The sequence below is a fragment of the Carettochelys insculpta genome, chromosome 4 (assembly GCF_033958435.1).
Source record: "Carettochelys insculpta isolate YL-2023 chromosome 4, ASM3395843v1, whole genome shotgun sequence".
NCBI classification, from domain to species: domain Eukaryota; kingdom Metazoa; phylum Chordata; order Testudines; family Carettochelyidae; genus Carettochelys; species Carettochelys insculpta.
Genome location: NC_134140.1, coordinates 125,812,591 through 126,100,948, shown reverse-complemented (window position 1 = coordinate 126,100,948; position 288,358 = coordinate 125,812,591). Strand labels below are relative to the sequence as shown.

General features: G+C 42.2%; 1 protein-coding gene across 2 annotated transcripts; it reads right to left on the bottom strand.

Annotated features, from left to right (window-relative positions):
- Positions 1 to 101,900: 101,900 nt before the first annotated feature.
- ANTXR2 (ANTXR cell adhesion molecule 2) lies at positions 101,901 to 268,600 on the bottom strand. Of its 2 annotated transcripts, XM_074993747.1 has the most exons (17): positions 268,009 to 268,599; positions 264,880 to 264,951; positions 261,939 to 262,010; positions 254,995 to 255,076; positions 253,825 to 253,932; positions 253,648 to 253,716; positions 252,657 to 252,737; positions 222,800 to 222,860; positions 220,859 to 220,954; positions 216,853 to 216,922; positions 188,068 to 188,146; positions 180,702 to 180,797; positions 175,359 to 175,400; positions 173,336 to 173,431; positions 170,464 to 170,631; positions 169,557 to 169,637; positions 101,901 to 102,732 (listed from the first exon to the last, which is right to left on the bottom strand). In XM_074993747.1, exons 1-17 carry the CDS (start codon positions 268,149 to 268,151, stop codon positions 102,694 to 102,696), a joined length of 1,455 nt encoding a protein of 484 aa, XP_074849848.1. In that variant the 5' UTR covers positions 268,152 to 268,599; the 3' UTR covers positions 101,901 to 102,693. The 2 variants fall into 2 exon arrangements, with proteins under 2 accessions (XP_074849848.1, XP_074849849.1); XM_074993748.1 differs by lacking the exon at positions 180,702 to 180,797 and having other exon boundaries at positions 268,009 to 268,600.
- Positions 268,601 to 288,358: the final 19,758 nt, after the last annotated feature.

Sequence of the window (288,358 nt, the reverse complement as noted above, 5' to 3'; positions counted from 1 at the left end):
TAAATAAGAATAGGAAACAGAAAAAATGCCCACCACAGCTTGAAGGGAACATGTCCTGGTGCTACAAGGCCAACAGTGAGGTGACTCAGGAAGCTGCCTCAGCATCAGTACCACTAGGCCACATTCCTGACATGATGGGCTGTCATCAGTTAATTTACCTGATCATCAGGTCTGCCCATTGCCCAGCTCCTTCCGCCTTCCAAGTGTATTCTTAATAACCAGCTTTCAAGTGGCACATTTTATAAATCAGACTGCTGGCAGTTAGTCTTCACACTGTCCAAACTAATGGAGCTAATGTGCCTTTTCCTGGATCTATCATCAGCCTGCCTAGGAAATCAGAAGTTAATAATTTTCTTTACCTCCCTGACAGAATGAAGTGTACAAGCATAGGCCCCTAGTTCCACAAGACTCCAGAACTCTGACTGGTTGACGATCCTTGCCATTCCCCATAACAAATTAGCATAGAACAATACATTGAATTCTCCCTCCTGCCCATGGGCTTTTGGGCATTCCTTACATAGTCAAAGCTGATAATTAACTATTTGAGATGGAAAGAAGTTACAAGACACATCTAGCTCTATATCAGAGAGGTAGCCGTGTTAGTGTGTATCTGCAAAAACAACAAGAAGTCCTGTGGCACCTTATAGACTAACAGATATTTTGGAGCATACGCTTTCGTAGGCAAAGACCCACTTCATCAGATGCATGAGTAGGGGGTGATGGTTTCAGAGGGGTATTTAAGGAGTGGGGTCCCAGTAAGAGGGAGGGCCAGAGCTGACTTTTCATCTAGCTCTATACTCTGTCAGAGAGAGACAGATATTTGAACATTGCATTATGGAGAACAGCTTGGAACTTCTTAACGAAATGCACGCACATGTTTCTAAGAATTATTTCTAGATCACATTCCAGGGTGTTATTTAAGGGTATAGCTAACTTTAATGTAGCATATGCTCATGGTTTAAGAACAAGCAGTCCTGTAACACCTTAAAGACTAACACATTTGTTTATTCGGTGATGAGCTTTTGTGGATAAGACCCACTTCTTCAGAGTTTAAGATGAGTCTCACCCACAAAAGCTCATCACCTAATAAATATGTTAGTTGTCAAGGTGCTACAGGACTGCTTGCATTTTGTGAAGCTACAGACTGGCACAGCAACCCCTCTGAGATGATTTAGCATGGATTAAGATCTGAATTAAAATATTTGGTGTGGGACTTTTCAGCCAATAAGAGACTTGGGAGCATAAGTGGCACTGAAAGTCAAAGGGAACCTCTGTAGTCCGGCACCCTCAGGATCTGCCCAGTGCTGAACTGGAGAATTTGCCAGATGAAAAGGAGGTAAATATTGTCTAGCTGCATTATCGCCACTTCCATGGCTTACTGTACTCTTAGGAGACATTTGGGGGTAAATTACAGCGAAATGACAACACAGAACACTGAGAGCCAGGACTGGTGGCTGTAAAGAAACTTTATAGGTCCACAGAAAACTTGGCCACACCCATGATAAGTGGTCATCCAGCTAACTAAAATCATGCTGGACCACAGATGTTGTTGAATCAAAGAGTGCCAGACTAGAGAGGTTCAATCTGTACTGCTGATTATTTTACACTCTTTTGAAAATCCCACTCCTGAAGCAAAAAATGTCAAATGTCTTTCCATATTTAGGCATTAAATGATTGGAATGATTTTCAAATACTGAGTTACAGTGGCCCACTGAGGTTTAAGTGACAGAGGTATTTTGATTGTTTAGGACCCTTTTTGATTTTCAGGCAAACCAAGACTTGCACATTCATTGGAGACAAGATATATGGTCTTCAAAGTCAATAAATCCTCCTGTTGCCTTTCAAATATGTGCTAAGGTGTTTCTTAACAAGAAGCCAGAACAAGAACTCAGGAACACCTTCTTTCTGACACAGCCCAATTGAATTCATACATTGTTGCTGTATAACAAATGGTCCTTTACCCCAACGTAAATTACACTCTCTCACTAGCTAGGTTACATATCTGTAGTCTTACATTATTACATAACAGCTCTAACTCTGCCACAAGTACTATATTTAAAAAGAATGTGTCATTGAGTCCCACCATCAATGTCCACACAGAAGTCAAATTACATGGAATTAGCTACCAAGTACATAATTTTGTTAGTTTCTTCTGATTGCTCATTGAGTATTTCACTACTATTATGTGGTGTGGGAGTGGAGAGAACACTGAAGCATGGAAAGCACGTGGAATATTATGCTGAAGTCCAAGACAACACATCCTTTATCATGGTAACTGACAGCCACTCAGCTCCCTGGAGTTTTGCTGCCTGTTGTGATGGTGAATGCTTCATGGGGAGGGAGGAGTACCATATTCAAGTCCAAAGCCCCTGTATGAAATATGCCTAACTTTACACCTTGTGCATAGTACTGTTGACTTCAAGAAATCAGTTGGGCAGGAGATGATTTCATATGCAGAACTTTAGAAATGATTTGCTAGTTGTTGGGTAACTTGAGTTCTCAGCTATGCATGGGCTATCCCACTGACTTCAGAAGGGGTAAACGTGGCCTCGCAAGCTGTGTCTACACTACAAAGTTTTGTCTACAGAAGAGGCCTTCTGTTAACAAAACTAGGGAGCGTCCACACTACAATGCATTCTGTCTAGAATCTGTCGATAGAACACAGCCTTTTCCCTGGCAGAGTTCTGTCTTGAAAGTCAGAGGCATAGCACCTCTGTAGACAGATTCTGTTGACAGAAAAATAGTGTAGACACACAGAGGGCCCCTCTGTCGACAAAGAGGACTTCCTGTTCACCACGCTGTCCTGTTTGCAGAGCTTCCAGATGGCTGTTCTGTTGACAGAAGGCTGGGCAGTCTGGCCACTCTCTATCAACGGGGGCATTGACGAGGGAGAGCCCCTGTTAGATGCGGACATGTTCTGCAGGCAGAGATTCTGTTGGGGAATATCTGTCAACAGTGACTTCTGTCAACAGAACTCTGCAGTTTAGACATCTCCATTGTATAGGCTCAGGGCATTTTTGCTTATCATGATCATGATTTGTCTAGGTCCATTAAGTTAATGCAAAGACCATCATTGACTCCAGTGGGCTTTGGCTTAGTCCCCAGTGCCTCATGATCCCCATCACTCTAGTCTTAATATTTCTTCAAGTGCCACATAAAAGATTTTTAAACGCAGAAGGCCCAGCGGAGCTTGAGTTGGGTGTACGGTGGACACAGTGCTCTGAGAACAACCCCGTGCACTGTTGTGTATTTTTCCTCATTCCTGCTCCAGTGTTTACTTTACAGCCTCTAATATTTACCGAAGCCAGCCTGCTGCTCACTGCCACAAGTGCGCATGCTCAAAGGAAGCCTGACCCCTGTCAGTTCCCACAATCTGCGCATGGAATTGTAATGGGTTCCAAATTTCTTCTCAGCCTCCAGCTGAAACTTGGCTGCTCTGGTGAGGAGCCAACACACAGTCAGGAGGTGAGCCAGGAGAGAGGAAGCCAGAGTGGAAGAGTCAGCAGTTGCCAAAGTCAGCAATTAGGAAATGCAAGCTGGCAATGCCAGCAGCCAGGAGACATTATTATTACTGTTATTATTAAATCCAAATTACCGCCATTCTTTATTCTGCATAAATAGCTTCCCTTAAAGTTCTCATTATTCTCGTTAGTTGCATGTCAGTTTTGCCAACTTAAACGATCCTTCCAACTGAAATGAATGCAAAATTGTGCCTTGCATTTGAAACCGGGGACCGCAATATCGGGCCAGATTCTCTGGTCCAGCCAAACTGTATTTGCTGCAGGGCAGGGATCCCAGAAGCTAGCTGGTCTTAGGCTGCCTTTGCAAACCAGATGTCTTTCCCCAACTTTGTCTGAATAGCCTAATGAACATCCTACCTGACATCCTGCAGGCCTCAACTCCAAGAGGCCATTGGGCCACTGATATGAATTGAAACAAAATTGTGTATAATCTCTCTAATTGAATGAAAATATGAGTGGAGGAGAGAGTGGGAAATTACTGAAACATAGCCAGGTGAACCAGGAACTGGCTGGTGTGGCTGACTAAGCAATAAAATGGACAATTGACAGCAGTAAACAACTACAAATAAGGAAGATGAACCCGATCATGCAAGGTGCCTACGGGGTGGGAGGAACAAGGTACAGATTGATGTTGCATTAGCAAGGAAGAGATGATTTGGAATGAGGAATTTTGGGACCCACAGAGATAAAAGGCCCAAGTGCTGGGCCACTCTGGAGTTGGACCAGCAAATATCATCTGAGGCAGCGTGTGCACAGCCAGCCTCCAAGCTTCATCCACACCTTGGGCTGTGAGTATGATGTGTGAATGAGAAAAGTAAAAGTTGGCTGGCCATCTGGGAAATAAACTGATTTTATTGAGAAACACTCACATGGTGGGGCTTCCTTTCTATAAGGTCCTTGTATGAATGCTTGATCAATCCTCATTGCCACAAAGGCAATTTAACACCAGCTAGGGATCAACTAGCTGGCAGAAGTTCCACTGTTCTACTACCCCCATTTCCTGAGCCCAGCGTTGTTAGGGGAATGGCAAAAAAAAAAAAAAAGCCTTTACTGCAGCCTGAAACCTCTAGGCAACTGTCCTCATACTAGGTAGCCAGACACCCAGGTATTCTGACTACGTTGCACTGCTGGAATTAACAAAACAGCCTGAAGAGAAGACCAGAAGCTAGCCCACTGTGTCCTGCATCCTTACAGGCATGACTTGAGATGAGGGATGGGTTGGTGGGATGAAAAGTATATAAGCAAGGTAATGAAGGCCATGTGTGGCTGTTCAGATAGTTCTGTGTCCAGAATGTATTTATGCCAAGGTGCACTGGAAGCGCATAAAGACCTACAAACTTCAAATCAAATTTTAACTTTCGAAAACATGAAGGGTTCAACAATTTTTTGCCTTCAAGATGTCAAAGAAGTGAAAAAGTTAAGGATCCTTGAACAAATGGCTGTATGAAAGTTTGCCTAACACTGAGCACATAAGCAAAACCAGGGAGGATTCTGAATCTACCACTTATTACACTGAACTCAACTAACTGAGTATCTTTACTTAGCTCCACTCCTGTGTCTCAAGGCAATTCTCATCATCTCCTGCCTTCAAGAGTACACAAGCTCCTGTCCTATCCTTTCTATAGCAAGCAACCCATATCAGCTTCCTGGAACTGGAAGAGCTCTCCACTCTGCCTGGGTTTTCTAGATGTGCCAGCTGGCTGCTTTGCCTTTGTTATGGTCTTTTGGCACATAGTTCAGGCCTATTCCCATCATCCATGAGATCTTTGGAGATGGAGAGTACCATGTCCCCATACTTCTCCCAGTAGGGCAGCAAGTGTAGAGAAACACTCCTTTCCCCACTGCCAACCACTGGTTCTATTGGATTACTGCCACAGGTGTCCTATCACCCTCAGGGATTCCCCAGGAAGTGCTGGGAACTCATGGCACACTAGGGAACAGAAGCACAATCTGTAGGATTAACACATGGAACCCAGGGGCATCTCTGGTGACAATACTGGGAATTAGGGGCTCACTTCAGAAGAAGTAGCTCCCACACCCATTTTTGTATTGCCTTGATTTATACAATTTTGGTGAATCCTGCTGCCTGTCTTCCAAAATCCCTGATGGTGGTAGTGGCTATCTCATACCCCAGAAGTCCTAGGGAAGTTAGGAGAAGGCTTTCTTACATGTGGTCCTTGTCAAAGGCTCTTTGTCCCTGGGGGAATTTCACCACACACACAGGAGTGAAATTACAAACCCAATGTGTTGTTTTAATGCACAGCTCACCCACATTATCTTTTCTTAAATCGGTATCTTCCTGGCTTGCATGGAGCCTTTCTTTCTAATGCTTACCCACTTGGCGAGTCACAGTTCCTGGGTTTGCATTTTGTCTCTCTCAAGGAAAATACATGTTGAGAATGTGTCTTCTATGCTACTTCTGCTCTATTCTAGTCCAGGGATCAGAAAACCCCAGCATGGCTGCCAGGAGTGGCATGCAAGTCAATTTTCACCGTCAGGCAAGGCAGGAGCTCAGCCCTGCTCCAGCTCCCTGAGGCAGCTGGGAGCTTGCTCAAAGTCATGCCACCTGTGGATTAGCAAAAGACGAGCTAAAGCTACCAGCCGCCACCTATAAGGTAAAGCTCTGCATCTTCATTTATTAATGAAGCTGTAAGACTATTAGTGACTTTAAAAAGTATGAGTGGTACTCAGACCTCATATAGAGGTCAAAAGGTCACATTTCAGCACTCCACCCCGGGAAGGTTGCTGACTCCTCTTCTAGTCCTTCCTCTGATGCTAAAGGCAGTATTCTGTCTTCCAATAGTGGCCAACGCCAGATGCCCCTAGGGGGAATAAAAAGAAAAAGTAATCCCCAAGTGATCCCTCTCCTGTCATCCATTTCCAGCCTCTGACAAACAGAGGCTAGGGACACCATTCCCACCCAGCCTGGCTAATAGCCATTGATGGATTTAGCTTCCATGAACTGATACAGTTCTTTTATGAGCCCTGTTAGAGTCCTGGTCTTCACAACCTCCTGTGAGCATTTCCAACGTGCCTTCTCAGTTCTGAAGAAAGCACACTGGGTATGTGGCATACAGCCCACTTTGCTTCTAAATCAAGAGACCCATTCACAGGTCCTGTGCTGGGTTTTAACAGTCAGCTTAATTCAACCACTAGGTCTACACTCAGGGCTGGTGGTGTAATTCCCCGCTTGCACAGACAGACTTGCCCTAGCTCTCAGCAACTAGCATGCTAAAAATGGCTGGATAGCCCTGGTAGCAGGGATAGCCACGCACTGCGGCAGGGGCTAGCTTTCCCAATTATAGGTCTAGGCTAGGGCTCCAGATGGGTTGGTAGGCAAGGCACTGACCTTGCTGCCATGGCTACTCAACTATTTTTAGCATGCTTACTTGAAGAGCATGCTGTATGCAAGCACATTGATGTAGGATGGGAGCAAATGTGGACACAGACTATGAGTTCAGGTGCCAGAGTGGATCAACTCACAAATACTGTGTTTTTGTTTTTTTTTATGTTCAGTTACTCTTACAGGGTACGTCTACACAGCAGGTCTATTTCACAATAAGCTGTTCTGAAACAGGGCTGCTGCACACAGGCCGTGGCTACACTACAGCTCCCTTTTGGAAGGGGCATGTTAATGAGGTTCTTTGGAACATGTTAATGAGGCATTGACATGCATATTCAGTGCCTCATTAGTATAATGGCAGTCAGGAACATTTTGAAAGTGCTGCTTTCAAAATGCAGAATGGCTGTGTAGATGTGGAAGCTTTGAAATAAGCGCCACACTCTGAGATTCCCTTATTCCCAATTCATTTTGAAAAACCTGCATCTATACAGCCAGTCTGCATTTCGAAAGCAGCACTTTTGAAACATGCCTGGCTGCCTTTATGCTAATGAGGCACTGAATATGCATGTCAGTGCCTCATTAACATGTCCCTTCCAAAGGAGAGGGGCATGTGTAGACACAGCCTCTGTCTCAACACACCTATTTCAAAAGAGCTATCCCTCACAGAAGGAGATACACACCTTATAGAGCTGGAAGGGACCTCAGGAGGTCACCAAGTACAGCCCCCTGCTCACTTAGCAGGACCAAGCACCATCCTTTTTAATCTATTTGCGCAGATCCTTAGATGGCCCCCTCAAGGATCAAACTCACAACCCTACATTTAGGGGGCCAACATGCAAACCACCAAGCTACCCCTCCAATGTCAAAATAACTCTCCGGTGTAGAACTGCCCACAGAGAATAGTCTCAGAAGGACTGTGCTTGTCTGTGACTTCACCAAAAAAACATGTTATTTAGTAGGTGGGTCTTCTTACTCACAAAAGCTCATTACCTAATAAATTAAATTGTCAGTCTTTACAGTGCTACAGGATTGCTTCTTCTTACAGATAAAATCTACATAATGTCTGTCTTTCTTACTCACACTATGGGACAAGCTTTGATCTGTTCCACCAACATAAACCTGGAATAACTCCATCTGGCTCCATGTGAGTTGTTCCAGATTTAGAGGCCAGCCACTGACATCAGAATCTGCTCCAGTCTGTCTGCGTACAGCAGTCTGCCTCCACAGGTGACACGTGCAGGGACACAAAGCCTAAAGACAAAAGAGTAGGTATTATGGAGGAGCAAACATATACATTTGGAGTAAAATTACATTGATCAAATGACTGGAGGTAACAGAAATGTGGTGGCTGCTGCGGTGAAAACGGCTCAGCTAGTACTTCTTATTAGAGGGCTTTGAGCAACATGGTGACTTCCCACAAAAGGATGGTGCCTATCCAAAATGCCATCGCTTGACCCATCTGCTAAAGAACAGAGGGGGAATACAGACTGCCCTACCAGCCTCTGCAGCCCAGTGCATTAATAGAACATAAGTGCTCCTGCAATGGCACTGGAGCTGTGGCAGCTGTTTGTTCAATGTTTCATGCTTTTAGCCACATCTGCTCCAAATGAGTGTTAATATTGCAGTGGCATCCACTAAGGATGGGCTCTGTCAGCTTTGCTGAGCATCAGTCTGACCCCAGTGACAACGAAAGAGCAGTTTGTCCCACAGTACCATCGGGTTTTTTTATACTTACCCTCTTAGTCTGTTGCTACTCTGCCATAACACCCTCTTTCTTTCTCCTCTCTTCCTCTCCCCCCTCCAAAAAATCCATAAGACTTTTCTCAAGGAGAAAAATTGCATTTATTTCTAGCACCCTGTCCAGCAATGTCAGATAACAGTTTATTCATCCCTCGGCCCCCGGATGACATTGAAGCATATCAACAGTGACAAAAGTATATTGAATAATTATCTTGAAATTAATACATTATCCCAAACTTAAATAAATGTCATCTGATCAATATATCTTGGAATGGAAAGGGAAGAGAATGTGAAGGGCATCGCTTCATTATTCATTAATTTTAGAGTAATGTAGGCAGATGAAATGGTTATTTCAGAGCACTGCTATTATACTCACTGGCATTTTAAATAACTCCCAAGATTTAACAGTATATATTCCCTTGTTGGAGCAGCTTAGAGATGTTAACACTGTGGGTTCCAGATTTCTCGGCTTGACAATGCAAGACAAGACCAATGTTGATATTCAGATTGTATTTGCTGTATTTTATCCCCACTTTTCAAGGATAAAGCTACCGGACTATTATGGTGAGTACACTCTGTGCTGGTGTGAGTCCAGTGACAGCAGCTGAGAAGATGCATTGAATTCCTGAGAACGGGAGGTGACCCTGTTTTTTCTGTACATAGAGATCTAGATACAAACCAGATCACTGGCAGCAATTCTCTTTGCCTGGAGAAAATGGAAGTTGGATCGGGCCTTCTAGAAACGGCAGCATTGCTTTGACTTTTGTGAGTGTTGATTCGAGGAAACGGAGCATGGACTATGTTAAGTTATCACAGTTTGTATCACCAACTACCAGGCACAAATTGATGGCAGTATCAATAATGTATACATACAGCCAGGAAATGCAGGATTTTTTTCCCCTTTCATTGACCATCTAATAGGGTGCCCAGACATCCCATTTTAAAGGGATGGTCCTGAATTTAAGCCCTCCTGAATGTGCCCCGACTTTTTGTTAAAAATGGGCAAATTTTCCTATATTTCCTGTCTCGCCCCATCCCCATCAGTACCAGCCATTTCTGCTGCTGGCTGGCCCTCTGCTTGCCAGCTGCCTGCCCTCCATTTGTGAGGGAGGAAGGAGCACAGGGACCAGCACTGGGGGTGGATTTGCAAGGCTGATGGCAAAGATGCCGTGCGCAGGACAGTTTGCTTCATCTGCTGGTCCATCAGCGCAGCCCCCACTGTGTGCTGGATCCTGGCCAACAGGACCCTGTCCCACTGGGATCCCATTTCTGGCCAGCGCTGGTTGTGAACTGTGATGTCTCTGCTGCCCACTTATCAGCTCTTTACATGCTCCCCTTGCTGTCCCCTCCGTGCTTTGTCCCTTCACTCCCTTCTCAGCCCCACTGCTCCTCCATATTCCTCCCCCCACTCAAATCATGAACATACCAGCCATGTGTCAGAGCATTCTGCTCACCAACAGCCTGGCTGGCACCATTTCCACCACTTCCTTTGGTTGGGCTGGCACACCAGGAGAACCCAAGCCCTGCTGGCCTAGTGCGCTGGCCAGGGGGAGCCAAGCCCTCCATGTACCAAAAGCACCACGCAGCACTGGCAAGGGGAAACCTCACCACCCCTCAACTAAGCTCTGGAGTGGTGGTGGGGGAAGGAACTCCCAGCTTGTCCAAGACCCAAACCTGCAAGCTCCACAGCAGCTTCCATGGCAGGGGCTTACACCCCTCTTTCCCCACCCCTACAGTCCTAGGTTCTGCTCCCAGGAAGCATGGGACAGCTCCATCACCCAGGCACCCTCTCCTGCCGAGCCACCTGTCTCTCCAGGTTTGCTGAAGCTGCTGCGGTCAGGTTCCCTGGCCCTTGGGGCACAAGGCATCCTTAAGACTTAATGTCTTCCTGATGGTATTTTAGCCAGTGGACAGGAAGGAGCGATGTTGGTGACCGGCAGCAGCCTAGAGGTATTAGCTGCCTTTCAAAACTGTGTGGTCAGGAATGGACAAGCTGTTTCCAGCCACAGTGGTGTGGGTGAAGTGGGGAGAAGAAAAGATGTGTGCAAAGCCATGGCCCAGGTCATCATCATCCCTTCCTGACTCCTTTTCCCCTCCCCATTCCTCTCCTTCCCCCTGTCCACAGCTGAAAGCAGCTCTCATCCTTTTCCTCCTGCACAGAGCCAAAAGGCGTGTGAACCCTGGTAGACATCTGAGGATGGGGGGCATGAAACCCTGTCTTCTCCCCACATGTTCTCCAGGGTAGAGAAGGCACCAGGTACCATGAAAGAGGAGTGCATCCTGACAGCCCAGCCAGGCATGGGGTTGTGGAGAGTGCAAATTCTGGTTCAATAGAGCGTAAAAGATGTTGTTAATGTTAACTATTTTTCACAAAATTCTTTGTTTCAGAGAAAAGTCCTTTTTAATGAAAATCTAAGTGTATTTTTAATAACCTAAAAGCTCTGTCCTACAAATCTTACTCCCAGAAACCATAGATTTACGTTGATTTGCATTAACTGCGAATCTGACCTGGGGGTTTCCAGAGAATATCAACATTTAAAGTTCCGCTACCATTCAATAAGGGCTTGATCCTGAGCTTATTAAAGTCAACAGTGAAAATGCCTCCCTGATATACAGCACCAGAGATCAGTAGATCTCAAAACACTTGCAAAGGAAGTCAGTATCATCACCCTCATTTTAGAGCTGGGGAACATGAGGCTTAAGAGTTATGAAGTCACCTGCCCAAGGTCATCCAGTTCAGCTAGCAGCAAAACTGGAAGCAGAACCCCAGCTTCCCGTCCAGTGCTGTAATGCCTAGGCCATTCCACCCCTCTTAAAGTAATTAGGCTTGTATTGAAGATGTACTGTTTGACTGTTTCAAACTGGGTTTTCTGTACTATCATAAACAAGGATAAACTGCAAGTTTGGAAAACAATTTACTTTGTTAATTTATGTAGGATTCCAAAAGAGCCCTTAAAGATATTAAGCATCTGATTCCCATGGTCTTTCAATGGGATGTAGGCACCAAAGTTCCTTAACTCCTTTGAAAATCCCAGCTTTAGTTTACCTTCCCTCCTCCCCGCCCCCCCCTCCCCCACACTCAAGTGGTGAGCAGATTGTGATTTCCTCACATTTGCTTCCGATTCAGATTTACTCAACACATTTTGGGAAGTTTCTTTTATTCTCTCAACTGATTGCAAAATTCAAGCTGTGTTGTTAGTTGTGATTGCTCACATAAATCACATGGAATTATTTCTGAGCCTTACATGAATGGGCTGAATCCTCAGCTGTGGTAAATTAGCACAGCTCTTGAAGATCTGGCCCAGTAAGTAGCCTTGCCAGAATTTGCTTTATGTTTATATATAATTTAGATGGAATATATTGATGTTAATTTTAAGCATCTTTTTACAATTTTTACTGAATTGACTTTTCACCATAGTGGGAAATTATGGGGTGTATGGCAAATGGGTTTGGGTCAGAATATAATTAATTACAGCAGATTTTTTATAAAAAAAATAAAGCCTAGTAATTGCTAAAATGCAAATTGTCAACATCACATGTCAAAATATACAAACAGTAGTAAGTTCCCAGCCTCCATGTATATTTTTTGTTCTTATTGATGGTAATATTTTTCCGTCAGCTTGTGCCTGAACAGTGAAATCCACATTTACTGACAAATCCAATCCTCCACTCACATCTAAAACCTTGTCTCCATTAAGCAGTGGATCAATGCAGCAACAGTTAATCCACTGGCCTTAAATTTATAGTGTCTCCTAAAGACATGATAAATCAATCTCCAAGCTCGCTCTCATAGTTGCCAGTACTCCACCAAGATGAGAAGAGTAGCCAGCATTTATTGGTAAGCAAACCCCCATCAGCCTTACCACTTGCAAGACATCGTGGTAGGTAGGTTGACTTTAGCTACATTGTTTGTATAGCTGAAGTAGATCGATGATGTAGACAAGGCCTAAGGGTAACAACTCTTAGAACAAGAAAAAGGGTTTGAACAAAGGACTGGGTTTGTATGATTTCATAGAAAGGTAACAGTGCACCTTAGCATTACACCAACTACCCACTGGGATTGCTTTTGGCAAGTAAACTATCAAACATAGTTAATGTTCCACATTAGCTGGTCACTCCAGGAAAGCAGATGGAGGCTGAACCGAGAAAGCATCAGATCAGCAGTGCTTGTGGCTGTCTTCCTGGAATGCAAATGTCAGCAAGCAAACCTGTTGCTCAAATGGGTGAATTTCAATGGCAACATGAATGATGATGATAATTATCATTATTAAGCCTTTATATGGTTATAGCACCAGATATCAACCAAGTCCAGCACCATTGTGCTAGATAATGTACAAACACAAAAAACCTCTGCCCCGCATACCTAATTACTGAAATAAGAACTGCATTGTATAGTCACTATTGCAAAATTGCTGGTATATTTGCTCTGATGACTCTACACCATCTTTTCAGGGCATCTTGTGTAAGCAGCTACCTGCAGTGCAAGATTCACAATGGGAGTATGACTCTGATGTAAAGGAAGATGATGTTTAGTGGATAATTATACTTTACTTCCTGCATCAATAGGGCGTTTGCGCCTGTTAATAAACTGACCGCTTTGACATAGCTTATACTCCCCTGTGTGAGTGTGGCGAACCTTTGCTTTAGCAGATTCAGAATATGAATAGTTAGCTCTGGCTCAGTCAGTATATGCGTACATACGACCAAGATGGCTGTTTGCACTAAATGCCCGTTTGCAATCTTCACCTGCCCATTTGGGTCCACACCATCAAATTCTAATAAAACAGCTACAAGCCGTTCAATTGATTCGCCTATAATTCTTGCATATCAGTGTAAACGTGTATTGTCTCTTTGATTTAGGCCAAAATATGTTGGTTAAGGCTAAAATAGTAAAAGCATAAGCGTTATCTTTTGGAATCTTTTGGAAAGAGAATCTTTAGGAAAAAGGCACTCTTCTTCATCCAGGAGCAAAAGAGGGCCACTGGAAAAAGTGCTACTTTCTTCTGATTTACTATTGTGTGTAGATGCTCTGTGGGATTTTTTGAAAGAGCCCCGGCTTTTTTGAAAAAACTCGCTAGTGTAGATGTACCCAAGAGACCAGTCCCCTGCACTCATGAAGCACCAAAGACCAAGTTTGAACTTCTTAGTTCTGCAAATGGACTAAGAGAATGCCTTTTGCATGCAATGTTTGGTGTTTTTATTCTTTTGGTTGGGTCAGAAATATAGAGCGGACAGACTTTCTCATATTTTTCATCTTCCACTTCCTGTCCAGAATTGGGACGTACAGCAGTGAATTATGTGCAAAATAATTTCAAAAAAAAAAAAGTTTCGAACCTTGAAAAAGAAGATATATTTCCACTTAAGTTTTAATCAAAGATTAACATTTTTCCAGTGGTTTTGGCTTTCCTAAATTATGAGCCATTAGTTAGTTGGACAGTTTCAATAATAATAATTGTATGGACGTTAAAGATTTTGAAGACATCTGTCTTGTAATGATGCAGTGGCCCATGTGATTTGCAGCATGACATATTTGCTTCTGGGTCCTCACTTATGCCCTCTGTATAGCTGTAGGAGTCTCCACCACATTAATGCTATGCAAAATTAAAGTAGATATTAAAACCTCCCTCACCTTGCAACTGGATCACACAACTTAAACAAATTGCTTTTGAATTGTGCCTTAGCAGAATGAGCACTGGCCCATTAAATGATACCTAATTAGGACTACAGACTCCAAATTACTTATGTTGCCCCATCTAGGCATAGATTTGTGGTTAATGAATTATCCAGGGTCTCAAGCTAACTAGAGCTGAGAGAATCATTTTCAGCAAGTAATTTACTCAACACACTGATTCTCCTTCCCTCTTCATTGTAAATCCGCAAGCACGCCACATTTTCTGTGAATGTATAGTTTTCAGAAAGTACCAAGCTCTGTTGGCTATATTTCCCCTTTGTACAACTGATTGCAACCAGTGTACTACCTGCATGCAGGGCTCAATTGTTGAATTCAAGCTGTCTTGCTTAGTGGGGAAGGCTATGTCTACACTGCTGTTGCAGGTATGATTGAAATTTGGAGTGGTACACACACACTGGTTTTAATCAAGTCAGCCCAGCTAAAGAGAGCTGTGCAGACGCAGCAACATGGGCTGTACAAGTCTGTCTGCAACCTAGGATTTGTATTCATGTCCCTTGTCCTGGCTAGGGTTCATGCTGCTGCATCTTCACTGCTAGTTTTACCCAAGCAAGCTAAGTTAAAGCTAGTGCAGGTAGGCCGGTTTATGCTGCAGTCCACTGCTCTAGCTGTAGCATAAACATGACTGGAGACATGTGATAACATTTGCTCCCCTCTTGACTAAGTGGGAAGCTTGGTTACGCTTAAAAGTATTGCTGCTTTAACGAGGCCACCAGAAGTGAAAGTAAGCAGGTGTAAGCTCTGGCAAGAGCTTTAAAGAGCTGTCAAGGAGCCAGGTTGCTATAAGACAGGACCTGTAAGAAATATTAAGTTACTTTCACCCCTGGAGGCCACCAGTGGTACAGCGCTGCCCCTTGTAGCACACACGCTGGTACAGACATAATTATAACAGTGTGAAAGTATTTATGGCAACATATCTTATGCAGGTGAAATACAAATTACAATAAGCCACACCAGTATAAAGCACTTTACACCATTGAAATTGCAGCTATCCTGGGCCTTTTTTAAGCATAAGTAACTTGGTAGACACTTACGCCCCTTGCTGACACAGTTATGCCAGTAAAACTTTAAAATATAGATTGGGTCTAATTTTTGTGGCTCCAATTCAGCTGCGAGGTATTTCAACACATGCTTAACTTTAAGCCAGGAATGAACCCACTGCTGCATGATGAAATGCTTTGCTGAACTGAGGCTCTAATCAGGAGTAGGGAGTGAACAAACTACAGAGGCAAGAATTTGAACGGCAAGCAGATACCACTTCTACAATCATTTTAATATGTCATGGTTGTGCTTTACGAAGAATAATCACGTAGACCAACCAATCCAGCAAAGCACTTTAAGCACCTGATTAACTTTGGGAATAGTTCCATTGACTTCAATAAGTCTACTCATATGCCGTAAATTAAGCATATGCTAAAGTACCTTGATGAACTGGAGCTTCAGGACCAGGATGTGAACCTGTTACTTGCACTGGGAGTTATACACTGAATTCATTACAACTACTGTGTGAGTAACCACTGAGCTCAGTAGTAAGGTTTAGGGCTAGTTGGGGTTAGGCTGAGCAAATATTCACTCACCACGGTGATCCTTAATTTAGCTGAGTAGTTCTAATAATTTCAGTTGGACAGCTTATGTGAGGGCTCCATAATCAAGCCCTTTCTTTGGAAACAGAAAGAGATGTGTTGTTTAACATTAGTAGTTTTGAAACTTCCAGCATTGCTTTTTTTGAGCTTTAAAAACAGTAAGAATTTATTACCAGAAGTGGCCTACCTATGCCAAGTTTTAATATTATTCTTCAAAATTTCAAACGCCTATGAAAAAGAATTGAATGGAAATGTCAAAAATGTTGCTTCATTCTCAGACCTGCTCTAATTCTCGTTTTGCCTTCCTGCCCTACAAGGAATTCAAAGTGCTTCACACATGTTAATTCAACACCCAGTCACACATGGGAGATTACCATGAACATTTAGCCCCACTTTTAGATGGAGAAATTAACCAAGAAGGAGTTACTAGATCATTGTAAGAAGCTAATGGCGCTCAGAGCTTCAAACCAGAGAGCAAAGTGCTTTGGCATTGTCTCCTACCCCTTGATCTGGAATAATCAGAATCAGGTGACCTTCAAGGCACATCACAAACCATATCTTTGCGAAAGAGGAAGAGTTGGAAGCGGAGGGACTTTAAATCATCGCTGCCAAGTTTTCTCCAGCTCCGTTTTATGAAAAAATGACCTCACAATGAGGTGTAAAGCTGTTCCAGGTTCCTGCCTGTCACATGACTGCTCTGGGTGGAGTTCTAAAAGGAAAGGGAGAAGTTGGCACCAAAGAAGATGATCATAGAAGATGACTATAGAGCTGTCGGCCCAACAACTGAAGGTAGGGGGCTAGCACTCAGGAATTAGAATTGATTTATTAGAAATGAGGTTTTAATTCTGAAAATGAAACAAAACCTGAAGAAAGGGGTGTGAAGTTACCTGTAATACTCAGAGCAACTTTGCATAGTTGTGAATAATTTATATATAAACCCTAAACTCGTATTTAAAAAATATTTTGCTTGGTATTTCTGATCTGTTTAGGCCACTTTTGGTCCACAGGTTGAACTTCTCTCATCCAGCACCTTTGGACCCTCACCAGTGCTGGATGAGAGAATTTGCCAGACCACAGGAGGTCAATATTGTCTAGCACATTTCCAACACTTCCATTGCCTATTGGGCTCTTAGAATGGGTAAATTACAATTAAATAAGAGCACAGAACACTGAGAACCAGGGCCGATGGCTGGAAGTAAGCTTTGTGGGACCACAGCAAACTTGGCCACACCCATGAGAAGTGGTCATCTGGCTAACTAAAATAAGGACCGATAAAAGAGGTTGTCGGACCACAGAGTTCCAGATTAGAGAGATTCAACCTGTATAACTGAAAAAAATCTGTAATCCAAAAATACTGCAAATATTAGCACTAATCTCCGAGATTTTAAAGTTTAAAATGCTACAGAAAGAAGACTGAAAAGAGTTTCCAGCGATACAGGCCTGAACTTTCACTAGGGAAGAAAAAACCTGAGCGTGCTGCCACACACCTTCCTCCTTGGACAGCCTCTTTACTCTGGAAAAGGATGGGGAATGACTCTGAAGAACTTTGTTTGTACTAGGTTATCAATACATATCTGAACTCCATTACTGTGTAGGATGAACCTCTCTAATCTGATACCCTTGGGACCTGACCGGAGATGGACTAGAGAATTTGGCGGACCACAGGAGGTCATAAGAACATAAGAACATAAGAATGGCCATACTGGGTCAGACCAAAGGTCCATCAAGCCCAGCATCCCATCTGCCGACGGTGGCCAATGCCAGGTGCCCCAGAGAAGGAGAACAGAAGACAATGATCAAGTGATTTATCTCCTGCCCTTGTTCTGAAGGCTAGGGGCACCATACTTTATCCCTGGCTAATAGCCATTTATGGACCTAACCTGCAAAAATTTATCAAGCTCTTTTTTAAACCCTAATAGAGTCCTGGCCTTCACAGCCTCCTCGGGCAAGGAGTTCCACAGGTTGACTGTGCGCTGTGTGAAGAAAAATTTCCTTTTATTAGTTTTGAACCTACTACCCATCAATTTCATTTGGTGTCCCCTAGTTCTTGTATTATGGGAAAAGGTAAATAATTTTTCTATATTCACTTTCTCCACATCATTCATGATTTTATATACCTCTATCATATCGCCCCTCAATCGCCTTTTTTCCAAACTGAAAAGTCCCAGTCTCTCTAGCCTCTCCCCATATGGGACCCTTTCCAAGCCCCTAATCATCTTAGTCGCCCTTTTCTGAACCTTTTCTAATGCCAATATATCTTTTTTGAGGTGAGGAGACCACATCTGCATGCAGTACTCGAGATGTGGGCGTACCATAGTTTTATATAGGGGAAGTATGATATCTTTTGTCTTATTATCGATCCCTTTTTTAATAATTCCTAACATCCTATTTGCCTTACTAACTGCCGCTGCACACTGCGTGGATGTCTTCAGAGAACTATCCACTATAACTCCAAGATCCCTTTCCTGATCTGTCGTAGCTAAATTTGACCCCATCATGTTGTACGTGTAATTTGGGTTATTTTTTCCAACATGCATTACCTTACACTTACCCACATTAAATTTCATTTGCCATTTTGCTGCCCAATCACTCAGTTTGCTGAGATCTTTTTGTAGTTCTTCACAATCCCTTTTGCTTTTGACTGTCCTGAACAACTTGGTGTCATCTGCAAACTTTGCCACCTCACTGCTTACCTCATTTTCTAGATCATTGATGAACAAGTTGAACAGGATCGGTCCCAGGACTGAGCCCTGGGGAACACCACTAGTTACCCCCCTCCATTGTGAAAATTTACCATTTATTCCAACCCTTTGTTTTCTGTCTTTTAACCAATTCCCGATCCATGAAAGGACCTTTCCTCCTATCCCATGACCACCTAATTTACATAAAAGCCTTTGGTGTGGGACCGTGTCAAAGGCTTTCTGGAAATCTAGGTATATTATGTCCACTGGGTGCCCCTTGTCCGCATGTTTATTAACCCCTTCAAAGAATTCTAATAGATTAGACAGACACGACTTCCCTCTGCAGAAACCATGCTGACTTTTGCCCAACAATTCGTGCTCTTCTATGTGCCTTGCAATTTTACTCTTTACTAGTGTTTCTACTAATTTGCCTGGTACTGATGTTAAACTTATCCGTCTATAATTGCCAGGATCTCCTCTAGAGCCTTTTTTAAATATTGGTGTTATATTGGCCGTCTTCCAGTCATTTGGTACCAAAGTGGATTTAAAGGATAGGTTACAAACCACTGTTAATAACTCCGCAATTTCACATTTGAGTTCTTTCAGAACCCTTGGGTGAATGCCGTCTGGTCCTGGAGACTTGTTACTATTCAGCTTATCAATTAATTCCAAAACCTCCTCTAATGTCACTTCAATCTGAGTGAGTTCCTCAGATTTGTTGCCTAAAAAGGCTGGCTCAGATTTAGGAACCTCTGTAACATCTTCAGCCGTGAAGACTGAAGCAAAGAAATCATTTAATCGCTCCGCAGTGGCACTGTCTTCCTTGATCGCTCCTTTTATATCTTTATCATCCAAGGGCCCCACTGCTTTTTTAGCAGGCTTCCTGCTTCTAATGTATTTAAAAAACATTTTACTATCGTTTTTTGAATTTTTGGCTAGCTGTTCCTCAAACTCTTTTTTGGCTTTTCTTACTACATTATGACAGTTAATTTGGGAGTGTTTATGTTCCTTTCTATTTTCCTCACTAGGATTTGACTTCCACTTTTTAAAAGCTGCCCTTTTCTCTCTCACTGCCTTTTTAACATGGCTGTTTAGCCATGGTGGTTCTTTGTTAGGTCTCTTACTGTGTTTTTTTATTTGGGGTATACATTTAAGTTGGGCCTCTAGTATGGTGTCTTTAAACAGTTTCCATGCAGCTTCCAGGGATTTTAGTTTAATTACTCTACCTTTTAGTTTCTGTTTAACCAGCTTCCTCATTTTAGTGTAATTCCCCTTTTTGAAATTAAATGCCAGAGTGTTTGACCGCTGCGGTGTTCTTCCCAACACAGGAATATTAAAAGTTATTATATTGTGGTCACTATTTCCAAGCGGTCCAGTAACAGTTACCTCTTGGACCAGATCCTGCGTTCCAGTCAAGACTAGATCGAGAATCGACTCTCCCCTTGTGGGTTCCTGTACTAGCTGCTCCAAGAAGCAGTCATTTAAGGCATCAAGAAATTTAATCTCTGAATCCCGTCCTGAGGTGACATGCACCCAATCAATATGGGGATAATTGAAATCTCCTATTATTACTGTGTTTTTTATTTTGATAGCCTCTCTAATCTCCCTCATCATTTCAGCATCACTATCACTGTCCTGGTTAGGTAGTCGGTAATATATTCCTAATGCCATATTCATATTAGAGGAATGAATTGTTATCCATAATGATTCTATGGAACATTTTGATTCCTTTAGGATTTTTACTTCATCTGATTCTATATTATCCTTCACATATAGCACCACTCCGCCACCCGCACGACCTGTTCTGTCTTTCCGATATAATTTATATCCCGGTATGATAGTGTCCCACTGATTGTCCTCATTCCACCATGTTTCTGAGATGGCTATTATGTCAACTTCCTCCTTTGATATGAGGTACTCCAGTTCACCCATCTTATTAGACAGACTCCTAGCATTAGTGTAAAAGCATGTTAGAAAACTACCACTATTTATATGTCCGCCTTTCACAGACGCGTTGGATTTTTTTATGCACGATTGTTTCACATCTGATCTTGCCCATATATTATTTCCCACGTTCCCTATCTGACTAACTTCTAGGGAATCCCTGTCTATGGAGCCTCGTGTAAGAGAAGTCTCCGTCCGATCCAGGTGCTCCCCCGCACCAATCGGCTTTCCCCCACCTCTTAGTTTAAAAACTGCTCTATGACCTTTTTAATGTTTAATGCCAGCAGTCTGGATCCACCTTGATTTAGGTGGAGCCCATCATTCCTGTATAGGCTCCCCCTACCCCAAAAGTGTCCCCAGTTCCTAATAAATCTAAACCCCTCTTCCCTACACCATCGTCTCATCCACGCATTGAGACTCTGAAGTTCTGCCTGTCTATCTGGCCCTGCGCGTGGAACTGGAAGCATTTCAGAGAATGCCACCAAAGATGTTCTGGATTTCAGTCTCTTTCCTAGTAACCTAAATTTGGCCTCCAGAACATCTCTTCTACCCTTCCCTATGTCATTGGTACCAACATGTACCACGACGACCGGCTCCTCCCCAGCACTGCCCATAAGTCTGTCTAGATGCCTCGAGAGATCCGCAACCTTCGCACCAGGCAGGCAAGTCACCATACGGTTCTCCCGGTCATCACAAACCCAACTATCTATATTCCTAATGATCGAATCCCCCACTACTAAAACCTGCTTCTTCCTAACAGCTGGCGCTCCCTCCCCCGGAGAAGTATCCTCGGCACGAGAGGATACAACATCACCCTCTGGAAGGAGGGTCCCAACTATGGGATGGTTTCCCTCTGCTCCCCTTGACTGCTCTCCTTCCCTGAGCCTTTCATCCTCCGTAACAGCCTCAGGACTGTCAGATTGGAGGTGGGACAGCCCTACTATGTCCCGGAAAGTCTCATCCACAAACACCTCTGCCTTCCTTAGCTCCTCCAGTTCAGCCACCCTGGCCTCCAAAGTCATATTGTTTAGCAGCATTACCAACACTTCCACTGTTAGCTGGGCTCTTAGAAGACATTTAGGGGTAAATTACAGCTAAATAACAGCACGGAACACTGAGAGCCAGGACCGGTGGCTGGAAACAAACTTTACGGGACCACAGGAAACTTGGCCACACCCATGATAAATGGTCATCCAGCTAACTAAAATTGTGCTGGATTACGGCTGTTGCTGAAAGAGAGAGTTCCAGATTAGAGAAATTCAACCTGTAATATTTGTTAGGGACCTTATCATATTTAGTTTATCTACCCTTATCACACCTCTGAGAGAAACCCTGCTATTGGATGGAGAACTGAGGTGCCTAACTATTGCTGAGGATCCGGGCACGAGCAACTCAACCAAGGTCACACATGAAGTCTGTGGCACAACAGGGACCTGACCCTAACCCTCAGCATATGTCCGTCCCACCGGACCATGCTTTGGGCTAAAGAAGATTTGAGTCTCATACTGGAAATGTGTTACTTGAACAATCAGGAAAACCTGAGGTCAACTGGGAAAGATGCACCAGCTGGCTCTATGTGCCTAGGCGTACATATGGGACTGTGCCTAGACCGCGTAGCTAAAGAGATTGAGAGAGACGCCTGCGTTTCACACAAGAGAAAACGAGTCATTCCTCAAGAGAATCAAATGAGGAAAGACAGGAAAACAAGTCCATTAGAAAAGCAAAGCGAGGCCGGAGGTGCTAATAAAAGCTCGCCTCGCTAAAACACGAAGCAGCTTTAGCCAGCAGTGCTCAGGCAAGCTTATGTGTCACTCCTACTGCGTGCCAGGCGCATCAGCACAGGGAGCCGTTTGAACTGGTTTCAGGCCAGAGTACTGAGTGTGTGTATGGGGGGATACAATAAACACCAAACAAAATTAAAAACAACAACAGGCTACGTCCTTTAAATGACTCATACAGCTGCAGCTGAAGCTCAAGTACTGGATGTGCAGGAGGCTGTCTCTGAGCAGCACATTTTCCTAAAGCACTGTCTGGGCCTAGCCAACTGCCTGAAAGCTACAGTCAGCGCACAGAACATCTGTGTTTATTTTGCATGACAAACTTGTTCCTCGGCTTGACAAAAGGCACGCTGATTTGGGAGTTATGGGTTGTGGCTCTTTCATAGGATGGAGGTAGCACTTGTGCGGCTGGCTGTTGTACTGGTATATAATACATATTACATGATTTCATCCATATTTAATGACAAATGTGCTATATTTTTAATCTTTATAGCTGTAGTATGGGCAAGTGGCTTTAATAATTGGCGCTGTGATGATGGTTACTTCCCAGAATTACCCGGCAAAATTGCTGGGTTTTCAGCCCTCATTTGTGAAGGTTGTAAATTATAGAAGTTGGTTAGTAATAAGCTTGGCACCTTCTCCTTGCTCTTTGGAGATGCCAACCTGTAGCAATAATAGGAGAGAGAGAGAGATGCTGGCAAAAATCCACACTGAAGCTACCATCAGCTGGCTGCATATCCTCTATGAGCAAATCAGAGACAAGAAGCATCCAGGAGAGGGTCAGTGTAGGTATAATGGTGCTACACAATGTCTTTGAGGCATTCATTGCCTTACCTGTGCTGTACTGATCCTTCCAGAGTTACAGATTCTAATGTTCACAGGTTTTTTCTAGCATTGCAATGCATAGAGGCACCACTGCTGCTGAGTTTTATGTCCTCGGAGCCTTGTTGTGCTGTGTTGGTGTCTCTAATGAGGCAGTAAAGAAAAATCATTCCAAGATGAAACGATAGGTGAGTAACATACTATTTTAGGGTGTTTGGCTCTCTTTTAGCATAAACCCTCTGTGATATTCCAGCATTGCTTCCTCTGGCTCTTGGAGAGGCAGACCTTTTGGAAGAGCTGGAAACTTAGCTGGTCTTATCCAGTCTAGTAAATTTCTAGGTTCCTACTTCGTGATGACATTTCTCCATTTCAGTGTCCAGAAAATGTCTTGTGAAAGGCGATTTGTCAAAAAAATGGATGTCTTCTGTTAAATTATGATGCAAGTTGGTAAGTAAATATAATATAGTAAGTAACTATAATTTGAATTAAAACATCTGTCTTAGGGATGGCTTGTTGTGCCCCAACATTTGTGGAAGGGTGCCTTATTCAGCTGATGTCAGTGGGCCCACTTGCAGAGTAAGGCCGTGTCTACGTTAACCCTAACCCTAACCCATTATTCAGGGTCGATTGTCTGGCATTCGATTTCATGAGCCTGGAAGGGATGTGTGAAATCGATCTATTGGTGTCGGCAGTTGACCCCTGTACTCCTCACTATTGCAAAAGTAAGGGAGGTCAGCATGAGAGTTTCTCCTGTTGACCTTTGTCAGTGAGGATGGCCAGGTAAGCCAATTGCAGATAAGTCAATTCTAGCTACGCAATTGCCATAGCTAGAACTGTGGTTCTGCAATCAACTTACCTGCCTAGCGCAGGTTTCTCAATGTGCACAAGGGCTCAGAATTAGCACTGGACTATGAGTTACACACTAGTTTGTTTCGAATTTACACATGAAGAAGAAAAGTCTATGAAAGCCTAAAACAGAGTGTTTGTTATTATTTTATTAAATAATTTTTACTCAACATTTTGAGAGACAGTTGAACAACTAGCCTACAGTACAGATGTATTGTTTTATACGAAAAGGACATATGTGCTGTCAAACTCCAGATGTCTCAAGACCAAGTTATGCTCTTCCTAATGGCAAAGTGTGGAGAAAACAGATGAGGTTAAGGTGTTCCAAATTAACAGCTGACATTCAGAAATGGTTGATGAGTCAGACAGTAAAACAAGACCTCCTCATCCTACTGAGAGACGAGGTTATAAAGGCATCTGTAAGGCCATCCGAGCAGTAGAATCTTTAATGTCTGTCACTTCATTAGGGGAATCCTCAGAGGCACTGCTTTCAGGACTCTGTGTCCTTTCTTAACTGTAAGAGGCACAAAGGACAAGTACTGTGTATATTAATCAAGATTTAATTTCACCAGAGGCAGGCAGGCAGAGCCTGAACAAGGGAAACACTAGAGAAGGAAGTTCCTGAACTGAGATTTGAGATAGTAAGTCTACCCCTAAGCTTGTTTTAGGGATAACAAAATTTATTCTGTAGCTCTCTTTTATAGAAAGAGAGACCTCCTTTGTCAACCTTGATGGGATTCGCATTTCTAGCTCCAATCTGGTTACAGGCCATATGCAGTAGATGAGCTTTTTGGTGACAGGATATAAACCACTGCGTGCATGATTGTAGAAACAAGTATTTTTAGTATGTTAATTTAAGCTTCAACACAGATAAAACATTAGAAACTGAAAAATATTGCAATTTAATGGGTGTTTGGTTCCCTGCATTTAATAGGCTGTTGTCTTGGCCAAGCTTCTGATAGGCAGGTGTCCAAACACAGCTGTCACTGATTGGTTGGTAATTTCACTAGAAAATTTGCCTAGGAAGGTTGCGGAATCTCCATCGTTGGAGATGTTAAAGAGCAAATTGGATAAGTATCTGTAGGGGGTGATCTGGATGGTGCATGGTCCTGCCATGAGGGCAGGGGACTGGATGTGATGACCTCTCAATATCCCTTCTCATTCTAGTATTCTAGGATGCTATGAAAGTTTATTCTGATGAGAAGTACAGTATTTTTATTGATCAGCATGTCCATTTAAAATGTTCGTGACCAATTAATGCACTTATAAAAATAATTAGCCTTAGAGAAAATGTCTAATTAAATAGTGCTTTCTTACAATCTATTGTAGCAATATTCATGCAGTAGCAGTAAGCAATAGTGATGATTTTCAACAGACAGTTTTTATGCATAATCTTGTGCGAAGGTATACAAAGTCCAATTCTTCCCAGTACAGCAGAAAAGCAACAGTCAACACTTTGTGTTCTGATTTCAAAAGCATCAAATAGTCTCTATTCTCCATCCACAGAATTATTCTGTGCATCTGATGTAGTCTTTGCGATATATGTATTAATTAATGTTTATATTTATTGTTTTACAGGAGGACGAAGGAGCCTCAGCAGAGGATCCAAGTGCCATTGTTCCAAAGTCAGACAAACAGGAGTAAAAAGACAGTCCCTGACTAAGAGTCTTACGCACTACTTGTCTCGTACTATTGCTACCGTACTACCTGAGTGAGGGTCTAATCACATATCATCCGGTAAGCAACACCAAACAGAGTCAGTACTTGGTAGACAAGGAAGTGATGGTGCGGATTCAGTAGACACACTCTGATTTGGTTCCCAGACAAAAATGCTACCCTGCAGTTAGCATGGGTCTCCTGCAGCTGGAGACACAATCTTGAATGAGAAATCAAGGTTCTGTGACACTTTTCACAAGAGCAAATATCTGAAGTACTACCCTGGGAAATTAACCGCGCCCAACAAGCACTTGGTCAATGCACACTAGGGAACTTTTTAATGTGTGCCATCATGATGCACGTGAATAGTTAGTCTGCAAAACAGTTGCATGTTGACTCCCTAAGCAACTTCATTTTGCCCTGAGCTCAGTGTATTTATTTTGCTCCCTTCTGGTATAGTGCACCTAAAGTTTCATGTTATTTTTCGTTTCACCACTGGTAAAAGTGAGAATGTTCATTTCTTTCCCAATGAAGCTGCCTGGTTAATTTTTTCCTTTGTCTTTCGGGTCTTGAGATACCACAGAACTTGCAATAAACATTTTGGTAAACCCGGACCAATTATTGGAGTCTGTAATGAAACTGAAAACCAAGCAACTTACAAAAGCTTTTCCTGGATATTACGAAAGGTTTTCACCAGTCTTCTGTCTGCACTGTTCTGCTCAAATTCCAATTAGGTGATTACATTCTGTCTGCCTGATATCCCTCCTATGTGTTCAGTTGGATAAGCTAGTTTTCCCCTCTCCCAATTTTTGTACTGAACTATTGTTTGGCATTGATGTGCCCTGTCCAGAGAGTAGCCCCTTTCAACTCCTAGAATTGACTCTATGAACTGATTACTATGTAAAACTTGTAAAGTGCTTTGATATCCTGCTGGATGAAATATGCTGTATGAATAAACCATTATCATGATTCTTTTGGATTGTTTATAAGCCATGACACTAATCAATTGTGACCTGAATAAAACACAACCCTCATAAAAGTTTGACTTTTCTTAGACCACAGCTTACACGCCAGTTATTAAATTGGCTTTCAGCTCACTGTCATTGGCCATCATGCAATCACTTCAAAGCTGGGAATAAAAATAAATGACAGCTACTCAGTTTAATGAGGGAAAATTGAAAGGTCAACTAAAACACCCCTTCTCTAGCACCACTGTGCAATGACCCCAGTGCATTTGTAACAAAGCCAAAGTCAGTTACCTCCTATTAAGAATGTGCATGCAAGATTTGTAGTGCTGGTGGCATGTTCAAATGCTTTCTGGTTTGTAGAGAAAGCTAAATTATGCTACTTGCTGTATCTATGCTGATCTGTCTCCCAAACATTATTTAAAATTCATAGAAAATCTATAATTAACCACTACAAATCTATGCCCCCTAGAACTTCATGGTTGTCACTATGCTGTAAATGGTGAACAGGGAGAACAATATAGGTCTTCTGCCACGGGAGAATCTGTTAGTTTAGCAGCTAGCAGTGTAGCGCCTATGACACATGAAGTAGTTTCATTTCTAGGCAGTAGTAAAACTGGAGACAGTGGGAGGTCAGAGGGCCAAGCACATGTACACCAGTTCATAGCAATACATTTGTTACCATTGGGATGTTTTTTATCCAATGCAACTGATTAAAACTTAGCCACATAACTAAAAAGGCAGACCTGCTCCTAAAAAAACAAATCATCACAGTTGACAACTAACAATAACACTGAAACCACTGGCCATTTTCCATGTTTCTCCCACAAGAGAAAACGACTTCCTGCCTTCTGCCATATCTCCTACTGGGGTAAGGATACTTATGGACGTCTGAAACAGCCCCACTCCCTGAGGCGAAGAGAAGTGGCTCTAGGTTAACTGTTTTTCTGTGCAGACATTGCTATTAACCATAGATAGGCAGAGATCAAAATATCAGATCAAAACATGCCAGATTTCCTTGACATTCAAAATCTGAACTCACATGCCCATTTCATGACTAGTCTCCTTGATATCTTATGAAAGCTCAAAACAAAACTCGGGATTTGAAATAAACTCAAACTTTGTGAAGTCCAAATTCAGACTCTAAAGTTGAATGTTGCACCTCAGGGTTATTGCACCCATCAAATGTGTAAAAGTTTCTCTGCCAAAATACTTACATGTTGAAGATCTCATGCACAGAAAGTGTACAGCAACCAAAGAAACTCTTTAAGGACAACAAACAGAGGCAGCAGTAGAAGCAAAACTGCCTGAGGTAAGGAAGATTTCTTTGATTGTGCATATTGCCTCCAGCTTCTAGCAATCTTTCACCATCTCAGGAACAACCTCCACCTCCAGCAATATTTTCCTGCTGTAGTCCTCTGAGCCAGACAATATAATTGATTGCTCAGAATATTTACAGAGAATATCTGACAATTTATTGGCCTTCTAATAAAGGCAAATAAATAAATAAAATTTCCCTTAATTTCTATTTCCCTTTTGAGAAGTTTTTACTCTGGCAATTCAGAAGTAGATTGTAGTATTTAGTCATCCCCCTCAGTAGGGGGCGATATGATGATGATGAACTTCCACAAAGATGGGAGTTTTGTACAAGATTGCTGATCAATCCATCTTTGGCTGCAAGAATGCCAACATAAAACCACATGTTGCACCTTTCCTGAAGACCAGGTCAGTGGAACCACTTATGCATGCATGTAACACAGATACATGATAGTTTGTTGGATCAGGCTTTATATTATACTTTTGTCTCATTGCTCCCTAGGAGGAGCAGAGAAAAAATATGAATAGTGGGGGAAAAATTACTGAGGGTAAAGAACTGAGTTGCCCAGAAGATGACAATTCTGTTCTGATATAATTTTCAAGGTTTCAATATTTTTGTTGCACACTGAAATGCTGTGTTTTTATAAAATTAAAAAATGATCAAAATGGCTGTTTCCACACCAAAAAAAGCTCAGAATTTCAGCTGGCGGGGGGCGGGGTTCTTTCCTTGGCCAGAAGTGACCTGAAAGCCTAGGACTTCAAAAACCTTCTTAGTGATAATTCAGTTGAAACCAATCCATCTCCATATAACATTTTGGCTTTGATGAAACCCACATTTTATTTTGTAAAACTTTCTAACCAACTGTAATGAAAAATAAGAAATCTAGTCATTCTCTGACAAAAGTGTTATTTTTTAAATATCCAAAAACCTCTTTCTTGTGTATGGGATGAAATAATGTGTCCTCAGCTGTGATTTATTTCTAAATATTGCATCCCAATAACTAGTTGTTTATATGCATGGAAACAGACAATTTTCAGCAAATAATTATATATGACAAATTGAGGGTCTCTTTCAACTCACACTGGAATGTTCTTTACTGGTGTTCTAGAAAAAGGTTGAAGCTATTCTACAACGACAGTTGTAAAAGATCTTTCAAATTTTAGGTCATTTAAAACCCTCGTGTTTGTTCTCTGGTACAAGAATATTCTACCTAAGTGCACCCCAAATTTAATAAAGTCCAGCTTCCTCCTGAGGGAAGGAAAAAGAAATAATTTTGTTAGCGATTTTCGTATGTGTTACTGTCTGGCTACGGTATGCTACTTTGACAAAGTAATCATGTTTGTGTATGTGTGCAACAGTATTTACAAACAGTACTTGTCAATTATCTTTGTCTGTCTTCTAAGCTCCAATTCTATTATGTGTCCACTGAAGCATTCATCTGACTTTAGGCAGGGGAGTAATTTCATTCCTGTACAGCAAACTACTGCCATGCAGGTTGGACCTCACTTATCTGGCACTCTTGGGAACAGACTGGTCCCAAGCAAGGGAGTCTGCCAGACCAGGGAGGGTCAGGCCTACAGGCTGGCAGGGAGGAGTCCCTGCCAGACCCTTTTTCCCCACTTCTGCCACCAGCCTGGTGGGCTCTGCTACTGGTGGTCTCCCTACCCTCGGCCCTGCTGGATCCACTGTCTCCATCCCCCAGCCCAGCCTCACGCACTCCCCTGCCTCTGGCCCCATAGCCCTGCAGGCTGCTGGCCCAGCAGACTGGCTCCACTCCCAGCTCTGTGGCTGTCTTGTCCACAGCTCTCTGGATCACGGATCTGGATCAGGATGTTGCCTGAGCAAAGAGCTTTGACCTGTATGTGCTTAAGTCGGATGTAAGTGGGACTTAAGCATATATTTAAGCATTTTGCTGAATCTGGACTTCTAATTGCCTGAATGGTAGACCCTTGCTAAAAAGGGTATTTTAAAAATACCTTTCTATTAAGGATCAGATTAGACTTCAAAGAACCTGGCTAAATATTCTGGCTCACTGGCTGGAGAGTGTCTATCTTCTGAATATGCCAGGAAGGATGACCAGATTTCTAAATACCCATCCTCTTTCTGGTGCTTTTCATGTGCAAGTAACTAGTATTGAATCTTTCCATTACAATCCATATTTTTCCTATACCACTGTTCCATAGGAGGTGGAGTCACACATTTCCAAAAGTGGTAACAGAGAGATAGCCGTGCTAATCTATATACTATCAAAACAAAAAAGCAGTCCAGTAGCACTTAAAAGACTAACAAAATAATTTATTAGGTGGTGAGCTTCTGTGGGACAGACCCAATTCTTCAGACCATAGCCATACCAGAACAGACTCAATATTTAAGGCACAGAGAAATAAAAATAGTAATCAAGGTTGACAAATCAGAAAAATATTATCAAGGTGAGCAAATCAGAGAGCAGAGGGGCAGAAGGGGGTAAGGGGGGTCAAGAATTAGATTAAGCCAAGTATGCAAAAGAGCCCCCACAGTGAGCTAGAAAATTCCCATCCTGGTTCAAACCACGTGTTAATGTGTCGAATATGAATATAAAAGGCAGTTCAGCAGCCTCTCTTTCCAAGGTGTTGTGAAAATTCCTCTTCAGTAAAACTCATACTTCCAGGTCATTAACAGAATGGCCCACTCCATTAAAGTGCTGGCTGACAGGTTTGTGAATCAGGAGTGTTTTTATGTCTGTTTTATGCCCATTAACTCTTTGTCTAAGAGACTTTGAAGTCTGTCCAATATACAAAGCATCGGGCCGTTGTTTGCACATGATAGCATACATGATGTTAGTTGAGGAACATGAGACCATGCCCGTGATTCTGTGAATAACCTGGTTAGGTCCAGAGATGATATCTCCAGAGCATATATGTGGACAAAGATGGCCATGGGCCTTGTTGCACGGAAAAGTTCCAGAATTCGTGTTCCTGCGGTATAGACTGTGGCTATTGGTGAGAATCCTCATAAGGTTGGGAGGTTGTCTGTAGGAGAGAACAGACCTGTCACTAGGGCCTTCTAGAGTGTGGCATCCTGATTAAGGATAGGTTGTAGGTCTTTAATAATGTGTTGCAGTGGTTTGAGTTGGAGGCTGTAGGTCATGACCAGTGGTGTTCTCTTATTGCCTTTTTTGGGCCTATCTTGGAGTAGCTGGTCTCTGGGTATTCGTCTGGCCCTGTTGATTTGTTTTTTTTTATTTCTCCTGGTGGGTAATTCAGGTTTATGAATAATTGGTAGAGATCTTGTAGGTTTTGGTCTCTGTCAGTAGGATCAGAGCAAATGCGATTGTACCTAAGGGCTTGACTGCAAACAATGGATCTAGTTGTGTGCGCAGGATGGAAGCTAGAACCGTGTAGGTAAGTATAGCGATCAGCGGGTTTCTGGTAGAGTGTGGTACTGATCAGGCCATCCTTGATTTGTACTGTAGTGTCCAGGAAATGTGTCTCTTGCATGGAGTAGTTGAGGCATAAGTTGATGGCAGGGGGCAGATTGCTAAAGTCCCTGTGGAATTCTTCCAGAGTCTCTATACCATGGGTCCAAATCACAAAGATATCACTGATGTATCGTAAGTAGAGGAGGGGTAATAGGGGATGAGAGCTGAGGAATAGTTGTTCCAGGTCAGCCATAAATATATTAGCATATTGTGGGGCTATGCAGGCTCCCACAGCAGTTCCACTAATCTTCGAGGTATAAATTGTCCCCAAATCAGAAATAATTGTGGGTGAGAACAACGTTACAGAGGTCAGACACCAGATTAGCTGTGGTGACATCAGGGATGGTATTCCTGATTGCTTGGAATCTGTCTTCATGTGGAATATTAGTGTACAGAGCCTCTACATCCATGGTGGCAAGGATGGCATTGTCAAGAACTTTTCTGATGTTTTGTAATTTCCTCAGGAAGTCAGTGGTATCTTGGAGATAGCTGGGAGTGTTGGTGGCAAAGGGTTTGAGGAGGGAGTCCACATAACTGGATAGTCAGGTGGTGAGGGTGCCAATACCCAAAATAATAGGGCATCCAGGGTTTCCAGGTTTGTGGATTTTGGGAAGTAAATAGCATAATCCAGGTTGGGGCTTAGATGGTGTGTCTGAATGAATAAGGTCCTGAGTAGCAGCAGGGAGCTCCTTAAGTAGTTGTCATAATTTCTTTTGGAATTCCAAAGTGGGAACAGTGGAGAGAGGTCTGTAAAATTCAGTGTTGGGGAGTTGTCTGGATGCCTCCAGTTCATAGTCTGACTTATTCATGCTGACAACAGCACCGCCTTTGTCAGCTGGTTTGATTATAATGTCTGGATTATTTTGGAGACTCTGGACAGCATAGCGTTCAGCACAGTTGAGATTGTGTATCATTTGGTATTGTTTACGTATAACATCAGTCTGAATGCAGTTGTGGAAGTATTGTATGTAGAAATCCAGATGTTCACTACGACCATCAGGGGGAGTCCACACAGAGTTCTTCTTCTTTTGGTGTTGGTAGATGGGGGTCGAGAGAGTCAGACTGTTGTTGATAGGTGTGTTGGAATAATTCCTTTAGATGGAGGCGGAGAAAGCAGGTGTCAGGGTCACCACAGAATTGTATTAAGTTCATGGAGGAAGTGGGGCAGAAGGAAAGACCCCGGTATTAAGAAAGAGTCTTCTGCTGGGCTGAGTTGGTAGATGGAAAGGTTAACAATATTGTTAGTAGAGCTGTCATTGTTGTAGTTGTACTATCCTGAGGTATGAAGTAATTTAGAAAATGTATTGTCTTTTCTTTTTTGTAGGAAGTGGAAGTGTGTTTTATAAATTTCTTGTCTTGTATAAGTATAGCCTCGTTCTGTGGGGTCTTGCGTGGATGCCTGATTGTTGATGAGAATTTCGAGTTCAGAGAGTTCATTTTTTAATCATCTTTTGTTTATTCTAAAGGGTTTTGATCAAGTGGTTCCTCAGTTTCTTAGAGAGCGTGTGGCATAGATGCTCGCTGTAGTCAGTGTAGTACGTTGATTGTAATGGGTTTTTCACTGTCAGTCCCCTACATACAATGTCCACTTTCTTGCATTGGGAGAGAAAGATGATGTCTGTCTGGATCTGGGCAAGTTTTTTCATGTAGTTGATGGATCTCCATTTCAAGTGGCCTTGCAGGTTGATTAGTAACAGAGAGATAGCCATGCCAGTCTATATACTATCCAAAAAAAAGCAGTCCAATAGCACTTGCTTTTTTATTTCCAAAAATGTGCAACAATGTGTCTAGTTGCCAACAACGGAAACTAATAATTTGTCATTCTGTTTAAAATGCAGATCCTTTGCTGAAGCCGGATCTTAAGGACATGGGCATTTGGTCACACGATGAATCTTTTTTAAATAATTTCCCCTCCACGCCACTTAATCCTGGACAAAAGCACCAAATGTGCAAGTTGGCTAGGGAGTTATTAATTTGTGACACAGTGGTGCATGGGGCACAATGGGAAGTGGGGCACCATTGTGCTACACTTTGTATAAACATATCATAGTAGATGGTCTGTGGCCGCTCAATGCCAGAATCAAAATACATGTCAGAAAAAGGGTGGGATGAATACAAGGACCACTGATAGAAAAATCAGAATGACTACAGAAAATGCCAGTATTTTTGAACTTTTTTTTGTCTCAAATCAGGACAAAATGTCAAAATATCTAAATTTTTAATCAACTGGGATAGTCAAAACAACAAAAACACTCTATTTGGAAATGTTTCTAATTGGTTCATCACTGAATTACATCATCCTGAGCTTCCAGGATTCTTCATACCCCGCCCTCCCCCTCCTCTTCTCTGTAGGCTGGCTCCCCAGAAGGACAACATTCCCCAAGAGACACCAGGTCTGAGACTCATGGCTAGAAGGAAGTGGCACTGTTGGCAGGCTGACTGGTGTGTCTGTGGAAGGAGGAGGTTCATGACAGTCCTCCCACCCCAGCTAGCAACTCTGAGTGGGCTCTTTCTGAGACCTGAGTGAGTGCCAGGAGGGAAGGAGAAGTCCTCTCTGGCCCCAGTCCCAGAGTAACCTGCCTGCTGCATCCCAATATTTGAGATTCTCATCCCAGCCCAGACCCACCCCAGAGCCTGTCCCTACCAGTCAGAGCCCTCACCCCCAACTCCATGTGTGCCCAGATCTGAGTCCCTCCCACACCCCCAAACACCTCACTCCTGGCAACACCCCACACCCAGAGACCTCACCCCAGAATCTTATAAGAGTGGGGTTGGGGACAGGAATTGGACCTGTTCTGGTCACCACCAAAAATTACACAAACCTGCTGCCCTATTCTTATCCTATGCATGAATTGAATCCATCTTACCATCTTGTGGTCACCAACCATTCTCCAGAGCAATCCACTGAGAATAATCACCTCAGAATAAATGATTGATCATAGCTGTAAAATTTCTTTTTAAATGGATGCTTCTTCAAGGAAAAAGAAAAAAACACACACAATTATGGTGAACGGTCACAAATAGAGGCCTAAACATTGTCTAGACAGTGTACTTCAGACTTCAGAAAATATTCATGCTGTGGTTACTTTTGTTATACATTATTTATTATTATAATTGTTATTCTTATTCTTATTGCAGGAGAATCTAGGACTGTGGTTTTCAACCAGTGTGCTGTGGCACGCCAGGATGCAATGACAGCTGTCCAAGTGTGCCACAAATTTCATCAATTTCCCCTCAGTGTGGCTCTTTACAGAGCCACCATGGGGCCTTGGGGGGCCACAGGAGAATTACTGACCACATGCCAGCTGGGACTCAAGCGGCAAGACTGCCTGAATCCCAGCTGGAGTGGGGTTCATCAATTTCTCCCCTACTCCCCCAGTGGCTCTTTGCAGACCCACTGTGAAGGGAAATGCCGACCTCGCAGGAGCCCATTTGGGCTGGTAGGCACCAGAAATGCTGCTTCTCAGCCCAGACAAGCTGGGAGAGAGCTGGCCTCTGCTCCCTGCTGTGGCAAGGGGAAGGGAGGGCGGGAGACATTTGCAACAATCCAAACAAGGATCAAATATATTAAATGTTTCAAATCCACCACACAATACACTGTCTTAGACAGCGAGCACAGACACTTTTTCAAAAGGAGAGATTTGCAACACAGTAGTGCATACAACAATGTATGCTGTATGTGCTGCATCCCCGCTCCAACGGCCTGGCGGGGAAGTTGAGCCTGCTCTCTGGAACCACCTTCCTGACTCACGCGTAATCAAGTAGCTGCTGAAATTTTTCACGCCTACTCATTTGACTTTTGAACACGTGTCTCTGCTCACTGTGTAAGATGGTGTATTATGTGGCAGATTTGAAACATTTTGGCCGTGTCTACACTAGCCCAAATCTTCGAAATGGCCACGAGCAGATAGGAATAAGGGGATTTCGAAGTTCCTGGGGTCCTTTTGAAAAGGAGCCCCGTCTGGACGAGCCGCGCAGCAGCAAGACGCGGCAATTTCGAAGAGCTGCGGCTGCCGGCACGCTAATGAGGAGCTGAATATGTATTTCAGTGCCTCATTAGTAATCTTCAAAATGGCCATTTGAAGATTTGGGCTAGTGTAGATTTAGCCTTAATGTCTTTGATCCTTGTTTAGTTTGTTGTATGCACTACTGCTTTGCCAATCTCTCCGGTAAGACCACAACCATAGTACATGTAAGTAACTATGATATTTATATGCATGAAAAAGTGGGTGTGCTGTGGAACTGTTTGTCTCAAAGTGTGCCATGGTAGTGAAAGGGTTGGGAACCACTGAGCTAAGAGACCCGGTCAGGACCCCATTGTGCCAGACATCGTACATAGAACAGTAAAAGCCTGTCTATTTGGTCCTTGTCCCAAAATGTTTGCAAAGATTCCCTCTTCCCACCCTCACATGCACACTCTCTTCTCCCATCCTAAGTACAACAGCCAAGATGCCTGTAATCTTTTAATCAGACCTAAAGCTAGCTAATCATATTTGTCTAGTGCTATGTAGGGAAGCCCAGACTGATGTTCCAGGACAAGAGACGCAGCATTTTTGAACCACGAACTAACTGTTCCAATCGCTTTACAAACAACCTGTTCTGTGTTTGTAAAAGAAATTTTGCTCCTGATCTAGGCCCACCCTCTTGGGAATTGTCTCACGCAGATGAGGCACATTGCATAGTCAAGACTTGTACAATGTGTTCCTGAAAATATTTGCTTTTGTGTTCTGTTGCTCCTGGGCTTTCAGCAGTGCTGGGTCAGAGAGGGAGAGAAGTAAATGAGACAGCAAATAAAATGAAAGCTGCAGCCAACATTTTTTGGTGGGAAGGGAGACAGAGCTCTGAGACAGCTCCTTGTAGCCCCATACTCCCTCTCTAGCACTATTCTCTCTCTTAGCTGACAGAGGAGTCAAAGACTGTAGAATTTCACAGCAGAAACCATCCGCTGTGCCTGCTTCCTACTAACCTGATCCAGTCCGTGGAACAAGGAGAGGCTGAGGGATTGGGGCTTATTTTGGAGGAGAGAAGAGTGAGGAGGTGATTTGATAGCAGCCTTCAATTTCCTGAAGGAGGGCTGTAAGGAGGATGGAGAGAGGCTGTTCTCAGTAGGGATGGATGGCAGAACAAGGAGAAGTAGTCTCAAGTTACAGTGGGGGAGGTGTAGGCTGGATATCACGAAAAACTACATGATTAGGCCCGGAGGGTTGTGAAGCACTAGAATGTGTTGCCTAGAGATGTGGTGGAATCTCCACCCCCAAAATGTTTTTAAGTCCCGGCTCAACAAAGTCCTGGCTGGACTGATTTAGTTGGGTTCAGTCCTGCTTTGGGCAGGGGGCTAGACTGGATCACCTCCTGAGGTCTCTTCCAGCCTTAGGATTCTGTGATTCTAAGTTTTGCCCAGCCTGCCGAGGGAGGCAATTTATCACTCAGTTAATAAGAATCCTTTTAATTCCTGAGGAAAACTGAAGTGGAATGGCTGCTGCTGCTGAGATGTGGCCCAACTGATCTCATGCTTCTGTACAGCGGCTGTTTTTGGGAATGCCTCAGGAGATCCCCAGATACCAGGGGCTAATTAGTCAAGTTCAGTGAATCCTCTAGGGAAGGAGAGTCTGAGCACTGGACTTTGCTTTGTACAGGCCATAAGTGGAAGAACTCGTCCTGCTTTATCCTTTCCTCTTAACTCCTTTTGTTTAGGAAAGCACAGCTCTCAAAGCTGCTAGGTGTACAGGCATTCTTTATAGGGCCCTTATTTAACTTTTTCTAGGAATTTCAGCATTTATTATCACAATAACCAGAGAACTGAAAATAAGCACAAAAATATTTTTTATGGATAAATATGGAGTTTATTTTGGTGGGAAGAAAGACAGGGAAAAAAACATTCAGTCCTTGAATCTTTTGAATTCTGTTCATTAATGTGGTTTGCTCCACAATGGAAAAGGGGAACACAAAAAACACAATGCCACCTCTGAGTTTAAGAAAACAATCCATCTCCAACCTCACTTGCAGAAAGTTTACTGCTGTGGACTTAGAACTACGAGCTGATAAATAATCATATTTAATAATTGGGCCACACTCTATAGCACATAAACTCAGCTTCGTTCTTTTCACATGCTTTTGTTTTTCTAAAACTTTGGAACACTTCCTTGTGTTCTGAAACGTATTCTGATTCCAAAGTTTTGGTTTCTTCTCATTTGAGTGTGTCAAATTTTTAAGCTATTATCCGCTCAGCACTTGAAATGTGTACATGGTGGGCATGGGCTTCATTAGTAAGTTTGGATGGGCTCACATTTCAGGGCTTGCATTCAGACCTGTTTGTAGTGTGTCTCTCGTAGATTAATACAATTATTATTGCAGATTGTAGATTAATACCAATTATGCTGGCAGTACATATATCTCATGCAATGTATATTTTCCTAATAAACTAAGATTTTTATACACATGAAGGACACAAAATCCAGCTGAAATTTGGAAAAAAAAGAATAATACTTTTGTGGCATCTGGTAGAAATTGGTTTACACTGAAAACAAAGGGGCTTAATGTTCTAGTAAGAGTATTACTGTGTTATTCTGTGGCCTCCAGAATAGCTGATGATGAGGGAGGTTTTCGCTGGTGAACTACTCGATTGTTCTCTTTACTTTTCCTCTCTTTTGCCCCAGGTCCAAATAGCCTTTGGCAATAGGAGTTCTTACTGCCTGTATCCTGATTACTTTCTTGACTCCTCTGTGCAATGTTCATACTGTTTATTAAACCCATTGTTTATTACCCATTGTGCTTTCACTCCAATCGTTTGCATCCAGCTCTGTGGTGTTCAATTCGCTTTGCTGTCATCACACGTGGCGAACCGGACACCACAGTGCGGCAAAGCAGCTCACTGGAGCTGCACATGTGGCGTGCCTGCTACCTGCTCCATGCGTGTGCCCCCACCACTCGGTGGGACAAGCGCATGACGGAAGCAGCAGAGGCACGTCCTCCGGTGGCAGCAGCTCCGGTGAGTCACCAGCAGTTTGCCTGAGGGGTCAGATACCTGCCTCGGGGAGGCGGTGCCTGAGTCGGGGGAGGCAGGTAGCGGGCCTGTGGCGGTCGTTAAATTTCTTTTGGACACCACTGATCTAACCCAAGTGCCATTACAATGATTTTGCCACAAACCCAGTCCACTGCATGCTGAACTCTGACCCCACGCATTTAGCAGTGCGTATTAGCCAAGTTTACATGCACATTCAGATAGGTCTTGATAGTTTACTGTTGTCTTCATTGAGCAGGGGCCTCAGATGGTTTTTATGTTTAAGCTTTTTCAGTGGTACAATATTTACAAATCTACAAATTTACAGTGTAGTCTAAAACCATTTTACAGAGTCACTGAATGCAGAATATGTAGTTATTGCGGGAGAGGCAGTTACTTTACTGTATATAAATGTGGATGATAAAAGGATTGCGTTGTTACATAGGCCTTTTTGTAAAAAAAAAAAAAAAAAGAAAAGAAAAAAAAAAAGGAGCTGGTACTCAGCTGTCTCTCTGCCCCTCTCCCCCAGCCAATCCTGCAACTGGGGTTGCTGAGGTGCCAGTACCAAGCACCGGCAAAGAAAGCACTGTTGTTACAACCGTGAGTGATACAACCTTTTGCTAAGTTCCTAATGTGCTAGTTCATAGCAGAAAGCAAAGATTTTAGGAGCACTGGCACATCCTTTTCTCAGAGTACTTCCAATACGCTCAAAGCAGAGGATGGAAATATCAAATGTCCAGCATTGTTCTAACTCTGCTCCCATTGACATCAGTTAGTTTTGGCCTAATTTGGCTCACACTAAAATCACTGAGAACAGATTTAGACCAGCTCCATGCACACCTGAAAATCTCAGCCAAGAAGCACAGGAAATTCCAGGGAAAACTGGTTCTTGTGAGACCTCCCCTCTACTTTCACAAAGTTTATAGGTTCAAATACTGTAAGAACATAACATCATAGTGGTTCAGACCAAAGGTCCATCTAGCCCAGTATCCTGTCTTTGGACCATGGCCAATGCCAGAATGCCAGTAGCACAGATATTCTGGGGTTGACTTACATTGTACCAGCACATTTTTGAATGATCACGTGAGCGGTTCGCACCTGGGACCGGGTGGCCTAGTGGCTAGGGCCCCTGGCCAGAGCCTGTTGGGTGGGTCTTCAGCCCTACCCAAGAGTCTATGGGTTAAGTTTGGGGCGTGGCCCTGAGAATCTAGTTCTCCCTTTGGCGGGAGAAGGGTTCCCGGGGCGGGGGGTGGGTTCCCCACTCCCTCAGTGCCTGGGGGAGGGTCCTGGGCTGCGCCCTCCAGCAGCTGACCAGGTGGCAGCTCTGGCTTGAGGCCTGCTGCCTCAGAGCCAGCTCCTGCCTCTGGGCTGGTCAGCTCCAAACTGGGCTGGCTTCATTCCTTTTACACCCCTTCAGGCCTGACACTGGCCACAGGTGAACCAGGGTAGGGCTGATTGGGCCAACAGGCCTCGTTCAACCCCTGCCTTGCCGGGCCTCCCTCTCACACTCTTACAGGTCACTATTTAAAAATATACGTTTTCCTGTAATGACGCTAGATGCTCTAGTGCAGTGGTTCCCAAACTTTTCCGGTCATGGAACACTAGGATGTCATGGTGCTCTCTGTGGAATGCTTTATCTTTTTTACATCATCATACTAATCATGAGGAACATTAATTATTTAACTTGCTTACCTTTCCTATATTTTAAATGTTTAAATTAGTTTTATTTTAAAAAAACTGTTTAATAAAAATTTATTTTCATGTTGCTGCAGCCCACGAGGACTTTTGGATTGCAACGATAGTTTAAATTGGCCCTGTACCAAAAAAGTTACTCACCGCTGGTCTAAGTCTTCAAAGCTATTAACAGACGCAAGTGATGACTTAACAAAGTAAGCGCTTGTTGCCTTTTAGCAAGCAGCAATGTTAAGAAAAATTGGTTACTGTACCGTCATTTCAAGAAAACTGTAAAATCAAGAAAATTCCATCTCAAAATTTATTTTTTCCCTGAGAATGGGGAAAAGACTGTCATTACTCAGTTTCAATGGTGGAACGCTTTGCCATAGCTTGTGGAACACCAGTATTCCCCCAGAACATTGTCTGGGAATCCCTGCTCTAGTAACATACTTTATGCTGCAGTATTTAGAACTGCTTCTGCAGGCTGCACTTCAGAGGTTCTCAAGCTACTTCAGACGGTCCGCATGGAGTTCCCCTTAATGTTCCAGCACTGAAAGATTTTCTGTCTGAAAATGAACAGGTTCTTGACAGAAAAAAATTTTAAAAAGACATCAAAGAACATTTTGTCACTCTTAAGCACCAGTTTGAAGATTACTTTCCAGAAGAAGCTGAACCAAACAACTGGATATGTAATCCTTTCAAAATTGAAATCAGTAAGATGTCGAATTAGGCAGAAAAGTGTTTGTTGGATCTTTCTTACGATGAAGTATTACAGTCAGAATTTAAAAGACATTCCCTGAGTTTTGCATTTAAAGAATAGGTAAGTGCACAGCTTTGTCTGCAAGTTCTGGGTGTTTTCTGATAGCATTTGCTACTACATACCTGTGTGAGACAGGATTCTCATAATTTACCAGCCTCTTGTCCAAATACAGAAGCAGAATGAATGCTGACCTTGAGCTAAGGCTAAAGCTGACTAATATTTCACCCAGCTTCCCGAACTTTGCTCACAAAAACGGGTACATCCATCATATTAGAAAGGCACGAGTTGTGTATGTTTTAATTGTAGAACAAAAACCTGTTAATTATTAAGTTTTTTTTCTATAGAGCTTTTAAACAAAGCACTTTCTAATAGTTCACTAACAGTGTACACAACATTTGGAAAGATCATTAAGTGGTCTACCAAGATTGTCAGCAATTTTCAAGTAGCCTGGGGAGGGGGCGGGAAAGGTGAAGCACTTAGTTTATTTTACAAAGCCACTCTTCAAAGAGCCAGTTAGTTGCAAAAAAGAAATCTTCCTGCAAGTTTACAAATAATTTCCTGTTTTGCAAGGAAACAGCTGTATCAGTGAGGGATGCTGGACTCTTAACAGCTCAAGGTGGCGAAAATAGGGAAGCAGAATAAATGCTTGCAAAAATGTTTTCAGACTAACCCATTTATATTGAGGAGAAAATAGCTCCAGTCAAGACCTACAATAGTTCAGAACCTGTTTCATTCCGACCGATATCTCAGCTAAAGTGAGCGAAAGGGATGAATGTGGTGTCATCCATCTATTTTGCCATTGTGGTGTTACTCTGGGACAGGGGTCAGCAACCTTTCTGAAGAGGAGTGCCTAAATGTGACCTTTTGGCCACTATATAGGGCTCGAGTACCAGTGATACTTTTTAAAGTCACTAATAGTCCTATACACAACAGCTCCATTCATAAATAAATTAAGCCCAACTGTCAGATTTAATTTTAATTATGGAAAATGACAATTTTTATTTGAGACTTTTGGTGGGTTCATCATGGAAAACTAGGTTCCCTGCACAGGACACAGAAAAAAGGGGGCATTAAAAGGAAACTAAAATGCAACAAGTTTAAAACTGATAAAAATACGAGTTCTTACACAATATATACTTCACCTTTGGAACTTTCTGTCAGTGGGTGACACTGAGGCCAAGAAATTAACTTAATCATTCATTACCCTGCCTCCCATGGGGGCTCTGGCCCTACTCCCTGAGCAGGGGCTCAGGCTCTGTGATGGTGCTCTGGTTAAGGCTCCGGCTCCAGCCCCTTCCTGTGCCTCATGGGGGGGAGGAGGGACAGGGTTGCTGACCCCTGCTCTAGGAAGTAGTCACTTTCTTTGTTCCTTTTCCCCATCCTAAGGGCACTTCATCTTATTTCAAGAGCAGGAGCTAATGGCTAATAGTGACCTAAGCTTACAGCTGGTATTATTCAATGCAGACTAACAAAGAGCGCAAATTCACCAGCTCTTCCTTTACCACACTTCAGTGCTCAGAAGCTAGTGCTGAATGCTTGTATACACTTTAAAAAAAAAGCCATGACCCCATTACACCCTCAAGCTACAAAACAAACTCACTCACATCAGTGCCAGCTTGGCATAAATACAAAAGGCAAAATATAGCCTGATGTTTCCACCACTGCTTCCGTACAGCATAAGCCTTCTGCAGCAACCTGGAAGGAAGAGTCTGGAGAAGGCAATGGTCCTGGAAGCCTGTTTGCATGAACAGAGCTTGAATGCTCACTGCAGAATTTCTGTAACTAGTTCTTCTAACAAAGTGCTTGTGTGGCTGACAAGCATGGCATCGTTTCATGCTACCCAGCAGTGCATGGTACGGGAAACACGGTGGTAGTAGTCAGTTTTAGTAAGACCCGCAGCAGGGAAGAGGGTGTGATTAACAAACAAGCAAAACATCACCTGGAAATGAAACAGCCTGGCAGCAAACATTGCAAGACCACTGGGAGTGCTGCATTTCTAAGGAAAAATCCTTCTGTAGGCAGGCGAGTACATGTAGCTGACTGCGGGGGGAGGCTAGAGGTGGAAAAAGGTAAGGACTCACTTTTCATCCTTGTTTCCCTGATTAGATGGTTAAAAGAGCTTTAGCTTCAATTTTTCCCCCATCTGTATGCATCACAATCAGCTCTGATGTTGCTGCCAGGAATAACACCCCAAATTTTGAGACAGTTGTTTGCTGAGCACTGTGACTCCAGACAGAGTGACACTGTACAGATTTCTAACTCCCTTAGACAAAGAGTTAATGGGCACAAAACAGACATAAAAACACTCCAGATCCACAAACCAGTTAGTCAACCTTTTAATGGAGTGGGACATTCTGTTAATGACAAGAGTCTGCGTGTTACTGAAGAAAAATTTTCGCACCGTTATTCAAAGGAAGACAGCTGAGCTGTCTTTTATATTCAAATTCGGCACATTAACACATGGTTTGAACCAGGATGGGAATTTTCTGAGTCATTATAGGGGCTCGTTTGCATACTTGGCTTAATCTAATTCTTGACCTTCCCCCGCTTTTTCTACCCCCTCTGCTCTCTGATTTGCTCACCTTGATCATTTTTTTCTGATTTGTCCTCCTTGATTACTGTTTTTGGTTCTCTGTGCCTTAAATATTGGGTCTATTCTGGTCTGGCTATGGTCCAAAGATGTGGGTCTGTCCCACGAAAGCTCATCACCTATTAAATTATTGTGTTAGTCTTTAAAGTGCTACTTGACTGCTTTTTTGTTTTGTATAGACTGTGTTGTGCGCCCATGCACATGTTCACCTGTAACCAGGAAGCAACACAGGGAACAGATTCTTTCATTACAGAGCTGAGAATTGTGACATCCCACATGCAGGTTTGGAGACATTAACAGGTTTCCTAATTAAGGAGAGGATCGTTTGTGTGATTGCAGTTTTCAGGAGAAATTGTTGAAGGGCACGGATCTAAACCTGGAGAAATGCCACCAACTCGCAATGACAGCTGAATTTTCCAGGGAAAGAACCAAAACAAGGACAACTACTAGTGCAGAACAGATACACAGGCTCAATCTAAAAGAAACCAAGAATTAGGATAGAGACTGCACAAGAACGCAACCAACATGGTAAAGTGTCTATGCTGTGGAAAGCTACAAAACCGTGATCAAGAAAAATGCCCAGGCTATCAACAATGGTACAAGGGATGTGGGAAACAGAACCACTTTTTATCCCAACACTGTAACTACCCAGGGAAGGAAATAGCAGCAATATATGCAGTGGTGAAGGATGTAGACTTCCACAGAAGAACAAGATATACATAGCATGAATGCAGTAGATACAAAGAATCCCAATGCCCATGCACTGCACAAGAAGGCGGCGGCCAGCCATTCAACTGCCAATTTACAACCATACTATTAGAGCAAGGACCACTTCATTTGACGCTGCTGGATTTAACAGCTGCACTGTCATCTCAGAAACTTAAGCAGCAATTTTAGACTTAGATGTGCAAAGAACTGATCAGCTCATTTTGAAGGTGTGTTGACCGTGCATTCACAGGTGTGATTTACCTCTCTTGCAGATGTACCCAACGCTAGCTGTACGATAGCTAGCTTGCTAAAAATACAAGTGAAGACACTGGCTTCAGCATGGGATGCACAGACTTGGCTGACGCCCTCCACTGTCAGAAGAAAAGTCAGGCTAAACAATGCATCCAGTCAATACAGGGGACCTGCAAGATGCCACCTAGTAAAACAAAGGCAGCAACAAAGTGGAAGTAAGTCCCTTGCCAAAAGAGATAATATTAATGAGAGTGGTTCAAAGACCAGTACACTTGAAGGCCTCATCGTACACAATGGGATGAGGGTTAAAGGACAAATTCCTACAAAGAGCTATGGGCCAGTTCAATCTAGCCTCAACAAGTCATCCAATGCTTCAATAAAAGACGCAACAGCAACAAAAATTGTTCACTGGAAAGATGTAGCAACCTGTATGGAAACGTGGAGGAAGGAGCATAGGTTGCAGGAGAAGAAGAGTTTGGAAGAAGATCCAGGAAGTTAATCTGCCTATACATGGTTAAAATGATCAGTACAATGACAGCATCTCTGTGAATAGTTCTCTTAGTAAAGGGAGAGTTTAGTTTTACAAACATGGCGTTCTTTCATGTTATTACCAAGCATACACTTGTGAAGAACTCTGTATGTTGCTTGCTGCCTCTTCACGTTCTCCACAAGCTTACAGATCCTCATCGGGTGCAATCCTGTGGACATCTGGGCCCCATGACATTATTACTTTTCAACATAATATTAGGTTGCTTGGACATGAAGCCAGATCAAACAGCAGGAGGATGAGGTCTGTGGCCAAGAAATATGACTCTTACATCAAATCTCAGGACATCTTAAAGCTTCCCTTGAAATCATAATTCTTCTCAACAAGACTGATCTAGTTACTGTTTAGAGCAGTCTGCATGTACAAAAATTAATTAGACTGGTTTAGCAGAAAGGAACTGACTGATGATGCGACCTCACTTTTAACATTATCCTTTCCGTATCATGAAGGGTAAAATTGCTTTATCAAGAAATGTAAAGTTGTATTTTCTACTGATATTTTTAAAAAATATTCTTAAAACATCATACCTATAAAAGGTTCTTCTCAGACCAAATACCATTCTAACCTTTTAAGCTCTACAGTAAAAACTGTCTTTTTTATTTATCTAAGTTTGGGACAGATACAAATGTAATCATAACCCCCAAGGCAAAATTTTATGGCAGTTTTCAGAACTCCTCACTATAAAATTCCACAAACCTACAAACATAAATATTTCCAATAAAATTTTTTAGATGCTGTCCATAAACCATGAATTTCTTTCCTTTTCCCTTTACCTGATTTTCGAGTTACAGCTGTCCAATTGTTAGAGGCAAACACTGCAAAGTTGGGGGGTGCATATCAACAGAAAACTTTATCTTCAAGACAGTGGAACACACTTTACCAAATGTTGGTGGTCTAATTCCCATATTTCATCTATGCCAATGGGAACATGGTAAGACCCATGTGAGAAGTCAATGTGGTCCAGTTAGTCGAAGAGCATGTATTCTAGAGCAAAACTGTTGCACACTCCAGATAGGCTATGTCTACGCTGCACAGCTAACCTAAGGGTCTCAAAACCCAGGTTAGCCCAGCTCAAGTGTGAGGTCAGAAGTGCAGAGGAACAACTCCGCTAGCAGGGTCTGCTACTAACCAAAGAAGTGAAGGAAATGAAGCAAGCTGCCCTCTTCCCTCAAGTCACGGTTGAAGTAAGCTGGAGGGGAGTGCAGAGGACCTTGTATTCCCAAATGACCGTGTTGCATCTATTCAGTGGAATTACAGTCTTCTCAATCCAGCAGAAACATCTAACTCAATTACTGAAACTAAAGGTGTGATTTTCAGGAGTGCTTGTTAGCACTGGTCTAACTGAAGTCAATAGCTTCTAACAAACATCTGCATGTTCTTTTGGTCACCCTACAAAACCACTGACTTATCCTCCATTGCAGCAATCTCTAAAACGCGCCCACATCATGATGCCTACAAACCACTTAACGATGGCTAGAGAGCTGGCACACCATGACTGCTGATTATTACAATAACTGAAATTGCATCACAGCTTGTTATGTGCAGCTATTGTCTCACTTTTTTTCTTTTGATTGTAAAGATGGTATGAACCATGTTTTTGTTATGAATCTATAGCACTTACTACCCTGAGGACCTGGACAGAGGCTCTTGGATTCTACCACAATAGAAATAGCAAACATTAATTGGTAAGACTTCTATTGACATCAGAGTTAAACCAATGCTGGGCACCTTTAAAAGTCCCATCCAAAACATCTTTTAAAAAGACAACAGTAGAAAGTGTTTGCTTCCCCCAACAACTTAAAATAAAAGGTAGCCAGGAAATAAGGTTACTTTGATCTGTGTTAAGAAGGTGAATAATGCTGGGCCCCATCCTGTGACCACTACTGACTGTATGTGAATAATCCCACGCCTTCAATTTCAGGGAACTAAATAGATATGATCAGGTCTAATGTAATCCTACAGCTTAGACTCAAACTGGTCACAGGATTCAGAGTAAAATAATAGGTAATAAGTAATTAAACAGCGTTATCCTGGGTACTTGGGTCCTTACTTTTCCAGTCCAATGGGACAAAGGCAACTGTTTGCATTTTTTACCGTAAAACAGGCTGTGGCTCTGATGGCTACACACCTCGGGAAAATTATCAGACAGCTGGGAATAAGGCGACCAGCTGTAGCACTCAAAGAGCTCTGCCACTAGAGAGTTTGTGGACCAGCATGGGTATTAGTGCAGAAGGCAGCAGCTCACCTGGTATCCCCAGGTGATTGGGTGTGCTGTGCTCACAGCCACAGAAATAGCGAAGGACCAGGTGCCATCACATGGAGGATTGATGATGTTTTAAAAAGACAAAGCCTGGGATGATTTCAGACTGAAGGCAAGAGACCAGAGCTCCCCAGCTGACACAAAATGATGATGTAAAGAACATGGATAAAACATTACATTCCTGAGACTTGTTGTATCAGCTGGGGGCTGCATTCCACTGGGCTGTCTACCATGTGCAGATAGTGCATGCCAAGTGGAAGTAAGATGCTGCCCATTCAGCAGGAGATAGGTAGGGGTTGTGAAATGTTGCACTTACTGTGCAAATGACTACACGAAGAGCAAGAGAGTGGGGATCAGGCACTTTGTTTTCATACAGCACATTCCCTTGATTAGAAGACTAAGAATGGGATGAATTCCCTCCACACAATGGCAAAGCACAGTGAACAACAACGCTATTTTCTTCCTTTTTCCAGACAACTTGGTGGGAATCTAAAGTACAGGCACATCCCTAGAGTCCTAAATGGCCTTCAACAAACATGACCTAATGAAGCCGAGTTAAAAATCTGTGATAAATTAATGAGACTGTTCGTTTTAGGAGCAATCATCCATACACTCCCTCCTCAAGCCTCTTCTAATTATTGTAACTAATGATGGAGTTTGGCGGGGGTCACTGTTTCCCACATGAGGCAAACAAAAAAAAAATTCTTTCTGCTAGAAGCAGGCTTTGGACAGCCTCTACATCTTACATATTTAGAACACCTCATATTGACCACTTCAAGTTCTACTTTTTTTTTAACAGCTGGGCACGGACATTGCTTCATGTAGCTGCCGAGAACATTCTTCATGATTAGGTGTATTTTTGGTTTTGCCTCTTCCTCTTGTTCCAAAAAATGCATCGGCCATTAACTTTCTGCTAAATAGCTGTTGGACTTTGTTTTAAGCCAGTGGTCCTAGTGACCTTTGGTCCATTTCTTCATTAATTGCTATTAATCATTGATATTATTTACTGAGGTCCAGGTTTTCCAAAGGAGTCCAGCTTCCACTTAAGCAACTAAATAAGCATCTAGATTTTCAAAATCATGGTGGGTGCTCAGTACTAAACATTGCACTGAAAAATGCTGAGTACTTTTGAAAATCTGACTAGCTGTGCATGCTAGGCAGTTGAAAAATCTGGCTCTGTTACAGTCATAGATGTGTTACAAGGATTCTGTTGTCAAACTCTAGTCAGTTGCCCATTAACTTTGATTGCAAGATATTTGGGACAATGACTTTTTGTCATCTTTTTGTTCTATGCCTGTATGGGATTAACCACAACAAGGCGCTGGTTGGTGATGGGGTCTTTATGAATCTGGACTAATATTGCTATAAATAATCATTTTAAAAAAATGATGAGTTTGTGTTGATATATTGCACTTGCTCCTATCTGCTGGACACTTTCTGGTTATTCTGAATCATCTTTTCCTCTTTTTGAAATTTTGCCTCTTCCCTGTTGCTGTGCTGCGTGCATCTATCTGCATCTTTGGGAGCTAGATAGCTGAAAGTTTGGCCCACAGTGAAAACAAACTGTAAACAAGCTGAAAAATACCACTGTGAATAAGAGAGGTTTGTTCTCTAGCTGCTTTCAGTCTAGAGGACATTTGTAACAGTAGTAGGTTAAAACCATCCTAGAACTAGATCTTCGGTTGGTACCTCCTTTAACTTCAGTGCCTGTCTGTAATGTCTGATAGGGCACCTGCGAGCTCTGAAGATTTGGATTTGAATTGCATGTACGAACCCTCAGTGTTCAGCCCGCCACAGACTTTTTAATGTACCTTTAATAGATGTTTGAGGCCAAAAGGGCCCACTGTGACCATAGCCTGGCCTCTTGTATAACACAGACCATAGACGTTCGCCCAGTAATTCCTGCCCATAGTTATTAAGGCCATAATCTCTAGTTCCTTTCCTGATGTTGGTTTGTATTTCAGTACAGCCCAGAAACCCCAGCCCTGGACCAGGATCCAACCTACTAGGCACCTTTCTTCCTTCCTACTAGGCGCCTTACAAACCCACAACTAAAATATGGTCCCTGCCTCCAAAGAATCTACAATCTCAATAATTGACTTATGCACCCTTCCTGAATCTAGCCCATTCTGAGTACAATATCTAACATGTATCTGATCCATCAGCAACCTAAAAGGCTACATAAAGAAAAAACGCATGTTTTGTGGGGTAGTTTGGAGAAACTTGCGTACTATTATTGCAGTTGTTCTGGTGATAAACGGAGGCAGATAATCACTTACATGCAAAGTCTTACCTGAACAGTTGTCTAATAATCTCTTTTACAAGATAAGCCACCTCCTACCTTGGGCCCAGTCCTTCCTCCCATTCTGTCTTAGCTGTTTCCATCAGATATCTTGGGTGGTAAATGGGGGTCTCCCAGTATCTGGCAAACACCCACTGTTTGTTGTCTTTGGCTAGCTGTAAACCCTTTAAAAAATTGGCAGTGTATCAGTTGGCTCTCAGCTAAATAAAATAAGGATTTTAGGCTGTGCTGTTTGTATTTTTCATGGCTCTTGGCAAAAGACCTTCTAATGCCACTGTTAAGATTTGATAAGATAAGGAAACCACCTGGCACAGACTTCTTGAAAAGGTAATATGTTTGTTTACAGACCTGCGCAATGAAAATCCACCAGTTGCCAGCAAATTTAGCATAGCATTGCCCAGAACTCACACTAGAAGTTGAATATGATTGTTATCATCCTCTGATTTATGTTTGGTTCTTTTTGCAACAGAGGGGTATCAATTCTAAATCCCAAAAGCTCCTTGGCAGAAACTGGGCTTAATTGTTACACCTTCTAAAGTCAAAATAAGCATATTTCAGGCAGATTAGCTTCATATACTCCCCTTAAATATTAATCCTTAAAGGACAGAAAACAGAAAGAAAGAACCCCTGACACACCATTTATTGTATCTGTGTTAAGTGACTGTACTGGTATGAGAGCATTCAGGCTATAGACTGAATTAACTGTCCCTAACTCTGGTTTAGATGGTGCTGTCAAACACCTGCTGTGGTGGCTTATCTTCAATATCAGTATTCATGGTACCTTCCACAAGCTTACAAGAACAGAATAGACATGATTTTTCACTTACTGTAGTATCAATCATACAAGGTCCTGACCCAGGACAGGTCTATGCTAGGAGAGTAAATCTATGTAAGATACACAACTCCAGCTACATGATTTGAGTAGCTGAAGCTGATGTACATTACATAGATTTTTTGTGTTCCTCTCACAGTGGAAGGTTGACAGGAGAAACGTTCCCACCAACTTCTCTTACTCTTCACAGTTAGAGGGTGATGGGGTGCCATCAGCATTTGATTTAGTGAGTCCTTACTAAACTAGCTAATTCAAACCCCAGAAGATTGACCTCAGCAGCATCAACTTTCCAGTGAGTATAGCCAATCCCTGATTCTCTTCTGAGTGTGTCTCAGGAGCACCAGTAATGTTCCTCGACTTCCAACCTTACCCATTGGTGCTCTGTGGTACTACCTCTAGCTCGCACCCATGGAAATAACCCCTACAATGTTTCTGCTGAATCAATTATGGGGTGAGAAAACAACATGAGGGATGTGATGAGTTGGATCACAGAGTCCCCTAAGGAATGTCAGCCAGTGTGCTCATTATAACACTAATTCCCGCCCCCCATGCCCTCTGGTGTACCCCACCACTCTCTTCTGCTGAGCTAGAAGCACTGGTCTCCCTTGGCCAAGGCACAGAGTTGGGGTACCATCTCCCCAGTAGAGCAACATAGATACTGACCCTGCTCACTTCTGGGAGGGCTCAGCCATAAGACCATTGACAGCACCAAGAAACACAGCCCCAAAGAGGTGCAAAAAGCCAGATAAATCTGTCTTATTCTATATGAAAGTTTTACACAGAGAAAAATCATAGGTCAGCCCCTTTTATCAATGAAAGAGCTATGCAGAGCTGTGGCTTCCCAGTAACAATTATTCATACTGGGCTTGAAAATAAACAAAAGTGGTTTTAGAAGGTAAAAGTAGGATTCAAGTGATTGTGAGTGAAAACAGACAGATCAAAATAAATTACTAAGTCAAAATAAATGAAACATACAAGCTAATCCTTATACATTTAGACTACCTCTACACTAGACTAAGAAAGTCAACCACAGATACGCAATTCTAGCTACACCAGTTGCATAACTAAAATTGATGCATCTGTACTCAGTTAGCTTGGCTGTCTATGCAGAGGAAGGTCGATGGTAGAGTTTCTCCTGTCAACCTCCCTTACTCTTCACATGCTGTGAGGAGTACGGGGTCAACTGCAACCTCTGAGAGGTCAATTTTGCATGTCCATACTAGATGCTCAAAATCAAATCCCAAAAGATTGAACCTAAATGGGTCAATCTTCCAGGGTAGTGTAGACGTACCCTTAGAAACTTTTTTACATGCAAAGTCTTACTTTAACAGTTGTCTAATAATCTCTTTTACAAGATAAGCCACCTCCTAACTTGGGCCCAGTCCTTCCTCCCATTCTGTCTTAGCTGTTTCCATCAGATATCTTGGGTGGTAAATGGGGGTCTCCCAGTATCTGGCAAACACCCACTGTTTTGGTTTCCTACCTTTATATCCACATTGCCCAAGATGGGAATTCTTTTTGTCCCATTCAAACTTTTCTCATCTTGACTATAAGATCCAAAATGGGTTACAGCATCAGGTGGCCTGGCCACATGTGTTGGCAGGACCAATCAGAATCCAGTCTTACAGGAAAAACAAAGCCATTCACAGATCATTGCCTTGAGCACTGGGACGTTATGATAAGTGATTGTCCAGCAAATTACAATCATGGCAGCTTATGTCTGTTGCCAGATGAGAGTGTTCTGGATTAGAGATGTTCAATATGTAGTTATAAAGGGGAGGGGAGGAGAAGCAGAGTAAATAAAATCAATAAAACCCAACTATCAACCTGATCCTTGCATGTGAGCAGGCTGCCCCAGGCCAAGCCATGCTGAGTCTCATGTTCCTAAAAACTCATACTTCTACCAAGAGGTCAGGATGGGATCCCCCCCTCCTCCCCAAGTGTGTTCTGGATTGTAGATTTGTTAGCAGCAGCAGAAGAAATATGAAGTGTGACTCTGCTTATAATTTTAGATGTACTCTTGGGGACTATTAGTGACACCACAGAGACATAACGTCCCAGTGCTCAAGACAATGATCTGTGAATGGGTTTGTTTTTCCTGTAAGCCTCAATTCTCAGGTGGCCTGGCCACATGTCCTGGCAGGACCATTGATGCTGGAACCCATTTTGGATCTTGTAGTCAAGATGAGAAAAAATTGACTGGAACACAAAGAATTCTCACCTTTGAGAATTCTCATCTGATTTACACCTGTATACCAGTACTTAGTAGCTGACACAAGAACACTATCAAGTGAAGTTCCCACTGGCACAGTGTCACACCACCAGCACTGTGCTGACTGTTTTGCACAGGAGTTGCAGGGAGTGACTACTTCAGAGATTTTAGGATACAGTTCTTCTTTCTTTTTAACAATGGAAACTTCTACATGGAGATTAAAACCAAAAGGCTAGGAAGACAGCTAATTATAGCTTAAGCTTCATGTGCAGAGTTAATGAATTTTCACGTATATGGATTAATAACTAATTGGGTGTTGTGCCTGTACTGTGAATAGAAGTGTAGGGCTGCTCGGGGAAAAAATGGATCCAAAGTCTAGGTGCTTTAATTGAAATACTGAACGGTCGCTCTGCAATGGAAATGCAGCCCTTTACATTAAACACACTTGTAAAGACGAAAAGGAAAATAAGAAGATTTTGTTTCCAGAAAGATGGGATGGCAGAATTTCAACAAGCAACAGTAATACCTGCTGATTTCGGGTACTATTAGTAAACAAGCCACAGAGGCACTGAGTCAGCAAGGTACATACTTCATTAACTTCAAGCATGCAAATGGCTGCATGAAATTGATGCGATTCCTCTCATTCTTAAAATTAAGGGCAGGCTGAAGTACATTGTTGCTGCAGAACCAGACCATTGTAATGTTAGGAGAGGGCACATTTTTCCAAGCATCCTTTCCTGTTGCCGTAATGAGAACTCTCAAAAAAACTTTTCCTTAATCCCCATTGTGGGTGATTTCTCTCCAAAATTATTAGTGGAAGGCTGGGTGCAAATGTGTAGTTGTGTGTACGTTTATGGTGCAGCTCTTCAGGAGCATTAAAAGGAAATGGGTTTTTGCTCTCGCTGGGAAACAGTTTCAAATACGCAGGTACCGAGTCCTCTGTGCTTTGTAAGCAGCATATGTAAAGTCAATTTAGGGAAAGACCACAAGATAAGTCCTGAGTTTTCTGCTGGGGTCAAACTAAATGTAGAAGAAGCAAAGATCAGGACACCCCAAGGAAGCACTAGAATGGGAGGAGTCTTCAGGAGAGAAAAGAGAAGAGGACAAAGCAGTTGCAGCCTCCTTTGCCACTGGAGGGCCACAGGGATCCAGGCTGTTGGATGGCCCCAGGTTCCTATGGCTGTACTCGTACTGAACAGGAAATGACTAAACGCTGGCTTAGCGGAGGGGACGTGCTCCCAGTGCTGCAGGTGGACTGGCCCATTTCTTCCATCTGCTCATGGGAATAAGGGGACTTCGGAGTAGGCAGGGTCCTTTCGAAAAGGAGCCCCGTCGGGACGCGACGCGCGGCGGCGAGATGCGTCAATTTCGAAGCGCCGCGGCCGCCCGCATGCTAATGAAGCGCTGAATATGTATTTCAGCGCTTCATTAGTAAACTTCGAAATGGCCATTTGCATGGCCATTTCGAAGTTTGGGGCTAGTGTAGACACGGCCTCAAAGTTATAACAAGGCATATGTTGAGAATGATAATAAAAGAACAGATCAGGAGCTGGTCAGAAATTTATATTGTCCAGGCAACATTTAGAAGGAAGTAAAAACACGTTTGAAATGTTTATAGATACTTGCAGATGATCAAGGAAGCTAAAACCAAATAAACCGTCATTCTTTTGTCCTTCTACCCCCATTTCTCTTATTTTTTCTTCTTTCCAGTGAGGAAAAAAAACCCACAAAAACTCTCACTTTAGATCAGAGCTATGGAAAATGTAGCCAGAATAAAAATTTCTTTTAAATGAAAAGCCTTCTTAATTTTTTTTTCTCTTTGGAAAAAAGTCAACCAGCTCTATCAAATGTGTGTCCTAATTTTATGGCAGCAGTCCTAGATCCTTAAAGGTAGTCAGGCACCTAACTTCCATGGAAATTGACTGAAACAGCAGCCATTAGGTGCCCAAATACCTTTGAGGCTCTGCGCAGTAATGATTTTTTTCATTAATGCAAGTATCAAAATGCCAGCTACATCTCATCAGGCAGTACCCTTCCACCTCACAAAGGAATTGACTGATGTATTCACAAGTAAGACATTCTCTGCAAAGCACGGTGCACATTTACGATGCTGTATAAATAATAATAATGGGCCCAACCACACCACAGAGATCTCTTACAATTTTTGTGTGGCGGGGGAGGAGGAAAGGCGACTAGCCATTTACCTCTGCAGCACTATCCTCACTACAGGGCTGGATTCTGTTACACTGTATTTACCACCAAAACAAAAAAGCAGTAAAGTAGCAATTTAAAGACTAACAAAATCATTTATTAGGTGATGAGCTTTCATGGGACAGACCCACTTCGTCAGACCATAGCCATATGAGAACAGACTCTTAAGACAACATGTTAATGGGCACAAAACAGACATAAAAACACTCCTGATTCACAAACCGGTCAGCCAACATTTTAATGGAGTGGGCCATTCTGTTAATGACATAAGAGTTTGCATGTTACTGAAGAGGAATTTTCACACTACTTTAAAAAGAGAGGCTGCTGAACTCTCTTTTATATTCAAATTTGACACATTAACACGTGGTTTGAATCGGGATGCAAATTTTCTGGGTCATTATAGGGGCTGTTTTGCAAACTTGGCTTAATCTAATTCTTGACTCCCTGCCCCCACCGCCCCTCTGCTCTCTGATTTGCTCACCTTGATAATTTTTTTTCTGATTTGTCAACCTTGATTACTATTTTTGGTTCTCTATGCCTTAAATATTGAGTCTGTTCTGGTCTGGCTATGGTCTGAAGAAGTGGGTCTGTCCCACGAAAGCTCACCTAATAAATTATTTTGTTAGTCTTTAAAGTGCTACTGGACTGCTTTTTTGTTTTGATAGTATATAGACTAGCACGCTTTCTCTCTGTATTTACCACCTTTTTCTTTGCTCTTGGCCAACATAAGTGCTACTTCACCTATTGCTGGTAATGCGTATAGAAGAAACCAGTGTGTCTAAGGCTTGAGTAGGGATGGATTATAGGCATTTAACAGGCTAGGGTGAGAGATGACTCAGTGCGTGGGAAACAGGCAACCTCTCATTGAAGCATACCGCTAAGGCTCACGAAACCTGAACTGCAGACATGTCTGGGGTGAAGCGTGGCAGATGTTTGGCAATGCATGGAAACACTCAGAGCAGTTTAGGTCAGAAAAAGGAAATATTTGATGCAGTAGAAATTAAAAGAAGAAATATAATTTCCTGAGGGCTGGCCTTGGAAAACCCCTTATTCTGGCAAGTAAATTTTTACTGCCTTAAAGACCTCTGTGCATTAAGTGTTACTCATAAGACTAAGGTTTTGTGGGATCTGCACTGAAACTCATCCAGGCCATCTGGGCTATTGATTTTTATCATTTAAAAACTACCAATACACAGAGAAGGAAAACAATACACAAAACATATGACCTGACCCAAAGACCACTGAAGTAGATTGAAAGACTCCCACTGACTTCATTGGCCTTTGGCTCAAGGCCCATAGATAAATTGTTTCAACACCTTAAGACAAAAATAACACAGTTAAAGACTCTGATCCTGAAGTCAACTGACAAACTGTGATTGATTTCAGTGGAGCAAGATGAAGCCCTAAGAGCATACACTGCTGTTATTTCACTTCACTGAGCAAAGAACTTAACTCAAGCAAAGTACTGAGCTGCCAAATTCCAGGTGTCACAGAATTCAGGTAGGAAGAAACAACATGAAGCACAATCTTTTCTCCTACTGTACGATAGATAATACCTGTTTGTGCCATTGATCGAATGAAACATTTTATGCCTTTTTCTAGTCATAGAAGGTTATTTTGAAGCCCCAATTTAAGAGTACCTCCAGCATTTTGCTATGATTAGCATGGAATTCAGGTGGAATTTTTTGAAGTTAAATTACTAGAGGTGAAGGCAGCAAAGCGTAAAAGAATGTATGCTCTTTTCAGCGGGATGCCTTTTGCCCTGATGGAAGAAACACAAATGCCTACGCCATGCTCCCGCTTGTATACAAATTCTGAAAAAATAAATTATCAGCAACTTTAATTGAGAGGGTAGCAAAAGGCTGATAAACCCATGCATAGTTAATTTTTATTGTGAATAGTACAAGACATAACATCCTGATGACACACATTAACTTTTTAAACCCAGCATTGTCATGTGCAGATCCCCCAACTATTTATACAGTGCTTTTTATCCTGCTCTTCAAAACTGCTGCACAATAAATAATAAAAGATTAAAACCTTAAACCTGGAAAACTTAGAGAAAAATATTAGAAAATTTTATTTCAGATTATAAAAACTCTTGAGTGATTTACTTTAAGAGACAACTTCATTGCTTCCATGTGCAAGAACTAATGATCACACAGGGCTCGTGATTGGTGAGAATGCTGCTTGGGAAACATAGTCATAGGTAGGTGATAAAGTAGTTTTTTTTCTCCACGACTATCTCACTGTCACCAGCATATCTTTTACCATTCGTTACAAGAAAATGATAGTCCACGTACATATTTATATCTGGATGGCAATAATGTTGGCAGTAACATTCCCCAAATAATCCATGTTGTTTTAAAGAGGCCAGCTTCCCCAGATGAGCTGATGCCAAACACTCTTCTCCTGCTTTTGCTCAAGTATGAAATAGAGAGAGAATGTGTCTAATTTTGGAGCAGCTCCTGCGATCCTGACATCCCAAAAGAAATTTTTTCTGTGTGCGTGGCTCTAACTTGAATCAGGCTTTACCGGTCTCCTCTTTGGCAATGTGCTGATGATCCTCTTAATTAGGATCTAGGATGTGTAAGAGCCTTACATTCCCCTCCAGAGAGCACTGTATCTTCTCTGGTCTCTTAAAAGAAGATTATTGAAATGTACAAATGGTGTTATCCTCAAATCATAAAGGTATACTTGTGCTGGTTCCCGGGAAAAGAATGCTGGAGCCACATCCATTTCAACAAAGGACCAAGCCATGCTATTTTTTTAAATGCTTTTGAAATGAGCACCTTTGTTTGTAACTTATTGTAAGAAAGGCTGTCAAATCAATTACAGATTCAGGAACCTGAAAAACAAAATTAAAGAGGCTGTTTAGTCTTCAGTGAAATGCACATGTATTTGGTGGGGTAAACAACCATTTGTCTTCATAAATTACTCTTTCAAAATCTCCTCTCATATTCCCTTTCTCAGGCATGCGTTTTTTAGTGCTTTAAGGTATAGTGATTATTGACAGAGTAAAGTAAATAAGATATGTCTCCACAATCATGCCTCCTATAGCAATAATACCCCTTGCTTTGTGATTTATGCTAGCAATACATCACAACACCTTTTTTGTTTCCATCACTATAGCGATGAACGTTATTTGAAGACTTTGGGGAATTTTCTCTAATTCCCTAATATCTTCCTTGGTCGATATGCCATGGCACACACTTACTTTAGCAGGCACTGATTTTTTTTTCTTTCCCTAAAGATTTAGTTTTCTACATTTAGCTACATTGATTCCTGGCATTTGTCATCTTTTAGCCCAGGTACTTAAATGATCTAAGCCCTCCTGTGTCTGTCTGCATAGTTCTTCATTATTTACAGTTCTTCTGATTTTATCATCACCCGCAATTCCGGATATCTTGCTTCTTACTCTTTCCTCTAGGTCTTCATTATACTCAGACAGTTGGGAACCCAATGAAAAATCTTTCTGTTTCCTTACTAAGAAGTTCTTCCCAAAATGAGAAAATGCCAGTTGTTTAATTGAAGTTACTGTACTACCTAATGGTTTTCCATTTATTCTGTACCAAATACACTGAAATCCTCTCATGGCAGAAACCTTTCTTTTATCTCTTCACTTTGGAACTTGACTTTCAGTCTGCATCATGATTAGGAGGGTTACTCTAAATAAACACAGCATGCTCCTTCAGCTGGGGCATAGGGGAACTGCATATAGTACTAGGCCACTCACTTAGAATCATAGAATACTAGAATTGGAAAAAACCTCAAAAGGTTATCAAGTCCAGTCCCCAGCCGAGCAGAAATTCTGTCGTGTACAGTGAGAGATGAGAGGGTAGAATGTTCCTGGTGTGCCCCCAAAGGGCTTCTCCATATGAGAAAAGTCCTTATGTCCCTAGTGTCAGGGGTGAAAGGAGGTGGGAAAATGACTTATTCACCAATGCCAGCTGAGTTGTTGTCTGAGGATATGGTGTCTAGGGTCTACCAGCTCTGCCACTGATTCACTGTATAACCCGTGGAACCAACAGCCATCATGGGCCTGGGGACAAGGTGGGGGGGGCCTGGCTCCATGCCACTGGAAGGGGCGGGGCCTAGGGCAGAAGGGGTGGGGCCCATGGAAGTCAACTCTTAGCACTGCTAGGACCACAGCACTGGGCTTCCCCACACCCCCTCACAGTCACGCAGAGCAGCACTGCCATGGCACTTCAAAAAGACCAGGAGTGCCAGCCGCTACTGCTGATGAACTAGCAGTGGCAGCGGCTGGAGCCCTTTGCCCCTTTGAAAGGCCAGGCCCCAAGTCAACTGCCACCTTGGTCCCCCACCCGGCCAGGTGGGCCTGTGTATAACCTTAGCAAATCATTCATATTTCTATACCCTAAGTACACCAGGTATAAAAATGGGACACATGATGCTTTCATGCATCTTTGTAAGGTAGCTAGAGGCATATGGATGAAAAGTACGATGGATGCACAAAAGATTTCTTTTTATTTGTGTTACTGGATAGCCAAGTTTATTCTAAGCAGGTCCAGATATACAGCAACTCAACGCTGACCTTTGTCCAATGGATCTTCAAATAACAGTATAAGATGCTTATGGCACCTTTCATGCCAACCTTGACGTCTCTCCATCCTGCACTTTTTCAACAGGTGAGTAAACCAGGGCTTCTCCTTTCCAAAACCAAATACCAAAATTCCTGCTTTCCATCTCCCCCTGAACAGGCCCATACTTACTCACTTTTTTCACCTACAAAGCCTTCCATATGGGTTGTTTTATCAATTGACTGACAGCCATTTATCTGCTTACCTGTTTGTCTATTTATCTGTGTATCTCTACATCCTTTGTTAAAGAGTGGAATGGTAACATTTCTTTGATTTCTTTTCTTTCTCAATTCATTTAGCAAGCACGCATGTATGCCAATCATTATAAAAATAATTTTTCTGAATAACCCTTTTGGAATATCTTTGAAGAAAGGTTATTATAAGTGTTTCGTATTTATCATCATGATATGTATTTAACTTTTCATTTCAGTTAGAGACAGTGAAAAAGGGGAAATAACTAAATAATAGTCTAAGTTGTCTCTCTATATATTCTCCTTTCCTGAATTTCAAAGTTCAATATACAAAATTTCAATCAGCTTCATAATCATTTGAAACCCAGGATGGGAGGATAGAGGGGTACATTTGTTTTGAATTTTTCACAAGGGCTGCTTTTTAATTTAGAAATTTGTAATGTCATTAAAATCAACAAATGTGGTTTACTCCAAGTCTAATCTAAATCTGGCACTGCTTTGATTACACAGCCATTTCCCAGCTGCAGACTTTCTTACTTACAGCGCATCAGAAGGAAAAGAGCTTGTTCCACCCTTTTCACTCATGCACCATGAACAAAAGGAAAATTATAGAACTATCAAGAGCATAGAGTGCTTTTAGGGAGGCAAACTTGGTATCTACAGAGTAAGGAGAAAGAAAGGGGAAAGTCCTGCTCAGGATCCCATCTGTTGAAGTAGTATTTAAATTTTTGTGATGTGCAGCATTTTTCTGAAAGCTCCAGCTTCTGGAGTCAAGTGATTACATCAGATGCTCCACTTTCATTTGAAAAAAACTAATTTCTGGCATTTGTGAGTACAGAGAAAAGCTTGAAACCATGAAGAATAATGGCTCAAAAGCAAGAAGGAAAATTAAGAGCCCACAATTTATTCTTCAAAATCTTATTTTCAAACCAACCTCATGGGACTTTGGAGTGGAAGGGTTGGGGCCTGCCTCATTTTTGAATCTTTGGGTGGGAACCATTTAAAGCTGTTAAACTCCCATGAAAAACAGTGTTATCTTGCAACATATTGAAGAAAGTTCATATCGAGAAGCAAGAGCCCATACAACCCACAGCACACAGTGGGTTGAGTGTATTTCATGGCAGTTTAGGGAGAGAGACTGAGGCTTTTAATCCTATGAATAGAGCCTTCAAAGGAGTTGGATGGAGCTGAGGTTGCTTGTGTTTAAATTCAAGCCTCCCCAGACTCTTCGCTGAGCAGATGAGGATGCCCCCAGATGAGGCCATAACTCTGAGGCAGTGGAAAAGTACACGGAAGTGGAGAAGTACATGGATGAGTAGTACGGATGGACAGGGCTGTAGGAAGATCAGGGATGAAAAAAGAGTCCATCAACATGAGGCTGGTGAGCTGGTGGGAGAGGTGGTAAAGCACCAATGAATCCAGATGCTGTTTTACCTTGCATAAAGCACTTGTAGCTGTGTGCCATGAAGGCTGCAACAAAGCAAATCCACTTAATCAGCCTTAGTAATAAATTACTTATTTCACATTTACCAAATTGCCCTATGTGGGATCATGTGAAGTTAGTTAGTTAAAGCTTGTTACACCCACTGGTGTGTAGGGCAGCAACCATGGTCCTCCGCTTTGGCCATTTCCTCCAGTGTGTCCCAGCTGCAGTTCATTCTCTTCATAGCACTAACATAGTGCAATTGTTTTCATCACATTCATCATCATAAGCTATGCAGGGACAACCTCCTTGGTAGCGTGAGCAGAGACTGATTTCTCTGAATTACTCAGAGCTTGACTTATGTTACTGTGTCACATCATTTATTTGTGTCATGTAGTCCCAGTGAAGCCCATGTTGACTCATTACATAAGCTCCGTTTGGCCTCACTTAGGCGTTATGGACTTCAGTTGATCATCCCTTTAGCACCCTGCAGGTGGATACAGAGAACATCCCAACTGGAGCATTGTGGACATACTCGGTGAAATCCTGGTTCCACTGAAACCAATGGCACAACTAACGACTCCTATGGAGTCAGGATTTCACCATCAGATACAGACCATGTCTGGGAAATTCTAGCTCAACGTCTCCTGGAGCCCTGGGGGTTGAACCTGTGATTTCTATTGACAGGAAGGATTTTGACCAGTTGGTGCTTTAATAAATGTGTTCTCTCATGTCAAAGACATGCCGTCATTCACATAGTTTCTTATAACATCTGACTTATAGCAAAGGTTCTCTTTCTACACCACAGTTTGCTGTATAATCACGAGTCAAAGTTTTCATTTGTTGTGCAGTATCTGAGCCAACATACAGCTGTCCATGAGTTAAGTCATGCTCATAGAGTAATTGTGTTGTCTCACCACTAGTCGTATTCTATTATGTACAATTCTATTCTGAATCACGCCATATACAAGATGGTCATAATTGGTTTTGAGTAGAGGGTAGGCAGGTGTGTTATAAGTTCTCCCACTATTTAATTTGCTTCTTTATGAGAGAGATGAACACATGGTGCTGGAATACAAGTCTTCTTTGGAGTGGTATAATCCTCAAACATTTAATCTCAATATCGATTGTGTGGTATACTTCCTCGACGACGTAGGGAATGTAGTACGCTACATTCATGCTAGTGCTGCCAGCCCAAACCATTAGAAAAGATCCTGAATCCAGCCTGCCAAAACCATAAGATTTTAAAAGAAACAAAGAAACAAACAAACACCTACGTTTCGAGCCACCAAAATGATTCTATTTGCTTCTGGTTTTGAGTCTTTAGGGGGCACTTAAGTCACGTTTTCAAACTTTTCTCTGTAATCATGAGTGTTCACGTCAAACAAAGTGATACTTTCCCATAAGCTCATGCCTCCAGGAGCTAGGTCTTTAATGAAACCACTGCACGTCAGGGGACTTGCAATAAAGTCCTGAAAACTGACAAACTAAGTCTCTGATATCTCTGCTTTTTTCATACATATTTTAAACAGTTGTAGCTAGCAAACTCATTCATTCCATTGCAAAAAATTTATGGCATAATAGACAGGCATGCTAAGTGTCCACAGTTTCAGAAGAAGTTAGTGGGAAAAAAAGGACTAAGCACATCTTGGGGAGAAAAATCAATCCCTTATTGGATAACTAGGTGAAATGTTTTAATCCTTTACCAAAGGACAAGTCCTGAGGTTCTTACCAGTCCTGGACATCAGCATTAGTTTTGTCCAAAGAATGCAAGGTTCAGATCCTAAGACACAAAGTAGCACTTGTTTAACTGAAACTCTACTTGCAGAACAATTTAGCTAACTGGTGAAAACCCTGGTGTGGACACTCATTTCTATTCAAACGTGGCTCATGCTGATTTAGCTGAAATGGGTTCCTTTCTGATTTAAGATCAATTGACATAAGCTAGGGTTAATTTAATTCAGATCTGTCCACACAAGACATTGCATCAGTTTACCTAAAATCAATTTTAAAACAGACTTCAGATATAAACCTTTGCAACCTTTGTGTGAAGAGAAATGCTCACAGAGCTGATTGTGAAATTCTGCCTTCAACCATTTCAGGACCTTTCCTGAGTCTTATTACTCTAATACTGAGCACAGATTTATCACATGCTTCAAGATAGTGATTGAAAGCCTCGATGCTTAAAGACCCAATCATGTAAGAAGATATTTAAAATGATATTTTAGAGGAATACAAGCTCTATATCCATTTCTGCAGCTATCAGGGAAGCTTTCAATGCACATAGCAGTTTGTGGGCTTTTTAAAAAAAAATCCAAGTCTACTTTACAGAAAGAGATTGCATAGAGAAAATCTTAATAAAATTGGGAACAAGATTAAAGATTTGCAGGTTACTTATGTAACTTCCCCAATTGAAAATATATTGTTAGAAATATACAAGGTGCACATATCGAATACTACACTCACCAAACAGAGATAGAATGATATTTTCCATGTGTATCAACAAGGTGAAGAAGCAGGCAAGCAATTATCTACACAGTAAGAAACAAGGCTAGTGTGGAACCTTATTATTATAACCTTTTTTATGGTTAATAGAACCTGACACTGAAAGTAGCCCCACTGGAAAAAAAAATGAACTCCTTGTGCAGTACCATACTACCCAACATGAATACCGATATCACAATCTAGGCCATAACATATAGTAAATTATCTTGCTTACTGCTATCAAATTTGAGTATCTCATTCTGCTAGTTAATGCACAGCTCCTCACAATAGCCCACAGAAGGCAAGGAATTATACTGGTACTCCAATTTCACAGATTAGGAACTGAGGCAGAGAGACACTAACTTGGCCAGGGTCACATCATAAGGCAGAGGCAAACCAGGAAATTAAACCTGGGCCTTCTAAAGCCCAGGCTAGCACCCAGTGCATCCTCAGTAACTTTATATATGGAATCTCCATGTATTAGTCAAGACATTAATTGTTGTTATTTACTGTGTTCCAATAATATCTAGAGCCTCCGACTAAGATCAAAAACTCATTGTCCCATCCAACAAAGAGAGAGCCACACATACCGTCATCTCTGCGAGGACTAACAGATGGCACAAAGGAAGGAAGGAACACTAGACAGGAAGAAATACTAGACCCATTTCACAGATGGGCAACTGAGGTCCAGAGAGGGTAATAACTTGCCCAAAAACACACAGAAAGGCTGTGGCAGAGTCAGTTTACAGCACAAGCACTGAAATGTGGCATGTTACTTTTGCCTGGATGACTTTTGTTGGGCAGATGCCTCATATTCAGCCTAAAGCATGAGCTCAGTTGTCTTCTTTCACTTCTAATTCACTGTCATTTGTCAAAAGGCAGCTCTCGTTCCATAAACATTTGGAAGTCAGAAAGCTGAAAGGGCAGCATGCAGTCCCGACCAAAGACAACACGCAACGAGCTGCCAAGTCATCCCATGTGCAGCTTTCCTCCCATGCCAACATGCTCCCTGTCCATCCCTCTCATACTGTGGAGGAGGCTTGGTGACTCTGTGCTTCTCTATGAGCGCGACAATAGTTTTTGCTTTCCTGCAGCAGGAAAGCCCCACTGAATACACCTCTCCGAAACAGCCATCTGTGCATATGCACAAGACATAAGTTGGAACGCTCATCAGCTGTGCTACTGTGGGAGTCTCTGTTGCATCAGTCTTTTTCCCCTTCGCATTTAGTCATTCAGTCATTGTTGGCTGATGAAATCGTTAATGCTATTGTTTCATATTTTCCATGCTTTGTTTTGGCTTGGGGGCAGGGTGGTTTTTGCAGGGGAAGGAGACATGTTGGCAGTATAAACAGATCTCAAGCCAATAGATGGCCACCGATCACAGATCAGAGCTAGGAAGGAGTTGGAGTACGAGCATAAGGAAGCAAGATTCTGCTTTTTAGCTTGACATTAACTGCAAACTCACACCTTTATGCATCTGAGCTTTGCAAAGAGGCTGGGGGAAGAGGAAGAGAGCACAACCTTCACACTAGGTCACTGAGCCTTCCTGCTGTTTCAGGACAGGTTGCCTCACATCTGCACCAAGGAAAGGTTGCTAGGACTGAGCAGGAACAACACGCATGCTTCCCTCTGAAAAGGGCAGAGCAGATCTTCCTGTGAAATTACCTCAGCATAAATGCTTGGGGATGTGCCAGGGTCTACTCTGTGAGAGGGGAAAAACCTTAGGTGACCCCAATAGGAGAAGTTACATGACTTTCTAGTTCGGGCCCAGAAGGAGGTTCAGACAGGCCGAGGGGAACCACATTCTCCCAAAAGCAGCCAAGAACAGGCCTTCCTGGGGCCTGGAGGACTGTGTCTTATTCCTCCGCTAGTTCTCAAGAGAATTGGGTGTGGTCTTGCCCTGACACTGCCCAGGTGTTCTGTCACAGAAGAACAGGGTGCTCTATGTTCTCTCCAAGCCCTAATGCAGCTACACAATTCAGCACCGGACTTTACCTTGGCTTTGAATTTGACTGTATAAAACACACTAGCTGCGTCTACACGTGCACGCTACTTCGAAGTAGCGGCACCAACTTCGACTTTAGGCGGCGAGACGTCGAAGTCGCTAACCTCATGAGGAGATAGGAATAGCGCCCTACTTCGACGTTCAACGTCGAAGTAGGGACCGTGTAGACGATCCGCGTCCCGCAACATCGAAATTGCTGGGTCCTCCATGGCGGCCATCAGCTGGGGGGTTGAGAGATGCTCTCTCTCCAGCCCCTGCGGGGCTCTATGGTCACCGTGGGCAGCAGCCCTTAGGCCAGGGCTTCTGGCTGCTTCTGCGGCAGCTGGGGATCCATGCTGCAGGCACAGGGTCTGCAACCAGTTGTCAGCTCTGTGTATCTTGTGTTGTTTAGTGCAACTGTGTCTGGGAGGGGCCCTTTAAGGGAGCGGCTGGCTGTTGAGTCTGCCCTGTGACCCTGTCTGCAGCTGTGCCTGGCACCCTTATTTTGATGTGTGCTACTTTGGTGTGTAGACGTACCCTCGCAGCGCCTATTTCGATGTTGGGCTGAGCAACGTCGAAGTTGAACATCGACGTTGCCGGCCCTGGAGGACGTGTAGACGTTATTCATCGAAATAGACTATTTCGATGTTGGCTGCACGTGTAGATGTAGCCACTATGGGTCACACACTATGGGACAGATTCTTCCACTGTAGTCACTTCGCTTACCTCTGAGCTGAATTTAGGCAAATATAATGAAATGCAAAGCATGACACCAATGCACTGTAATTATGTCTCTTTTAAAAAGCACTGCTTGTTTCCAGGCCAAAACATCTTTCCAGCACCACTCAGTGTGAATCTCCCTTCCCCTTTTCTTAGCAGTTTGGCAACCACTTTATTATTTGAGAAACAACTTTCATATGGTATTAGTTACGACTTGTTTTTCACGGAAGCCCTTTGGGAGACATTCCACTCTCTTCTATCCACACATGCGTAGTCTGGAACGTTGCACAAACTCCTTCCTTTTAAGACGCAAAAGGCCAAGTTTGTGAACAGCCAACCGTCCTGCCAACCACATACAGTGCCAGATCTGTATCTCCCAAGCATTGCCAATGGCAGAGCCCAAAAACAGGTGTTTCTATCCCAACTCTAACGTTATTCATCTGCTACCAGCTATAAAATGTAGATCTGGATACAAGCTGCTGTGTGTCAATAGCTGGTGACCTTAACTACAATAACAGTTGCATATGACTCCTGGGTATAGTGTGTGGGTAGCTATTGAGGAGCTCTCAGACTATATGATTATTGAGATATCTTTTTACTAAATTAAAACTCTAAATGCAACATCTAGCACTCAGTGAATCCACGCAGAGAAAGCAAAGACTCCAGAAGAGTTAAGATTCAAATCACTGAATGTCTAAACATCTATGATTTCCCCTTCAGCATTAAGTATGTTATCGATTCATCATTCAAGTCACATTTTGAGAACAGGTTATAAATACAGCACCTGACCTTGAAATCCTTGTTCATACAAAGCTGATGCACTAAATTGGAGTCAGAAAAGCCAGTTGTCTTGAAATTAGTGGGAGTTTTGGTTGAGTAGTGACAACAGATTAAAGACACTCCCTGATACTTAGCTACTTCAGGATATCATATATGCACTGTCTCTCCCTCTGGGCCGGTAAGTGCATTCAGGGTGAAGAACTTCTATCACCTTCTTCTGAGAGCCAGCAGTCGAACTGCATAGTACTGGCTCTACCAGACTGGAGTTTAACACAGTCTGTCCCAGAACTCCAGCCATATGGGTTTGCTGTATAATCCTTCAGAGGCACTTGAAAGTAAAGCCAACAGCTACACAGATAGGCTTTGCACAGGATCCTAAATCCCATTACTCTTCCTTAAGCACAGGAAATACACAAATCTAGGCAAATGAATAAACCCACCTGTACTCACGTCTCTGCAGCAGTTTCCTCACCAGTCTGGAACATCATCTAGGAAGAGCAAGAAGTCCTCTGAGGTGTCCAGGTTCCCTGGCAATGCTGATGGTACCTCATCAGAATCATGCAGTCTCTAATCTCCATGGTTTGTGCCCCTCTGTGCTCCTGCCCCAGCTTCCTCTGCATTTGGTCTCTTCTCAGAATGGCTGGAGGAGGTACCATCTGTTGTGAATGGGGTGGAGGAAGGACACCATGTTCTGGAAGTTCCAGCTATTCAGTTAGCTAAAACCTTTTCTCAGTAGTTGTTAACTTTTTAGACCTAACCCTAGCCACCTGGCCTGTAAGGGTTAAAACCATAGACAGTCCCAGGAATGCTTAGGGAAGCAGGTGGCCAGGAGAGCCAATGAAAACAGAGAATGGGCTTTTAAATGGGAAGCAGCAGCCCTACCTGTTTTCTGCTGTGGTCAGAGCAGAGCCTGTAGCAAGACCTAAGAATCAAGGCATGAAGAATCCATTGACATTCATGCCTAGGGAAGGACTTAGTGTTGAAACTGCAGATCTGTGAACAGAAGAGGGAATGTTTAGTCAAAGGTGGTCAAGTTATTTCTTCATGTTTGGGTTTGTTGGACTTCTCTGAGAACATTACCCCTTTATATCGTAACTTTCCAAGCTGTATCCCAGGCAAGCAATTCTGTGTTTGTAATCCTAGTAACCAAGCAATGTTTCACCAAGTGTGTTTCTTTTAACTAAAAAAGATCCTTTTAAGAACATGATGTGATTGCTATTTTCTAAAAGGCAGGAGCTTCTGTGTGCATGTAACCAAGAGGGCACAGCCAACAACTAAGAGAAAATAAAATTCCATTTTCCTTTGATCACAGGGTTTCAGGTGAGTCTCCACGCCCTCTCCACAGGGAGGGTTAAGACACCTTGGAGGTACCTTACAAAAAACAATTCCAAAGGGTGCCTTCCAGGGGTTCTCAAGGAGGTTTTGTATTTGGGTGGTGGCAGTGACACTGGGCCAGGGAATCTATAACCTAGGAGAGCTTTAACACAATCCGTTAGTGGCAAAGTATTTTAAAAGTATCTTTTGTGGGCCCCTACTTTCTACACTCAAGGTGTCAGAATGCCAAAACAGCCTCGATGCCATCTGTCTTATACCTTTCATTCCCCCTTGAATCAGGTGGAGTGCCTGCTTAGTTACCAGGCTGCCTGTGTGGGCTGGCAGGCAATACTTTGCCCAAGAACAGTGCTGTTGGAATAGAGGCCCCCAGCCTAAAGAGTGAAACAAGATAGATGCACAGTGCTGACATTATCACCCAAATAGTGGTAAGATATTGGAGCAGCAAGTCCCATGCTTACAGTGGAGTCTGCCCTATGACACAGAGGCCATATTCTCAACCACAATGGAGGAATTGTACATGGATTTCCCATGTCCCTGAAAGTGGTCACTAAGCCCTTCAAGGAAGAGATCTCAGGGGGGAAAAAGGGATCTGACAAAAACAAACCCCATCTTGGCTTGCCAGTGGGCAGGGAACAGTTTCTCAGGATTTCCATACTCACAGCCCCAGTCTATTCTGATCAGGTCTCAAATAATCATCTTGATTTCCTCCAGAACTGAAGGTGGAAAAATTAACAAGGGGGAGGGGTCAGGCCTTGGCAGAGTGCAATAAGAGTAGCCCTGGTTCTCCATTGCGGCAGTGAGGGAAAACCACAACCACAGAGAGTTCCCTGCTTGGCACAGTAGAACAAAGAAGTTCCCTTTTAACAGGCTAGCCAAATACATCTGGAAAAAGCCTAGCCCCTCAGCTATGGTGAAGTCCGCTCAGAGCCATCCTACTCATCACAGGCAATCAGCTTCTCGGAACCATATGCTACTCCCTTCCAAGACACACCACCCTCTTTCTAGCTGCCTAATGAGCCACAGCTGAAGGTCATTCTGAGCATGCCTAGCATCTAATGTAGTCTTCAGAAGGGTGGGGAATTAAACCCTTTCCCTATCCAGCTGATCATATACACCTTCCATTGCAATCTACCTATTAGCCCCATACAACTTTCTTCTCAGTTGGATAAGATACTTGGACTTGGAGATCAGCTGCAGATTTATAACTTTCACACAGTGTAATAACATCAGTAGTTACTAAGAGGATGCAGTAGCTCCATGGAGGGGATAGACTGGCATAGTGCCTGAAGTGTGCCATACAGGAGCTTGTGGGGTGGGAGGGGGGAAGTTCAGTATTAACCATGCTTAGCCAGGCATAAACATGGAAAATTTGCCCACTGCCAGCTGTGCACAAGTATCTGCAAAATCAATGGGCAAAGAACAGATATGCAGTGACCAGCTGAGATGCTTGTCTTACTGTTTTCTTTGCAATATGATGTCCCTGTAAAGGTGCACAGTCTGTGTGCTATACAATGTTTGTTCTTTGTTAAGTATGAGACTCTTTCTTCCCACTCTAAATACTAGGAGGAGGAATATTCAAGCATGTCTTTGGAAATGGAGCACACATCAGCCTTCATGCAAAGGTGTTACACAATGTTGCATGCTTCCATTTCACAGGCTGAAAGCACCAACTCAGCAAACTGACCCTCATTCTTTTTTCCATATATGGATTGATCTCCTTGACCTCAGATGAGGGGACAAGGAGAAATGGGTGCAGTTGTAGCAAGGGAGGTTTAGGTTGGACATTAGGAAAAACATCTTAACAGTCAGGATGGCTAAGCACAGAAATAAATTGCCTAGGGAGATTGTGGAATCTCCATCACTGGAGATATTTAAGAGCAAATTAGATAAGCATCTATCAGGGATGATACAGGTGGTGCCTGGTCCTGTCATGAGGACAGGGGACTGGATCTGATGACCTTTCAAGCTCCCTGCCAGTTCTAGTGCTCAGTGATTGTATAGTATATTTTTAGCTCACAGGGCTAGCTTTCCAATTGTCACCAGGCACTCTTACCAGACCTGTGTTCACTAACTACTGTGAAGTGACTTTAGATCAGACCCACACTTACTGAGGAGCATAGCAATCATGAATCAGGTCCATTGTTTTACATTGAAATGAAGTGTCTGATTCTCCTCTTGCACTGGTGTATCTCAGCAATAACTTCTCCGAGGGTATTGTGAAACAAAACAGAGGCCATGCCTATGCTTGGGTGTGTGGAACATGTACTAACTGAACTAGGGTGATTGCAGGAGTACCAATGCAGAGGAGAACCTCAACTCGTGTAAATCAGCATTGATCTGTTGACTTCAGTGGAACAACAGTCACTTACACCAACTAAGGCTCTGGCCCAAGCACTTCAGTGTGCCCATCCTGTCCTTGCCAGTGCTAGCTAAATGACATTTACCATTTTGACCCTTCTCATTCAGGCTTGGCGTAGTTGCACTAAACTAGGGGTACGTCTCTAGCAATGCCTATCAGAGGCATATCTCTGTATAACAGATGAACCTCCCTGGTGTGTAGTATACATTTGCAGGTATTTGTATTTTCTTGGTTTTGCTTATTCTGTTGTCCGTTCTGAAAGGATTTGCCCTGCTCACAAATCCATACGTGGTGTTTTGTAACAACTAGGGTTACAGGTTGGGCTGTGCCAACCTGTGTTCTCCCACTTCCAGAAGCCATGGTAGAGAACCTGAAGGTGATCCCTTGAGTCTGTGCTGCATGAATTCAGGCCTGGGATTTATTGTGGTGAGCCCCACTAGCTTTATGTGAAAGCAGGAGAAATAGGGTCATTTCAAGGGAGCTTTGCTTTGAGGTTTTCAAGATTTTTTTGGAATTGAACACTAAAAGCCAAACTCAGTGATACAGAACACATCCCATTAGACTGAAACCACAACAAACATTTGCATAAACTCTTAAAAGAGGAAATTAGAATAACAGAATCATAGAGGCTTAGGGATGAAAGGGCCTACAGGGGTCATCTAGGCTAACCCCTTGCTAAGATGTGGGATTTGATGTATCTAAATTGACGAAATTTGCACAGCTCACATCTGGAGTGGAGTATCAGAAACATTTCCAAAGGGTGAAAAGAACAGAAAACTAATCATTGCTGAGTTCCTTCTCTTTTGAGTAGAAATCTGGACCGTAATTTTGATTTTGGGACAAAGTTACTGGTGCAGTGCACCTCTTTGCATCTGATGTGACTTTGATCTTGAGTCTGTAAAGAAAGCAAAACCAAAAAAGACAACCTGCTTCCCAAGCATCGTTTCTGTTGATTCCACAGGGCCTTGGAGCACCTCCAAAAGGTCATCTACATAGCATATGAACTCCCATTGCTGGCCCGGGTCAGCTGATATATACTTGCCTGGCTAAGATGCCAGAGCTGTAAAATTGCTGTATTGAAGTTGGAGTTTGGAATGGAGCCTGTACACTGGGAGAGTTGTACAGTCACTATGCAGATTTCTAAATACTTTTGAGGAAAAAAGATCCTGCATGTTTTTTACAAAATTGTAGGGCCATAAAAGATGAGTGGGTCGGAGAGTCATATCTACCACTTAGTGAGATCTTTAATACAGGGGGAAGCATCTGTGATACATACATATATATATTTTGCTCTTGTTAAAGAGGAATCTGCCTTGCCATACCTTTTATTTGGTCTATCTATCCTCCCCCAGTGCATTCCCCCCATACACTACTTTACATAATGAACCTGATCACCAGTTTGATGCAAGTTTACTCAGAAAACGCTTTGCATTGCTAGACACTATGTACAATCTGTAGGGGTGGAAACCTTAAAAACCCTCTTTCTTCCAGCTGCTCCTTTTCCACCTGGCGATGCTCCCAGGATATGATGCAAGTCCTAGGAAATGTGGCCTTATTGGAGTTACCAACGGAAAAGTTGCATTGCAAAAAAAAAAAAAAAAAGAAACACATTGGCAATGACTGCACAAATAAGACATTTTACAGATATAACTGGACTAGAAGTTACAGCCAGTACAGAGATGAACATTAATCCAAACACAGACTTAATCAGAAAGATCCACTTCTTTTTCATTTTCTAAAAGCAGCAATACCCTGAAGCTAGCATAGCCTTTTTCTCAAAAAGGTATTGCCATTTCGACTATCAGAGGAAACTGCTCTGTCCACAAACAGGTTATAATTATGATCCCCTATTGGCCGTTGTACAGATCTCAAGGCTGATGTCGCTGCATTACTCCCACTGTACGTAACAGATGAGTCTGACATGTGAAACCCTAGCAGCAGTTTTACCCAGGTTGTAAAGCAGGTTAGGATGTATGCAAGAAACGTGAGCCCCCTTTCTAACTCTGATGCTCTTTTGTCTCAAAAAGTGCCACATGTGCAGAACATCAATGCACATATTTTATCACATGTGCATTAATAATGAGGTGCTTGTGTAACCACCAACAGGCAGACTTGAACGTGGGAAGCTTAGTGCATAAGCCTCTGGCTAAAGGGCAGCTGGGGTTCAGCTAAGGCAGTAGAGGAGAATCATATTTTCTCTCTGTAAGCAATCTCAGTACTACTCCATGGGAGAGTGAACCACACAGGTTCATCCTGCAGGTGTAGGGGTTACACTTGTTTCTGTCTTGGGATGAGTCTACACTAGCATTCTTCCCTGGGCCTCAGAGAAGTGAGAAGCGTGGGGAGCTGCTGCTTCCCCAGGGCTCAGGGACTGCAGGCAGCTGCAGCTTCTCTGGGGCAGGGCCAGCGGCTGCCGATTCCCGGGACTGCCAGGAAGTGCCAACAGCTGCTGCCTCCTTCCCGGCTCCCCAGGGCTTGAGAGAACCGAGAGGAGCCGCCCCTCTCCCATATCTCCCTGTCCCGTATTTGGGACAGGGAGATATAGTTGCCCTGTCAATATCACGAGGTGTAAGGGAGGTGGATGGGAGAAACTCACCTGTTGACCTCCCTCTGTGAGGAAGGCCAGGTAAGTCGAGTGTAGATAAGTTGATTCTAGCTACGCAATTGCCATACCTACAATTGAATATCTATGATCGACTTTAATGTCTAGTGTGGACCTAGCCGTGGCTTGGGTGTTTTCCCAATGTAGGGGCCTAGGGGAATTGGCTACTCCTGCCATATGCCCCTCCGGTGGCCCTGGTGACCGGGATACTGATCATTTGTTACCTTGACTCATCTGACTGGGGTCAGGAAATACGGAGCAGTCTCTTTTTTTAGCCCTCATGTTTTAGACCATCTTCCATTTGGGGGGACGTGCACCTCCAGGGTGAGCTGCAGGCGTAATTCCTGAGCTCCCTGTTGTGCATGGACTGCACTTCTACCCGGCCTGGAACATGCAAAGTGAAGGAAAGCACCTTGTAGTCTTGCACATGATATGCATCCAATCCATATTAACGAACGCAGTCATTGAACAAATAAAACTCATTCACAAAAATAGCATTTTTTTTTATACTGAGCCTCATTGTTATCTCCACGTCGGGGATAAAAAAAGCTTGCTATATTTTTGTTATGCCATGGAAAAAGTAACATACCACTAAGTAGTTACAAATTCCAATAAAAATAAAAGGCTTTGCAGGGATAATGAGATATTTATGCATGACAGCACAGGGGTCTGAACTAAACTCTTATTGTATGTGTTAGCTGTGGTAAATGACGCGAAACGGGCCCAACTGAATTAATTACACAGCATTTCAGATGCATCTCACAAATAACAGACCCCAAACATTTTCATCAGAAAGGCTATTTCCTCTTGTTGCCAACATAGTTGACCAAGTGCTGGTTGAACGGCTAGGGGACAGAGCAAAGGAACAAACGTGCAATGGCAAAGTTGTAACCTGCTTACTATTAAAATGAAACAATAATGGCTGAGCAGCAACAGCGAGTACACTAAAAAATAACAACTTACGCTTACAGCTTCAAAGCTGCTGTGATTTAAAGACCTCAGAGTTTTACAATTCATTAATGAAAGCATCTGCAGTATAGTGATACTCACAGGCGTCATGTACACATTTTATAGATGGGTAAACTGAGGCACGGTGAAATGAAGTGATGAGCCCAAACTCAGAGAGCAGAGCGTTCAGCAGAACAAAAGAGTCCTTCCTCTGACTGGATAGTACTCTGCCAAGGGGATATGACATTTTATCAATCTGAATGGCGGGAGGGCGTTAAGCTAAAACTGGAATTTTTAGAGAGCCTTAGTCAAGCTGAGCGCCTGTTTTTCTTAGGCCTTTCTGAAAATCCCAAGCTCAAGAAAAGAGCCTTAATACAGCCAAATTCCTTGGTCACCTTCCCATTGAGGTATCAGTACGATCATCAGTAAAAAGTCATGAGATTATGTAACACTTGGTTGTTTAGCTCACTTATTTATGAGGGTGCAGAAACAAAAAGGGGGCAGATTTTAGACTAAATCAGGTGTTTGTCTTGGGACATCAATCTCCATGCCATGGAGTGGTACAACTTTCAGCATGGCATTTCATCTGGTGGTTTTTTAGCTAGGTTCTTAGACTAATGAGACAGGCATCATATTGTGACTTGTTTAGATTCCACTTCCAAGCCCTGTTTTTCACCAGCATGACATCTTACAAATTGGAGCTGGTTGACTAAAGGACTGTATAGCTTGCCACAACTCCATTAGGTGAGGCTAAATATTTTCCATTGATTGTTAATGCTTTCATACATTCAAAATTAATTATAGCATAATAAAACCTGGTAGCTTCGGTTGTTAATTCTGTACTGAGTCTGCATTCCATTGTTTATTCTCGTTTGTTCTGGTAAGGTCCATTGTCTCTAATATTGCTTCGTAAAGGGTAAGAAATAAATCAATGTTATTTAGCTTTTCTAGCCATCTGGTCTGGCATGCAGCCCAAAATCAATTTTTAAAGTTGTGCACCGTTGGTGTATTTTGCCTTGTAACAGCGAATGTCTCTGGAGGGAGAGAGAACGGGGGAAGGGGGGGGAAACTACTAATCTCACCCAGGGAATTAATCATTTTATAGATATTGCACTGTAAACGCCACAGGTTTTCATTACATACCGTAGGATTCTCGAGCTGAACTCAACAATAACTGGCACATTTTCAAAGTGCTTCCTGGGAGTTCTTTCTCCGTATTTTGTTAAATGGGATATATACATGGAACTCCAGTGCACTCCTTTGAAAATTTCCCCAATAAGTGTCAAAACATGTGGGCAATCTTTGTTTCAGACACAGAGTTCACTTTCTTGGGTAGCACTCAGATGCCATTAATCTTCAACATGTTTATACATTATGAACATCTCAGTGTAAAACCATTCCGCAGAGCTGAGCTAATTGTTTTTAAGTGGCATTATTGTAATAATGAAATTTAATCTACATGGAAGCCAGGGTATTGTACTGATGCAGATGGGGAATATATCCATTGTACATTATACTTTTATTTAAATAATTTAGTGTGCTCGTTGCCAGCAGAGCAACATGACACTGAGAATAATTCTGTAGTTTTCATTTTAAAATATACCATAATGAAACCACTTAATAAATGCCATAGACAATGTTTGCAGAATGATTATTATGATCAGCAAATGGGAATGGGTTTCATAAAAGTTGTAAACCGTAATCATCAGCAAGACCTAGCAGAGCTTCAGCTGCAATGATCCAAACAGGAAGGCTTTCATGTTTCCAGGTCAGTCTGGGACGCACACTAAGAAAAAAAATTCAAGAGAAAAGACTGCAAAGAGAATAACCAAAAATCAGTCATTAACATTTGTTATGCATTCATACCGCCATGGGCTTCCTTTCACCTACACTTCTGTACCTATGTCCAGGTAGTTATTGAACACAAGAGCCCAATTCCCATTTGTGCACAAGCTGTTCTGTACTACTCGAGCAGTGTAGAGAGATGGGACTTATAAGCCGTGTCTACACATGCACACTACTTCGAAGTAGCGGCACTAACTTCGAAATAGCGCCCGTCACGGCTACACGTGTCAGGCGCTATTTCGAAGTTAACATCGACGTTAGGCGGCGAGACGTCGAAGCTGCTAACCCCATGAGGGGATAGGAATAGCGCCCTAATTCGACGTTCAACGTCGAAGTAGGGACCGTGTAGTCATTGCGCGTCCCGCAACATTGAAATTGTGGGGTCCGCCATGGTGGCCATCAGCTGAGGGGTTGAGAGACGCTCTCTCTCCAGCCCCTGCAGGGCTCTATGGTCATCGTGTGCAGCAGCCCTTAGCCCAGGGCTTCTGGCTGCTGCTGCCGCAGCTGGGGATCCATGCTGCATACACAGGATCTGCAACCAGTTGTCGGCTCTGTGGATCTTGTGTTGTTTAGTGCAACTCTGTCTGGGAGGGGCCCTTTAAGGGAGCGGCTTGCTGTTGAGTCCGCCCTGTGACCCTGTCTGCAGCTGTGCCTGGCACCCTTATTTCGATGTGTGCTACTTTGGCATGTAGACGTTACCTCGCTGCGCCTATTTCGATGTGGTGCTGCGCAACGTCAAAGTTGAACATCGACGTTGCCAGCCCTGGAGGACGTGTAGACGTTATTCATCGAAATAGTCTATTTCGATGTCGCTACATTGAAATAAGCTACTTCGAAGTAGGCTTCACGTGTAGACGTAGCCATAGTGGGTGTAATTACACATTCTTTATACCTTTCTGCACTGCCAGTGTAGTGCAAAGGTGCCTTAGCCTCCGGGGAACTGGCCTCCTGAATTGCCTGAGTACTGAAACATATATAATAGAAAGTGCAGGCCCTATGATTGCAAGTTTGAGCCAATATTTTTAATGAGCCGCTGGACCACAAACATATGGCCTGGTTGTCTTCTCAGGGTGACTCAAGAGTGACTCCACTGAAATGAATGGAGTCACGCTGAAGGAAGTGAGAGAAGAATCCAGGTCATTGTTTCTTAGTTGAGCAATACTTCCAATGGCTCACAATTTTCAATAATGCCTCAAGAGAGCATCCCTATTAAGTAAAAATCCCCAAAGGTGCACATGGCTGTTAGATATTGCTTAATTTAAAATGAAAGTAGTTCTGGGGTGCGATTGTTTTCATTCATCACTGATGCAGCAACCCCGGGGGGCTGGGGCTACGAATGGTCAAGCACAGAGGTGTGGAGTTCAACCCTGGTACAAATTAAGCACTGCTGTTAGATCAATCATTAATGCCATCCCTTCCTAATAAAGGAACTTTTGGCATTACAGATGTTTTTAAACTCTTCAGCCATGGTTTCCAAACCAGTTCTGAAGCCATAGCCATGAGAGTGGCTACCACTATAATGAACTAGCCACATTATTCTGAAAATGTATTCATTGTTCAAGCCAGCCAGCCAAACAGCCACATATGGCTAGTGGCTAGAATGTTGGATACCATGGCTCTAAAGAGAGCACATTGGTTCTAATTAACTTGGTAGCTTCAGCTGCAATTGAAGGAAAAAGAGATGGGTGAAATCAGGGGGTGTTGAGATCCAGGGTTCTGAGTTGGCCCATGGCAAAGACAGCCCAGATTCAGATCAGCTTCCAAGCACAAGCTCTCTCAAAGTTCAAGAAGCTTCTCTCTAAAGTAATTATGTTTCCTTCTCAAATCCACCAACGGAATGATATTCTGTGGCTCCGAAATACATCTCAACCAGCAGGATGATCATAAGGAACTAAAAATGGTGCCCTATTCCCAAACAAACAATAAGGACCAGATTTTGACACCCTTACATGCACTGAATAAAGCCTCACTCCATGGATAGCCTCATGAAACCAATGGATATTATTCAGCATGGACAGTTATAAGAAGCTGGCCTTCTATTAAGAAAAACAATATGCACACAGAAAAGTAGACAAATACCTGTTCATATCACAAAATGCATGGAGTGAACAAAAACCTAAAAATAAGAAAGAGGTTGCTTAAACTAGACACATAACACATGATATCTTAGATCCTGAAACTCCATTTACATTCACTGCTGGGGACACATGAACTGTTCAGATTGTACACCTTCTCCCTACTCTGCTTTTTAGTCTATGCATGGAAAGATCCTGTAATTCCCAGCTGCTCTCCTGTTGTCTAGGCCCTATCATCATGTTTCACATCTGGTTTGCTCACAAAGGAGACCTGAGCAATGAACAGCTTCAATTTGTCACTCAGAAGGCAAGATTAAAATAAATATATGGCCATATGTGAAAGGGCTGTCAGGTAAAAGAACGTAACCTGGATTCCTTCCTTTATTTTACTGGCATAAGATAGCACAGATCTAACAGCAGGTTCCTCCTCCTCATTTGTTACAATTTCTGAAAGTGGTAATGCTTTATTTAATGAGATGGGTCTACTTCCACTCTGATACTACATGGACACTTTTGCCAAGGTCTTCAAAGGTATTTAGCCTCATAGCAGATTGCAATGGAATCTGAGGCTTGGTCTATAACAGGGAATGAAGTCGATCCCAGAAACGCAACTCCAGCTATGCCATTAGCGTAGCTGGAATTGATGTATCAGGATCAGCGTTGTTCCTGGTGTAGATCAGGGCTCTTCAGGCTCACGCCGACATCCCTTACTCCACGCTATCACATGGTGTACCAGGGTCTATGGCTGAGGCTGGACTGATTTATTTTGCTGCATCTTCACACAATAATTTTCATAATGCAGGTTATTAGCAAATGTACGTTTGGATCCTTCATTAATCATAGCATGAGGCTGGTTTCCTAAGCCACACGAGAAAGTGTTTTCTACTTAACTGCTAGCTGAAATATTTCATATGGAGGAATAGCACAGCAGAAATAATACATGGGGAACTTCCTATTTCAATTTTAGGATCAATAAACATTCATACTAAAATGTGGAAAACTTTCCAGATTTTCAAGCGTTTTCCTGAATAGTTTTGGCTGTCAGAATATTCACAGATAACTAACACAATAGCTGTAGGAATCATAGTGATGGAAACATGCTGCTTTTATTTGTTAAAATGCCATGCATCGCTTTTTTACAATTTGCCCAGCTCTTCTTCTTGTTCTGTTTCTCTGCTATATTTAAAGCCCTGAGGAAAACAGCCCTGCATTTTAAAATGGTTCAATACTTTGGATCAAGAACAGACTGCATTTATCAGCAAGAAGTTCTGTGGCCCCTTAAAGACTAATAGATCTAAGGCAGGTCTACGCTAGGGGACAAGTTTGAAGTAAGAGAGGCAATTCCAGCTATGTTAATTGCACAGCTGGAATTGATGTTCCTTGATTTGAACTTTGGCTCCTTTCCCACAGTGGGAGGTGGACCAGAGAATCTCGCCTATAGGCCTCCCTTATACTGACTGAATTGGCCTCATTAAAAGTGGTGCCACACATTATAAGTAACTCCTCCTTTTGATATGCTCGTACATAGATTTATCCCTACCTCTGTGATTTCCACTCCATGCATCTGATGCAGTGGTTTTTACCCATGAAAACTTTTGCCCAAATAGGTCTGTTAGGCTGTGTCTACACTACCTCCCTACTTCAAAGGGAGGATGGCAAATAGGGTATCCGGAGATTATTAACAAAGTGCTGCGCTTCATATGTAGCACTTCGTGAAGCTAATTCTCCCCCGCAGCAACTTCAAAGTGTTAATTTTGAGGAGTAAAGGGACGTCAAAGTTACCCAGGCACTTTGAAGTAGCGGCGGGCGAGCCGCGGCTACACACGAGCCAGCACTTCAGAGTTTAACACTGCAAAGTTGCCATGGGGGAGAATTAGCTTAATGAAGTGCGGCATATGCATGGCAGCACTTCATTAATAATCCCCCGACACCTTACTTACCATGCTCCCTTCAAAGTAGGGAGCTAGCGTAGACAAGCCCTTAGTCTTTAAGGTGCCATAGGACTACTTGTTGTTTTAGCAGCTAAAGACTAACATAGCTGCCTCTCTTCAACTAACCTGCATTTGGCAAGTAAATAAAAGCAGCTTAGGCTTCCTTAGCATTGCGCACTGACAATTCCAGCTGACCTCAGTGGGAGCTGCAGGTGCTCAGTATCTTTGAAAATAGGTCAGTGGCACTTCAGAATGTTCAAAAAGGCTTTACTGAATTAGGGCCAATTTTATAAACAACAAGAAGTCCTGTGGCACCTTATAGACTAACAGATAATTTGGAGCATAAGCTCTCGTGGGCAAAGACCCACTTCGTCAGACGCCATCTTTAGTTACTTCAGCACGGACTGAGGCTCCACATCTCAGGTTTCCCTTTAAAAAAAAATTAGGCTTGATGATTTCAAATAGTTAGTGGAACTAAAAAGGAGCTTCTGCCTTTGCGATTGTGATAAGACAAGAACATCAAAAAGACGTCAACAGGGAGAAAAGAATTCAAGACGGGTCACTGCCAGGGGTATAAACCGATGAGACTTGCAAAAAAATAACCAAGTTAATAGTTTGCAATCCTGTACCACCTTCTGCCTCAACACAGCTTTATAACACTCCCAAGAGATAGGAAAACAGCATCATGTTTTCATATGAAGTGACAGAATTTGGATTTTTAAATATGACTAGTAATTCACAGTGCCTCCCTGTTTGGGTGCCCAGTTTCAGGCACCTCACATGGGCTGAATTTCACCTCACCCTCTGAAAATCAGATCCCTTTAACAGATGCTGGAAAACATGCATGGCTACAGCTTTTAGAGCATGTCTGTACTTGGGCATCCAAAAATCAAGGCACCATAACTCATTAGTCCTTTTGAGAGTACGGGGAAGTATTTAATAGCAAGCAAAAGGAGAGGATAAAGAAGAAGCAAACCTTTGTGTCTGAGCATGAGGTTTGTGCACTAGATCAGCTTCAGCATCCTAATTCTAGTATGAAATATAAGAAGTTTCATCTGCTTATGCATGACCTCCTCATCGTGTCTTGGACACTGGGTCCCACTGAGGGACATTCTGCAAAGGGCCATTTGGCATAGGAGGAAGTATGTGCTGGAATCAGCGAGTTTATGCACATATACAGCATATTGTCCATCACTCTGTTTGGGCTTTCTGTTGAGTGCTGACCTAAATTGAGAGACAGAGAGAGAAGAGAGCAAGCAGCTGCCCCACCACTGCTGCTCTGTTTTCAGGGAGGATCGAGCCTCCATAATCCCCTCGGATTTTATATCTACCAAAACAGCTTGGGCCCATCAGCAAATTGCAGTGGCATATGGTCCAGGTTTATGAGTAATCTGGCACACGCTTAAGGCATAGAGAGACGTCATCCTTCAGCAAATACAGAAAACATTGTATGTTTTTTTTAAGGATGATATTTAATGCAGTTGATAAAAAAGCTGTGAGCAATGTTTACATTTTAAACCAGGCCTATTTAAACTTCAGCTGCTGTTCTGAAAGCTACATAATAACCAAGTGTAAACAAAAAAGTCAGTCCCATTGTCCTGCATTTGACTTTTTTGTTGTTTAAGACAGTCGCAACACAGCTCCATTGAGCATGAAAGTGTTATTGCATCACTAATACCAGCCTCCACTGCTTCCTCAGCCATGCATTTGGACACTGATTCTCAATACCTAGCCAACGTAGTCCAAGGTTGCCTATCATGGTGTAGAATTTACCCAAAACCAATAGCCTAAACTAGTAACTGATTTCTTACCTGGCTACCTTGTTCATTGGGCACAATTAACATGTCTGTACATTCCTCATAGTTTATGGTCAATACCACAAAAGTTTCTAGAGGGCTACCAGAGAGAAGAACCCCCATTATGCAAAATACTGTGTGAACAGAGTAAAAAGCAGCCCTTCACCAAAGGATTTACAATTTAGATTGCCTAGAGACCCAAAGAATGGGAGAAAGGAATGCTTGCCATCAGCTGGTAGGCAGATCTTGCTAGACATTGAATATACCACTACTAAAGTCTGCCCTGTTTGAGGGCCAGTCTATAGCAATTAAATTGACCCAACTACATCACTCAGGGATGTGAAAAATCCATCCCAGTGAGCAATGCAGTTAAGATGACCTAAGCTCCAATATAGACAGTACTAAGTCAATGGAAGAGCCCACCTTTCTGAGAAGCAGTTGCAACTAAAGTCACAGGGGGGGAGAGATGGGGGATTTGAGCATTGGCCTGCTCAACCCAGGGTTGGGAGTTCAGTCCTTGAAGAGGCCAGTTAGGGTGTCTGGGGCAAATAGATTAAAAAAAGTTGTCGGGGGTGGTGCTTGGTTCTGCTGAGAGGGCAGGGGACTGGACTCAGTGATCTCTCAAAATCCCCTCCTGTTCTGAGACCCTTCATGCCTCTGTAGCAAGTGACTATGTGGAACCACTTGTGACAACTACAGCAGTGTCGTTGTGATGCCGTAGCAGCTTCAGTGTAGACACCACCTGATCTGTTCTCTCCAGCCCATATTCTTTTAGGTATTGTTGCCTCTTTACTCTTCTCCTGAAGTGTAAATGGGGAGCAGATGATCTCCCTCTGAACACCTCTATTATAACATGGTTTTTGACCAATATACAACTATGTAATGGCTCTATGGCAGCCCAGTTCATGGTTTCTGACCTAGGGACCATATTAGATGAGGGGAGAGTGGTGATGGAAGACCACTGTACTTTAGTTACTTTGTGCCCACCCAGTGACCCACAGAAGGCTGAAATAAATTGTGCTGAACAGGACCAGAATTAGGGAAATACAAGGGTAGCTCGTATCCTTTCATCCCCAAATTATTAAAAAAGGGATCGATAATAAGACAAAAGATATCATACTTCCCCTATATAAAACTATGGTATGCCCACATCTTGAGTACTGCGTGCAGATGTGGTCTCCTCACCTCAAAAAAGATATATTGGCATTAGAAAAGGTTCAGAAAAGGGCGACTAAGATGATTAGGGGCTTGGAACGGGTCCCATATGGGGAGAGGCTAGAGAGACTGGGACTTTTCAGTTTGGAAAAGAGGCGATTGAGGGGCGATATGATAGAGGTATATAAAATCATGAATGATGTGGAGAAAGTGAATATAGAAAAATTATTTACCTTTTCCCATAATACAAGAACTAGGGGACACCAAATGAAATTGATGGGTAGTAGGTTCAAAACTAATAAAAGGAAATTTTTCTTCACACAGCGCACAGTCAACCTGTGGAACTCCTTGCCCGAGGAGGCTGTGAAGGCCAGGATTCTATTAGGGTTTAAAAAAGAGCTTGATAAATTTTTGCAGGTTAGGTCCATAAATGGCTATTAGCCAGGGATAAAGTATGGTGCCCTAGCCTTCAGAACAAGGGCAGGAGATGGATGGCATGAGATAAATCACTTGATCATTGTCTTCTGTTCTCCTTCTCTGGGGCACCTGGCATTGGCCACCGTTGGCAGATGGGATGCTGGGCTGGATGGACCTTTGGTCTGACCCAGTATGGCCATTCTTATGTTCTTATGTTCTTATGTTCCTGAGCCAAACTCAGGAAAGGAAGAACAGAGACTCATGCCCTCTGGCTGACAAATTTCTCAGAGAGAGAAGGTAGGTGAGATGATCTCTCTCATTGGGCCAGCTTCTGCTGGTGAGAGAGACAAGCTTTCACATCCCATCGAGCACTCCTTCACGTGGAACAGTGACCTGAAGCACTGCATGGTTCAAAAGCTGGTCTCTCATCAGTGGAAGTTGGTCCATTGAAAGGTGTCACTTCACCCAGCTGGCCTCCCTAATATTCCAGGACCTACATGATCACAGTTACAGTGTACAGTCATGTCTTGATTTACACAAGGGTTGTGGTCCCACACACCCTCATGTGACTCGAGTTACTCATAAGTCAGGGAGGACAGCGGATTATCCCCCAGCGGGATGCACATTCTGCAGCTGGGGAAGCAGCCAGAACACCTGGAGCGCCTTTTGAAAGGTAAGTCCTGGGCTGGGGGAGCAGTTGGGGAGGGTTAAGCCAGGGAGTGGGCTGGGGCCCTGGGAGGGGAGGGTTAAGCATGGGGTGAGTTAGGGCTGCAGGGGGTGGAGTTGAGCAGGAGCCACGCACAGGGTGGGGGGCCGCTGAACCGAGGCAAGGGGGCGTTAAGCTAGAGCCACACATGGTGTTGGTGAGGTAGAGCCACGTTTTGGGGGGGTTTGAACCAGGACAGGGGTGGTGAGCTGGGTCTCAGGTGGCTTGAGCCAGGGATGGCAGGTTTGAACCAGAGCTGTGCATGGGGGCAGTGAGACAGAGCCAGGTGAGAGCATTGAGCCTGAGCTATGAGTGAGGGTGGTGAGCCAGAGCTGTGGAGGGTTTGAACTAGGGCCTGGTTTTTTTTTTCCTCATTTTGCTTTGGTCAGGTCTCAGTGAAGAAGTGGTGGAAAAATTTTCTTTTCAGACAGTCTTTGACACTGTTCATGATACAATGTCCATCTTGAGTCACAGATAAGTCTCTTGCTCCTCCTCTTGTTGATCTACAGAGTTCACACAAAGGTGGGAAGTCGGTGATTTGAACAGCTACAATTTCTATTTGGTGAGGAAATGGGAACAAAATATCTCAAAAATAATTTTCCCGATAATTAAGTAAGTAGAATTCAAAGATCCAAAAAAACCAAACTATTTAAAATGACTGATGGAAACCCAGCACAATCCTGTCCTGGTACATAACTGGGACTCCCAGCCCCTCACCAGTACCAATAAACACAGATGCCGAGAGCCATCAAATATAGGTTTGCTCAGACCATTCTCGAAATTCTTATCTTTGAGACTAAAGAGGAGGCTCAGTCTTTACAATGGGATAAATTCAGTCTTAAAGTAACCTCACTGCTGCAAATAAAGCAGAGAGGCAGCAGAATCCAAAATGTACAGATCTGGCACCAAACTTTCGCAGAGCTCAAAGCTATTGGATACAGGGTCTGGCCGCATGTCTAAAACAAACTATGCATTATTTTCTTTTAATCCCCAAAGGCAGGAAGGGAGAACATTCTAGTGAGGCTTAGTTCACAGGAAGATAATTTCCTTCTCTCCTTGGAAAAGACACCTGTTGCTACAAGTTCACCTTCCCTGTCTTGGCTGCAAGGCAGATATTATGGATTTAGGAAAGCAGCAATAGTTTGACTTGACAGAAGAGGAAGTGAGGTCTGACATTGGTTGCTTTTGCTTGTTAGCGTATAGTGGGTGCTCCTGGTATGAGAAGCATTGTAATGGGTGCAGTCCAAGGACACCCATGGGTAGGTTGCTAGACTCCCCATCTTGCCAGCTTAAAAAGTAAAGGGCTGGGAGGGAAGAGGGAAGAGGGAATGTTTCACAAAGAGTTATTTGAGAATGCATCAACGATCAAAAAGAAGACTCAGCTGCAGACTTTGGGGTAGGAACTCTGCCCGTCATCGCTCACTTAAAATAGCAGTGCATGTTCACCCCAGCATTCAGGGAACTCCTGAACTTTTGGGCCCCTTTGTTGGAGTTCCAGCAAGCTGCTTTGGAAACTGAATTGAAAAATCAGAAGACTTGTCTAACAACCTGTTAAACAGCCTAGGGCATGCATAGCAGAGCACCATCTACCCTACCATAAGTTCCAGGGAGAAGTGGGGTTTTCATCTGAATCACTAACAAACATCAGCTGCCTCTGGTGAACAAGATCTTATGTTTCTGTAGGAAATTGTGCTATAGTAATTACTTCCCACCAGTTCCTAAAAAAACCCACTCCAAATGGCTTGTGTCCACCATTGTCAGGAAATGAGGTAATAATCTAGTGAACAGATTCCCCACTTTATAAAACAACCCAAACCTTAGGGAGGTTGAAGTGGCGCTAACCGCCCTATGCTATACTCATTTTGCCTGGATTTGTTTGTTACATGAAGGTGAGGTTCAGTGGTTTTTTTGGTGCTCGCTAGAGTTAATTGAGCCCTGAGTGTTTTAAAATTGCATCCTGGAATTTTAATTGGATATCAGATCATTTACTTTCCCCTGCAAAGGCTACGTAGACAATTTTTAGAGGAATCCCAGGTGAAAAGTGCAAAATCGCCTGCTGTATCCCTGAGTTTGGAGAGAAGTTTGCTTGGGGTATGAGTCCCAACACACCAACACAGGGAATGCATGAATCTATGCATTGGGCCTTACAGCTTAGCTACACCACTCCTGGCCATGTCACTGTGCAAAAATTTCAATCTATGGAGGCATGAAGGGCAAAATCTGCTAATGGAAGCAGTGAAGGAATGGAGTCTAGGCAGGAGGATGTTATGGGGAGCTTCTCCCTTGTCTGAGCTCCAAGTCCAGATGCTGAGAGAAGATGCTTCCTCCCCTGTGTCCCTGGCAGAGTCTGTCTCGCTGTTATGAGTAACTGGTGTGATGGGCTGGATCACAAAAGTCCCCTTGGTCTCCCCCAGCCAAGGCACAGAGTTTGGGTAACCACCCCTAACACAGCAACACAGGCACTCAATCAGCTCAGTTTTGAGAGGCCTCAGCTATGAGGTCTTTGTCAACACCAAGGAATCCAACCTCCCCTAGTCTTACCCTGTGTAAAAGTTCTACACAGAGAAAGCTCCTAAAGATGTCGGCCCCCTTTATCAATGAAAAAGAGATATGCACTTTGGTTGCTTTCCCCCACCCACAGGTAACAAATATTTACACTGGGCTTGAGGATAAATAGAAGTGTTTTTATTTAAATATAAAAAGAAGAATTTAAGTGGCTCCAAGTAAAAACAGACAGGTCAAAGTAAGTTACTAAGACTAAATAAACAAAACAGGCCAGCTAATTGTAATCCACTACGAAACTTGTTACATGCAAATTCTTACTATAAACAGTTGTTCTTGTCTCAGGCCAGTGTTGATTTTATTCACACCGGGGCTCAGCAGCTTTGCCTTCTCCCTTTTGCTACACTGATTTGTTTCCAGATCTCTTTATGTGTATGCTCAGGGTGGGCAGACAATTTTTCAAGCCAACTGAAGTCAAATACCTGATTGTTTTCTGTTCTTTGAAGAGACTCTCTCTTCGTTTGGTCTTCCCATCGCTGTGGAAAAGTACAGGTTTAAGATGGATTTCAGGACCAACTGGCATGGTCACATGTCATTCTAGGACCAGCCACAGGAAAAATAAAACCAGTCACATGTTGTTGGTTTGACTACTGAAACATTACATTCCTAAAGTATCATTAATGGTCCCCATTAGCATATGCAGAATTAAAATAGATTCACATTTCATATTTCTAACTTCACATACAAGAATGATACATGCACAGAAGTCAGATAAACACAATCAGCAGCTTGTAGCTTTTAAAATGATGTTACATGACCTGTTTGCATAAAGTATCTTCAAGTTATGCATATTCATATTAATAAGCCAATTTTCATAAAGCATGGGGTGAGCTCCCTGACAACCAGGATTGGTGTAGCAGAGTGCAATCATTTAGTCAGGAAAGTACGTCTACCACTGATTGTAGGGGATTCATCATTTTGAACAGAATGCAATTCTTAGTGTTGGTGCTGGGTAAGATGGATATGGGGCTGGATCATGGATTGAAACTATCGAGCACCCTACTTTTGTATCACATAATATCATTGTGACAGCTATGCAGACGCTAGCAGGATTAATACTGATTACTAAACAGTGTCAAGTAACAGAGAGGTAGCCGAGTTAGTCTGTAGCTTCAAAAACAAGAAGTCTGATGGCACCTTATAGGCTAACAGGTATTTTAGATGATAAGCTTTCATGGGCAAAGAAGTGGGTCTTTGTCCATGAAAGCTTACGCTCCAAAATGTCTCTTAGTGTATAAGATGCCACAGAACTTTTTGTTGTTTTTAAACAGTGTGGCTGTGGCCACACCTGGCCAAAACTTGGAATGGCCATGCTCATGGCAAAATCAGAGCACACTAATGAGGCACTGAAATGAATATTCAGCACCTCATTAGCATGCTGCCGGCCATGGCACTTCAAAAGTGCCATGTTTTGCTCAGGTGCAGCTCAGCTACCTGGGGGTCCTTTTCGAAAGGACCCCGTAGACTTTGAAATCCCCTTATTCCTAGCCGCTGACCGGCAGAAGGGGATTTCGAAATGTTCAGGGTTCTTTTGAAAAGGCCCCCGTGTAGACAAGTCGCATGCGATCCAAATGCAGCACTTTCAAAGTGCCGTGGCCAGCAGCGCGCTAAAGAGACGCTGAATATTCATTTCAGCGCCTCGTTAGTATCCTCCAATTTGGCCCTTAATATGGCCATTTTGGGTTTTGGCCAAGCGTGGCCACAGCCTGTCAGTGATTAAGGAACAGAGAAGAGCCTACATGGGGGTAGGTTTTAAAAAGTAAATACTTTTAGGCCAACCCAATTTGAAAACAGAACAAGTGAGCATTTCATTCCTTTTTGAGCAAACGATTTATGTCCTGATGTGGCTGTCTGGATTACCGAGCTGCACGTTGTAATCATGTCAGTCTGTCATGCATACATTTATGAACTTGAAACTAATATGCAAGTAGGGGAGTATGCAACCTTGTCACACTGTAAAAGTACAATGATGAGAACAGAAAACATGGCCTTGAGGTTTTCTTTGCTTACCTGGTTTCCACTGGCAGCTATATAATTAAATAAGATAACTATATCCACATCTAATGAGATGAAAAATGGACCTCCTAGAACATTTGCGTTTTATCATCCACTGAGTAAGGTGGTTGTTATTGCAGGAAGCAAAGATTAGTTTTTATCAAAAGACAGGTTTATTCATCTAATATGTTCATACTTAAAGACATACCACCTTTCCCTGTTCTGTCGAGAAGCGGGTAGGAACTCCAGGGTGGTTCTGTTTTTATAATGGAGGCACTCACGTAAATCAATCAGTGTAGGAATACTTTTCTTTTTTGTCAAACTGCTCTGTATTAAAATGCTTATACATTACTTTTGTCAATGCACTTTCATTCACTCACCACCTGGGTGAATTATTTTTATTGCTCTCGTCTTCTAAGTTATATTTCACTCTTCCTGTGAAAGAAAATAAAGACTGATAGAAGAAAAATTAAAATAGACTTCATGGATGCGATTTTTCAGAAGTGCTCAGCATTGGCCTAGATCTGTTCCCCTTGAAAACATTGAAAGTTTGACCAGTGACTGCAATGGGAGTAGAGTGAAACCAATACTGGACAGTCTGGAAAAAAAGCCATGAAAAATCCTTATGTTATTTCACATACCTGTGCTCACCAGTGAAGGGTCAAAGCCTACTCTGATGTGTGCAAATGATCATGGTTCTAATGCATAGAATCTTAGAATACTAGAACTGAAAAGGACCTCTAGAAGTCATCAAATCCAGTCCCCTGCACTCATGGCATGACCAAGCACCCTCTACATCATCTCTGACAGATATTTGCCTAATCTACTCTTAAATATCTCCAATGATGGAGATTCCACAACCTCCCTAGGCAATTTATTCCAGTGTTTAACCACCTTGAGAGGAATTTTTTCCTAATGTCCATCCTAAACCTCCCTTATTGCTCCCACTGAGGCCCTTTTGGAGATCACCTATGAACGTCTGATGGCAGAATCTAGCTCAACTCTTTGTCTAAATAGCACTGATCTTGGAACATTATGTTGATTTACATGTAGAAATACTTGAATATTAAATGTGTTTTCCATTACGGACAGTACTGTTTCTTTTGCTGTATACGGACAATCAACAACATGAAGAAGGCCTCAGCTGGGTCTCCAACAACCTCTTCTAGTTACACACAAACATGCCAACCCTAACTCTATAAACACCAGTGCTGTTTTTTTGCGGCATGGAGTGTGGTAAGTACCACTAGAGGTCTTAAACTATTCCTAGCCTTATAGGTGGCATATTTGTACCTTTAGAAGCTAACACAGGAGAGAAGTTACACGTGGAAAAAAAATGTGTTTCCATCTTCTTTTTACTTCTAGGACTCAGTCTTTGGTGATGAGTTTTAAGGAGAGTTGAGTGCAAGAGCTGCTAAGCATGTTGCAGGTGTGTGACCTCATAAAAGAAAACAAATAAAGTAGGTATCCATAGATTGAGTGTGTTTTTGGAGCAGTTTATGGCACACTGGATTAGTGCATGCCTGCTAGAATGGTCTACTACAGTGCCTCCATGCCAAAGGTCCAGAGCAATAGCCCCTGCCTTAATTCTCTTACCATTTTAACATGGAAGAAAGACAGAGTGCTGGAGTAGAAATAGGTTCAATTTATTTACACAAGGTCACACACAAGCTCAGTGGCTGAGTTGGGAAAATAATCCAAGTTTCCTGAAGAAACTTTGTTTCTTCACAAAATTCTGCAGGTTTATTCATCATATGGAATGACACCAAGTGCTCTTTCCTCTAAATACTAGTTTCCTCTAAGAAAAGGAGACATAAGGGAGATGCTGGGTGATTTAAAGCTGTCTTCATTTCAGCGTATTAGGACATTTTCCTAATATCATATTCATAGAAATTTGGGACCATGCAATAACGTTTGTCTAATATCAGGCCAACAGGCTTTTAGTTTCCACACTTTCAGTTTCTCTAGGTACGTTTACACTGGAGAGTTTTGTCAACAAAACTCGTGAAGTATCCACGCTAAAACTGCCATGAGGGAGAATGCCTTTCCTATCAGAATCTGTCAACAAAAAATCTGTGTGGACACTCTAGGGGGCCTTCCTTTGGCAGACAGGGCTTCCAGGTCACCAGGCAGCCCTGTCTGCTGTGCTTCCAGCTGGCCATTCTGTAGAGAGAGGACCAGTCAGTCTGTGGTGGATCCAAAAGAGTGGATCACTTTTTCAATCTACTTTGCTGTCCGGCTGCAATCTCTCAACAGTAGTGTTGTTGGAAAAGATCTTCTGACAGTATCTTCTGTCAACAGATTGCTGTAGTTTAGACATAGCATGAGAGTTTAGGGTGAGACACCTGGGCAGGAGAAGACAGGGCTAGGGAAAACTCTCTAAATCCAGTCCTAAGGCTCACCATTTTTAGAGTATATTGTAAGAGTCTTTTTTTTTTTTAAAGAGTAAACCTCCACAATAACAGAAGCCAAGATGTGGTAGCAGCAATAAGGAGGAAGCAACACTGGTAGGCGTGCTAAAATAAACTCCACTAAAGAGAAACCCATTCACCTAAATTGTACTTGTCTATCAGATTTTAAGCTGATTGGTGCCTTAGAACCCTGGGTTGGTTTGCTGGCAGATAGACACATTAGATACAGACAGACACTGTGACTTACACTCAGCCCTAGTTAGTAAATCAAGCATCCTTACATCATAATTGCATGAGGGATTTTCCAGGTTTTCAGTTCTTCTATGTGGTACTCCTTTCTTTCAAACCAATATTCCAGTAAGTGTGCCTGGTTCTCTCTCTCTTACAGACAATCCCTACTGCAGGGATCAGTTTTGGGGCTGACCCTGTTTGATATCTTCATGAACAATTTAGATAATGACATACAGTGCCCCAGTTTGCTGTCGCTGGTAAAAAGGCACAACTGAGAAAGCCAAAAGGGGTTAACCTATTTTCAAATTGGCCTGTTCTCTGTAATGGAATGCTTTGGAATTAGTTCAGCAGCAAACACCAGGTGTGATTCCAGCATTTTGCACCGCTAGAGAACCAGAGCCTTGATGAGCTTTATAGGCTAACAGAAATCTTGGAAGAGACAGGAGGCTTTCTGTGGAAAATGGGTTTTCAGGGCCAGCTGAAGGACAAGATGTTCAAGATCATTGCTTTAAAATAATTTCAGCTGCCATTAATGTTGAGCAAAGAAGAAAAGAAAACCCAAGGCGGTTAAAGGATGATTAATTCTGAGTTTGGACTGCAATTTGAAAGAACTATATTGTGAAGTGAGCCTTTTCCAACTTGTATCTGAACGACTGGAGCCTCATGTAAAACACTTCTTCCACTATCATCCTGGTGGCGTTCCACTTTTATACCATATGTTCATTCTCATCCAGCACTGTGAACTGACCTTGAAGCCAAATATACCCTAAGAAAGAAAGAAGCATGTCGCAGTAAAATACTTTCAGGTATCATTAGCATCCCATAGTATATTTAAGGGCAGAGAAAAAGCCTTCATTTTGGGCTAAAGGAAACTTTTGGATTAAAGAAGTGGGACTCAGGTTTCCATCGTCTTTGAGCCCAGATCTTGGACACGGGGGGGCAGGTTGTCAGCATAGAGGCAGTTGTCTTTCTCTGGTCCTATGCTGCCTGGCAGACATGTATTTCTAGCAGTTGTGTGTCTGCTCTAGCTTACACCAGCAAACAAACTTTGCCTCTCCGCCACAGCGCCACCCGTCCTATCACACCTCCAGTTCAGCTACCATTAATTCACAGAAGTCTGAAGACATAAGATAGGCAGAGATCACAAACTCACCCTAGAAGAGACTATTCTGTTGAATACCATATAACATGTTTGATCAACGTGATTATTTTACACTGTCCCAAATGGTCTGCAAGAAAGGAAAAAAAAATCAATCTGCATATATTTTGATTTCTGTGCTCAAGAGTCTGATCCTTAATTCAGATTCTTGAACCAAAAAGGAGTAAGTTTGTATAGCAGACAACTTTCCATGCTACTGGAAATACCAGTTCTGAAGCACCACAAAAAGATGATTCTGCACAAGAGATTGGACAGTAGAATTTAAAACACTGAACAACTTCCTTTTGTTTCTAGGTTTCTTTATAATTTTTCAGTTTGGGAACAAACTTTTTACAGTTTTGGGAATAAATTTTAATGCTGGTGAGATTAATATTTAAAAAAAATCTTCAAATTCCTGAAACGTTACAAAAAAGGCTAAATTTTTCATGAATCGTTGCTTGAAAACTTCCCCCAGCTTCCAATCAGCTGTATAACTACATAAAAAAAATTGAGTTTTAAATTTTTTCAATGAATAAATACAAATTTCTCACAAAATTTTTCATGACAAATTTATCCTTTTTTTATTTTTCCCTACCAGCACTGGTAAGAGTATTGTGGATAGATTATTTGCCCTGGTCTAATATAGTTTTGTTTCAATAAAATCATCCATCACTGTGGTATATGAGATCCAGACCCGAAGGCTGTGTCTAGACTAGCCCCCAACTTTGAAGGGGACGTGGTAATCAGTGTGTTGGGAGATTACCAAAGAAGTGGTGCGGTGCATATGCAGCACTTCATCAGGCTAAATCTCCCCCGCGGCAACATCCAAGTGTGAAGCTTCGAAGTGCCGGCTTGCGTGCAGCCACGGGTACTTTGAAGTGCCTGCATTCCTTTGAAGTCCCTTTACTCCTCCCTGCAAGCTGGCACTTGGAAATGTCACACTTGGAAGTTGCCGCGGGGGAGATTTAGCCTATCGGAGTGCTGCGTATGCACCACAGCACTTCATTAGTAATCTCCCAACACCCTAATTACCATGTCCCATTCAAAGTTGGGGGTTGTCTAGACACAGCCTAAAAGTAGTTAGGCATCTATCTCCCCATGTGCTTGGTCGTGACTTGTAACACTGCTCTCTAGTGATGTGTCTACACTAGCAAGTTTTTCCCAAAAAGCCGTGGCTCTTTTGAAAATCCCACTGAGTGTCTACACACAAAATCAATTGCTTTGATCTTAAACTGGAAGAATGCAGAACTTTTTCTGGTGGCCCTCTTCCTCTCCCAGATGGGGAAAAGCACCTTTTTCCAAAAATTTGTTTAAGAGAAAAATGTGTGTAGATGCCCCAGGGACTCTTTTTTCGCAAGAACAGTCCTCAGAGCACCAGATTTTTCAATTTCTGCCCCTGTCCCTGGAAAAGAGCAGGGGCTGTGTAGATATTCGCTATCGAAAGAGTGGATTGATTTTTTCGATTCACTTTTTTTGTGTGTGGATACACTCTTTCAAAAAAATTTTTTTTCAGAATATATCTTCTAGAAGACCTTCTTTCAAAGAATCACTGTAGTGTAGACTTAGCCTCGGGTAGGAACTGCTGATGGTAAGATGTTGGAAGTATTTCTTCACACAGTGCACAGTCAACTTGTGGAACTCCTTGCCCAAGGATGTTGCAAAGATCAACACTTTCACAGAATTCAAAAAATAACTAGATAAATTCATGGAGGATAGATCCATTAATACTTATGAGCCAGGATGGGTAGAAATGGTGTCCTTAGCTTGTGCCAGAAGCTGGAAATGAGTGACAGGGGAGGGATCACTTGATCACCTGTTCTAGTCAGTGCCTCTAGGTCATCTGGCATTTGCCACTGTTGGAACACAGGAGACTGGGCTAGATGGACCTTTGGGCTAACTCGGTATGGCCAGTCTTATGTTGTTTTTATGTTTTGTAGTTGTTTTGTTGTGCAAACTAGAAGGAGAGCTTTTTGTCCAATTCTGGCACAAATATTTATGTTGAGTTTTACCATTCCAAATTAACTTCTGTATTATTACTTGTGGAATAAAGAACAACTTGGCCGAAACAGGCTCTTTATGAACTTGGAGTGGAAACAACTGGTCACTGTTTTTTGACTGACATGTTTTCTTTGATCAGCACACAGGCTTTTAATAGTACAAATGATCAATGTTGTTGAATCATACGTCAGATCCATGATTCTCAGTAACAGGCAAGGAGCCTGGAAACACACATATGCCTAACTTTGAGTGTTTGTAGACTAGGGCTTTATGCAGGTGTAAATTATGAGTAATTGCACTGAAGATAGTGTAGTACCAGCCATAAAAACCTATAAGTGAGATTAGAATCAGTCTCCAGGATTCTATTTATGAAAAAGTGTCTGTGGAAAATGACGCAGAACAAACAAGTGAAAAAGCAAGTCAGAATCAAACAACATCAATATGTTGCAAACATGTAGATTAACGGTTTGCTCTTGCAGAAGGGATGGGCTGTCCATGTTACCTGGTAGGAATTATTACAAATTTCCTGCCAAAAAAAGAAATTGCAGAATATAGTGGGCCTTTTGTATTCAAAGCCTTCCATTATATTTAAACAATTATTACAGCAGGAAATTGACAAGCGCATCAAAGGACCCACTAGTACCATTAAACAGATGGCACCTACTCAAGACCCAAAAATATATAACAATTTTCACTGAGCCAACACAAAACAAATTTGTGAAATAAATTAGTGCTTGCCAGGTCTACTAAGCCTCTTACTAGAAATTATGACAAAGTAATTCTACAACAGCATGAGAGATAGTTAGGAGACATTCATTAGCTAATAGAGCATTTACTATACTACTCATTTAGCATAATCTCTTTACTTTCTTGATGCATATGTTTCTACCTGATTTAATTTTTCTCTAGTTGATATCTAGTTGTTCTCACTTCATCTTGGCATTTGGTGCCATTTTGTTCATCGCATTTTCAAATTCAGCTTTTTGGGCCAAATACCTTTCTTCGTAGAAGGTGAATAGCAAAAATGCCTATTTACCTCTCGGGACAAAGTGCAAGAGTGGGTTTCACCAAAATTCATTTCACTCTTTCCTCCTGTTCTCCAAACAGGGCAGGAAAAAAGACATGAGGCATAACAGGAACAGATGTTCTGAGGTCACAAACCCCCAACAAGTCTATTTAAGGTGGAAATTTTTGAAGTGCTCAAAGTTGGCCTAACTTTGCTCCCACTGAAGACAACACTCTCAGACCCTGATCCCTTAGGTTTCATGCTGCTGAAATGACCTCTAGAAAGGCAACTGGGAGTGTATTTCCTGCGGTTGAAATTTATATTTGAATAAATAAAAAAAAATGAAGGGTTGTTCGTTAAGTAATATATGACTCTAATAAGATGCACATCATTCTTTATGGCAATCACCCCCTAAAATAATTTGCTTTTCTGTTGCATATCTTCTCTCAGTCTCACATATATTCTCTTTGCAGACATTAGGTTCTTTGTTGCAGGGACCTTGGGCTATTCCTGCTCTCAGAGCCAGACAATATATGCATTTCGGGCAGGAAAATCTACAGGAACGAAGAATTGTGTATGTAAGCAGTCCAACCTGGCCTTTCTTTCACTGATGTAAATTCAGAATCACTTCATTCTAGGTAATAGTGTTATTCTAAACTAACACCAGAGTAAATCGTGCCTCTTGTCTTTATGCATGCCTATAAAACGACATTGCTAATCTGTCTCTATATTTTTGGCTTTGCATGCTACGTCATAAATAATTGTAACGAGTGAAAGATGTTCTGTTTGTTAGAGATGGGTCCAATACAAAATTTTGAATCTTAAATACCTGTAAAGTTAGGGATGTTCAAAATCCAGATTTGAAATTTATGTCTGGAACCAATTTCTATTTTTCAGAATTTTTACCTCAAGGTCAGATTATGTAAAGTTTTAGTACAAATAGGTTGAATTTCACAATCAATTGCAGCCCACACTGGATTGCATCTTCCCTTTTCATATTGAGAACTGATTTACAGCAGACCCACACAAAGTCTAGCTTGGCTAACTTCCAAACCTGAGTAGTCTCATCAAAAAAGAAAACAACAACAAACAAAAACCCCAAGGATCTAATAAGTGGGTGTTTTAGTGTAGTCTCATATAAGTAAATCTAAATTATTGCCACAAACTGAGGCCTCAGCTCAGAAGATGAGTTAAGCATGTGCTTAATGCTATTCAGGGAGACATGCAAGCACATGTGAAATACAGGTGAGACATAGTTCTAGCCCACTGGCCTCAGCAGAAATGAAAATATATTTAAATGCTACCCTGAACAGGAAGGTACCTGTGAACTGAGGGCTGAACTACCTCCCATTCTATGAATGTTACCATAAACAATTTGAAAACTAACTGCTGAAAATACCATAGTGTTATGTTTGAGTTTTTAGGTAGGACTGAGCTGTGATCAGTGTTCCCTGTAAGCTAAGTGCTTGGGTGGCTGCCCAGGAGAGATTCAGGAGCTGCACAGCTGATTAGCCAAGCAGCATGTGGTTCTATTGGTGGTGCACATCCAGACATGCCTTAGAGCACATAAAATTTATTCCGCACACAGAAAGAAAAAAATAAAGGGAACATTGGCTGTGATAACTTTTGTCATACTCAGAGGGACATTCAAAGGGATGCTCTGTACTTCTCAAGATCATGATCACAGGGCACAAGGTATAATCCTGTCGGGCACCAATGTCCCAGTTCATCAAAGCACTCAAGCGTGTTCCAAGTTGTGCGGCCATTGCAATGGAAACAGCATTTTGCATTGCAAAAGAGACACTCAGCAGCTCTCTGAATCAAGCCCTATACCCCTAAACCGTAACCTTTCACAGAATTTTAAAATTCCAATAGAAAATATAAAGCCAGGTGGTGGTTTTTATCATCATTGCTTTGCAACGTGCTAGAAAAATAAAACAATTCGAAGAAGACAAGAGCATTATTATTTAATAACGAGAGACCATTCAAACCAATGGTAGGAAACATATTGTGCCTTTCCACTGGTAAAAAGTATAATCAGTATTGTCCATTAAGTTTATATTTCTCCAAAGTCAAACCAGCAAATGAAATACAGGCACATTCCATTGTGGCCTATCTCCAGCTGCTGGAAAAAATACCATGGCAAAAACGACTGCAAGTTACTTCTTCAGAACTGAGTTTCCTCTAAAAGCACATGAGGGGAGGGGAGGGTAAAGGGCAAAACAAAACACACATAATGGTTTTCACCTTGTTAAAATATATTAATACAAGTTTATTTACTAAGACGTGTTAAAAAGTGAAAATAACACACACTACAGTTTGGAAACTCCACTTATTATTAGTACAGGTGAGCGATGGTACTTTGCCCAAATGGCAGGATCTGTAAGCATGACTCAGAACAGTTGTTCAGGAAGTCTTAATTCTGCCACAATTTCATTTTTAAAAATTACTCATATTTTGTTCATAGACACTTTTTGAAAAAAAGTCAAGTGAACTAATATCAAGAAAATAACATCACTGTATGCTGAATTAAGGAAGCTTGGAACAAAAGAAATAAGATACAGTTGTTCTCAAGAGTATAAAACAACATCAGGGACTGACACCAGTGAATCATGGTTTTCACACAATATTTGTGACGAAGAACGCACTTGAGTTGTGGCATTTCAAAAAAAATTCCTTCCCTGCTTTTGCCTCAGCTCAAACGGTCTCCTGTTCCATAAACCCCTGGATTATTTTTTGATGAAAGCTGTGGTTCTTAAATTAAAAGCTGACTGAAATGGAATGCTCTCAAGATTCCATTTCATTTGGTCACTGATGAATCACAACTTTTGTCATCAAAATGTTTACAATAAAAGAAAACATTGCATTTAGGATGCTTTATTTGTTAAAATATGTTGCCTTCTATGATACAGCTGCTGTAATTGTTTGGTTTGCTTGGTGAGGAAAAAGCCCCGACAGGATAGGCTGCCAGCATTTCGACCTGTCCTGTGCATTATTCCCTTAGGAAGATGTTTCTCTGATGCACTTTTCTTTTCTTTTCTTTTTTTTTTTTTTGGTGTCATTCTCATACATGACACGCTAAAGCATTTTACTTTTCTCAGGACTTGGAACATCAGTAAATTTTGATCTTTTTTAACTAAACAAATTGACAACAAAGTGCAATAGATGAATCTTCTAAAGCTATGGCGTTTTTTTAATAGCTTGTACTTTAAAATTTAAAAAGTAGCTTTCTACAAAGTAGTATTTGTGGACATTTTAAATTATTGTGGAATCCAATATAATGACACTTACTCCAGCTTTCCATTGTAACTGGTAGCATATGTGTAAAAAAAGTTTCCTGTCCATTGGAATTGGTCAGTCCACTCCATAATCAATTTGCATCCACTATGTGATGTAAACACACTTTTGTGACAAAAGTGGAGCTCATTTACAAAGCTGGTGATAATGCAGACTAGTCATTAGATTTACAGTGAAGCAAAATTCATGATGAATTGTTAAATTTGCTGTGTGAAGCAATATTATATCTCAGTATGAATTATTAATACCATCTCAAGTATTTTTAATGGAAATGCAGTTGGAAATGAATTTAAAATATTTTTGTTTCAAATCTGTTTTACACTGATTTTTATGTTTTGCAATTTTATTAATATTCCTTAAAATTTATTTTATGATACCCTTTCCCCTCCTTCAAGTCCAAAATATTACATCCCAAAAGCTAATTCAGTATCCAAACCACAACATATAATACACAGAAACCTGAATCCATTTTTAAAGACTGTGTTGGAATGATATTCCTCTGGTCTATTTTCTTACGTGTATTAGAATACAGTATAAATACATGAGCCCTTTATAATTAGCTGTTTACTTCACATAACATGGAAACCAGAGCATGTGTTCATGGATAATAGTGTATCTCAATGGAGAAAATATATTTATTTACACTCCTGTCTTCCATAAATTTGATGAAAACTCTCCCAGGAGTGGGTGACCTAAAATAATTTCACATGTAAAAGGTTACATTACCTAATGCCTCTAGATGTGCTGTCATCTACATTTCCTCCCTGTATTTACCTACATTACATCAAAGTAATAGCGTGCATCCTCCTCAATTTTTTTTTCTTTTTTAAAAAACATGTTCTTTTAGCTGTACACTTCTCCGGACACCATTTTAATGTGACTGTTTTCCAAAATTACGAGTGACCCTGTTGTGCAGTCTAAAACAAACATTAAGAGTGTAGAGCATGATGTGTTACATAATGTGATACACAAAAGGTTTCATCACATTAAATGACAAATTGCATAACATTGGTTATTTTAGTTTTATTCCCTTTTTTTGGATTACAGTTACTATGTATATATTTGGCAAATCATGTTAAGTAAATGTTAGTTTGTGTCACTGTAAACCAGTGGGTTTTAATTTTTTTCTAGTAAATTCTTCCTTAAAATATATAATGACGGACATCCCACCTTCCATAATAATGAAGATTTTAAGATTTGCTTGTCAAAGGAGTCAAACATGTAACATAGCATATAATTTAGAAGGGGAAATCAATGCAGAAAACTGAAAGGAAATTCTGCTCATCATCAACTGTTCTATGAAAAATTCAAAATGCCAGTGTTTTTTAATAATCCTGGGTAGACAGCCATAGAGAACAAGACATTCTCATGTAATTTACATTCATATGGCTATGTTAGAAAAATGGTTTCATGCACAGAAGATATGTTACAAAAAACTTCCTAAAATATTGACTTTGGTTTGAAACATACATTGACTATTTTATCCAGTAAAATTGGCTTTTTATGTGTATTGTTTGTAAACAAAGAAGACTATATTCTATGTACCTCAAAGTAGATGTGAGACCGTGTAAAGTGGAAAACAAGGGTTTATTTTTTATTTTCTGCTTGATTAGTCTAAAAACTTCTGCCTGTTCTGCTTCCGCATTCTGGAGGTGAAGGTGAGACCACAACTCTGTTTTGATAAACCTATTTTATTTGCTTGGCATCTTGATTTAAGAAATAAAGACTATGGAGTTAACCCTTGGCTTGAAATCAAATAAAGATTTGCTTGTGGTTGGTCTGTATGGGAAAAAATACCACCCTTTTGTCCAGAAACACAGCAAGTCATTACTCCTCCCCTTCAAAAGAAAAAAAAAATCCCATCGTGGCATTGGTATCAGTGCTAGAATTCCATGAATGCTACTCTACTGAAAGCTCTTTTGGCATGTTGCTGTTCTATTTATATTGTGAATGCTACATAACATACACACAGGAGCATCTCATACATTTTAAACAGTTGTGGGATAGACAGTAGCCCTTTGAGTTTGCCTGTGACCTGCCTTGTTGGAAAACATGTGATGTCAGAGGAAGGTGAGTCTATCATTTGAAATTGGTAGCTAGGGAGACTGTAAAGTCAGCAAAATAATGATTTAACTGCAAAAGGAGTAAAAAAAGAAATGATCACAGAAACTTATATAAGAATTTTATTTATCTTTGTGCACACATGGCTGATGATGATGATGCTACCAGTGACATAAATAGACTCAAGCAGAAGAGGTTAGCAAGTGGATATGTGTAAAGGCGTCTTTGGACAGTGCCGCAAATTTGGACATCGACCAAGAGAATTATTTGTGTCCTTTGCAATTTCGATGAAAAGCACAAAGGGGGTAATTAGACCAGGACTCTTCGCATCGCTCTTTCCATCTTGCGCACATGCATGCCCACCAAATGTGAAATGTTCGCCTTTTCCCCTCAACTGTGATGGTTGTTGAACTTATTTTTAGTGTCATTTGATAAGCCTCCCTGCTCGCAGAGAGACATCCCACTGACCCAGCCACTGGTCATTGTCTATACCAGTTCACATCAAAGCAGGCGCGCTTTGTCAGGTTTCGACTCGAATATCCATTTTGCATCTGAAGTACAGTATCGAAAGTGACTGGATCATTTGAGCCTTTTTCTTCAGCTGCTGCCTCTTTCCTCCCCCACAGTGTTTCCGCTCACGCTAACATAATTTGGCATCGTCGACGTGACACGACGCTGGTTTTTCTAAAAAATTATAATACATACATTGTCAATGTTTTGTGATGGTCGGCGCTCCTGTAAATTTAATTTATAAATTGATGAAAGGAGGTCTTTTTCTACTGCTGAATCTTAGCCAATGCACAGTGCCCCCTTGAAAACCGAGTAATGCGCATACAGTAATAGGTCATTCAATGTCAAAAGGCATAAAAAAGATGAGCAAAATCTTCACAGGCTGCTGCTTGCTGTTGCTTTTAATTATATTAATTAAACTTTGAAATTCTCATGCTAAGAGAGTTGCTGGCTTGTGACACTGAAGAGCCCTTGGAGATTTGGGGGGGAAAAAACCCCTGAGATACCAGCTTTGTGGCTACTACTTTTTTTTAATCTTAAAAAAAAAAAAAAAACACATAAGCCTAGAACTGCTAGGTATGTTTATAGATGATGATGTTTTATGCGCTACTGAACTCAAAATGCAGGAAAGGGGGAAAAACCACCAACCACAGTGTCAAGGTCTTGACGCATCAGTCCCTCAAACTCTGCTCAAGATCTCTGGTTACAGGCTGTCTTCCTGTAGAATAACGCTCTATTAATTTTCTTCCTGTCCTGGGTGCATAATGAAAGAAAGGTGTCTTCAAAAACGAAAGGGCAAAGTCTTGCTTGCTACCAATACCTTGAGGCACCCTGTCTACATTTTGTCATGCGTGTGCACTTTTCAGTGCTAGAATGACAAGATTTCCAGTCAGAAGGTTCCCGTAAGGCACAACACGATGAGGACTCAGAAGGATTTTGTGATCTGACATAGCTGTAAGGCAATGAACTTTTGTATTTGCTTAGCCTAGTGGGAATTTTATATCCTCTGCCTATGGCTAATAGTCCCTATTTAAATAACAAGTGCCATCTTTGCATCTGAGAGATTGTGGATCTCTACTAAAAGCACACTGCGGTCCTGAGAATTTGCAGTCATTTTAAAAACACAACAAAGCAAAATGATCTTCGGTTGTTTTTTTTTCTTCCTCCACACATGCGTACTGGATTTTCTATCAAAGCCTAAGCGTGCAGATCAACACTTCTCTTTTTGTCACTGCTGCAAATCATAAAATATTGTAGCAATGTAGTAGAACACAAGAGTTTTGTGTAGTAAGGCTGGCTTGTGGAAGCGTGCAATGGAAAACTCTTTTGAGCTAAAAGTCTCAAGTCGATCCCAAGAAACTCGGAACATGCTCGGTTGTCTGTGGTTGGTTGGAGAATGACAGTGTGGATGTTTTTCATCCTTTTATCCTCTTAGCCTCCTTTACTGAGTCTGAACGCGGGTGAAGTTGACACATCGGCCCTGAAAGAAAAAAAAGATAGTAATTTTTACTGGTGGTTGAAGTAATAAATAAAAAGTTAATAATCCTTGAATACCAAAGCTAACTTGTCACATACAAACAACTACTTAAATGTGTATGCTTTTGGAAATAACATGCATAAATAAATATGTTAAAACTTAGTAATGGAAATCATCCAGAGCACTTCATTACATTTGGTGTACAGATTTATTATACACTTTCCTTATTAAGAGCAATGGGAAGATAAGTGCCATGGTTTGGAACCTCGAGGGTCATTGTTAAGAAAGATTTAACAAATTGCCAAATTCTGATTAATTGCTAGATACACAAAACCTCAACTTTTGTTGTTCTGCTTTAAACACGATAAAATTAGAACATGTTAAAAACTAGAGATTTTTCTTGCAACGGACAATGTATTTCCCATTAAATTTGTTCCAAATAAACATGACTGCCAGTGACACATTGATGTTGCATGGTTAATATAGGTCTGGCAATTTTATGAAGAATAATCAGAATTGCACACCTCCGTACAACTTTTTGCACCAAACAGAAACTCTTCTCCATACTGTCAAGTTACTATGAATCTGAGAATATCATATTAAACACGACTGTTCTTGGTGTAGCTCTTCTGACTTTCTGGGAGTTTAAATTAGGGATGAAGTTGGTCCAAAAGTCATTAATTCTGTTGGAAGGTGAGCACTGAGATGAGACTAGTTATTTCCATAAGCTTAAAATGTAAAACAATTTCTATTTAAAAGCCAGGCCAGAGTGGCTACGTCTACACGTGAAGCCTACATCGAAACAGATATGCGACGTAATATAAAATTAAAGTTAAGTCTGGTTTCTCAATGAAAAGTCAAAGCAGTGCGTGGCTTTCCAGGTGGCACCAGTTCTTATGTGTTTGCCACAGAGCATCCTGCTTTCCATAAACTGCCAAAATTGGATACCCATTATCCTTTTAGAGTTCTGAGAAAATCTTCCTTCCACCTCTCTTACAGATTCACCAAAACTGTATTTTTAGTAATTATCTGGTATAAAAGAAAAAAGCAGTCCTGTAGCACCTTAAAGATGAACAATACTATTTATTAGGTGATGAGCTTCCACGGGTCAGAGCCACTTCTTCAAATCTGGAGAATCAGGTTGAAAAGAGGCCAGGATTCTCCAGATCTGAAGAAGCAGACCTGACCCACAAAAGCTCATCACCTAATAAATAATACTGTTCGTCTTTAAGGTGCTACAGGACAGCTTTTTTGTTTGGTAAAGATACAGACTAACACAGCTACCTCTCTGAGACTGGTATAAAAGGATAGTTGCCCATTTAGAGGGAGATTTTCAGAAGTGTCAAAGTAATTAGGAATACAAGTTTCACTGACTTGTGCTCCTAAATCCCTTAGGGACCTTTAAAAGTCATTTTTGTTAACAGATGCTTGGAAGTCTTTTTGGGGTTGAGAGAGAAAAGAAATTAGGAACCTGTCTTCTTAACTGTCTATATCACTCAGCACACTTTAGACTTATCTAAATTCCTACAATAACACTCATTAATGCATTTGAGTCCACATAAAAGAGATACTTAAAAGTAAATCATAGGTCAAATGGGCAAGTTTTGAATAAACATATATATCAGTGTTTTGAGCCTTTTTTAAAAAAAAAGTGCGTTGGAACTATTATTTTCTCATTTTACTTAACAAACCAGTACATGTTGGGTCATCAAAGGAAAAACAGACCAAAGCTCTATGCTTTAATTCATTTGTAACTTTTTTTGTTAAAATACTTTGTTAAAATAAGGGTACTTAGGTACTGCATACAGTAGCTTGTATTATTTGACATCATTCAAGCCACAATATGCAGATTTCAGACTTTTGAGTAGTATCTGAGGAAGTAACTGGAGCAATGTATTTACAGGACAGCACAGACGGAGGAAATCTTTTTTCATAATGCTTTTCTAATGAGTCTATGTCCTATATTTCTTGTGATGAATATAACAAAACAAATACCATGTTAGATTAACAGAGGTGATTCCTTGCTGCTACAATTTTGATGATAAATGCAGAGAAGATGGAGAGTGCTGGAGCGTTAATCTATTCCATTGAATGTAGAAGATAAAAGGCACCATACATTTTCATACCTTGCACCAACTTTTGAAAAATTAAAACAACAGAAAGCCCAAAAGCTCTCTGTAAATCCCCATAACAAAGCTACCAGTGAAGAAATTCACAACAAATGGTGATATGGTATGTGAAAAATATAGACCCAGTAAAACATTTGTAGAGATTAGTTCTCAGGCAAGACCCCGTCTACCTTCGGCAAAGAGAAACCTGTTGGAATTTATCCTTCTCTGAAATATTCTTGCTTTTAATTGTTTTGTGTCATAGCTTTAAAGATCTTTAGTTACATTCACTGGTTCATGAACTGATACAAATTCTGGATAAATACATTATTTTTCAGGTCTGCATTATCTTTAGTATGCAGATTTAGATGGAATCAGGAAGGGACAATTCTTAGTGTTTAAAATGTGTGCTGGTGCCAACATTTACTTTAGGACTGAAATTACTGTAAAAGCAAAATATGCTACTCTAGTTCTCCATGCACAGAGTCAGTGAGACCCCATGAAGACTTTACTTAGCAATAAAAAAAAAATCTGGCATTCACGAGCTTTAGAACTTCTAAATATAAAATAGTTCCTTAGTGGTAGGGAAAGATGTACTATCCAACCATATAAGAGACTTCAAAATATGGACCAAATTTAGCAAATCTGGTAAATTATACTCTCTTGTACCAGCCAAAATCACAGAACACTATGGCTGTGTCTACAATAGTTCCCAAATTCAAAGGGAGCATGGTAAGTAGGGTGTTGGGAGATTATTAATGAGGTGCTGCGGTACATACACAGTACCTCATTAAGCTAATTCTCCCCTGTGGCAACTCTGAAGTGTCAAACTAGGAAGTGCCAGCTTGTGTGGAGCTGCGGCTAATCCACGGGTACTTCGAAGTGCCTGGGCTACTTCGAAGTCCCTTTATTCCTCAAAATTTGGTTATAGGAATAAGGGGATTTCCAAGTGCGCGGGGGTCCTTTTGAAAAGGACCCCGCGTAGACAAGCCGTGCACCATCAAAAACGTTCTGCGGCTGCATTATGCCAATGAGGCACTGCATATTCATTGTAGCACTCATTAGCATATCCCGAAGTGTCTCATTAGCATCCCCTTTTTGAAAGGGTGGGGGCAGTGCAGACATAGCCATACACTATTTTATTTTCTGAAACTAAGAACAAAAATTAAACATTTTTTGGCTCTTAACAACACAATGTTTCACCAGCTGTCTTTTAAAAATGGCTAAAATATTGTCTGAAAATCCCATTGCTAAGATTTTTAACCTAAAATGATCCCATTTTTTAATTTAGCTCATACTTCCAGGATGAAAAAAAGGGAAATCTGCATTCATATGGTTCAACCACAATATTTTCCCCAGTTATTTTCAAATATTTTTCTAGCAAAGGAAACGAGATTGGCTCAAGTATCACAAACTTACAATGGAAAAAATGGCTGGAGAGAGAGAGCGAGAGCAAGTGTGTGTCATATGAAGACAGCACCACATATGCTCCTCTGACAAGCAGCACAGAAGGACACACTGTGTACCAACTAGAGTGACATCAGACTGAAGTTTGGGTGGGAGTAATAACAGACTAAGCATTGTTTCTGGCAGGACACCCTTAGTGCCAAACGCACCACATGCACTCACGGGAACTTTGCAGGCTGCAGAAAGGACAGGTACTCCAGGTGCAGAAAAAGGGTTCCAAAGTCCTCTTAAGAGTACTGAGATCCCCCTTAGCTCCTCAGGTTAAGTCTCTACGCTGAATTATCCTAAAGGCTAAGGAATAGTGGATACAACTCTTTCCAAGAGCTACAAACTCAGCTAGTGAGCCAGCCAAAGGTGACGGTTATAGAAAGTGCTCAAGTATGCTCCTTCTTATAGGACTCTGACCAATATTTTCTCACAAGAGTATGGAAAGTTCTGGATTTTAATGCCGAACTTTTGAAGCTGGACTCTGCCTCCACAACTAAGCTATCCCTGGAGTTAATGGCTACATCTACACTACAGCAATCTGTCAACAGATCACATCCACACGCAAAAGCGGACCGAAAGAGCGATCTGCTCTGTCGACAAAGAGTGTCCAGACTGCCCTGCTGCTCTCTTGGCAGAATGGCCAACCAGAAGCTCAGCAAACAGGGCTGCCTGGTAAACCATTGACAGAAACTGTCATCAAAGTTGTTATTCCTCAGCACAGAGAGGCAAAACGCTGTCAGTGCCAGGTGCCAGGTTTTGTTGACAGACTGTTGACAAAATGCAGTGTGTGTAGATGCTCTGGGAGTTTTGTTGACAAAACTCTCTCATGTAGACATAGCCAATGTGTGAGCTGAATCTCAGTCTTTATCTATGAATCCACACCTTGTAATGCATTTGACTAACACCATGCCACCATGCGGGCTGGGTTGCTTTACAGATCATCAGGTACACCCACCTAAGTTTATTCTTTTCTTATCAACAAAGTGGTGGATAAGAGACTTTAAATGGAAAAAATGTAGATAATAAGCAATCTTTTGTGAGCAGTACGATGCTCACATAATACACCTGAAATCAGGATGCTGGAAACCACAGCGAAAGTGCTAATTAGTGTGAAGGTCGGGAAAGTTGACCTGCCATTGACTTAACTGCAAGTACTCCATGCCAGTACCGTACAGAACAAATTTCACGTTTAGGTAATAGAATGAGACAAGGGGTGCATCTTCATAATGCCCACACACTAAAGGCACATGAAAAGTTATCATGTGGAGCCAATGTAAGTCACCTCTTGTAATGAAACAGTTTAACTATAATGTTTTACTGTATATACATTATAAATTATTGCTACGTGTTGATAAAAATAGGAATGCTAACAAACTGCTTTCTTGATCTGGTTTATGAGTTTGGCACATTTACAGAATTGTTTCCATTGAATGCTGCCTTGTATACAGAGATGAGGAAAAGAATGAGAAAGAAGCAAACTCTTAAAAGTAACCAAAGCAAGCAGACCGCTATTGTCATAGCTTCCTCTCTATTTAGCTACATTAAAATTACTCAGAAATGGCACAGTATCAGCCTCCAAAGACATTTACCAATATTAATACTGCATCCACACAGAGCGCTTATGACATCAGTGGTGCTCCCTGCTGAGTGAATAGCGGGGACCTGAGGCTATATTTTATTCCTATCTCATACACGTCAGCAACCTCACAAGACAGGGAAGATAGACAATGGCTTTGTCTCCCAATAAGGATGCAGACATACCAGCTGAGGGATTACGTAACCCAACTCATTAGCATAATGGGGACCACGGCACTTTGAAAGCGCCACTCTCGATCAGGCATGGCTCATCTACACAGGGTCCTTTTTTGAAATTTCCTGTAGGAATAAGGGGATTTCGATGTCTGCGGGGTCCTACAGAAAAGGACCCCGTGTAGAGGAGCTGTGCACTATCAAAAGCAGCACTTTCAAAGTGCTGCCATTATGCTAATGAGGCATTCACTGCACTTTCACTGCAGCGCCTCATTTGCATATCCTGATGTGTCTCATGAGCATCCCCCTTTTGAAAGGGGGTGCTAGTGTAGCTCATACTTACAGGTGGAGAATACACAGAAGTACAGGGTTACACTTTGGTTTTCACACAAGACACTCTATGCCCCTTTGATTAAGAGTCATTACATGTATAAAAGTGGCTTACATGTACTGTCAGGTTAAGTCCATTGTCATAAGTCCAGTGAGAGACTTACGTCTTCCTGAGCAGATAGCATCATTTTATATAAGTTCTTTATTTAAGGAATTGGGGCCTTACCTACATAGTTTGAGATAATGGAAAAACTCAAGTCCATCCTACAAATACTGACAAATATTTCGATGACTTACATGCTCCAACAACTTACAGTGTTCTGTGGCTACTGATTTAGCTTTAATTGGATGCAAAAAAGCATGAGACAGTGCATAACATGTATCACCCGGGGCTAAATTTCCCATACTTTCCAGAACAGCACAATTTTGAGTACACAGTTGGATTTTCAATTGTATTTCGAAGCTTCCTAACAATTTTGGTCAAAATTAAGCTACATTTTCATGAGTTATTGCCCTTTTCGTGATTTTATTACTTCTTCTGGTTGGATGCCTGATAATGTCAAAACATTACAAGATACAGAAAAATTACAACACATCCAGCATTTCTGTCTACCGTATGGGCAACCATCAAATATCAATGCATGGTAACGATAAAGTTTTTCAAACCAATGGATTACCCCTCCCAGCCCATCAGAAGCCAAAACAAGTAGATTAAAGACAGAGTGTCTTTGGAAGAAGACACTATGTTTTCATGTACAGATCCCACCCATCAGCTACATATTCAGGTAGGGCACTGGAGAACAGAATGACCATTTGTTCAGCACCTTTCATTAGAGGACTTTAAAACACCCTAAAATATTAAGTAGCAAAAGACCTCTGCGCTGCTAATGTTAAATATTAATAAATACTAGCATTATAATGTCCTCTAGATGGGCAAACTGATGCATACAGAAGGTAAGAATCTGATTTTCAGAGATGCTGCACACTTAACTCTAAATGCAGTCAGTGGGGAATTGCAGATGCTCATCAGCTCTGAAAATCAAGTCTTAAATTATTTACCTACTGTCACATAGAGAGTGAGATTTGGATCTACATGGAAAGAACCCAGAGTCTTGATTGCAGCTTGCCAATCCCTGCTCTAAATGTGCAGACCCACTCCCCTCATGTACCAGAGAGGTGATAACTGATAATTATAATAAGACATCAGAAAATTAAATTATTGCTTTGACCAACACGAACTTTGCTTAAAGTGCACAAAACTTGTGTTACTTTTGACAAGCATATTAAAGCCTCCTTGTACTGTGAACCTAATAACAGAGATGGATTATCAACACAGCCGTGTTACCACTGCTTGCCCATGTGGCGGCTCAATGTATCACTCATGTCCCCGTACTCAATTAAACAATACAACAATTTGAATTCAGATGTATTGTGCCTTGTAAATCATTAGGTCATAAACTTTAACAATACCAACATGTAGTCAGTATAAAACTGAACTAAAAGAGTGTCTTAGGGAAACAGTAATTAAAAAGTGAGTTATGCAAGTATTCCAGGATTTTCCCACAGAAGACAGGAATAGCTTGGATGCACTTAAAAAAAGAGAAACCAAACTGTTCTGTGAATGAATTGCAGGAACTACAGGAACAGACTATGCTGAACATTTGGAAAGATGGAGAGAGAAAGAATCAACAGTTTTATGCAGACAGCAGTAATCATCATTTTACATCCCTTTGAAATAATCTGCTATATGTGAATTATCTTAAAACAATGTTTCTTCTGAGCTGACTGAGCAATAACATTTCCATCCCTGAATGCACATCTTTGGAAAGTTATGTTGCTTTCAAAGAGAAGGGATGAATATGTCAAAGTGCACAAGATGGTACGAGGTGAAAAAGTCAAAAGAAGGCCACTTCAGCAGTAGAGAATGTTCCTTTTCCTGAATGATCTACAGAACAGCTGCAGAGCAGGAGCAATGAGAACAATCAGTGTACTGGGGAGGAATACCTTTAGGTGTGTATTTCATAGAAGCGGAGAACTCAACTAATCTGTTGACTCTATACAGAAATTAAAATCATGTGTGCGTGTGTTTGTAGTGTAGCTGACAAATGTGCTTTGATCCCACAAAGACTCACACAAATTTATACAAGATTTCTGAGGTCAAATACACAGTGGAGGAAGATGGTACAACTCCACTGCCTTCAGTAGAGTGCTGTCACACAGACCCTCATGCACCAATGGTGTATCTGCCCCAAGTACGTTAATTGATTCATATATATTTGCATTTACAAAAAGCATTGCAAAGATGTTTATCTGTAAACTCTAGGCACTCTTGCCTTATGTACATGTGCATAACGCAATGCCTGGGGGGGCAAGCAGGGTTGAGCTGGGAGGACACTAGGAACTTCCTAAAACAGAAAGATGTTTAACTTGGAGGAACCTGAAAATATTTTTGACTGGTCAACCTGACAAGATGGTCTGGTTGACAAAACACCTTGTCTGGATGTCCTTGATAAAGTCACAAAGGTGAATTCTTTGATTTATCCAGGCCAGGCGTAGATCAGTGAGGATGTCAGCCTGTTGACACTGGAGTAGCTGAATCCTAAGCAGCCCCTGGGATGTGAGATTTAAGATTCCTGCTCTCCCCTTTCCCTTGTTTGCTTTCCTTTCCCTGCGTTTTCCTCCATCTTATCCTTATTTTTAGCTTCTGTCTAATCATTTCCAGGCCTGACCATCATTGGAAGTGAACAGACTCCATGATTTGATGCCATTGTCATAACCAGCATGAAAACTGAGGCAGAGCAAAGGAGGCTTAATGGGAGACATCCTGAGCACGCCAGGCAGGTTTCCTCCCAACCAGGAAAGGAGCAGGGTCCTGAGGTCAGAGCACACCTGACTGTAACTGACCAGGAGGCACACTGTATCCTGTCTGCCATACACAAATCAAGCAATCATGAGGGAGTCAGATGTTTCTCCTTTGTTATCTTTCCTTGCTTCCCGCCTTTCTCACATTTAAAATGAGCTTCACAACAGAAGCTACTCAGCAGAAATCCAAGAGTAGATAGAATTTTGTTTTCCTTTCCAAAGGAATGCTTTTAGTACCTGCAAGCGACTTTTTCATTTAACATCTATGCAAGACTGTACTGAATGGAAATGAAAGAAAGGAACGCTATCCTGACATCAATAATTATTTAACTTGCGAATGCCAAATATTTTTTCTCTTTTGCTTCTCTGTATTAGGTGTTGAAAAGAAGCCAGGATCTCTTTTTACAAAACATTGTACCCAGAGCTGGCTGTTTAATATTATCACACAGGTTCCAGTAATCTTTGAGTCTGTTCGTCGTCAGTCACACTACCAGCCTACACATGCAGTGGTACTAATAACAGTGAGGTAGCTGTGTTAGTTTGTACTCCAACAAAAAAAGCAGCAGAAATGTAGCACTTTAAAGACTAACACAATGATTTATTCAGTGATGAGCTTTCATAGGACAGATCCACTTCATCAGATAAATCTGAAGTGGATCTCTCCCACGAAAGCTCATCACCGAATAAATCATTTTGTTACTCTTTAAAAAGCGCTACATTTCTGCTGTTTTTTTTTTATGCAGTGGTACTGACAATCCTTTTTTAGCACCACTGAAAGTTGAATGCAGTGATTACCTTCACATGAACAGGGCTTTAAATCATTATTTTACCATTTAATAGCTGGTCTCTCCTGCCTAGTCATATTGTCTTAAAAAATACTCCCCATCCACCATCTCTGAATATTTTTTCTTCTCCGTGTTTCGCTTTATGTGCCATATTCTCTGGTAATTCAGGAGGAGGGGTAGAAACCCGGGCATTAATCTTCAGACTCATGGAAGCTGGCCATGGAATGGATAATGTTATCCATCCCTCTTCCAGCGCCAAAAGGCATATTCTCAAGCATTTTGACGCACAAGTGTACATAGTCCTTGGTGTATCTGACTTTTGCTGCTGTAATAAATTGAGTTACTGTTAGACAAAGAAAATACTCCCTGTCCATTACTGAACAGTTCAGCATGCAGTTTATTCCTTATGTGGGCAATTTTACTCTTTAAAACAGCTTCACTTACTGAATTACTTTTGTTACTTGTTTTCCATGATAGTTTTTTCTCTTAATTATTACCGTGCCATAAAATATCTCAACTGTTTCCTTCCAAACTGGCCCTCTCCTGCTGACATTAATGTCCAAACCGGAGCAAGAATGGACCCCGAGACTCCCAAGTCCAAATTCAATATTCATGCTCAGGCTCAGTGGGAGCCGAGGACGATGGACATTTTGTAGAAGGTGTTTGGAAACTTATAGGCTGACACCTGGAGCTGCCGGTACCCCTTTGCCAGATATGTGTATACAGGCCGACCCCTAGAAAAGCATCTAACCATGGCTGTGTCTACACGTGCCCCAAACTTCGAAATGGCCATGCAAATGGCCATTTCGAAGTTTACTAATGAAGCGCTGAAATGCATATTCAGCGCTTCATTAGCATGCGGGCGGCAGCGGCGCTTCGAAATTGACGAGCCTTGCCGCCGCGCGGTGCATCCGGACAGGGCTCCTTTTCGAAAGGACGCCACCTTCTTCGAAGTCCCCTTATTCCCATGAGCTCATGGGAATAAGGGGACTTCGAAGAAGGTGGCGTCCTTTCGAAAAGGAGCCCCGTCCGGATGCGCCGCGCGAGAAATATCAGTGAAAAGAAAAGGAAATATTTTGGAATATTACTTTTTGAAATCAGCTGTTTATATTTGTCTCTTATTTAAAGCCTGTTCTCACAATGTTATTGTAGTTTTTCATCTCCTAGTGTGTCTTGAGTTTCAAAACACACACTTCCCAAAACCTGAAGAACCCATCTCTCTATAGCTCTTCAATACATCCATTGGGAACACTGGTGCTGTGCTAACTTACAGAAGCTGAGAACCTCGACCTGCCCTCACCTCACTTTTTTAACATCTTCCACGCATCACTCAAACACTGGGACTTAGCTTCACAGTCTTGCAGGTGTTATAATAGGGGAAGTGGAATCAATGTCAGGCACTTCCAAAACCTATGTCTTTTAGGTCTTTTCTTGAGGGAAAGACTTGTGATAAAATGGTTGGAAAGCTTTTCAGCTCTGGCAGGGAGATCCACTGGTCATCCAGTCAGCTGCTCTGATCACAGTGGGAACCAGGGAGATGGAACGCCTGTGGGTAGCAGGACTCTCTGTGGAGAGCCTGGACAGCAGCCCAAGTGGGAGACAGGGTGACAGCCTGAGTTGGTGTGGAAACCTGACAGCAGCCTGATTTTCTTATCAACTTCAGGAGTACAGCCAACAGTGGTGTAAGATGTAAGAGAAAGAAAGAGCCTGGAGCATGGGCATGGTGTAAGGCCTGAACCAAAGTCAGCAAGAGTTATATTGTGAGTAACAGGCAGGCCCTGTCAAAAGCAGATGTTTGCCTGCAGGTCAGTGTCTGGGACATGAACTTGACATCAGTATTGCTAGCACTGCTAAACACATGGCACATCTGAATACATTCCATCAGGACAGTACAAGGACACCCCAACCTAACACACCCTAATATAGTCTGACAAAAGTGATGAACAGTGATATTTTGTTTGAAACAGCAGGAGCGAAGTACAATGACAGGTGGTGAATAGGAAAGCGTTGTCTGAAATATCAGGAGGAAAGTACAAGGGGAGGAAACAAACATGTCACAAAAACCCTAAGACGATATGTAAGATGATAAGGTGTGTATCATAGATTGTGTAAGTCCATGAAAGCTGGGATACCTCCCTTTAATTCTTTATCCAGCCTAGGGTGCAGTGGAAACTCCTGCTATTGACTGAGCTGAGTCCATGGCAATGGTCACACATGTTAGTGTAACTGTAACCATTGAGCCAAGTGGCTACAGGTGCATTAGGACTGTGCTTCCTTGACAATAAGCCTGGCCTGGCTCCTTTCCTATCTTAGGCTATGTCTAGAATACACAGACCTTTTCCAGGAGACTGGAGGTCTCTCACAAAAGGCATGCTGCGTACAAGGAATGCATCCGTTTTTTTGTGAACGCTTTCAGAAAAGGGAACGCGTTCTGTTAAAGTCCCGGTAAACCTCATTCTGTGATGAAGAAGGGATATCTCGAAAGAGGAGATTCTTCCAAAATTTGGACCTGAGCAGAGGCCAAATTTCAGAAAAGCCTCTCTCTCTCTCGAGAGAGAGAAATGTTGGAAAAAGATATACAAATTGTGGTGTGCAATTTGTGTATCTTTTCCTGACATTTCTCCATAGTCTAGGCATAGTGTTACCTGATTTTGTGGTCCTTAGGGGTTCTTTCTGAGTCTCCTTGTGCTGGTTACCTGTGCAAAGACAGTGCAACAAACACATGCACGCAGTGGAATGGTTATCATCATTGGACAGAGCAAGATACCGGTGACTTCTGACTGCACAAGGAACAAAGTAACTGCACAGGTGTGATGTCACCTAAGTACTTTATGGTAAGCCCTCTGCTTCCTGTGTAGGTGAAGCTATGTCAGTGCAGCAGGACACGTACATCGGTGGAAGCAAAGCTGTAGTGTAGATACTAGTATGGTTACAGTCAACATTAGCTGCCTTACGTTGACCTAACTCTGTTATGCAGACCAAGCCACAGACAGGTAACAGAACAATAGTGTGTGCTGACATATCTGTTTCAGGTTAATTAGCCTGATCCCAAACACGTTACAGCACTTAGAAACTGACATCACCAATCCTCTGTCACTGTAGCCAACGAAAAGCAACATCAGCTAGAGCAAGTGTCATGTTGCCTGGTCTACAGGGCATTAAAATTCTACTGGCATTAACATTCTTATGCTCGTTACTAGCTCCCTGCACTGGATGTATTTCACAGCTATAAGTGTTATAATATTACACACACCTTGTAAATTTCCATTGACAAGATGGAGCATACAACTGGGAGTTCAGTTTATAGGGCTTTTTTTTAAAAAAAAAATACCAATAGCTGATTTATACATTTACTTGGGAGTGGTGTTATCAACATCCATGTTCTGTACAGATGTAAACAGTGTTTAAAGTTTTAAATTGTCGCTCCTTTCCACAGCTTTCACTGTCTTATTCAGACTCTAGCTAATAAAGAGGTACAAATAATATGCTATGTCATGGACTGACACAGTAACATCATACAACCCTATTTCATGGGTTTTTTTTAATAAAGTAAAACAATATATTGCATTACCAAGGTTTCAAATATCAGAGGGGTAGCCGTGTTAGTCTGGATCTGCAAAAACAACAAGAAATCCTGTGGCACTTCCTACATAAACAGATTTATCACAGAGCACAAGCTTTAATGGTCAAAGACCCACTTTGTCAGGAACACTTGATGAAGGGGGTCTTTGCTCATGAAAGCTTATGCTCCGATAAATCTATTAGTCTAAAATGTGCCGTAGGACTAGTTATTTTTACCAAGGTTTTAGTGTTATTACCACTCCTGAAGGTGCATATTGCACCAAGTATCTATTATACCTGAAGTTGAAATATTTAAAATACATTGTGATATTCAATTTCCAATCCCCATGTATGTTTTACTATTACACATAAGACAATCCACCATACAGCCATTCAGTTCTACACCTGCCAACTGTTATTTCTTACTCCAGATAAACTCTCATTATGCACCACTCAACTTGGAAGAGAAAAGAAAAAAGAAAAAAGACGAACAGTAGACCTGCTCAGGCCCTGAATGACATTCAAAGTCCATACACCATTATATCCTGGTGGATATTTAGCATCTTGGGAATGGTGGCTTGCATTATTTTCAACAAAAACAGGATATTTTTAGCCTACCAAAGCAGAGTGCCTAACAAAATTCAGTGGTGCCACTGGATTATCAAGATGCCAAAGGAGCGCTCAGACAAGACAAGGATGTTGCAGAGAAGCTAAATGAAGTCTTTGCATGTGTCTTCTCTGCAGAGGGAGATTCCCACACTTGAATCACTCTTTTTAGGTGACAAAGCTGAGGAACTTTCCCAGATTGAGATACTAGTAGAGGAAGACTTGAACAAACTGAAAAATAAAGAGTAATAAGTTACCAGCAACAGATGGTGTCAACCAAGGGTTCTGAAAGTGCTCAAATATGAAACTGAAAAACTACTATCACTTAAAACAACAACTTCTTTACAAGATGACTGGCAGATAGCTAATACGATGCTGACTTCTTAGAGGTGATCCTTGCAGTTTCAGGCCTGGAAACCTAACTGTGGTACTGGGCACAATGGTTGAAATTAGGATAAAGAAGAGAATCATCAGGCACAAAAACAAACATGATATGCTGGGGAGGAGTCAACAGGGCTTCTATAAAGCGAACCATGTCTCTGAGGGGTCAAGAAACACCTCGCCAAAGGTGATCCAGTCAATAAAATGTATTTGGAATTTCACAGTCTTTGACAAAGTCATTCACAAAAAGATTTTATTCTATGACTAAACTGATCAAAAGACATGGTCCTCTAGAGGATTAGTAACCAGTTAAAGGATAGGAAAGAAAGGAGGGGAATAAATCATCAATTAGAGATGTAAACAGTAGAATCCCTCAAGGATATGTCCTGGAACAAGTGCTGCTCAACATATTCATAAATGAGCTGAAAGATGGGGTAAACTGAGGTACCCAAGTTTTCAGATAATTGAAAATTACTTAAGATAAGTAAATCTAAAGCAGACCATGAAGAATTATAAGAGGATCTCACCAGAGTGAGTGACTGGGCAAGAAAATGGCAGATGAAAAGCAGTGTTGATAAATACACAGTAATGCACATTGGAAAGCAGACTCCTGTATGTTCAAAATGATGAGGGTCTAATTTAGCTGTTACAACACAACAAAAGATCTTGGTGTGATCTTGGATCGTTGTCTCAAAACATCTGCTCAATATGCAATGAGATTCAACAAAAAAAATCTAAAAATGTTAGAAAACATTGGGAATGGGATAGATAAGACAGAAGTCATCATAATGCCACGGTATAAATTCATGTCACCCCAATTTGAATATTGTGTGCAGCTGTAGTCACCCAATGTCAATTATATAAAATTAGAATTGAAAAAAGTACAGAGAAGGGCAACAAAAATTAAAGGTATGGAACAGCTTCCACAAGAGGACAGGTTTAAAAAGACAAGGACTGTTCAGCTTGAAAAAGAGATGACTGTAGGGAGGAACTGGGGGGGAAGGATATAGGTCTATACCAGGGGTATCCAACACATGGCACACAAGCCAGAATCTGGCCCAGGGAGCCTTTTCACCTGGCCTATGGAGCCAACTGAGATACCATTTTGAAATTCAGCCCCACGCCAGCCGCCTCGGGGCACCCAGGCACCGGGAACCCAGAGCGGTGCCTTGCTGCCCCCCCTTGCAGCACCTGCAGGATGGCCTGAGCTATGATCCCACTCACCACGCTGGCAGCTCCCCACAGCTGCTCAGGTGCTGGAATTATGTTTAGCCCGCAGAACATGGAAAAAATTGCCATGAGACTCCCGGCGGAAAAAGGTTGGACAGCCCTGGTCTACACAATCATGCATAGCAGAGAGAAACTGAGAAGGAAGTAATCTTTACTCCTTCAGATAGCACACAAATAAGGGGCCAGTTAATGAAATTAATAAGTTGCAGGTTTAAAACAAACAAAAGGAAACACTTCACACAACACACAGTCAACCTGTGGAACTCCTTGCTGGGTGATGTTGTAAATGCCAAAACATAGCTTGGTTTAAAAATAATGAGATACAATTACAGAAGATAAGTCTATCAATGGCTATTAGCCAAGATAGTAAGGGAGGTAACCCCATGCTCTGAGTGCCCCTAAATCTCGATTGCTGGGAGCTTGGACTCGACAACAGGGGATGGGTCACTAGATAAATTTCCTGGTCTTGTTCACTCCCTCTGAAGCATCCGGCCAGTGTTGGAAGAGAGGATATTGGGGAGATGAACCCTTGGTGTGATCCAGTAGGGCAGTGCCTATAGTATGATGATGCTTAACAAGAGTTGGGGAGAATAGCAATGTTGGGCCTCACTTCCCACTGCCTTACACCTTATGTAGTCATTTAGGACCTGATTCAGCAGTTCAGCGAAGACCTTAAGCCCGTGCTTAAATTCCACTGCAATCGCTCTGACATATAGAGGTGTCTAAAGTTAAGCATCTAAAGTGAAGCCTTTCATCCAGGCAAACTGAGTGTAAAAGGGGCAGGTAAAATGCTGGCATTCTGATCCAGTAGTATTTTATGCTAAAACTTGGTGCAAAGCAGTGGGGAATCAGGAGCACTACCTCCAGCATTTTCCATACGCTGGCAGCTTTTGGGAAAGGCTATTAGGAGCAGGCTGTTGTCCCACTAATAAGGCTTATTTTGTAACTGGACATATGGAATTTCAACACTGTTGCTGCAGTGTATAAAACCCTCCTGTATATGTTTATCAGTGGTTTAACCTTGTGAAAGCCAGGGCAGAAAAGTCTTGATAGCCTGATATATTAGCAGCACCAAAGTTGCAGAGCCTTTGCCAAGATTTCTGATAATTAAGAGGCCACGCTCCATGGATAAATTTTCAAAATTACCCTCCCCCCTCAAAAAAAATCACACACACACACACACAGAGAGAGAGAGAGAGAGAGAGAGAGAGAGAGAGAGAGAGAGAGAGCAAATAAATCTGATCTACTCTTTCCACCCTCAAGTATCACGTACTGTGTTAGCATGAATAAGATACTAGCCATCCTTCTTGAGACTGGGAACTCTTATGCACCGTGCCATCACTCATGTGTCACGAGCAGTCCTGTTGCACACAGTGGTTGGGACCTAGTTGGATGTGTAAATGCTCACCCATATGAGTAAGGGTGGTTTAATCTTCCTGAAGAAAAGGATTTGCAGCTTGTCTGTCATTATTAGTTGTATTTGTTTCCACCTAAGAAAAACGTTGACATCCTGCTAGGCACTAGAAAACATATAATAAAGAAGTTCCTGAAGAGCTTTCAAATGAAGCATAAGAAGAGATGCAGATGGATACAGGCAGAGCACAGGGAAACAATGAGATGGTATTTGTCAGCATGACAGGCGCCACTCAGCCTGCTTTTCTTGAATTGCCTGCAAAAAGATTTTGGAGCTGGAGAGGGGAGGAATTTCTTATCCTCTGCCAAGTTTTCTGCAACCGCTTTATTCAGCAGTTCTCGAAATAATCTGCTGCATTAGAAGGAAATGGTTGTGACAAGCTGCTTCTCCTGTGAATCCGCCTTCCGGGTCTGGGGGATGACACACCGACAAGCTGCTGAGTTGGTTGTCTGGTTCCTAAGGGAGAATCAAACTCCATCCATTTGTAGCATCTGCTTCAAAAGGAGGACGTGGTGAATATTTTATTCAGAGGAGCTGGAGGTCTCTATCTCTAGAGGGCAGGAGTTTGCTGATTTCCTTATCCCAAGCACAGGTTGCTGATGCAAAGCAGAAGGATGAGGAAATGACCTGGAGAGTCCATGCTTCTGTCTCACCCGTTTCTCTCTTTGCCCATCCACCTGGCAGAAACTCTCCCTCCTCTAGGAACACTTTGCCTGCACCAGAAATGTGCAATACTCTATGACACAGTTGGACCCTTCTGAAATATACAGGACTGGATCACCACCTTGAATGACTACTAACAAAGGGCGTCTCCTATTCAGATGTAATTATGTCCTTGGAGGGTTAGACCTTGCTCCTTCTCATTGCCAGAGGGAAAGTCTCGGAGGGCATATGGTCAAATATCTTGTGCTAAATTCTCTCTCCTGTCATTCACAATCTGATCATAGAAAGGTAGAACACTAGAACTGGAAGGAACCTCATTTCCAGGCACTCCTGGCAGGGCCAAGCACCATCTGGACCACCCTGACAGGTATTTGTCTAACCTGCTCTTAAAAATCTCCAAAGTCAAAGATTCCCAAATTGCCATAAACAAGCTGTTCTAGTGCTTAACCACCCTGACAGACAGGAAGCTTAGGAAGCCTTTCCTAGTGGCCAACCTAAACCTCCCTTGCTACGGTTTAAGCCCAGCATTTCTTGTCCTACACTCAGAGGTTAAGGACAATAAGTTCTCTCTCTCCTGCTTGTAACACCCTTTTAGATACTGAAAAGGTCTTTTGTCCCTTCTTTGTCTTTTCTTTTACAGACAAACAAACCCAGTTCTTTCAATCTTCCCTATAACTCATGTTTTCTAGACCTTTAATTGTTTCTGCTCTTCTCTGGACTGTCTCCAATTTCTCCTCTTCTTTCCTGACATGTGGAGTCTCAAACTGGACACAATACTCTAGTTAAGGCCTAATCATCACAGAGTAGAGTGGAAGAATAATTTCTTGTGTTCTGTTTATAACACTCCAGTTAATACATCTCAGAGTGACATTTACTTTTTTTTGCAAGTGTCACACTGTTGACTCATAGTTAGCTTGTGGTCCACTACCACCCCTAGATCCCTTTTTGCAGTACTCTTTTCAAGGCAGTAATTTTTTATTTTGTACGCGCAAAACTGACTATTCCTTCCTAAGAGGGGTACTTTGCATTTTTCTTTTTTGAATTTCATCCTATTTACCTCCCACCATTTCTCCATTTTGTCCAGATTGCTTTGAACTATAGTGCCACACTTGTAACCTCACCCCCAACTCAGCATCATCCACATCATCATCCACAAACTTTCTGAGCATATTCTCTATGCCATTATCTGCATTGCTGATGAAGATACTGAACAGAACCAGTCTTTACACAGTCCCCTGAGGATTCCCACTTGTAACGTCTTTCCAGCATGACTGTGAATCATTCATAACTACTTAGGTTATATTTGGAACTGTGATTTGGGAAGTCCCCTGTCCTTCATTGAAGAAGGGGAAATGCAGGGTTCTGTAGGCTCTATTACTCTTACTCTCTGTGAGGGCTCAGGCTAAGGAGACTGAGGAAAAACTACAAGAAGAAAACGCCTCTGTCTGCTCATTGCCCAGTCAATTTAAGGTCTTTGCAGTCACAGCCACTCAGAGTCCCTGTGCGGAGAAGGGCAGTAGAATGTCAACAGCCAAAGGTTCCCTTCAGTGTTGTAAAGGCAGATGAAAGAAAGGGTCCTATTTTACCCTCATTCCTACAACTGTGTTGTTTTCTTTTGTTTTTCTTCATTGCAGCTCCTTGAGGAGTGTATTATAATCAGGTCTGAAAAGGCTGAATGGTAGGAAATGTGAGAATAGGGCTCTTAGTTAATGGGAGCTCAGAAAAGCCATAAGGGAAGCTGCAAAAACACCTTCCCAAAGTGACTGTTCACTCCTCCATTATATTACACGTTCCCTATTTGGCAGGGTAAAAAAAAGGAAGTAAGAAAATAGTGCCAATGGCTCTTTAGCACAAAGCAGTCTTCTTATATCAGCTTCTGAAGCAGACTTACAAACAATCCCAACACATTTTGCAGCAAACTAAAAAGTTCTCATGCTCTTAAAATGGTGTGCATTGTAGAAGTGGAACATAGGGTCCATCCAAAGCCCAGTGAAGTCAAGGGGGAGTCTTTCCATCGACTTCAGTGGGCTTTGGATCAGGCCTCCTCTGTTTTTTGGTATAAGTGGAAAAGGGCAAGTCGGCCTTACAGTGATATGATCCCCGGATCTCTAGAGCATAACTAACGTCTCCTCTTTTGCCCTCAGGCATCTCCCAAACTTTTACCATTTTTAACCCTTCTTCTTCCCACCTGAAAAATGGGGCTAATGTTGTTTACCTTCTTGGTAAAGTGCTTGTAGATCTACTAATGAAAAAGGTCACATAAATCTATCCATAACTGTTATTACTACTGCTCTTTTCGTTATCTATCTCCCTCTTTTTCCCCCACACTTTACTTCATATGGATCCACAAATCCCTCCTTTGGAAACACCCTTATTATCTTATCCTTCAAATCCCTACTTACATCCCACTTCACCTAGGAATATTTCCTGCATTTTCTTCCTCCTTGTTACTCTCTCCACACCCCATTGTTCCTAAGAGCCAGATCCTACAAACTCTTACTCAGAGAATTTATCCTGTTTACTGTTATGGTGTTATACGCCAAGCTGGTGTAAAATGGGTTAGCTCCACTGAAGTAAACAAAGTTAGTGCTATTTATATCATCTGGCAATCCAGTCCACAAAGTTGTACAGAGTCTGACTCTGAGCTGATAAGGCCTTGTAAGCAGAGAAAGTGTCTCATTATATACTGGTAAAGAGGAGTGCTTTATGATGTTAAGCAGGTGATTTTAATAAATATTGTAATGACTATTATGGAAAAACAACCTTAAGAAATGGCAGGGAAAAGTGCATCTAACAGAAAATGTTCACAATATCTACATGAATTCTGGTTTGTTAGTGCAATTTATAAGCCCACTGGCTTAGCAGGCAGAACACAGCTGTAACATGATTCTAAACATCTTTGACTGTGATTGCTTTGTGTCTGGAAAGACAGCTTCAGCAGAAGTCTTGTTCTGCTACACAAACACATCCACGCATACTGTATACAACAGCCCTCTAGATGCCACTGTGATCTAGCTGTCACTTCACCAACCAATGCTTTCACAGTGATATCTGATAACTGGATCCCTTGAAGTTATCATGAATTCAGAGTTAATGACATTGGCCACTGAGTCCAGTAAAGATCCGAATGCATAGCCATTTCCCTCCCCCTGCTTAACCCATCTTGGCCTTTCTCATACAATGAACACGTGTCAAAGATTCAACATTCTCTCCTACAATAACTGCAGACAAAACCCCATGGTGCATAATTAGACATGTCGGTATTTTGTGGATTAGTAATCACAAATTTCAGAAGGGAAGTATAGATATTCAACCTAAAAAATCCTCTCTGCTCAATGCTGTGTTGAAGGTGCCAACTCTACAACTTTTTATATGGGCCTAAAGTCCTTAAGCAACAAAACTCCTATAGGAAGCTACATATAAGTTGATTCCAGAATATATTTTTACCTGTTACTGAATCCACCCCTTATTTATTTTTCTTCTAGTACGAACAGTTTTTTGAAAGAGGATCCATAAAACTAAAGATTTTGGGTAGAATGCAGACAGGCATTAGGGACTGATCACACACAGCTCTGAAAATTTACCCTAGGGCTGACCTGCAAATTTCTTTGCTTAGCCTATTCTGGACATAGTTCTAATTGTGCTCATTAGAGGGAGTTACCCACCTTGTGCAGTAACGATGGTTCTTTGAGATGTGTGTTTCTGTGGCTGCTCCACTCTGGGTGTCAGTGCATCCTTGCACCAGAGCTTAGAGATTTTTCTACAGCTGTAGATTCGCAGAGGTGCCTTTTCGAGCTGGTGCAGGCGCCCCCCCAGTTCCTTTTCCACCCTAGCAAATACAGCAGGGTGCTCCAAATGGTAGAGAAATAACTGAGGGGCCTGTGTCACGCGTGTACCAGAGAGGATGAGGAGGTGCCACTGCATGACACAGGAAATCATGGCTATAAAAGAATCTCCAACTACTGGCGCAAGGATGCACCAAACACCCAGAGTGGAACAAACATAGGGACATGAAGAAAAATGTGTGTTACCCCAGCAAGAGCCTATTGTGCTTGGTGCTGGATAAATACAGAACACGAAGATGGCTCTGTCTCCAAAGATGATGCTGGCAAACAGAGACAAAGAAGAAACTATTAAATTCATTTTCACTTGTGATTAGTATCCAGGATTTTCACCTAGTTGAAAGGGCAGAACATTTATCCACCTAGTACAACCTGCCCCAAGCAATGCAGGACTTGGTGTTTTGTGTTTAAGTATAGGTTGGATCCGGTACACTCAGAACCTGACCAGTCCAGAACGAGGGAACCAGTCCTCCCAGCCTGTCAGACTTCCCTCCCACTGGCACTGCTTCTATGCTGGCCAGCCCCTCTATTGCTGACCCTGACACCACTGCTACCAGCCTCAGCCCCAGCCTTGCAGGCACCAACCCCACCAGACTCCTGGCTCAACAGGCCTCTCTCCCTACTACAGAACTTCCAGATGTTGCTGGAACAGAGATTCCCAACCCTGGTAGGTGCAACCTGTATAAGGAGACCACTCATATGCACAATTTAGGGGGCTGGGCCATAAAAGGGGGACTCACCCAGGATTTTACTGCACTGTGATGATCCTTGGCTGCTGTCACAATCTCTTAGGGCCACTGGCACAAATCAGAGCAGACTTTAGGTTGCTCTTACTCATGCTGTAGAGTGGGCTCAGTGCACTGGCAGCACAGGGTCTGGGGAGTGTAAAAGTTATTTTTTCCCACCCCTACCCTGTGAAATAAGCTGAACTCTATGGTCCTCAGAAGCAGAAGCCAGCTACTGTGCCCCTCCAGTACAAAAGACTTGCATGATCTCAGCTTGGAGCACAGAGAGCTGCACAAAACGTGAATCTAAGGTTGCAGAAAGTACTTCCTAATGATACACAGAAAGGGGTTGTTGCCTCTACCACCTGGCTCCTGGCACTTCCTGACCATTAGGGGCTCAGCTATACAAACTTAACATATATTACATCAAAAACCAATCACGGGCCACAGTCAGACTTCATATACATTCTAAAACACCTCTGACTGGCACAGGCAATCACAGATGTGAGGGCATACTTTGATGCTTAGCAAAAAAAAAACCACCCAGTGACCAGAAAACAATCAACCTGATCCCAGAGACAGAACACCAGCAACAGGAGAAGCAGAAAAGAGAGTATTGCAGATGAGTAACCAGAATCTTTGATGATCTTTCACAAAATTCCGGAATCTGCGTTTTGAAACACAAGGCTGGGTCCCAAGAAAGACTTTGGTTTTAATAAGTGCTGCGTACACATCCAAATCCCCAATTTGGCCCTGAAATACATTTCATTCTTGCCCATCCTAAAGTCACTGGGCTAAATTTATTCTTGATGTACATTTGCCTTCAATTACACCGGCTTTGAAGCTGGCTGGAGCTTGCACTGTGAAGAACAGGAGCTGCACATGCAGAGAGCAGAACAGGCAACAGAGTTCCAGAGTGCAGATCAGAGAAGAGAAATTTTCCCTATGGTGACACAGAAGGGAGACAGGTATCTGATCCCTCTATATCAAGTCACCCTTTATCTGGTATGTCCTAATTCAAAAACCTACTGCATCTCATCACCTTGTCAACTGAATCACGGATAAAGTGCACTGGATTAGAACTGCTGAGCTGACCTGTCACTCTGACCTGTGGTCTTACCAGCATGGACAGTCACAGAATTTATCTGAAAAGACAGCTAAACGTGGTGTCTGCCTTCAAATGACATTGCTGATAAACAATCCTGTGTAGTACGTATTTCTGCACTCATATGTCAGGGGTTGGTCATTTTAAATTCATATCACCGCAATTTTTCAACAAAGCCAGGTTCAAGTTCAACTAAACAGGGGTTTTCTGACATGTCAGACTCATGCTACAAAATAAAAATCAGATGCTTGTTTCCTCCAGAGGAATTAAAAGTTAGTTTTACATTGTTATTTTCAAGTTTCTTTCTTCCCTGCCTCCCCACCCTTACAATGAGGGCACAGGAACTTCTGATAATGAAGATATATATGGGAGAAAGCTCAAGAGTAATGCCCACTTTAAATATAAAGTACAGCATATGTTTAACACAGAGCATATGGAAATAAGAAAAAGCCAGTCTTGATTTCCAGGCAAAATATTCTTTGTACAAAACCTACCACCATATGGAAGTGGCAGTGTAAGATAATTTAAGAGTAAATGCGGTTACTGGAAATGGAGAATTAATATTTAAAGGGGATTAATTCTCCTGTCACCTTACTGCAAATCTGAAGTAATTTCCCTGAAGTTAATGAAGTGTCAATTTGGTGTAAATCAGATCAGAATCAGCTCTAGTACTTTTGGTGAATAAGTAAACATACTGCTGATCCTAATCTTAGGATCAGGGTTAGCAAAGCAGCTGCTGGAATTTGCCAAGGAAAAACTGCATAAAAGGGTTCTTTTGAAGGTTCAGTTGAAGAAACAAACATGGCAAAAAACCTGTTGCAATGGTCTGATAGGTGAAGAAGAGAAGGGAATCACTCATGACTTAGACATTTATACAAAAAGGCCACTGCACAAATGCCAGTTCTGGGATTCTGCTGGTTGGCAGATGTCTGACTCTTCTGACAATGGTATTGTCTCCTAGCAAGCTCATCTGACAAAATTAATTACTATGCACTTCCCAGCCCTCTCAAACGTGGGAAGCAGGCACTGGGGGGATGCAGAAAGGCACGGACGGCATAGCTGCAGACCATTTCCCATGAGGATAGGAGAGAGGTAGGCCCAGGGGACAGCAATGACATGCCACCCTGTTCAAGGACTTCCATGTAGCACACACTCCATAGGGTTGGAAAACAACTCCCCAGTACCCATTTTATGGGGCTATAAGCCCTGTATTAGTGATGATTCCTTAGAAGTTCTGCTAATGGAAACTCCTTCAGCTTTATTCTAGCCTCCAAGGGCTTTCCCAGAAGTGAGAATGATCTAATCAGTGCCTTAAAGAAGGACAAGCCTTTCATTAGAGGAAGTGGATGGAATAGGCCAAGATCTTGGCCACAGTGCTCCTACCAAGAAACAAGCCAACCTGCAGTTGGTGAAGAGCCAGTAATTAAACAATTTGAGGTTATGGTTTTTAGTTTAATTACAGACAGCCTGGTAACAAACAGCAGTTTAGCTGAGATGAAATTAATGCTTGTGAGAGTTCCTCTTATGCAATGTTTGCTATCAGGAAGCAAACCAGTGAATAGCGAAAGCAGATGTGGCTCTTAGGGTTGGAAATAAAAGGGTCCAGGGACATGCACAATGTATAAACCAGGAACTATTCTACACTAAGATGGCAGGTCTACAGTAAAAACATGGGAGTCGCGCGCACAGTGGTGGGTAGGTTGTACAACCATCCATATACCAACAACATTTTTCCCCCCAAAGCAATTACTGAAAGATTGTCCTACTTTTGGATACGCAAGGGAAGGAAATTATTAACTTATGAGAAACAAAGAGATCCTCATCAATGCTGGCACTGTCTGGACAACCTCAAGAATATGTCTTACCATAAGTGATTGGTCTCCATAGAAATGCTGTTTGATTCAGAGATGATTTCTGATCTCACCTGGAGTCGTGCTCTCTCTCTTTCTAATATTTATGTATTTTGTTTTAGTGAGGTGGGAAAGTCCAAGCTGCTCACGTTTTGCAGAAGATGCACTGATTCAACGTAACATTTTTTAAAAAAATCAATACAGTTAAACCACTTTAGAATCTTGTGCGGACACACTTATTTTGTTTACAAAGTGGTTTATTTTGAGTTAACATAAACTTGTTCCTAATGTGCTAAAGCTAAACTGATATAAATTAAAAGAATATCAACCTAAGAATAGCCCAATGGCCTCTGACACCAACTTAACTAAAGTGATTTTAAATCACAACTTTAGTTCAACTACAGGGACTTTCCCTGAAGACATGCCCTTAAAGGAAAAGAGTGTATTAATTTGGAAAAGAAAACCTCAGAGCTAGGAGTATTTCACCTCAAGTTGCTGATTTCTCCATATCACTTGTTTGCTTTGGGAAAAAAATATCACTGCCAACTAAATATGAGAAAAAATGAAACTCAGGAGAATTAATAACATATTAGACTAGAGAGAGAAAGCCTTAAAATTCCACCCACCACACCTGGTACTTCCTTCACTATGGGATGAGTTCCACTGATTAACTCTGAATTCTTGATAAGACGACAATTGATATAGACAGCCTCCTTGAAAAGGAATCACGTAGCTTTGACATGAAAGGCAAGCAAGGTAGGATTTTGCAACATTGGGTAGTGAATATGCAACTCCTTATGAAGATGGTGCTTGGCTCAGTTGAAACATCCTATGCAGTAGCATGGATAGGGAATACAGTAGGAGGATGGGACCAAGAAGAGAGGTGGGCTCTGCTATTTGGCTAGAGTGATGGTCTTTAGAATTTCGCTATACAATGCGATAGCTGTATAAAACGTACTGGCTACGTCAACACTTAATGAAAAACTTTGAAATAGCCATGCTAATGGCCAAATCAAAGAATACTAATGAGGCACTGAAATGAATATTCAGTGCCTAATTAGCATGTTGCCAGCCATGGCACTTCAAAAGTGCCGCATTTCGCTTGCCTGTGGCTCGTCTACACAGGGGTCCTTTTCGAAAGGACCCTGCAAAAATCAAAATCCCCTTATTCCTATCAGTTTTCAGGGTCCTTTTGAAAAGGACCCCCGTGTAGACAAACCGCTGGTGAGCAAAACACGGCGCTTTCCAAGTGCCGCGGCTGGCGGCATGCTAATGAGGTGCTGAATTTTTATTTCAGCGCCTCATTAGTATTCTTCCATTTGGCCATTAGCATTGCCATTTCAAAGTTTTTTGTAAGTGTAGACATGGCCATTATCTTATTGGTAAAGCATATCGTGTGATAGCTATATACAGCATATTATCTTATTGGTGAGGCTATTAATAATGCTTCGGATTATGCAAATTTCTCCACTCTCTAAGGAATGCTGGAGAAAGATGATTTAAATTACAATGTATTATTAAACTACAGTTTTGACCAGCTATTTGACAGCATAGGCAACAATTTTTTAAATAATTTTACATAACAGCAGAATAAATTTCTTGCCCCATCTTGTGAAAATAAAGTAATGAGCCTATCTTCCATTTAATTTTTTAATCCACATAATCCTGAAAGGAGAAACAAAAGAACATGTCAAACACCAGGACATCTGTGATCTTTAAAGCATACCTATATAGAAAATATCCTTAGACATTAACTGACCTGTTCAAAGCACAACAGAGTCTATGTTATCCATTATATGTCAAACAAGGCAATGAATCAGGGATGTGTAAAATAAATTGTGAGAGGTATGTTCAACCCACATCAGCCTTGTGAGGATAATGAGGGAGCAGAGAAGGCCAATTAACCTTACAGGCTGCACCTGACTTGACTGAAAATGATCAACGGCTCAGCTGCTAGGGTGTAAAACCAGGAAGTTTGCAGCAGTGTGATCATGCAGTGTAGAAGCTGGAAGCAGCCGTCTGGGCTTGGGGAAAAGAGGAAATCCAGGGTGAGAGAGAAGCCCTGGGATCCTGGCCATGAGGGAAGGGTGAAGAAAGCATGTTGGATGAGGTAGAAACAGAGCAGAGGGGTTAGAACTATTGGAGGCCTTGGTGGTTGATGGTCCCTGGATGCAAGCCAGAGTAGTGTGCAGGTCTGGGTTTCACAGTGGCTGGTAGGGAAGTGGTACGGATTGTGGGAGATAACAGCTGGACAGCTGGTATGGAGAGACTTGGATGCTCTGGAAGCAAGGTACCATACAGCTCTGGTGGGCAACCTGAGGCCCACATGAGGACCAGGGGTAGCATGTGTCCCAGGAGACTTTTTTTTTTGGTATATGCCTATGTGCAGGGTTGACAGATTCTGCTAGTTTCCATCCATGTAGGTTTTTCCTCCTACCGGTGTTACTAAACTGACACTCACATAAGCAAAGGCATGTGAAGTGAGGTGCATGCTGACTCCACACAACATTGGCTATGAGAGCTGCATGCTTCCTCTGCATCCCACAGTGCTGCTACAGTTCAATCCGCACAGCCCTCAAATTCTAGGTGCACCAGTGCAGTTAGCAAAACTCCCTTATCCTGAGAGACCATCTTGGTTATGACAATCTTGTGTCCCACTAAGATGAAAGAGGGCCATTCATAGGGCCCACTCACTAGCCTTGGTTGACTATCACAGCTCTACAGGCAGAGGGCCGAGTCACTGAGAGACAGAACGAGACCCCAGACCTGCAGACCGAGAAAGAGGCTCTGGGACAAACCAACGACAGAAGTGGGGGAGCCAGACCGGAAAAGAGAAAATTCCTCACACACACAGCCCATGAGGTGAGGTCGTAAGTGACATAAAAATAAAATTTCCTGTAAGTCCTTGACATTATTTTCCTTCTTTAATACATGGTGGTGAGGAGTTTGTTTGCACTGCATGTTAAAAATAAACAGCTTGTTTTTCCTCCAGATAACGCCTAAAGAGCACAATTGATTTTGTAAGCAGTTGAAGTGAGGGACACCAGAGGCAGATGTTTTGTGCCCACCGGTGCACCTTCTTCCCTGAGTTCCATCAGTGTCAGCAGCATGCAAAAAGCTCTGGGTACCATCTTTGCTCTCTTTCTCTCTCTTTCTTTTTTTTTTGAGTGCACTTCCAGATAAATGCCAGTCATTTGGCTAGAGCTGACTCACAGAAGGTATAGCAGGCACAGATGGTCCTAATGCATAAATGTAATCTAGCAAAAGAATGCCAACGCCAACCCAGAAAAGGTTCCAAATAGCTGCAGTACACTTACAGGAATACAGTGATTGGCAAGGTTAAAACTGAGATTTGCAAGAGCTTACTGTTCCCAAATCAACAATAGAAATCCTAAAACAAATGAGCATATTTATTTATTAATTTATACAATGCACCTCATACCAAGGTCTCTGGGCATATTTACAATAGCGCAAAAAACATGACAGATCATATTAATCAATCTCAAAAAGGGGCAAAAAGCAAGGAGAGGGCTCTTCTTTTACCAAAAAACCCTCACACTCATTCTCCCAATCACTCTAGTAAAAAGCCTGAAAGAAACGTTGGATGTTATGCAGCAAACTGAAGGGCAAGAGAACCAGGCTGTATCAAATCAGTGAGGGAGGCTAATTTCAGGGAAGAAGGCTCTCTTCCAGGAATGACCTGCTCACTTCAAACCTGAGGCCTGGGGGCATCTCACCAGACCTTGACTGTGGCTGTAGCTCCTAATGAGGAAGGCAGTATTTTGGAGACCCAACACATGTAGGACTTTCTATGTCAACTCCTTGGGTTCCTCTCAAAACAAAGGAAGCCAGTTCAGTTGTTGGGGGACCTGTGCGATATGACTCCTGTAGCTAATACCTCCAAGTAGGGGGCAGCACATTTTGTAAAAGGTGAGCTTCTGAACAGTCTTCTGCAATAGCATTGTTGAGACACTATCAACGTGAGCGTAATCTAGAACAGGATTATTGCTATATGATTTCATCGACACCGGCATTACATTAACATGTGTAAAGTTACTCCTGGTTTACACTGGGGAAAGTGAGACCAGAAGCAGGCCCTAAAAATGACTGGGCATTGATAATTTTGGTGGGGGAACACAGAGGAAACTGGCTGCAAAAGCACCCCTGAATTGTGAACTTGGGAATAGTGTGGGGCAAAACCCCCTGAAGAACAAGTGCAGGGACCAGCTGCCTACCAGACTTACTATTGTCTTGCCTGGACTAAGCCTCTAAATCAGTCAGGTGCTCAGCAGCCACCAACTACATCTAGGTGGATGAGAAATAAAACAAAAGAGATACAAAGCTCAAAGTCACCCAGACACTGGTGACATCACAACCCAAAACCATCTCACTCTCAAGAAACCTCACCCGAGCACTCAACTAGAGTAGGTTCACACCTCTACAGGCCGTTCCTTACATGTGGCAAACCTCTAGGCCAGGGGTCAGCAACCTCCGGCATGGGTGCCAGGAGTGGCACGTGAGCCAATTTTCATTGGCATGCGAGGTGGGAGCTCATGCCTGCCCCTCATGCCCCACACAGCTGGGAGCTCACTCAAAGCCTTGCTGCCTGTGGAATAACAAAAGACCAGCTAATACTACCAACCACCATTTAAACGGTAAAACTCTGCATCTTTATTTATTTATTAATGTAACTGTTGTAAGTAGGACCATTAGTGACTTTGAAAATGATCACCGGCACGTGGGTCGTACATCGAGGTCAAAAGGTCAAATTTCCCCACTTCACCTAAGAAAGGCTGCTGACCCCTGTTCTAGGACCTGATGAGCAAGAGATCCAAATCAACCACCTGACATCTTTCAGAGAAGAAAAAGCATGGAAACACTCTGACATAATTCATATACTCCTACTCATAACCCTGCACGCAGAACTATGTACTCCAATTGGCGGCCCAGCAGTCAGATCTCAATCCATCCATCCTCTGTGCTGTGTGATTTCACATGCATCATACATGCAAGGTCATGCCACATGGAGGACTGCCTAACACATGAAAGCCGTGTCTACACATGCACGCTACTTCGAAGTAGCAGCACTAACTTCGAAATAGCGCCCGTCACGGCTACACGTGTTGGGCGCTATTTCGATGTTAACATCGACGTTAGGCGGCGAGACGTCAAAGCCGCTAACCTCATGAGGGGATGGGAATAGTGCCCTACTTCGAAGTTGAACATCAAAGTAGGGCACGTGTAGACGATCCGCGTCCTGCAACATCGAAATAACGGGGTCCGCCATGGCGGCCATCAGCTGAGGGGTTGAGAGACGCTCTCTCTCCAGCCCCTGCAGGGCTCTATGGTCACCGTGTGCAGCAGCCCTTAGCCCAGGGCTTCTGGCTACTGCTGCTGCAGCTGGGGATCCATGCTGCATGCACAGGGTCTGCAACCAGTTGTCGGCTCTGTGGATCTTGTGTTGTTTAGTGCAACTGTGTCTGGGAGGGGCCCTTTAAGGGAGCGGCTTGCTGTTGAGTCCGCCCTGTAACCCTGTCTGCAGCTGTGCCTGGCACCCTTATTTCGATGTGTGCTACTTTGGCGTGTAGACGTTCCCTCGCAGTGCCTATTTCGATGTGGTGCTGCGCAATGTCGATGTTGAACGTCGACGTTGCCAGCCCTGGAGGACGTTTAGATGTTATTCATCGAAATAGCCTATTTCGATGTCGTTACATCGAAATAAGCTACTTCGATGTAGGCTTCACGTGTAGACGTAGTCGAAAAGGAGTTGTTGTATGCCATACTGAAAAGGACACAGCAAACCACTGATGAAAAGTACTATGTACGAGCTAGATTTCACTGGGAAATGGGTGGGGTACACACCCCTGAATGAGTGATTAAGAATCAAGAGAACTGGAAAACTCTCAGTGTTATAATTGCTTGTCCAAAGCCTTCTTACTAGTGTCCAGCCCACTCACTCCGTAAAACAGGGAGCATGACAACAAAGTGATAACTCAGTGCTTTGAGCATTGGTCTGCTAAACGCAGAGTTGTGAGCTCAATCCTTTAGGGGGCCATTTAGGGACTGGGGGCAAATAGGTTAAAAAAAAAAAAGATGGTGCTTAGTCCTGCCAACAGGGCAGGGACTGGCCTTGATGACCTCCTGAGGTCCCTTCCAGCTCTATGAGATGTGTATCTCCATATATTACTATAAAGTCATCAACATCAAGGTGCTATGTGGGGTTCCCCACTGCCTTTCATCTTGTGTTGTCAATGACTGCTGCAAAAAAAAAATGGGTGGAAAGTTCATTCTGATGCTATAGCATTTTATACTCCGAAAGTGCCACATTTCGCTCACGACTTGTGTAGATGGGGGTCCTTTTTGAAAGGACCCTGAAAACATCAAAATCAGCTGATAGGAATAAGGGGATTTCGGCATTTGCAGGGTCCTTTCAAAAAGGACCCCTGTGTAGACGAGCTGTGTGTGATTGAAACGCTGCACTTTCGAAGTGCTGCGGCTGGCAGCATGCTAATGAAGCACAGAATATTCATTTCAGCGCCTCATTAGTATTCTCTAATTTGGCCATTAGCATGGCCATTTTGAAGTTTTGCCCAAGTGTAGACATGGCCATGAAGTGAATGCTGCCCTTTCCCCCACCCTTCAAACCTCTTACCTTCTGTGATCAGTTTATCTGTAGGTTTATATACTCTGCCCATCACTGATCTTCTCTGCTAGATGAGTCATGCATGGAGTTAATGGGCATTCTTTAACATTCTAGGCTTTTGATGAATTTCTTACTGTTAAAATCTTATTTAAATACATGGGAGGGGCAGTCTGTATTCTGTGCTTCACTGAGGAGCAGATCCTGCAAACACTAGTATTAAATATTCATGAGGCTACTCCCGCTGATGTTAATAGAATCCTACACTGGGAAGTGAATCTGGATTAGTGGTCCCCAAAGTGGGATTAGGACCTCAGGCTATGTCTATTCTAAGCAAGGTAAATTGACTGCAGATAGGCAGTTCTAGCTACAGCAATTGTGTACCTATAATCGACATATCTGCACTCAGCTTACTTGGTCGTCGTCCTTAGTGAATAAGGTTGATGGGAGAGTTTTGACTGCAACCTCAGAGAGGTTGATTTCATGTGTCCCTACCAGATGCACAACATCGAACCCCAGAAGTTCGACTTTGAGAAGGTGAATCTTCCTAGCTAGTTTCTACCTTGCTGAAAAGGACTCTGATAAACATCAATGGGAAAGATAAAAATCCCTACAAACATGTAATAGTGTTTAAAGTAATAAGAATATTTAGGGCTTTCTGTTTTAAAAGAGCTGTCTAAAAAACTGGAATTTTGATTATTTAAGAAACTGAAAGAGAAACAGGATTATAGTGTCCCTATCACAAAATGTCTCAGCATCTCAAGACTGTAAAGAGAAAAAGAGAGTGCTAAATTTCACGTGCATCAATTTGTAGTTTTTAATGTAAACACCAAGTGATCTTTGCTAGAGCAACAACTTGTTTGTTGTACATCACAGTAACCTGTGAAAATTTACTGCCTGAGTGGACTTGAAAGTACACTCTCCTTGTTTTAATTGTTGTAGATATTTTTCCTGAGTATTTAAATTGTGCATGTATGACAGGAACATCACTTTACCCATTAAGGATGTATCAATATTTTATTTTTTATGAAATTACTAGTAATTTAGAACTTGTCCTCTGAAATTAGCCAGCAAATTACCACAGCAACATTTAGAAGTGAAAAGCAATGAGGTGTGCGCAATTATCTTCTAAAGCTGGAGATGCATACACACTTAAGCATCAATTTAATTCTAATCTGGGTAGATGCATGTCTTTTAAACACTATCAGCTATACATTGCTGCTGGGGATAAAAGCTATTTTCAATGGAAACCTTAATAAAATTGAAGTTTTAAAAAAAACAAAGAAATGTGACTATAAAATACACTTGCAGCCATGATAAAGCAGTCAAATTATAGAGAGAGAATTCAACAAAGCTCTTTTCACCAATTGATTTTTAAAGCAAATCACAAAGCTGATCATCATCACACTTTTTTGACAGAGAGAAGCACAGAAAACTTCACCGAGATCACATCTGGAGCTACTGCAGAGCTGGGAATACAATTATACAATCCAATTCCCCTGAGTCCCAATCCCATGTTCCACCAGCTGCACACTCAGGCTAAGTCTACACTTGCCCCCTTCTTCGAAGAGGGCATGGGAATCAGGTTGATGGGAGATTACTAATGAAGCGCTGCGATACATATGCAGCACTTCATTAGGCTAATTCTTCCCTGTGGCAAGTTCGAAGTATCAAACTTCAAAGTATCAGCATGCCATGCAGCCATGGGCTCTTCGAAGTACCTTCTGGGGAGTAGAAGTGCCCGTGGCTACATGGCATGCCAGCACTTTGAAGTTTGACACTTCAATGTCGCTGCCGGAGAGACCTGGACTAATGAAGTGCTGCATATGCATGGTAGCACTTCATTAATAATCTCCCATCAGCCTGATTACCAAGCCCCCTTCAAAGAAGGGGGCAAGTGTAGACATAGCCTCAGAGTATTTTGTATTTCAATGTACTCCATCTGTTCACCTGCTTGAATTTATGTTCTTTGCCCAACTGACTTAACAAGAGACGTATTTAAAGTTTTGTCCCTAACTCTCTCCTCAAGTTTTGTTCAAAACCCTTAAAGTAGTAGCTAAGATGTAATTTACTATTGATCTAATCCTGATACCCCTTCACATGCAATTCCTGCAGATTTCATTGGGAGTGATATGCACTGAATGGCATGTGGGATTAGGACATACACAATTTACAACCATTCATCAGAATGAAGCAAAAAAAAACAAACACCAGCATATATAATTAGGTTGCTGCAGGCTGCCAATTGGAGTAAAAATATTTGCTGGCCACATGACTTTTCAGCAAGGTTGATAATGCTGAAATGACATGAGCACTTTCTCATTCTTTACCTAGTTAAGCCTTAGTTAAGCACCATTCAAGATAAGGCACCACCATCTAAGACCCTTGATACAAATGGTGTTATATGTGCCCTGAATGATGGCAGAAAATTATTCACACCTAAGGAGAACTGTTGCTGGTTTTGTTGAGTTTTGTTTTTTAAGTGAGGACTTTGTTTAAAAATTGTACAACTGCCAACGGGCCATATCCTGCTTGACATGATTTAAGATTCTGGCTCTGTCCACAGAAACCCTTTGTGTTCTACAAAACTTTAAACTGAGCGAAAAGCAAAGGCAAAATGTTTCAGCCAACAGAACGGACATTGGCTCCAGAGGGATTTGGACTCAGTGAGATTTGTCGAAATCAATGAGGTGCAGAGGCTCGCAGCTGCATCTAGTTAGGAAATGCCTTTGATACAGTAAATCTAGAAAAACAAGTAAATTAAGCAAATGGAGACAAGCAAAATTGCTAGAAAGTGACGATGTGACTCTATGAGTCTCTTTTGTCTGTCAGTCTCTATGCTATGATATCCAAGGGTGAAATCAGCCCCCAGATTAAGGACTTTTAAAAATTCCCCTGCATTGTTTACAATCCCAGTATTAAGTGTATGAGAAACACACAGAACAACAGAAACATCAATGTGATGCTACAGTTTCTGGTATTTTCTGCACATCTGAGAAGCATAAACACAGCTTTCAGAGGAGCCTGAAGGACTCAAATGAAATGAGAGTTGGGTGCCTAACTCCTTTAGTCATGGACTCATTTTACTGAACTAAAATAGCCACATGCACTACGAGCAAGTATGTTCTTCTGCAGTACTCAGCCAAACTCACAAAGATTGCTTCTTCTCTCTCACTCACAGCTATGTAAGCCAGAAGGAACTCCACCGGAGCCAGTCAAATTATTCTGGTGTAAAGCAAACACAAATCTAATCAGCACCACCCAACAGTGCTTACTTTACTATTCTCTAGGTTAGGAGTGTGTAAAGGGGGACGGGGGCTGGTTCCCAGGGGGACATGAAATATCATAAGGGCGGGGGGGGGGTGCAGCAACATCAGCTGCTGGGCTCAGGCTCATCCATCTCATTAAAATTGTTGAAATATGTTCCTGTTTTTATGGATGTCTATTGACATTTATATACCAATTAATCAAGTTTTTACACTCTACATACATATTTTCTTACACATGCTGAAAGTGTTTTTTTTTTTTAAATTTCATATGAACATAACCAAAACGTCCATCATTTTGGATTACTTTAGATGGGGGAGCTCCTAATTGCAGGGGTGAAAAGTGGGGCCCAACGTAAAAAGTTTGCTCACTCCTTCTCTAGGTGACAGCAGTGCATGATGTTACATACCAGATGTGCCACGATACCTATGCACACAGGGATAAGTTAAGAACAGAGCTTCAGCCTTAATTGAAGTAAGCTGTCAGGACAGAGATGGGCTTGCATGTCTGAAAGTCTGCCACTTGGACATTAAAACCATCACTTGCCAGAACTCCTATTCTCCCAAAGGACAGTAGAGAGTAAACTCAAATCATTAGGTTAATGTGGAAAGAAATGTTTTGGAGATCACTGCAGGAGACAGACTGTTTCAAAGCGTCTTACAATAAATACCTGACTTTAGTAAAACAGATCTCTCATATTTCCATTGTGAAGGCCCTGGAACAAACACTGTGGCCGTTTCTACACAGGCCACTTCCTTCGGAAGTTGCATGCTAATACGCGGAGCGAAAGATGCTAACGAGGTGCAGATGCAAATTCCCCACACCTCATTAGCATAACATCACGTGATTTGGAGTCTGGAAGACTGTTCTTCCGGACTCCAAAACACTGTGTGGAAGCGCGGCCCTGGGGGGGCCTTCCGGAAGGAAGTCCTTCTTCCAGAGGCTCCTTCTTCCCCAAAAAAGAAGGGGCCTCCAGAAGGAGGACTTCCTTCCAGAAGCCCCCCTGGGGCCACGCTTCCACGCGGCATTTTGGAGTCCGGAAGAACAGTCTTCCAGACTCCAAACCATGTGATGTTATGCTAATGAGGGGTGGGGAATTTGCATCCACCCCTCATTAGCATCTTTAGCTCCGCGTATTAGTATGCCACTTCCAAAGGAAGTGGCCTGTGTAGAAACAGCCTATGGGTGTATCTACACTTGCATTCCTCTTTCAAAAGAGGCATGCAAATGAGTTAAATCAAAAATGCAAATGAGGTACAAATTTGCACAGCAGGCACATTATTTGCATATTCTTATTTCGAAAGAGCTTCTTTTGAAAGAAGAAAACCAGCATAGATGCTGCTCTTTTGAAAATAAACCCATCTTTGAAAGAATCCTCTTCTCATAAAAAAGGAAGGACTACACTGGTTTTCTTCTTTTGAAATAAGAATATGCAAATGAGGTGCCAAATATGCAAGTTTGTACCTCATTTGCATTTTCAATGTCTTCATTTGCATACCTCTTTCAAAAGAGGAATGTAAGTGTTGACACACCCTATGAGTTTCTGGTATTTTCTGCACAACATCTGAAGATTCATTTACAAGCACTTATTACAAAGATACTGACAAAAGTTAGTTCTATTGAATTTTGTGACAAGTGGGGATGAAAGAGAATTGCTTCATGATGGAAAATCTCACTTTCAGCTCCAGGCCAATTTAAAATCCCTCTTATGAGGCACATCCTGACACTCCACCCTCACTGATGAAAAAGCTTTAGCTGAATGCAAGATGGTATTAATTTTACTTTCTAAGAGAAATGCTAAACTTTTGCTAACTGTATGCACATTGCCACCAGATCTCAAAAAAGAAGTGGCTTAAATTTCTCCCACAAAAGTACAACCCTCAATAACAAAGGATAAATATAGTCAGAAGTGAAATTACTGGGTAACAGTAGCAGAAAACCAAACAAAACCCACTTTTTAATGGAAAACATGGATTTACAAACTGTACTGATGGCAGCATTTCATATTTTTGGATAGTTTTGTACAACCTCCTTATTTACTAGCAAAAATCTTCTATAATCTGAGCCACATTTAGTATGGCTGAGATGTCAGCAAGCAGAAGAGGGGAACTATTTGGAGTGAGGTATTGCTGATCTCACACACTTGAATACTCTGTTCAGATTTTTATTGTTTCTATATATCCATGTCTGACTTTCGTTAAGCTCAAACCAGCCCACTTTGCTCTCCAACTTTTCATCTTGAGTCATGGCTCTGTGCGGCAGAGACTTCTATCTGAGGATTATTTCTGGTGTTAGTAACTCCATTGCTGTCATTTTAATGTTTCTTATTTGTGGTAAATAACAACAGCCATAACAGTTATAACATACCACTTGAACATTTTTGTGAAATATTGAGGTTTCTGCTACCCTCACATTGACTTGAATGTGTTTTTACTGTTTAAGAGTTCACCAGGGTAAAATGTGGGAGTTGGTTTACTCTTGAGTTGCAGCAAAAAGAATATACTCACCCTTCAGCACAGGCCAGCGATGTTTTTGAAAAAAGACTAATTAATTTGCTACAAAATGCTGAGTTAAAGCCTCATGTTTGGTTTAACAGGTGGGTTGATGCCTTGACAGGATAAAAATACACTACACATGACAAATGCACTATTTATCTCAATCTCAGCTGTGTTATCAAACGGGTGTCATTCTTCATCTCTTTCAGCAACAGATAAAGTGAATGAATCACTGGAGACATGCGCTTGAGACTTTTTGACAACACATTTCATATAAATTCTTCAACAAAATGTGTTGAGGTGTCCAAAATATTTTAATTTTTCTTGCAAGTACATGTTTTGACAATAATAACTAATTTGAGGCATAGTCAATGAAAAAAAAATGTTCTGAGGAGGTTTTTAAGAATTAAAAGGGTTTAGTATAAGTCACAAAGCAAATCCACAGAAACTCCTGTGTTACATTGAGGTTTTATGGAAAAAAGTTCCATCGTGATCAAAATTGAAACATCTTGTAATTATTGCTTAATCAGTAAATATTTCAAACATTAGCTGTTTGGACGTCAAAGTTTTGTATGCACGCCAACCTTCTCTCAAGAGGAAAAAACTGCCTTTCAGAGTGAGCAATTATAAAAATCTCTCTTTCCGAAAGTGATGCAGTGAAAGCAAAGAAAAAGATTTTTCTGTCCATCGAACCTATTCTGCGTCTGCTATCTGCATCTGATTTGGAGGGACTGATTCAAAATTCCTACTGCATGGGGTCACTATGCTTAACCAAAAAACTTTCAATATGGAGATGCTATTTTAATATTTAAGACAATATATTATCCAATTAAATTTATTCCAGCATTAAGCAACCTCTGCCATCGCTAAAGGGACAATCGAAACTAGATCCTGAATAGAAATGGTTAAAAAAAAAATCAAATAAAATTGTACCTTAAATCATACTTTACAAGGGCAGCTGGGAGTGCGAGATATGCCATACATTTTCAGAAGATAAATTGTCGAAAACACAAATTAAGCACAGGCATGTAAGTACAACTAGTTTGTTTCATTAAACCTATGTATTTTATTAACATTATCCATTTTTAACAATTAGTGTAATATACAAAAAAAGAAATTACTTTCAAGTTTTTAAGCTAATTGTAGTGAAATTATCTCGCTACAAAATATAGCGTGCTGCCACATTGTGGGGTATTTGTTGATGCATGCACAGACGATGTGGCAGCGCAGCGGCTTTGTTTGAATTCAGTTAGCCGCTAACTGTTAGTGCGTCGATTACAGTTCACTTCCACAGCAAAACTCCGCTTCATCTCTGGGTAGTATTTGCGTATTTTTGTATGCCTCCTGTACTATTATTTGTGGCAAGTAATAAGATAAAACTATTTTACATATACTTAATATGCATTTAAAAGTGTATAGGCCCCCATATCCATTTTTGATAAGGGGTGTGAGAACATATTTTGAGAAGCAAAGGGATGCCGGCTGCAGTAAAGGTTAAGAATCCCTGACTTATAAGGAAGCAGGGCACAAGCCAATCCTTAATAAGTGCATCCACAAGGGCCACTTCTGTTTTTAGGCTGTGTGCTTGTGTCCCTCATTTCCTTCTCAAGACAAAGAACACAGATGCTGGGACACCTGTTCTTTCCTTCAGTCATTCTCCAATACACAAGTAACTCAACACAGACATACACATTGCATGAAGCTCAAAATGATAATGAAGTTGCAAAAGCTTGAACTCCACCAAGAGTATCCCTCCCAAAGCAAAAAAGTTTGGCTATATATTTTGGAGCAACAGCCAATGCTTCACAATGGTTGTCTGAGCTATCCAAGCTTCTGGTTCTGCTTGACTGCATTCAAATTGGAAATCTCACAAGAACAGACTGTCTCATGATATTTCGAGTCCCAGCCAAAACCCGGAAGTGAAAAGATGCATGAAAATGAAAAACAAGTTTGAAGAACTGATTTGGATGTACAAACACTCTGTTGAAATGTGTGAAGCTCTAGTGAATTCTTGTTTCATCTAAGCAAGCTAACTTTTCCTTAGCAATTACTACTCATTACAAAAACAACTGTCAAATATAAACCAACTAATATTTTCTTTCACAACTGCATGGCTAAGGCTATGTCTGTACTAGACACAGAAGTCAACAGAAGATATGCAATTTTAGCTATGCCAATTGCACAGCTAAAAATCGACATAGCTATGCTCAGCTAACTTGTCTGTCTTAGTGGGATGGTCGACAGGAGAGTTTTCCCTTCGACCATCATTACTCCTCACATCTCACGAGGAGCACAGGGGTAAACTGTGACCCAAGAGCTCCATTCCACGTGTGCGTGAAATCAAACCCTGGAACACCAACCCTGAGTAAATCAAGCTTCTGCTGTAGTGTAGATAAACCCTTAGTAAAATTGAAGTAGGGGAGAAATAGGTAGAAATTAAATAAAGGAAAATTTTGGAGGGTCTAAGAGGAAACCATGTCCATTTCATTTTTGCTCTTGGGTCACTTTAATAAACCAAGCCAGATTATCTGAGCATAGATATGGTGTTCCAGAGGCTTTGAAGAAATCTATCTTCTTTAGCAGAACCTCTTGTACAAATCAGAAGACATTTCCCTCTAGAAAAGTTTTAAACAAATAGAAAAAAACTTTTTTTAAAAAAAATGTATCCTCACTCTTCAGCCTAAGTGAAGCTTATCAAACAAGCAATTCTCCACACATGCAGCACAACTTCCACAAAAAGCTTTCAGCAACAGAGCTGCATGAACCTACAGAGGAATTATCAATATTAAAAAAGGAGAGAAAGTAGTTGCTTTGTAAGTGTTACTTCTTTGTTATTCAGAGTGATTAATATATTGAGCAGTATGCAGGAATAATTACTCCTACTACAATCATAAAAAAAATTAAATCACAGGAACATTTAAAAAATGCTGCCATAGGAGAAAAAGTTCACAGTTTTACAATATTGCAATTCAAGGCTAATCCAAAAAAAATGAATTAACAGTAAAATAGAGACTTGATGTGACTAGGTATTGCACAAAATTATATCTCAACCCACCCCTGAAGTGACCAGTTTAAAATATTTTGGTCTGTGAGATTAAAAAAAAAAAATTGCACAAAGGCAAGAGAACGAGTGGCTTGGAAAATATCTCCCATGACTATGAGAGGTACATAAGACTTTAACACAATATGGGATACATTTGCAGTTTAATTTCAACAGGCCGTTAAGCTCTTAAACACATTAAGCATAGCCACCACTGCTGTCAGAGTCTTTCATGTCCTATGCTGCTTTCACCTCAGACTTGGAGGCCCCACAGGGGAGTACAACTTGCAGTCAGACTGAAATTCACTCTGACCAGCCTTTTTTTCCAGGGGAAAGGTGTTTTCATATTTTTATTTGACATATTCCTATATTGCCATTTCTACCTGTCTTTTTTTTTCTCATCTAATTTGTTCATTTTTTGAAGAAGTGCACTGCAGTAGTGCCTTAAAATCCTGCTATCCTCCCTGCTGCCACCTCCCCCGCTCATCTTTTCCTAGGTTTGTGAAAAGCCAGACTAAATGTTGTGGTTTAGACATTGCATTATTGGCTCATCTGCGCCTTTAACATTACTCTCCTATCTCTCTCATTTTCTCTTCCTGGGGATGTCATCATCTGTCTCCACACCGGGGTTCTAAACTACAGTTTTGTTGATTGTCAGTTACAGCTGATTGGCAGCCACTGCATGTTTTTTTAAACCTTCATGGATATGCAAACTATTTTTTTAGCTCCCCTATTGTATCGCAAAGCTTGATCCTCTTGTGTGTCTGCATGGGCTCTGGAGAGCATAAGGTTAGCACACTGGGGCCTTCCCCATTTTATTTCTGTAGTCAGGGTAGACTTCTCACAGTGAAGCCCCAGTTATGATCTGAAGCTCCTTGCCACTACTGAGGGGAGCAATGGAAAGCAAAAAGAGTGAAAAAGGCTAAAAATTAACCAAAAAAAAGCCGCATTTCATATTATTTTTGGAAATGAACTAGCACGAGGAAACAGTACTTGGGCCACTGTGTTTTTGTTTAAAAAAAGTTATTTATTGTTTGTTACAAAAATATCAAATATTGCACAAAAATGTGAGCCAGTAACAGTAACTCGAGTAACTTTCCCCACTGGAGCATCTAATAAAATATGGGTGAAGAGCAAAGTTAAGTTAAATCTGGTTTATGTTGCACAGCCATATCTCCAGACCAGCAAGGCAGCCAATTGAAATTAGAGGAAGGAAGAACATTATCAAATATGCTAAAACTACATTTTCTGCACCTGTTGAAATAATCACAGGAAACACAACCCCCAATAAAATACATCTCATTTCCACCAGGATGCTGTAGCAGGTCCTCATGAACTTTTGTATGAAGTTATGAACTTTTGTATGAAGTTATGATACTACCAAGCTGAAACAGGAAAAAAAGAGTTGGATGAAATTACCGGGAAACAGACCCATCGCAGAACAGCCCTCCTCCCCATGCAGAGTGCAACAAATCCCTTCCCCATAGACAGGAAGACAGCACAGCAGAAATTAATTTTAATGTTCCACTTTCTTCAGCTAGCTTATATATGCCATTAAAACAGAACTTTAAACTCAACCTAGCTGCTGCAAATTCTACACCAAAATCAACGTCACAACTAACAATCAAATACTTGGAACATGGAGGGAGAACTCTTTTACAGCTCAACACATTTCCTCTCTGTGACCTGCTTCCCAGAAACACCTTTTTCAATTACCACCATACAAGAAATTGCATACTTTTTCTCAGCTGCATTTTCAAAGGTGCTGACTCCAGTTGAAACAGTATGAAATGAGCACATCTGAGAATCCAGCTAGCTACTGTATTTAGGCACCTTAGTTCAGGTATCCAAGTTTAAACATCTTGCTGAAGTGCACAAAAACATACACAAACAAGGAGACAACTTCCTTCCCAGCACTAGCCAAGACAAGATTTTAAACCCTTTTCCTCTACCACCTTCCTATTGCTTCTAACTTGCTTTTTTAGACTAAAGGAGGTAGCCATGTTTGTCTGCAGCTTCACAAGTAACAGCAGTCCTGTAGCACCTTCATGGCTAACAAATATATTTACTAGGTTACCCAGGAAAGCTCATTACCTGATAAATATTTGTTAGTTTTTAACAGGACTACAGGACTCCTTGTTATTTGTGTTGCTTTTTAGTTTTACACACTTAGACCTTGAACCTGATCTGCCAATCACCCAAATCACTAGCAAATTGATCCAGAGGGAAGAGGATAACATTCCCATGTGTAATGATTGTCATTTAGCTTTTTAAAATAAATTCTTTAAGCTAACATCAGCATTGTCACCAAATACTGCAATTTTGTATTAGAAATCTTCCGGAATCAGAGACATAATTTCAGTTACACTTTACCTGTCAGCTGCATCACAAATCACTGGGTTCTTTTTTTTCTCCTATTCCTTGTTATCAAAAAAGCGCTAAATCAGAACAAGTGATGGCCTGATTTTCAGAGATGCTGAGCACTGACAAGTCCTATTCATTTACACTGGAGTGGAGCATATCTCAGTGGATGCTCTACACCTGTTTCCTTGCAAACTAAAAATGGAAGTACAATATGACATGTCACACGGTATATGGTCATTAAAATCCTGGCCCCACCAGCAGTTTCTGTTTTAGACATGGATTTAACACCCCTTCTGCTTAGGATTACATTTTCCAAAAGATATGCTTGGAAGTAAGTATGGTCAGCAACTGCACACCCAACTGCATACACATCGTATTCACTGTAGCACTTTTCAACAGGTGGCACTTAAGGGCAACAACATCTCTGCATGGTTAAATTAAAGTACTGTAACATTGGACAGATGAGGGAGGGAAGGCGGGGTTATTTAGCTCAATGTGCAATTGCATTTTCAACATAATTAGGTGCCTAATTGTGCACCTCTGCTTAGCTGATGTATCTGCACGTGTAAGTAATTATGGTTTATTTAAGAGCTATGGTTGTACTGGGTAGTTATCCAGTGTTACTAAAAGAATGCCTGCAATCTGAATCATGTATAGAGTCTTTTTTCTTAATTTTTATTTCATATTAATTGGGCTTTTACCAAATTAACGAGTGGAGCTGGTTGGGAAAATAAGAACATTCTAGTGCGAGATATTGCATATAACCAAGCAGAATGCTGTGTAAATCCCACAGGATAACCACTATTCACAGGGGCTGACACTCGCTCCTGTGCAGAGGAGCAGTAAGAGGACTACACGCCATTTACAGCCCCCCAGCAAGATTTCAGTGCAAATATTTTTTGCATCGTTCCTCTGCACAAGGCTGAATGTCACAAATATGGAGCCTGTTAAAGTCAAATGGGAGCTTTTCCATTCACCTCAGTGGGGGCTACACTGGGGCAGTAAATGGAGCAATTCTCATTTCAGAACACAAACATGCCTAATATTTCATCCATCCATTTTTAAAAAAATAACAGAACAAAAAGTTGGCATTATGGTCTGTCACTGGCAGACTCCTGCATGGGCCTGATCCTGCACCACTAAAGACAATGGCAGATTTTTGAATGACTTCAGTGCCTGCAGTGTCAGGCCACACATTCAAATACATGGAAGGCTGAGCATAACTGATCTAGTAAAATATCTGCAACTGTGCTTTGGAAAGGAGCCGGAGGGAATCTGAAGTGGCCATGAGCTTCACCCAAGCCAGCCTTGCTGTCAAAATCATTCACAAAGCAGGATACAACAGCGGGGGAACTGAGCTATTACTTAAACTATTTAGAAGTATCAGAGAGGTAGCAGTGTTAGTCTGTAGCTTCGAGAACAACAAGAAGTCCTGTGGCACCTTATAGACTAACAGATATTTTGGAGCAGAAGCTTTCATGGGCAAAGACCCACTTCATCAGATGCATGAGTGGTTTCAGAGGGGTATTTAAAGAAGGGGGTTGCAGAAAAAGGGAGGGCCAGAGCTGACAGGGTCTATTCAGCAAGGTGGAAATGGCCCAGTATCAAAAGTAAGTATCAAAAGAGGAAAAACACACTATACAGAAGTTTCCCACTTTGTCTATAACCAAGCTAGAAATCCAGCAAATTCAATTTATAACATCAACAGGCTTTATACTCGGATATGCTGACCTCATTTAATGAAATGAGTAAATAATGTGACAATTATTCAGATCTCTCAACATAGTTTTAAATATCTACTGTCTAAACAGTATGTCCCATTAAAAAAAAATCCAAGAATACACTAAACTTCTTTTTACTTAAGGCTGATATATTTTGAAAGTTAATTTTAACAGCTGAAATCTCACATGGTTTAACAGTACCTTTTAACACAAAGCTGGCTTAATATGGGCATCACAAAATTCTCAGGATCAGCAAAGCTAAACAGCAAGAAAAATCACACTCCTAATATAAATGGCAATGTGAAAATGTCTATTTTGCTTCAGTGAAGCACTTTCTGAGCTACAGTATCCAATCACTCTTTACTGTGTATGATGTCAAGAACACTTACGGCACAAGCAGAGATCTGTGTTTCTTTTGCCACAGACAATAAATCTTTAGTGTCCTCTCTTGATACGCATCACTCCACTTGATCTCAAGAGGCACTCTACATCTCTTTCCCACTCCCTCTTCCAACAAGGTCACTTTCCAGTGACTATACAACTTTTCCAGAATGTATCACTTGTACCAGTATCAATAATTATTATCTCCTGGTAATTACCTCCACAGCAGCATTTTAAAATGCTAAATAAAGAGTCTTCTCAAAACTATTACTTGAAATGTCCATAAAATAAAGTCCAAGAGTACAGCAGGAAAAAAAGAAAATCAGACTCAAAGCTGGAACCAAGTTCGCCACTGCAGTCACCAGCGATGCAGGCACTTATGCCAAAAGTCAATTTGGCACTTCTGCCTTCCTCAGTGCCATTTTATTTCTTATTGGATACTAAATCCAAAAAAAGATTCAATCAACTATGAATATTGTGAATGGACAGCTAGAAATATTCACTTCTCCTCTGTGCATAACTCAGGATGGCGCAGGAGAGGAAGGAAGGATGAGGATGCAGGTACACAGTGTTTCACCCTGCAATGCTTTCCCCTCCCCCACTCACTCAGCAAAATAACAAAAATTGGCAGCATCAATTCACGTGGTCCTCACTCCTCCACACTTTTGGGGGGAGAAGGAAAATTCACTGCAGTATCCGACTGCCTCAGAGTTAGAGGGGAACAGGGCATCCTCACGTTGCTACACAAGCATGAAGTCCTCACATGGGTGGCCTTGTGGATCCCCCAGGGTCTGTGAAGCCTTCTGGGTCTCCCATTTGTCCTGGGCAGAGGATTAAGTTAAATCTAAGACGCAACAGCACCCTGTCCTCTGGCAGAACTATCTGAGTAAAACTCCACATGGGGATTCCTTGTGTTTTCCTGCTGTGTGGCCCACACCCATGGGTGCAGCGGAGTTTGACACGTGATTTTGTACAGTCTGGTCACCCCAGAACTGCTTGCAATGGCGTAGCAGAATCAGGCCCATTATCTCTTCTGCACTATTTACATCCAACAGGGTGAATTAAGGAAAGCGGCGTAACCTCTCTCTTCTTAAATTAATTTAACAAAGCAATATTACTTTAACCCAGCATGTTTATATACTGACCAGTGCACTCACCAGTGAAATAAGTGCACAGGCACACACACACACACACAGAGAGATCAGTCAGCAACACCGGTTTAGCATAGGATCCCATATCACCTATACATCTGGGCTAACTAAGAGAAGTGTGTCTGTTAAATAGAAGATGACAGGTAGTAATTATTCTAATACAATACATCCTATGCTAAACAAGGACGGCTGGGATGAGGTGTCAAATACAGGTCATTAATGCTGACAAGGACTAGAGTCAGCTGTAACAGCTGTCTCCCTCCCAGGTGGGCTGACCCATTTCACCATAATATAATCTCCAAGGAGGCCTAACTGGGCATACCTCAGGCCCAAGTGTTCAGGTTAAAAAAAAAAAAAACATGAAAAATATTAATTGCTATTTAGAGCAACCTGAGCATAAACCCTTCATGCCTTGAAAGTTTGCTGCTGAGCAACATACCTCTCCTTTAAATGCTTATCATTATTCACAGTCCTTTCTTGGCTGGGGAAGATCTCACTCCACACACCCTCCCTTTATTTTTTATTTTTACACAAGCTGAAAATCATCACACTGAGTTCCAGAGCAAGTACATTTTTATTTATTAATTAGGCACTTCCATGATACTCGACACTTGCATGAGCACCTGGGCTCTCTAACAGAGATTTTAACCACATCTGAATATATACTGCTGTCATGGAAAACAGTAGTAGATGACAGTAATTCCAACACTGCCATGAAATTACAAAAGTTGTATCACTTAGTTACACATAACAGAAGGATGAAAATGTGTCCATTACTGGTATGGCACTTTTGTATTGAGACACTCTGCCTTGGCTGTTACGGATTCATTTTCTCAATGACACAGGTATCCAAAGGAGGCTGGATGAACTAAAAACCTGCACAATTTAGCTGTTGTTTGCAGAGCATACAAAAGCACTGGGGAAAGGCTCGCATCCTTCCCTAAGCTGTTAAGCCTTCATTAGTTGTTGTTTGCATCATCCCTCCGAAAACGTCAGATACCATCACTGACTTCATTCTTTATCACTCCCTCCTCTGCAGGCAACGTAAGCCTTCAAAACCTGCTGCCCCTCTCTCTTCTGTCTTAAGCACTACCACTGTCACTTTTGGAAAGTCCCACTGCTTCAATAAGACAAGACAGGCAGCATTTACTGAACCTGCATCTTGGATCTGTAGCACTGGTCCAGCTACTGGGAAGTGCTGAATGACTAGCTAAAAATAGCCATTAGAAGCATAATTCCAAAACATTCCTTCCATTTCTCAGATCCCCCCTATACACACATCCTCGCTCAGCTGTGTATAATCATAGTCCCCTTCTGTAGTCTGCAGAGTATAGACCTGTTTCATGTTATTAAAGGAGACAAAATCCTGGAAAGTACATAGAGCAAACCAAAGAGGTGTCAGAAAGAGACTTTACAGTCCATCATATGGATTAAAAAAAAACAGGAAAGAGGGACCAAGCCCATGCGCTACTCTGTAGCTATGACAGTTTCACCAGCTGAGCCCCTACCCCCCCATATTCTAGTACTGTACTCGCTGCTTACACGTATCAGAGGGGTAGCGTCTTAGTCTGGATCCATAAAAATGAGAATTCCTATGGCACCTTATAGACTAATAGGTACATTGGAGCATAAGCTTTCATGGGCAAAGGTGCCACAGGATTTCTCACTGCTTCCAGTAATTGCCATGCGTGGCTGGCTTGTCCACTCCACTCTAGGTGACTAAGTGGCGTTCACCATAACACAGTGACATGAGCCTGCATCAGCAGCACTGTTCTTTTTGCTTAGCTGCTGCAAAATAAAACTGCCTTAACAAATGTTCTGTCATCGTAAGCTGTGCATTACAACTTACCATGGAATGGTTTGAATGCTCCTCTCGCACTTCAATAATACATATTTTTAATGGAGCTCATTTTAGGAACTGAGGAATGATGTGTTACCCTTAAGAGATGAAACATTAAAAGAAATTGTTTAAACCCCACCGTGAATTAGAGTAATGAACTAAATTGCTCCACTTTTCGTGGTCATTTCAACTGCATTTTGGACCGTTATTGTAGAATAGCAGTTTTGTTTGTAAGGACAAATGTTTTAAAAAAAAAGAGGCAGTTCTGTAATCCATGCTCAAGACAGCAATGATCACACTTGGGAACAATCCCAAAAATTCCATGTGGCCCCTCCCATACATGTTAAGAACTACTGTAGGAATCAGAATGGCAAATTCAGGCCAAATCTCTGTACTTTTAGTTATGTTTTTGAAAAAGTACTAACCTTATTATAAATATGCATTTGTATTACCATAGCATCTAGAAGCCCCAGTCACTAACTAATATAACTAATAACTAATATATCTTTTAGTTTATAAGGTGCCACAGGGCTTCTCACTGCTTACAGTAATTGCCACGTGTGGCTGGCTTGTCCACACCACTCTAAGTGACTGTAAGTGGTATTCACCGTAACACGACAGGAGCCTGCATCAGTAGCACTCTTCTTTTTGCTTAGCCACTGCTAAATAAAACCGCTGGGTCAGGCGCTGTACAAATACAGAACACAAAGCTTGATCCCACCCAAAAAACTGTAATCTACATGCGGCAATAAAGAACAACCTTTCAAATGAAAGAGCACTGTCACAGTGATTTAGCATTGTTGTGTTATCCTCTTATAGGCTACGTCTACACGTGCATGCTACATCGAAGTAGCTTATTTCGATGTAGCGACATTGAAATAGTCTATTTCGATGAATAACGTCTACACGTCCTCCAGGGCTGGCAACATTGACGTTCAACTTCGACGTTGGGCAGCACCACATCGAAATAGGCGCTGCGAGGGAACGTCTACACGCCAAAGTAGCACACATCGAAATAAGGGTGCCAGGCACAGCTGCAGACAGGGTTACAGGGCGGACTCAACAGCAAGCCGCTCCCTTAAAGGGCCCCTCCCAGACACAGTTGCACTAAACACCACAAGATCCACAGAGCCGACAACTGGTTGCAGACCCTGTGCATGCAGCATGGATCCCCAGCTGCCGCAGCAGCAGCCAGAAGCCCTGGGCTAAGGGCTGCTGCACACGGTGACCATAGAGCCCCGCAGGGGCTGGAGAGAGAGCGTCTCTCAACCCCTCAGCTGATGGCCGCCATGGCGGAACCCCGCTATTTCAATGTTGCGGGATGCGGATCGTCTACACATGCCCTACTTCAACGTTCAACTTCGAAGTAGGGCGCAATTCCCATCCCCTCATGGGGTTAGCGACTTCGACGTCTCGCCGCCTAATGTCGATTTCAACTTCGAAATAGCACCCAACACGTGTAGCCGTGACGGACGCTATTTCGAAGTTGGTGCCGCTACTTCGAAGTAGTGTGCACGTGTAGACACGGCCACAGTGTGGCTTTTCTCTTTAGAGCCAAATACTGAAATCTTTCCTTCATTTTTTCCCAGATTTTATCCAGACTAAACTCCAGGCCGTGGCTACACTAGCCCCCTCTTTCGGAAGGGGCATGGTAATGAGCCACTTTGGCAGATGCTAATGAGGCACTACCATGAAAATGCAGCACCTCATTAGCATAATGGCAACAACACGTGTTTTGAAAGTGCTGCTTTCGAAACGTATGCCGCTTGTGTAGACAGAGGCCTTCCGAAAGGACCCCTGGACTTTGAAAGCCCCTTCCTACCATCTGTTTTGAGAAGAAGGGGCTTTCAAAGTCCAAGGGTCCTTTTGAAAGGCCCATCTACACTGGTGGCATGTGTTTCAAAAGCAGCTCTTTCAAAACTTGTGCGACTGCCCTTATGCTAATGAGGTGCTGTACATTCATTCACTGTGGCCAATCACTGGCCATCTGCTTAGCATATTACCCAACTGAAGTGTTCAAACTGTAGCAACAACATGCAAGGAGGGAGGCCATTTCTCAGACAGCAGGGAGCTCAGTGACCCTTCAGGTTCTTCAAGATCAAAGTCAAAACCTTCAGCTTCACCCAGTCAGAGAACCACAATCACAGTATTTACCTCTCAGACAGACAGTTCCATTTTGCTTTCATGCAGCTGGGAATTTTTTAATTGGTGGGAATTGAAACTGTAACACAGAATATAACATTAATTTATGTTTTTCCTGGCTTTCTGCTGCTGAGTGATTTGGGGCTCACCCTAAGAAGTTGCAATTTCCCTGATCCTCACCCTTAGACCCCTGGAGAACTGATGCAGAAGTGTAATACTTCACAATGAAAGCTGAATATGAAAGCACACAAATGAGTTGCAGTAGAAAAAAAATCAAAATCTGAAATTTTGTTTTCAGTGACGTTCATATGAGTATAACCAACAGAGGTGTTTCAATCTGGGCCCTTCTGGGCTAAAACCATGAGCCTTTAATACTTGAGCTCTACCTAGGACTAAGTCCCATCAGTCTCTAGCACCTACATTATCAGAGGGGTAACTGTTAATCTGCATCCGCAAAAACAAAGAGAAGTCCTGTGGCACTTTATAGACTAACTGCTAACACTTTATACAGTTGGGACCTGGTTTTTTTCAGTCTCCTTCCCCACCCTTTTTTTTTTTTTTTTGGTGGCCGAAAATAGAAATGCATATAAAAAAAAAGAATGAACAAATGCCCACTGTTTATTATTTATTCATGATAATAGTACATAGCAATAATTTGTATATTTTCCAAGGACGAGTAGTTTTTTTTTTCCCAAGGACTGGTATTGGCCCACGGACCACACTTTGGGAAACGCTTCCTTAATCTATAATGTACCACAGGATTTCTCTTTGTTTTAGCAGCTACAGTGACTCCTCCATCAGCAATGTGGCTGAGACACGAAAAGGAGACAATAAACTCCTCCTATATGCTCTTTTTGTGCAGGCTGTATGTACACACAATTGTGTGTACATGTTAGTATTGTTCAGGTGCATCTGATAGACGGGGGCTATCCAGCCATGTGTGCATGCAAATCATGGATTTGGTCCTGCCAAACATGCATGCATTTCTAGGGACGTGAGTATGTCTACAAAGTTGATGAAAATCTGGCCATTTCTTTTCTTAAACGTCAAAGATGTGGGGCTCAGACGATAGAACTACAATATGAGTACTGAGTCAGATTCAAGCACCTTCACGCTTTTTCAGTAGTACCTTGCTCCTTTACAATCAAATCGAGAAAGTATGGCATAATTTCGCCCACTGTGTTCACACATTTCTTTTAAAGAAAAGCCATTTGACCAGGAGTCTGAGATTCAAAATCTTTCATGTAACCATAAATCAACAGCATACCACTTCTCTGAAATCTTCCACTGCAATGTTTGTTATTAATTGTTATGTGAGGGTGAGGGAGACAACATATTAGTTGCCATCTTTCCCCTAATAAAATGCACCATCAACTTCATTAGTCACATGTGATCTCTGTCCATCTGCTGAGATGCATTCATATCACATTATCAGAAGCAACTGATGTTTTCTAATGACTGAGGCTTGACTGCTGGACACACCTCTGAATATCAACATGAAAACGGCTGCACAAATAAAAGGTCATTTCCATTAACTGCCTGAGATTTGAAGTGGCCACTCACAAACAGAAACATGCGTCTATTTCTTTAAACCAACACAATCAAGTCAAATAACCTGAAAGTATTTCTGGCTAAGAGGAACCAAATTATTCATCAGAGATGCAAGCTGGTCAGTGAATTCCATACTACCATAATAACACTTCATTCCCACCCCAGAATTACTGACGGACAGGCACCAGGAAATACAAAGTGTCACTGAAATTAGTACATGCTGCAAAGTCCCTTTATTTTTGTAAGTTTCTGATTTTGGCTTTGAGGCACAGGGTCACTTTTTTTGGGGACTTGTTAGAATCTGTTATGTTGCGATAGGTCTGGGTTTGCTAGAAAAAACAAACCGCAAGGTTTACATTCCTGTGTGTGACCGAGAAACTGGTTTTGTTAGCATTCCATTTATCTATATGCCAGCTCTGTGACCCGGTACATCGTCACCAGACCCTCTAACCTGACTCCTGGTGCTCAAACTCTGGTGCACTGATCACCACAGCATCAGTCTGGCTGTAATGTAGCTGAAACCTAATACATAATCTTAAATCCTTCAGAAGCCCCACGGAAGTTGAACCAGGATGGTCTTAAGCATTTGCTCAAATGTCTTCCTGAACCATGACATGAAAAATGCATCTGGTAGTAAGCAGTGTTCCCTCTAATTTTTTCCATCCATGTGCAAAATAAGTGTTGTTATGTACATCGAGACACAAGTAGAAACACATGCTGCTGGGCTGTGGACACTCTGCTGATTAGTGGGTGGCATGTGAATCTTTCTTGGGTGACTGCTGAAGTGCTCGTCTTACAGTGAACACTGGTGGTAAAGTAATGAAAACATTCTCAGACTGGTTCCGGAAACAGCATGCTTTCACATGACCACGTGTCTTGGTTCTCTGCAACACATGATCTAACTTTGTTCCAACTTTTAAAGATCATAGCTTCATCTATGCATAGAGTGCTTTTTTTTTTTTTTTTTTTTTTGGCTAGGGTACTTGCCGGTACTGAGAACCAGCATTTCGGTAGCACTAGCCATGGGACTGTATATGTGTATATATATAGTTGAGGAATTTAGGCTGGAATTTCCAAAGAAGCATAACGGAGACAGGCTGCCTCCCAACTCCTCTCTGAATTTCAGTGGGAGTTTGACTCCATTAGGTTATGAAAACTTCATCCAATGTTCCTTTGGGATCATTTTCTAGAAGTACCTAAAAGGTATCAGTTCATCATTTTACAACCCTTCCAACTTTTAGCGGGTTTTATGCTGTACTATAACACAACATAAAATACACTCATCTCCTTTGGCACAGCATGATATAAAATTATCTACTGCTACCTTGTATTTCCCACCTGCACTCACCCTTTTCTGATCATTCAATAATATTCGCATGGAGCACGGTATTTTACATTTTAAAAAGGTTTAAAAAGTGTTCTATTGCTTCCAGTGCAGGGAAGTGTGTCCGTGCATCCCAAGAAATTGCTTAAAATTGTAACTCTCTTAAATAAACAAGGAAATTGATTTAAATTACAGACCTTGTGTTAGTAAAGTAAGTAAGTAAAAAAAAATCGTAATATTATGGAAGAGAAATATACAGAGAAATCTACAGTTACACAGATCAAAAGGAAAGTGATTCTGAGGCATGAACCAAAAATATCGAACCCTCCAATAAATGGAATACAATAATAATGAAACCACTGTCCTCAGAGCATTACGTTAAAAAACATTTAAAGGCTAGAGGTCATTTAATCTGTTACTTATCATCCAGCTAGCTGTCCGACAAAGGCTATTTAATGAAGACATTGTGCTTAGCTATTTTAAATTAAAGTGATTGATTTTCATTTAGCATTTGTCTACCACAGTTAGTGGAAGTTGCAAAATTTATTTCAGAATGACCCGACAGGAGGAGAATCATATGTATCCATATGTATTTAGTGACAGAAAGCACTGTTAATACTCTATTACTTGTAATTGAATTAATTTTTAAACCTATGTTTAAATTACACCAAGGTTATGATACAACTCATCAAAAGGCAGCACATTCAGTGTTGAAATGTTTAGGCTGACAACACTCCATTGTGTCCTACTGTTAAGCAAAAACAGTAAAAAACAGCAAGACATTCTGAGTTATGGGATGACAGCTTGAACGTAAAAACCTACTGGGTTTTGGCAATTTATGCCACAATCATTTTCTTTTAATACATAGTAATTTCCCTTTTCACAAAAACAAACAAACTAAACCAAAAATCTCACACTATTCCTGGAAGATTTAAGAGAGAGATATTATCTGAGGGAGGCCCAAGAATGAATTTTAAGCTGTTAACATAGTGTGCTAATAACTAACCTGTTTAATCTTTTGTTAATTCTCAATGAATCCAGTGTTCATTATGCACTCTGGGCATGCAAAATTAATATGTAGAAATACCACCATTCTCAATTGCAGCAGAATAAAAAGTGATGACTTTCTCCTTTTCTTTGTAACTATCCAACTTCAACATTCTACCACAACCTATGTGTCTAGACTCCCCCCGCAACCCCAACTCTTGGTCCATTTGTGTCTTTAAATCCCTGACCCTGAAGCAGTCGTGCGCAACTTATTGAATTCAGTGAGCCTGAACCTGCTCCCAATCAGGACAATGAACTCCCCCCAAGGCATTAATTTTAATGGTGCAAAATTAAGTCCAGTGGGACTACTGATGTGCTTAAAATTACTGATCTGCAATGCTCTGCAGGTCTGAGGCCTTAGACCAGGAGCCTGCAACCTGAAGGTCTAGAGCTATATGCAGCTCTTTAAGGGCTTTTTCATGGCTCCCAATGCTATCATTGCCAAGTTCAAAAAAAAAAAGCCCCTCCTGATTATTTTCGATAAATGGTAAACATCTACAAGCCCAACAGAGAACAACTCATATCTAAATAGCAAACAATACAGTAAACCCTTGAATTCCTGCAACCCCCAGGTAACTCACATTTTTGCACAAAGTTGGGGGAGGGGGAGACAGGAACTCTTGGGCTTACAGGAGGCAGGAAATTGACCAGCCCACCTGTTGAGCTGGTCAGTTTCCTAGCTCCCAGAGTGGTGGGGAGCTGGGAACCAAGCAGCAGAGTGGTTCCCCTCTTCCTGCCCCTTGCGGGACCAGGAAACTGACCAGCCATGTGCTGGTCAGTCTCACCAGTCCTGCAAGCAGTGGGGAGACAGCAATGAAGTGGCAGCTTAGTTCCCACCTCCCCGCTGCTTGTGGGACCTAGGAAAATGACCAGATCATGGCTGTTCAGTTTCCAGGTTCCTGCCAGCTCACCTGTTGAGCTGGTCAGTTTCCCAGATCCTACAACTGGCAGGGAGCTGGGAACCAGGCAGGAGCCAGGCTCCTGGATCCCCTCCCCTCACAGGACCGAGGAAACTGAACAGCCCAACAGAGCTGGACAGTTTCCTCACTGCTTCTCCCTGCCTTCCCCTAGCTGCACAGCTGTCAGCCCGACAGCCAGTGCCACTGGTGGAAGGCAGGGAGAAGGGGCTCTTAGTCTGCTTAGCATGCAGGCAGCTAGGCAGGATGACAGCCCATAGCAACTTCAGGTTGTGCTTAACTCACATTAAAGCAAGTTACATGCAACCCGAAGCTGCGTATTTCGAGAGTTTACTGTACGTGATCTCGAAACACTGGATAATTCCCCCTTTAATATGTGCAGAGCATTGTGGTAAATGATACAAAACAGTACCCGCGTTGTCCTGTAGTAACTTGTTACAAAAAATGAAAGAGTTGAACATTAAGAATATAAAAGCGGTTATATTAGGTCAGACCAAAGGACCATCTATTCCAGTATCCTGACCTCTGGTTCAGGGGCAACGCACAGAACAGGTAAATATTAGCTCAATGACATCAGGAAAGGTACAAATGAAAATATTTCTATTTGAAATACATGTGTGTATTTGTTTGCCTACAGCTATAGCTGGGCATGAGCTGTTCTTTTTGTGAAATCTGGGGATTTATACCTCTATAGATAAAAGAGAAGATAAATATTTAGATAAACTCCCATGCTTCATAAAAGAGGTGCACATACATGTTTACAGATACACATGTATCATTCAGAAATATGGGGGCAGGAGAGTGTCTCAGTATCATATTTCAGAAAAAAGTGCTGCTTCTGTACATACATACTAACACATCTATAGCCCCCCCCAATTCATACAGAAATGGGTGTGTACGTATGCACCCTATAGCAGTACTGCACACAAGGGCATCTGAAGCTCATGCGTAGACAGTATATAAAGGCTCTTCCTAATTAATAACTTTCATTAAAACCTCTTGGCAATCAATTAAAATTAATGACAGAAGTCACTCTCTATCCCTCTACGCCCCCATCTCAGGTTGTGAAAACACTGGGTCGTGAAACTTTAATCCTGTTATGTGCTGCCTTCTCCATCTGAAAAGCCCACAGATTAACACAGCCACCATTATCGAATTTACAACCAGCCGCTTGGACAGCTGCCCTACTTTCAGCAGTTAATGGAAAAGGAACTAATCTGGTTAAGAGCGTAGGACTAGTTCATAAATCTGGGTGCACAAGACAGTTAAAGCTGTCACGTCTCTTCTGGAGAGTAGCAACTGAATTAAACTGTCAGCTTTCTACTTGCTGTTTCTCGAGGGTAGTCAGCCTTTCTGTAAGCCGGACTAATGAGATACTCGGCATTAACATAAACTACGTTGGCCCCATGGTACATGAAAGCTGTGCCAGTGTTGGAGTTTACATTTTATGACTGAGCTTGGCTGGATATGTATGGCATGTTCTTCAGTGCTGAAAGCCTGATTAAACATAACTGTTTTGTTGCAATCTACTGCCATACAAAGGTGTTTTAAAGAAATAAAAAGCAAATGTGATTAAAAAACTCAAACAATAATACACACTAAACTAGTGACATAACCAAATTGAAAATAAAATATAAGCTTGCTAGATGAAGAAATCAATAAAAAAAACCATACAACCACAACAATGCCCTGAGTGGCAGCAGAGACAGTATCTGACAGCTATAACTGTAATGAATTCACACTACACCCAGAAAATATTGACTTGATCTTCACTAATACTAGTCAACATTCCTATGCGTTCTGGTCAACCCTGCTCTCAACAAGCTCACAAGGCTACATATTAGAATGGCCTAAAATGTGCAGATTCTGCATAGTTGTTTGTAAACGAATGAAGACAGGAAGTACGGCTCGGACGCCACACATTCTAGAAGCATGGCAACTCTAAGCCAATTAAAGAAAAAACAAACACGCCACCAATGCCCTTCAGTAGAGGCCTCTCTTGTGGGGTGATGAAAGCACCACTGTAACAACCTTTTTGTGCTTTAAGACGAAACCTGCCATACTCTTTAGAAAAGCTACAAAAGCTCCATCTAGAGTTGTTACACTTAAAAGTCCACTCTGATTCTGATCAATGATTGCTCCTACAGAATTCCCCCTTTTCATGGGATGGGCTCACCAGACAAACTGGCACATTTCAAAACCGCAGTGACCATCAAAACGTATAAGCAATCCCGTCACCCCTTAGAGACAAAAAGACTTATTAGGTCATGACCTTTTGTGGTAAAACCCAGTTGCTAAAACCCATGAAAGCTCATGATCTAATACATTTGTTAGGCTATGTATACGACAGGCAAAGTAAGTCGACCACAGACAGGAGATTATAGCTACTCCAACTGCAAAGCTAAAATCGATGCATCTGTGCTCAGCTAATTTGGCTGTCTATCCAAGTTAAGAACAGGAGAGTTTCTCCTGCTGACCTCCCTTACTACTTGCGTCTCGTGCATCCACACTAGACACACAAATGAGACGTGAGTGGGTTGATCTTCTGGGTAGTATAGATATAGCCTTAGTTACAGACTAATACACATACCCCTCTGAGACTATTAAAATGTATGTGCCTCTTTATTTTATGTCAGTTTTTCAGCCTACTCTTCCAGGTGACTCCTAAATGAGGATTTTAAGCACAGTGACAGTACACACCAGTAAAACATCCGGATGTGCCAATAGTTATCATGTAGCTGTCTTTGAAATGGCTCAGTTTCCTTCAAGTTAAAGAAACAGTGTTCATTAACATATGTTGGCTTTTAATGGAGACCACTGCACTAGAAGCACCTATCCTATCTTTCTCTGATGGATAGTGAGAAATTATTCTCTTTGTGTTCCTAGAGTGATGTATGTATTATTGCACAGCTTTACAAGAGTCCTAGTCTTGATGCTGATTTTAGAGGGAGAGGTGAACACACAGCACCTGATAGGTCTGAACTCCCTAGGACAGTTGTTCCCAACCTGGGGTTCAAAAGATCCCCCGGGAATTGCAGGGGGTCTGTGAAAAAAAAAGTAAAACATAAACAGAAATGACCATAGAAAATGGCTTTTAAATAAATTGCAAAGTTACAATCTATTATTTTTAAATTAAATATCTATCTATAATGTTATTAACTGTTGTCTCAAAATCTATGTTGTGGCTTCCTTTTTCCTTTAATGAAAGTGTTCATAGTGGCTAGAATTGGCTTTGATGGGGATCCACGAATGACTCTAGGGGGGCTGCAGAGGGAGACTGGGGGTTCCACGCTAGTGAAACTGCTCTAAGATAAAATATTTTTTAAAAAAGCTTCAGGGCTGTACAATTTACACTGATGATGAGCTCTCTTTTGAGATACTGTTACAATGTAGATGCACCAGTTACTGAATATTCCCTCCCAGGAATAAAACATAACCCTTGACAGGTGAGAAACATTAACAACTAATAATCCATAATGACACCTAGTTCATAGTTCTCATTTTCAATCTATAGTTCTTGAAGAGGTTTGCAAAAGAGGAAACTATTATTTCTCTGAAGTACAGAGAGGTCATGTGACCTGTTTAAAGACAGGGCCAGGAAAGGAATGGAGGTCTGAATTCTAGTCCCACACCTTACATACCAGTTTAGGTCACCACAACTTCAGAATTTAATTGGAAATACCAGGGCAATTTGGGAAGAATGCGTTAAACTAGCTTTAATTCAACTTTCTTGAAACCCCCTCCCAGAGAACTGGAGTAATGAGAGATTTTTAGATGACATTTCATTGTCTGTTGAAATTTCAGAAAAAACAATCTTTGGTCCAAATTTTCTTCAACAGTTTGTAAGCACAATTCCCACCAAAAAAAAAAAAAAAAGTCAGAGCCTTTAACTGTCACATTTTGCCAGAGGATCCCCAAACTGACAAAAAATAAATACAGGAAAGAGATGTCTTTTTATTCCCTTTCAATCCCACACATACCACAAATCTCTTTGCATTTCCACCCCAGTATAGTGAGTCCAACATTCAAAATACATATTTAAACATCTTTTTTAAAATCTCATCTTTAATATAATGATTTCTGCGTTTCACAAAATCAAATCAGATCTCCACCCTATGTAAAAATCACCAAGGCAGAGACAGCTCTGTGCTTACTGAAGTTCAGAGTAAAATTCCCATTAAATTCAACATTCTTAATTCAAGAATTCAATTTGACCCTAGGTCAGTAGCACATACTTAAAGTGCTGCTGGGTTTGGTTAGGTTTAGACGAAAAAAAAATATTAAATTACTAAACAATAGCCATTTCCTCATGATGATTATTTTGTTGTTTTAATTTTTACAAACTAATCCACATGATAGATAACATTTTGAATTGTAACAATGTAAAAAATTAATACAAGCCAAACCCAAAACAGCTGAACTCTTTTTTATATACCTGTTTCATGAAAAATAGTTTGTGTGATTCACTTTTTTTTTTCAAAAGATAAGAATAAACTAACAAAACTTGATGCTTCCAAACCTTGATCCTGGTTTGAATCCCTCTATACTCCAACAACTGTGCACAAGTGAATTAGGCAAGAGGGTATTTTCCTGAAAAACTAGGCTTGTAATGGGAACACTGGCAGACTCAGTGGCACAGCAGTAACGTATGATAATAGACTGGCCATAGACACTTGAAGCTACAGCAGCATGTGGAACAACATGTTATGAAAGGGTTATGCGATGAATGTTCATTAGTGAATTACTAAAATTAGTGAATCTAGGACTAAACAGAGGCCAGAGCAGAGCCAGACTCGCTCATTAAGGCCGTGCCTACACGTGCCCCAAACTTCGAAATGGCCATGCAAATGGCCATTTCAAAGTTTACTAATGAAGCGCTGAAATGCTTATTCAGCACTTCATTAGCATGTGGGTGGCCGCGGCACTTCGAAATTGACGCGGCTCGCCGACGCGCAGCTCGTCCAGACGGGGCTCCTTCTCGAAAGGACATCCCCTACTTCGAAGTCCCCTTATTCCCATCAGCTCATGGGAATAAGGGGACTTCGAAGTAGGTGGTGTCCTTTCGAAAAGGAGCCCCGTCTGGACGAGACACGTGGCGGCAACGCGCGTCAATTTCGAAGTGCCGCAGCCGCCCGCATGCTAATGAAGTTCTGAATATGCATTTCAGCACTTCATTAGTAAACTTCGAAATGGCCATTTGCGTGGCCATTTCGAAGTTTGGGGCACGTGTAGACACAGCCTAAAGGTGCAGACACACGTTTCTTAGGGAGGAACTAACACCCTGACCACTTTTGAAAGAGAATGCCTGATCTGCCACTCCCCTCACCCAGCAGATAATTCCACATCAAAGTGGTCAGCAAGGACTTATGAAGTGTATTCAAGTTTCTAGACCACCACTTATGGTGAGTCAACCATTAAGGAACCCAACCGTTGCCCACAAGTTTTAGGGAAACACCTTACATACACACAAGTCTTTTCAGCAGCATGTGCCACAGTTTCATGGTTAGCTTCTCGTGGCTACAGGAGAAGGTGCTCATTGGTAAATTGGCAGAACTCAAGAGTAAGCTGTTTCAGAGATTTCAGTCATTTCCATTGGCTTACATCAACCAATATGCAATTTATTCTGCCACGTCACCTATGAATTTGTCCTTGTGAAGTCCACCCCTCCACTGGGGTGGGAGAGAGTAAGGATCTCACAAAACCCTAATTCTGAGTGAGGCCAACCTCTAAGAATGCAAATAGGCCTCTGAGACCACACAGTCCAGCTTGACTATGTAGATCTATTAGGCTTCAGGCCACGAACACAGGCTCCAACTCCCAATATACAAATACAGTGAAATATAACCCTTAAAGAATTCCAAATACAAACCTTTCTCCACAGCTAGTTTAACTCAAAATAATATTATCCATTTTATTACCTGTAGAAACCAAAAGTCCTGGCCAAAACAGACACACATTTTAAGACAGGTTTAATGTACGATTCAAGCACACTGTGGCATGCAGCTTCCCAAGATGCTATAACATTATGGTAATCGGCTGCATCAGAAGAAATGATCCAGCCAGATAAATACAATTTTTATATGTGCAAATATAACTGGTAAACATAATCATCTGACATTTCAAATTTATTTTAAAATAATCATCCTGCTAACTTTCTCTGCCTCTCGTGTTTCAATAAGAGATTGAAGGGAAGGAAAATAGATCAACAGCGATGTACATTACCTGCAAAAAAACTGATTAGTCTGGCTCAAAATGTTGGGGTTTCTCTTATATTTGATAGCGATGGAAACATTTATAACTCCACCTTACTAACACTGGTTACCCTACTGTCAGTTTTTAAGCAGAAATCTTCATAAACATCAAAGGGGATTACTGCTCCAAAATCGATGGCACGACTTCCTGACTTAACTACTACCTAGTTTTTGCTTCCTGTAACACACACCATTGGCTACATGATGAACAAATGCAAAGGAAGGCAAAGTTCCTGCCCCCTGGGAACTGTTCATAAAGTAGGTAATATTTTCTTGTTATGTGGAAAAAAGATATTAGCAACCATACAGGTATTAATTCTTCAGCTTTTATTATGTACTTTTGTTCTATGCAATTTGTGTGCACACTACCTTTTATTATAAGAAACAAATCACTTTTTAAAGAGCTGTACTATATCATTGTTTTCTAAAAATAATTCACCAGTTAAAAGTAAGCACATCGTCAAGCTCATTAACACTATTTTTATTTATTTCACATGCACTTTTATGCCCTGATCCTGCAAATATTATGCATATGATTACTCAATCAGAAGCAAAAGATAATGCCCTGGAATTCAATGGAACTATTTACATACTTAGAGTTATTTACGTGCATAAGGAGTGTTCCCAGGATCAGAAGTTCAATGAGGATCAAATGTTGCAAATCAGCAAGACCAGCCCCAGCATTCAGCAATTTTACATTGTTTTTTAAAAAAAAAAGCTGAGAGCAGTTTAGACCCTGTTGCAAACTGGTGCCAAGTTTCTGTTAGATGCTATAATAAGCCCACAAAAACAGCAGTCTTACAACAGAAATAACAGCAGACACGGCCCTCTACGATGGTTCTGCAAGGCATCCTGTTACCGTATACAAACTCTGCTCTGCTGTACGGCTGAGTGTGGAGACGTGGTCTGAAGGTTAGCCTAACCTCAATTAAAACCAAGATGCGCTTCTGACAGTTAACTGGTTTATGGTACAACCCCAAAAGTATTGTGGTTCTTTTGTCCTCGCTTCTTTTTTCTTTAAAAAAAAAAAAATTCTGAATGCATGGTAATGCATCATTTATAAATCACCCTGGTTAGAGCACAAAACAAAACAGTGCTTTGAAAACCAAACAAACTCCTGCTGCGGACTCGAGCACATCTAATGGCACCCCTTCAAAAGCGTTTGTGGCTTAATGAAGGCTGTTTACGTGGGGACTTCGATCTGTACCTGCTGTCCCCTGTCACTCCCTGGAAACTTGGTGGCAGATGTTGCCGCGTTAAGTTGCCTCTGAAGTGGCTCTCTGTCCTCGTCCCCCCCCTACAACAGAGTCAAACTATATTAGATCTCTTTATTTGTGCCTGAGGCATGTTTGGAAGCACAGCTGTGTCCGCCCCTCTCGCTACCTTTAGTGTTTCAGCCCCCCAGGCAGCAAATGTGAGACCAAAACTGTTCTGCCACTCTTAACTACATCTGCTGACAATCCAGTGGCCTCACTGCAGGCTGGTGAGAACTTGTGTCTATGCTCTAAACAGATGTCGGCGACAACCTGCTATCTTGCACCTGTATAAGCTTTCCTAACCTTGTGGATTGCTGGCTGAAAGATTTATGACTCTAAGGAGTTCCATACGCAAATCAAAGCCTCTTGACTTGACTGTATGCAGCCCTCAAACTGGGCCACCCTTGGCATTAGCTGGCTTGTAGGAAAGACAAGCGGCATTAGGAGAGGTGATGGGAGGGGAAAAATCTCTCTGTGCTTTGATACTTCATGCCTAAACTTTAACTTGATCAAGGGCTCGAATTCAGCCATGAATTCTCCTGCAAATGAGGACTGCCAGGTTTCTAAACAAGAAAAGAAAAACAATTATTTGGCCTGCTATTTGGCACGACAGTACTTCCAGTACGTGTGTGACACAGTTGGTTTGTTTACTGAGTTGAACTCACAAGAGGCACAGCAGCAGATCTGCACTGAACAATCCATGAATAAATAAAAGGATTTTTTTCAGAGTATAAAACACGCTGTTTGCCAGACCAAAGTTGTGTTCTTATGTTGCCACAGGTCACACCCTAAGGACAATATCTGTATTTTATGCTTCATCCAGAATTATGAATGCCCTCTCTCAAGCACCTGAAATGCAGCTACATCTTTTCCAAACTCTTGTTCCTTGTAAAGCAGGATGCTTGGTCATTGCCTTCCCAAATTCATATCAAACAGAAGTCTCGGTTCCTGCTGGTTCTGAAAATTGTTCATTTCTGTGTCCACAAAGGCTTACAAATGCCCAATCTTGACATCTGCAAAACCACAAACAACTTTGACAATAAAGTTGCATGTAATTTCAACCTGTTCAATCTCCATTTTATCAGAGCCTCTATTCTCTCACACTGCATTTACCTAGCCCACTGTCTTGATTAATATATGGCAGATATCTTTACCATATCTAATAATAAATATATTGAAAATGCTAATGTACAAAACTGTTACAAAAATATCCCTTACCGCCTGCTTTCCTCTCTCTCACTTTTTATTCGTTTCACCACCACTCTCTGCCTCCACTCCAGATAACTCTTGCCATTTCTTCCTTTAGAATATTTCCAAAATCCATCCTATAACATCCAGGCCTGAGCAAACAAAACTGGTCCATGTCCCGGCCTTTGACTGCAGCAACCTCTTGCTTCTGACTTCCCTAATTTTCATGTTGCACTCTTCTAACGTACACTGCCAAAACTGTCTTTCTCTTCACACTGTTTCAAACATAGCACCTCCAGCATTACAATCTCCACCAGAACAAAAAAGCAGTCGCGTAGCACTTCAACAAAATGATTTATTAGGTGGGCCTTCGTGGGACAGACCCACTTCTTCAGACTATAGCCATACCAGAACAGACTCAATATTTAAGGCACAGAGAACCAAAAATAGTAATCAAGGTTGACAAATCTGAAAAAAATTATCAAGGTGAGCAAATCAGAGAGTAGAGGGGCAGAAAGGGGGTGGGGGAGTCAAGAATTAGATTAAGCCAAGTATGCAAAGGAGCCCCTCTAGTGACTCAGAAAATTCCCATCCCGGTTCAAACCACATGTTAATATGTCAAACTGAATATAAGAGAGTTCGGCAGCCTCTTTCTCAAGACTGTTGTGAAAATTCCTCTGCAGTAAGATGCAGACTTTTAAGTCATTAACAGAATGGCCCATTCCACAGGTTTGTGGATCAGGACTGTTTTTATGTCTGTTTTGTGCCCATTAACTCTTTGTCAAAGAGAGTGTGAAGGCTGTCCAATATACAAAGCATCTGGGCATTGTTGGCACATGATGGCATATATAATGCTAGCTGAGGAACATGAGAATGTGCCCGTGATTCTGTGAATAACCTTCTTAGGTCCACTGATGGTATCTCCAGAATAGATATGTGGACAAAGCTGGCAGTGGGCTTTGTTGCAAGGAAAAGTTCCAGGACTGGTGTTCCTGAAGTATAGACTGTGGTTGTGGGTGAGAATCCTCATAAGGTTGGGAGGTTGCCTGTAGGAGAGAACAGGCCTTCTGGAGTGCGGCATCCTGATTAAGGATAGGTTGTAGGTCTTTAATAATGCATTGCAATGGTTTGAGTTGGGGGCTGTGCTACACTGGCTTTCAGTTTCCTTCTCTATCATAGTAACAGAGAGATAGCTGTGTTAGTATATATTCTATCAAAAAAGGCAGTCCAGTAGCACTTTAAAGACTAACAAAATAATTTGTTAAGTGGTGAGCTTTCCTGGAACAGACCCACTTCTTCAGACCAATAAATGCACTGCCAGATCCACACCCCCCAGTTCCTTTTTGCTGTGCTGCTGGTTTTTGGAGCACTCTATTGTCTCTTTGTTAGTTAGCTTAGCTGCCTCCTTTTATAGTGTAAATAATTGTTAAGTATCTGTAAATACTTTTAATGTTAGGTAGTTGTCTGTTAAATGACTATGGTCTGAAGAAGTGGGTCTGTCCCAGGAAAACTCACCACCTAATAAATTATTTTGTTAGTCTTCTCTATCATATTCATCCTCACCTTCAATGCATTGCAGAGTTCTCACATCCACTGCAGCAGATCTTCTGCTAGTGCAGAATTTACACCAAATCCTTGGTCAACCTTTACTTTAACAAGTAATTTAAGCTATGAAGCCCCAGCATGAGAACCTGTCAGCTTTATTTCCCTGGAAAGTGCCACACATCAATGTCACAATACAATGTTTTATGTAGAGGCATTTATAAGGTGCTCATCAAATTAGGACAACATGGAGTCTTGTCCTGGGCACCTGTGCAGAAAATAAGAGGATTTAAGTCCCTCCCCTTTTCTCCCCTGTGAGAACTACCTGTTGAAGTGGCAATGCAAAGAAGGGAGCAGCCTTCTTGGAACACCTACTTCTTGTCACACACTGACAGGAAGGAAGAGTAGGGAAGTAGCAAAGTCTTGACTCCTTTCCACTTCCTTTTTGTGCCAGTCCGCACACAAAACCAGAACCAATTGGCTAAGGTGGCCAGATGTCCTGATTTCAAAGGGTCAATCCTGGTATTCAGGGCTTTGTCTTACACAAGCACCTCCTATCCCTACCCTCAACCCTCTTTCAATTTTTTACACTTGCTATCTGGTCACCTTCCTGGTGATTGGTGAAATAATCTGCTGCTGGATAAGGTCCAGAGCAGATTATTTCCTCTCTGGAACAAGGAAGGATGCAGGGTCTGAACCTGGTCTGCTTCTGGAAAAACCTCAATGCATGCTATTCTTTACATCCCCCCAATGTTGTGAGCAACATTAATAAATCAGTAACGTACTGACAACGGTGCACAATAAATGGGTTTGTATTAAACAACAGGCAGGTTGCACGGTTGTACTCTGCATCAAGGACACATATTATACAAGTTTTACCACATAAGTTTACACAATATTCTACTCTTGCACTAAAATCAACTACTAAAGGAGAGCTCTATGAAGTCAGTGAACCACTGAGGAAGAAAGTTGACAAAACAATGGCAAATTAAAGCTAAAAGAAAAGAGGTGTGAAATTAATGGTAAGCAGCATGTTTGTATTGTATGCAGCAATAAAAGCTGACATAATAAAAGGATATTTATTTTCTTCAAACGGAGACTATTTCTGGAATATACAACATTTCGGTGCCAAATGCTGCCCATGTCTGAATTAGTGGGTCCAGAGATTTCAATGGATCTGCAAATCTGCTGGCACAGCTCCAACAGAGGTGTGCTTTAGCTAGTAACACACAGATTCACAAAAAAGAAAGAAAAACCACCATGCACTGAATATCCTCCAACAGGTGCACCAGAGCAACTTTATCGAGTGTAAATTATTGTTGCACTTAGCTGGAATAACTTGCTCTGGGCCTCCTCCTCAGCTTTGTAGCCAAAAAGGAGCTGAATGGCTCTATGAGATTTTAAATATTTGAAAGATTCCAGCACAAAAGATGGCATTCAAGGACACTGGATTTCTGACACTCCCAGTAGGACACTGAGACCAGAAATCAATCACCCATGTAACAAGTATGGGGACCGATGCCCTTCCACCGTGTAATTTGAGACAGACAAAGTACTTACAGTATTCTTCATTGTAATTAACAGCTCCAGCACACCAAGGGTCTGCTGGATTTTTTTGGCTGGTGATGCATCTCTTTAGCGGCACTAATTTTAAATGACTGTTGCTCTGTTCAGCGTTTTTCTTGGCTTTAAAATCAGAGTTAAGGACATGAAGACTGTTCACTTAACCAGTTTATAAAGACCCAATACATGAAATACAAATGTACGTCATTAAGAATATAACCTGTTGTAGGAGTATCCTAGAGGGTGCCATAAGAAGCAGCTGCCAGGAACTGACTTGCCGAATTACAAACCTAACTGTTCCCATCCTTAAAAGAAAGAATCTGATATTGTAAAGCAAATGTATAACTTCCATTAGCCAGGAGGAGTGCGTTAGTAACGTTCAATCTGAGTTATAGTTAGAGGCTTAATTTAATCAAAACACCAGAGAGGGCCATGAAACAAAATCAGCACCTCCCCCCATTAAATGCACACGCTCACAAACCTCATCTCCTTGCTGTGGTCGCATCAGAGACACCCGGTCATATTGCCGTCGCAGCAGAGCCCACAGTGCATCAAGCCGACCCTGTTGCAAGAGAGCAGGTTGATTGAGTGTTACAGCATAGGGCAACTAACAGGGACATACTCATATCGAGAGAGCTGCTATTTTAGGTGGCCTTCCAGGTAGCTGACTGAGCCAGAGGCTTTTCTCCATGCAGAGTTGGACAGGTTTAACTTGAGGTTTGTTTTGATACAGGTGCAATTAAGTGAGCGCAACAATCTGTGTGGATGCCTCTGTTTTGGTTTAAACCAGGATCAGCTCGCTTTAGAGCAATCAGTTAGGAACAGGCTTATGCTAAACTGAAATAAGCCAGCTGGAAACCAAAATAAGATTGGCACCCAGTCTAACTACACTGGTGAAAGTCTGCATGCGGTCAATCCCCTCACAGCAGCGACTGACGAATGGTGCATGACGAGGACAGCATAGGCATAAATCCCACCACATGGGAAAAAACTGACCAGTGACAAATGACTATGTGGCTGCTCCACCAAGCGTTAAATGAGTGAGAAATAGATAGAGCAAATACCTCCAGAAAGGGTATGAGCTGACACTCTCCTATTGGTAGTACCTTATTTCTAAGAGTAGTCCCATTGATTTCAGTACTCGTTGAGCAAGGAATAATTCATTGAGAGTAAGGACATCAGAATCCGCTCCAGAGTATTGAAGTGTAAAAGTTAGGGCCACATAATGCCATCCCTAATCACTGTGAGTAGCACCTTACTCCAACAATAGTTCTAGTTACGTGAATGGGAATATTTGAGAAGTGGGTACTATTTTGTATGAGTAAGGGTTGCATAAATCTGGCCTTTGATACAAAGAGACAGCAAAATTATATTCATTAAAAGATTACCTTAATTGGAGTGTACCACTTTTCCTGAGGAGCTTGTGAGGTAGGCTTGGGTCTAGGAGGTCTGGGTTGAACGGGGTCTTCTGGTTCTTCTGGCAGTTTCACCACAGCATTTTTGGCTTTTTCTAATCTAGCTCCTTCTTCTGTAGATCCCTTATCACCCCAACGAACCTAAACAATATGAAAGTGTATGTTGTTAATGTGAATATGCAACGTGTGCTAAATTATACAAATGGGTAAAAAAAACTCCATTTCCAGGTTTTTTGATGGGAAGGGAGAAAGAGAAGTAAAATTCATTAAAATTTCCATGAACATTTTTCCCAATTTTGACCACCTCTCCTATGTATCTCTTGAAATATAATTTGTTAATTCTCAACAGCAGAAACAAAAAAAAAAACCAAAATATTAAATGAAGGGTGTACCATATAGTAAAATACAGCCATGCCACTGGAAATTTTGGAAATCTTCCCTTATTAAAAGGTACAAAGCTACCCTAACTCTGATAGCTAAATAAAGCAGCTTCACTGAGGAGAACCTGAAATTTGTGGAGTTTGACAAGACAAATCTGAAATAAAAAATTAAGTCTGTCGCAGGCTGTTATGAGATGACACAGCAACAAAAAATTTGCCATATTTTTTTAAAAGTATTTAGGTTCCAAAAGATGTAGGGCTTATAATTTTAAAAATCTGGTCCACAGATTTATTGGAGCATAAGCAGTCATGGGCAAAAACCCACGATGCATCTAACAAAGCAGCTCATTGCCCACAAAAGCTTATGTGCTAAAAATTCTGTTAATCTATAAGGTGCCACAGGACTTCTCACTGTCCTTAATCACAGTCAATATGTATTTAGCTTACATTAGGTGTTGGATTCCTATTGAATAGTAAAATGCCCCATTTTCAAAACATTTTCATTTAAACTCTGCAGCCTTAATCAAAGAATCATACAACACTAGAACTGGAAGGACCTCAAGAAGTCAATGAGTTTAGTTCACTGTTCTCTCAGCAGGACCAACTACCATCTGGACCATCCCTAAGAGATGTCTATCTAACCTGCTCTTAAATATCTCCAGTGATGGAGATTCCACGACCTCCCTAAGCAACTTAGTCCAGTGTTTAACCACCCTGACTGTTAGGAAGCTTTTCCTAATGTCTAGCCTAAACCTCCCTTGCTGCAGTTTTCGCCCACTTTTCCTTGTCCTATCCTCATAGGCCAAGAAGAACAATTTTTCTCCCTCCTTGTAACACACTTTTAGGTACTTGTAAACTGCTCTCATGTGCCCTTCTATGTCTTCTCTTCTCTAATCTAAACTAAACAAGCCCAATTCTTTCAGTCTTCCCTCATCACTCACATTCTCTTGTACTTTAATCATTCTTGTTGCTCTTCTCTGGACCTTCTCCAATCTCTCCACATCTTTCTTGAAACGTGGTGCCCAAAACTGGACACTATACTCTAACTGCACGTAATCAGTGCTGAGCAGAGCAGAAGAATGACTTCTCAGATCTTGATAATACAACGCTCTTGTTAATGCATCCCAGAATTATGTTTGCCTTTTTTTGCAGCAGTGTCACACTGTTGACTCATATTTAGCTTGTGGTCCACTATAACCCCCAGATCTCCTTCTGCAGTACTCCTTGCTAGACAGTCGTTTCCCATTCTGTATGTGTGAAACTGATTATTCCTACTTATGTGGAGTACTTTGCATTAAATTTCATCCTATTTACCTCAGACCATTTCTCCAGTTCGTCCAGATCATTTTGAATTCTGACCCTATCCTCCAAAGCAGTTTCAACCCCTCCCACCTTGGTATCATCTACAAATTTACTGATTGTACTCTCTATGCCAATATCTAAATCACTGATGAAGATATTGAATAGAACTGGTCCCAAAATGGACCCCAGTGGAACCCCACTTGTTATACTCTTCCAGCATGACTGTGAATCGTTAATAACTGCTCTCTGAGAAGGGCTATCCAGCCAGTTATGCACCCGCCTTACAGTAGCCCCATCTAAGTTGTATTTGCACAATTTATTGATAAGATCATGCAAGACCTTCTTTGAAGACTCCACAGAATCCCAGTTGGAAATCCAGGTCCACACTCTGGAGTCCAATTCACCACTCTGTAAAGCCCCCTAAGATAACTTGGATTTAAAAGGTGGTACATAAAACGTTTCTTCCACCTACATTTCTCTAAACTAATCATTTAGGGCTGAATTCAGGAGCACTCATGGAAGGACTGGGCCCAGTTATGATTAGCTGTGGTTTACTCAATACAGCTATTAGATATTGATAGTTTTTTGGGGTTTTTTTTTTGTTTTTTTTAAATCTAGTTAAAATGCACAAGAAAACTGCCTTGTAAATTCCATAGAGGCTGACTTAACTATCAAATGTGACATAAGGACATACCCATAAGGATGCACATTTTTCATTCTGCTTTAATTAACATGGTGCTATCATGTCTCTCTCAAAGACAGGCACTGTTGTAGCTGTGTGTTCTTCGCGGATCAAGCCTCTCCTTAATGTCACCATTGTCAGTGCATTTGGCTGGCCCACAGTTGGAATACTTATGTTACACTGCAATTTCTTCCAAAACACTCAAAAAGGCTCTCACTCTGCTCCTCATTAGCTTGATGGAATCAGCATCCCTTTTAGCATCTATTTAGAGTTCAGATCAAATGGAACTAGTGCAATCAGTTCTTTCGTCATCTACAGAGATACATTTAGAATTCTTTCAAAGGATAAAAAATTTAGGATGCTGGTGGGGAGCAAGTGAATATGACACAATTATATTTCCAGCCCACTTTGTTGCCATCAACTTGAGCTTCAGAAAACTCATATTTTCATGCATAGGTGTTTCTCTTTCCAGAATACAAACCTCCATTCTTTTAATTCCTCCCACTCCTCGTCCTCCATAGTAGGAAGCATCCACTGTTGGCCATTTTTTAGTAGGCAAGGGCTCTTCTACTTCTTCCTGTCCATAAAGACAAAGTCATTTTTAAAAAGAAGACTTCTTTTTACACAAAGTTCTGTTCTAGCACATGCTTTGATTACTATTCACAGAGTTCTAGTGTGACAGCAACAGATTTTAAAGGCACTCATGCCTAGCGGTTTTTATTATTTTTCATGCTATCTGGTCACTCTCAGAAATGTGTTTTTGCACATGGGAGAACATCGCTGGTAAACCTAGGAAGTGACACAAACTGTGACCAGAGTTCTCAAGCCATTTAATAACTAGACTTTCCACTAACAAGAGCTCATTTGCCCCATTATCGCCCTTTCCAGTAACGAGAACAAACAAAACCCACAGAGAAAAAAAAATCATTAACACTGTCTCCTTCTTTTAAAAATGTACTGTACTTAAGGAGGTGGGGTGCTGGAAAAAATTGTTTATAGCTGGGGTAGTGAGAGCCACTGAACTAAAATGTAAACCCTGAATATCACGGAACCCCTTCAAACGTGGGGATGCAGCAATCCCCCGTCTCCCTAGTTCCAGCACCTACGTTATGAGCCAGAGACCAAACCACAGAGGCCTGCACCCATAAAATGGCTTTGCTCCCTGTACAAAATCCAGTCCAACAGCCAAAGGACAGTGGGACAGAATATTTGAAACCTGCAGGAGACTGATTGCAATATATTTGCAGAGCGTAGTGGAGGAGAAAGGTTGGGTAGCAGACATTCTACTGGGTCTTCCATTGGAAGTTTGGACCAAGTGATCCTAGGCTGTGGCCCAACGTGCTTGAACTGACACTTCTATGCTTGTCTGAATCCAGACCTGTGTGCAGACCCACTAGTGATCCTCCTCGAACACCCACTTCCCCACTACTGAGTGACCCAGTCTGCTATATAGAGCACAGAAGGTTGCAGTCATTCCACAAAGCTTCTCTAAAGCTGCATGTATACTAAGTCACACTGAGAACAGTGGTGGTCTCCACGGACAGAAGGGCACCCTCGTAGCACACTTTTTTGCCAATTGTAGCTTTAGAACAGACATCAAATGGTTAAAATTATTGGATTCATTCTGTCAATTTTAGGGGCAGCCCTCCTGGCTTTCCTGCCCATCACTCCAACACAGATACCAGCCCAAGGACATTCCACCAGCTATTCTCTAAGGTGCTCGCTATGGCTACGTCTACCTTAGAGAGTTTTGTGGACAAAACTGGTGTTTTTTCGACAAAACCCACAGAGCATCCACATTCCCATGGCGTTCTGTCAACAGTAAATTGACAGAACTGCTGTTGACAGTGTTCAGCCGCTCCCCCATGAGGCAGAATGCCTCTGTCAACAGATTCCGTCAACACAAAGCTGGTTCGGATGTTCTGGGGAGTCATCTGTTCACAGACAGGGCCTCCGGTGCACCGGGCAGCCCTGTCTGCTGTGCTGCCAGTTGGCCACTCTGTCAAGAGAGCAGGTGGGCAGTCCGGTCACTCTCTGTCAACAGAGCAGATCGTTCTTTCAACTCACTTGGCAATCTGGCCGTGATCTGTCCAGAAGTTTTGTAGGAAGATATCTTCTGAGAGTAACTTGTGTCAACCGATCACTCTAGTGTAGAACTTAGCCTAAGGCGAGATCTGTTTCTTTATACCCTGTCTGCTCCCAGGAGTGGATCTTGCTCCTATGAAGCTGACGATAGCCACAGGAATAGAAGGCTAGTCTCTAAGTGCGGCTCTCCTGAAACCCACTTTGCTCTCCCCTTCTCCATCCTACTTCCACAGATTTAATAAGGTCCTCAGAAAGAAATTCCCAAGTGGAGCACACTGCTCCTGCAGATACTAAGTGCACAGGCTCTTCTTCCACAAATCTCAGCAATCCAACAGGAAGGGAGAATGGAGCCATCCTAATCTCACACCGACCCATGCTTTCATCTCTCCCCAGTTCCCCCAGGCCCCCCTCAACTATACCTCTTTTGGAGGTGGCGGTGGTGGTGGCGGATCGATGATGACCTAAAAACAATACAAAGACATGCATGAGTGACAACAGTCAGAGAGCTGTAAGTGACTTACCACACCTTACAGACTATCTTTAATTGTTAACCATTCTACTATGAATCACCAATGTTTCTTCACAAACTGGTGACTGTCATTGCAACTCCCCGGACTACTGATTACCAGGTGTGCATGGAACTTGACACTGTCTCTCTATATAAAATAAAATCAATTTATACACAGGCATGCGATGGGAAAAAAAATGTGTCTTTCCATTTACTTACTAACTGGATGAGGTTCAGTCATTCTAAGATCCAGAGATGAAATCCTACGGTGTCAAACAGCATCAGCAAAAGGCAGCCCAAAAGTCTATCTCAGGACTTGCCTAACTATAAACCAGCCTTCTCATGCCATGAATTGGGAGAATTTTTGGCCCAGTGACAAACTATGAAATGCCTTCCAGAACCTCAAGATCATCTCTAGGCTTTTAAACTACTCACCCATCCAATTTATTTCTGCAGCTTTCACCTTTCGTACCTATAATTTGGAAATGGATCTCCTTCATGGTGGTCAGTGTGGAATGCAAACAATATCGTGTAGCTACATTCATAAAGGTTCTTACATCGCTACTGGAAAATGATCCCTCCTATTAAGGAGGTTCATTTCTAATTTACAGACATTCACTAGGTGTCTGGCACATAAATTTAACAATTTGTCAACTTGTAAAGAACAGGAAGGAGAGCACATGTTGGTAGTAAAAGCCCTCTAGTTGCTCTACATGAAGTAGTGCTAACCTTATTTTAGCTTAGTCTTTAATTTAATATGCAAAAGAAAATAAAAAATAGATGTACATCACTTGAGCTCCTTCAACTTTCTTTCGGATCTCTTATCCACAGGCATCACATGAACTTCTGAGAGTTGCCCTGCTACTCACATCAAAATCCTCACCAAGCCATTAAACAGAAAAAAATGCATCACTGTATTTACTGGAGGAGGGCAAAAATTAAAGCCGCAGCTTTATGCAAAACAGAAACAGGACTGCATTTAGCAGACTACAGTTGGGCTTACTCTTTTGCCAAGCTAAAAGAGAAGAAATATTTTGTCTATCCAAAGTCATGATTTTCTGTGCCTGAGTACAAATATGAAAAAAGAAATCCTCCATCAACACTAAGACTGTGATTATTTTGCACATTGGTACAATGCAGTTGTGATTAAAGCACATAAAGAGACTGCTACATGAAAAGCCTCTCAAATTTATTTGTGCAGTGTATTATCTTATCTCAATTCCTGACTTTAATTCCAGTATATTCATTATTTTCATGAGTGCCTCCGAATATCAAGCGAGTGGAATCATGGCATCATCTGTAGGAGAATTTTTGTTTCAGTCTTGAAAAAAGTAACTTGGATGCCACCACTGACATCTCAGATAATACTGCCAAAACAGTTTACTTCTAAAATAAATTTGGGCATCACATAGCTGAATGATATTAAAAATGAGCATAGTTAAAAGTGAATGCAAGGTATAAATGGGAACATATTTACCGTATACCTCTGAATTAAAAGATTAAACTGGTTCATTAGTTCTTGAAACCTTCAACAGGTAGGAGAATAAATTACAGACTTTTGGTGCTTGCAAAGGTGTGTCAGAAGATTTTTCCCTCCTAAGCTTTTTACTTAAGGGTTAATAAATGAAGGATCTGTAGTGCACTGTTCTTGGGTTCTCAGAGCACTTTGCAAGCATTAGCTAGTTAATCCACATGACATCCCTACAAGGTAAACTAGAACTCTTAGGCCCACTTTATAGACAGTGAACTTGAAGCACAGGGCTTGTAAATCAGACCTGCAAAAATATTTGTAAAGGCACCTGAAGGTATGCCTAGGTATGGAGAAGGACTGAATTCTATCCAAGGATCAGACTCTTCTTCACATTATCTTATTTGTTTCTACTCTCATCCCTCTTTCTCCTTTCACTTTTTCCATTACCTTAAATTTCTCTATTTGCCTGATATATTCTAAGCCTTTCAGAGCTCAGTCCTTTCTAATGCTAGTAAAATGCAACACCACAAAAGTTATGGCCCTATAAAATATTTATCAACAATAATTCATAACAACCCTGTCAACCCTTTCTTATACACTTGAGACTCTCCTAAGTCTAATGGGACCAAGATTTGACCAAGAAAATTTGAATCCAAAACAGGGACCTATTCTAAAACCCACTGAAATCAAGGAAAAGATTCATGACAACTTTAATGAGCTTTGCAAACCCATAAGTCAGTGGGAGCCTTTTCACTGACATAACGGATATGGGATCCAGTGCTAAAACGGCGCTGCTAAACTCAATGGAGTTGTAGGAAAAAGTATAATTAAAATTAGGCAGTGGTTTAATGAGCTGCAGTTCTAGCCACTTCAAAAAATGAAACTTGTTTTAAATTTACCCCTCCATTAAGTGACACGATGGTGAGAGAAAATAATATGCTTTGAGTAGCAGATATTTGGCCCTGTTGACAGAAGTGGTATGGAAATGCTCCCATCCTTATGTTTCAACAGGCTCCATACACACACATACAACTTAGTCCTGTTTGATTTGTAAAGCAAAGTTCACTGGGAAACCATTATTAAATGCAATTTTAAAATCCAGTCTAGGGAACTTAGGCAAATTTGAAGTAAATTATTCATATGCAGCATGAGAATTTGCAGATATTAAAAGACAAGGTTGCCTGTAATTTTTTTTCTTCATTCACGTCAGTAAAATGCAATACTGATGGTTCTAAAGAATGCTTCTCTGACTTATTAACCATATGTGCAATTTGATTTGTCTCCAATTTTGTTTTGTTTGGTTTTATCATCAGGGAGGACTGCATCTCATTTACAAAGAATGAAGACTTGAGTTTGGAGGAGAGCCGATTTCTTTTTTTTTCTTTTTTTTTTAAAAAAAGTTAGTTGCTTCAGGCAACAGTCCTTTTGATCCACTCATTAACACTTTTCAAATGTTCCAGTGATGTGGGCATTAGGAAATGTCAGCACTAGAGCCTGAAGCCAGTTTGATACAATCATATGTTCTGATATTCAAGGAAGACTGAAAGAACTGTCAGCAGTGAAGTCCCTTAAAATAAAAAAAAATCAAAAAAAAAATCACATAAATGCCTGGTACTTACATAGACTGCAGATCAACTAACATTTTGAGATCTGACTCCTGCCAATGATGAAGCAAATGGGCAGTACATTGTATAGGCTGGGAAAGGCCATGCTGCTCCAAAAAGCCAGCCTGACTTTGCCCGTGGTCCCCCACCAAAACCCCTTCCCTGTTTGCCCTTCCCCACTGGCCAGTGCTTGGGGGTGGAGATGGTGCTGATGGTTGTGGGGGGGAGGGTGTGGCACAGTGTGCCTGTGCATAGGGGCCAGGAGATGAGCACTGCCTGCCTGTGCTTAGGGGGGCACAGGGGGATGGAGCTTGTGGCAACAAGGAAAGGGAGCTCCAGGCTGCTGTTAGGAAAGGGGGCAGATTCTTGGGTAGTGGGGCATCCCCATCATTTGAGGACTTCAGTACCTCAGCTAGAGGTTGGGGTCTGTTACAGGAGTCAGTGGGTGAGGGTCTCAGGCCTGCAGCCTGCAGGACATCAGATTAAGAAGGTCATGCTGGTCCTTCCTGGCTTTAACATCTGAAGAACACAACATAAAGGTATCCTCCTGGAGATGTCTTGGGATCATCCTGTAAAGGCTGGGATAGGGGACGGTTTTTTCCCATTTGAAAAGGGCCACTGGCTCTGCTTTTGGAAATCACAAAACACTGGGGGATCCATAGAAGGCTGAGGTCCCATATTTCCATGATGATTTTAAGGTCCTCTAACCCTCACAGCCTGCTTTCTGTTAACCATAAGAACTACTGCATCCTCAAGGACTTCAGTAACAGCCTTGGAGTGTTTGGGATGAGGCGGGATATTTCACTACCCCAATTCCTAGGAGATCTTCCTTGTGACAAACTGAGTGGACAGAATACAGTGCTAGGTTGGCAGAAAATGCCACCTCATCACAGTCTCAGGTTTGTAGCTGAACAGATAATAAAAATCAACCAATCTCAAATTCTCAAATTAGGTGAGGGGAGGAGATGGCTACTAGAAGGATAAAGCATGTTCATTATTCAGATGAAAGTAGATGTAATATAGACAGGATAACAATTTTATTTTTTGCATGGGATTAAAAAGCGAATAGATGATTTGCAAAATGAGAGACCCTAATGGCGCACAAATACCAAATTTAGTGCTAGTGCTTTTAAAATAGTTTCTGATTTCAGATTAGCATCTGCATGTCATTATGGCCTGCAACTTTCAAACAACAGAGGGAAAGTTTTGTCAAAGATTCCACAGAAATACGACATCTGCTCACTCAAGTAAAAGCCAAAATGAGACACACCCGTTTTTCTACCCTGGCTCACCTGGTCTTTGGTTTCTGTCAAAGCAACAGGTGCTTTGAAGAACAGTTACTTCACTGTTATTAAACTGAACTGTTCTGCGGCTTTCACTATACCACTGATAAAGACACCCCCAACCTATGTCACATATGACATATACTCATCCATTAATCCATTCTATACAGAAGTTGTGCTGCTCTTGTACAGGTTTCTAGTCCAGGATTTTGTCATCCTGTAGCATCCATGGTCCAACAAGCACAGTGATTCCCTGGGTGCTCTGGGACTGGAGCGCTCACAGAAAAAAACTCGCACCAAGTTCCCTCCCCTGCCCCCAGACCCACACTTAAAATCTCCTTCCCCTGCCCTCCCAGAGCGTTGCACATCAGGTGATGTGCGGCGTTCAGGAGGAGGAGGAGGAGGAGGAGGAAGAGCATGAAATGGGGTGCATTCATGGGAAGAGGCAGAAAGAGGTGAGGTGGAGCACAGGTGTGGGATGGCGGCTGAGATCCCAGCTGCAGAGAAATCAGCAGCTGAGACCTGCTGCTGGCAGCTATGACCCTGGGTAGCAACGGTAAAGGGGCTGGTGGATGGGAGCTAGGACCAATGGCTGGGATGTTGGGTGGCGGAGAAGGGGCTGACAGTGGGGACCCAAGGCACGGGGCCACTTTGGGCCCAAAGCCTGGACGTGCTGCATTACCCCCTGCACCCAATGCATTCTGCACTGACCTCCCCGGTTCAGAAACTTATCTGGCTCAGCATGGGACAGGTCATGAGGGTGCCAGACTTGAGAGGTTCAACTGTACTTGTTTTCAAGGTATATATATGGAACTTAATCTACTTCCCAACAAGAGTTTGGTACGATTGTAGGTCATGTCCAAATCAGCCACTTAAGTTTTTTTTTTTTTACTTACCACTTTGCAACAAAGAGGCCAGAACCACCATAAAAGACCAATAGCCGCCAAAAGCAGCAGCACAAGAATGGCAATAAGAGCAGCTATGCCATTAGACTATGGAGAAACAAGAAAGGAAAAGACAGAAATTGTTAACATGGTCCAATGACTATCTCATTAATGAACATTTCTTGTCTTCCACTGCCCCCCACCCCAACATGGTTACATACTGATTCACATACAGAGGATTCGTATTTGCCAGTACCCCTTTCTGCAGATCTTACTCAGACAAAACTCTTTATGAAGCCTATAGGATCAGGCGCACTCTGGGCCAGATCCACCCCTAGTGTGGTCCTCTGATACCTTCCACATTTGGTTTCCTCCTCTTTTGTGAGCTGGGAAATGCACTTGGTGAACCAGGATTCTTGAAAGAAGATGTACAATAAAGTGAATGATTGGGCAGGGGAGAAGGGGGGCAGGGCAGAAGGGAGATTAAAAGGTACTCTATAAGTCTTCCAATTCCTTATGTATTCTTAGTTTGGTGCATTGCAGGGGACTAGACTCAATATCTCAAGATCCTTTTAAAGGTCTGGACACAGCATCAATGTAGAATATGATAGGCCACTGAACTTGGAAGAGCTTTCAAAATGCACGTACATGCACCAATCTTCAAGACTCCTCATCCACCATCACTGCAAGAGTCACACTTTGAAGAGAACAAGCCTGATCCTCCTCTGATCTGCTCCAGTATAAGTCAGGAGTAACTCCACAAAGTCAATGGATTTATACTGATGTGAAACTGGTGTTAAGTGAGAGGAGAACCAGGCCTAATATGGAGGGGAAAAAATGGTCACCAGCACAGGTATACCTAATGACTTGAAAGGATTACATTAAGAGCTACCTAAGGAAAGCTGATCTTCAGTTCAGTCTGTAGCCTCTGATAGGAACAAGAATAGGCAAGTAGAGTTCTACAGGGGTATATAGGGTTCCCATACCATTGGCTACATCTACACTAGCCAAAAACTTCAAAATGGCCACGCAAATGGCCATTTCGAAGTTTACTAATGAAGCACTGAAATACATATTCAGTGCCTCGTTAGCATGTGGGCGGTCGCAGCACTTCAAAATTGATACGGCTCGCCGCTGCGTGGCTCCTTTTCGAAAGGACCCCGCCTACTTCGAAGTCCCCTTATTCCCATCTGCTCATAGGAATAAGGGGACTTCGAAGTAGCTAGGGTCCTTTCAAAAAGGAGTCCCATCTGGACGAGCCGCGCGGCGGCGAGCCATGTCAATTTCGAAGTGCCACGGCCGCCCGCATGCTAATGAGGCACTGAATATGCATTTCAGCACTTCATTAGTAAACTTCAAAATGGCCATTTGCATGGCCATTTCGAAGTTTTTGGCTAGTGTAGACACGGCCATTGTGTTTGGTATTCTAAAAATAAAGATTTAATTATAGTCTTGAAGTCTGAATGCTCAAATTGGCCTGCAGAGGGTGAAAAAAAAATAGAAATTGTCAGACTGGTGCTGACTGGTGGTCTAATTAAGTTCAGGATGACATCTCTGATGGTGCCAGTTACCCCTTGCTGGAGAGGAAGGTGCAAAGAAGCTGGCATAGACAGTTATAGGGTAACTAGAAGATTCCTCCTAACCCAAAGGGACAGGCAGAAATTTAAGAAGCTAGGACAGCTGGTCCAATAAAAGTTATTACCTCACCCATCTTGTCTCTTTCAACAGATACCTTTAAACTTAGTCTCACAAGGTCTTAAACAGAGTCAGACCAATGTAAGATGTCTGATGGCTAAACTGTGTCCCATTTAGGCACAGACTGACTGCCATGAGGCTCATAAGGAGCCAAGCTATCAGAGGCACACAGAGATGGATGGTGCTCAGCCTCTGTTGAGTTAACAGTCAGCCCATTTTGCTGCTTTCAGTAATATGGTTTCTAATGATAAGCATGAAAGGTGACTCTTACAAAGGCTTAGACTGCACCTGGAACCTTCTTTTTAAGGGAGGATGCGGAAAAAGCAGTGGCCCAGAGGCTAAAAGCCCCAAACCCACATCCTCTATACACACTTTTTTTTCCTTAATCCTATGTGCAGTGTGCTCCACAGCATGTAAATCAGGAATAAAATTAGTGGGAAAAGAATGGTGAGGTATGTGGGAAGGAGACCTGTTCGCATTTCATGTAAGAACAACAACAAAAGATACAGTCTGATCCACATCCCATGCCAAAGTAAGGTAAGAGTCATTGTACTCAAGTCAGAGAAGTGACACTTGTGAGCAGCTATGGTAAATAGTCTCAGAGGGGTAGCCATGTTAATCTATAGCCTCACCAAACAAACAAAAACAAAAAAACAAGCAGTCCTGTAGCACCTTAAAATTTCACAATTTTATTTAATTATTTCATGGGTCTTACCATGAAAGCTCATTAGCTACAGGCTTTTTCTTTTTCTCTTTTTTTTGTGAGAAGCTGGTATAAATGAGGAGACTCAAGCTGTACTCAAATGATGACTCATTGTGTGTAATTATGAGGTGGTCATGTAAGATGATATCATAAACAACTACTACCTATGGCCTCTCTGCAGCACCTTTTTTGTTTTCTTTCTTCCTCTGCAGCAACTTCAGTTTGCCTGGGGGGCTGTAACTTAACTAATTCTCTTGAACCAGGTTAGCCATCAGCTGCTCTGCCTTAGAATTAGCTCAGCCTTCAATCAGCAACCCAGTTTCTATGCAGTTGCCCATCTGCTACTATGGAAACAAACAGCTCTGCTTCTTTGGTCCATCCTTCATTGCACAGTGCACAACGTGTGGGTTTACAAAGAAAAGAGGAAATGGATGAGCAGAAGTGGAGCCGGATTTCCTGTCAGTTCACTTCTCTAGTTATTCTGCTCCTGCTGCTTGAAACCGTTCACCGCAGAGAAACAAAATGCTCGAACTGGAGAAGTGTAATAAAATGATTTGGTATGTATTGATTTTCTAAAGTAGTTTTTAATTTTGTTTGCACTGCCAGCATTAAGACTTGTATGTGGCCAGGGTAAATTCACAGTTTCAGCCCAATCACACCTCTGACAGTTTGAAGAAAAAGGGAAGAGTGGTAAATGTTGTGTCATGATAGAGCATCCATCAGCACCCTTAGGTCACTAACTCAACGTTGCGTCACTGTCCACAAAACTGTGACATCAGCTGAAAATGGAAACGGGCCACACCTTATAATGGATTCATTAGTGTTCCCAGCCTGATTTACATTTGCTGAGCTGGTTCAATCATAACACCATTCAAACTCCCTACACCAAAACCTAAAAGCGGAGCTGGTGCTGACATCAACCCCACCTCCCCCATCTACCCAAAAAAAAAATTCATATTCACATTTTAAAAGGGTTGAAAAAAATGAGCTTGGCTTCTCCAGGTTAATTCCCTGTGAACAATAAGCCTGATCTAGATGGTGCTTGGTGCTACTCTGAGTGCAGGGGACTGGACCTCATGACCTCTTCAGACCCCTTCCCATTCTAGGTTAAAGAGTAGGGTCAGGGAAAGTACAGAGTGACCAGGTTCCTTGCGAATTCATCTCTATTTTGCTTGACATGAATGTAATTTATATTCCTTTTCTCTCCCTTCAACAAAACACAAATGGCTAATTCTGCCCTTTGTTTGCTCATAACACCGACAGATTTCAACAGGAGCTGGGCATGCCTGCACACCAAAGCTGTGTCTGCACTACAAAAATAACTTAGAAGCTACTTACTTCAAAGTACAACTTAGAAGTAAGCACCCTTGAAGTTGAGCGTCTATACACACCCTACTCTGAAGTTAAACTTCCAAGTAAGGCACTACTCCATAACTTTGAAGTAAGGGAAAATGTGTGTCAACTCTCTGCTGGTTATTGTGAAGTCGTGCCTAACTTTGAAGTTAACTTCCAAGTTAGTTCCTTGTGTAGATGCACCCCCTGAATAGCACAGCACAGTCTCATACGTTTGCAGACCTGAAAGTAAAGTCAGAGTACAGGCCTTTTTTAAAGGGCACAAACTTTGTGAAAATATTTGGTCCTGTTACAAATGACTCCAAAATCTCTTACCCTACATGAAAGCTGCCTACAAAATAAACACAGCATATCACCAAGAGACCTGACTCCACCCTACTTTTCTCCAGTCCTAGTTAAAATATTGTTATAATTTCTAAGGCGGATGAAACCATAATGAATCTTCCATAGCTAGCCTAAAGTGTTCAGTTTCCATCTGTACAACCTCAAGCTTCATACCACCCATCTACGCTATAAACTGGCACCAATGTTAATTGGGTCAGTGGACAACTGTACATGGGTAACAAAGTCAGGCCGCAGCACCCCAGGTTCTGGGCATCATGGCTCCACACCCATGTCACTGGGGGTCCTGGCTGCTGGGCCCACAGCTGACCTCACTCAGCCACAAACCACACACCCTGCTCAGCCACAGTGTCTGTGCCTACCCAGGGGAATCTGTTGCTGGGCCCCACATGCCAGGTCCTGGCCATCTGACCTGCATGGAGGGTCCCAGCTTCTGACCCCCTCTCTAGCAGGAAGTGAGGGGCACAGACAAGGATGGGGGTGATGTGTAGTTCAGCACCCTTAATCCATAATTGACACTGCAATTGTACCCTAACTAGCTCCTCTGTCACAACTCTATTTTTAGTGAAAGCTGGTCCTGAAAGGGTTGGGGAAGTCATCCAAAGGCCTCAGAGCTGCAGCAGCAGACTGATTAATGTGTGCTACTATGTTTAGCATATAACAATGCATAGCTGTGGGAAAATCCTATGCACTGTATATACTGGAAGCACATGTTCCTTAGCTGTCAAGCAGGGAATGCAGAGAGGGAGACTGCCAGGAGGGGAGGGACATTTCCCTGACTATATCCCCAAAAATAGCTCTCTGCCAAGGTCTGTCTGCCACAGTTGCTGAAGTCGTTAGCAAACCGGAAGCAATGGTGGTGGAAAGGGATGGAAGCTCTTTACTGACAGTCAATGTCAGGAGCTGAGGATAACCTGTTAATCACGCTCTAGTGTCAAAGATGTCCTGTCTGTTAGCTGGAACTTGAGCATAATGCTAAATATGGTAACTCTCTTCCTGCACAGAAAGAGGTACAGATTTAGGGCTGCTGGGTGTCCTGCACTTGACCAGAAAGTCCAGTCACAAAGGCAACCTGGCAGTGTCCAGGCAGCACAGATGACTGCACCCTAGAAGTCCAGTTACCAGAGCAGCTGCTAAAACCCTCCCCACTGAGCATACCGGAAGAACAGCTAGTGTGGCTGGCAGAGGAAACCAACTGGCTTCAGCTGCTCTAGGGGATACTGGCACTGCAGCTGCCAGGAACTGGGGAAGCTTGTCTACCCCTTCCCCACACTACTGTGCCCCGACTTCCCCACTCTGGAGCCTGACTCCATCCGGCACTGCACACGTTCCCTGCCCATCACTACCTCTTCCCCCCCCACAGTGCGTGCCTCCTGCTGCTCCTTTCCACCTCCCACACACACAGCACGCCCCTCTTGCTGCCTCTCCCCATGACACACACTGTGCCTCCCACTCCCCACTTTCAGTTAGTCGTCCTCCAGCACCAGCACCCCCTCTGACACTCAATGGCCCCATCCTGAGCTTGCCCCATCTAGTTCAGTTAACCTCCTCCACATATACACACACACACCATCAATGCCAGTTACCACTCCTTCCACACCCCCACCATCCTCTAAGTGACACTCACTGCTCTCCCAAAATCCTAGTGCCCACGCAGCCTTCCCCCCTCCCATCCCAGTTAGTGCCTCTACCATTCCAAGACCCCTCAATGCCAGTTACCGCCCCCTTGAGTCTTTTGGGAAGTCACGAAAGGCTGCTTTCTGTGTTATCAAGAGTGTGGGTTAGTACATTTCTATTCAAGCAGTATTCTTAGATGTTTATTCTAGTGAAACTTTTAAAAAAAAGTTGGATTTAAAATAAAATACTTGCTTAACGAGCCAAAAATCACTCACCATCTTTTCAAGGAACTAGTTGATGCCTAAAAAGACTTAAATTTCTTTAATACTAATCTTACTGTGCATATAACGCACAAAGCCAAAAAGCTGTGCCAAATTTAGAGATTCTAAACCAGAAACAGGATGACTAGGGATGATGGAAAATGGGCTGAATTAGTAATTCTGCCAGATTTGTTTGTCATTATTTTGGGATATTAGTTTCTTTTCTGCATTTGTGAAACTTCTCATTTGCCCTCACCATAAGAGAAAGCTCACATTTTTGTACTGTTTGATGTCTAAACTCAGAGAAAAGAAGAAGATTTTTAACCAAGTTATAGGAAGATTTTTAACTTTTTTATATATATATAATACTACTGGTAGTAGTGGTACTTCTCATTTAATATAGATGCACTTAGACCAGTTTAACTCTCAGCTAAATCAGTTTTATTTAATTTAGTAATTTACTAATATAAGCTAAACAAGGATTAAATCGGTTTAAGTGCATCTACAATGGGGGTATCACCTATTTAACTATACGGACTTGAAATTAACTTTTCTAATATAGACAAGCCCCTAAATATTCAGACACAAGTGCAGACAGATGCATATTGGATAACTGTCAATAGGCTTGTCTTCACTACATCCCTACTTCGAAGGGCGGATGGTAAGTAGGGAATTGGGAGTTTATTAATGAAGTGCTGCGGTGCATATGCAGCACTTCATTAAGCAAATTCCCTCCCGCGGCAACTTTGAAGTGCTGCAGCTCACCCGCCGGTACTTTCAAGTCCCTTTACTCCTCAAAATTTACTGACTTACTTGATGCGAGCCAGTACTTCGAAGTTCAAAGTTCAAACCAAAGTTGCCGCGGGGGAGAGTTTGCTTAATGAAGTGCTGCATATGCATGGCAGCACTTCATTAATAAACTCCCAACACCCTACTTACCATGCACCCTTCAAAGTAGGGCGATAGTGTAGACACAGTCAATATGTATTTGTGGAATGCCACAGTGATCATGAGGTTTGCTTCATTTTCTGCTTGCAATCAGTTTTGTCTTTTGAAAATAAAAAGGTCCTTGAAGAGGTGTGTGTGTATATGGAAAGCCTACCTACAGATCAGGTGAGACACTGCTCAGCACATACACTCAGTGAAGTTTGCTTGTTTGCACAAAAATAAAAAGAACATAAATAAGTATTTCACGACATGAGGATTTAGAAGATATATACACTTGTGCTTACCTAGGTGTACATATGCACTTGTGCTCACAGCTTTTCACACATTATTAATATTATATTCATTATTAATAGGCTAGCACAGATCTTGAGATTGTCACATACAAAAAGTTACGCAAGGATAAAATGGCAAGCCGTGCAATTTCAACATCTATATGAAATGCTGTCAGTTGTTGACTTACACATTCTGAAGCAGTAATTGTTAATGAGCTGGAGATCAAAGACTGTCCTTCGTTCAAACTCACCAAAACTTCTAGAGTCCTGGAAAGTGAAAGTAAAAAAAAAAAAAAAAAGCCAAATAGGTGTGAATTCCAGCATATGTACATTAATTAGGAATCTTGCTCCAGTCAAACTCAGTTAAAATAAAGCAGAAAACATGGAGAATGGGAGCCAAGATATGGATCGCTCTTAAGCTAAAATGTTGTGTCATTGTTTATAGATAGTCCTGACCATTTATACAGTAAAAGCTGAGTTATCCAGAATTTGGTAACTGGCAAGTTCAGTTAACTGGCACCAGAGAATACACAAGGCATTTCATTAGAAAGCCTATGAGGATTTCTAAGCAGGATTTCCAATTTGATTTCAATATCAAATATGAATTTGGTTAAGCTTTGGATAAATATATAGAGACAAAACCCTGACTAATCAGTCAAGCACATGAGTACACTTAAACACACACATAGGCTGAAGCGAACAGTGATGTCAGGCAAGTCAGGAAACTTAACAGACACTTGCAGTAAGTAACTTTCTTCCCCCTCTTCTCCACCCTTTAACCCCCTCCCTTCTGTCCTATGTAGCTGACCTGTCAGTTTTCATTTCATTTTTTTCTATTTCTTTCTGTTAAATTCTACTAAATTCTCATTGTGCCAGTTTACTTTCATCAGAATTTACAGATCTGAAGAAGACGGTCTGTCCCACGAAAGCTCATCACCAAATAAATTATTATGTTTGTCTTTACAGTGCTACATGACTGCTGGTTTGCTTGGATCCCTAAGTGAGACAGCTACAGAATAGTAAAAATGGCAGTGTAGACCATCCCTAAACGTTCTGATGAATGGCACATATTTAAAGTGAAGTGTTTATGTGGTGCTATATTGAAACCTGGCCCAAATTTCTGACAGGTGATCAGAGAAACTCTGGATGTTTATCTGAGCATCCACGAGCAGAATAAATTTTGTTCTGTAATCCAAGACTGTGTGGATGTACACCACCAACAGAAGCACATGCTATGCTGCCGGTTACGCGCAGCTGTGGGTGCTCTGTTAATCACCTGGGAGGCACATAAATTTCTCCTAGGTGGCAGCCCACGTCCTCATCTTACAGAGGTAGCGCTCCCTGTGTCTTTTGAGGCTTATTCATCCTAAATGGCAGCTGTAACATTAAAACACACGGACAAATTTTGCTCTCCATTCCCCTGATCCAAAGCCCACTTGAACTGCAGAGATGTAATGAAGAACAGAATCAACCCAATATTTGCATGTATCCCCCTCGTATGCAACAGCACAGGGAAGACGTTTTTGACTTGTGAATTTTTAACTGAGCATAGACACAAAGAGAAAAGTTAATCCCTCCTGGAACACCATGTTTCATTTTTTTTTTTATCTGTTTGTCTATTTAAAGCGCAATTTATACCCCATAAAATACACAGACTTCAGAGCAAATTTTGCTCTTATTTACACCCATAAAAGAGTATTAACTTCTGTTTTGTTTCATGAGTGTAACAGACAATTTGCCTCTTCAACATTTAGCAACCTTTTTGGTAGTAGTACTTAAAATGATTATTAATTCGTGAATGTTTTTCCTTTTTGCAGTTGACTCTCCATTGGTCTCAAAGCATTTTCCAAGCATTAATGAAGTAAATCTCTTAGGGTGTGTCTATATTTGCATTCATCTTTCGAAAAAGTTATACAAATGAGGTAAATCAAAAATGCAAATGATATAAATTTGCATATTTGACAGCCATTTGCATATTCTAATTTCAAAAGAGCTTCTTTCGAAAGGAAACCCCATCTTTGAAAGAATCCTTCTTCACATTAAATAAAAGGAATATTTAATGGCAATAGGAATAAGGGGATTTCGAAGTTGCTGGGGTCCTTTCGAAAAGGACCCCCGTGTGGACAAGCTGCGGTAATTTCGAAGTGCCATAGCTGCTGGCATTCTAATGAGGCGCTGAATATATATTTCAGCACTTCATTAGTAACCATCGAAATGGGATAGTGTAGACGTAGCTGTAATGTCGTAAATGCTAACCAAAGCTGCGGCTTGCGACCTTGGGCAAGCCATTTCACCCCGAGCATTTTATCCAGCAGCAACAAAACAGGGCTAACAGCATATATCATACCTACCTCACCCAGGTGGGTATGCAGATTAATTAGTTAATTTTTGTACAGCAGTTTGATAACACACAGCCCTGTATAAATATTGTCCTTCTTACTATGGGTGGGGAGGGGGATGAAATAAGTTTTAATTTATTTTGGTGCTCTATCTGAGGCACTACTGACAGTGTTTGTCAATGACAGAATTTTAGACAGAGGAAGTCTCATCAACCTAACTCAAGATCATAGGCCAGTCAGCAGAGATCAAGTCCACATCGCTAGAGTGAGTGAATCTGTTTAATTCATTATCCTAAGACTGACTTTGGCATCTTCTCACACGAACATTCACAAAACTGAGGAGAATTCTGTTGAAATGAGATGGTGGCTGATTTGTGACTACCTAAGACACTAGGCTAGAATACTGTGAGGTAACCTGATGCCCATAACAATGTCTGGTGTTCACCATCTATTTCAAATACTGACATACTTAAAGGAGAAGTTTGTACTAGACCTGCTGTGAAATTTTGTTTGGCTTGCTTTTAAATACAATATACCTCCATAACAGAACAGAATGGGTTCAGGAACCTTCAAACAGTCAAGCTATTAGATTGGTTTAATACTCTACGGCTGTGTCTAGACTAGCTCCGAACTGCGAAGGGGGTATGGTAATTACAGTATTGGGAGATTACTAACGAAGTGCTGAGGTGCATATGCAGCACTTCAGTAGGCTAAATCTCCCCCGGGGCAACTTCGAAGCGTCACACTTCGAAGTGCCAGCTTGAGTGTAGCCATGGGTCAGCCGCGGGTACTTCGAAATGCCTACACTTCTTCAAAGTCCCAGGACTTTGAAGTAAAGCAGGCACTTCAAAGTACCCACAGCCGACCCGTGGCTACACGCAAGCCAGCATTTCAAAGTTGCTGCGGGGGAGATAAGTATTGCATAGGCACTTCATTGGTAATCTCCCAACACCTTAATTACCATACCACCTTCAAAGTTGGGGGCTAGTCTAGACACTGCCTAAGAGAAGGTGATGTCCTGACTCCACTTAAGACAATAACAAAACTTCCACTGACTGCACCTGGACCAAGGAGTCACCCACAAAATGAATAATATAGCAATATTTCTCAAACTGTGCTACATGTTCCAGTAGAGGATAGGCAGGTCGGTTTAAGGTATAGCAACACAAAAAGTATTAGTATGCAGCTACAATAATATAAGTTCCAAAACTGGCACTCCATATACTTTTAAGTTGTAAATGTAACATAATAGGACTTTAATGTTAGAGAACCTGTGCTATAATATACCCACCAAAATAATATTTCGATCTCCAGTGACGTTAGAAATTTGTTACTTTTGTAGATCTTTCAACTCCCCACTTACAATTTTTTAAAAACAAATCCCGCAGTCCTTTCATGGGCAAAATTCCCACGGAGATCAACATGAGTTTTGACTAAGCAAGAATTGAGATTCCCTGGATTCGGCAAGTAGACTGCAAGGATGCCTGTGATTATGAATTTTACCGCATTCTACAGATTTCTGGGTGAAAGATTCAAAATGTTTTCAGTTGCTTGATTTTCCTGTAGACCTTACTTTCAAAATTTGGATCTGAGCCCAGAATTCCTTTTGATTCTTTTTTTTTTCTTCCCTCACTTCTGGGACTTGCGAACTTTTTCCTTCCTACCAAAATTTTGTGTGTTTTCTTAGAGCATAGTCTGTACTTTCTGGAAGTGAATTGATTTGTTCAGTGTGCTAGTGTCAGTCCAAGACATACACGACAGCAAGAGAAAAAAATGCCTCAGTGATGGAATAAAGACATATTCAACCCTAGTAACTGAAAGCTAAGTTATATATTCAGCTTCTAATTTTTTCAGCTGGCCTACTGAAAAATAAAAACACATCAGAAATTGTATGAGCAACTGACTTTTTAGAGCTGTGGTCATCTTTTCAGGTGTATCTACAATGTTTGATAATGCTTAACTCTTTTTTTTTTATTTATGTTTATAATTGCACCTACCTTACAAACTTTGACCTAACTAGAGGGACATAAATATTGAATTATTTTATTAGAATCCTCATTGAATAGGGCTCCTAGACATGAGCAATGCCTATAAATATCAAGCAATAAAAGCACCTCCTCGACCATTTCCCAGTCCACAGGGATACCTCCCATGCCAATCTCCTCTGTTCTGCTCCCAGACTCCCGCATACCATACACCAACATTCCTTCCTACTCCACAACAAACAGGTGTAACTTGCAGACCAATTGGAAGGAAGGTATTGTTAGCTCAAACACCACAGATGAACTCAGCTGTTGCAATAATACATGAGCAAAGAGACTGCCTCATGAACACACTGAATTGGGAATTAGGTACCCAATTCTATTCTACTAACTTCCTTTGAAAATCCCACCCTAAAGACTATCACCGTTAGACTTTGCCCTACCCTATTACAATGACTATCCCCCTTATTTATTATAGGTAATAGATAAGGGTCAGCATGGATTTGTCAGGAACAAATCACGTCAAACCAACCTGACAGCTTTTTTAATAGAATAACAAGTCTCGTGGATAAAGGGGAAGTGGCAGATGTGGCATACCTAGACTTTAATAAAGCATTTGATACAGTATCACATGACCTTCTTATGAGTAAACTAGGGAAACTCAACCTAGATGGGGCAACTATCAAGTGTGTGTGTAACTGGTTGGATAACCGTTCACAGACAGTAGTTATTAGTGGTTCATAGTCAGGCTGGAAGGCAATAACATGTCGGGTTTCACAAGGGTCAGTTTTGGGGCCAGTTCTGTTTAATATCTTTATAAATGATGTAGATGATGACATAGAGAGTACACTTATCAAGTCTGCAGATGATACCAAGCTGGGAGGGGTGGTTAAGTACTGGAATAAATTGCCTAGGGTGGTGTAGAAGTGTTGGTAATGCTGCTAGTCAACACTGAGCTCACAAGCAAATCCTCTCATTTGGCACCCGTCAGGTCCCAAGGGTGCCAGACCAGAGAGGTTCAACCTGTATTAAACTCCAGCCCTGTCAGCAGAGGCTACTCAGGGATGTGATGAAGTAGTACAACTCCAAAGAGAGTTCTGGCTTCACAAGAGAGAGCAGAGTCAAGACCCCAGGTAGAACGCAGACTGGAACCTGCTATGTAGTGGGTACCTGCTCCAAGAAGGCTTACTCCTACTGGAGGCAGGCGGACTGTATGCTGTTTAGCATATTAACTGCTTCGCCCTGCCTATACGCCTGAGATAAAGGTGTGGATTTCTATCCATCACTTTACAGACCAGAAGACTGAGGCAAAGATTAGAGACAAAAATCAAACTTGGGTGCCAAAGTTAGTTACCTAAATAAGATCCCTAAGTTGCCTAAATAGAGATTAAGGAGCATGTGAGCATCCATGTCTTGAACATTTTTACTCTAAGGCAGGAATTAGCAACCAAAATAGCAAGAAGAGCCATTATTTCCCATTTGGTTAAAAAAAAATAATCAATAATTCAAGAGCCGCAATGCTTGTGAAAACGAGACAGTCCTTAATAAATAATGTCAAACCACATTTTCTGTAACTCCTATTTTAAGAACTGTGCACACACAATGATTTGTAATGCAATACATGTTTCCTGCAGGATGTTCACAAACTTTTTACATATTCTATTTTCTCACACTTAACGTGTGTTTGTACCACGGTCTTCCTCACTTTCACTCCCAAACCTTCTCTCTCACTGCACGATGCTGGGGGGAGTTATCCAACATTTCAAGATCCCATATCATTTGCTATTTAGATAGAAGTTGTTCATTTAGGGGCTTTCAGACCTTCACAGTTTATTGAAAATAATCAGGAGGGGTTTTTTGTTTTTTTACTTTGCAATTATAGTACCTGGAGCTACAAAGAAGTCCTTAAAGAGCTCCAGAGACACCGGTTGCAGACCTGTGCCCTAAGGCAGCCTGCCCCAGAGCACAGTGGTTTTATGATAAACAGCTGGTGTGAGGGTTAGAACCAGGGAAAGCTCAGGCTCAGCTGCAGAAGACAGCACCACCCAGCTCATGCACAACTCACAGTGTACACAAATAAATACTTAATTTTACTAAATGTGATTTGGAAACAGGGTCTCAGAAGTGGGATAAATTTCTTGCTCCAGTAATGGAACAGAAACATAATTTTCCACTGACTTAAATGGGAGTGTACTGTAAGTTTCCTGCCATGGTCTAGAATATTTAGAACAACAAGACAGCTACTAAAATAAAGAGCGCCACAACTTCTTGTATTGGCACAGCTGATGAGGCCCCTTTTTACTTTAGCTAGAATTTAATCCTTCTTCCACACTGAAAACAAAAAGTTCTGATTTCCATATACAATAAAGCTTCTTCATATGGCTCCAGCAATGCAATGTCCTTACAACAAGCATAGATCACATTTAGGTCTAAATGAGAATTAGGCCCAAAGGTAAAATGCCCAGTGATTTCAATCTGAGCAGGATCAGGTTCCTAGTGCCATTTGCCAAGCTGCATGTTCCATTAACCTTTAGCCGTCAAATGCTCTGACAAAAATCGCAAGCAACGGGCTCACTGAACACATCAGCTTTCAACTCAAATATAACAAACACAGAAGAAGCAGTTTCTGTATCTGTATCAGCTTACTTCTTCATATACAGCTGCAGGGATAAGCCACCCAAGATATTCAGAAGAGTAGATCATACTCTTTCAGTTCCCAAAGCTGCAGAGTGAACTCAGACAGACGACTGTCTCGTGCTCAAAAAAATAAACATGTCAAGATACAAACTAATTTCTTTCCTGCAGTTGTCATGTTAGAGGGATATGAACAATGTTTTATTTATTTTGATTTTTCAGTTATCTCCCTACTTTGGGCTCTATACATTTCATGTTCATTGAAACATGTGCTTCAAAACTAAAATCCAGAAAACGTTAGACACCTGTTTGACCACAACCTCAAAAGTCCCAGTCCACTACGATAATCATTGCACAATCACTTCAACCCCCGCTCCTCAAACAACCAAGAGAAAAGTAACAGAGAGGAAGCCGTGCTAGTCTATACACTACCAAAACAAAAAGCAGTCAAGTAGCACTTTAAAGACTAGCAAAATAGTTTATTAGGTGAGCTTTTGTGGGACAGACCCACTTCTTCAGACCATAGCCAGACCAGAACAGACTCAATATTTAAGGCACAGAGAACCAAAGACAGTAAGCAAGGAGGACAAATCAGAAAAAGATAATCAAGGTGAGCGAATCAGAGAGTGGAGGGGTGTGGGGGGAAGGTCAAGAATTAGATTGAGCCAAGTATGCAGACGAGCCCCTATAGTGACTCAGAAAGTTCCCATCATGATTTAAACCATGTGTTAATGTGCCGAATTTGAATATAAAAGCCAGCTCGGCTGTTTCCCTTTCCAGAACGGTGCGATAGTTCTTCTTCAGTAACACACATACCTTTAGGTCATTGACAGAATGCCCCATTCCATTAAAATGTTGACTAACTGGTTTGTGGATCTGGAGTGTTTTGATGTTTATGAATATTTGGCCTGATTAGTACCACACTGTACCGAAAACCTACTGATTGCTATACTTATCTACACCCTTCTAGTTTCCATCCTGCACACGTGACTAGATCCATTGTTTATACTCAAGCTCTTAGGTACAATCGCATTTGCTCTGATCCAACTGACAGAGACCAAAAACTACAAGAACTTTACCAAATATTCATAAACCTGAATTACCCACCAGGAGAAGTAAAAAAACAAATCGACAGGGCCAGACAAATACCCAGAGACCAGCTACTCCAAGATCGGCCCAAAAAAGCCAAGAACAGAACACCACTGGTCATCACCTACAGCCCCCAACTCAGACCACTGCAACGAATTATTAAAGACCTACAACCTATCCTTAATCAGGATGCCACGCTCCAGAAGGCCCTGGGTGACATGCCTGTTCTGTCCTACAGACAACCTCCCAACCTCATGAGGATCCTCACTAAACAACCACAGTCTATACCCCAGGAACACCAGTCCTAGAACCTTCCCCTGCAACAAAGCCCGCTGCCAGCTTTGTCCACATATCTTCTCTGGAAATACCATCACTGGACCTAACCAGATTACTCACAGAATCATGGGCACTTTCTCATGCTCCTCTACTAACATCATATATGCCATCATGTGCCAACAATGCCCAGATGCTTTGTATATTGGACAGACTTCTAACTCCCTTAGACAAAGGGTCAATGGACACAAAACAGACATCAAAACACTCCAGATCCACAAACCAGTTAGTCAACATTTTAATGGAATGGGGCATTCTGTCAATGACCTAAAGGTATGTGTGTTACTGAAGAAGAATTATCGCACCATTCTGGAAAGGGAAACGGCCGAGCTGGCTTTTATATTCAAATTCGGCACATTAACACATGGTTTAAATCATGATGGGAACTTTCTGAGTCACTATAGGGGCTCGTCTGCATACTTGGCTCAATCTAATTCTTGACTTCCCCCCCCACCCCTCCACTCTCTGATTCGCTCACCTTGATTATCTTTTTCTGATTTGTCCTCCTTGCTTACTGTCTTTGGTTCTCTGTGCCTTAAATATCGAGTCTGTTCTGGTCTGGCTATGGTCTGAAGAAGTGGGTCTGTCCCACAAAAGCTCACCTAATAAACTATTTTGCTAGTCTTTAAAGTACTACTTGACTGCTTTTTGTTTTAACCAAGAGAAAAGATTTTCATAGCTGAACGTGACATATTGATAGCTCTTTTAAGGGTGTTTCAGGTTGGATGCCCCAAAATCATCATTGCATGTTTGAAAATCTTGGGTTTGGGATTTAGACCTTACTAATGTCTTCATCCCACAGAACGCATGAATAAAGCCTCAAAGACCACATGACTTAAAGTGCCTGGTAACATTTCGGCAAACGCCTGACCACTAGAACAAGTGATTTGGAAATTTGCATAGATATGCTGATCTTCAAATATTTGTACTTATGTACTTTTATGGTTAACACCTACAATGTACTAGTTGCTCTCTGAACACTTAAAAAGGACTGTCTCTGCTTTCATGCTTTTGCAATCTAAGGATCTCTAAGCATGTTCAGGTCACTAATTGTACATTCAAATATCAACTTATGATAGCTCCATCCTTTGAAAGTTCATTTCTGATAGGCACAGTAATACTTAGCCCAATTTGCTCAGCTTCTACCTTACTACTGCTTAGAATGGGGACCATTTAGGTAACTGGGACAAGTTAGTTAAAAAAAAGAGGGGGGGTATGGTGCTTGGTCCTGCCAAGAGGGCAGGGGACTGAACTCGATGACCTCTCAAGGTCCCTTCCAGCTCTATGAGATGTATATCACCATTTTTTTCCCCAGCACTTTGAGTGCACAAATCACCTGATTTGCACTCTGTCCCCATTTCTCCTCCTCCCTCACAGAGCTGGAACTCTGCAAGTAAGCTGACTCACAGCATTCCAGCTCTAGGAGGTAGTGGGCAGAACAGGGACAGAGGCGGTTCACAGCGCTGGAAGCCCTGGTAGGGAAGGTGAGGCGTAAGAAGTGCAGGGCTCCAGCGCATGAGAGGCAAGTGGGGGAGGGTGAAGCCAAGGAGTCCACAGGCTGCAGATGGAGCCCCAGGGGGCTGCATGTGACCTACCAGCCGGTGCCTACCCCTACTGTAAGCTCTGAACGAATAACGATGAACAAATAGCTAGCTGTACACCCATTCACAGGTTAAACAATGGGTTTTGCTACCTACGTCCAGTACACAATTTCCCAACAGTTCACTTTTCTGTTCTTGTATTACAATGAGAAAAAGTGTAGTTTTTTAACCTCTCCCCACATTCGCAAGCATAGCTGATGAGAATTTAGCAGAAGTTTTCCAGATACCACACAGGGACATCTTCAGCCCAAAATGATTCCCTTCTCCCCAGGTAGATCTGGGTAAACATGATTTTGTAACAGAAAGTGTTTTACAGCTTTAACAGTGACAGTTACAAGCCCTGTTCACTCTGCTACATAATGAACAAAATATGCAACTTGAAAAGTCCTACCAGTTGCAACTTTTCTTTCTTTGTTTTCAGCTATGTTTTATCGTCACACCGGAGGAAGATGGCCCACTGCCATATGTCAGTACAGTTCTGGTGTGAGGAATTTCAAACCCTGTGAAATACAGCTGACATTTCAATCCATAGTAACCTATTTGCAAAGTACTCATTTGCTCCTTACTTTATGAGTACCCAATAAAAGATTGCCATTTTACAATCCATTAAAAAAGATGAAAAAATTAAATAAAATCATGAAAGACGTTTGCTGGAAGCAATAAATAATTTACCTCTAATTTTCACACACTGAAAATTAAACTGGCAACTGCTCAAAAAGTTATTAAAATTATGGAGACTAAAGATATTTTGAAATCAAGTGCTGGCATTAAAATACCTACAATGTTGCATGTAGTTTTAGAGTGGGGGGGATAGATTTATGCATTAAAAAGTGGATTTAGGTATAGCAACTATCTCAGTGAACTGCACGTATTTCTAGATGTGATACTGGAAGCCGAGAGACAGACAGACAGACAAAGTGTCATCCTCATAACTATGCACAGCCATGCAAGCATGTGGCTGTCAAAAATGAGAGAGACAGACAAAGTGACATCCTCATAACCATGCATTGCCATGGAAGCATGTAACTGTACTAAATGATAGCATGTTATTATTTCGCTTACTTATATAACTGTAGGCACAAAGACTGATTCTCGTTTACATCAGTCTGGGAATGCTACCTTTACATTAAAGCCCCTTCACATTACCATAGGGTTATAAACGGGACTCAATGGGAATGAGAACAATGCCTGCATATTGCTACCTGCATACAGATATCACATGGCTGAGACTGACAAGTAATCTTGTTCAGTACAATGGCACCTGTCCAACAGTCAGTTCCCTGATAGGTTAGAGTTCACCTGGGGCGGGGAGGAATCTAATTGCAGGATGAGAACTTATGTCAAGGGGTTTTGTTTAAAACACATATGCCCTTGCACACATGCCCAAACATGCACACACACCTAGGGAGGCTGTGAACTGGAGAAATTTAAGGTCAAGTTAGACAGATGTATCAGGGATGGTCTAGACCGTACTTGGCCCTGCAGCGAGGGCAGGGGACTAGACTCTATGACCTCTCAAGTCCCTTCCAGTTCTAGTGTTCTATGATTCCATGCTTCTATGAAAACGGTCCTGTGATAACAAAACACATTGCTGGTATGCTCAGCCATTGTCTCCTTCAGTTCACTCCCTTTCACTGACATTTTAATCTACAAGTATATCTGTCACCACACAAACACAAAAATAAAAGTTTCCGCACCCCACCAGAAAGCTCACTATTGTTTCTGAATGAACATATATTTTATGCATCCGAGTTTGGAAGATTCTATTTCTCACTACCATTACCCTCTTTGCATCTGACACCCTTCGAATGGTCAAAGGCCAGTTTCTTACAGAGAAAATATGGTTACCTTTATCTGTGTAAAACTAGCTCCATGAATATGTTCCAGATTTTAACTGTCAAACTTGAGTAATTTAACTGGATGTCTAAACCTATGCTTAAGCGTTCTGATTTAGTAGCTCTTCTGAAAAGCAAAGACAAGCACCCACACCTCTCACTGAAGTATTTACCATATGTGGGAGGCTGCCACATGAGGTAACCTGGCTATTTATTAAGGGGCTTAAGGACAGAGTGGTGACTGGTGTTACAAACTCATAGTCTATGGTTACCCTAACCCAAAGAGCCAGCAGCAGTATGCAAATAGGGGGTATCAAAAATGCAAGTGGCCACTCATTTGCATATTCGATCACTGGCAAATGCTGCCACCAGCACAAAAAAAGCTGTGTAAACGTGGCTCTGCTGGTGAAACAATCCCTCCCACAACCTCCCGCTTTGTCGGCAGTCTCTTGTGCCCAATTTTTTTCCAGGCGTAACAGGCTGCTGACAAAGGAGGATTTGCTGGCAGAACCACATTTACACAGCATTTTATGTGCTGGCGGCAGCGTCTGCTAGTGAGAGAATATGCAAATGAGCGGCTATTTGCATTTTTGAGACCATCCATTTGCATACTGCTGCCAGCAGTTCAGGTCAGTGTAACCACAGGCATATAGAAGAGTGCAGTTTCTGTGCATGGGAGACCACAAGACAGGTGAGAGTAGCCTCTGCAGAGCCACTACTCTCCTACCCGTGCAGGTTGGCAGGCAGGGATAGTGAGAGGGCAGAAACACTGCAACTGAGCTGGCACAAAGAAAAAGGAAAACAGTGTCACTTTTAGAAGAACCAGATTAGCTCCTGGAGCCAGTGAAGATTTGGGGACCACATTCTGATTCCTTGAATCCTGCATCTGCTCTGGAGCAGCACAACTGAGGTCAGGATCAATCTTCCAGGGTTCAATTTTGTGTGCCTAGTCAGGACATGTGAAATCAAACAATCAGCTGTCCACCCACCACCCCCCGGTACTCCACATTCTCACAAGGAGTAAGGGAGGGTGATGACAGAGTTTCACCTGTAGAATTCCCTCAGTGAGAACTACCACATAACTCAGTGTAGATACATCAATTCCATCTATGCAGCTGCCCTATCTGTAATTATGTATCTACAATTGACTTGATAGTCTACAGTAGACCTGCCCTGAGAGCTTCCCTTGTTCAGCATTTTGTGCTATAAATACAAGCATGGATTTCAGTGTTGGTTTGAAAATATGATCATAATCTGCAGTGGTTCGAAAAAGTAATTTATGAAATTCCCACAGCTATAGAGTTTCCATGTTAAGGATGACCACGTCTGACGGAGAACAAAATCTGTCCGAAACTATGGCCAAATCAGGTCCCATTGCAAGTTATTGCACAGGCATGTGATGCAGGTGTAACCCACATGCCTATTGGGCACTGTTCACTGTCCCATGCAGTGGCACCTAGAGAGAAAAGAATGAGTCCCCTCTACAGCTCTAGCTGAGTGTCCTGGCTTTGAGCTCAAAGTGCAGAAACTCCTGCACTGAGCTCCAGAGGCTCAGGGTTTGAGTCTGCCTGTGGGCAGTTATGCAGAGCATAAACAGCAGTATCTCCACAGGACACCAGAGTTAAAGTGATATTTGAGGACCACCAGTGTAGCAGGCTGTGCAATCAGATTTTCAGGCTTGTGAGGTACCAGCATACACCCATATTCTGCAACCTCTTTAACGCCTGCAGATCTTCATCAGTGCTATTGCAGCCTTCCTGGTGCAGGAGCTTGCCGTCATACCTCCCCGCCATAAGGAGGAGGTGCAGTGGGGCACAGTGAGCTCCCACAGTCCTGTGCTTCAAAACATGCAAGCACCTGGATACAGTACTATTGTGTCCAGAGGCATCTGAGCCTACGAAGCACGGGACAGACTTTACTCAATAGTGAGCACAGACAGTCCTGCAGATGGTTAGTATTCTGTAATTGCGATATTTTTGCTCACATTCTTGACACCTGCTGAGGGTATAAAATTAATATTGTGTTATTCACAAAGCAGCATGACCTACCCCATATGCAAAGCCAGCGATTTTAATTTTTTAATGTGGAAAGAATTAAAAACAGAATGCATACCATCTTTCCCCAACCCATTAGTTTAGCTGAGCGTAAAACACAACCAGAATGTAAGTTGTCCCATATGAGTCCCTACTTGAGCCCCAACAACGACAAGTCTCTGCTACCAATTGCCTGATACCGGTCGAACTGGTACAAGTTTAAAGGGTCTTAAACGTTTCACCACTTGGAAGCTCTTGTGAATTTAAGGCAGGGAGTTGGAAGACAGAAAAGCAATAGCTCTGATCTCATGGAATCATGGGACAACTGCAGTGCCATGCTATGAGGAGTCATTATTATGTTAAATCAGTCTATTAATTCAGCTCAAGATTCTATGGCCACTGCATAATATTAAGCACTTAGTTCTGCTCATGCAGGCTTTCCTAATGCTTTGGGAACACTGTGTGCCCTATGGAGGACGGTGAAGGACTGCATTAGAAATTACTAGCGATCTTAACATAAGATCCTCATGTCTTAACAGCCAGCATGCCCATACAATTCACTGAAGATGTTTCCATCTGTGGACATTTCCCATTATAATCTAATCTTGTCAAACTAAATGCCCTTTGAAAATTACTTTAGAAGTTAATATTTATAATAGATATTAGCTCCCATCCTGCAGCCTGCAGAAAAATTCCCCATTGACTTCCAGCTCAAATGCTTCTCCCAATTTGCACAACTTAAGTGCCTGATGACCCAAACTCCCCTTCCAGATATTTGTCATCAACATTCATGGTATAGGATGGCATTGGAAAGAAAAGGCAGCTAATGCTGTGATACAAGTCATGTGCCAGGTATGACCCAGTTCCCAAATAAAGTGGTTTGGGGGTTTTACTTTTGTTTTTTAATAATTTAGATGCTGCATGAGTGGTCAAGGCATTCTGCCCCAACACCACAGATTCCAGTGCAGGTTTTACCTCCCTCATTGGCACCCTTGGGACCCAAGTGGTCCTGAACTATGGGGTGTGCTGGATGAAAGGAGATCAGGCCCCCAGGCTGCCTGGAGGGGAGGGGAGGGCATACTGCAGGGCTCCCCCACCCTGGCCAGTTCCTCACTGCTGCAGGGTTATCAGCATGGCCCTGTGCCCCAGCCAGTTCCCCACCCTGGAGTTATACAGCTCCCCTCCCCCGACACAGCTGTGGTACTGCCGGGGGGGGGGGCCCACTCCCCAGCCGGCTCCCTGCCACAGGGTTGCTGGACTCCCCCAGCCCCAACCGGGGCCCCACCACTGTAGGGCTGCATGAGGGAGCTCCCCTCCAGAGGCAGCTCCCCAGCACTATGCTGGGGCTCCCCCAGCTAGGGTCTCCATGGCTGCAGGGCTGCTGATGGGCTCCCCCTTGCAGCTGCTGCCAGGACTGGCTCTCTGCCACAGGGCTCACTCCCTGTGGAGGGGGTCCTGACTGGGGCTCCCAACCTGGCTCCCTGACCTGAGGCTGCCCATTGGGCTCCCCAGAACAGGCTGCCAGCAGGATTCCCTGCAACCAGCAAGGCTCTCTTCAGCCCTGTACATCTGGATGTCTGGTCCTGCTTGAGAAAAGACGTTGCTGCACAAGAGAGTTTAAACCGATATAGTCCCACCTGAGGAACTGCACCAGCTGCTGGACCGTCCCGGATAGCAGAAGAGGTTTTCTTAATACGAGAAAATGTCATGGTCCTTTTTAGAGGTGACCTCATGCAGGCATGAACAATCTGGATGGGCAGGAAAACAGTGCCTGAAGGGGACAAATCACATCTTCTCTACCTAGGTTTTGGCAAGGTTTCACCCTCTGAGGTCCTGCAAGTAAATGGCGAACTTCAGACTACAACCTGTAAACTTGGTTCCCATGACTTCATGGACAGTGAGGGTCAAAGGGAAACTGCTGGAAGAGGTTTAGAGGAGGCACCTGCTTTCCTTAAGAAAGTCCCTGTTAGACGCTTGCTCAAGAACCCTTTTACCAATCATCACCGTGTAGCAATCTTTCTTTCTAAGGGAGAGGTGACTGGGTAGGTTTTGGACAGGCAGCTCTGACCTGTGTGGTCATTCTGGATTAAGATTTTCACAAAGGGCTGCCTATGGCCAGTTTTGGGCATGTTAGAGGACCCTTTTTCCCCCCCACCCCCAAAAACACCGAGCATTCAGCATCTCCACTAAAGTGAATGAGGAATTCTGTGCTATAGGAAAAACTGGACTCAACGTGAAAACCACTTAGACTAGAGTAATGCTGCTGCTCCAGCAAAGCGGTAAACAGGAGTTTAATTGCACAAAGACCAGATGAGGCTCAGCACTTCCCAGGATGCACTCAGTCCCTTGCTCCTGTGTGACGCCAAAAGGTCCTTGAAGCAGAACTACAGACTCCATCCAACTTCCTGTCCTTTTATCCTCGAGGTTCCTTTTTCCCATTTGGTGCTTACTCTTCACAATTCTCATTTTTGCAACAAAGCAAAAATATGGGGTGGGGGTATTCAGGATAGTAAAATGTTTACTCCAGAAATAAACCCACTAATGAACACTAATCGTCACCACCTTTACATCCTCAGACTTCCTATATGTTACACGTAATTAAAAAAAAAAAGCTTAACTAAAACACAAGCTTAAAACCAGCCTCTTAAATGCACAGGGTCAAATACTCCGAGTGTGTTAACTGGTGCAGCACTAAATGAATGGCACCCGTTTATACCAGCACAGAATTTGATCCATAGTTATCTAATGTGTTTGGCAATCCATATAGAAATAATTTATATATGTAATGTGTGCGTGTGTAAAATCTGAATAACATTTTATAGTTTTGTGAGGTACTGAGTGATGTATGGCTGCTCTGATATTTTTAAGCATCACAATTTAAATATATAGATGCGGCTTCTTTAATAAGCTAAAAAAGGGCGAGTATGTAATCTGCTTTGAATTCACTCTCCATCTGGAATGCTGAAATATGAAGACTAATTTTAACTCATGATTGTCATTAAGTTCCTAAATAATGTAACATTAGAAGGGCAAAATTAAGGATGTGCATTACAATGTGATTTTTCAGTTCTTCAATGTGTGTGTTAAAGATGACGACAGTATGGTGAACTGAAAAAGGGTGCAGGTTACAGATTGTTTCAAAAGTGTTTGGGGTCTAGTGTTATGATAACAATGGACTATCAGAACTTGGAAATGGGTATCATGTTGGGTGCAGACAAGTGCCTTATTACTTCCTTGATTTGTTGTAAAATGCTTACCATGTTGCGAGAAAACATCTCTGCAACCCCAACATTAAGCTAATGACATTTTCAGTGGGAATCTAAGCCTATGTAACACCCTAAACACCACCCAACCCCACACACAAATATCCAAAAACATTCCCATGTCTTCTTCAGGAGAACTAGTGATACTGTATCCACTATTTTTATTTAGATATTCATTATATATTTGCGGGAAAAATCAGGCCAATGTTTTTGAAAGCACATTTAACTATACCATATGCCTACTTAAATCATTCCCATCAAACAAGTTGTAGAATAATGCAATGATTCATTCTGCTCTGCTTTTCCTCCTTTCTCAATGTGTTTATGTATATTTATCCAATTTGTTCCATTCTTCTTGCCAAATTGCAGGTTTGAGATCTCAGCTAGGCAGGGGCAGCTGTGCTATTGTTGATGACTTACAAAACGAAGGTCACAGACTGAGCCCATATCACTAGAACTAATGACAGCTGCATGTTAGCCATTATGGTATGGTCATGCAAAGATCAGGGTTCATGGACCTCTGAAAGTAAGAATAAATCTTACCATGCCCTTTGGATAACATGAATTCAAATCTCATTTTAAGGAGTCATTTTTGTGCAAATTACTCTGTTGCAAAATAGATACATAAATTAAACAAACAGACTAGCAAGTGACCATCTCCTCCCACCCTTTACTGCAAAAGAATTTTAAAACAGCAGTCAACATGGACATATGAAAAATGAAAGAACACGTATGAATGTTTGATATATGGTTTCACTGCCTGAAACAGCTGGAAATTCTTGTCAGTGGCAGCAAAGAGAAATACTAACATCAGCTGTATACAAAGACATACACTAACACAAGACATTGTGTCTTTTTCAAAGAAAGTTGTTTCCAAATCCATCTCAGCAACTCCAAATAATGAAACATCTGGGCAGTACTAGTTCAAATGCTCTTTGTTTGATACCTTATGCCAATCTCCAAAGCTTGAGCATCCAGGGCTCTCTGCCACTGGGTGGTCTGATATACATTCCCTCCTTCCCTCTGCTTTTCAGGCCAAAATTCAAGAATCCGAAGGGTGGGTTTGTTTTTCTTTTTTAAAGAAATGTTTCTTCTACGCATGTTTGTTGAAACACCAAAGAAGAGGGACTGTAATAGATGTAGCAAACTAATGAGATGAGGCACATGTCCATAGATACAGCTCTAAGACTAAACAGCTGGCTTCAAGGCTGTCTGTCTAGGGCTACTTCACCAGTGTGGTGTTAATTATTTAAAAGAGAGAACTGGGGGAAACGACCGCCACATCTGTCACCCACACACAGGCAGAACCTTCACTCATTGCAAGACCAGATGTGTTTATTCAAAACATATACTAACTAGCTATTTAATGGGTTAGAATCCTTAGCCAAAAGTTAATTAGGCAAACATATTAAACATCAGTCACCTTACACGGCTGCACTTTTTTTTCCCTTTAAATCAGTTTTCGTAGGTCTTATCACCCGCAGGGAAATATAAATAAGAAAAAAATAACACAAAACCACTACGCCATGTAGTGGCAGTACATATTGATATTCCAAATACCTACAAATATAAAAGGGTTACCATATGTTAACATCCTGAGAAAATATCAACATATCAGGTAATTTTTTAAAGGACACAAAAGAAGCTGTCTCTCTAATACAGACCGAAACAAGTACCTGTCCCAGAACTGAGAAAGCTCTATGTGAACTTGAAATCTTCCCTCATCAGTAGATGGTGGCCCACTGAAATATATTATTACCTCACCCACTCTGTCTCTAATACCTTGGGACCAACCTGACTACAGCTGCACTTTAAATGATACACTAATCTGTGCAGAAGAAAGGGGAGGTTTACATCTACTACTTCAGAAAACTGAAATAATTGGGAAGGAAAGTTTTACTCAGCAGAGCCAAGTCAGAAACTTTATAAAGGATGATTGCTGTGGTTCAGCATATATTATACATATCCCAGAAGACACAAGCAATACCATGGCAGCCTGCCTGTGTAATGAACTTACAACAAATGTGACTGGCCAATGTAACATGCTGTTGTTCTGCAGGAGATCAAATTCAGAAGCAATTTTAAAATTCTGGCTCCCAGACTAGTGTCACTGGAAGCAGAAATGGGGTACACATAGGACATGCTTCATTTCCAAGAGAAGTCCAAGGGGATGGAAAAAGGGAAGCCAGTATCTTCACCAGCAATCATCCATGCCAGCTCTTTTATGGAACATGTTCCGGCTGAGCATGAATGATCTCACTGCACGTTAAGCGGGTGAGCCCCTTTTGTCAGGCTTGGAAGGGGTGTGTTCTCCTTTGAGAGCTAGCAAGTCAGAGGGTTACTGGCTACATGGAGACAGTTCCATATCAGGCCAGACAGAGGACAGCAGCTTAGGTGCCCCTCCCAGATGATGGGCCATCTGTGCAGCAAAAGCCCTCTCCTTCTCACCTGAACCAGGCTGAGCCATACCCGCTTTTGCCCTGCCCCATGAAAAGAGCAGAAAATTCCAGATTTCACCATGGGCCACAGTGGCCATTATGTGAGCAGTCATTTCCTCAGGGAACTGGGAAGGAATTTTTCTCCCCTCACTCCAGATTGTCTGGGGCATAACACAGGAACAAAAAAAAAAAAAAGGAGGGGGGAGGGCTAGGTGATGTCATGGCAACTCATTATGTAAGCTGGGGGCAGCTGTCCAATGCAGGTACTCCGTCGGGAAGGGATATGGTGATCAGACAGCAGGGACTGGAAAAGGATTTAAAGGAATTATTTTTTAAGGGAGAGGAAAGGGGTGGAAGCCGCCTATTACTGATACTCAAGGGAGTCATCTTCCATGCGCACACGCACACATTTTTATACCTTCCCTTTAACTCTCATGCACAGGGAGGGCTGGCCAGGCCCAAGCAGTGGGTTTGCTGGTTTACAGGCTGAGTGAAGGAGAGTGGCAGGAACCAGGCACCAGGGCAAAGCGGCCCCACCTCAAGGCTCACAGAAAGGGCAGGGCCTCTGGCGGAGGGGGCCAGGCTGGAGGCAGCCAGACAGCCCTTAGCACTGCCTGGAGCACGCTGTGCCCACCCTCCCAGCCACCCAGAGCACACCACACAGTGCTCTGGAAGTGACGATTAAGCCCGCGGCTCAGACCACCACCACTCCTGCAGTAACGGTGGCGGCAGCCAGGAGCCCTGGGTCCTTTGGAATCGCTGGTCCCTGAGGCAACTGCTCCAGTTCCCCTCCTCACTCACCCACAGACCTGGTAAGCTGCCTCCTCGCCCCCAGGTGTATGGAAATCATTATGGAATTAGCTCCACTATAAAATTTTATCTGCTAGGTGCTCTCAGACATTCAGCAATAAAGCTGCAGCCTAATTAAACCACATGCACTCTTCTGCCCAGTGGAGCCAGAGACAATAAGGACAGTACCTCAACGCACTCATCTCAGCTGCATCTGGCTTGCATCACACCCTTTCCTACTCTTCCTCGTAAATTCGGTGCTCCATGCCAGCCCAGACTAGATTTCAAAATCAGACAGCAGGGCTCAACATCCCAAAACTTTGTTTTTACCGAACACTGTTCATGGATAAGCTCCAAGGAGCTAAACAAAGAAAGGGACAGACAAGGCAATAGTACGGTGAGAGGTGTGTGCTTCTGCTTACAGAATGCTCATTTATTGGCACAGAGGTTGCGTGGGGGAAAGTTACTGGAGTGGGTTTGGGGCTATATCTTGCTTGAGTTTTTCTGCTGGTTTTGTTTTCCTTGCATTGTTTAAGTGTCCAAGGTGCTCAGTGTAGCACAGACAAGTGTTCAAGACAGCAATAAATTTATTTTCAATGAGTGCAGGACCCTGTGAGGTGGGAGGGTACCAGAACTTGGGCTGAAGCCCTCGTCTGAATGGTTACACCACAGTCAGACAGCTCTGCGAGCTGGAGCTCTGTGCGCCTGAAGCCAGGTCTACACTAGACCTTAAAGTCAACTGTAGATGAGTCAATGCCAGCTATGGCAATTGCATAACTGGAATTGACTTATCTGACCATCCTTAGTGAGGGAGGTCGACAGGAGAAACTCCTTCCTTAGTTCAGAAAGCACCATGATCAGTCCATTTCTTGGGCCACATAAAAGGTAAGGGCCACGTAAAAGGTAAGGTCCACCACCACAACAACATGGTGGCATTCCATTGCTCCCATTTGCAGAAAGACCTGCCCAATGTTAACCATGTACTTAATTCTTACTGATTTCGATAGGACTGAAGCACTTATCCTCAAAGGAATGCTTTCCTGTCCCAGGGCATAAGCGTGGAAACGTGTACCTCTAGCTACACTCCAGTCCAGAGGATGGACTCATTCAAATCTGTCAAACTTATATTTTGGAGACTGGTATAAAGGGTACAGTATAAGGAAAGTGGGGGAAAAATAGAGGGACTAATTGGTTCAAAGTAGTGATGTAAAATCCTGTTTAATGAGTTAACCGGTTTGATGATTACCTGTTCTGTTCATTCTGGGGCACCTGACATTGGCCCCTGTCAGAAGACAGGAAACTAGGTTAAATGGACCTTTAGTATGATACAGTATGGCTGCTCTTATGTTCTTATTTAAGAGAAATTTTAAACCAACTAAAAGCCAGAAATGAACGACCGTAAGCACACGTGACCCAGGGAAAAAAAAAAAGTTAGTAAATCTTTCGTTCCACACCATTCCTCCGCCCCTGCCTCTCACCTTAATTCTGTGGTTTGGGTATGCAAGTAGCACATTGTCACAAACTTGCATTAAAGATCACAGAGTTAGAAAATACATATGCCTGTATTGTCACATGCCACCAAAGCACAAACGAAAATAAGGTTTGAGGACAAATTGTTTAAATAAAGGAAAACAGAAAGATCAGGAGAAAGGGAGGAACCTGTAAAAAAGGAAAGCAAGATGGTCCTTAACCAGCAATAACCTACTAAGACTATAGAGGACTTATTTTCTAATGCAGTCAGCAGAAATTCAGAGAAATAATTGGATTTATCAAGGGACAATACCAGTAAAATAATAGTTTTTCATCCTAGAAAAAAGAGTTTTAAAAATTGGTAAGATATTGTACTCAGGAAAAGGAAAAAAATTGGCCTTCAAAGTCCTAATGAGGCTATGTTCTGAAATCCTCTACACCTAACATTTATAATCTATATTATTTAACCCAGATTTGTCCTTACTCTTCTCCATGATCTTTATATGAAAGAGCTGAGAGACATGACCATTTCTTTGTAATTCAGTTAAGGGAAGGCAGAGTGAAGGCCCAAAGCAAGAAACATTAAAATTAAGGACCTGAAGAACAGTAGCCTAAGTGCCACATAATGCTGGTTTTGTTTCATAGGTCCTTCTGAGCTTCCCTAGCATTCACAAGGGAGTGCAAAACAAATGAGATCGCTGTTGGCAACAGGAAGAACAAAGATTTCAGTGACCCAAGCTCCTCTTGTCAAAGTTTGGTTAATAGCCACCTAAAAGCATGTACAGAACTTGTACTTGCAGTTCAAAAATATCAAACTAGGTGTTCTGCACTAGCTGGTTCATGCAATCTTACCAGCATGCAAGATCATTTTCCACTGCACGTTACCCTTTTGGGACAATTAAGCTTTTGTTTAAGACTCCAAGCAGTACTTCAATGACCTTCATAAGACTTACTTGATAATTTGGATAGTAACAGAGAGGAAGCCATGCTAGACTGCTTTTTGTTTTGATAGTGTATAGACAAGTAGCACTTTAAAAACTAGCAAAATGGTTTATTAGGTGAGCTTCTCCCACGAAAGGTCACCTAAAACTATTTTGCTAGTCTTTAAAGAGGTGCTTGACTGCTTTTGTTTTGATAATTTGGCTGATTTTCAACATACACAAAACACCTTTAAATTATTTACCACAAAAACTACAGTATCTTATGCTCCTTCCAATGATCTTCAAACCATTCACTATATATTACAAGCAAAAACTGATCAGCTGTAATATATTAAAGCCTCCCTCTCCTGCATGACTCTGTATGTAAGGGATTTACACACTCAAGCCTAGAATGTAAGAAATGCTCCAAAGCTGGAACTGAAGTACAATTGTGGGGATAATAGAGTAGAACATCTCCATTCCTATCCCATTTATAAACACACACACACACACACCATTTCTCCTCTTCCATTATTTTAAACCACTGTAGTGATTCATTTTGGACAGCACATAATAAGCAATAGCATCTAAAAATTAAGCCACCTTCACCTGAACAGGCTAAGTCATGTCATTGTAACCACAACATGCACAGGGTTAGAGCAGTCAGAACATGTTATCTCTGCATTGTGACTAGGTCACTTGTAAGCTGGAGTACTCAGATTGCCCCTATAGTCAGACAAACCAGTCTGCCTCTGAATATATCTATTTGTGAGTGCTCTGCTTTGTTCATAAAAGCAAGCAGATTATACCATTTTTACTTATGCTGAACACTGCTTAACTCTGTAAGGGATCCTACTGAAAAATCAATGGAATATGTGAGAGAAAGGAAATTCAATGGAGGGGGGTGGCAGAATCTTGCCCAAATAATTTAAAGATGGAAATCATCTATGTATCTCCCCAAAAAATGAAAGTCTGTTCCCTTCCGTTTCATGCTCCCAGGTAATTTCAAATATAATTTGCCATCTCCCATCACACTAACCCTCTTCAATATTGCTCCTTTTTTTGATTTCTCCAATCAACAAAACTGCTGATTTTTGCTTTATCTCATCCCAGTCAAATGAGCTTGCATTGTTCCCAAATTGCATTTTGTTTTCTTATTTTCACCACTGTGTCTAAAATCTTTAAGTGCTACTGTAATATTTGTGTCTTCATACACAAAAGCTATTTATAGTCATTTGAAAATAACATTAATAAGCTCCTCTTCCAGATAAGTTAATGGAATTATTAAATAAGATGAGGCCTTTCAGAGTTCCCTTCTTTGTCAGTACTGCCCACCCACACACACTTATTAGCATGTATGCATGTTATCCCTATTCAGCAAGGTTCTTAAGCACATAATCAATTTTACATATGTCAGCAACGTCATGCTTTCAATAGTTTTAAGTTAGGCACGTGCTTAAATGCCTTGCTGAATTGAATCCTAAATTCTTATTTCACTTGATGGGCTGAGCTAAGTACAAAACACACTGTCAGTTTAACACAGACTATGTGAAGCATGGTACCCGTTTTGGAAACATGCCAACGATGTTGCAGCTGCATTATGGGAAGCTCTGTACTTCTCTGCCAGTCTGTTTTGATTGCAATGATTACTTTACAACCTCTCAATTACTTCCATTTAAACAAAACCCTGGAACTCATTGCCCAGGCCAAATCCTGCTTGCCTTATTTACAACACTCCTTGTATGAGTAAAATAAGCAGGATTTTAGCCTGAAGAGCTTGCACATCTAAAACCTATTATTGGAATCATTCCGTGAGAAATCAGACTATACATAACACCCCTAAACCAAGAAATTAAACTTTTATGTCTGTAGATATTTGCTCCGATTTTTTAATTTCAATTAATAGGATACTGTGTGGGAGTACTGCTTCAATTTAAAAGTTAATTTATATTATTATTGGCATCTACTCTGCATACACATCAGCTGAAATGGTTGAGATCAATTCAAAAGCCACTGAAGATGCTAAAAAGGTAAGAGAACAGACTTGAATCTGGTTCCCTTGAAGTCAATGGGAATTCTGCCCTCACTGACTTCAAAGAATGGAAACCTTTTGTTTGTGCTGGATAACACTACAGATCTGGTTTCAAAACCTGTATTTGAAAAAATGCCTACTGAAAGGAAGAGAAATAAAATGACAATAATATATTATAAATACAGACATCAGTTCCTGTATAGGCTTTCTAAAGCTGATTCAAGGTCCCTGTGTTTTCTCCAAAAGGACTGATGACATCAGAAATACACAAAGCCAGCAAAGAAGGAAGGGGAAATCTCTGCTCTGTGTTAACTATTTATGATCTCCTGCAGTACAGAAGGAGAATCGTGGAAAATTAAGCTCAGGCTTTAAGAAGGAGATAATCTTCAATTATTTTTTTAAATGTAATTGGGTGTCATTTTTAAAAAAAATCTCTAGGGGTTGGACATTTGGGCAAAAGTAGCCTGGATTTAGATTAACATTGGCTCACATAATCTAGACACATGTCCAAGAGAGCCCCACAGCTGCTGGGAGAAAGGGAAAGTTTGGTGTCACCAAGTGAATGCAACATCCATCCCTACTAGAAGGCCCACTAGCACAATGAAAAACATGGATAACCATGCCTGGGAAGGAAATACAACCAGGAGAAGTTGGAGTTCACTGTACTCCACCAGATGGGCTTTTATAGAGGCTTTAACAGGAATTAAAACTATCCCTTATGGACAGAGAATCCCAGGGGAAAGCAAATGGCAACGTATCGCTCTTTGTGTTAACTTTCATGAATCTGGGATGAGAGGTGCAACGCCATTACTTTACACCAAGTATGAGCTTGGCCCAAAATGTAGATTTCTATAATTGCTCTGGGTTATGGGGGGGTGGGGTGTTTTGTTTTCAGTTCAATTCACCTTTAAATCAAAAGAAACAAGAGATGACGTAGAAATAGTCATGTGAAACTCATAGCTGTCCTGCTGACCTATTCTTCTCCAGGGATGAATTTCATCCCAATTTAGCCCTGTTTAAAGTGACTTAAGCGGTGCACAGACCTCATATGTTCTGCACAGGTATGAATTTCACCTTGATATCTTACTTTCATGTAACACAGTGCTTCGTATTTGTGGATATAAAAATCCCAAGTGACAGTTCTGTTCAGTAAACCAGTTACGCACAAAAAATTAATTTAGACACAAACATAATTCTGCATGATATCAATATTGCAATGAGGAGGTATTTTGTAGGCAATAAGTTGCATCAGACTACACTGCCACATCAGCCAATACTGCCACATCAGCTTCTCCATGCTGCTGTCTAAAAATGTACCACTTTGTAAACCTATAGGGAGTATTTTGTGGGTATCTAACAAACTACAGTCAGCAGCCAGATATAGAGACAACAAAAATATGTTATGGCATTTATCCAAAAAAGCAGTGGTTTGCAAACCATACTGATTTATTTTAGGAACTTTTGGCATCTTTCAATCTCCATGTCAATGTTGTATATTAAATGTTAAAGCATAGCATCAATCTACAAAAACTGTGTAAGTATCAAATAGCAAAAATGAAAGGAAAAACTACCATATGTCTGAATTCTCCCATCTACATAGGGAGCAACTCAAGGCAAGTTAAATTACAAAATTAACTAAGCCTGATATTTTGTTGTACCCAGTCTATACAACATTTCTATTGCCATAAAAAGAATTCCATTGACATACAGGTTGCTGCTACATTAGGAAATAATATTAGCTCCACTACTTGAGTCTGAGATGTGCCAATGGAAAAGTCAAGAGTTCAAATACGTACATTTCTTTCATAGCTGTCAGTCTTAACTCGCTGTGTATTGCTTATCTTCAGAATAAAACCAGAGATTTTTTTCTCCAAAGCAGCGGTTTTGGACATACATATCATCTCTGGATAAATTTCTCCAAAGAAGTATTGCACAGAAGCTGTACGTACTTTCATCTACAGTTTGTATATCCTCTGAACACTGCTGGAAAGAACTGCCCTACAGTTAGGTACTTTGTTTGCATTGCAATTACAATACGGTATGTTGTCGTTGTCTTCTGTGACACTTCACAGCCCCATAAGCACTTCCCTGAACAACAAAACAGCACGTTCAAGAGTACTTTATACTGCGCCTTTATACAGCTCAATAAATATTCTGTGCATTTCATGTTCATTTGGCATCGTCTCAGGCTAGTACTATATATGGTGGTGTTTAGTTACAAGTTCAGGATTTCCTGTATTTAGATCACATTGTGGGCCTGAATCACTGCTGAGTTACTCCAGTTTTAAGTCAGTGTAACCTTTGCTGGGTGGGGAGGAATGAATTTTTAAACCTGATGAATTCATGATGATTTCATGATGAAATTTTTTTCATAACTCTGCAAAGTGTCAATTCTTTTTAGCTGTGATCAAAATCTATTTTGCTGTGGTTGCAGATTCTGCAGCCTTACCGGCTGCTGCATTACTTCAGGTATAAGCCAGCATCTCTCCACTGAAATCAATGGGAATTACACTCCTAGCCAAGAAGAACAGCTCTATCAAACTGGCACCTCAGTTGCAACAAATCAACACCACATCCAGTTATAAAAACAGATGATTATAATAACCGGATTGCAAACCCACTCCTTGTCCCTCAAACGTAACTCTCAAGCTTTTGCCATCGTTATAAAATAATACAAGCTCCCTCTCACCCCTCCACTGGAATTCATCCCTAGAATGATTTTTTTAAGTTGATTTATTTGCAACTTTTCTCCTCCAAACTACCATCCAATATCTGAAACAGACATGCACCTAAGACCCTGCTATCAGGGTGGACTGTCTAGACCATGGGTATCCAACCTTTTTTCACTGGGGGCCACATGGCAATTTTTTACATGTTTCAGGGGCCAAGAACACAGAGTAGCCAAACCACCTCCACCCCCTCAGCCTTAGACCTCCTGCAGCCCCAAACTGCACCCCACCCCCAGCCTTAGACCCCTGACACCCTAAACCAACCCCCTGCCCCCAGCCTTAGAACCCCGCAGCCCCAAGCTACCCCCAGGCTTAACCTCCTTAACCCCTGGAGCCCCAAGTGGCTTCCAGGCTTAAAGCCCCTCTCTGCAGCCCTAACCCAGCTCCATGCTGCAGGGAGAGTTCCCTCGGCCCCTTGCCAGATCTCACTCCTTTTCCCGGGCTTCCCCCGGTCTGCACAGAGCAGCAGAACCAGCATGAGGGAGACCTGCCACCTGGCGCTGCCTGGGCCACATACTGCAAGACTGGAGAGACTACAGCTGGCAGCTCAGGGCTGCGCCTGCAGCAAGCTGGATGAGCGGCTCAGGATGGCCCAGACAACTCTACAGGGAGCAAGGGGTGCTGCCCAGGGTGCTTCCTGCCCTGCAGGGTGGATGCTGCACCAGTGCTGGGCCCTAAGCAGAGACAGAAGCTAGGCCCTGGGCCCTCCTACCTCCTACTGGCTTAGTAACAGAAAACTCATCTCACACTCCTCTTTCCTATTGTAGTAGTTGGTCTCCAAGGGTTAATGGTCTGAGAGGCTTCCCCCTCTTCAAGTGTAAAGACCTGACAGCTAATTATAATCTCCACACAGTTCTGATTCCTGATGAGCATGGTAGCATTAAACAGGAAACTGAAGTACAAGAAATTAAGTTTAAGCTAAAGTGATCTTAAAAGCCTAGGCATGTCTGAATTTGGGAGGTGGAGATCTCACTCAAGGCTGTAGAAATAGTGTACATCTAGAATAGTGACATCTAGAATAAGGCTATCTTAGCCATGATGTTGTTAAGAGACTGCTGCAGTTGTTAAATTAGTGCCTCCTTTGATCATTACATGTTGAGCAGTGGTACATATCTTGACACATAATTTTAATAATAGCTTGTAAGTGTCACTGATAATGTAAGAGATTTAACAATGAGCCCAAAGATTATCCAGAAGAAAGCATCTTAAGTCCTATTAAAGAGGAGCTAATCTGCATAGAACTTCTGACAAGCCAGACCTTCTCAGGGTTTAATATACTAGCTCCATATTCATTTTTAAGGCACCATCCAAATCAATTTGGACACAGATGACTATTAAAGCCCATTCCAAAGCTGGCAAATACACCAGGGAAATAATTCAAGGAAGTAAAATAGAACTGCCTTTAGCCAAAACCCTTCACAATTAAATTCAACAGTGTCTGATAGTTCCAACAAGATACAGAACAAAGCTTTCACGAAATACTTACTGGCCACTTTCATGTAAGACAGGTGCTGGACAGAGCATAAAACTGGATTCCACTGTCTCTGGTTTTTCATCTGAAAAAGAAAGCATCGCGTGACCTCAACATATTGCATTGCACATGGGAAACTGCCATGTCTGAATATGTGCAATCTAGTCGTCTTCAACAAATTTTGGATATTGGTTTGACTCAAAGCTGCCCGGACTTAAGATTGTAAATTATCGAGGCCCCAGCTCAGGAGAACACTTGTGTTTAAATCTCCAGGACAACACTTGAACCCAGGCATAAGTTTATGTGCCACTGACTGCTTGAAGTTAAGTGTTACCTTCAGAGCAGTACCAGATAAGGACACTTTGTTCAATTTGGGATGAGTGAGGAATATTGACAGTCACTAATTAGAAAACAAAGGGCAGATTCTTATAAGCAGGTCTGTGCTCGTGATTTCTATGCATGATAGCCAATGGCTATTATTACAACTCCTCTCCAGAGCATGGCTGCTGTACAAAGTATGCATTTTTAGCTACAGCTCAATGTTTACCACAGGAATGGTCTGCAGTGTGACAGGGGAGTGGGAGGGCACAAGATGCCCCCACACAGCAGCAGGGGATAACTGCAGTTCTCCAACACATCCCCTGGGGTACAAGGCACATCAAAAGGGGGAGAAAGTCAGAGAGGAGGGGGGCCACCCCCCCACAGATTAGCCTCTGCTAAACTCTCCCAAAGGCTAAAGGAGTGCTCCCATCTGTGTACCACAGGACTTACAGGAGATATGACACCTAGGCTGCGTCTACACGTGCACGCTACTTCGAAGTAGCGGCACCAACTTCGAAATAGCGCACGTCACGTCTACACGCGTCGGGCGCTATTTCGAAGTTAACTTCGACGTTAGGCGGCGAGACGTCGAAGTCGCTAACCCCATGAGGGGATGGGAATAGCGCCCTACTTCGACGTTCAACGTCGAAGTAGGGACCGTGTAGACGATCCGCGTCCCACAACGTCGAAATTGCTGGGTCCTCCATGGCGGCCATCAGCTGGGGGGTTGAGAGATGCTCTCTCTCCAGCCCCTGCGGGGCTCTATGGTCACCGTGGGCAGCAGCCCTTAGCCCAGGGCTTCTGGCTGCTTCTGCGGCAGCTGGGGATCTATGCTGCAGGCACAGGGTCTGCAACCAGTTGTCAGCTCTGTGTATCTTGTGTTGTTTAGTGCAACTGTGTCTGGGAGGGGCCCTTTAAGGGAGCGGCTGGCTGTTGAGTCCGCCCTGTGACCCTGTCTGCAGCTGTGCCTGGCATCCCTATTTCGATGTGTGCTACTTTGACGTGCAGACGTTCCCTCGCTGCGCCTATTTCGATGTTGGGCTGAGCAACGTCGAAGTTGAACATCGACGTTGCCGGCCCTGGAGGACGTGTAGACGTTATTCATCGAAATAGACTATTTCGATGTTGGCTGCACGTGTAGACGTAGCCCTAGAGGCAAAGTCTCTCTCTCCTAACTCACCCTGGACAGGGATACTCTGGGACCGGGTCTCAGATGTACCACACAGAAAACACCAGGCAGTCAGTCACTTATCTGCTCCTCCCTGCACTTCAATAAAGCTAGTTACACAAATGGCTTAGGGAAGGTAGAAGAGGCTGTTGCTAAGCTGTGGGAGACATGCATTACATCTCTGTGGGGCACATTCTGCACCGGTTTCTCCTTCCAGAGCTGGGGCTAGCTACAAGGGAGATTAGCACATGGCCATAAGTTTTTGTCTTAAGCTTTCATGTTATAGTTTATTACTATTACTACTACTAATACTATAGGAAGGTCTTGCCATTCAGATTCATGGTTCCACTTATTTGCGGTTCACTGCACTGCAGTTTGTCAGTCCCCACTGTATTACACCACACTACACCATCCTGAGCACGATTCAGCATAGAATTCTGGAGTCCGAACCACAAGCTGGCTGGTCTACATGGCAACAACTACACCCAAAGTACTAACATTTCCAAAAACTTCAGATATTTCTCCCACATCCAAAGTACATATCAAGAATAAAATACGTTTTGTTCATCAGAAACTGCAATGATCTAACAGAAAAGTTTTGAGCATGAGCTTTCGTGAGCAAAGACTCACTTCATCAGATGCGTTCCATCTGATGAAGTGAGTCTTTGCTCACGAAAGCTCATGCTCAAAACTTTTCTGTTAGTCTTTAAGGTGCCACAGGACCCTTCGTTGCTGTTACAGATCCAGACTAACATGGCTACCCCTCTGATACTTGCAACTATCTAAATGTTTCAAATGTTCCCCAAGCCATCTGGATACTGAGTTTTACCAGAAAACTGTATCCACACAGGCAAGAATTACGCCATTCTCCTCTGAATTGTAGCCAATTATGACCTAGACCAAAGCAACTTATGTATACAGTCAGAGGAAATTAGCACAAGCTTATGACAGGAAGACAGAATGTCATGTTCAGTTGAAATAGAAGGACAATTTATGTTGGCAGGATTAGTTATCCACTTTGACTTTAGCCAGAATACCTGGGCTAGCACATGTACTCTTACAACTAATCTGTAAATGATCAGAAGGCCCTCATATCCTAAAGAGTGGAGCAAAAGTGATTAAACCACAATTGTGGACAATACCGCTATGTCTGCACAGCAGTGTTATTTCAGAAGAAGTTATTCCGGAATAGCTTATTTCAAAATAGCATGTTTACACACACAGACTACCTCTACACTAAAGCAATCTTTTGAAAGAAGTCCTTCCAGGAGATATCCTCCAGCCGATCTTCTTTTGAAAGAGGGTGCCCATACACAAAAGAGCGGCTCAAAAGAGTGATCTGCTCTTTCAACAGACAGCATCCACACAGCCTCTATTCTTTCAAAAGAACAGGCTAGCGATCCAAAAAAATCAGGTGCCACGAAGGCTGCTCTTTTGAAACAGGGGCCCGTGGAGCATCTACACCTGTTTTCTTTCCAAAGAAGCTTTTGAAAGAAAGCGCTCTTCCTGAAACAGGAGTGGAACAGTGCTTTCAAAAGGAATGATGGATTCTTTCGATTTAATTTCAAAAGAACGCTTTGTGTGTAGACACTCTGCTGGACATTTCGAAAGAACTTGTTAGCATAGATGTGGCCAAAATGCATAGCAAACACCATCCACACACGACAGACTATTTCAGATTAGAATCCCTGGAAGCACTATAGCCGATTTCAAAACAGTCCCTATTCCCTGTCTATACAGTCCCTATTCCGAAATAACTATTCCTCGTAGAATGAGGTTTACAGAATTAGAAATAAGCCATTCACTATTTTGCTATTATTTTGAAAAAGCAGCTTTGCTGTGTAGACGCTTGCAAAATTATTTCGGAATAGGAGACGTTATTCCAAAATAAGTTTACTGTGTAGACACACCCTAGGATAGTAGAATCTGGGGAAAAGTGAGTGTGCTTTATGAATTAAAAACTACTCAAAATCCTTGTGTTTTATTCTGTTTGTCTACTCTTAACTCATTTCACAGTCCCAGCTTATTTAAAAAAAAAGTCCTGTGGCACCTTATAGACTAACAATAGACCAGGAAAGCATATGCTCCAAATTATATGTGAGTCTATAGGGTGCCACAGGACTACTTCTTGTTTTTGGAGACATGTACTAAACACACCTACCCCTCTGAAATTTATTTTTAAGGATCGTTACTTCTTACAACAAACTCCATTGGCTATGCACTTTGGCTCCCGAGCACCAAAACCAGCAGGCTGCTGGATGGCCAGACATTAACAGTCCACAGTTAACATCAACCTGGACTGGATTCAACTACTGACCCAGAGGCAAAAGCTCTTTTATCCCATTACAGCTCTGCTGGGCCATTGCAATTCCTCCCTCAATTATTTCACTTCAGCCCTGCTCCCTTTCAATTTGCATAAAATAAGAGAAATGATGGAGAAAATTCAAAACCATAAAAATGAAGTTGTATGATGGGTGCTTAGGATGATTTACCATGGATTCACCGCAGTTTACTTAAGACTCCAATACTTACTAATGGTAGTGCCATTTATGTGGTACGTGCAAGTAACACTGTCTCGTGTTCTGCCCAAGGTGAAGCCACTTCCCCGGAGGACAACATTAAACTTCTCTGAAAACACAAAATTATCAAGCTTCAGTGGGTGTGTCAGGAGCCAGCTTTACACCAGTTGAGTCCCAATTCAGGGACAGTGCAACAACACTGCCGACCTACTCAGGCCACCTTGTACGGTGCCCCAATGTGCCTCACACTTAGCTAGAAATAGTCTGTCGGCAGCGAGATAGCAGCTTAGATTCCATGCTTAAGGGACTTAGACATGCATAAGCCCACCTAACAACTATGGCTATCTAGGCTATATGCTCCTGCTCCACAATGGAAGGATCAGCTTCATGGGCTTCAGCCCCACCAATGGGATATAAAGCAAAGCAAGCCTAGCAGTTCTTACTGAGTCCTACAATATAAGGTACAATATTAGTACAGGGAACCGGGGAATAGCAAGTCATAAAATGTGCCAGTAAACTGAGCTGGGGGCTGCAGCCAGCCATGCTCTGTGCCCCCAGTTAGGAAGCCAGCCCCATTGTGCCCCCCAGCCGGATAATCAGGCTTTTACTTTATATAGGATTTATACAAAACTCTTTGGAATCAGTGGAAAGAATCTCATTGAATCCAATGCACTTTGAATCAGGCACTATGACAGCATCACATACAGGCTGACTTGAATTGTTCAAAAAATTGTATTGTGATTATGAAGTTCCCTCTGAGTTAATAAATTGTCCTTATTTATTTAAGCCATTGCTGTGATTCAAATAACCCATTAATGGCGTAATATTTTCTTTTACAAAACAGAACAAAAAGATTTTGCCATAACCTCATTTTTCATGAATTCAAAGCATGTGTGGATTATGAAATCACAAAAAGGCAAAGAGAAAAGAATTTAGGAATAGATCAAACTCAGGGAAAATTAACACTTTCACTGACTTTCAGGTCTGCAATTTTACACAATGAAACATTTTAAGACTTATTCTGTCTAGTAATGCTGTTTTCATGATAGTGTTGAAAAAAGCTGAAGGTCCCTATGTTCATGGCATTGTAAAAATTATTCTGAATGGATGTGATTATACTTCCCAGAACATTTAAAAAATCAAAATGATCATAGCAGTTGTTCATAGAGTTACATGTGACTTTAACATTACCCTGAATGAAAGAGCAACAGTATAGCTTCTGTAATGGATTCAGAAGGAAACAGACTTACGGTAAGTCTGATTTCATTTGACTAACTGCCAATTTAAAAAGCCCATCTCTAATTCAGCTTCATCCACCATACATGGGGAATATCAGATAAAACTATCACAAAACTATTTAACGTCTGAAAAAATAACTCATTGGAAAATTGCAATATTTGTTTGCTGTAAAATATTTCTGTGACTTGAAATGTAACTTGATCCATTTCATTTGGTATAAAAAACTGAATATACCCTTAAGGTGGAAAACTGTATGGTAGAATGCATGGCTTTGAGACCAACATGGTGGTTTAGGCAACATATTTATTTTCTTGAGGAACCATATTGCCACGTGAGTATCTGGACCACGACTACAATGGGTTCATTCAATGTCTTGGGCAGTGTCTAGCCCACAATGGGACTACCAGATGCTGTCTCAATACAAACAGTTACTAGTAATAACAGCCTTGCTCAGTTTGTCACTCACTGGACAATATGAACTTATCAGACACAGAATTGAGAATGGGAGCTGTCTTTGATTCTTACAACTGTATTAATCCTCAGCTAGAGGAGGAGGAGTTAGAGAAAAATGCTCCTAAGGGGAGAGACAAGGAAGAACCCAATCCTCCCTTAATCCCTTTTCTGTCTAGTTGAGTTTTAGTTACATGTTTTACACAAAAGGAAAAACAGCGCTAACAATTATTGGAAAAAATATTTTCCATTTCTAGTAACTTACCTCCCACGCAGACACTTGATGGCTCCAAATATAAAATTTCTGTACATGACTGCTTCAATATCTGCCGGGGGATTGGAGGGAGGAGAGAATATCAAAATATAAATAAGATTTCTAAATACAACATTGGCAACTGAGATCACACCAGAGAGACAAGAACGAACCACACACATTCTTCTCACATGCAATGAGACAGAGTCCTAGGGATAAGCAAATAAACCAGCACTCTGGTCACTGTTTCAAATCACTTAGGCCACAGGGATGGCCTGATGAAGGAGAAGAGTTCCTGATTACCATACCACCATAGCCTATTAACAAGGAGACTGACTCAAAGAGCACAGCAAGAAAATGCAGCGGGGGGAGGAACCAGAAGAGAGAGAAAGTCCAGTAGGCCCAGACAAAACAAGATTAGACTGGGAAGAGACCTTTTCTTCTCCCACCTTTGGTGAAGGGGTAGTGAAGTTGGAGGACATTATAAATACTGTGACTGTACTAGTATGTAGAAGGCAATGGAATGCAACCATAAATAAAATGCTTGGTGGGAGTTACACAAGAGAACGTTGGTGGGAAGCAAAGAGGATGGGAGCAGTGGGTCCCCTATCACAAGCATTTTAAAAAGTGTACAGATTTCACATCTATGTATTCTTTGAGGACACAACGGACACTTCCACAAGTAGAATCTTAGATAGATTAAAAAAAAAAAAAAGTCAGTATCCAGACCTCAAACCACATCTGCAAAAATGATCCACAGATATACACATCCATGGATGTTGATACTCGCAGATATAAAGCTACCATCCAAATATGTGCATGGTATCGACCCACTGTGTTCATGTGTCAAGGAGCACGAGAAACTATTGCATTATCTATCAGAGTCACAGATACTTTTCCTACGAAACAAATGGTCCTGGAAGTTCTTCACAGCACAGACACACAGTCAATGTCTACACTTAAAATGTTAGAGCATCACAGCTTCCACAATGCAGTAAAGACACATACTACAGTTGAACCTCTAGCCCAGCATCCTTGGGATCTGACCGGTGCTGAACAAGAGACTTTACTGGACCACGGGAGGTCAATATTGTCTAGCAGTATTACCAACACTTGCATAGTTTACTGGGCCTCCTAGAAGATATTTGGGGGTATGTTACAACTAAATAACAGCACAGAACACCAAGAGCCAGGACTAGTCACGGCAAACAAACTTTATGGGACCACGGGAATCCATGATCTGTGGTCATCTGGCTAACTGAAATCAGGCCAGATTACGGACGTTTCCAGATAAGAGTGTTCCGGATTATAGTGGTTCAATCTGTGTAACAAAAGGAAAATCTCTCTTTGCTCAAGGTAATCCACATCCTGAGAGGAGTTAGCAATCTCAGCAGCAGAGTTCTTTCATCAGCCTAATGCTGTCTCTATAGAGGGATAGATCTCAAACCGTGGAGAGATGAAGTTATACCTATGTAACCTTTTCAACCCCTGGACCAGCCCCTGTCTATTGCATGGGACAAAGCCCCAGCCAGTGTATGAGCAAGCACAATGCCCACCCATCCACAGACAGCTGAAAGATCACAAAAGTGTCTGTCAGTGATGAGTCTTTAACCCTATGTTTAACTGAAGCGTTCATCCAGGTCTGACGGTCATCCAACCTGAAAGAGGCGTTTTTGTGATATGGTACAACAAGCCTGCCAAGTCACATGGATGGGTAATGTGTTTTTTGGACCAACTTCTATTGGTGAGAGGGACAAAACGTTAGACCAGGGGGAAAATATGACCTCACCCACCTCGTCTCTCTAATATCTTGCGATTGACAACTACACTGCATAATTCAGGTGGATAAAAATCATTCGGACAACAGTGTTCTTGACACCTCATTTCTTTTGGCCACTTAAAGACAGAGTGCATGGAAACAGCAAAAGAAAGTCAGTGAGAAGTACAAGATGGTTCTGTCAGGCTCTGCAGGATTACAGCCATGGAGGAGAGCGACCTATTGAGCACCAACACATTCACATGTTGCAAGGGATAAATCTGACTACACACTTGGCCCTGGTTACTACAGTATCTAAGCACCTCACAACCAAAAATGGAGTTTACAAACCCCTGTCAGGTAGGGAAGTATTATCCCCATCTATCAGAAAAGCAATGGGGGCACGCATCCAAGTTCTGCCCAGCTAGGAACTGAACCCATTCCTCCTGAATCCCAATCTTGCACCCTCTTTGCTCAGCCATTCTAAGTAGCAAATATGCTTATCTTGTAGCCAGTTAAACTCATCCTCTTAAAACCAATATACATTTTAATTGGGTTTCACAGTTGTGTAACCGTACATTTGGCAAGGAAGATCTCCAGTTTTGTTCAATGATTAATATTCCTTTCAGCAGCCAGAAAGCTGCTCTCGCTTACACCAGCTGCCAGTGGTCCTAGGAGACCTGTTACACAATGACTAAGGACTGTCAGAACACACCAAAACTCTAGCCACACTCATACACTGGTGTCAGGCAGACAGAGTGCTGTAGGAACTACAATGCCAGCTCTACACCACCAGAAAAGTCTTACGACCCACGCCCCCACTATGCTAGCTTTCCTGGCTTCTAAGCTTTGCAGTGTCAGACCACGTACAGTGGCGGTTTCACAATGAAGAATCCAGGTCTTGTCTTTTTCATCTTCCTATACAGGGCCACCAAATTAAAAACATGTTTGGTCCCATGTGTGGGAGCTCTTCCAGCTCCATTCATCTCAGTGACTTCGGGGCACATTCTACTGCCTACTAACCATATTCACTTCACCCAGCTGTGAATTTGAAAAGGTGGAGGAGATTTTTAAAGAGAAGTATGAAAAGTACAGGCATTTCCCTTTTAAAAACATGAAGGCAAATAAAGCAGGACATTCCTTCAGTTAAAAATTCATGGTACAAACAATGGATATTTTCCCAGTAAGGCAACTCAGTCACGTGAGTAGACCCATTTAAGTCAACTGGCCTATTCATCTGCTTTAAGTTTAGCACACATGTAACTATTTGCAGGATCAGGGCCTTCAATACTAAGTGCTCAGTATTGGCCTAACTCTGCTCCCCTTAGAGTCAACAGAACTGTTACCAGAAATGTCGGCAGAAGAAGAGTTAGACCAATGCACTACACTTTTGGAAAACGCCAGCCTATATCCATTTGCCAGGATTCTGTCTGGGTGCTTATGCACATGGCATCTTTCAGGCAGAATAACTTCCTCTCTCACACATCCTTTTCCTCCCTTTATGTTTTGTTCTTATTACTCCACTCTGTTTGCTGGTGTTTCTGTTGCTGCACCTCCAGGTCCACTACAATGCAGGGATGATTACAACATAGCTGCACGTGTCAATTACCTTTTTATTCTTCTTAAAAACAAAAAAGCACAAAAGCAAATAAGGATACGATACATCTTAGAAAGATTAGTCAGATCCAAGGCACCAAAAATGCATGTTAATAAAGAGTTCAGGCTAAATTCATCCCCTTGGCATTAGTTATTTCACAATTCCAACAGTAGATGTCCTGCTGGCACAATCTGACTCCAAGTGTGAAAAGATATTTTTAAAAAATTCCATCAAAAATAAACAGTTGCATTGACACAAAATTTCCATAATTTAAAATATTCTTTTCTTTCATTTCGCTTGAGAAAATCCAAAATCTTACATAAGATCTTCAAAAGTTCCTGGCAAAGACAAGGATCTGGATATACATGATTCCTCCACTGTATTTTTTAATACGATGGCCAAATTGTTTAAGGGATAAAACCTGCATAGCTGGCTTTGACTTGTAACGTACAGGTACTTAACCTTGCTGTCTCTTTAACATTTAAACCTGACCAGGGTCAGCAACCTATCTGAGGCAAAGTTCCAAATTTTGACCTTTTGACCTCTATGAACAGTCCGAGGGCCAACAATACTTATTAAAGTCACTAATAGTCCTACTGACAACAGCTTCATTAATAAATGAAGATGCTGAGCTTTACTGTTTAGGCGGTGGTTGTAAGCATTAGTGGGTCTTTTGTTAATCCACAGGCGGCATGGCTTTGAGGAAGCTCCGGGCTGCCACTCTTGGCGCCCATGCCAGGGACTGCTGATCCCTGAACCAGACTGTTTCAACCATCAAAAATCTTCAGACCCTTATGCACTGTACTTTTAAAAGAAACAAAACACAAAACAAAACAAAAACACACACAGCATTACAGAAATCTACCTCATCCGTGTTCTCTGTGAGCCATGCACTTGTGCAGCTGCTCAGGAGACACTCAAATGCTGCCCAGCTGATTAGCAGAGTGCTCACACGTAAGGTTTTTGTTTCTATGGTGGTGCACATTGACACTTGCCTCAGGGCATGCGCACACGTTTATTCTAGACATGGATGGAAAAAATCCACACGTGGATGAAAAAAGATTTGAGGGAACATAGTTGCTTCATAGAGGGAACTGCAGGGATGATAAACAATCAGCTCGCCATCACACCTTGAGGGGCAGGATTAAAAAAGAAAGTGGCAATCATTTGATACTAGAAACACATGGGACCTCACCGGAGCAGACACGTCAGTTTTCCTGCTTCACTTTCCTCAGAAAACTGCACTTGTCTGCACAGACGGCCAAATTCTCCATCTTCCACACCATGGAAGTCAAGAATATAACCCAGGCAATGGGACAAATCCCACTCATCACATCCATGAACATGAACAGTGCCCCAGACTTCACTGGGCTGCTCACCTAAGCGTAAGACAACTAGACCTAGCCATCCTAATTGAAGAAAGAAAATGTCTTTCCAGAGAGGCAAGCTACACTAACTGTCACACTTGGGACAGAGGAAGAGATTTTCACCTTCAAATGATGTAGGCAAAAGGTATTATCCTTTCTCCCCCCGCTCTCTTTCCAGCTCCCACTCTTATTTCTCATTAATTCTCTTTGTCTTTTCCTTTCAAAGAAAGCCAACAAAGTGCAACCGCAGTTCAATGCAATGCTCAGACTTTGCCTTTTGCTAAAGATCCAAATACTAACCAGCTCTTTGAGCCAAACTGTGTTTTATAACTTGCCTCCAAGGTGCTCCACCCAGTATTAGGCATGTACGGTGGCTGAGCAGCAAGCTGCTGAGCACTTGGGCGGACACCCGGGAGAGATTCAGGTGCCAGCCAGCTGATTAGCAGAGCACTCACAGACACCCAGTGTGGCAAATGGGTTTCTGTTGGTGGTGCACATCTGCACATTACCTGGTGCACACAACATTTATTCTGCACATGGACAGAAAAAAGGAGAAGGAACACTGGACCTGGACTAAATCCCATTAACTCCCATTGATTTCAATGGATCTTTCCCTAGCGCCTTAAAAAAATAAATCCTCCCCCACCAGCTCTCTGCAGGATTCTCACTGAAGGCCAGAGACTGAAGTAACTCCCCAGGCATAATACAGGACACCAAAGGATCTACAAGCTCTAGACCTAATGACAAAGCTCCCGTACCTTGATTGGCCCTTTCTTGTCCCACAACTAAACACTTCTCCACATCCCCACACACAGAGAGCCCTGACACAGGCTTAGAACAGTCCACTCAAATCCTCTTCCCACCTCATATATGGTAGGATTTTCCAAAGCACTCACCAGTGGCCTGATTCCCATTCAAGTCAGTAGGTGGTTTTAGCATCAACTTAGAAAGGAGCAGAGTTTAGCCAACGCAGAGTGCTTTTGTAAATTCCTCCCACAGCTGGCTCAGGATGATTTTGCTGCATGTGGGACTCTCTCGGCCCAAGGCAGAGGGGCGGTATTTGCCCAACAGTAAATGACTTGAATCGTGCTTTTGCATTTTTTGCCAATTGCAGCAATTTAGCTGAAAAAGCGTAACATGCAAATGAACAAAAAAATTCATGTCCATTTTTGTAAAATCTATTGTGAAAACCCACTTGCTCTGAAAAACTCAGGCAAAACAGCAAGTGCAATAACTGTGATGAAGCTGTCAAAGGACAATACGTGACTGAATTCCTTTCTCTCCTGGCTCAGATAGATGAAGCAGAATGTAAATAATGAACTTGCACGGCAAAAATCAAACTCACTGTACACAAGTGAAGCTGAAACAATTACTATATAAGGCCATCCTTGAATAGGACAGCTAAGTATTCTGCTGGCATACGATAAATTCAAACTGTAAACTTCCTTGATGCAGATGCATGCAGTGGAGAAATTCAAAGAGCTGATGTCATCCATTCTATTTCCAGCGTTTCATGCCAAATCTAGAGCCCTGTTCTCCCCAGCACAGAAAGGCCTTGCTTCCAGGGGCATCCTTGACTTCCAGCTGCCCCACAAACACATTTACCCACAGACCTGAGAGTAGCACTAAAACTGACATTTCCCTTTAGCCCCATTCCCTCCCACCCTGTCCCCATGGACACAGAAAACTTCTGGACCTATAGGACACCTCCAGGGTACTCCACAGGGGCACAGCCTGAATACAGGAACACATCCTCCCACCAAAGAGGAGGAGATAGTAGGGGCTACAAACAGCAGACCTAGGATCTTATGCCACAAACTTTACACGCAACCTAAATTTCAGTAAATTAGGTGCTTTTCATGCCTCAGCAAACTAACTTCTAACTTCCCCATCTTTCTGGCACAGAATAACTTTTTTTTTTGATCCCTTACATGCAATTTTAAGCAAAGGAAAAGCCATGGCACCCATCACCATTCTGATCAGCTCAAACCCCCACCTCTTCAAGTGATAAGTTCTTGAGTGGAGGATTATGTCGCCCTATGTGCATTCACACAGACTGTAGCACACTGGGGCCTTTGAGTACTGCCTTATAATAAGTACCACTCATGGAAACATAACATGGAGTCCCTGGATGAGGACAGGAAATACATCACCAGGTCTAATCGGGATTTTGCAGGGCAGCAAGTTAATTGCACGTAAAGGAGGATCCATGCAGTCTCATTTGCACATACCACACCATTCTGTACATGTAAAGAGGTTTTTTTTTGTTTTTTTTTAAAGGGGGTAAATGTAATTTGCACCCACTTTAAGCAGTGTTGGGGATCATCGATATAGTGTATCAACATAATACACTCTATAAGGGTATGATTTCTAAAACCCACTTACTTGCTGCACAACATTAACTGGTCTGTGTCGTAGAGCCTGATGGTGTGCTTTAAAATAGTGTTGTTTGAAATAGCAATACATTAAGGAACCTTGAGCGTATATGGACCAATTAACATGCAACATGTTAGTGCACTTTAGAACTCACGCTGATACAGCACATTGTCACACCATGCAGACAAGCTCTTACAGGTTGAGCCTCTCTAGTCCAGCATCCAGAATGGTCAGTCTTCCTTGAGAGCGAATTGGAGAATTAGCTGGACCACAAGAGGTCAATATTGTCCAGCACATTACCAACACATCCACGGCTAACTGGGCTCTGAGAAGACATTCAGGGGTAAATTAGAGCTAAACAACAGCACAGAACACTGAGCACCAGGGCCAGTGGCTGTAACCAAACTTTACAGGACCACAGGAAATTTGGCCATACCCATATGCGGACATCTGGCTAACGAAAATCATGCCAGATTACGGATGTTACCAGATGAGAAAGTTGCATATTTGAGAGGTAAACCTGTAGTTATAACAAGAATTAGACCCTCCACAAAAATTGTCAGGGCTTTAAAAATTTACTCTCCAATTCACTAGGAATATGTAATAAGCCATCTACGTCTGCAGGATTAAACCCTCCTGGTTGGAAACTATTACATTCCTCACCTCTACAGCTGGAATACAAACTTACAAGGCCAGCAAGTACACGGAAGCCTTCCTGAATCTGACAACTATACTAGGGTGTTTGCTGCTCCCTCTCACACACACAAACAGAAGCAGAGAGAGATATGGTCAGTTTCACACCAAAAATAAAAGCTCAAGATCAGAGCTAAGGATCACACTAAATTTCACGCTGCTGATGAGTGAGCAGTGGCACAACCAACAACTGGAGCTGTTCACGAGAGAAAAAAAACAAACAAACTATTCGAGAGAGAGAGTGTGTGTGTGTGTGTGTGTGTGTGTGTGTGTCAGAAAATCCATGCCACTCGCCTGGCAGATGCCAGGAAGCTGGAAGTAGTAAGAGGATCATCCTCTGCCCTTCTCCCCAAAACACACAAACAGCAGGCTGAGCAGGTAAAGAGCAAATTTTGGACCTTTCCAGCAGCCAGAGGATACACTTTAAGGACTAGCACATTATAAACTTCTCTCTCAAAAGCCCACTGCATTATTACATCACATGTTCAGTGGCAAGAGACAAATGCAGCAGAGATTTCATGCGTCGATTCAAGGCACCAAAACTTCTGGAATGGATATTCTAAGAACAGTTTTCACAGACAGACGTGCCTATTACTAGTGAGGAGCTAAGCACTTCTGAATGCATACAAACCTGAGGAAGTAGGTCTTGCCCATGAAAGCTCTTTACCTAATTAACGAATGCGTTAGGCTTTAAGGTGCTATAGGCTTGCTGTTATTTCTGAATGTAGACAAGTTTTCAGAGTAAAGATATGCAAGATAAACCACAGGCATCCAAGCATAAAATCATCTCTGGTGTAACTCCTCTGATTTAATGACATTACAGCAGGACTGAGTGCTGCCACATGAGCAGCTGTTGTCCACAAAAGTAATTGTTTTGCTAAAGGATAATTTGTTAATCAGATGTTGAATCTATACTAAGAATTTGTCTACACTTAAAATTCAGTTGCAAAGGCACATCAGTGCGAACACTGCCTACACCTGGGTCAGCAATCTGCTGGTCTTTTATTAATCCACAGGCAGCACGGCTTTGAGCAAGCTCCCGGCTGCATGGGGATGGAGGGGTAGGGCTGAGCTCCTGCCTTCGGTGCTGATGAAAATCATCTCATGCCCCACTCTTGGCACCTGTACCGGGGGTTGCTGATCCCTGACCTATACTAAACAGGAGACATTCACTCTGGATATCGGTTATCTCCCTCCCCGAGAAGCAGAAGCTAAACTGACATGAAAGTTAGAGAATGAATTTATATCCATTTGTTGTGAGATGAGAACTGAGACCTCTGTCTTTTCAAAACCCAGCTAAACACACCTATTTTCTCCATTTCTAAAGCCTGTTCATATTATCTCCTGCTGCTCTTATGCATGTGACAGAGCAATTAGGTAGTTTGCAGTAAAACTGTGAAGCATTTTGGGTACAATTCTTAAGAAAGGTGCTACATAAAGTTGTTGCACTACATAGGATTACACACACACACACACACACACACACACACACACACACACACGCACTACCTCTTTTCCAGTCACAGTTTCAGACATTTCTGTTCAGGGTCCCTTAAGAAAAACAGCACACTTGCGACAACTTGGGATCAGCATACCCATACATAGGTAATTAACGAAATATGTTAAGTGTCAATTAATTTCATGGAGTCATTTGATTTTGTTTAGCCCCAGCCTGCAGTTCAAAAGTGTTGGCAACATTTAGCACCATACATCATAACTCTCCTGGCATCTGTTCCTCCCATAAAACTGCACACTGAGGTCAGAATTCTGGGCTGGTCATCAAGAACAACTGGATTTTTTTTTCCAGAGCCACCATATCAATTTTCAAGTCTATTTAAGGTCACAAAACCAATAACGGGGGGTGAATTTATAAGTGATTTGTTCACCTAAATTAAGAGATTAGCATGCCACAGATTATTGGAGGAAGAGCTCTTAAAGAGTTCAGTCCTACTTAGCACATCAATATTCTGAACAGTGCAAACTTGGGTGGGTGTTCTTCACTGCAGATTTATTTCTAATCTTCACCTCCATTTGTCTTCATTATTGCTTAGTGGAAAACAGAAGCCGCTCCCAAGGGAGACTGACCTTTACTGTTTTCAAAGGAAGCCAACAGCTTGATAGGCGAAACTGTGTGTGCAACATAACTGATGCATCTTTAGTTCAATTATGTTCCTGCTGAACACTCACAATCCATTTTCTAAAAGAAAAAAATTCGTACAGGTTGCAGATAACCCACATAGGCATATAAACATTATGTTGGCTTTTCAGGACAGAAACTTCCACTAAAGCTATGCCCAGCACTCCATGTGTAAAAATATATTTATCTTCTGTTGATTGCACTTGCAGCTCAGGGAGCATGGAGTATGGTCTTCAGCATCCTCCTCAATAATGTTGTGTATGTTCACAGCAAAAGATACCCTGCACAGTTCTGAGTCCACACAAAAAAGCAAAAGAAATAAGGTAAGTGCCAATTTACCAGTTTATGCTATTCCCAAGAATGACCAATGAGACAATTTCTGCCCACTAAAGCAGAGTTGATTATTTTCTGTAGGGAATGCTATGAACACAAACCGTGAGCAAGCTACAAGCAGAGCATTAGGGGGAGGCATTCGAAAAGCGGAGTCATGAACCATGACAAAAAACAAACCAAATTAAACTATGAAACATGCTACAGTCATGTTCGTAGTCTAGCATGTGAACAGAAGCCAAGAAAGTTAGAATTTAAACTGGAACCCTCTCCTAGCTTTCCCTCCTAAGCTCACATTGTACAAAGCATTTGTCTATAACAGTGTTTATTTTATTTGGCCACAGAACCCTTTTAAAACTTTTGTGGAACCCTATTCCCAGGCTTTATCCCACCTTGGCCCAAACCCACCCCCCTCAACCCCCATCTCTAGGCTTTACCCACCTCATCTCTCAGCCCCCAAGTCCAACCCCTTCCCAAGCTTTACCACCCATCCTGCAAATCCACTCCTCATCCCTGGGCTTACCCGGCCTCAGCCCCAAACCCACCCCTCCCTGGCATCCTCAGGCTTAATCCGCCTCAGCCCCAAACCAGGGCAAATCCATCCATGGCGCTGGCTGGGGAGCAGGTGTGGCCACTCCAGTAGAGGGGCGAGTCAGTGCTCCCTGCAGCTCTCTACATGGCCACTGATGAAATAATGAACTAAACTCAGCTGGTTTAATGACCAGATCCCTCCTGCCACCCTGCCAGCTGTTAAACCAATTAAATTTAGTGCTGCTGTTTCAGCAGCAGCAGCAGCAGGGCAGGGAGCAGCAGAGGAGTCAGCCCTTGTTATGGAATTTTCTCGCAGAACCCTTATTTTCACTTTGTGGAACCCCAGGGTTCCATGCGACACCATTTGGGAAATCTCATCTATACAATGGGCTGACCGGTTGATCAAGTCAGCAATAACATTTCAAGGTACTCTACATTCTAATCACAGAAAAAAAACAAAATATATAGAGAAGAATAAAACATGGGGGGGCGGGGAGGGCCCAGGACCCAGGATTACAGCCAAGACGCCAAAAAAGTACAACACAGGGCAGCGATGCAAAGGCAGCACAAAAGTGAACTTTCATAATGCACTGATCCTGCAATCACCAAGTGCCGGGCAAAAGCCAAAGCAAGCGGATGGCTGCTTTAAACTACGCCCACCCCTAACGGACTGAAAGGACAGCTGGACAGGGGCAGGACACAGAGAAATCTTAGCATACCTCCTTTCCTCCAACCACACCCACTGCACTGGCAGCACAGAGGAAGTTTGCACAGAAGTCATCATGGTCTTCTAGAACACTACAGCACCCACGCTTCTTAGGAGTGACCCTCCTATGGCAGGCTGCATTGATTCAGCGACTTGCCTGACTTTTTCGGCAGTGTAGCACAAAGCCACTGTGCTGTTACAAGAACCTGCACTGCAATCCAAAAATGTAATTGGTAACAGCTGCAAATCTCTCCGGGATTTTAGCCCACACTGAAACCTCTGACAATACTAAGGCTGTTAAATTCAAAGCCTCTGAGCCTCATCCCAACTATACTAAATGAGTTTGGGTTAAATTCATTTCCAGCTAGCGAGGCTGTTTTCTTTCACAGCATCTGACCAGCCAGACTAGGTTGAGCCCAAAACACCTTAGAAGCAAGCTTACACATGTGCTTAATCCATACTCTAAAATCTCACTGACTTAACTGGAACTATACTTAACCCATATTACCATGTGGTTTTCACATTAGCCACAAAATACCCCCCAGCAGGCTCTTTTCAACTTAAAGGAACTTTTCAACACTGTTAAGGCAGTGAAAACACTAGTCAAGAATGGTGAGGAGGTGCAGCACACAGCGATGAGTTAATATTCTCACATTTTTACCCGTGGAGACTTTGGCACTGAATCTACAGATATTTACAGGCTTTCACACACAGACTTTGGTGGGACTTCTCAGTACTCACACAGCGTAAAGTTTAAAAAGTAACTAGTCTTTGCAGATTCAGGGCCTTAGTGCTGTGTTTGGCCTTGGTGTAAGTGAGTGCACCTCCAAATTTATCCCTATCAGCTGATAGGAATAAGGGGATTCCAATGTTTCCATGTCTGCAGGGTCCTTTTGAAAAGGACCCCCATGTAGATGAGCTGCACGTGAGCGAAACACGGCACTTTCGAAGTGCTGCAGCCAGCTGCATGCTGATGGGGCGCTGAATATTCATTTCAGCGCCTCATTAGTATTCTCCAATTTGGCCATTAGCATGGCCATTTCAAAGTTTTGCCCAAGTGTAGACATGGCCCGAGTCTAGCTAGAGTAAAAAAAAAAAAAAAGTCCTTTTTAGAAAAGCTGTGCAAGCCAGATAAATCACTGCAGCCTGCTCGAGACGAAATTCCGTGAAACTTCTGTGCAATAGTCAACGCTCAGATGTCAACATAGTGATAAAACATACCCTGCATCTCCCATTTTTGCCCAAGGATGTGTCTTTTGCCACTTATTACCTCCTGTGCAAATGTGGTGTGGAAAGCAATCATGCAACATGGCCACACTACACTAAATGTGAGACACTCAATCCAAATTAATTTGAAGCTTATCAAGTGTATTCATGGTGAAACACCATTTTGACACAGCACTCAAGTGAAGCCATCGAAATGCAACAGTCTGGGACCTACTTTTTAGCTTCTGCCAAACATCTGTACTCTCAAAGGACACCCAAGATTCAATACAATTACAGCTATTTCCTGAGGTTATGTTAGTGTAGCATCTAAACCAAGAGGAAGAAGAAGAAAAAAAAACCCATGGCATGAGAAGAAGGCTCCCACCCCAACCCCAAGAGGAAAAAAAAAATGAAAATACATGGGACATATGGATTGCATAAAATGACCACTGAAGTAATATCATAATGAAAGCAACGTTATTCTAATTATACAGTGTCTAAGCAATGCCTCATTTTGCAATTACTTAGTGAAGTAGATATAGATGACAAAATTGCAGGTCATAAGAGATGAATCTTTTAACAGCATCTGTCTTTTCCCACAAATATTAAAAAAACCACAACCATCACATTTAGGAAACATACTTATTACAAAGGCCATGACCAGTTGGTAGCAGAAAGGAACTTAAAAAACTTTAAGGAAAGCCTAACTTTACTAAACAGCTCACCACTCAGGAAATGCTAACCCTAATTCAGCTGGACTTCTGAATACTTTGCTTTGTTAAAACAGTTTGCAGTATCAGTTATGTAATGTAACTGATAACAGTTTAGGGGGATCTGACAAGTCAAATCCAAATCACAAGGCACACACGGGCATTACGCACACAAAAAAAAAACTAGAATCTTGTCAGTTATGTTGCTGGCTTATCAAGCTCATTGTTCTGCAGGAGAACATTGTATGATTTGTAATATGTCAGAGAATGTCAAATTAAGTGCTTTACAATACTGAAAGGTGGAGCGGAAAGGATTCTTTTCCAGGCCATTGAGTCTCTTTAACCACTACCGGCAATAATTCCCAAAACAATCTCCTCCTAGTCTCAATCACACAGAAAACCATAGCACAGTGTTAGTTCTAAACCTTGCACCAAATGCAGCTAGGGTATTAGATCATCCACGTGGACTAAGAAAGAGACTGATCAAATATGAAATAATTTTTTTTAAATGACAACTTGTTGCTTTTCTTTCTTCACCCTCCCCCATAACGTTTAAACATTTAATTGCTCGCTTCCTGGCTTCCCAGTACAGAAACGAAGCATATTTTCCTCCTACAGGAAATGTTCCAAGTAGGAAGATTTGTAATTGGTAATCAGCTGTTTCTTTAAGTTGATTTTGCTCTTGAAAAACGTTTCAGAGCTCTGAAGCATCAAGGCTACTTTCAGTGCCATGCACTTTGCTGGCCTCTTTCAAAAGCAGCATCTTCTACTTCTTTGCAACTACGACAGGCAGGAAAAACAGTGCAATTATTTTAATAAATTCCAGAGTCGGAAGCTAGGTGAACAAGTCAGGGCATTAGCTTTTCACCTATATTGTGGTGAAACAGCTTAAGTCACAAGTGACTACTATCTTGAAACAATGAAGTATCCAGGCCCACCCGACTGAGGGTGAGGGGAGGAGGTAAAGAGGGCAGTTGCCCTGGAGTCTGGTGTTCCAAAGGGGCCCAGAGCTCTGGCCATCACTAGGGCTACTTTAGCAGCAGTGGCTGGAGCTCCAGGTCCTTTCGAAGTACCACATGGAGTGCCACAGCAGCTCTGCTCTACATGGCTGGGGGATGGCAGAGGAAGCAGCATCACAGTCCGGGCAGCACTAAGGACTGGCTGCCCTACGCCCAGCCTCTTCTGCCCTTGGCCCACCCCTTTCAGGGCGTGGAACCGAGCCCCTCTCCCACCTTGCCTAGGGCCCATCCCTGTGTCTGTACTATGGACCTGAACTGTATGTCATTGAACCAGCCGGACAGAGTTTATATGCAAATAGTTCAATGCATTCACAGTAGCCAGACTGATTCAATTTAAAAAACTAGTGCAGGTTTACCTTGTGTTTCCACCACACAAGCTATGTGAAACCATTTCAATTCAAACAGTCACAGGCTACAGAGCTTATACATCATAGCACATCTCTCCCCCTTCTCCCCACCAAACAGAGTCAGCTAATTTGGCAAGGTGATTGTGGGACAACAGTGAAAATTCACTAACCCGCAGCCACCTTGGCACAAAAACAATTCAGACTGAAATGGTTCAGGCTGAAAGCCAGTATGGTTGAACTGGTTCAACTGGTTTTGCACATGGACATGAAGTATTTTTACACCTACTCCAGGGATTAGAATTGTTCTTAGAACAGTCAATGTCTTCAGGGCGTACAAGACTCAAGAACTAGAACTCTGGTATCCTGACACCCATCTCCAGCTCTATCGCTGCTGCTGAACCTGTCTTCCAACAGCTAACCCCTCCTCTCTGTGCTTTTGTTTCTCCTGCATCCTCTGTCGTCTTTCCTACTGAGATAACAGTTACGTCTGTGCTATGAAAAATTCAACTTTATCAAAGTCAACTTTGTAACACTGGGATTTATAAAGTTGAAGCCGAGTGTCCGCAACTGCCCACTTAGTCAGCAAAGTCCTACTGCTGCAGCAGTGCATTGTGGGAACCTATTCCACAGTTCCCTCAGCTCCAAAGAATTCTGGATTTTTTGCTGGTGCATTATGGGGAAAAAATGCCCCACAATTGGTTGTGGGTGTGTGATGTCATCTTTACACACTGCATTGCCCTCATTCCTCTCCTGTTGAAACAGTCATTTTTCAGAAGTCTTCCCCGATGAGAAAAATTGTCTGAGCCATCCATATTATAGATCTTTTAACCACGTGTCCTGGGAGCACCCACTGTCATCCTCCCACACTGCAGTGCCCTCATTCCCCTCCTGTTGAAAACAAATGGCCATTTTTCAGTCGGAAAGGTAGGTCAACCCAGGTGGAAACAAACTAAACTGGGGGAGGGAGGGGCTTCAGAAGGCGACTGAACCATGTCAACAGTTTGCTCAACTAGTTTTACCCAGGTGAAAGAACACCAAACAGTGGAACAATCTGCATCCATGTGAATATGGAAAGACTTAATATTAGTCACAAAGGAGGGAATCCCAAGGGAAAGAAAACAGGTGGTGAGCTTCAGAAGCTGAAGCACCCTTCGCAAATGTGCTCTGGGAGTACCCAGCTGACGGTACCATGTCAACAGATCTCTCAGCCACCTTTTTCCTCAATGAAAATAAATACAGCAAGAAGGCCACTGCAGAGACTGTGGCTCCCCTGAGCCATGTGCTTTTGAGAGTACTGGAGCAGGGCCCAGGGGCCAGCCTCCCAGCAAAACTTAGCTGGCACAGGCTAGGGATCAGTTGACATGATGCGAGCAACAGGTTTCTTATTAGGCAGGAGCAGGGGCAAGTCCAAAAAATTCATACTGCCCTCTGTGGGGCCAGCCTCCCCACAACCTGTTGACGTTGAGCTATCAGCTATGTGCCTAGGCGGAATGAGGGTGGGCTAGCCCTGAAAATCGCCCCCAAACAAAGCTCAGCTGACAGGGACCAGCTGACACGGTGTGGTCAGCAGCTTTCTTTTTAGGCAGGGGCCAGCCAGCCCCCAAAAATGTCTCCCATGGGGACACCTAACCCCCAAAAAATGTTTCCCATGGGAGAGCCAGCCCCCCAGCACTTGGTGAGGCCCCAAAAAATGAGACACAGAAGCCTTCACCCACGCAAGCCAGGACACGCTGCTGTCTGGAAGCATGAGCCGCACTGCACAACTGACGTGTGGTGTGGTGAGGTGGGGACTAGCCTGCCAGCCGCATGCTGCTTGTGGGGGAGGGGGCTGCCCTGTACAAATATGAAATGTGGAAAAAGAAGTTTCTCAACCTCTCCTGCTACACCCTTCACCCGCGCAGGGCAAGACATGCTGCCCCACTGTCTGATGTGCCGCTCTCTGGTCCCCACAGCCAAGCCGCCATGTAGTGTGGTGAGGTGAAGGCTAGCCCATCAGCCAAAACGAGATCCCGATGGCTCCATGCTGGGTTCTCTTTCTTGGGTAGACGCGATCGCCTCACTGATCATAAAGAAATGAATTCAAAATGCTGGGCTTCTCATTTCCTACTTCCTGCATAACTGGAGAGCAAGCAGGGAGGTGAAAGCAGACAGAACGTACACATTCTGGGCATTGTGGGATACCTGTGGAGGCCAATAAAACTGATTTAAAGAAATGCTGCTTCCACACAAGCATTAATTTGACCTTTCAAATTCACACTTTGCATTATGCCCCATTGGAGGATCAATGCAAGAATGTCGACCTTAGTGCTCCTGAAAAAATCAACCTAATGGTATTTACAATGAAGAGAGTCACATTGTAAAATCGAGGCAGTGCCCTAAAATTGACTTTCTGCTCTAGTGTAGACATATCCTACAAGCGCTTTGGGACAGGGACTCTGCTGTGAGTTCAATACAGCCCCAGTTGGGGTTCCTTTCTTCGACTGGGACATACAGGTTCTATGGCAATAACAAAAAATAATGTTTGTGGGTAGTTGCAAAGTAAGAACCATTTGAGGCACACATTTAGAGGTGTTATGTAATTTGGCTGCACAATCAATATTGTACAGAGCTATCTTCCCTCAGAAAAACTGGCCCAGAGCACGTAAGGGTAGCAGTGTATTATTACACAGCCATACAGGATGAGGAGTAGGTTGCTTTTTATGGGTTTTTGGTTTGGTTGGTTTAGCTGTGACTGATCGAGGTTTTACTGACTGATCCTTGCAGAGTCAGATGAGGTTTTATCCCCATAATAAATCAGTTTTACCAGAAAAAGCTTCAGCAATTAAGCCATAAGCTTTTGTAGTGGGTCCTGCTAACACCACTTTAGCTAAGGGATGTTATTATGAACCCAGTTTTTCAGTGGATTATATCTTGCCTATAAAATTTTGCTCCAACAAGAAAGTGGCAAACAAGACTTCTGACTCAGGGAGCATTAATAATTTGAGATTATAATAATAAGGATGCTTTAAAACTGCCTTGAAAATTGCAATAAAATGTTACCTGTCCAGGCATAAGATCTATTTGTGTGCCTTTTATCATTGTTATTGATGAAAAACAAAAGCCTGTCACTAGTGGGTATTTTATTCATACATCCAAAAAGTAACCACACCAAACCCATGACTCCTGCTTCTATCATCCTAAGTAATGCCTCAACAGCCTCAGACTTTATGCCCTTCAGACATTTGTAAACAGTTATCATGCTAGCTTTTCCGCAAGTCATCATTAAGTCAAGATGTGTTCACAGGACCAAACGCAGTTCCTCTGTTGCATACAGAAGTAGGTGCCACCAATCAAAAAGCCCCTCTAACTTCAGAGGGACTATTCGCAGAGTAAAGTGTCACCCAGTGAGAGTCAGGGTACGCAATCTGGCCCACGTTATTCCAGTCTATTAGGAACACCTCCTAAATCAATCCCTCCATGTTTGCTGCTTTTTGCTGGGCTCCCTTCAATTTGTAAGTACCAGTTCAGTAATGAGATGCGCAGACCTGCCCGCAAAAAGCAACACGCAGCTCTGATACAGCAACATATAGACAGACTATTGCCATTCTGTCCCATGGCATAATGCCTCTACAGGAGCTAGCTTTGGATTTCTTTATATATCTTGTAAACTTAACTTTGATTCTAGCTTGATTTTTGTGTTTTCTGAGAAAGCTACCATGTTCTCTTAAGGGGATGGGGTCCCCCTAAATGGATACAGGCCATTTGGAATCTATTCATCTTTCAAAGGTTCATTTAAAAGTGGTTCATGTTTATAAACTATTTGTATGGTTTCACAAAGTCACGTTTGACTTTTTAAAACTGTTTTACTTCTCTCTCTCTCTCCCCCGACCTCCCTACCTCTCTCTCTCCCCCTACGGGAAACCCCTGAACTTACTCTACAGGGGATACAGTCAAACTGACTATACGCAACATAATTCAAATGTTAGAGACAAATGTTTCTCTCTCTAACCCTCCTTAAGATATAATAATATTAGGTACAACCAGTTACCACAGAAGATTGTCTCTGGGGGGGGAAAAAGGCAAAACAAAACAAAACTGAGTTTATTTAAGCTATTTTCCTTTCAGGATCTGTCAAGTGTCAAATTCCTGTTGCCCTTATCAGAAAAGAGGGGGTTTTTTGGTCGGGGGGAGCGAGTGTTAAATATAAAATATTCTTGCACATCCCACTGCCAATTCATAATATGAAAGCTAAGTGATGTCTCACTTTAATTGGTCACATGCTTTAATGAATGCTACTTTGAAAAGCATACTCTGTTCCCTGGGACAGTCATAGAGCATCCACACACTACATCCGAATCTGAGGAAGTTCTGCATACAGACGTGAAGATAAAATTAGGACCCTTTCATTTATTTTGTGTTCAGAAATAGGTTTATTCAAGCAATTTAGATTTCCAGACCACATGCTGAACTGTGTGCAGAGTACGTTATGGAACATTCTACTAAAGCCGGCAAAACTCAAAAACATGAAAATTTTTGTAAGCCGGAGTAGGGTCTAGACCAGGAGTCTGCACCCAAACTAGCAAAAATAGACTTTTTTTTCAATTTGTCAAAAAAACTCAATATTTCAAGAGACGCAACGCATGTGAATACGAGACGGTCCTTAAATAACCTCAAGCCATACTTTTGAAACCCCTATTTTAAGAACAGCGCACACAATTATTTGTAATGCTATATATGTTTACTGCAGGACGTTCACAAACTTTTTACGTATTCTGTTTCCTCACACTTCAATTGTGTGTTTGTACCACTGTCTTCCTGACTTTCACTCCTGAAGTTTATCTCCCTCCCCAGATGCCAGGGGGTGTCATCCAAAGTTTTGAGATCACAATGTTTGCTATTTAAATACAAGTTGTTCATTTTGGGGCTTTTAGATGTTCACTGCTTATCAAAAATAATCAGGAAGGGTTTTTTTTCCCCCGTTCTTTGTCATTATAGCATCGGGAACCACAAATAAATCTTTGAAGAGCAGCATGCAGCTCCAGAGCCAAAAGTTGCAGACAAAGTCACAGTGATTTAAGATTTGGGTTGCAGCCTCCCAATCCCATGCATACTAATGAACCACACGAAGAGAAAGACCCACTTTGATGCAGCCCAGGATGTTCAAGGACTGCTGCCTTCTTGCTGGCCCCCTTCCTCCAAGATCTTTGTCACCTATCCCCCCACTGAAAGAGCAGCTCAGGGGCGGAGTGGGGCTATAGCACCAGCAGGAAAGATGGTCTGAGAAAAGTGCACTCCATTTTCAAACAGATTTGATTTACAACTCAAACACTCTGGCATTTAATTTCAAAAAGGGGAATTACACTAAAATGAGGAAGCTAGTTAAACAGAAACTAAAAGGTAGAGTAACTAAACTAAAATCCCTGGAAGCTGCATGGAAACTGTTTAAAGACACCATACTAGAGGCCCAACTTAAATGTATACCCCAAATAAAAAAAACACAGTAAGAGACCTAACAAAGAACCACCATGGCTTAACAGCTATGTTAAAAAGGCAGTGAGAGAGAAAAGGGCAGCTTTTAAAAAGTGGAAGTCAAATCCTAGTGAGGAAAATAGAAAGGAACATAAAGGCTACGTCTACACGTGAAGCCAACATCGAAATAGCTTATTTCGATGTAGCAACATCGAAATAGGCTATTTCGATGAATAACGTCTACACGTCCTCCAGGGCTGGCAACGTCGATGTTCAACTTCGACGTTGCGTGGCACCACATCGAAATAGGCGCTGCGAGGGTACGTCTACACGCCAAAGTAGCACACATCGAAATAAGGGTGCCAGGCACAGCTGCAGACAGGGTCACAGGGCGGACTCAACAGCAAGCTGCTCCCTTAAAGGGCCCCTCCCAGACACAGTTGCACTAAACAACACAAGATCCACAGAGCTGACAACTGGTTGCAGACCCTGTGCCTGCAGCATGGATCCCCAGCTGCCGCAGAAGCAGCCAGAAGCCCTGGGCTAAGGGCTGCTGCCCACAGTGACCATAGAGCCTCGCAGGGGCTGGAGAGAGAGCGTCTCTCAACCCCCCAGCTGATGGCCGCCATGGAGGACCCAGCAATTTCGACATTGCGGGACGCGGATCGTCTACACGGTCCCTACTTCGACATTGAACGTCGAAGTATGGCGCTATTCCGATCCCCTCATGAGGTTAGGGACTTCGACGTCTCGCCGCCTAACGTCGAAGTTAACTTTGAAATAGCGCCCGACGCGTGTAGCTGCGACGGGCGCTATTTCGAAGTTAGTGCCGCTACTTCGAAGTAGCGTGCACGTGTAGACACAGCTAAACACTCCCAAATTAAGTGTCATAATGTAGTAAGAAAAGCCAAAAAAGATTTTGAGGAACAGCTAGCCAAAAATTCAAAAAATGATAGTGAAATGTTTTTTAAATACATTAGAAGCAGGAAGCCCACTAAAAAAGGAGTGGGGCCCTTGGACGATAAAGATATAAAAGGAGCGATCAAGGAACACAGTGCCATTGCGTAGCGATTAAATGATTTCTTTGCTTCAGTCTTCACGGCTGAAGATGTTACAGAGGTTCCTAAATCTGAGCCAGCCTTTTTAGGTGACAAATCTGAGGAACTCTCCCAGATTGAAGTGACATTAGAGGAGGTTTTGGAGTTAATTGATAAGCTGAATAGTAACAAGTCTCCAGGACCAGATGGTATTCACCCAAGGGTTCTGAAAGAACTCAAATGTGAAATTGCGGAGTTACTAACAGTGGTTTGTAACCTATCCTTTAAATCCGCTTCGGTACCCAATGACTGGAAGATGGCCAATATAACGCCAATATTTAAAAAAGGCTCCAGAGGAGACCCTGGCAATTATAGACCGATAAGTCTAACATCAGTACCAGGCAAATTAGTAGAAACAATAGTAAAGAATAAAATTGCAAGGCACGTAGAAGAGCACGAATTGTTGGGCAAAAGTCAGCATGGTTTCTGCAGAGGGAAGTCGTGTCTAACTAATCTATTAGAATTCTTTGAAGGGGTTAATAAACATGCGGACAAGGGGCACCCAGTGGACATAATATACTTAGATTTCCAGAAAGCCTGTGACACGGTCCCACACCAAAGGCTTTTACGTAAATTAGGCGGTCATGGGATAGGAGGAAAGATCCTTTCATGGATCGGGAATTGGTTAAAAGACAGAAAAAGGGTTGGAATAAATGGTAAATTTTCACAATGGAGGGGGGTAACTAGTGGTGTTCCCCAGGGGTCAGTCCTGGGACCGATCCTGTTCAACTTGTTCATCAATGATCTAGAAAATGAGGTAAGCAGTGAGGTGGCAAAGTTTGCAGATGACTCCAAGTTGTTCAGGACAGTCAAAACCAAAAGGGATTGTGAAGAACTACAAAAAGATCTCAGCAAACTGAGTGATTGGGCAGCAAAGTGGCAAATAAAATTTAATGTGGGTAAGTGTAAGGTAATGCACATTGGAAAAAATAACCCAAATTACACGTACAACATGATGGGGTCAAATTTAGCTACGACAGGTCAGGAAAGGGATCTTGGAGTTATAGTGGATAGTTCTCTGAAGACATCCACGCAGTGTGCAGCGGCAGTTAGTACAGCAAATAGGATGTTAGGAATTATTAAAAAAGGGATAGATAATAAGACAAAAGATATCATACTTCCCCTATATAAGACTATGGTACGCCCACATCTTGAGTACTGAGTGCAGATGTGGTCTCCTCACCTCAAAAAAGATATATTGGCATTAGAAAAGGTTGAGAAAAGGGTGACTAAGATGATTAGGGGTTTGGAACAGGTCCCATATGGGGAGAGGCTAGAGAGACTGGGACTTTTCAGTCTGGAAAAGAGGCGATTGAGGGGCGATATGACAGAGGTATATAAAATCATGAATGGTGTGGAGACAGTGAATATAGAAAAATTATTTACCTTTTCCCATAATACAAGAACTAGGGGACACCAAATGAAATTGATGGGTAGTAGGTTCAAAACTAATAAAAGGAAATTTTTCTTCACACAGCGCACAGTCAACCTGTGGAACTCCTTGCAGGAGGAGGCTGTGAAGGCCAGGACTCTATTAGGGTTTAAAAAAGAGCTCGATAAATTTTTGCAGGTTAGGTCCATAAATGGCTATTAGCCAGGGGTAAAGTATGGTGCCCTAGCCTTCAGTACAAGGGCAGGAGATGGATGGCAGGAGATAAATCACTTGATCATTGTCTTCTGTTCTCCTTCTCTGGGGCACCTGGTATTGGCCACTGTCAGCAGACGGGATACTGGGCTGGATGGACCTTTGGTCTGACCCAGTATGGCCATTCTTATGTTCTTATGTTCCCTTGCTCATCTGCAGAACCCCAACCATGTGGAGCCCCAGCACAAAGTCTTCTTTAGGAATGTGTGATGGGGTTCGGGGTCCCCCAAGCTCTGCACCCCATCTTCAGGCAGGAGCGACTCTTACTCGGCAGAAGAACAGCAGGCTTATTAGCCGACAGGACACAGCATCATACAGAGGAGTCAGTGCAGCCGGCAGAGATAGCCAGTCCAATCCATGTTGGGGAGAGGAGGCCCCGAGGGGCCCCCAGAGCCAGGGCCTTGCCCCCTCCTTGGTCTCTCTCTCAGCCCAGACTCACTGCTTCCCAACTCCCAGTTCCAATTCAAACCCCTCAGGCTCCACCTCCTCCTTTGTCTCCAGTACAAAGGTGTTACCTGGTGTCTGGGTTACCCTCAGCCAGGAGGCCCACACCCTCTGTGAGCCACACACACACACACACACACACACACACACACACACACACACACACACACACACACACACACAGAGGTATCCCCCACTCCATCACAGAATGTTAGAATGTTTTGGTGGGGAAAGAAGAAGAAAGAGAAAGATTTAAAATGTACATAGCACAGAGCTGGGAGAAAGGTGCATTAATCACGAGAGCCTGCTGCTTTTTAGTAGTCTGCTTCCACAATATTTGTTTCCAAATCAACTGAAAACATTAATAGAGCTAAAGCTGTAAAACTCGCAGAGGTGTATAAATAGGAATGTCTTCCATGCTATTTTTTGTCAGGAAAAAAAAAAACTTTATTCTTACTCATTTTCACCAGTCACAGTTACACTTCTGGTTGAGATCTTTCTGTGCTTCATCTAAGAGATTTGGATGCTCACTCCCTACTCCTGTTATTGGGAGCTGGGGGTCAGAAGCCCCTCGGAATCTTAAAAAAAATAAATAAACCCAAGCTGAAGTTTTCAAGGACCCAGACTACTTTTGAAAGCACATGCTGAAGTTCCACTGAAGCGTTCTGAGTTAAATGATGACTGCATCAGGACACAGATCTTTCAATGTGCTGGTCATCTCCTTGAGAAGGGTTTACTATCCTTCAACTCCCAATGAAGGAAAGGAAAACAGGGATTCAGGATAGTCTGCACTACACAAGAGGTGCTCAGCAGCTTGACGCTCTGGTCCCTAGAACACTGTTGTGATTCACACTTTCTAAATGGCCATTCCTGAAAGGTGCTTTAATGGAGAGGAAATCTCTCAGTTCAAGCCAGTCCATATTAGAATAGATTTAAGCACCTCCTATGGTATCAAAATAATCACATTGTGAAAGCAACTGTGCACTCCGAACCCATTAAATCTTACAGTGCCACTGTATTTATTCTGTTTGCTCGCAAAGCCATACTTCCACATAATTACCAGCCAAACTAAATCAGTAAACCATTCCTGATAGGGTAACCAACTTGCCTTCAGCATTTTTCTTTTAAGCTACTAGACTTTCTGCTTAGATTTATTTACTCTGACAACGCTGTTCATTTAATACTTTGTAAAGCTGGGTATTAACAATGCCAGAAAAGCTTACAGAACTTCATGTGAGTTATCACCGCACAGAAGTAGGCATAAATAAAATAAATTGTTCAAATACAGGAGATGGTGATGTTATCTGAAAGAAATGTGGCACTACACAGATAGCTGGCTAAACTCTTACTGATTTCATTGGGAATTGAAGCAAGTCAAAGCCAAGAAAAAGCTTCAGGATTTGGGCTAGAATTTTTCTAAATGTCTATACCAGTGCTGCTTAAACTTTGAGGCTATGAAACACCACAAAACCGTGTTTTTTATGCAAGACACCCAGGAAAATTTTCTTTTTTAAAAAAAAAAAAAAAAAAAGACACCAGCAACATATCCAGCAAACACAACATGAAGTAGTTAAATCAGGTATCATACCAACAAAGTAATAACATTGTATCTGGTTTTAATAACAGACAACAGAGACCATCAGTGTATTCTACCAAATGCTCATGGTACAACTGCAAGTTGTTCATGGAACACCAACTTGTGTTGTGGGGAACACAATTTAAGGAACACTGGTCTACACTGCACACTACTGACAGTGGCATGGTGGGGACGCGGTGAGTGTCTACCTGCTACCAGTAAAAGGGTCTGGCAGTGGGGAGGCAGGGGAGAAAGGCCCCAGTAGTTGCCCCCAACCTTTGCCTTCCTCACTGCCTCTCTCTCTCAGAGCCATTCCCTGATGCCAGGGGTTTCCCTGTGGTGGAAAAGTTAGCCCAAGACCCATTACTAACTGGTGCACTTTTCAACCACTACCTTGGAAATGGGCCAGTAGTTCTGATAGTGCCCCACTTCCAAGTTTCCATATCAATAACATTTTCCGGGGGGAAACAGATGACAATGAATCACTTTAATTGACTCTCAAAGCATTTAAACACTAGAAGTTAGAGCCAGTGGCTCTGAATCAGAAACTGTCTTCATCTTAAGAACAAAATAAAAAAACACCCAAAAAGCTTCTGAAAAGCAAAAAAAAAAAAACACCAACCAGACAATTTTTGTGTTTTACCTCAAAAAACACAACTGAAATGAGCCCTTTCTTGTGTTTCCTGACAACCTGCAACACAAGCTTTCCATGGAAAGACAGAAGCAATCAGCTAAGTTCAGAAACATTTGCTCAAGCTGCAATCTGTTAAATAAAAATCTACACTGATCAAGTGCTCAGCTACAGCTTACAAGCAACAGCCAATGTGTTTAAGATCTAGACTACAACCTCCCTAAAAAGTAAGTAGGTCCCACACAGGATTTCTGGAATGATGCAATCTTTACATAACTAAGGGTTCAATTTTCACAAACAGCAAAGAAAGCTGAATTTCAATGGGAGCTGGTGCTGAATTCCTTAGGTGAAATCTCACCCTGAAAAACTAAGGTTAAATTCACCTCACTGTACATCAAGCTTGTCAAACATGTGGCCTGGGCCGTATGCGGCCTGATTAAATTTTTTCATGGCCCACGACTATAGGCTGATAAAGTACATAAGTGTGGACTGCATGCCCGCCCTGCGCATGCAGCAGGGGAGCCTGACACGTCATCCCCTGCCTGCGTGGGGAGCGAGCGTCTGGCTGGGGACAGCAGCAGCTCCTCCTCCCCGCCTCTTGCGCCCGGGAATGGCAGTGGCAGCACCCCAGCCCGCTGTTCAGCCCAGGTCAGCAGGAGCAGCTTGGGTACCTGCCCCTCTTCAGCCCCAACACCCATGAGCTCCTGGTGCTGCTCATCATCACCACTGGCATCCTGAGCTTGCGCCACAGCCTGCTGGTGCTGTACGCCTGCTTCCTGCACGTGCGCACCGCCACCCACCTCCTCCTGCTCAGCATCAGCCTCTGCCGTCGCTGGGCCTGGGGCCTGCCCAGCTGCATCTCAGATGGCTTCTGCAAAAGCTTCTTTGATAAGGCAGGAAGCCCATCTGCCCCTTCCCCACTGTATCCCCCACTACTGCCCTCCTCCCCCCATTTTCCACCTTCCCCTCCTATTGCTGCCACCAACACCCCCCCAACCTCCAGAAAGCGAGTAAGAGAGTCCTGGCTCTGAGCATGTCTCCCCATCATTTTCACTCCTGCCAGGGAGATGGGTGGAGGTCAGGGCATGGGGCATGCCCCACTCTCCAGCAGGAGTGCCAGCCAGGCCGAGCAGGCTAGGCAGAGGGCCACCTACTTTCATGGGAGGTCTAAACTGGCTGGGACCCCTGTTCATAGCAGGTTGGCTCAGTGGCTAACCACCACTTTCCCTACCACCACCCACCTCCCATAAACTCACTCCATTTCTCACCAGCCCTTCTTACTTTCTCTTTCCCCACCCCCATCCTCATACAGCCCCACTACCCACTTGCTGTGCCATCATCTCTTCTCTCATTTCACTTCCTAGCTTAAATCTGCAGCCACACTTCATCGTCTGCCTTCCACCACCACCTCGCCTCAACTCCATCCCCTAACCCCCGATCCCACCACATTCTCCTTCTTATCTTCCCCCACACTGTCCAACCCCTCCATCTAGACAACTGTGTATTTTCCCCATATCCCTACTGAGTCTATTCCATTTTATCGCCCATCAAGAGATCCTGACAGTTTCATTCTCTTATTGATACTGTTTCCTCACCACCTCTTCATTCCCTTTTCCTCCAGCACCTTAAATTTATACTTATGTTAAAATTATATTTCCACAAACAACTTAACACATTATGAACTATTAATAAAATTCATATTAAGTATTAAATTTAAGTTACATTATATTATATTCAAACATCTGGAAAAAAATATTATAAAACATACCTAAAACATAATTATTAGATTATGACTTTCAGACAGAATTACACTTTCTTTGGTGGCTCTGAAAGCTATCAGTTTTCATTTGTGCACCCTTCGGCAGGCTTGGAGTTTGTCATGCCTGTGCTACATCATTTTCTACTAGGGCAGAGGGTTCGTGGTGGTCAGAAGTTTTTGGGGTGAAACAATGCAGGTAGGCCGACCCTTTTCTCAGCCATCTCAGGCAGACAACAAATGCAGCCTAGAAATGAGCGTCCCTGACCAGCGCATGTGGGTGGCCAAAACAGTGAGAGGACAGATGCAAGAGCCAATTCATTTGTACCTTCCATAAGCTAGACTCCTGAGGAAGCTATACTTCCCCTCCCCTTTGAACCTGGAAGAAGAGTGTATTGGAGTCACTATCTGGCTTCTAACAAGAGTGAATTGTGGGACTAGCAGCTGGTGTAAATCAAGTTAGTTTCATTGTCTTAACTGTATTACAATGATTTACATCAGTAGAGGCACTAGCCGTTAAAGTTTTCACAACGCCAAGCAGGCATTCCCTAGTGTTTGCCACATGGATTTACTATCTATTAAGGAAGATAGAATCATAGATTCATAGAACAATAGAGCTGGAAGAGACTTAAAAAAGCCATCAAGTCCAGCCCCCTGCCCTAAGCAGGACCAAACCCATCAGATCAGCCCAGCCAGGGCTTTGTCGAGGTGAGACTTAAACACCTCCAGGGATGGAGGCTCCACTGCTTCCCTGGGTAGAACATTCCAATGCTTCACCACCCTCCTTAGGAAAAACTTTTTCCCTATGTTCAACCTGGACCCTCCTAACCACAACTTGAGACCATTGTTCCGTGTTTTGCCATCCGTGGCCACTGAACAGCCTCTCTCCAGCCTCTTTGCAACCTCCCTTCAGTAAGTTGAAGGCTGTTATCAAGTCCCCCCTCAGTCTTCTCTTCTGCAGACTAAACAGTCCCAATTCCCTCAACCTTTCTTCATAAGTCATATGCTCCAGCCCCCTAATTATTTTAATCGCCCTCTGCTGGATCCTATCCAGTGTATCCACATCCTTCCTATAATTGGGGGCCCAGAACTGGACACAGTACTCCAGATGAGTAAGAGTCTGAATAGAATGATCGCATCTCCTCTGATTGGACAAAGAACCTTCTAAAACAACATATTGAAAGCAAAGAGGAAAAAAAAGTAGTTTCAACTGGATCAGTAACTTCTAGAGAAAAACCACATTATTCAATGAAAGAACAGTGGGACAAATTCATGATTTCATAACTTCCTTATAAGTAGTGTCCTTTGTTTTAAAAAAAAAATGCTGGAGGGGAAATAAAGAGCAGTGAGGTCTTGTTTTGAGAAAAGAGCTTCATTCACCAGTATATTTATAGCCTTACATTTGACATTCAGTTTGCACTATTTCCCTTTATGAATAAAAGGGGCAAACAGCATATGGAGCTTAAACCAGTTTGAGATCACTGCCTTTCACACTGACCAATAGTCTCATTGTTTCCCTCCACTCCTCTGACTGTATCCATCTGTTGTCTTTTGCCTTATACTTAAATAGTAAGTTCTTTGGGGGCAGGGACAGTCTTTTTGTCCTGGGTCTGTACAGTACCCATCACAATGTGTTCTTGTCTACAATGTATGCACTGTTGCAACACAAATAATCAACAACAACAAACGCCATCTTTCAAGGCCTTGGTGTGCTGATGAGTATCCAAAGTATACAGAATTTATTCTAAAACCAAACATATAAGTTACAGTCCATACAAATGAAGATGCCTACTTGACCAAACCAACTCAAATCCAGCCTAGCTCCTGACTACATCAACATCACAAACTGCTTCTCATGTTTTCATCCCTGTTATCAGTACATTTGCCCATACTCATTAAGAGGACCCTTTGGTGAAATGCACAAATGCAGGAGCAATAAACCAAACTAACGGACGGTATTTTTACAGGGAGAAAAAGTGTGTAAAAGCACAGGTTCAAGAGATGCTTCCAGAATTCTTCCATATCCTTATTAATTTCTGCTTAGTACCATACATAAACTTATCAAGTGCTTTAAAACCAGATGTTCTCAAGATGTTTGAACAGCTGTACCACTCTGCCAGATCACACAACAGTAAAAGTTTTCACCTCATTGCACTGGAAACCATTAGCCTGCATTTTGCTAACTCGATTCTGAGTCAGATCACATCCAATTCAGTGGATGGCAGGCAAGAGCAATGCATGGAAATGCATCACTAAGGTAAGAAGGGTAAATATACTGCAAAAGGTACTGATGATTGGGAATTATGAATTTAGGGCCCAATTCTGCTCGGTGGTTCTCAGCACCTCTCAGGAAACAATCAGCTCCTTACATGATCAAGTCTTTAGACTAAATCTATCTTAAATATAACCCAATTGCCTTCCTGACAAAAAGCAAGCCGCAACAGAAACAAAGAAATTGTTTCAAAAGTTTTGAGAATATGTATTTAATAATACTCACAGAATTAATGATTCCTTTAAGTGCTTGGAATCCTCCAGTAACTGGGAATACTTGTTCTTTTGTATCAGCAATTTTTTCAAGCTTTGGAAAACAAACACAAAAAATTTGGAATCACATATATGTTGCACAATGTTTTTCATCCTAAAAAACTCTAAACATATGACTAAAAACAATAGGATGTACAATTAAGCAAGGGAATGAAAATCCTGGATCCCCTGGAGCCTCTGGCCCACAGCTAGAGAAAGTAGTTTTGAGTTTTCTGAACAGAAGTGTTTGCTGCAACATGATATGATGCTAATCCTGCTGTGCAGCAACCACTCAGATTCAAAGAAAACCAGAAGGAAGGGGATCTCTACATCCTGATAATTTTAGACAGTAAATTTTCTTCTCTTCTTGGAGTGGAGTTAAAATCAGCTCTAAAACAGAGAAAGAAAAATCGATGGCACAAAGTTTTGTGCTTCCCTGTTAGCTTTGTCTCATGTTACAAGGCCTTTCCACATATCCTTTGTATAAGGCCCCTTCTGTACACTTTTCCATTTAAAATACAAGTCTTCCTACTCCACTCCCATCTGCTCTATATTGCTAACTCAGCAAATGCTCTGCTTCCAGGAGCACAGAACCTACAGATAAATTTTCAGTTGATGAAAAAAAGACAATAGTCCTTCTTTTGTTTTCCAATACAAAGACTATTGTCCCCAGTCAACTCAAAGCTTATCTATGGCCACTGTACTCCTGCAAGCTGTGATCTAAACTGGTTAACCTTTAATGGAAAGTTTACCTAAATTATCTGACTCAGGTGGCTATCAGTAAGTGAGGGATCTTTTCTGGAATAAAACAGAGTAATCCACTCATAATTTTTACTTCTATTAATAAGCAAATGTCTAAGTATCTACTTCCAACTCTGGAGAAGACATTCATCTACCACAGGGAGGGCTGCCTTATAACTTGTAATCAGACATTAGTAAGCAATAACAGTAAAAAATGCACTTACTTGTTCTTGTTTAAAATCCAGGACCCCAACACAGTAAACTCTAGCCCCTAAAGCTCTGGCCTTATTTGCCTATTCCAAAATAAAATGGAGAAAGAAATACACCTTTTACACACTAGGCTATACACAGACACAAGCAGCACAACAGAATGTCACAGGCGATTGCAGTTCAGGACTCACCTCTTTTTCTGCATACAATGGGATCTGACCATCCAGTTTGCCATCTGTCAAAGCAATTATTATACTGGAGAACTTGGCGCCTCCTGCTCCCTCAATTTGTTGATTTGCCTGGAAATGTACAATAAATTATCCAGTTTACTGTCATACCTGAACTTGTAACCAAGATGATTCTCCTAAATGAATACAATCAAGTAGGACTGAATGATCCACTCCACGCCTAAAACTACTCCCCTCTTCAAACAATTCCCTCCTCTTCCCGTCACCTTTTCATTAATTTAAACCAGAGTTGGATCCCAGGCTTGACTTGTAATTCAATTCTAAGGAGCATGGCCAACACTTTCCAAAGTTATGAGTGACTTTGCGATTCCCAGTGTTTGGGTCCTCGGCCTGATTCACATTTAAAGGAGTACAGTTTTCAGAGTTTGCAATTTCTGAAGATCATGTCCCTTTATGGTGTCTTACTTTCAATACTGCCAAACCCAAACCTTCAACATTCATCAGCCAAGCCCCAAAATACAATTAATTCAGATTTAAAATGAGGGTTTTTAATAGTAAATTTAGATTTCTTTTTGTCTTCCAATATTTCTACCATTAGGATGAACTAAAGACACACTGTTAGACTGTTCTCCACAGCCATGATGGCCAGAAACTTACTTTTTCTTTTAAATTAAAAAAAGTCAGATTCTGACAGATTCCCTGGTCTAAAGGGCCTGCATCTTTAACTCCCGATAAAATTACAAGAGTTAGCAATTTGTCCATGTTTGTAAACATGAACATTTTAGGTGCTGTATTAATAATAGCAACACTAGCAACAATAATAGCAACACTATAAAGCTGATGTGGTTATTTACTGAACTTATTTCTGCAACTGTTATATAATGTTAATTATTTATCCCATACCGGAAAACTAAGATCCATCTTCTGCCTCTCAACAGCAACGTAAAAACTTCACAGGAAAACCTCTTAGTATTTCCAATTCCCTATATGGGTCTTTTCCTCCTCCAAGTACAATCTTTGCTTGAATAAGGAGCTTGGGATTTGGCCCTTAAAGACTATTGTTTGAATGACCCAGTAACAACATATGAATGGGAAATGCTTTAAAGGCGTACTGTTTTGTTGTTACTTCACGGTGCTTTCATATCAGTTATGAACAGGACTACGAAAACTTACTAGCTTTAATCCTTCGTGCATGTATGTATCACCAGCTGGCTTTACCGCATGTAAATTTTTGAGGCCTTCTGCAATCAGATTCCTGAGAATAATTAGAAAACAAGACAAAAGCTTATTTAATCAATAAACAATGGTAAAAATCACATAGACAAATGGTAAAACTAACACGTTTTGATGGCCTGTGTGTCATAATGCACAAAGAGAGGGTTTTGGCATCACCCTGACATTAAAACATGCCCGAAAAAGAAGTCAGCTCGAACACTGTGTACAGACAAATTTAACATCACAAGGGGAGCTGTGCTGTGGCAACACAAATGATGTCCCTGTGTTGCACTATGCTTTGGTGACTTGGCAGGAGTCAGATCAAAATGGCATGTTTCAGATGGAGTTAAGCTGCCAACCATATCCAGCTACCAATTCCAAACAGTCCAACGGAATTGCATCATACTTTGGAATTGTACTTAGTTTGCTTGCCTACATACATTTTTAATAATAAAAATGGAGGCTTCCAGGCACACACAAATTGAAACAAGAAATCCACTGTGACCCATAGTGTGATTTTTGCAAGCAGCACAAAAGACTATCCCATCACAAAAACTGCCAGGAAGCCATTTCTGAGTTGGAATCTGCTAAGACAGTATTACATTAATTAAATTAGTCCCTTTTCTAAAAATATCTACACCATTTTTAAGCTGTTCTTGAGTTAAAGCAATGGACTGGGACTCGGAAGAGCTGAGTTCAATTCCTGGCTCTGCCACAGATTTCATGGGTGACCTCTGGGAAATCATTTAACCCTACTGGGTTGCAGTTTCTCATTTGTAAAAAGGGGACGACACAGCTTCCTTTGTTTTACTAGAACACTGAAAGGATAAATCCACCAGTGACTGAGAGATGCTCAATACTGTGGGAATGAGGCTGCAGAAGCAAAGTGGCAGAAGGAAAGGAAATAATTTTGAATACGATCAGCAGCAACAAAACGTATTTAAGAGGCCCATAACCTCAGGTTTTCACTTGGGAAAACATTCAATGAAGTCAATGGGCACTTGTCCTACTAAGGAGATCAGCATTTGGCCAAGAATGCGCAAAAGACAACAAAGACAGGTGACAATGAGGGACAGCAAGGTAATGGGTAGGGAACAGCAAGGTAATGAGGGACAGCAAGGTAATGGGTAGGGAACCCTTCCTTCAGGCTGGGAGAAAGAAAGAATTGGAATGCCATCCAGCCTGAATGATATGCACAAGTAACTGGTTCCACTGATTAAGTTTCTCTGTCTTTAGAAGGTTTACTCCAGAAGTACAATATGTAGATGTAACTTTCAATTTGCATTCAGCAACTGATATCCATACTGAAAGGTGCAATGGCAAAGGAAGAGGTTCTGTGTTAAATAGATGGAAGAGAACAAGTTACGTAAGGCAATACAATCTGTTAGATCCAAATATTTTACATTCAGCATCTATAGAAACAACGTGAAACTGATTATGTATGAATGCAGATTATAAACCACATACTTAGTGCTTGCCAGAAATGAGTGTCAGCATGTCCACAGGCATTAACGGTCTGCTTGCCAAGAAACAAACAGCAACTGAAGTTCCAGTTTCTGAAACAGATTTCATATTGCAAAAATAGCTCCCATACAACCAGCTCAGTTTTATCCCGCATGTCGCAGGGCCAGGCCTCTCAGGACATGTTGGCACCTCCATGCCTCTTTTTTGCAGTAGGTTCTGGTGAAATCTTTGGCAACAAAAACTATAACTTCTGCAGCAGCAGAGAGCAGGTCACCATCTGTCTTCCAGTACCAAAGCAAGCACTGCAACAAGGGGGTTCATACTACCACCACCTTCCCCCTCCTCGCTTCTGTACTCCCAGGCCTGTATCTGTTGCTACGGTCACCAGATTTTAAGCTGTTCCAGCAGGGAGCAGTGTTCCCTCTAAACTGAGCACTTGGCCGGTCACCCTCAGAGAAATCCAAATACCATCCAGCTGATTAGCAGAGTGCCTACAGCCAGCAGCATGTCTCTCTACTGGTAGTGCACATCCACACACACATCGGTGTGCACAACAAATTTATTCCACACCAGCATGTAAAAAACGAGAGAGAACACTGCCAGGCAGTGTCTTTATGTGTTTATATGGTGCCTACCATAACAGGCTGATGATTGCTGATAGCGGGTCCCCAGACCCTGCTGCAGTACAAAGAAGTAAATCATAATTGAAGCCTACAGAGCTTGATTAAGTCAGACAAAAGGTGGAGGGAGCGGGAGGCGGAAATCATTCCGTTCACTACAGTCTGTAGCTTGCAGCCTGTCTGTGTTTAGGCTGAATGATTACAAATATAACATCTCTTCTCAATTCAACATATGTGCTACATCACACCTCTGTCTTTTAGAAAAGGCTCATGTAATCTATAATAGCTACCCTGTCTGTTCTTCTTCTTCATAGTTCATAATTACTGAGATAACTCCTCTACAAGCAAACCCCACCACTCTTACAAACTTTCCATCATGTCTTGTCTAACCTAGATTGTAAATTCCCTAAGGCCAAGGACTGCCAATGAAATCCTGGCCCTACCAAATGCACTGGGAGTTCTGCCATTTACCTGGTCGAAATGCACAAAAATCAAATTATCTGGGGTTGGCAATCAACCTCTGCTCGTCAGTATTGCAAGGAGTAAGGGAGCTTGACAGGAGAGTTTCTCCTGTCAACCTCCCCCGGTGAGAACGGCCAGGTGAGTCAACTAAAGATAAGTCAATTCTAGCTAAGCAAGTGCCAAGCTAGAACTGCACATCTACATTCGACTTCCCTGCCTAGTGTATACCTGGCCTCACTGTACCTATGTGATGCTTTGAATTGACTGAATAATTACATAGCTGTTACCAGTTGAAGTGGTGCTTCAACACAGGGAGGCCTAGTATTGACAGCTATTGACATGGTTTTTGACACTGTTATGTAACTGAGCCTTAATACAGTGCTGAAAATGAAGTCAGCAGCCAGTGGCCTATCTATGCTAGGACTCTGAGTGTTGCTAAAGTGTTAGCAATTTTAAAGGCCTTCTGACTTAAGACAAGACCATATATGATACTCTGTCAAGATATATGGCCCTTGACTTCAAGAGACTCTGGATCAGGCCCCTGATAAAGGCAGATCATATAAAAAGAAGCAGGCTGACCATGCAGCACAGGCCATCTTCCTATGCATTAATGCAAACAAATGTATTTCTGACATGCACCAGGAGGTGAACAAAATTTTGTTTGATAGTGATGGAGAGAGCACATTGGAAAAAAATATGCTAAAGCAACTGCTGAGCGCCACGTCTTGATGGCCAAAGATTTTGCCCTTGTAAATTAATACAATGGAATTCAGTGGTAGCTGGAATTTTCTGCAGCATAAGCCTCAAGTCCCACATGGTAAATTCAACAGAGGGTGAGTCTAATTTGTAAACCCTAGTTTTCATAAAAAGCTATGAAGTTCTCCAAATTGGAACTCTCAGTTCCCGTAGGCCAGTTCCAAATTCATATTGATTTACTGGCCCACTCTGTACCGACTGGCATCTCATGTTGTTAGTCAAGATCGCCTGAGTACGTCACCATCAGGCTTTTGGAAGTATATGCTGACCCCCATGAGTACATCACCCAGAAATACATATCAAGGATTCTCAGCCTCCTCGCTAACAAAGCACAGCTGTACCACAAAACCATACACAAAGACTGTGGGCTGATCCTGTGAGCCTCAGTCATAAAGTACATAGCAACTTCAAATGGAGCTCTGCCTAGAGTGAAGGCAGCAGGATTACACCATGTATATGGCCATGGGTCTGAGTCACACACCAGCTGTAGCTGGCAGGATATGGAAACTAGTTATATCTGCCAGCATACAGCCAGTCATAGGAATACACAAAATATACAGTAAAGTCTTTCCTATCCAGCATTCTATCATCTGGAACTCTCAAATAACCAGCATTTTAACCATAAGTTAATTTTAGTTACATTTTCCATAAGCATGGTATAGTGAAAGTAAATACAAATAAATACAGACAATACAGTATAAGTTGACAGTTTACAATGTTACTGTTGTTGGTAAATAAAGTACCCTGCCTACATTTTTGTTTCTTAATATCTAACCTTTTTTTTTCCCCTTCAGTGTTATGCATTGCTAGGTATACCTCTCTATTATCCAGAATATTTGAGTATCTGGCAACCTCCCAGGCCCAGGGCTGCCAGATATGAAAGAGTTTACTGTACGGGGATGCCTATATCCTGTGTAAAAAACATGCCTAATTTTTCCTAGCCACCCATTTTGATAAAACTGTACTCTTTTGTGGCTAAAGGTGATTTTAGCCTCCAGGAAAGTCACTGTGGCACCTCTTATGACCAATACAAAATTCACTTTTAGATTTTACTTCTATGGTATGAATACACCATAGGTCAATAGAGTTGAACTAGGCTGTAAAAATCAGTATGAACCTTGCTTGTAAATTATCAGCATTGTGCTCATTAAAATTAAATAAAACTTCATTAACTTGAACTAATGAATGGAAATAGACTCCAGTTTGCTGAGCTCTGTGAATTATCCAGTAACGAAGAACAACTCATAAACAGATCAAAGCTACTGTGTCACCAAACAGTACTATTGCCACTAAGTCCCCAATACCACTGTGTGCTGAGACCCACATGTTCTGCAGGAGCCAGTGGAAGCCAAACACGATGAGCTGTTCTCAGCCATTGGAACCCTTAAGGTTTAGGATCAAAGTTGTTCAAAACATCGCTGCACTGAAACTCTCTCCACTCAGTCATGTGCACATGATTGTTGTTATTACTACCCATCTTCCTCATTTTGTTTCACAACCCCCCCCCGCCCCACACACACACACACAGAGAGTAATTTGTTTTCCCCCCCCAGTATTTACATGCATCAAAACCTCAGGAAATGTTGGATGACAAATGAAAGAAAGATGAACTCATTTATAATGAAATGGGTTTCTCCAGAACTCTCCTTTCTAGAGCTGATTTCATAGGAAAAATATATTTTAATGCCCTAACACAACAGAGAACATATCAGACCAAGTCCCTGAAACAGCACTTGTGCTTATGTGGAGCAAAGCCAAAAGTCTGCTCAGGCATTCAAAAAAGTGCAAACTATCAGTTGCGACTCTCAGTATTCAGGACGGAATGGGACACCAAAGAGCACTAAACTGCTATTGAAATCCAGAGAAAACCACTCCCATCGACTTCAACAGGTGCTGCAGCAGGCCTAAAATGCCGCATCCTGCACTCTCTGCAGTATTTAGATCTGCGGTTTATAACCTCACCCCTCTCTGTGTCAGCCCGCAGCACAAACCAGAAGTTCAAGTCAATGTTGGGTGCTTAGTAATTTTGTAAGTTGGACCGATTTTTCAGCTGCCAAAGTGTGAACTTAGAAGAATAATTTGAGGCACCCAGTTCTGAAAATCTTGGCCTCTTCTCTCTGTTACATTGTTTTCTTGTCTGGCTTATTACAAAACACAGTAGCTAACTGAATAGGCTAGAACATGGCCTAATTTAGACAGCACACTGACACACACACTAGGAGGCGGAGAGAGGGGAACATCTCTCCCCTGTCCCTCACAAGTAGTTTATATGGCCTTTTAATAACCTCACAAACTGTTCATAATCCCAGAATAGTTCCTCATACGATTTGAAATAAGCAACCCATCAACATTTTCTCAAGCTGCTCTGTTTTGGGGCCTTTCATACTGCTTTGATATGGTTCAAAAAGCAACTGTGGGAAAACATCTAAGTCTCCAGGAGTTAGACATGAGAACAATCCAGAGTGGTGACCGATGAAAACACTGCAATGACTCTCTGCAGGAAGAGCTGCACTGTAATATAGATTTCCTGTTGTTTCAGATGTGACTTTTTCATTTTGCAAGTCTCCCCTTTGAATGGTGTATTTTTCTTAACGGCTCTTTTTTTTCCTTCTGAGGTTTCCCTCCATCTCTTCCCTGACTTTCCCAGAGGTGTTCATGCTTTCTTCCATTTGAAGACAGAGCAAGCAGTCTCCTTTCATGCCAGCATCGATATGCAAACCAACTGACAAGATGTGCGGCAAACTCCTCCTTAACTCAAGGCCATGAACACCAACTACAAGCAGCGCCACCCCTTGGGTAAGACAAATCAGGTGACGTGCTGGGTGCCATGCTTTGCAGGGTGCTACACTTCAGTGTGCGTATGTTGTCATGACTAGGCCTCAGCAGGGATTCCAGTCAGCCTTGGCCTGCCAGCTCCCAGCACACTAGTGCCACTGGAAGATGTCAGCTCCACGCTGATCCATTGCCTTCCATCCCAGACTCCTCCCTTTTCCAGGGCACCTTGCCCCCAGCACCTGTTCAGGAGGGAGCCCATACAGGCTGATTTGTCCTACATCCTCCTGGGGATGGCCCTGACTACCAGGTCCACCAGACATCCACTGACTAAGGGTGGTCCCAGATACCAGCACACGTTCTAATGCCTACTCTGAAATCAATAATACTTCAGATTTTTTCTTTAAAAAAATTCCTGGTTCAAAGTAACTTTTCCACATAAAATGTAACATTAGTCTGAGATATTACTTCAATGTAACAGAGTTTGTCTTGAATGCAGCATTTACATATGAATTTCAGTTGACAAATACAAGCAATCATTAACTCCATTTTGACGAAGCTAAATCACAGGGTGGCAAAGTGAGTTGCCTATGGCCACAAATTAAGTCAGTGGCAGAGATGAGACAACGAACTTAGAGCACTTGACTCTCTTTCTCACTCTGTCCTAGTGGACTGTCCATTGGCATGTTCACAAAAATAAACAGAGACATGCACTACTGCCTTATGATTCTGATGTTTTCTTAGTGGCTACGGATTGAAAGTATCAATCATTTTGCTAACATTATCTAATCTTGTAAAAGCCCTAAAGAAAAGGAATAATGAACTAACCTGTCTCCAGTTAATGGCATAATGGTCTGTGCTTGAGTAGAAAACACAATGAAGGATAATCTCATCCGGGGGCTTTAAAAAAAAGAAAAGAAAAAAAACCCTGCAGTTTAGACAAATGGAAAGAAAGCCTTGTACAGTATATCCCGCCCTTGTTTTTGCTCTCTTTATCAGTAATATTTTAACCTCTTATTTGCAAAGCATACACTTTTGAATTACAAACCAAGAATATGCAGAAGGAAAAAAGAAACTGAAGAGCTGTTTACTTCTTGTGCTCATACCTTTCTTGCACTGATTCACTGCAAAATTCAGAAGCAAACTTGTTTGCTTTCTTGCTTTGTCATATGTTGTAGATAAAACCAAGTTAAGCTGACGTATTTAACATCAAAAATTCAGGCACAGAACTGCTATCTGTATATTGCAACAGAATGGGGCTTCAGATTTTTAAGGCATGCATGCACATTTTTGTACTGACCCCACTACAGGTGCACATTCAACTTGGAGATTTGTGCGCACACATTTTTGCACATGTACAATTCTAATTTACACACTTGCATTGGTTGTTATGGGCATAAAACTTGGATTTGCACAAAAGTTTGAGCCTGACATAATTTATTATGTTTGGATCAAATTCTTATCTGGTGTGAGGAGGCACAACACTAGTAATATTAAAATAGCAGCACCCACTTATTCTAGGTTTGATATTGGCTATTTTATTTAAAACATTAATTGCAATTTCCTCAATGAGCGAGTTCCAATGTTCTTCATAGATACTGATAACAGCTAAAAGCAATTCTCTCAAAAGGATTATTGGGCCATACACATTATGCCAAAATCAGCAATAAAACCGAAACACTATTTAGCAAGGGATCTGTCTGTTCCCTTGATGTCCATTCTTAACCCCTACTAATATTAAGTAGGTGTTATATAACAAACATATATGAAGACAAGCCCTCCTCCTCCCCACGCCAAGACAAACTGATGCGGTCGATGGCCTAGACAGTGACGTTTGTAAAATAGATTCTAACGGCATCTCATTTCTCCTTTTCGAAATCATAACATTTTAATTCCTAAATGTATTTTAGAAATAGATCTTGAAATTATGAGTTATGATATTTGTGTGTCTGACTATATTAGCTTAACATTAATAAAGATCAGGAAATAATCCGTATAACGTGAATGATCTTAGTTCATGTATGATAACTCCAAAAAAACCCACGTTTTTATCACAAGCAGAGAAACTATAGGGTGAATGTGACAGATCTGCTGCAGTCTACTTTGATTTAAAACGCTGCCCTAGTCCTTTCACTCCTGTTTTGCCTCAAGGAAAAAAAAAAAAAAAAAGACAGACTTAAGCCTTTAGTCCATTTAGTTGTCACATGCAGTTGTCAATACAATGCTTCAGATAACATAAGCAGTCAATAAGAGGGATCTTTGTATTTGAGATGTAAATCCTTTATGTTACCTCTCAGCTATAAATGGGTTTGACTACTTGAATTGCTCATTAAAAATACATAAAACATCCTCTGCATGAAAGATCCTTATTTTCATTGCACTATCCAAGCACTCACTCTATAGTGATGTGCGGGAATATATTCACATACATGCACAGATCCCATGCCATGTCGTGCACATGTAACACAGGAAATGAATGTGTGATACTGCTGCTGCAGGCCTACATCCTGACAATGAATCAAAACAGAAAAGACGTATTGCTCACACTGGTATCTTGTAATTTTTAGAATGAAACCTGTTCAATGTTTTCACCACATGTAAACTGAACAGCTTTAGAACAACTACTACACAACTCTGCTGTTCTTTCCATACCTAATATTTTGAAATGGGAAGGGAGCTGGTAGTTTATAGTGAAGGACACTACACATTAGTTGGCAATATAAAAGAGCCTTGGTATGGGTGTAAACTGTTTAGAAAAAAAAATCAGGATCATCTACTCTGTCCCCTGCAGTTGACACAGCCAGACCACATTCTAATCCAGCTGTTGCAAAAGGGTGTGTCACTTGGCTGCAACTGAGGATACACTAGTGGCTTTGTAATGAACGGACTTGCCCTTTTCACCATGAACTGAAAGGAGGAATGGCCAAAGCCTCTTGAGAGTCTCTCTCTCTCTCTCTCACTCTTTTAAAAATTACAAAATGACTTTCAACTTTGTTACCCAGGCTTCTTTTCCATGTAATTTGAGTTCAGCGAGATGGATGAATACACTATTTAATTATGCAACTCTTATTCATGTTCTCTTCATTAGCTGGCCAAGCTTACAATTGCCTAGTGTATTTCATTTTCCGCAGGAAAAAAATTAACTCCCGTAATATCCTGTATCTGTGGGTTATTTTTTACAGGAAGGTGTTTTATTACACTAATTCCTAATTTAAAAAAAGAAATACAGCAAGCCAATTTATAACAGTGGCATTTGTCAATAGAGAAGAAATCTTATTTATAAATAAAGTTTGTTGCATGTGCACAAGTCACATTCACCTGGCACAAACTTTAAACAAATACCTGCACTTTAAAAGCAAAAGCTTTCCTTCACTTTTCGATTGGACAAAATATTCACTTCAAATTTCATGTTGTCGTTATCATGATCTCTAAAATTAGGGTAATACTAAATTCAAAAAAGTAATATATCAGAAACAACTGATGCTATTTATGTGAGATGCAATGTTAAAATACAAAACCTAGTCAACTATAAAAATAAATTAAGGATCCAATAGTAAAATGTTAATCTGCAAGCATCTTTAAATATGTTCTAAATAAACATGGTGACATCATACAATCAGAGTTCATTGTCCACTCTACTTGAGCATTAAAGTTCCAATGCTTACTATGCTTATGAAATATTTACAATCAATAGCCTTCCAAAAAGGATGCGTTTTGTAACATACCCCAGTGTCAATTAAAAGCAGAAACTACCAAAAGGAAAACATACCTCACAAATCTGTCTGTGAGCTGTTTCACAAAATCATAGATCTCGATCCAGTTCTGTGCTACACTCCCAGATCTGACAAGAAAACAGATTAGTATGTCTTAGCTCAGGGAACCCAAGTAATAAATATTACAACTTAAATATTTCTTTCCATTTAATATTTTTCAGGAAGAGAGGAGGAGGAAGTGGTATTACAATAATACATTCCTATATTATTTCCAGTGATTTCCAGTAGGTTCATAGTGGTTCTGCCATATCATCTTCCTGTGACAATCTGTCAAGCTACCGCATTCATTTAGCATATGGCACAATACAGGGAAACTGCACATGACAGTTTTGAGATAATGTGCTTCTCTGTGATTCCCAGGTCCACAGATTAAAGCAGTAACTATTGATATCACAAACTGAGGGTCTGCATCTCATCAATCTACCTTACTGCTATGAAAGTGGCACACTATGAACAAACTTATTTCTCCCAGAAGCGGGATGGCAGACAATTCCAATGACTAGAGCTGGTCAAAAAATGTCTGTGGCACAGTTGTCTGTCAGAAAACAGTCAAAATAAAAAATGTTTTGTGGAAATATGTCCATTTCAATAAAAATTTGCATGGGAAGAGGTAAAATAATTCATTTTGATTTTCTTTTTCTGTTTTGATCATTATTATTATTTATGTCACTACAATGCCGAGGTACCCTAGTCATGGGCCAGGGCCAGTGCACAAGGCACTGGACAAACACGGAACAAAAAGACTTGTCCCCGCTCCAGCACACTTGCAATGTTGAGATGGTTCATTAAAGTGAAAATGTTTCATTCTGACTTTATCGTTTCAATTAATTCTCTTTCAGCTTCTCTTTCTGGCTACAGAAGGTCAGAGGAGCTCATGATTCTTTGCAACTTTGTAGTACAAGTTCACCAGTCTTGCAGTTCCAGTCCCTTTCTCTTCAAACTTTTCTTTACGCAGTCATTCCATCCCAAACTTGGTCTTCCACAGCCTTTCTTTCTGTTTTCGTCCTCCAATCCTGTCTTTGCTGATCCTCTTCCATTCCTATCCTACTTCCACCCCACTTCAACCCTGTACTCGCCAGTCTACCACAGAAAAACAAATCCATGTTCACCTTTCCTCTAATTTCTTCAATGCACATTCTATGTAATTCTGCCTACCTGCCATTTTCCTCAGTACATTATTTTCTACTACTTGTATCATCTTACCTTGCATTAAGGCCCACTGTTTCCAAAACAAACCCACGCAATTCACACTTTCCTGTCAGTTTCTTACTCAATTGTCAGTTACACAGTATTTCTGCTGCTTTTTTCACTACTGCCCATGTACACTGGATATTTTTCTTTTCAGCTCTCCTGATCTCTCTCAGATGGCACAAAGTACTTCCCAAGTACACAAATTCTTTCTTGATTCAGCTTCTCTCCTGAAACTTCAATCAGCAGGTCTTCTTCCACTTTCTCTACTTCAATAACTCCTGTCTGCTTTGTGTTTTCAAAACAGAGATCTTTTTTGTATGGCGTTAAAATATTAAAAATAAAATATATTTGTATGTGGTAGTAAACATAGAATGATACTGCAATACTTGAACCTTATGGGAACAAAAAGGGTTTGCTACACCAAAATTAAGTATTTTGACATTACTGAAATGGAACATTATAATGGCTCTGAATCACATTCCCCCCCCCCCCCCCCCAGAGTTTTTATTCTGTGGGCCTGTTCGCTCTAGTTTGGATGGAAATCAAATTTCAGAATGTCAGACTATTCCAACTTTACAGATAAACAGTTTCCAGTTAGAGCTCAGATTGCTCTTGGCAAAAGAGCACAAGCATCTACACTAGGCCTCAAGGCAGATATTGTCACCACCTTTCAGGGCAGGGAAATTCAAACCTCCAAAGACAATGCCAAACTGAGTTAATTAGTCATCTACAGCCACTTCCCCATATACCCTGTGGTACTCTCAAAAGAACTAAACACATAACCCCTTTTCTATTATTTATTTACCATATTTTGCTATAACTAACTGACACACAAAGTTGGAGGTAACCTCACCACACATCTGGTCACCCACACAGACAGACAATGCCACTTGCACATCTCACCGACAACAGCCCACAGGCACAAACTTTACTCGTACGATCCTCTACAACCACACACATACAAACAACCCCAACAGCCCACCTATACACCACAAACAGAGGAGGGACCAAACTCATCCACTCCACCCACCCCAAGTAAACCTCATACAGGCACAAACACACACACACACGCATGACACTTCTAAACAGACATGCACACCCAATTACACACAACACAGAAAATGTACACCAACACTTACAGAAAGAGACATCCACTGATCATCTACACTCCTGCAAACATAGACACAACCCCACCATCTCATCCCTACTGCAACATGCAGACACTAACCCTTCCTCCACGCCCTCCCCCAGTTACACTCACAACATACCCCTCACAAAGGGAGACAGGCCCAGCTATACCTCCCTAACGAGTCACATGTCCCAAATACACACCAAGAGACACACGCATACCTACATCCTCATATAGCGACACCCATCCCATATACTCACAAGCCCTCCAACCACACCCCATAGAGACAGTCACATCCCACCTACATATACACTAACTATACCCCCACACAGACACGCATGCACATCCCCATGAAGAGAGCCACCCCCAACTACCGACACTGGCATTAGGAGTACAGGGTCTTAGGTTTGAAGTGGTTTCATCATGTAAAGGACTAACAGGTTGGTTCAATGGCTCTCAGCACCTCCACTATACAAGTTGGCCCAGAGCCCTCACCTACAAAGCCCCACAGAGAGACAAGTAATTCGCACCTACCACCCCACAAAGACACACACACCCTCCCCTACAGCCCCATGCAAACACACACACACACACACCACTCTCCCCGACAGCCCCACACAAAGAGGCCATGCAGTCCCCACCTACGTCCCCTACTCAGGCACACACCACCTACTCCTCCATGCAAAGAAATACACACCCCTCACCTACAGCCCCCCCACCCCCCACCGACAGCCCCACGCAGACACGCGCACAGACACACACTTCCAGGTTGACACACACGCCCCGTGCCCGCCGCCCCACTCACTTGTCCAGCACGAAGTAGAGGTCGAAGGCCCCGTGGCAGGAAGGCTCGTCCTCGACTTGGGCGGCCGCCGGCGGCAGCAGCAGCACCAGCAGCAGCACCAGCAGGAGGTAGAGCAGCCGCTGGACCGCCCGGCGGGGCCCCATCCCGGCCCGGCCCGGCCCGGCCCGCTGCGCTCCGCAACCCGCCCGGGCAGCCAGGGGGAGCCGGCGCGCGCGGCGGCGAGCGAGGGGCGCTCCCAGGACAAAGGGAGGGAGTCGCTGCAAACTCTTGGCGGCTCCCGGGGCCTCCGCCACCCGCGGCAGCAGCTGCGTCTCCTCCTCCCGGGCTGGGCTGGGCTCGGCTGAGCGGCGCTGCCCGCTCCTTCCCTCCGCGCCCGCAATGGCGACCCCTGGCCGCCGCCGCGCCTCCCCCTGCAGCACAAACTTTTCGCTTGCGGGCCAACGGGCGCCTTTTGTGCGCTCAGGATGTGAGTAATGGGCGCGCTGGTTCCGCTCGCGCCGCGGCTCCCCCCCCGGGCACTGGCAGCTCCTGGGACGCAAGGCGGAGGGGTTAAAAACCAGGCGACTCCGGCTGGGCTGCGGCAGGGGTGGGGAGAGGGAGTGGCTCTGCCCCCCCCCCCGCCCCCATGCGCTTCTAAGGGAGCGAGGCCAGGATCAGAGGCGCCTGCCTTAGGTTCAGCGGCCGCATTGCAAAAAATAGACGTATCCCTCAGCCCCGGGCTGGGAAAATGTGCTCTGACTTTGCGTGTCTCGGTCACACCGCGCTGGAACTCGACCGCACAAGGCGTCCCAAGAGCCCGGAGTCAGGGGCTGGGGTTGTTTGTTTTTAAATCTGTGCCATGCGACCACCAGAAGCCGGGCAAAAGTCTTTTTGTGGTCACCCAGGAGGGTAACTTTTTTTCTTCCTAAGAGTTCCATCCTGCTAGATGCTGAGCACAGTGGCCCTGGTCCCCAGGCTTCAAATGGAAGCAAGTGAGTTAAGTGAGTTAAAGCCTCAACAAAACAAAGCAGCTGAAATGTAGCACTTTGAAGACTAACAGAATGATTTATTCGGTGGTGAGCTTTCCTGGAACAGACTCACTTCTTCAGATCCTATCAAAATGAAAAAGCAGTCATGTCGCACTTTAAAGGCTAACAATGTGCTACACGACTGCTTTTTTTTTTGCATTGATAGTATACAGACTAACACCACTATCTCTCTGTCACTATTCTTCAGATCCTATTAAGCTTGCTGGGGTGTAGGGCAGTAACAAAGGCCTGCTGTGTCTGTCTGTCCTTGGCCATTCTCTCCAGTGTGTCGCAGTTGTAGTTCATTCTGTTCGTGTCTACCTCAACAGTATGCCGCCCTGTTGTCTTGGGCCTCCCACATTTCAGTTGTCCTTCAGGCATCCAGTGAAGTACTATCTTTAGAGTGATGCCTGCCTCCCTTCTCATCAGGTGCCCTATCCATCTCTAGCATCTTCTTGTGATGATAGTGGTCATGTCCTTCTGGTGGCATCACAGGAGCAGGTTGTGTTTGGAAATTCTCTTTGACCAAAAGATGTGAAGTATCTTGTGAAGGCTAGTGGTGAGAAAGGACAAGACCTTGGCAAGGTCACACTGTCATCCGCCAGCACTCTGAGCCATATAGTAGTGTTGATACGACACAGCTCTGGTACAGCTTAACCTTGGTGTGGACTCTGTACTGTGTAGATCTCCATACATTGTTCATACTTCTGAGGACATTTCTGGCTTTGCTTAGTCTGCTCTGGATGTCACAAGGATGAAGAAGCAAGGGAGTGCTTAAGTCCTGCCCCTGATCAGGCCCTGTAGTGGTTGTACCTTGCAATCTTACCTGTATTAGGAGCTGCTCTTCAGGCTGTCAGAATTTCAAGCAAGAGTGCAATAGTTGGGTATTCACTTTTATTTCTACTATAACAACAAAGCTCTAGAGGTTCTTGACGTATTTTACATAGCCCTGAGAGTTATTGGATAGTGAGAAGCCCAAGCGTTCAAAAAATCATGGAGGATTTTCTAACTGATTTTGTTATTTTTGGCTTCCAGGCCTGCTGGGTTCACAAAGTCAAGTTCTTCACTGCAACCATGAGGCTAGGGAACTTATGTTTCCAAAATGAATGGTAATGACTGCAGGAGAGAACATGGTGAGATCCATGGTGACTTTGCAAGAGAGGGTAAAACTAATCATATTTTAGAAACATTTTAAACCCCTACTAATAATGAAAATCTTCTTTTTTCAGACATTTCATTATAGCATTGCCATCTAGAAGGGTAGAAATTTGGTCCCAGAGACCATTAGTCATTACAGTCATGGAGGGGATGATGTCCTGGTAGCATAAAATCTAAGCCAATTCAGCAAGATTTGGGACTTAAAATAATGTGTCAGAGCACAGGTGTATGCTGTCTGCCAGCTGATCAGATTTTACTACTGACAGACTGGAATGCCAGCTTGCTACAGCTTAGTGTCTCCATATGCAGATGCCCAATTTAAGATATCTTAACTGGGTTGGTGTCCGGCACATCCTGAAAATCAGGATTCACCCAAAAATTAAACAATTAAATCTCTTAAGCACTAGAAACTTTTATGAATTTATAAAATTATAAATTTAAGATACACACACAAGTACTATGACTGTTACTATTGTCCCATCTACAGGTGAGCTAGAGCAGATAGAATCTGGTTCCTTTATACTCCGCAAACTGTAACCACCCAAATATGATAAGATACTGTATAGTTAATTAATACAACTTCCAAAAGTGAATGAATTTGGAGATGCATTAAGGCATGGCATTCTTTTGAATGCTAAATGAGGAACAAATATTCAATTTACCCATAGGGTGACGGATTCACGGTGAACATGAGGTGTTTGTAAAAAGTGTCATTTTATACCACAAGAATGTTACATTTTAGATTTTTCTTCATGAGATTTCAGAGTTTTACAGAAGTTCAGATATCATTATTAGTCCTAAAATACTATCAGAAGGTTAGTGTGCATATAATACATATGAGATACTAAGGGTAACTGGATGTAAAAGTCTGTCCATGTGAGAATACCATATCAGGAGTAGTACTGTGTGAATCTAAGTTATTGCAGAAGTTGAAAATAAATCAATCTAATGAATTAATCTAACTACAATTGCTTTGTTTTGTTTTTTGAGATTCAGCTACAGCCCCTTCAGACTAAGGTCAAAATTACGGTTTCATTCTCTCAGGAACACCACTGCCTTAATGCCTCTCCAAATTAAATTTAACAGCGTTTTATCTGATCTGTATTAATGCAGGAAGAAGGCCAAATTCAATCTTGGTGCATACCAATGCAATGCTACTGATGTCAATGAAGTCATACTGGCTTACTGCATTAAATCTAGCCCTTGGCTTAAAGGAGCTGTGGACCTTCGATGAGGCCCAAAATGAGCATTCCCTCTTAAAATACATATAAATGTTTTAGAAATGTGAGCCTGTCTGTCCATCTGTGAGTCCATTGTTCAAGAATGCCTCCTAAATGGTAACAGCTAGGACCACCAAATTCGATAGGAAGCTTCCTCTTATCATAACTTAAAGCAAGGCCAGGGTTTGGTTGCGTCAGCTTAATGGGAGGTGCATGGAGTGCAACTGTTTCATATCAAACTTAAGGGATGGGTGTGAAAGCAGGGACAGTTATAATGAGTGACCACGGGGGGCAGCAAGCACCCCAGTGATCACGCACTGGCCAGCAGCACCCATCACCCCAGCGTGTCCCTGGGACAAGCTGCCAGCCACCTTATGGCCCTGCCATGGAGAGTGCCGATGAGCAGCCTGCATGGCTGGCGCTGGCCATGCAAGAAGCCAGTGGCTGCAGTGCATTGCCCCCACCCTTGTGTTTTCCCATCAGGAGCACCCAGCAGGTGAAGTACTTGGCCCACCAGCCCAGAGAGGGGCCAGCGGACTGGGTGTGTGCTACCCGGACCTCCCTGCCCCCTTCCCTGAGACCTTAACCTGGGCAGCACTGGCTAAGTCTACTAGTATATTAAATTGTGGCTTCCCAATAAAACATGGTTGATGTAACACTGACTTCCAATATCCTGTTTGCTCTGTTAAATAAACTGGCCAAAATCCTGTCTTCAGTTTAAATTCCACATTCAGTCATTAAGCTATATCAAATAGTGAAGATCTAGAGGAATATGGAATGCTTCAATGTTAATAGGTGTTGGAAGACCAAAGCCCGATGACTCTAACTGACAGACAGTTGCTCTGAAATGAACAGCTGCTGTAGAATCAGCAAGGAGTCCTGTAAAACACACTTAGTCAGATGCCTGGAAATGATGTGTCTGATGAACTGGTTTGTACCCGTGAAAGCTTATGTCCATATAAATCTGCCAGTCTTTAAGGTGCCGCAGGATTCCTCATTGTATTTTCAAATACAGATGAGGACAGCTACCCTCTGAGACCTGCTATAGAATGTCAGATGCTATTTGTAAGCAATTTACCACACTAATTTTGTTTCCATCTATTGTCAAATAAGTTATTGTGAAAGAAACCTCTGTCCCTGATGAGCAGGAGTCTGTAGGGCTTTGTGACTGTTATGAAATTGAATTTGTATGGAACATTTTTACGTGCTGGTAAGTGTGACTATAGATGTGACATTACTGGCAATCTATAAGCTCCATTTGTTCCCCAGATCCTAAATCCTTTTTACATTTAAAATATTTTTGATGCTTTGATTTCTGAGCCCAACTATTTTGTTTCCATTTCCATGATATTTGTTCCATTTGGGTTTTCAGGAGGCTTTCATTTGTCTCTAGGGTACAATTACTAGTCCCAATTTATAAACCCCACCTAATTTCCCCATTGCAATCAATCTTCACTTATAACTTCTCCCTTTGGTGTTTTACATTTTCCATCCGTTAAAACTTGGAAGATTCTCTTTGAGTAAATACCATTTGCAGAAGTTCTAACTTATTTAAACCTGTGTAATAACATTGCCTGCAATGGGGCTATGGAGGTCTAAAAGATGGAATGTTTTAACCAATAACTTACTACTTAGTAATATTTGCTTTTTATATGGAGCTTTTCAGATGTATGTCTCAAAGCACATTAAAATGAGAGATAGACATCATTATGTTCCTTTCACAGATGGACAAAGCGAAACACAGGACAGATAAGTCACCCAGGATGATACAGTACATCAGTGGCAGAGTCAGAAATGGAACTAGGTTAGGGTGCCCCAATATTTTTTCATGGCAATGTGTTCTGGATATGAATAGGCATACCTTGAATATACTTTATGCAAATTGGAGTACGGGACTTATCCTTGGAGATCTTGTTATCCCTTGAATATGTATATTCTATTTGTGTGCATATATAATTCCTGGATATTAAGTCAGAATTAAGAAGTATAAGCCCATTTATATATCTAGATGTGTAGGTGAAGGTCATTAGCAGTACTCTGGGAACTTAATGGCCCAGTGTTCAAGATAATGAAGTGTGATGGCCTCTCGAGGTCCCTTCCAGTCCTAGTATTCTATGATTCTATGAATAGTGTTTTTCCTGAAAGCGTGGATTATGGTTGTCCTTTAAAGACATGTCTCCCTGCCACCGGTTGCAGGAATTCATCTTACATTTTGTAGTTTTCCACAGGGAGAGAGGGAATTGAGCAAAGGCTTCCCACCTTGGGGAAATTCTACATAAGGAATGGGAAGCAAACAAGGATTGTCTTCAGCTGGCTTCACAGACTGCTCCTCACCCTGAGAGGACACATGAAAACACCAGCAAATAAAAGAACACTAAGGATGGGGTGGAGAGAAACTGCTAGACCAGGGTCAGAAAAAAAGGTCAGCCCTGGTCTCAGAAGGACTTTGCTTGAAATAAGAAATAGGGTGAAAATGTATGGTTTGTAACAAAATCTTAAGTGTATTAACCTTAGTTGACCAGTTTTATTTTGCTTAATAACTTATTTTGATCTGTCTGTTACCACTTGCAATCACTTACATCCTACTTTTTATACTTAATAAAATCATTTTGTTTATTGTTAAATCCAGTGTAAATAACTGGTACTTGGGGGGCAGGGGAAGCAACGGTGTGTGTCTCTCATTCATTGATAAATGGGGCCAATTTTATGAGTTTGCTCTGTTTAAAACTTTTATACAGGTAAGACTGATTTATCTAGGGGCTTGGTCCCTTTGGGACTATGCATCTCGGTGCTGTGCCAAGTCCCTTTGACTGAGCCTTCCTAGAGCTGAGCTGTTCTCAGAGTCTGTGTTGCTCTGCTGTGGACTGTGACCCCAGCTCTGTGCTTTTGCTAGGGAAAAACCAGATCTTCTGGCTCAGCAGGACAAGGTGGTGAGATGCCCCAGAATGGTGGGCTCAGTGGTATGATCAGCCATCGGGTGACAATCTCAAGGGGATCTCTGGGATCCAACCAGTCACAGAACCCTCATAGTTGGCTAGAAAGGAATGTTCTCAGCACAGAGTGCCTTACATTAGACACCTCACAAACCTTGCTGTGCCTGTTCCAGGTTGCAGAGCTGTCCACCAAAAGCTCTTTCGGCTCCAAATCGACACAAAATGCCAAAGCCAAAAATGTACCTTAAAACCACCTTTGCTCTGCCTCCACCTGGGGCTGATCCTGTGCTTGTTGCACTGTGATGGAGCATACACTCTCACCCCAGATCTGAGAACCAGCCCAATGTCCTAGCAGTGGGACCACAGGGCCACCCTTCAGATAAATCAACATTCATCCTAGCGTGTGAAACACGAGACATCTATTGTTCATGAGCAATTGCATATTGTATATTGTAATACATTCAGGGGAGAACTTCATCTTTTATACTTCTTTCTCACGAAGCTCGACATTAAAGTGCCATGGCTGTTGCGAAAGGGCTGCCCACCGCAAGCTTACACAATTGAAACTCTGCTATGCTGTTTGCATAAGCACTGAAATATAACTCAAAAGTACCCAGGCAGTCTGAGCATTTAGATAAATGTCACTGAGAGAGATCCGAGTTAATTATACTGCATTATCAATTGACATTTTTACCTCCATTGACTTTCTCTGATCTTTAATTAATATCTTCCTTGTTCATACATGGTAGTACACAAAAAGCATTACACTAACCATAAGCTAACGAAGTGGATGTCTTTAATATCCATCATTTCCTTGGCACTTCTAACACAGCAGTTTCCCCCACTGAACTGATAGTCAGAACAGTGGGACTTCACACGGAATTTTAAACGGTGTTCTTGTTGGGGAGCGCAACACAATTCCATGCTTGTTAGATCAAACAAACAGGATGGCATCAGGGACAAGAGAAATTATGAACTACAGACATAGTAACAAATACTATTTCTTATGAAAAGGGTGACTTTGGGCTTGCAACTTACTGTCACCATTCTTCGTATGTAATCATATGCCACAGGGCAATCTTAAAGCTAGTCAAAAATTAGCCATTACCACAGGAGGGGAAAATATATACCAGTCTTATTAAATTTCTCTGCGTGTGTAGTTTGAGCACAAATTCAGCAGTACGAGCAAAGTGCCTGTATCAGACAGAAATTAATAAATCAGATAATGAAAACCAGCTTTAACTATCCATGATATGATTCACACACAGAGCTCAGGCCTGTCATCTCATGTACCCTAAACTGCCATGGGCTGTGGGTTGCACAAGTATAGAATAGAACCTCAGTATAACAATAGTCTATTCCCATAAACATGCACAACTTCAGCTGACTTCAGAAGTTTGTCCAAGAGCTACTTAACAATGCATCAGAGCCCAAGTTCATTAAAAGCTAAAAGCTAGTGATAATCGGTCCAACCATGACCCCTGGATCCAGGGAAGGAGTGACCCTTCCCACGTTGACCTGTTCTCTCTGCTGTCAGTATTCTGTCCATTTCCCATACGCACACACAGGAAAATTAAAAAGGATTAAGGAATGACTAGCCTCTGCTTTATCACATAACTAACAAAACTAGGAGAAGTTTTAAGTATGTACAAATGGCTGTTTTTATAATCAATTAAACCTAAGAAATGCTGAGGCTGGTCTTTATCACTTCAGCTGCATTATGAACTAGAATTTAATGTTCCAGACAATGCATATTACATGTTATCATCAAAATAATGGTGCAAAATCAGTCCTCAGTGCTATAGAACCCAATCTGGAGGCCCAGGAATTTTGCTCTGAACTGTGAAACATCTGATGTATTATCCAGTTTGTCAGGAAACCTTATTCCAAATGCATTTGACTATCCATATACTGACCTTTCCTGCCAAGTGAATATCTACAGTAAACTCTTTCATATCTGACAGCCCAGTTGCCAGATATTCAAATATTCTGGGTAATAGAGAGGCATAGCTAGCAAAGCATAACACTAAAGAAAAACAACATTAGATATTAAGAAGCAAGCAAAAAATGTATGCAGAGTGCTTTATTTACAAACAACAGTGGCATCGTACACTGCAAACATACTATATTAGCTATATTTATTTGAATTTTCTTTCACTATAATGTACTTATGAAAAACTAAATTAAAATTTACTTATGGTTAAAATGCTGGTTATTTGAAGTTCCAGAGGATAGAATGCTGGATATGAAAGATTTTTCTGTATTATGCCGTCTTGTTTTCTTGTTTCCAAGTGTTTGAATTCTTTTTTACTCTTTGCCTTTGCTGAAGCGATAGATGAGTCAAGCAAGTTTTGTTGAAGTGGTTGAATTATGCAAAGATGACCACTTACATGCATAAGAAAAGCACATGGCTGCTTCCAATGTATACAAGAAAAGCACAGGGATGTCCCTTTGGTTCCTTTTACAGCCCACACAATGTCCAGAATTGTAATTCACAGAATTTATTCACCAGTTCCCCACCATCACCTCCCCAGGAATCACCCAGTTCACAAATATTTTTGGACTTTCAAAGTCAGATGAATGTACCTCTTTAAACATCATACCATTCAGTCCAATTGAAATAAATGTTACTGGCCTTGCAGGGCTTTTTGCACATAATCATCAGATAAAAATGCTTTTTCTTTCTAATAAAAAAGTTGGTGTGGCCAAATTCAGGAATGGTGCAAAATATGATGTAAAGTAGACTTCCTTACAGTTACCAATGCCCAGTGAACTGATGATTCAAGCAATTCTAAGCTGTGTAGCTCACAAGTCGAGGAGCCCAGAAGAAGATGCAGTTTGAAGTGAATAAGGAAGATGGCTACTACACGCCACTGGAACTTAGGACTCATTTCTGCTACAGAATTCATGTGTGACGTTGGACAACTCACTCAATCTCTTTGTGCCTTGGTTCTAAATCTGTAAAATGGGTACAATAATACTTCCTTTCTCCCACCCTCTTGTCTGTTGTGAATGGAAGATCTTTGAGGTAGGGATTTTCTCTTACTAGTTGTAGAGGAGCTTATCTCAATAGCGCCGTTATGTCAATTCTGTCCTCAAGGGTAAACAAATAAATATACGTAATAGACAAACACTGCACACTTTCTTTCTGTTCCTCAATATGAAAGTTAAATTCATTGATACTTGTCAACATAATTCCTTAAAGGGCTCAGTAGTGTGCTATTTAACAATGCAAAACATCCCCTGGTCACAGCTACAGAGGGAAGTTAAACATGGTTGTCCAAATCAAATGCTTCTTTTATTATGGAATATAAACTGGCCAAGATGCTGGAAAGTTGGTTGGCTGCAGTTTGTTTTCCATGATGACTGTAAACAATGAGATAACTCATTCTCTATCTAGGATATTTAAGAATAAAGCTTTTTGGAGGGTAATTTGATTTATTAATGAAATCATAATCGTGACCAATTATAGACACAACAGCCAAATTCTCCATTTTTCCTAAGCCCTGTTTGGTAGGAATATGGTGAGAGACAGGGGGCTGACACTTTTGAGCCATGTCTACACGAGCCGGCTACTTCGAAGTAGCCGTGCCAACTCCGAAATAGCGCCCGCCACGTCTACACGTGGCGAGCACTATTTCGAAGTTCGAATTGACGTAAGGCGGCGAGACGTTGAAGTCGCTATCCCCAACAGGAGATGGGAATAGTGCCCTACTTAGACGTTGAACGTCGAAGTAGGGCACGTGTAGATGATCCGCGTCCCGCAACATCGAAATAGTGGGGTACTCCATGGCGGCCATCAGCTGAGGGATTGAGAGACGCTCTCTCCAGCCCCAGCGGGGCTCTATGGTCACCGTGTGCAGCAGCCCTTAGCCCAGGGCTTCTGGCTGCTGCTGCTGCAGCTGGGGATCCATGCTGCATGCACAGGGTCTGCAACCAGTTGTCGGCTCTGTGGATCTTGTGCTGTTTAGTGCAAGTGTGTCTGGGAGGGGCCCTTTAAGGGAGTGGCTTGCTGTTGCCCCGGAAGTGCTAGTCCACCCTGTGACCCTGTCTGCAGCTGTTCCTGGCACCCTTATTTCGATGTGGGCCGCTTTGGTGTGTAGACACTCCCCTGCAGCGCCTACTTCGATGTAGTGCTGTCCAACGTCGACGGCACCAGCCCTGGAGGACGTGTAGACGCTATTCATCGAAACAGCTTATTTCGATTTCACTACATGGAAATAAGCTATTTCGATGTAGCATCCCTGTGTAGATGTAGCTTTGGTTCTTCCCATATTCTGGGGCTTCCTGGGATCTGCTTAGCCCTTGATGTAAATTAGAGGAAACTTCAAGCTGCTCTAACCTACACTGAACTGCGGACTTTCAGCCTACTATAGCCAGAGCTACTCCCCTTCAATTCTCCAGAGACAGAAATTGCAAGGTGGGTGGGATGGCACTGGAAAGCTGTTCCAGCAAATCTATGCAGTCCTTGGGAGTAGCCAGTAGGAGACAATTCTACCAGTAACAGGACCCCTTTGGTGGCCAGAACTGAATGAAGAACTTGTTTCCAGGCATCTTGTACCAAATACCTTGTACCTCTCATCTCATCACAGGATATGAGTAATAATGACTGAAGTGAGAGTCTCATATCCTGCATTGGGAACAACAGGCACTAACTAAATGGTACGAGTTATAAAAGTGTAACAGCTGACAGGACGATTAGTAATAGAAATCTTTTGTTTACTAGTGATAAGTGTTGCCTAAGGCTGTTCTTTACCAAACAAAAATAAAAAGAGTAGCGTTAAGCAATACAGGAAGTTTAAAACAATTATTTGTGCCTGTTACATGTATCAGCCAGATGGAAAGTATCTGTCTCGACAAAGCTGAGTCCTTTAGCAAACTGAAAATTCCTGAGTCATCATTCCTTTCAGGAATTATTAAAGTGGTGCCATTGTGTATTTCCGACCGTACTACTCATTGAAAATAGGAGGGCGGAGATATTATCTAAAAGCAAGATACACTGCACAGGAAAACACAGATAGTAGCAATATTTTTGGACAATTAGAAAAGTTTCTGAAACCACCAGAACAGAGACCCTGCAGAGAACTGAAAATTCTGGGCATGCTAATATTGTGCTACACAGCTACATTATCCTTTTTATATATGGGCCACATTATGAGCTGTCCTTACAATATCACATGCGGAGTAAGAAGGCAGAATGCCCCACTCGTTCCCCTACATGGGCTTCCTTCATGTCAGGAAAGGGCAGTTCAGTGGGGCCGTTACTCCTGACTCTGTTCAGGTGAGGTGGGAGTGGTTGGGTAAAGACAGGAAAGGAAATAGTCAAGGTGCTGACACCAGTGCTAGCTGGCATAAAACAGAAAGTAACTTGATTCTGAGTGATACCCCCAGGAGAATGAACTGTGACTCAGACTACCATTCACCCCCAGATCTGCTGCTTCTGAGACCATTTTGAACCTGGGCAGATTGTGAAGGGACAAGGCAGATGTAACAAAAATAAATAAATAAATAAACAAACACAAACACAAACACAAAAAAATTACTTGTGACAATCATGTTGTGTTGACCATTTCTGACTCCCCTTCAGAGAGTTGGCTACACCTTGTCTAAAACCTTGAATAATAAACAGTAAGTGTCCATAGCCAGAAGAATGACATATTTCATTAAAAAGCCAATAACGTCCTGAAATGAGGAGGAAGACTCTGAAAGAGCAAACAGAGGTGGACCCAAATACAAAGCAGTTCCTGGATTTTGCACCCACTGACTTCATTAGAGGTTTTGTCGTTGACCTCCACCAGAAGAGGATCAGGATCCTGTTCTTGTTATCAAAAAAAATGAAGTGTGAACTTTTGCTCTACTTTTGATTCGACTGGTTAAAAATTTACCAATATTTATTTAACCTGTTTCAGACTGAGACACCCTGTAACAAAGTCAACAGGGTGACTTCCTTCCTCAAGCTCAGGGGAGGAAACTGAAAATTACACACGGGAGCAAAAGTGTTAAAAACAACTGCTTCCACCAGTGTTTGGAGGAAATTATGTAAATATTTATGCAAAGACAGCTTTGCAGAACACGGCACGATGCAGCAGCACTCCCGTTGCCAGTGCGCACATTCAGCAACACAGTTGGATCAACAGCCTGAAAAGCAGATGTGCCAATTTCCTGGATTGGATTATGATGAGTCCTAATTACGCCAGAGCTGTGGCAACGTCCTATCTTCGTATGACTCTTAATTTTGTTTCAGATGTCAGCTGTGGAGCCTCTTCGTGCAGGCAGGAAGATACAGCTATGCAATAACTACAAATGAGTCAAAGCTTCATAAATACTGTTAGCCAAGGACTACTCTGATGCAATTTGTGAGCACTCCTTTCATTGACAGTGTAGAGTACAGTAATACCCATAAAACACAGATCCCGGCAAGGTTAGAGTTACGTTTACAGTGTGAAATTCCCTCCTGTGCAAAGGGCCAGTGCATGGCCCATACGCCACTTTTACATCCTGTTTAAAACCTCAAAGTCTGGCTCAGTGGGGTTTACATTGTGTAGAAGGCTTGTGCTTGCCCTTTGCAGAGTGGTGACTTTCATCTGCATTTAATTACCTAAAGTTCAATTTTGTAACATAAGAATAACAACAGAATTTTTTCAGAGGCTGGTGGTTTTCCAAAAGCAGCTAAAATTTTAGCATCGTATTCAAAGTCAATTGAAGTCAATGGAAAAGCCTGTACTGAGAGCAATCATTTTTGGATGTGCCCCTTCGGGTTGTTTAGGACTTATCTACCTCCAGCCACGCCCATACCTATGTGAGACAGGTGTACAGGAATATATGGGTAACTTCCACATGCAAACCTTAACGTTAAGAAGGTAAATAAACAGACTCCAGCTACATAATCTCTTTTTAACAGGGGTTCAGTCAATTTGATGTTCATTTGGACAATTGTACTGCATAGTTCTGATTTATTGCTATTGAACTGGCTTAAACAGTAAAACAAAGCAGCAGAAATGTAGCACTTTAAAGACTAACAAAATGATTTATTCAGTGATGAGCTTTCATGGGACAGACCCACTTCTTTAGCTCCAGATCTGCCCCACAAAAACTCATCACCGAATAAATCATTTTGTTAGTCTTTAAAGTACTACATTTCTGATGCTTTGTTCTGTTGAAGTACAGACTAACACGGCTACCTCTCTGTGGCTTAAATAGTAGTAATTTTACCACGTGTCCTGAAATATGGTCACCCTATCCAGAGAGGATGTTAATCCAGAATAGTTAATCCTCCTTAAATTTAGGGCAGGTCTACACTATACCTGAAAGTCGATCCTAGATACACAATTCCAGCTACAGCAATAGTGTAGTTGGAATTGACGTATCTACAATTGATTTATCTGGCTGTCCTCACTGAGGGAGGTCTCCCATTGACCTCCCTTACTCCTTGCGATAATGAGGAGTACAGGGTTGACCGTCGAGCCCTGATAGTTCAATTTTGTGCATCCCTAATAGGTGTATGAACTCGAACCCCGGACGATCAACCCTGACCAGATCAATCTCCCAGCAAATGTAAACGTACCCTCATACTTTAACTTACTCCAGATTAGTTTGCATGTGCAGACAATCCTCACTCTCAAATTAGAATGTTATAAATGTTATATAAATGAAGTAGGATGTTATAAATTTGTTCAGCATGGATCAAATAGTGTCTTAGCAACTGGTGCTGCACACCCCATCATACCTTAAAGTGCTTTCATTAGGAGATTTAGATTTACAGAATGTATAGTCATTCCTACCACAGCCGGTCTTCCTTTTCACTGTTGGCTACCCCACCACGTCTAAGAAAGTACATGACAGCAATAAGGTGTGTCACTAGTGTACCAATATATCTCTTTGGTTGTTTCCAGCCATAGTAGAAGTAGTGCAGGCATTTAAGATATAGTATGAGTCAAATCATGCCACATTCATGAGATGAATTCCAATAGCCATGTGAATAAGAGGAGCAGGGTTTTATGCACTTACTCTACCTGTGTTGGGCCCCAGAAAAATAACAGGCTAACACACCAGTCTCCAGGAACTTTTCCTCAGATGGACACTATTTTTTAAAGAATCTAGTTTGTTATGCTGGCGCGTCCTGGCATACACAAATCTGTTCTTTATATGACCAGGTGGCTATAGCAAAGGGTGCTGAATGGTAGTAAGCATGGTCCCACAATCTGTTTTAGTGAAGGCTGCAAGTCGGTGAGTAAATATAATTCAAAGACACAGACAGAAAAGGTGGGGACTTCATACAGAAATGATCAGTTGAAGCAGCCTTCTGATGCATTTATACTTTTCATTAGTGCCTTGGAAAGCACAAAGTGGTTCACAAAAGCAGATGCTGGATGGCCTTATGTCCATATATAAATAAAGATTTCCAGAAGTAGAATAGGAGATTTTTACAGATTGCCTTTGGGACAGAACAATTAAACACTTAGTAATACTGAGGTATTATTTTGTCATCTCAGTAAGATTATATTTTATTAATATCAAATTCACTGAAAAGCTTTCTTTTCATTTTAAATTGAAAACTGCTTATTTAATACAGAGGGACAGGAAAACAAAGAAATTGAGATATCAAGAATGATCCCCTGAGGATTCCCCTTATGGCTACCTATAAGAGGAAGGCCGTTTTGGACAGACACGATCTGGGTTCCTGAATAATATCAAGCCAATCATTTCATCGCTCTGTGCCCCACGTATCTATCACATGGTGATAATTCTTCCTGCCCTTTGCCTTGTCAATTGAGGCTGTACCCTCTTTGTGGTGAATGCTGTCTCTGGCTCAGTGTTCATATAGGGCTCATCTCTGTTGCGGCATCTCTCTAAGGGAAGCACTACTAAGATACAGTGCCCGGCATGATGGGGCCATGGTCATCAAGCACCATCTAGAGTAGACACTGGACTAGGCCGCAGCATTACCCAGGCCTCTCTTGTGCTGTGTTCTACCACACAAGCCCAGTCTTCAGCAGCTCTGCCCCCCACTGAGCCCTGAGCAATCTCCCTTCTGGGGCTTGTCAATAAACACAAAAGAAATGCAAGACAATTATCCCATAGCTGCGGTAAAGCTCTCTGCCCTCAGAAGGGTTCTATAAAGCTGTGGGCCCAATCAGCCTCACAGGGTAGTGTAAAGGTACAGTCCCATCACCAGGGTATCTGTAACAGTCCTTCGGAGGGAAGGGGGTCACCATTGTCTCCTTTAGCCAGTCCTTGCACTAGGAGCTGAGGACTGGAAGCCTGAGTTCTTCATAGGTCTGCCCATCTCTGCTGGGTTTCTCCCTTTTAAGCTCCTGCCTCCAGTTCTGACAGCTCTCACAGGTGTAGTGTATACCCCGTCATAGCCACTACTATGGGGAACCCAAAGACACCCCTCATCAGTTAAGCATCTCCTTCACACATCAGAATCTTTGGTCCCAGTTTTACATGTCCATGTGTACTGCCATTTTAATGCTGCATCCTAGAAGGCATACTCATATCAGACTCAATCCTGCACTGAGATCCAGGCTGGTGGATTCCTGCACCCATCTTGTGCCCCAGTGATATCAACGGGGGAGTGAATGTGCCAGCAGTTGCTGATTATCTCCCCCCAACTGGCCATTGGCAGCAGTCAGAAGTTTGTGCCCCCCTATCTCCATTGTTCTTTTTAAGACTCTCGCTACAGTAAAATTTAACATTTCAAATGTGAGTGATCATGTTTCTCGGCAGGTCCATGTGTCTCAGCAGGTGTGCTTAGCACCACCGGTGCTGAAACAGAACAAAATAAGAAATTGGCAGATACACCTTCTGAATCCAAAAGAGAGTAAATAAGCCTGCATTCACCTGGAGAGCTTTCTGACATCTCAAATAGATGTAAGCAAGGCTGGCTCAAGTGAAGACAGGCTTTGGCTCACACACCCATAGACAGGCCCTGCTTTCATCAAGCCACCCAGCATTACTTCCCAACTTGTGGTATTTCTTTTTTTTTTTTTGTCCTAGATGAGCTGGCCTTTTTTCTGCTCAATTAGACCTTCCAGTTCCTAAACGGGCCCAAGAACCATTTGAAATAGCTGTGGCTGTATTCCAAGAGAGGTTCTATGGTCATTAGTGCAAAAGAATTCAGAGGCATATCCGAGACCTAAGACTACTTTCACAGAACAATTGAAGAAAAGCAGATACCCTACTCCTGAGTGTAGAACAGAAGTCCTAGTGTGTCAATAGAGTACCTTGGGAATGAGTAACCAGTGTTGTTCCAATAATATCCCAACAGTGCCCTTTTAAAAATGCTGTGTGCTTGGCCTGCCATTTGCTATTTTTTGATGTAAGGTGTCTTCTGCAAGTCTTTGTCACTGTTATTAAAATTGCAGCACCATAATTGGAGTCCCATTATATAAGGCCCCATACAAAAACCCACACTAAAAGATGTTCACCATCTATTTAGACTGTAAACTGTATGGGACAGAATAGACAGAGGGTGGGAGATAAGGAGTATTATAGTTCCCTGTTACAGAAAGGGAACTGAGACAGAGAGATTGCATGATGAGCCCAAGGTCTCACAGGATGTCTATGACAAAGCCAAGAACTGAATACAGATGTCCACAAAGACTGACTTCTGCATCTTCTGTTACCGTTCCCTTGTTATACTGGTGACATGTTGACAACGATAATTACTTTATCATCATGAAGGGTTCGAAATCACTGTATAGACGCAAGGAAATACAGACTAGAGGCAAGAATCAGTTCCTTCACCATTGAAATGCAGCCATTTCTGGAGTGAAATGTGGCAGCTATCTAATATCAGACAACAATACTACACATCCTTGGCACAGGCAGCGAAGAATACCTAGGGGCAATTACACACTACAAATCAGGTAGGTAACCTCCTGCTCTTTTAAGCCATGTCCTTCCCAAAGACCACAAGTGAAACACAGAGCTGAGTCCCCCAGCTTAAATTCCTCACGGTGTTGCCAACCACCTGAAAAGCTTTTTGTGAACCCGCTCACGAAAATCACTGCTCTTTCATCCTCATTTATCTGAGACGGTGCTGCCTGCATGTTCAAGTGCTCCCAACTTCATTTTGTTACATCCATCTGGGCAGAGAAAGTGTGACAGGCGTGTGTGGGTGAGTCTGTGTGTGTGTGTTGTGATAATGTTTTAGCAAGGATGCAATCGCCAGAGAGACAGTGTGAGAAAGAGAAAATGGACCGTGAAACATGGACTGTGAAAGGAGAATACCCAAAATCCTGACTAGCAAGTGTGTTACTTTTCTCTCCAGCTCTCAGAATTCACTTTGGAGGAAAAGCACAGGAGCTTTCATCTGAGGAGTCTGTGCTCATTAGGCCTCATTTGGAACATTGTGCCCAATTCTGGTCACCACATTTCAAGAAAGCTGGGGAGAAATTGGAGAGGGTCCAGAGAAGAGCAAAAAAAATGATTAAAGGTCTAGAAAACATGACCTCTGAGGGACGACTGAAAGAATTGGGTTTGTTCAGTTTGGAAAAGAGAAGACTGAGAGGGGACATGACAGCGGGTTTCAAGTACCTAAAAAAAAGGATGTTACAAGGAGGAGGGAGAAAAATTTTTCTCCTTGACTTCTGATGATAGGACAAGAAGGGATGGGCTTAAACTGCAGCAAGGGAGGTTTAGGTTGGACATTAGGAAAAATTTCCCAACTGTCAGGGTCGTTAAACACAGGAATAAATTGCCTAGGGAGGTTGTGGAATTTCTATCACTGGTGATATTTAAGAGCAGGTTAGATAAACACTTATCAAGGATGATCTAGATGGTTCCTGGTCCTGCCATGAATACAGGGGATTGGACTTTTCGAGGTCCCTTCCAGCTCAAGTATACTATGATTCTAAGGATGCTTACTGTGAATGGCAGTGCAGACTGAGTGTAACTCTGTTTGATTGTTCCCGACACCTATAAATGCTCGATACATAGACACCGGTACAGTAACAGTAGAATTAAAAAGCTAGGGTATTGCAAACCAGGCACTGAAAGAGCAGCATGGTGACGTATCAATACTCTAGCTGGCGTTGCGTGATACTTAATCATTTATTTTCATCAACATCTAAATCTTTCAGTACATCATTAGAGGAAATATATAATCAGCAGCTTCCATCGATACCCAGGCACGGTGGGAGGGGGGCCTGGCTCAGCACCACCAGAAGGGATGAGTCAAGAGCAGAAGGGTTGGGGCCAAGGGCAGACAACGGTGCTTGCTCCCTCCCCACACACTCTCCCACAGCCTGACCAGCTCTGTCATGGTACTTCAAAAGGGCCAGAGCTCCACCATTGCCTAAATAAGCAGCAGCAGCTGCCAGATCTCAGGCCACTTTGAAACACCAGACCAGGTGCCGACTGCCTCCTTCCTCCCTCTACCCCTCCATTCACCGGTATAGGATAATAGAACACAATGGAAATTTATTTTGTATGAGGTCTGTGCAAACAGGTTGAATTAGTTCCCACCTGATCGATGCATGTATTAGGTTGGTGTCCAAAACTCATCCCTTTACCTGGGTTCTCCCTTTTACAAATAAGAAACAAATCTGAGTCTGAGCTTTCCATTGAGCTCTCTGTTTCTAATGTTTTTCTACGCAAGCATTTCCTCCTCCCCTCTGACTCAAGAGAGACGTGCAAATTCAAGATGGAAGCTAATGAGACCCTGCTGGTTTCTGTCATCAGAAGGTGTAGAATATCCCTGTATCTCCGTATTGGATCTAAGAACCGAACTTCTGTCGCAGTCTGTAATACAAATTGTATGGTAAAATGCTTTACACAGATACATAATGCAAAAACAGAAATAAATAAATAAAGCAGGCAATGACAGAAATTAATGGGCACTTCTGTAATTTTCCTCTCTTTCTTCACCTCCTCCTTGAGTGGGCCACCTCTCGGGTGTTATTTAAAGGTTTTTCCTTGGGCCTGTCTCTTGTCTCACTACCACTCTTCCCCTTAATGTTTTCCACCTGTGAGTGGATTTTTTCCATGTGTGGAATAAATTTTATGTGCACTGAGACGTGTGAATGTGCACCACCAATAGAAACACAAAGCCTGTCTGAGCTGTGGGCCCTCTGTTAATCAGATGGGCAACATTTGATTTTTCTCCTGAATGGCCACACAAATGCACACCTTACAGGGGGCACCGTTCGCTACATCCATCATCAGTCAATGTATCTGCTCCTTAGTCCTGAGATGGGGAACCCCTGACCCACCATCCAGAGCAGGACTGCAGCTTGCCTGATCAAGACCCCAAGGCTCAGGGATCCCTGCTGCAGCATCCAGCCCAGGGTGGGGTGGGGGTAGGAAGCCCAGAGCTCTTGTGGGCTGGATCAGACAAGCCAGGGCCAGGCTCTGCATGGGAGATGGAGAAGCAGGAAGAGGTGCTGCTGCCACCTATTGGCGGTGCCATTCCTCCAGCTGGGAAAAGGGGAGTGGAAGTGGCAGCAGAGGCTTCAGCCCTTCCCAGAAGCTTCATCCTGCTGGTCTGATTGGTTGCAATTCCAGCCAATCAGATCAGGGAGGGCAGTGCCTGGGAGTGGTGGGGAGAGGGTGCAGAGCAATATGCATCCAGGGTGATGATTAGTCAAACTACTCCTCCTCTTGCCCAGACCTCTCTGCTAGACTGCTCCTGCACCCTCCCTTCTGCCCAGACCTCCATCCCACCCTGACTCCCCACCCACACCCAGGTCCTACCCCCTCCCTTCCAGACCCCTCAACCCCCCCGACCTCTCCCTTCTAGAGCCAGCCCCCCCAACCCTCCTACCCAGACTCCCACCCCTCTCTTGCACGCCCTCCTGGTTAGATCCATATCCCCACCCCACTGCGAGCTGCCCCCACCCTGACCCTGTGCTCCACTCCTGTCCAGGTCCTCCAATTTCCAGCCTGACCCAGCACCCTCCCTCCTGCCCCAACCCTACACCCCAAGCCCAGTTCCTGCCATCCCCCTTCCCCTTTCAACCCTTCATTTTGGCCCCATCCCAGAGCCTAAAGGCCCTTAATATCCATTAACATTACTGTGGTAGTGACT

Coding starts and splice junctions, on each gene's coding strand:
- ANTXR2 (XM_074993747.1), bottom strand. CDS start 268,151: ATGGGGCCCCGCCGGGCGGTCCAGCGGCTGCTCTACCTCCTGCTGGTG. Junction 262,011..264,879: donor CTCACAGACAGATTTGTGAG/GTATGTTTTCCT, acceptor TTTTTTTTAAAG/CCCCCGGATGAGATTATCCT. Junction 175,401..180,701: donor GGCCTCTTTGTTGCAAAGTG/GTAAGTAAAAAA, acceptor TATTGTTTTTAG/GTCATCATCGATCCGCCACC.